At 47.4% G+C, this 254,027-nt stretch overlaps 5 protein-coding genes, 1 long non-coding RNA gene and 1 other non-coding gene across 16 annotated transcripts; 3 read left to right on the forward strand and 4 right to left on the reverse strand.

Moving 5' to 3' along the window:
• Positions 1 to 9,177: 9,177 nt before the first annotated feature.
• On the reverse strand, positions 9,178 to 9,249 carry trnaq-cug (transfer RNA glutamine (anticodon CUG)). Its single transcript has one exon. It is a non-coding gene; the product is annotated as a tRNA-Gln (tRNA).
• Positions 9,250 to 9,522: 273 nt separating this feature from the next.
• On the forward strand, positions 9,523 to 25,310 carry wdr73 (WD repeat domain 73). 2 transcript variants are annotated; one of them, XM_069892245.1, is made up of 8 exons: positions 9,523 to 9,649; positions 10,554 to 10,621; positions 12,444 to 12,532; positions 12,967 to 13,055; positions 14,573 to 14,640; positions 20,783 to 20,947; positions 21,660 to 22,016; positions 23,032 to 25,310. In XM_069892245.1, the coding sequence occupies exons 1-8, from the start codon at positions 9,594 to 9,596 to the stop codon at positions 23,259 to 23,261; spliced, it is 1,122 nt and encodes a 373-aa protein (XP_069748346.1). In that variant the 5' UTR covers positions 9,523 to 9,593; the 3' UTR covers positions 23,262 to 25,310. The 2 variants fall into 2 exon arrangements, with proteins under 2 accessions (XP_069748346.1, XP_069748347.1); XM_069892246.1 differs by lacking the exon at positions 20,783 to 20,947 and having other exon boundaries at positions 9,524 to 9,649.
• A 15,526-nt stretch (positions 25,311 to 40,836) lies between these two features.
• On the reverse strand, positions 40,837 to 66,344 carry LOC138739691 (sialidase-3-like). The gene is made up of 3 exons (XM_069892248.1): positions 66,174 to 66,344; positions 49,593 to 49,840; positions 40,837 to 43,088 (listed from the first exon to the last, which is right to left on the reverse strand). Exons 2-3 carry the CDS (start codon positions 49,791 to 49,793, stop codon positions 42,111 to 42,113), a joined length of 1,179 nt encoding a protein of 392 aa, XP_069748349.1. The 5' UTR covers positions 49,794 to 49,840; positions 66,174 to 66,344; the 3' UTR covers positions 40,837 to 42,110.
• A 21,118-nt stretch (positions 66,345 to 87,462) lies between these two features.
• On the reverse strand, positions 87,463 to 200,693 carry nup98 (nucleoporin 98 and 96 precursor). Of its 3 annotated transcripts, XM_069892249.1 has the most exons (34): positions 200,602 to 200,693; positions 176,130 to 176,233; positions 175,691 to 175,795; positions 173,942 to 174,118; positions 172,412 to 172,554; positions 168,890 to 168,997; positions 168,550 to 168,733; positions 165,181 to 165,246; positions 161,356 to 161,519; positions 158,275 to 158,406; positions 156,774 to 156,909; positions 154,856 to 154,948; positions 152,513 to 152,653; positions 148,815 to 148,948; positions 147,250 to 147,440; positions 145,046 to 145,165; positions 141,884 to 142,167; positions 140,907 to 141,023; positions 134,147 to 134,285; positions 127,651 to 127,828; positions 121,785 to 121,928; positions 120,411 to 120,587; positions 118,595 to 118,730; positions 108,184 to 108,610; positions 105,267 to 105,496; positions 103,232 to 103,504; positions 102,631 to 102,788; positions 101,507 to 101,647; positions 98,154 to 98,305; positions 97,689 to 97,910; positions 94,452 to 94,693; positions 93,385 to 93,539; positions 91,321 to 91,432; positions 87,463 to 89,697 (listed from the first exon to the last, which is right to left on the reverse strand). In XM_069892249.1, the coding sequence occupies exons 2-34, from the start codon at positions 176,203 to 176,205 to the stop codon at positions 89,504 to 89,506; spliced, it is 5,451 nt and encodes a 1,816-aa protein (XP_069748350.1). In that variant the 5' UTR covers positions 176,206 to 176,233; positions 200,602 to 200,693; the 3' UTR covers positions 87,463 to 89,503. The 3 variants fall into 3 exon arrangements, with proteins under 3 accessions (XP_069748350.1, XP_069748351.1, XP_069748352.1); XM_069892250.1 differs by lacking the exon at positions 165,181 to 165,246; XM_069892251.1 differs by lacking the exon at positions 154,856 to 154,948.
• A 309-nt stretch (positions 200,694 to 201,002) lies between these two features.
• On the forward strand, positions 201,003 to 219,346 carry pgap2 (post-GPI attachment to proteins 2). 7 transcript variants are annotated; one of them, XM_069892254.1, is made up of 6 exons: positions 201,003 to 201,257; positions 206,360 to 206,525; positions 207,035 to 207,287; positions 208,370 to 208,476; positions 218,350 to 218,458; positions 218,879 to 219,346. In XM_069892254.1, the coding sequence occupies exons 1-6, from the start codon at positions 201,214 to 201,216 to the stop codon at positions 219,007 to 219,009; spliced, it is 810 nt and encodes a 269-aa protein (XP_069748355.1). In that variant the 5' UTR covers positions 201,003 to 201,213; the 3' UTR covers positions 219,010 to 219,346. The 7 variants fall into 7 exon arrangements, with proteins under 7 accessions (XP_069748355.1, XP_069748360.1, XP_069748356.1 ...); XM_069892253.1 differs by lacking the exon at positions 201,003 to 201,257 and adding an exon at positions 201,480 to 201,719 and having other exon boundaries at positions 208,370 to 208,464; XM_069892252.1 differs by lacking the exon at positions 201,003 to 201,257 and adding an exon at positions 201,483 to 201,719.
• A 1,555-nt stretch (positions 219,347 to 220,901) lies between these two features.
• On the forward strand, positions 220,902 to 236,635 carry LOC138739695 (uncharacterized). Its single transcript, XR_011342364.1, has 2 exons — positions 220,902 to 220,939; positions 236,014 to 236,635. It is a non-coding gene; the product is annotated as an uncharacterized lncRNA (long non-coding RNA).
• LOC138739694 (rho-related GTP-binding protein RhoG) lies at positions 229,735 to 240,139 on the reverse strand. Its single transcript, XM_069892260.1, has 2 exons — positions 239,924 to 240,139; positions 229,735 to 230,431 (listed from the first exon to the last, which is right to left on the reverse strand). Exon 2 carries the CDS (start codon positions 230,399 to 230,401, stop codon positions 229,826 to 229,828), a length of 576 nt encoding a protein of 191 aa, XP_069748361.1. The 5' UTR covers positions 230,402 to 230,431; positions 239,924 to 240,139; the 3' UTR covers positions 229,735 to 229,825.
• Positions 240,140 to 254,027: the final 13,888 nt, after the last annotated feature.

The raw sequence follows: 254,027 nt of genomic DNA on the forward strand, positions 1-254,027 counted from the left end.
CGGAATTACCTAAGACAGGGGCTTATAAATACCTCCTGGTGATGGTGGATCATTTTACTCGATGGGTTGAGGCTTTCCCGACCCCTAATGATCGTGCTAGCACCATTATCCGGATATTACTAGACTCTGTTATTCCGCGTTTTGGCATTATTCAAACCATTGACTCAGATTGAGGTACACATTTTACCTCTCAGGTACTCGAGGGTGTGTGTAAAATCTTGGGAATAGATTGGCAGTTACATACCCATGGCACCCCCAGAGTTCAGGCCGTGTTGAACAGATGAATCAGACCCTGAAAAATCAGCTCACTCGACTTCATGAGGAAACTGGCCTCTCCTGGATTAAATGCTTACCCTTAGCTTTAATTAGGACTCGCACAGCTCCTCGTAAGGACCTTGCTGTCTCACCATATGAACTGATGTTTGGTCTTCCTTACATGGGATTCCACACTGATACCCCTATCCCTGACGCTAATGACCAGTACATATCTAAATATTTACAGGGACTTTTTATTCTCTGTATGACTTACGACAGAAGGGTTTATTAGCTCAAAACTCACCCCTGGACTATCCTATTCATTCTGTTAAACCTGGTGATTGGGTATATGTAAAAGCGCGGCAAGACCATAAACTAAAACCGATATGGGACGGCCCTTATTGTGTACTTCTGATTACAGACACTGCAGTGCAAACAAAAGAAAAGGGGTGGACTCACATACAATGCATTAAACAAGCTAATTCACGGACTAAAGACATTGATAATATACCCTCCACCTGGCGTGCAGTCTCACATCCTTCTGGTCTGAAAGTTACGCTACGCCGGGAAAAAGTGCTGTAATGTTATTTTTATTATTTGCTGCATTGTTTTTCTGCTGGTTCCCAATTTTTGGGAAACCACCCAATTATACACAATGTATTAAGTCCTCCTGGAATAGGGGCAGCAGAGGTGAAAATTACTTTGAGGAATGGACAAGTTTACCTTTAGAATGCAGACAGGGCACAGGTATAGACTCTATTCATAGTGGGGTACCTTATTTAGAATGGTTTAATTTAGGATCCCAACATGGACCAGGGAAACAGACCTGCCCTAGGGGAGTGGATTGGGTTGGCGTCCCGGCCTCTACAGATATTAAAGAGATGAGTGGTAAAAATATGGTACAAAGAAGATGGTGGGAAAATGTTAGACAGAACATTAGTCAGGGCTATACCTGGAGTAGGGATAAAGGGGGTGTATATGCTAATGCTCACAGACAAGCTGCTACTCACAGGTTAGGTAACAATAAACGCTCCCCCCCAACTTGGCATCTTGTAAATCATCCTTTGGGTCACGAATGCATTCAGAAGGCTAAAGGGAAGGCTAAAGACAATCACTATAAGGGCGATTCGAGTTGTAAACGGCTCCAGACTACCACAGCTGTTTGGCATTTAAACCGTTTAACCAGACTCCAGGCAGTTTTGAAGATTCTCACCAAATAATCTCATTCCCATCTCACTAAGAAAAAGTGGGGATTGTGAGAGATAATAGATTATAGGAAGTAAAGTAAATTGATCTAATTATTCTGCACATCCCTGAGGGTCCTCTATCAGGGAGGTCATTTCCTTCTTAAAGTTGTGCACCTCCGTACTAGTCAGAAGCACATTTACGAGAAGCCCCAAATCCCCTCCCAAGGGAACCTCTCGTAAAGGTCTCTTCCAGTTAATTTCTGGCTTATCCCCTCCTCTATGATGTTTAGGTTCCTGCCCTCCGGGAGACAAATCAAAGGGTTCTGCCCTTCCCTCCCGAAGGGTCTCACACTGTTCTGAACAACCCTCATAATCAAAGTCTCCTACCTCTTGTGTCATTTGAGGCGGTAATCTTGTACTCTGTGAGCGGGTCATCATACCACCCCTACTTTCTTCTTCTTTCTCTAACTGTGGAGGAGGAGGGGAAGGTAAAGAAGGGTAAAGCGTAGGTGAGAGGAGGAAGATAGGAGCCGGCACAGGGGGAACATAAGATGGAGGAAGGGAATGTAACACATCCCGTCCTTGTATTTGAGGGGCAGAGGGTTCCTCATCCTTCTTGTTCTTACATTCCTTTTCACTCAAAATCATTTGATCAAACGATCCACTGAGCCAACAGGCTGCATATTCTCTGCTCTCGGTATTACCTCCTTGATTTTGGTAGAGCCAGATGTTCAATTCCTGACACATCCATTCCTCGTCGGATCCAAACTTTGGCCATTATACCAAACTCCCTTTTATCGGATTCTTAACCCATTCCTGATAGCAATACCTGACCATGGTCTGTTTATTTTTTCCACGGGTTTTCCCCACACCCCAATCAGATAACATTAATCCTAACGGACTATGTTTAGGTATCTGATCTTCCCATCCTTCTTTAGGACTGTTTCCCTTGCTACTTACTCCTCCCATACTAGCAGGTAAATAAAATTCCTCTTACCGGGATCCAGTAGCTATTCCTAGCGCGCTTCCTTAACGTTCTCCCGTCGTTTGTTCTCAATGCCTCTTCTCGGATATCACTCACTTCATCCACTGACCAGTCACCCTTCGTCCGGGAGTCCAGCTGAATCAGCCGGGGTGCACCTACCCCCGTCATCGGGCACTCTGTCAGTGGAGGGAGTGGGATCCCGGACGAGCCCCCAGTTGTGAGAAACAGAAGTACCTTCACAGATTTCGCTTGAGACAAAAATTGAGAACAAAGAACATTTATTGTACAACGATGCAAAGTTGGGTGCTTCCCCTTACCCTGGGAATACACACACATACTGGGGCTCACCCAACTTTTATACAGTTCATTTCAGTGTAGAGGTACCCTCCCCCCCTAACATTCTTCTGCCTCCTGGATTGGTTTGGCATTTGATAATTCTGTCTGCCTACATTTCTGTAAACTTGAAAGACCATGGGGTATCCTGTCTGGGTCCCATCATGTCATTGTCCTTATTCATGAATCTGCCTTTGTCCTTTTTTTTTAAATTTTTTTTTCACACCATAAACCACATTGACCAAGATACATACATTTTCCTTTTCAAATATATACAGTGTCATTTTCTCCCCCCCCCCCTCCTCCCATCCCACCCTCCCTACCTCCCCCACCATTCATTTAAAGTACAGAATCTAAGATACATTAAACCAGTCAAACAATGTTGTCATTCAATAAAAATAAACAAGAAATTCCACTGAGTCATTTCTTTTCATTTCCTTCTCCTTTTGTTAATTTAGGTAGTGAATGTCCCCGGTAGGTTTTCTCTATTGTGTTTCATGTATGGCTCCCATATTTGTTCAAATATTTCAATATTATTTCTTAAATTATATGTTATTTTTTCTAATGGAATACATTTATTCATTTCTATATACCATTGTTGTATTTTCAAATTATCTTCCGATTTCCAGGTTGACATAATACATTTTTTTGCTACGGCTAGAGCTATCTTAACAAATCTGTTTTGTACACCATCCAAATCAAGTCCAAATTCTTTGTTTTTTATGTTACTTAGGAGGAAGATCTCTGGGTTTTTTGGTATATTGTTTTCTGTAATTTTATTTAATATTTGGTTTAGATCTTCCCAAAATTTTTCTACTTTCTCACATGTCCAGATTGCATGAATTGTTGTTCCCATTTCTTTTTTACATTGAAAACATCTATCAGATACTGTTGGGTCCCATTTATTTAACTTTTGAGGTGTAATGTATAGCCTGTGTATCCAGTTATATTGTATCATACGTAAACTCGTATTTATTGTATTTCTCATCGTTCCAGAACATAACTTCTCCCATGTTTCCTTCTTTATCTTTATATTTAAATCTTGTTCCCATTTTTGTTTAGTTTTACCATTTGTTTCCTCATTCTCCTTTTCTTGCAGTTTAATATACATATTTGTTATAAATCTTTTGATTGTCATTGTGTCTGTAATCACATATTCAAAGTTACTTCCCTCTGGTAAACTCAGACTGCTTCCTAATTTGTCCTTCAAGTAGGATCTCAATTGGTAATATGCCAGCACTGTATCTTGAGTTATATTGTATTTATCTTTCATTTGTTCAAAGGATAATAATCTATTTCCTGAAAAACAATTTTCTATTCTTTTGATTCCTTTTTTCTCCCATTCTCGAAAGGAAAGGTTATCTATTGTAAAAGGGTTTAACTGATTTTGTGTCAGTATTAGTTTTGGTAATTGGTAATTTGTTTTATTCCTTTTTACATGAATCTTCTTCCAAATATTGAGCAGATGATGTAATACTGGAGAACTCCTACGTTGTACCAATTTTTCATCCCATTTATATAATATGTGTTCAGGTATCTTTTCCCCTATTTTATCTAGTTCTGATCTAGTCCAATCTGGCTTTTCCCTTGTTTGATAAAAATCTGATAGGTATCTTAATTGTGCGGCTCTATAATAATTTTTAAAGTTTGGCAGTTGTAAGCCTCCTTGTTTATACCATTCTGTTAATTTATCTAGTGCTATCCTCGGTTTCCCCCCTTTCCATAAAAATTTCCTTATTATTTTCTTTAACTCCTTGAAGAATTTCTCTGTCAAGTGTATTGGCAATGCCTGAAATAGGTATAGTATCCTTGGGAAAATGTTCATTTTAATACAGTTTATCCTTCCTATTAGTGTTAGTGGTAAATTTTTCCAATGCTCTAAATCGTCCTGTAATTTTTTCATTAGTGGATAATAATTGAGTTTATATAGATGGGCGAGATTTTTATTTATTTGTATACCTAGGTATCTTATTGCTTGCATTTGCCATCTGAATGATGATTCCTTCTTAAATTTTGAGAAATCCGCATTATTCATTGGCATTGCTTCACTTTTATTTACGTTAATCTTGTAACCCGACACTTCTCCATATTCCTTCAATTTCTTATATAATTCTTTTATTGATAGTTTTGGTTCTGTTAAGTATACTATAACATCATCTGCAAATAAACTGATTTTATATTACTTGTCTTTTATTTTTATCCCTTTTATTTTATTTTCTGTTCTTATCAATTCTGCTAGTGGTTCTATAGCTAACGCGAACAATAAGGTTGATAGTGAGCATCCCTGCCTTGTTGATCTGCTTAAATTAAATTGCTTTGATATATATCCATTTACTGTCACTTTCACCAATGGCCCCTTATATAATGCTTTAATCCAATTAATATACTTCTCTGGTAAACAGAATTTTTGCAATACTTTGAATAAATAATTCCATTCTACTCTGTCAAAGGCCTTCTCTGCGTCTAAAGCAACTGCTACTGTTGGCGCTTTACTCCCTTCTACTGCATGAATTAAGTTAATAAATTTACAAATATTGTCTGTTGCCCGTCTTTTTTTAATAAATCCAGTTTGGTCTAGATTTACCATTTTAGGTACATAATCTGCTAATCTGTTTGCTAATAGTTTAGCTATTATCTTACAATCTGTGTTATGTAATGATATTGGTCTATATGACGCTGGTGCGAGTGGATCTTTCCCTTGCTTTAATATTACTGTAATTATTGCTGTTTTACATGAGGAGGGGAGGAATTAATAAATCTTTAAATGTTTTATAGAATTCTATTGGGAATCCATCCTCTCCTGGTGTTTTATTATTTGGTAATTTTTTTATTATCTCTTGTATTTCTACTATTTCAAATGGTTCTGTGAATTTATTTTGTTCCTCTATTTGTAATTTTGGTAGTTCAATTTTAGTTAAAAATTCATCCATTTTGCCTTCTTTCCCTTCGTTTTCAGTTTGGTATAATTGTTCGTAGAATTCTCTAAAGTTTTCATTGATCTCCGTTGGATTATATGTGATTTGTTTTTCTTTTTTCCTTGATGCCAATACCATTTTCTTAGCTTGTTCTGTCTTAAGCTGCCATGTTAGAATTTTGTGCGTTTTTTCCCCTAGTTCATAATATTTCTGTTTTGTCTTCATTATGTTCTTCTCCACCTTATATGTTTGTAGAGTTTCATATTTTATTTTTTTATCTGCCAATTCTCTTGTTTTAATTGTATCTTCCTTCATTGCTAATTCTTTTTCTATATTTACTATTTCCCTTTCCAACTGCTCTGTTTCCTGATTGTAGTCCTTCTCCATCTTGGTTACATAACTTATTCTTTGCCCTCTAATGAACGCTTTCATTGCGTCCCATTGTATAAACTTATCTTTCACTGATTCCGTATTTATTTCAAAGTACATTTTAATTTGTCTTTCTATGAATTCTCTAAAATCCTGCCTTTTGAGTAACATGGAGTTTAATCTCCATCTATACATTCTTGGAGGGATGTCCTCTAACTCTATTGTCAATATCAAGGGTGAATGGTCCGATAATATTCTAGCTTTATATTCTGTTTTTCTTACTCTATCTTGCATACGAGCTGATAACAGAAATAGGTCTAATCTTGAGTATGTTTTATGTCTAGCCGAATAATATGAATATTCCTTTTCCTTTGGGTGTTGTTTCCTCCATATATCCAAAAGTTGCATTTCTTGCATCGATTTAATTATAAATTTGGTTACTTTGTTCTTTCTGTTAATTTTTTTCCCAGTTTTATCCATATTTGAATCCAAATTATGGTTGAAATCCCCTCCTATTAATATATTCCCTTGCCTGTCTGCTCTCTTCAAAAAAATATCTTGCGCCTGTGGCCCTGATGAGTGGCCGCCTCTGGCCCTGATGAGTGGCCGCCTCTGGCCGTGATGAGTGGCCGCCTCTGGACCTGATGAGTGGCCACCACTGGCTCTGGCCCTGATGTATGGCCACCACTGGCCCTGGCCCTGATGAGTGGCTGCCTCTGGCCCTGGCCCTGATGAGTGGCCGCCTCTGGCCCTGGCCCTGATGAGTGGCCACCTCTGGCCCTGGCTCTGATGTGTGGCTGCCTCTTGCCCTGACCCTGATGAGTGGCCGCCTCTGGTCCTGGCCCTGATGTGTGGCTGCCTCTGGCCCTGGCCCTGATGAGTGGCCGCCTCTGGCCGTGATGAGTGGCCGCCTCTGGCCCTGGCCCTGATGAGTGGCCACCTCTGTCCCTGATGAGTGGCCGCCACTGGCCCTGGCCCTGATGTGTGGCCGCCACTGGCCCTGATGTGTTGCCGCCACTGGTCCTGGCCCTGATGTGTGGCCGCCACTGGCCCTGGCCCTGATGAGTGGCCGCCACTGGCCCTGGCCATGATGTGTGGCTGCCACTGGCCCTGATGTGTGGCCGCCACTGGCCCTGATGTGTTGCCGCCACTGGTCCTGGCCCTGATGTGTGGCCGCCACTGGCCCTGGCCCTGATGTGTGGCCGCCACTGGCCCTGATGTGTTGCCGCCACTGGCCCTGGCCCTGATGTGTGGCCGCCACTGGCCCTGGCCCTGATGATGGCCGCCACTGGCCCTGGCCATGATGTGTGGCTGCCACTGGCCCTGGCCCTGATGTGTGGCTGCCACTGGCCCTGATGTGTTGCCGCCACTGGTCCTGGCCCTGATGTGTGGCCGCCACTGGCCCTGGCCCTGATGAGTGGCCGCCACTGGCCCTGGCCATGATGTGTGTCTGCCACTGGCCCTGGCCCTGATGAGTGGCCGCCACTGGCCCTGGCCCTGATGAGTGGCCGCCACTGGCCCTGGCCCTGATGTGTGGCCGCCTCTGGCCCTGACCCTGATGAGTGGCCGCCTCTGGCCCTGGCCCTGATGTGTGGCCGCCACTGGCCCTGGCCCTGATGTGTGGCCGCCACTGGCCCTGGCCCTGATGAGTGGCCGCCACTGGCCCTGTCCCTGATGAGTGGCCGCCACTGGCCCTGGCCCTGATGTGTGGCCACCACTGGCCCTGGCCCTGATGAGTGGCCGCCACTGGCCCTGGCCCTGATGAGTGGCCGCCACTGGCCCTGGCCCTGATGTGTGGCCGCCTCTGGCCCTGACCCTGATGAGAGGCCGCCTCTGGCCCTGGCCCTGATGTGTGGCCGCCACTGGCCCTGGCCCTGATGAGTGGCCGCCACTGGCCCTGGCCCTGATGTGTGGCCGCCTCTGGCCCTGACCCTGATGAGTGGCCGCCTCTGGCCCTGGCCCTGATGTGTGGCCACCACTGGCCCTGGCCCTGATGTGTGGCTGCCTCTTGCCCTGACCCTGATGAGTGGCCGCCTCTGGCCCTGGCCCTGATGTGTGGCCACCACTGGCCCTGGCCCTGATGTGTGGCTGCCTCTTGCCCTGACCCTGATGAGTGGCCGCCTCTGGCCCTGGCCCTGATGTGTGGCCACCACTGGCCCTGGCCCTGATGAGTGGCCGCCACTGGCCCTGGCCCTGATGAGTGGCCGCCACTGGCCCTGGCCCTGATGTGTGGCCGCCTCTGGCCCTGACCCTGATGAGAGGCCGCCTCTGGCCCTGGCCCTGATGTGTGGCCGCCACTGGCCCTGGCCCTGATGAGTGGCCGCCACTGGCCCTGGCCCTGATGTGTGGCCGCCTCTGGCCCTGACCCTGATGAGTGGCCGCCTCTGGCCCTGGCCCTGATGTGTGGCCACCACTGGCCCTGGCCCTGATGTGTGGCTGCCTCTTGCCCTGACCCTGATGAGTGGCCGCCTCTGGCCCTGGCCCTGATGTGTGGCCACCACTGGCCCTGGCCCTGATGAGTGGCCGCCACTGGCCCTGGCCCTGATGAGTGGCCGCCACTGGCCCTGGCCCTGATGTGTGGCCGCCTCTGGCCCTGACCCTGATGAGAGGCCGCCTCTGGCCCTGGCCCTGATGTGTGGCCACCACCTCCTCCGTACAGCCTTGAAACACCCTGTAAATGGAGCCCATGGTGGTTTCATTCAAACAATACTTTGATCTGGAGCAGCCGTGGGGGGTGGGGGGTTGGTTGTCGACTCTGGGGAAGCAGTGACCAGATAAACACTGAGATCTCCCACCCTCCAGCACGGGACGGTGACCACAGCAGCGGACCAGCGAGGGGGACCGGGTGCCGGAACCGGGACGCGAGAGGGTGCCGAAGATCCCGATCCCGCGGGAGGTTCGGAACGCTGAGGGTTCGGACTCGGATTCGACGGCGGGAGCCGAATAAGCGGACACTCTCTTTCCCGGACTCTTTCAGGCCGTGGCGGACGCGTCAACCTGTTCGTGGGGGAAGGGTGTAATATTGCAGCTGTGTAATATTACAGGACGTGGACTTGGTAGAAGGAGGTGGGGCAGGAAATGGCCCTGAGGGGCCACACAAAAACAGGGCAGCAGCTGGTGCGGGAAAAGGATCAGGTTCCGCCGAGATTTGAACTCGGATCGCTGGATTCAGAGTCCAGAGTGCTAACCATTACACCACGGAACCCGCGCTACGCAACCAGCCGCACGGCGACGCATTTCAGGGCACCCGCCCTCCCGTGCGTCCTGTCATCCCACCTGTCATCGCAACAGCTCTCTGATTGGTCAGAACTTCCTCGGCCGATGGACGAAGGAGCATCTTTGCAACCACGGCTTTCTCATTGTGTGAGGGAGGGGGGGTGGAGGAATCGGTCCGCACGTGACCGGAAATTAGCGTCGCCCGTCCCGTTCCGCCCATCGGCGATCCTGAGGGGAACAAGGGCCAGTTCCCGCCCTCCGCGGCGCGGGGAAGCGGAAGTGACGACAGGCTGAGACGGAAGGAGAGCCCTTCGTTGCTGTGGAGACAACGCGATGGCGGAGCTGGGAGAGAGCGAGTGGGACTCGTGGATGGTGGAGAGTCTGAGGCGGTGAGTGGCGGCCGGAGGGGGGCCGGGACAGGAGGCGGCGGCCGGGGGGAAGGAGGGTTCGAGTTCAATTCTAGGCGAAACCAAGGCCCCGGCGGGTGAGGGTGAGGGTGGGGGGGGAGGGGAGGGTGGGGGGGGAGGGGGGGGGGGGGGGAGGGGGGGGGGAGGGGGGGGGGGGAGGGGGGGGGGGGGGAGGAGGGGGGGGGGAGGAGGGGGGGAGGGGGGGGAGGGGGGGGGGAGGGGGGGGGGGAGGGGAGGGGGGGGGGAGGGAGGGTGGGGGAGGGTAGGGGGGTGAGGGTAGGGGGGGAGGGTGGGGGGGTAAACTCGTGTAATCTGTTGTCCCAGATACGCTGCACAGAGTCTTCCCTCTGGTCACATTAGGCATGTTCCAGCAGGGAAACCCCCCTCTGTCCAGCCCCACCTCGGGGAAGGAGAATGGGAGGAGTGCAGCACCTCGCTGACTGGTGATGCCTCCCCACTCGCCCCTCTCCCTCCATGACCCCTGCGTGGGAGCCGGAGGAGGCCGCCTGGGCAGCAGGATCTGTCAGCGGGGGATGGCGGCTCAATGGGAGCCTTCAGGGGGGCAGCCTGGAACTGTTCTGGAAATCACCGAGGGGTTCCAGCTGTGTGGGGGATTATGGGGAGGGAAGACGGCTATTGCTCTCACTCCGGCACCAGTCGCCCCACCTCCAAAGGCTCCAGAGGGCACGACGAGTCACCTCTTGATATGAATGGGATGCTGGGGCTGTCTGAAAGTCAAGTTTTAAATTTTCAATCCGCTCTTGTAGTCGCCTTCAGGTCAAGGCCTTCAGTGAAATGGCCTATTGACAATTCTCTCTCCCTCAGATGCTGCTCCAGCCGCCCCTGCCTTGAGCACACTGTAGATCACTTTCTGTCTATGTTTCAGGTACAACGACCTTCACGTGTTTGAACTGCAGGATCCGACTCGGGTTATAGAGTGGATTCAGGACCGAAGTAGGTTGAACTTGGTCTTTCTTTGCATTTGTGCATGACCAGCACAAAGGTCACCCCTAAGAGGTTCTGACTTGTTACAATGTCATCTCCATTTGGAGAGTCCTGTGCACTTTGAGTGAATGCTTTGAGCAACATGCTGTTTCAGTCGGTAAAAATGGCCTGAGCTTTTTCCCGACTTTAATTCTCCATCCTACTCCCTCTCTGACTTGTGCCCTCCTACGCTGTTCCAATCATAGAACATTATGGCACAGTGAAATGACTCTTCGGCCCTCTAATCCATGCCAAACTATTATTCTGCCCAGTCCCACTGACCTGCGCCAAGACCTGAGCCCACTATACCCCTTCCATCCATGTAGCTGTGCAAATTTTTTTTTTAATGTGAAAATTGAGCCCAAGTTCACCACTTAGCTGGCAGTTCATTCCACACTCCCACCACTCTCTGTTAAGAAATTCCCTTCAACAATCTACATTTACTCTATCACCCCTCAGAATTTTAAATACCTCGATCAAATCTCCCCTCATTCCTCTACACTCCAGGAAATAAAGTTTAACCTGTTTAACCTTTCCCTGTCACTCAGTTCCTGAAGTCCTGGCAACATCCTAGTAAATCTTCTCTGCACTCCTTCTGTCTTATTGATATCTTTCCTACAGTTTGGTGACCAAAACTGCACACAATACTCCAAATTTGGCCTCACCAATATCTAGTACAATTTTACCGTAACATACTGTACTCAATACTTTGATTTATGAAGGCCAATGTGCCAAAAGCTCTCTTTACAACCCTGTCCACCTGTGACGCCACTTTCAGGGAGTTGTGTATCTGTATTCCCAGATCCCTCTGTTCTACTGCACTCCTCAGTGCCCAAAGATTTTCCAATCAATCTTCTGTAATCTACAGGTCAGCAACACCTCTTCCAACTTGGCAGGTGTCATTCTTTGAATTAAACATTTGACCATTTTGGATATATAACTCTCCTGTTAGGATCTAGACTGGACGCTTCTGACCAACACTTATTAACCTATGTTTTCCTGCAGAGATGTGATGTTACCTTTTGTATCAGACTTTCAGTAACTTAAATGCTCATCATCTCCAAGTTCTAGCACTCATCCCCTGCCACCAGAGTCTTTCAGTCTCTCTTGGTCTTACCCTACCAGAGATATTTTCCTTCACTTTCTCCACCCCTCCCATGCATCAAAAATGTATGAGATGTTTCATCACTAGCTTTTCCTCATTCCGATGAAAGGTTTACCCGTTGAGTGGTTTTCATTTGGGTTTCCAGCATTGGCAAGTTGTTTTCAAACTTTTAAAATTTAAATTTAGACATGCAGCACGGTAACAGGCCCTTTCAGCCCATGAGTCCGTGCCACCCAACTAACCTACATCCCCCGGTATGCTTTGAAGGGTGGGAGGAAACTGGAGCACCCAGAGGAAACCCACGCAAACAGGTGGAGAATGTACAGACTCCTTACAGACAGTGTAGCTGGTGCTGTAACAGCATTGCGCTCACTGCTACGCCAACTGTCCGCCGTGTTTTATTACTTAAGAGCCAGGTTTGGATTAGTATTAGTATGCTTAAAGTACAATCACTGGCCAAATTACAGAATGTTGGAGTGGTCTCAGGTTGAATGCATGCTTCCTCCTGGTCAACCTTTCTGGTATCCATGTCTCATCTGTTCAATTTATGAATGTCCTGAGGTGCTGAGGCTGTTTCGTCCTTGCAGGCAGGGTGAGAGAAGCAGTTGGGGCAGTGGGTGGTGTGGAGGGCAGGGGGTGGAAAGCTGTGTGATTTTTGTGGCCTTAGTCTGATTCTCCATGTGGCAGGTGTCTGTGTCGCTGGTTACAGTGCCAAGCAGAGGAATGAAATTCAGGAGCTCTCTCTTCCTCAGACGCTCTCGGCTAAAGAAAACCAGGTGAGAGAATGGTATGTGGTTTACCTCGGTCTGTTGGAGAATTGCTGGGGCAGTGAAGTCTGAAATTTGCCTATTGCCTGATGCAAACTTGTCTTTTCAGGGATTCCTGACTGCATGTTGCCTTTCCTTCGACCTGGGCAGGGAGGGCAGAATCTGTAGGCTCTCTTGTCTGGCTGTACACGAGGTGCCTATATGGTCGACGTAGCAATTAGTGCAATGCTGTTACAGCACCAGGGACCTGGGTTCAAATCCTGCGCTGTAAGGTGTTTGTACGTTCTCCCTGTGACTTCGTGAGTTTCCTCCCACCATTTGAAATGTAGCAGGGGTTGTAGGTTAATTGGGCAGCACGGCTTGTGGGACAAAAGGGCCCGTTTGTTACTGTGCTGTATGTGTACATATATTAAAATTTATTAATTTCCCTCCCTCTCCTGCAGGGTCTTTGTCCAGACAGAGATTTCCGAGTGGAGCGTGGCGAATTTTCCCAGAGACCTGTTTATCAGTTGAAATATGTTGCAGGGACAAGGTAAGTCAACAGCCTTCCCACTCATTTCCCTCATCTGTTACTGAATATTTATTTTCTATATTGCACAATTTGTTTAATCTCTCTTGTATAAGTATCGTTTCTTGAGTACAGTTTTATTTCTTGCACCACCAATACGGTATATAGTCAATATCGTGTAAAAGTTGACCCCCCCACCCCCATTTTTGGCCACGGCCGGCCGCCCACCCATCCAAGCTCCTGACACACCATCTGCAAACCCTCACCCCAGCCACCCACCCACCGGAAATCCTGATGCCACGACTGCAGACCCTCGCCACAGCCTCCCCCCACTCCCCATCCGATGTCTCAAATGATGCAGGCACTTTTCGCGGTCAAAAGTGGCAAGCTTGTGATAGTCAGCCCCACCCTAAATTTCACCCTAAAAATTAATCTACAAAATGTGACTATTACATATATACAGTAGTAGAAATTCTGCCTGGCCCACAGGAAAACGAATCTCCAGGTTATTTGTGATGTTATGTATGTTCTCTGACAATAAATTCAACTTTGAACTTGCCCTCACTTTTATCTATGTCCAGAGAGAAGGAGGGGACGTTGGATAGGCTGGAACTTTTTTGTCTTGGAGCCCAGGAGACAGAGGGGGGTAACCTGGTAGCAGGGAAATTTATGAAGGGCAAGGACATGATGAATGATCATTCTTTCCCAGGATAGAGGAATCAGACTAGAGGGGAATGATTTAAAATGGACCTGAGGGGACCCCTTTGTTCACAGAGGGTGGTGGGAATGTGGGACGAGTTGCCAGAGGAAGTGGTAGATGGGTACAATTATGTAATTTAGAATACATTTAGACAGGTCGGTGAACAGGAACGGTTTAGAGGGACTTTGGCTGAACACAGGCTTGGGGAGATAACTTGGTAAACGTGTTGCACTGAAGGCTGTTTCCGTGCAGTATAATTATGAAGAGCAGAGTCCAGTTAAGAGGGATGTGGATGATTACGGGGGGAGGGAGGAGTGGCTGGAGAGGGAGGGAAGAAACGTTTCCCACCTGTAGGTGGAAGGCGGATGGAGGACTGTTTCCCACCTTCTTCAATCATGGAGTGGTGGCTGAGTGGAATGACCTTCCGGAAGAGGTGGTTGCAGCAGGGTCATTTTTGTCATTTAAGAGAGGGTTGGATGAGTACACGAATGTAAGGGGACTGGTGGGTTATGGAGAGGGAGCAGGTAGGAGGGACTAGTGGAGTTCACAAATCGGTGCGGACTAGAGGGCCCGTAATGGCCTGTTTCCGTACTGTAATTGTTATGTGGTATGTAGAAGGTGGGGGAGGACCGTTTCCCATCTGCATGTAGAGGGGGACGGGAACAATTTCTCATCTGTATTTTTTTTGGGGGGGGAGGGGAGAGAAGGACCGTTTCCCACCTGCATGAAGAGGGGGACAGGAACAATTTCCCATCTGTATATTGGGGGGGGAGAGAGAGAAGGACCGTTTCCCACCTTTTTACATAACATAACATTACTGACTCTGAATCGTGGTCCTCAGCCTCTTGGTGAGCAGTGGCCCCCCTGATGCCTCGCTGCAAGTCTGGCGCCTGGCGACCAATGAGACCGGTGAGTGTATGGGGCTCTGGAGACATTTGTTCTGGGCCTGGGCCAATGAGTGAAGCAGTCACAACCATGGTGCTTTGCTCAGGAGGTGCTGAGAGCTGTCTCTTCATGTCTCATCCTATCAGAGAGGTGGACATTAGTATATAGATCAGTACAGGCTCTTCATCCCACAGTGTTGTGCTGATCTGTGAAAACCTACTCCACAACAATCTAACCCTTCCCCATCTCCCACCCAGAACCAGCACAGAAAACAGGGCATTCAGCCCTTCTAGTCTGTTCCGAAACATCATTCTGCTAGTCCCACTGACCTTCACCCAGTCTATAACCCTCCAGATCTCTCCCATCCATTCCATGTATCTATTCAATTTATTCTTAAAACCTAAGAGTGAGCCCGCATTTACCAGATCAGATGGCAGCTCCTTCCACACTCCCACCACTCTCTGTTCCCCCTAAACCTTTCACCCTAAAGCCATGTCCTCGTGTATTTATCTCTCCCAATCTAAGTGGAAAGAGCCTACTTGCATTTACTCTGTCTATACCCCTCATAATTTTGTAAACCTCTATCAAATCTCCCCTCATTCTTCTACACTGTAAAGAATAAAGTCCTAACCTGTTTAATCTTTCCCTGTAACTCAACTCCTGAAGACCCAACAACATCCTAGTAAATCTTCTCTAGTTTCTTTCAACCTCACTGATATCCTTCCTTTAATTTGGTGACCAGAACTGCACACAAACAACCCTGTCCACTTGTGACCCCACTGTCAGGGAATTATGTATCTGTATTCCAAGATCCCTCTGTTCTACCACACTCCTCAGTTCCCGACCATTTACCATGTATGACCTTTCTTGGTTTGTTCTTTTAAAATGCAACCCCTTGTCTACATTAAATTCCATCGGCCATTTTTCCAGCTGGTCCAGATTCCTCTGCAAGCTTTGAAAACCTTCCTCTCTGTCCACAACGCCTCCAATCATAGGGTCGTCTGCAAACTTGCTGATCCAGTTCACCACATTATCATCCAGATCATTGATACAGACAAACCACAAAGGTCCCAACACCGATCCCTGAGGCACAGCTCTCAACACAGACCTCCAATCCAAGAAGCAACCATCCACCTGTCTTCTCCCATTCAGCTAATTTCAAATCCCGTTTAAACCTCTCCCTGGATACCTAGTGTCTGAATCTTCTGAACTAGCCTCCCATGTCATGGCTATCCCTCAATGTCAAGGATGATGGCCTTCGTTCCGTTGATCCACAGAGTGAAGATGCTGCGTGTGTATTTGTTTAACGTGTACTTGATGTTTCACTCCAAGAAGCACACGATCCTTCACAAATCAACCAACTAGTTCCGATGGCATGAAAACCTCGAAAATTGGAGCTGATCGATTTGTTGCAGCCTTCTTCCGCCTTCACAGCCGTTGAGGTCTTTGTTGGATTGTTCTTTGTCAGGGACCTTTCCCTCGATCTTACTGCCATGGGTGACCTTATCAGGAGCATAGTTCCGGATGGCATCACTCGTGGGATCATAGGACCACACAAGCTTCTCCTCCACAACAAGCTGACAATCTACAGAGATCCTCCCATGTGAAACCTTACTAAAGTCCATGCAGACAACATCCACAGCTTTTCCTTCATTTACTTTCTTGATGCACAAAACCATGCTGACTGTCCTTAATTAGTCACCTGTCCAAATACCTATATATCCTGTCTCTCAGAAAACCTTCCAATAATTTACCTACTACCGACATGAGGCTCACTAACCTATAATTACCTGGTTTATTTTTGGAGCCTTTTTTAAACAACGGAACAACATGAGCTCCCCTCCAATCCTCACTCGTGGCTAAGGATATTTTCAATATTTCTGTTAGGCCACTGCAATTTCTACACTAGTCTCCCTCAAGGTCTGAGGGAATATCACATCAGGACGTGGGGATTTATCTACCTTTATTGGCTGTAAGGCAGCAAGGACCTCCTCCTCCTCAATCTCTATATGCGCCATGCCGCAACTGTTTGTTTCCCTTCCTCCCTTATACATTCTGCCAGTTTCCTGAGTAAATACTGATGCAAAAACACTGTTTGCAATCTCTCCCATCTCATGAGGCTCCACACCTAGACGACCACTCTGATCCTCTAGGGCAGGGGTGTCAAACTCAAATTCACGGAGGGCCAAAATTAAAAACTTGGACTAAGTCGAGGGCCGAACTAAATATTTATTGAAAATTTTCAACAACATCTGCATGTTTTCTCTTCTTTCAACATATGTAATGTTAAACTTTAGGATATAACTTTAGGAGGATAATGTTACAGGTCAGGAGTAGGTAGCTCAAGTTCACCCTTTGCTTGACGTGAGGGAAACATATTTGGTCCCTGTGGAGATGTAGTCGGCATTCACAGGCTGTGTCCATTTTGGCCTGCATCAGGACTCAGCATTTCCTGCTCACTCCTCAGGCTCTAGGCCTCTATTCACCCTCGACCCACCATCCCTCTACCTGACCAGTCCTTTACCCAACCTCTACTCACCCCTCACTCCACTTGCTCTGCCTCTACCCACCCCATCCTATACACGCCCCTCTACTGCCTCTCCCCTCAACCTGTTCCTCCCTCTACCCGTCTCTCACCCTCTAATCACCCCTCCCCTACTCGCCCTGCCCCTCCCCTTTTACCTCTTCCCTATCCACCCCTCCTTCTACTCATCCCTCCCTCTAACTGCCCCTCGCACCACCATAACTTCCCCTGCCCATTACTCCTCACCTACACCCTCTGCCCACCCCTGCTTACCCACCCACTCAGGCCCAGCGCGCTGCCGGTCAGCCTTTGCGGACAGCCACCATCTCTCTCTTCACGTGCAGGGCCGAACCAGCCGTCCCTGGGGTCCGCGTGGGTGCAAGCGCTGAAGGCCATGGCGACCGGGACAAGTGCGCTCGCGCTGTGGCAGGGCCATCCGGTGCCAGTCATGCGGGGCTCGCGCTGCCCGGGGGCCGTGCGCAACCTGCCATGTCCGTCGCGCCGACAGGAAATCACAGACGCTCGCCAATCCGCCGCACCGCTCGACAGGTGGGACAGATGGCTTGCCGGCTGATGACATCGACAGACTTCTCGTGTTACAATTTCTCGTGTTACAATGGGGAAGGATGTGCAATGAAGGGGGAGGATGGTGGGGGTGACATTACCAAAAAACAGCATCGGCTCTCGCTGCAGGGCGAGCCACCTCTAATACATTTTTGAAATGATCTTGTAGGCCAAATTTGGCCCGCGGGCCAGAGTTTGACATGTGTGCTCTAGGAGATCAATTTTGTCCCTTACAATCCTTTTACTCTTAACATACTTGTAGAAACCCTTCAGGTTTACCTTCACATTATCTGCCAAAGCAACCTCATGTCTTCTTTTGGCCTTCCTCATTTCCTTCAGTATTTTCTTAGATTTTCTAAACTCTTAAACATATAACCATATGCAGCACAGAACAGGCCAGTTTGGCCCTACTAGTCCATGCCGGAACAAATCCCCACCCTCCTAGTCCCACTGACCAGCACCTGGTCCATACCCCTCCAATCCTCTCCCCTCCATGTAATTATCCAGTCTTTCCTTAAATGTAAATAACGTCCTTGCTTCAACCACCTCTGCCGGAAGCTTATTCCACATCCCAACCACCCTTTGCATGAAGAAATTTCCCCTCATGTTCCCCTTATAATTTTCCCCCTGCAATCTCAAACCATGGCCTCTGGTTTGAATATCCCCCACTCTTAATTTAAAAAGCCTATCCACGTTGACTCTCTCTGTCCCTTTTAAAATCTTGTACACTCCAGACAAAAAAGCCCCAGGCTGCTCAACCTTTCTCTGTAACTCAAACCCTGACATCCTGTCAACATTCTCGTGAACCTTCTCTGCACTCTCTCTATTTTGTTTATATCCTTCCTATAATTTGGTGACCAAAACTGTACACAGTACTCCAAATTTGGCCTCACCAATGCCTTGTACAATTTCATCATAACCTCCCTACTCTTGAATTCAATACTCCGATTTATGAAGGCCAACATTCCAAATGCCTTCTTCACCACACCATCTACCTGAGTATCAGCCTTGAGGGTACTATTTACCATCACTCCTAAATCCCTTTGTTGCTCTGCACTCCTCAATTGTCTACCATTCAATGTATATGACCTATTTAGATTTGCCTTTACAAAATGCAACACTTCACACTTATCCGTATTAAATTCCATCAGCCATTTCTCAGCCCACTCCTCTAGCTTTCCTATATCTCTTTTTAAGCTACGGTAATCTTCCTCACTGTCCACAATACCACCAATCTTTGTATCATCTCCAAACTTACTTATCTAATTCACCACCCCTTCTTCCAGATCTTTAATATATATAACAAACAATAGTGGACCCAGGACCGATCCCTGAGGAACTCCACTAGTCACCGGCATCCAATTGGACAAACAATTTTCTACCACTACTCTCTGACACCTCCCATCCAACCATTGCTGAATCCATTTCACTACCTCCTTATACCTAATGCCTCCACCTTTTTTCCTAACCTCCTGTGGGGAACTTTGTCAAAAGCTTTACTAAAGTCTAAATAGACAACATCCACAGCCTTCCCTTCATCAACCTTTTTTGTAACCCCCTCGAAGAACTCAATCAGGTTTATCAAGCATGATCTACCCCTGACAAAACCATGCTGATTACTCCCTAGCAATCCCTGTTCTTCCAAATATTTGTAAATGCCATCCCTCAGAACACTTTCCATCAACTTACCCACCACAGACGTCAGACTCACGGGCCTATAATTTCCAGGCTTACATTTAGACCCTTAACAACATGAGCCACCCTCCAATCCTCTGGCATTACCCCCGTGACCAGTGACATCCTAAATATCTCTGTTAATGGCCCCACTATCTGTACACTAGTCTCCCTGAGTGTCCTTGGGAATACATTGTCCGGACCCGGAGATTTGTCCACCTTTATCTTTTTTAACACAGCCATCACTACCTCCTTGGTTATCCTTAAATGATTCAGGACCTCCCCACTATTTTTCTTTACTTCAACTGGTACAATATTTTTTTTCCCTAGTGAATACCGAGGAAAAGAAATCATTTAAAATTTCCCCCATTTCCTCTGACTTCTCACTCAGCCTACCTTTGCTATCTACAAGGGGTCCAATTTTATCCCTCACTAATCTTTTACTTTTAATGTACCTATAGAAACCCTTTGGATTTATTTTTACTCAGTCTGCCAAAGCCTCTTCGTGCCTCTTTTTGGCCTTTCTAATTTCTTTCTTAAGATTTTTTCTACACTCCTTGTAGTCCTCTTTCAATTTCTCATCACCCTGCTGTTTATACCTCTTGTACACCTCCCTCTTTCTCCTAACCAAATTTCTAATAATCCTCGAAAACCAAGCCACCCTATGACTTCCAGCCTTTCCTTTGATCTTCATTGGGATATATCTGCTCTGTACTTTCAAAATTTCTTCTTTGAATATTCTCCATTTTTCATTTACATCCTTTTCTGAAAAAATCATGTCCCACTCAATACTCCCCAAAGCCATTCTTATTCCTTCAAAATTTGCTTTTCTCCAATCCAGAACCTCAACTTTAGGCCCTTCTTTGCTCTTCCCTAAAACTAATAGAGTTGTGATCACTAGACCCAATTTTTTCTCCAATATTAACCTCAGACACCAGACCTATCTCGTTCCCTAACAGGAGATCTAGTATTACACCGTCCTGAGTTGGTTCCTCTACGTATTGATTAAGAAAACTATCTTGTACACATTTGACAAACTCTAGCCCATCCAGCCCTCTTACTTAATGTGAGGGAAGTTAAAATCTCCCATGACCATTACCTTATATTTATTACACATATATGCTATCACCTTACAAATTTGTTCTTCCAATTTTCTTGGCCCATTTGGTGGTCTATAATACACTCCTATTAGTACCCTCATGCCTCCTCCACCCCTCAATTCCACTCAAACAGCCTCACTGGATGATTCCTCTAAACCATCCTACCACCTGTTGGATTCTGCTGTGCTATCCAACAGGAGGACATTGAAGCCTCTGAAGGGACTAGCACTGGCATGGGGGCTGTAGAGCCTCCTTGTTCTCTGTTGATCTCTGGTTCACACCACCTCTGTTCTCCCCGTGACAGACACCATCTCGCTCCTGACCACGTTGCTGTTCAGCGTCACCGGGAACGTCTGGTCGCGGATCTCTGTTGCCTGCTCTCCAACCCCCCGCGTGCTTCATGGTTCAAGGATCAGTGACCTGGCGGTGCGGGACATTGTGACACAATCAGTGCTGTTCACCGGAGCTGGTGATTGAGTAGCTTCCTGCAGGGAGGAGGCGAATGGTCTAAGCAGAGAGGGGGTGAGGGTGGAGGGTCCGATGCAGTGGGAACACTCTGGAGGGAGCCATTGGGTATGGGTCCATGCATGTCATGGCTTCAGGATAGAGCCAGTTAGGAAAGGATGTGGAAAGATTACAATCCAGCTAGGCAATTCCTGACCATGACACAATGAATAGGATCCTCTCTGGAAGTAAATTCTGGAGTGAAGTATGTGAAGAGATAGAAAATGGAATCAACTGTTGTTAAAATCGCAATCTCCGGGGAGGGGATGGGAAGGTGGGTCTGGGACTTTCTGGAGGGAGGGAAATGGGAGTGAGGGTCTAGAATCTCTGGAGGAAGGGGATGGGAAGGTAGGGCTGGGACTCTGCAGGGAGGGGAATGGAAAGGTGGGGCTGGGACTCTTGAGAGAGGGGAATGGAAAGGTGGGGCTGGGACTCTCTGGAGGGAGGGGATGGGACTCTCTGTAGGGAGGGGAATGGGAGTGAGGGTCTGGAATCTCTGGAGGGAAGGGATGGAAAGGTGGGTTTTTAGGAATCTCTGGAGGGAGGGGATGGGAAGGTGGGTCTGTGAATATCCAGAGAGAGGAATGGGAAGGTGGGTCTTTGGGAATCTCTGGAAGGGGTGGGAGTTATGAGGGAGATATTGGCTTTGGCTAATGGAGTGTTAATCTTCCCCACAGGGGTGGAAGAGCATGAACCAATCAGTGAGCTGGAGTTTCTGGACAATTCTACTTTTCTGGTCTGCTGTATGAATGGCCAGCTGTGGTTGGCTGACACCCGTCAGAGGCCGAGTCTGATTGGACGTTCCAGCCTGCCCACAAACAACAGCAGTGACAGCCATTGGACGATGGGATTGGGTCCCGGGTTCTCAGTGGTGGGAAGACTGTCCTCTGATGGAGTGGTGGTTGTGTCTGATCCCAGAGACCTGAGCAAGAGCCTGGCCAGGGCAGAGCTGGCCACTTCTAAACCCCAAGCCAATAGCAGCCACCTTTGCCTGAACTGGGCACCTCGACTGCAGCAACACCTCGCGGTGTCGGGTACGTTGGTTCCAGTGGTGATTGGTGTGTTTCGGAGGGTGGGGGTTGTTGGGGTTGGGGGGAGTCACTCCAGGATGAAGCTGTACAGTCAGACCCCGGCTCTTGTTCCTTATCTGCCAGCACCAAGGGCCCAGGGCTGGCCCTGAGGCAGCCCTACCCAAATGTCCCATTTCTCATCCATTTTTTTGCTCAATGCTACCTCCCTTCTCCCCTGAACCTCCACTGGTCATGGAGAAGTGCAGCACACAAGCAGACCTTTCAGCCCACTGTTCATGCCAACCAGATCCTACACTTTATTCTCCTCACATTCCCATCCAGACCCCAAGATTCAATTTTTGTCTTTAAAAAGTCAATATTACACAAAATCGCCTTTTGTCTGCTCTAAGGCAGATTCATCATCGGCAGGAATTGACTGAAGTGCCTCTTACAGTCAGATAAAGAAGCGAAGGAGAGTCCCCCCGGAGACACCAAGTGTCTGTAGATTCACCTCCAGTGCACCTGCAGCCACACAGAGTCCACTCCAAACCATTGGCAACCGGAGCTCCAGATCTGAACTTCCAATACCATCAGGCCCTTGAATCCCAGTTCCGATGCCTGGTACCCTTTCAGCCTGTTTTGAGCCAGTCTCCTGCAGTCTGCGGCCTGGTGCGAATCCCTTGACTAGTCTCCTACAGCCCGCTGCCTGTCTGTCCCTCAGCCGCAGAAACCTTCACTGTCCCATGGGTTGACTCCTCTGCTTATCCTTCTCAGATGAGGATGGTCTCCATTTACCCACCCACTGATCCTCGCAGGTGAAACGGGAGCCCCCAGGGTCACAGGAAAAACATGCAGACTCCGCAGAGTCCTGGAGGTGGGGATCAAACCCATGTCTCTGGAGCTGGATGTGGTAATGGTGGTACTCTGCATCTGCTCTCGCCGCTGTTGCTTTCTGTAATAATGGGTGATGCACTGGGGAGGGGGATGCCACGACTTGCCAGGGTAGTATGGTGACATGTGGACCTCCATCTCTCCCAAGGTTTTGATGGCACAGTCCATGTCTACGACTCCAGCACCTGGACCCCGAGTCTTCGCAGGGTGGAGCCGACTTTTGTCCACCGGGGTCACTGTGTTGGCCTGGAGCCGTGCCAAGACCTGCCACTAGTCACTACACACACCTGGCATCCCTGGAAGCAGCGGATGCTGCTGTCGGCTGCTGGAGATGGGTCCTTGCACGTGTGGGACTGGGTGGGCAATAACAGGGCCTGATCATCGCCCCATCCCGTCCCCTGGGGTCTCTCACAGCCTGGTGATCGGCAGAGTCCCTTTCCCAGAGCTGTCTTCGCCTAGATCTGCTGCCTGACCTTGCCGCTGACTCCACGACCCAACCACCGACCCCGTCATCGGGAGACTGACCCGGCCCCTCAAAGTTTAGTCCAGGAGTCTGGAGGTGATGGGTCAGTTAAACTGTGAGAGGGAGAATGCCCCAGGATTCCCGTGACTGGGATTGCAGAGGGGAGGACTGCATTGTGTCCCCACACACCCACCTACAGGGGTTCAGGATTGAGTGAGATTCATTGGGCTTTACACGTGGGAAAAAGGTCAGCAACATCTCTGACAAATGGTTTCATGGTTATTTTGTCTTTACACTGATATATGGAATATAAAAAGTTTAACACAATAAAATGGGAGAAGGAACATCAAAGAGGTTGAGCCATGTCAGGGAGGAGCCAATGGTGCCCGTGACCCTGAGAACAATGGGATTGGAAGACTAGAGGGGGGATACTGACCAGGTGTGATCATTCATGACCCCGTAGAACGGGGTCCACCTTCCCTACATCAGCCACAACTGGGGCCTGCGTGAGACCAGCCCCTGTACCATGCTCCTTCACTCAGGTGTGACCCAGCACCAAGAACCTGCATGTGGTTGAAGCAAGACAAGGGTTTTCAGTGACGGGGAGACTGGGGCCACTCTCCTTAGACTGGGGCGGGATAAGGGGTACCTGACAGGTCTGAAAAATAATGATGGGAGCCAATAGTGGGAAGTGTTTCCCCTTCCTGGGGTGTTACAGCACAGAAACAGGGCCTTCTGCTCAGCTCACCCTTGCCGACCAAGGTGTCTCCCACAGTGAGTCCCATATTTTGGAACTGGGAGGCTGTCTCACAAATCTGAGTTCTGAAGATGTGGCTGAGAAGGTTGATGAGGGAAGAACTATTATATATGGATTTCTGCGAGGTACTTGATAAGGTTCCACACAGTAGTTTGGAAGGGTAGATTGCACGGGATCCAAGGTGAAAGCAGAATGGACAGAAAATTGGCTTCATGAGAGAAAGCAGAGGGTGATGATGGAAGGATGTTTCTCAGACTGGAGTTCTTTGAATAGTGATGTGTCTCGGTTCGGTGCTGGGTCCATTGCTTTTTGTCATCAATGCTGTTTCGAGTATATTAATTTTTTTAAAGGGATAGATTGTGGGAGTTTAGTGTAGGACACTCACAAACAAACACTTCACAAAAGAGATCTCATTTAAAATGCAAGAGCTTTGCTGAAAGTGAGACATTGAGGCAGCTGTGCCTTTGCAAAGACAATGAAATTGTTTTGGAAGAAACTTCAGAAGCAGGTGTAAATGGAATATTGTCTTTAAAGCAACAGAAGGCCAGAGTCAAACTGATTCCGGTGCCAGCAATCTGCCAATCTAAGAGGGGTCATGTGGTTTTGCAGAGAGAAAAATACATCATTCTATTGTGTGAGAGAGACAGTTCTGCAGTAGCGTTTGAGGCTGTAACATGACAAGCTGGCAGGCTTGTTGAAAACCCAATTTTTGAAGATAGGTCCAGCCTGTTCAAAATCCTTATGGTCCTTGCAAGAAATGGCTGAATAAGGGAAACAAGAGGAACTCTGGTGTTCGAAAAGAGGTTATCATTTGAAAAACCCATGATGAGGCAAGTTTCTATGGTAAGACACTGAAGTGGCTGGAGGGTATCAGTTTGTGTGTGCCCAATGAGCAAAAAATCTCTCTGAAACTGACAAGAACCTTTCTGAGTGGTAACCAATTACCTTAAAGCACCAGAACCTGGTGAAAATGCATAGCTGTTAAATTCTGTGCACAGTATAAGAATTGCCTGATACCAGTGAATTTGGATGAGTGAGAAGTGAAATTGGACTGTGAATCAAAGAACTTTCCTGAACAGATACACATTACATACACGTGTGTTGAGAATTAGAAGGGGATTAAGTTAGGTGAAGTTGATAGTAATAAGTTAAAGTCTGATCCTGTCTTTATGTTTAAAAATCATTAAAACCAACTTTGTTTAAGTAACCATTTGTCTTGGTGAATTTCTTTTTTTTAAACTTTATTTAAAATTTTATGACATGAATAAAATAAAAATTACATTTAAAGAAATAATAAAAAATGAGATAATAAAAATTAGAATATTACATCATTAAACTACACAAATTAACCCCCCCAATAATTATAACACAGCATTAATCATCTAATTTAAAATTAGTCCAACCCTCCCCCCAAAATAGTGAAGAATTAATTAACAATATTGTAAATAAAATAGAAAAAACCCCACTTACAAAAAAAGGATAAAACTTAACAACAACAAAAAAAATCAATACTAAAATAATACCCTTAAACATATATTTAAATCAAACATAATACATGTATTTAACAAATGAAATCCACTTTAAAACTAAGTTCAAATATTAAAATCATATATCAACCACATATCTTATTCAAAAAAATCATAATTAATAATACATAAATACAGAATTTCCATTAATACCAAGTTTCCTTTATAATTCATAGAGAGAACAAAAACATCCCTTAGAAAAACAATCAGATAAACTTTTTATTCCCTTCCCCTCCCCTTATATTAAAAAAAAGAAAAAAGTTCAAACTCTTATAAAATTCTCCATATTCTTCATTTATAACATCTTCAAAATTCTCTATCGAAATTAACTTAATTTTATTAAACTCTTCTCCCTCAATGTATTTGTACTTAATTTTCTTCTTATCACCTTTCCCCTCATCTTCCTCTTCATCTAATTCAACATCCTCAATTTTTGACTTATTATCTTCTGTGACATCATCCTCTTAAAAAAGAGAGAAAAAAGAGAAACCCCCCCAAAAAAAAGAGAAAAAAAGGAGAGAAAATAAAAAAACCTCCTAATTCCCTCTCAATTACAATCAGAAAACAAAAAGAGTTTAAAAAAATTATTTATTTAAAAAAAATAATAAAAAACCACTTCTTAACCCAAAAATTAAAAAGAAAAAAAACCAGGTCGGAGGTCACGACTACCTCCTCCTGTTCAAACCGCCCAAAGCGGTAACTCCCCCAAAATATTGGGTGTGAGATAACTCACAGGTAGCTGATGACTTCTGGAAACTAGTGCCCACCCAGTTCCCTCTCCCAACTCCCATTTCATTAAACTATCATCATTATTTAAACTATTTAAACTCTTCTCAAAAAAAAGATTTATTTTTTTAAATCAACGTTTCCACTTCGGTCACCATTGCTTCCATTTCTTTTAAAAATCTGGATCCCACCTTACATCTCTACTCTCTTTGGAGACCTTGAAGGACTACATCGTTCCTGAAACTCCATGATTGGTAGAGACTGAGCAAAGTCCATAACCTCTTTAGGATTGTCAAAGAACTTTGGCTAATTTCCATCCTAAAAAATCTTCAATACCGCAGAATACTTGAATGTTCCCTTATGTCTTTTTTTCCACAACCGTTCTTTCACAGAATTAAATTCGCGTCGTTGAAACATAATTTCTTGACTCAAATCTTGATAGAAGAAAACAGGATTATTCTGAACCATCAAAGGAGATCTATTTTGCTGGGCATTTCTAATAGCCGTACGTAAAATTGTCTCTCTGTCACAATAGTTTAATCAACGGATCAAAGCAGATCTTGGATTCTGTCCTGAAAAAGATTTTCTTCTTAAAACTCTATAAGCACGTTCCAGTATTAAACCTTCAGGGAATTTATCCTGTCCTAACACTCGTGGAATCCATTCAGTAAAAAATTTTCTTGGATCTGGTCCTTCTATACCTTCTGGAAAACCAACAATTTTCACGTTGTTCCGTCTAGATTGATTCTCCAAATAATCAACCTTTTTTGCTAAATTTTTATTTTGGATCTGCAATGTTTCAATTATTCTATTTTCATTTTGAAGTTGATCCTGTGCATCGACTAAACCTTGATCACACATTTCAAATCTTTCAATGGTTTCATGCTTAAAAGCTCCATTAATGACTTCCGCCATCGCATTAATCTTGGAAATAAACGGGTTCACAAAATTAGCTAAGTGACTCGATACAGAATATATCTTATCTTCAAGTTCCTTAACAGACATTTCAACAGAAGTAGATTCAGGCATAATGGGGTCTTGCTGTTCCTTAGAGACCACGGGATCTTCTGTTCCTTCCCTTAATTTAGTATCTTTTCTAGCAGTTTGACTTTGTATAAAATCCCTCTCAAAGTCCCCCCAGCAATGCCAGGAGACTGAAGATCAGGGTTATCTTTAAGCCAAATCTCTTTAATCATCTTCACTGAATCGATGTCTGGAAAAACCGTTGTAATTGAAGATGCATTTTGCAGCGCCACCACTGTAGCAGTCGAATGACAACTCTTTAACTCTCCAGCTGGTGGCGCCCCAGCTGATTCAACTCTCAAAGCCTCAGCAACAACACCCACAGTGGCCGCCGTGCGAAACACTGGCACCCGTCCAGCCCCTTGTTCTGAAAGCTGTTGAGTGCGACCTTCAGAGAGCCTCACCGGCTTAAAACGAAGCTTCAATGCCGAACTCTGCACGTCCTCCTCTGGATCCATTCTACGTTGAGTCCTGGCTTCTTGTAAACAAGTAGGCTCAGACAATTTCGGAAAATGTAGTTTTTTAACATTCTGTTGATATTTTCTTTTTCCTTTTTTTTTGCATATAAACCATTAGGCACTAATCCAACACCTCTTATTATTTATAAACTTTTAAAAGAACTTTAACGGGCACTTAAAGACAAAACAATAAATCAGAGTCAGGAGCGGTCTGGAAGGCACGTCTGTTCCCTACGCCATCTTGCCACGCCCCCCGTCTTGGTGAATTTCTATTGCTGCTGGGTTTTGGGGTCCTCTGGGCTCGTAACAGTACAAATGATTTAGGTGAAAATATACATGCTTGATGAGCGCATTTGTGGATAACACGAAGGTTTCTGTTATTGTTGACAGTGAAGGTCGTTGTCAGATTGCAGCAGGATCTTGATTGGTCGGGGAGGTGGGCAGAGGAATGGTTGATGGAATTTAATAGAGAAATGTGAGGGTTTGTATTTTGAGAGATCTAACCTAGGTAGATCCTACACAGTGAATGGTAGGGATCTGGGGAGTGTTGTCGAGAAGAGGGATCAGGGAGTGCAGGTACATGGTACATTGAAAATGATGTGAGAGGTAGAGAGGGTGGTCAAAAAGGCTTTGGCACATTGGCCTTCATATAACCATATAACAATTACAGCACAGAATCAGGCCAGTTCAGCCAGACCATGCCAAATACCTTCTCCCACCTAGTACCAATGACCTGCACCTAGTACCAATGACCTGCACCCACCCCATAACCTTCCATACCTCTCTCGTCCATGTACCTCTCCAACCTTTCCTTTAATATCTACCACTTCAGCCAGAAGCTCATTCCACACTCCCACCACCCTCTCAATAAAGAAATTTCCCCCTCATTGTTTAGGAGAAACTTTTCTCCCTTCAATCTCAATCCATGACCTCTTGTTTGAATCTCCCCCACTCAATGGAAAAAGCTGTCCACGTTGACTCTATTTGTCCCTCTCATAATTTTAAAGACCTATCAAATCACCTCTCAGTCTTCCACACTCCAGAGAGTAAAGTCCCAGCCTGCTCATCCTTTCCATGTAATTCAAACCCTGAAACCCAGGCAACAGTCTTGTAAATCTCTGCACTCTCCATTCTGCTTATATCCTTCCTATAATTTGGTGACCAAAACTGCACACAATATTCCAAATTTGGCCTCACCAGTGCCTTGTACAATTTCAACATGACATCCCAACTCCTCTGATTTATGAAGCCAACATACCAAAAGCTTTCTTCACCACCCTATCTATATGTGACTTCATTTTCCGGGATTATGTAGCAGAATTCCTAAATCCCTTTGTTCGACTGCATTCCTCACTTGTTTACCATTTAACGTGCAAGATCTTTGTAACATCAGTTAGAATATTGAGTACAGACGTTGAGAGGCCAAGTGGCAGTTGTAGAAGATGTTGGTGAGGCCCCCATTTGGAGGATTATGTTCAGTTTTGGTCACAGTGCTGTAGGAAAGTTGTTGTCAAGCTGCAGAAGGTACAGAGAAGATTTACAAGGATGTTGCCAGGACTTGGGGGGGCAGGGCGGCTGAGCTACAGGGAGAGGTGGACCAGGCTGGGGCTTAATTCCTGGGAGCGCAGGAGGATGAGGGGTGATCTCACAGAGGGGGACAAGATCATGAGAGGAGTACATCGGGTGAATGTAGAGTCTTATGCCCAGTGTGACCAGAAGACACAGGTTTAAGGTTGGGAGGAGGGAGAGGTAACTTTTTTTTTACACACAAGAGCCTGGTGGGTGTGTGGAACAGGATGCTGGAGGAGGGGTTGAGGCTGGTACTATTGCAACATTTAGAGGGGCGATGGTCCAAATGCAGGTTGGTGGTTGGGACTGTTAGCTCAGTGTGAGCAGGTTGAGCTGAAGGGCCCATTTCCACATTGGGAAATTATGTGCCTCTGCACCTTTCCTATCCCTGTACCTGTCTATGACTAGAGTAAGGGGGAGGGGATTTGAAGACTCCTGTTCCACAAGACCACCACACTCAACTTGGCTGCTCCTTGTGGGACACCCCCCCCCCCTCTTCCCCTTAGTGCAAAACAGATTTGGGTGGGGGAAGAAGGATGCTCCGTTTGAGAGACCCAGCATCAAACTCCCCAACCCCAAACAGATGCCTGGGCTGCAGCATTTCTCCAGCACTTTCTGCCCAGATTCCAGTATCTTGGTGCCAAACAACAGTTCAGTGTCAGTAAGGCCAAGATGCCGATCATAGATTCTGGAAGAGAGAAGAGCTCACTCCCCAATCTGCATCAGGTGGAAATAATGGACCGAAAGGTGTCTCTAAGGACCTGTTCTGGTGCACCCACATCACCTCAACGTCCAAGGTAGCCTATCAGTGACGACTTGGAAGCCTGAGGAAATTTGGTGTGTCCCTCCACAACTTCTGCACATAATGTTTTAAATAAAATTTTGACACGCAATGTGTCAAGTAACAAGCCATTTCGGCTTAAAAACCTGTGCTGCCCTAATTGACCTACAACGCTGGAGGAAACTCGCACGGACACAGGGAGAACATACAAACTCCTGACGCTGTAACCTCTACACCAACTGTGTATCCTGTGAGGGTGTGTCTCAGCTTGGTGTGGGAACTGCCCCACCCAAATTTGGAAGAAACTGCAGTGAGGTGAATGCATCTCTGATCATCACATGCCTCCATCCACATTCCCACAGGCAACACATTAAATGGACCCATCCCATTCTCCCTCCTAGTGTGAGATGACGCACCACCAGATTCAAGGACAGTTCCTTTTCTGCTGCGATCAGACTCCTCAGTAACCATCAGTAAAACGATGCTCCCTTCTAACTCCTCTCTCATTGCAACTCATTTGACCAGCTGGACTAGTCACAGAATCAGAAGTTATTGTGGTGACGTGTCGCAAAATGTGTTGTTTTGTGACCATCACAGTGAAAACATTTAGAAAACCACCTTAGCCAAATAAATAAAAATAGTGCAAGAAAAAGACAAAGCGAGGCAGTGTCTTTGGTTAATTCAGGAATCTGATGGTGGGGGGGGGGGGGGGGGTGGGGGGAGGAAGCTGTCCTTGTGCTGCTGTGTGCTCGTCTTCAGGCTCCTGTATCTTTTTCCTGATGGGAGAAAATACAGAACAAACGTTTTCACTATCTCGGAGCACACAATAAACTTGATTCTGACAACCCCATCGCAACTGCCAGTGACTTCCTTTCGACATTTGGCCAACCGTGGCACAAATCCCCTCTACCTGTGCCCAGTCTGCGTCCCTCCATTCTGTCTCTTCATGTCTCAATCCCTCGGATACGCTGCTATTGTATCTGCTTTCACCACCTCCCCATGGGATGAGTCGAGTCATCACCAGAATAGATTATGTGAGAACTGGGGGCAGAGGTTTGAGGGGAGAGACTCAAGGAGGATAGTGAATGGCACCATTTTCACTCAGAAGGTAGTATCTGGAACAAGCTGCCAGTGGAAGACATGAAAGTGGGAACAATTACCACATTCAAATGGTTTGGATAGATGTTTGGAAGGAACCAAATTCAGGCAAGGTCAGAATGATAGTGAGGTCAGGAATAGGATCAGGTGGAGGTTGAATGCACGGTTAAAGGGGTGGAGTAGGGGGAAGGGATTCGAGTTCTTGGATCACTGGGACCTATTCTGGGGGAGGTGGGATCTGTACTGAATGGACGGATTGCATCTGAATCCCAGAGGGACCAGGATCCCGGTGGATTTGCTAGGGGCTACTAAGGGGGCTTTAAACTAGTATGGTTGGTGGAAGGGATCCATGTAAGGGAGAACACAGAAAGAAGATTTGTCAGCAAAGAGAAAGACTTGTAGACAAAATTTGGGGGTGGAAAAGCAGATGATTGAGGAGGAAAGGGATCGGTGCCATAATGGAGGGGGATGATGGTAGTAAATAATAGTGTGGACAGTAAAGAGGGGGATAAGCAAAAGGTGAGATGTAGTAAATCTCTGAAATGCATTGACTTCAATGTAAGGAAGGTGGACGAGCTGAAGGTGTGGATAGGCACTTGGCAGGATGATGTGGTAGCGATTTGTGAGACGGTTTCAGGAGCTTTGTGACTGGCAGTTAAATATTCCGGGATTTCACTGCTTCAGGTGTGATAGAATTGGAGGGGTAAGGTGAGGGGGGAGCCATTACTTGTCAAGGAGGATATTACAGCAGAACTGAGGAGGGATAGATTGGAGGGCTCGTCAAGGGAGCCGGTGTGGGTGGAATTTAAAAATAGAAAAGGTGAGGATACGATTATAGGTGAGTATTATAGACCACCTAGTGGGGAGCGAGGACTGGAGGAGCAAATGTGTAAGGAAATATCTGATACGTGCAATAAGCCCAGGGTTGTGTTAGTGGGAGACTTTAATTTTTCTAATATAGATTGGGAGATACAGTTTGTGAAGGGGTTGGATGGATTAGAATTTGTAAAATGTGTGCAGGATAATTTTTTTGCAGCAATATGTTGAGGTACCCACTAGAGATGGGGCAGTGTTGCATTTATTGTTAGGGCAGGTGACTGAGGTGTGTATTGGGGAGCACTTTTGATCCAGTGATCATGGTACCATGAGTTTCTATAGAATTATGGAAAGGGATAGGTCTGTTCCGACAATGAAGGTTTTTTGAGTGGAGTAAAGCCAGATTTGATGAATTGAGAAGGGATTTGCAGGGAGTAGTTTGGGCTGATTTGTTTTATGGGAAGGAGGAAGAGGAGAATTGGAGGGCATTTAAAGGTGAGATTTTGAGGGTGGAGAATCTTTATGTTCCTGTTACGATAAAAGGCAGAGTCAGATGTTCAAGAGAGGCGTGGTTTTCAAGGGAGATTAGGAATTGGTTTGAGATAAAAGGGAGGGCTTCATTAAATACAGGAAACAAGGTATGGACGAGATGCTTGAAAGATACATGGATTGTAGAAAAAAGCTTAAAGAAATTAGGAAAGCAAAAAGGTATGAGGCGGCTATAGCGAACAGGGTGAAAATAAATGCAAAGGGTTTTTACAAATATATGAATAGCAAAAGGAGAGTGAAGGACAGAACTGGTCCACGAGAGTATTGGAGCGGACAACTGTGTGCGGAGCCGAATGAGATGGGGGAGATAATGAATGAATTCTTGTCAGTATTCACTTGGGAAAAGGATATGGAATTGTGTAGGATAAGAGAGGCAAAAGGGGAAAACCTAGGGATTAGGAAAGAGTGGGTGTTGGAACTTCTGAGATATATAAAGGTGGATAAGTCTCCGGGTCCCAAAGGGATTTTCCCCAGGACCTTGAGGGAAGTCAGGGAGGAAATAGCAGAGGCTCTGACAGTGATTTTTCAACAGTCACTGAAGGAAGGTGCGGTGCCGCGGAATTGGCGTGTTGAATATGTGGTTTCTCTGTTTAAAAAGGGCTCCAGGTGTAGGCCCGGCAATTATCAGCCAGTAAGTTAGACGTCAGTGGTGGGGGTAAACTAATGGAAAGTATTCTTAGAGATAATATGTATAAGTATCTAGAGCACACATGTCAAACTCTGGCCCGCGATATAATTATATTTGGCCCGCAAGATCATATTAAATATATATTAGAGTTGGCCCGCTGGCCGCCGCGCCAGTATAGCGCATGTACACTGAAGGTGAAAATGAAGACGCCGGAGGTGTGGAGGGATCTCAGAGTCCCGAATCCCGGGGATCGGAGCGCCGCACTCAGCCCACCCGGCTCCCGGACACACAGACGCGGCTGGAGTTGGGGACCATCCTCGCTGGGTCTGCGCTTCAGCGGCGACGCCAGACCGAACGTCTCGTTGGTGATGCCTTCCCCCTCGCTTCGTGCTTGGCAGACCCTGCCTCCCGCTCCTTTTGTTGGAAACGAGCCCGGCGCCGTGAGATCGCAGTTTAATCCCTCTCCAACCATGGGAGGGGGGTGGGAGCAACGCGCTCTTCTCAGCCAATTCCTCCACCGCCCCGGACGCCGGCGTTTCAACGGGGGGTTCAGGTGCCTTTGTCAGGCAACCGACCTGTTGGTCCAAGACAAGGGGAGAGCGTACAAACTCCACACAGGCAGCACCTGAACTCGGGTGAACGTGGAGCTGCAACCCCACATTCCACATCAGGACTGTGTGTAAGATTGGGAGCAGTGAGACGGAAGCTTATTTTGTTCCTGTGATTTAAGCCTTTCTTGGGGTGGGGGGGGGGTGTCCTTCTCTGACCATTTGCCTAACAATTAACCTAATCAGATGTGGAGTTACCACAATACAACAGTTCTCAACCTTTTTATTTCCACTCGCATCCCTGTGCCATTGGTGCTCTGTGATTAGTAAGGGATTGCTTAAGGTGGGCTGTGGGTGGGAAGAAAAAGTTTGAAGACCACTGCTTTAATCATCCCTCATTGACTCGTCATGTGCACGGTTTCAGAGCTCCAAAGGAAATGGGTCAATGACAATGACAATGAAAGAGTTTATCCAAAACTATTATTGAACATTTATTTTAATAAGAAAAAGATTAACATTACATATGTTGAAAGAAGAGAAAACATGCAGATGTTGTTGAAAATTTTCAATAAATATTTAGTTCGACCCTCGACTTAGTCCAAGTTTTTAATTTTGGCCCTCCGTGAATTTGAGTTTGACACCCCTGATCTAAAGGGACAGGGATTGATCAGGGACATCCAACATGGGTTTGTGAGGGGAAGGTCATGTTTGACAAATCTTGTTCAATTTTTTGAGGAAGTGACTAGAAAGGTTGATGAACGTAGAGTAGTAGATATCTAGATTTCAGTAAGGCTTTTGATAAAGTTCCACATGGAAGGATGGTGAGGAAGGTTTAGTCACTAGGGATTAATGTTGAGATAGTCAGATGGGTAAAACGGTGGCCAGAAGGTAGATGACAGAGAGTCATGGTGGATAATTGTCTGTCAGGATGGAGGCCAGTGACGAGTGATGTGTGTCAGGGATCAGTGTTGGGTTCCTTGTTGTTCATCATTTACATTAATGATTTGGACGGAGTGGTAAATTGGGTGAGAAAATATCCGGATGATACAAAAATAGGGGGAGTTGTGGATTGTGAGGATGGTTTTTGGGGACTACAGAAGGATTTGGACTGTTTGGAAAAGTGGGCTGAAAGATGGCAGATGGAGTTTAATGTAGATAAGTGTGAAGTGCTTCATTTTGGGAAGAATAATCAAAACAGGACACATGCAGTGAAGGGGAGGGGAGGGCATTGAGGAATGCAGAGGAACAGAGGGATCTTGGAATAACAGTTTATAGTTCTTTGAAAGTGGATTCTCCTGAAGATAGTGTGGTAAAGAAGGCTTTTGGTAGGCTGGCCTTTATAAATCAAAGCACAGAATTTAGGAGCTGGGAGGTGATGTTGAGACTGTTTAAGGCATTGGTGAGGCCAAGTTTGGAATATTGTGTGCAGTTCTTGTCTCCAAATTATAGGAAGGATATAAATAAGGTAGAGAAGGTACAAAGAAGGTTTACAAAAATGTTGGCTGGATTGCAGTATCTTGAATACGGAGATTTAGTAGACTGGGACTTTATTCGTGGGAGTGTAGAAGGTTGAGAGGGGATTTGATAGAGGTATTTAAAATTATGAATGGAATAGATAGAGTAGATGTGAATAGGCTCTTCCCCTTGAGGGAACGTGAGATTAGAATGAGGGGTCATCAGTTAAAGGGTTAGGGGGCAGAACTTTAGAAGTAACATGAGAGGAAGCTTCTTCACTCAGAGAGTGGTGGCTGAGCGCGATGACCTTCCGGAAGAGGTGGTTGCAGCAGGGTCAATTTTCTCATTTAAGAGGGTTTGTATAAGTGCATGGATGTGAGAGGGTTGGAAGGTTATGGGCAGGGAGAGGGTAGGTGGGACTAGTAGAGTTCTCTTGTTGGTGTGGACTAGAGGGGCCAATATGGCCTGTTTCCGTACTGTGATTGTTATATGGTTATATGAACAAATTGGGCCAAAGTGCCTGTTCCCCACAGTATCTGTGACCAACTGGGAGAGAATTATATCACCCTAACAGTTGACGTGTGTTGCTGTCTAAAGGTAGAAGCAGGGTTCAGAGCTTACAATTGTGAAAGACAAAGCAAACGTCACGTGTAAAACACAAAAGTCTGTAGACATTATCGTTGGAATAAAAACAACGCTGGAGAAACTCAGCAGGTCAAACAGCATCCTTTATACAGCAAAGGTAAAGATACATAACTAACCCTTTCTCTCCCTCTCTCCAAAAGGTCTAATCACCCTTTAACAATCATACCTTAGGAGGAGTCACATGATGGAGTAGTGGCCGGTCGGGAAAACCAGCCCTCTCCAGGAAAATAGGAAAAAAAGTTAGGAAAAAGCAAAGCGTAACAGAAATAGAGTACAAGAAATAGAAGATAAAGATACAGAGAAGTGAAAGAAGATGGCTTCCAAGAAGGAGAAAGTAAGAACAGTTGGAAAAAAAGTAAAAACGTTGCCGGAGAAGAAGGAAGAAGGCCTTACCTGCAGGAAGGAACAAGACACTGTGGTGATGAGGTCAGTACCTGCCCTACAGACTTGTGACCCACCAGCTAGTACACTACAAAAATGGCTCTCGGAGCCAAACAAAAGTGCGCAATCAAAGGAGAAAGAGGACACCGGTGGGAGGGGGCCTCAGCAGAGGAGCGGGCTGCCACAGACCAAGCAGCTGAGAGACGCCCGACACCAGGGCTCTCAGCTGGAGAACGAGGAAGACAGCAGAAGAGGGAGCAACGAAACAGACGTGGAAGACAGACGGAGGGAAGATCGACAAGAAGACCAATGTCAGGAAGCACAACAGATGAGTCGCCCAGGAGGGGAGGAACAGCAACAAGAGGCCCAGCAAGAAGAGGCCTGACAAAGAAATACAAACAGCTCATCAGGAAAAACAGAAGAGACTCAGACACAAAGAAGAGAAGAAGACACAAACACAGATACAGACACAGAAGAGGAAGAAGACTAAGATCTTCACAGAGAAGTAGAAGATAAAACTGATGGACAAAGAGAAATAAAAGGTAAAACTGATGAACAGAATAGAGATAAAGTCTTTTTTGAGGAACAAATGAGATCAATAAAAGAATGGTTGTCATTAGAATTTAATGCAATTAAAAGGAAAATGAAAAGAACAGAAGATAAAATGCAAAGGTTAGAACTGGTAATGACAGAAATAGGGGAAAGAGCAGAGAATATGGAAGAGAGGGAAACGGCTGTAGAAATGGAAGTGAATGAGTTAAGAGAAAAATTGGAAGAAAGTGACAAAAAAATTAGAGACACAAGAGTTGTTATCTCAGAAAATTGATATGTTGGAAAATTATAGTAGGCGAAACAACATAAAAATAGCGGGCCTGAAGGAGGGTGAAGAAGGCACAGACATGAAGGAATTTATAAAAGGATGGATCCCGAAGGACCTGGGAACAACAGAAATGCAGGAAGAATGGAAATAGAAAGGGCACACAGAGCATTAGCTCCGAAACCACAGATACATCAAAAACCAAGATCCATCTTAGTAAAATTTTTGAGATACACGACAAGATAAAATATACTGGAACGGGCAAGGAATATAGTTAGAGAAGATAATAAACCATTGGAATATAAGGGTCAAAAAATATTTTTTTACCCAGACATAAGTTTTGAACTCTTAAAGAGGAGGAAGGAGTTTAATACAGCGAAATCAACTTTATGGAAAAAAGGTTACAAATTCATATTAAGATATCCAGCCATGCTTAAACTATTTATACCCGGGGAGCAAAACAGACTGTTCTCGGATCCAGAGAAAGCGCAAGAATTCGCAGAATGTTTGCAAGACAGGAGAAGAGATGTAACAAGAATGAAGAACGGCGATAAAGTATATATAAAGATGTGAAAACAATGTATATATAAAGAACTAAAGAGGGAAAAGAGAAGGGAAGGAAGGGAGTAAGGAGGGGGGAAAGAAGAAAGAGAGCTTTGTTATATGTGTTAAAAAAGTGTTTTCTGGAGAGGGCTGGGTGGAGGGGGAATAACCATCACTGCAAAATCAGTTGATGCTGCGAACAAGATCACAATCCAAATGAAAAGGGGAGTTGTGGTTGCCCGGCAAGGGGTATGGGGCAACTCAGGGGGGGGGGAATCTTTTGGGGTTAAGGTATTAGTGGATGTGGGAACTGCGGGGGTACTTTATGTCTTAAATGTGTTGTCGTACATTAAGTGTAATAAGAGAAAACTAAGAGATGAAAAGGGGGAAAAGGGGGATGGAGGTGCCAAAGAGGAGGAAAAGAGGTGCTTGCAAGATATAAAATGACCATGTTGAACTATATGACTATAAACATTAATGGAATACATAACCAAATTAAAAGGAAGAGGCTACTAAATTTATTGAAGAAGGAAAAAATAGAAATAGCATTTGTGCTGGAAATGCATCTAACTGAAGCAGAACATAACAAACTAAAGAAGGACTGGGTAGGACAAGTAATGGCAGCATCCTACAATTCAAAAGCTAGAAGTGTAGCCATACTAGTTAATAAAAAATGTACCAATAAAAATAGAGGAGGAAATAATAGATCTGGCAGGGAGGTATGTAATGATAAAGTGTCAAATATACTCAGGATTTTGGAATTTGCTCAATATATATGCACCTAATGAAGAGGATCAAAAGTTTATGCAGGATATTTTTTGAAGATTGTAGATACACAAGGAAATATATTAATAGGAGGGGATTTTAAACTTAATTTGGACCCAATGTTAGACAACACTGGACAAAAGACTAGTAAAAAGAATAAAGTAGCCAAATTTATGGTTAAATCAATGCAGGAAATTAAACTTATGGATATATGGAGGAGGCAACACCCAAGAGAGAAGTAATTTTCATATTATTCGAGTAGGCACAAAACTAACTCAAGGATTGATATGTTTTTGTTGTCAGTCCATATTCAAGGGAGAGTTAGGAAAACTGAGTATAAAGCTAGATTACTATCAGATCATTCATCCCTGTTATTAGCTATAGAACTGGAGGACATCCCACCTCGAACATACAGATGGAAGTTAAACTCCATGCTACTTAAAAGACAGGAATTTAGGGAGTTTATTGAACGCCAAATTAAAATATATTTTGAAATAAACACAGGATCAGTGAAAGACAAATTTATATTATGGGATGCAATGAAAGCCTTCATTAGAGGGCAGATAATAAGTTATGTGACTAAAATGAAAGAGGATTACAATCGGGAAATAGAGCAGTTGGAAAGAGAGATAGTAAGTACAGAAAAGGAATTAGTAAAAAGGGATGATATCACAAAAAGGAGAGAATTGACAGACAAAGAGAGAGAAGAAACACAAACTTGCCAGATTCATGTAAGACAGCAATAATTACAGTAATACCAAAGACGGGGAAAGATCCACTAACACCAGCATCATATAGACCAATATCTCTACTTAATTCAGATTATAGGATAATAGCAAAATTATTAGCAAACAGATTGGCCGATTGTGTACCTAAAATAGTAAAACAAGATCAAACTGGATTTATTAAGAAAAGACGAATAGCGGATAATGTCCGCAAAATTATTAATCTAATCCACGCAGTTCAAGGATATAAGAAACCAACAGTGGCTGTTGCTCTAGACGCAGAAAAAGCCTTTGACAGAGTAGAGTGGAATTACTTATTTAAAGTATTACAGAAGTTCAATCTACCAGAAAAATATATAAATTGGATTAAAGCATTGTTTCATGGACTGTTGGCGAAGGTAACAGTAAATGGATTTGTATCAAGTCACTTTAAATTAAGTAGGTCAACTAGGCAGGGATGTCCATTATCCCCCTCATTGTTCACCTGAGCAATAGAATCTTTAGCAGAACTGATAAGAGCAGAAAATAAAATAAAAGGGATAAAAATAAAGAAGGAGTATAAAATCAGCTTATTTGCAGGTGACATCATAGTATAACTAACAAAACCAGAGGTATCAGTAAAAGAATTACGTAAGAAATTGAAGGAATATGGAGAAATATCGGGGTACAAGATCAACGCAAATAAAAGTGAAGTGATATCAATGAGTAATGCAGACTATAAAGAATTTAAAAAAGAATCACCATTTAAATGGCAAACACAAGCAATCCGATACCTAGGGATCAGGTTAGATAATAACTTAAGCCACTTGTACAAACTAAATTATCAGCCACTAATAAAGAAATTGCAGGAAGATTTAGAACAATGGAAAGAATTACCGCTAACGTTGATAGGGAGGGTAAACTGCATTAAAATGAACGTGTTCCCAAGGATACAATACTTATTTCAAACATTACCAATTCCTTTAACAGAAAAATTCTTTAAGGGACTAAAGAAAATAATAAGGAAATTCTTGTGGAAAGGGAGGAATCCAAAGGTAGCATTAGATAAATTAACAGAGAGGTATAATCAAAGTGGCTTACAGTTACCAAATTTTAGAAATTATTATAGAGCCGCACAATTGTGGTATTTATCAGATTTTTACCAGTCAAGGGAAAACCAGACTGGACTAAGATAGAACTAGATAAAATAGGGGAGAAGGTACCGGAACATATACTTTATGTGTGATGAAAAGCTGGTGCAATATAAAAACTCACCAGTACTGCATCATATACTTAATACATGGAAGAAGATCCACTTAGAAAGGAAAAAAAACAAATTATCAAATACCAAAATTACTATTGACGCAAAATCCACTAATCCCTTTTACAATAGATAACCTTTCCTTGAGAGAAAAGGAGAGAAAAGGAATCAAAAGAATAGAAAACTGTTTTTTGGGAAATAATTTATTAACATTTGAACAGTTGAAGTACAAATATGGAATAACTCATGGTACAATGTTTGCATATCATCAATTGAAAGCTTATTTAAAGGATAAATTGGGAAACAGTCTGAGGTTACCAGAAGGAAGCAGCTTTGAATATGTGATTACAGACACAATGATAATTAAAAGATTTATAACCAACATGTACATTAAGCTGCAAGAGAAGGAACATGAAATAAACTATAAACCTAAGAAGTGGGAAAAGGATCTAAACATAAAGATAAAAAATGATGTATGGGAAAAGTTATGTTCTGGAACTATGAAGAATACAATAAACACAAGGTTACGCATGATACAGTATAATTGGTTACACAGGTGTAATGGAAGATTTAAACCATTTTTTTTTTACTTTTGCAGCCTTTGCTTCTGCAAGGCTGAGAACCTGCTTGTGTTTTAGAATCAGCAGACATGAGCTAAATTCCACCGAGGGGCCAAAGATGCAGTTATCTGACGAAAGGACATCTGTGTACCAAGAACATTTAATCTTCCTGCTTGTTTTGGTCACAGTCTTTCAGGCAGACCTAACCTTGATGCAAAAGAAACCATTGTATTCAAAGTGATAAGCTGAAAATGATGTTATTCGATAGAAGCCTATGCATCTATCTTCAAGCAGGAAGATTAAATGCCGAGTTTCTCCAGAAACTTGTGTTTTTTCTTCATCTACAGTGTCTGCAGAGACTTTTGTGTTTTGCTTGAGGACATCAGAAAACCAGACAATCCAAGGGTTTCACTCATGACTTGAATTTCCTGTCTGCCCGTGGAATCTGAACAGGAATCAAACTCCTCATGCCCCTCTCTCAACTCACCATCAGTGCCCATGCAGCTGCCCCCCCCCCCCACCCAACCACACCACCAGCCCAGTCCCCAGCTGATGAGGAGGGACGTGCTTTGTTACCCCCCCCCCAGTCTCTGCAGATTTGGGTGCCTGCCTACATTTTGATCGCACCTTGATGACGGCTCAAGCCTGAAACTTTGGTTATATATCTTTGCTATATACTGTGACCTGCTGAGTTTCTCCAGCATTGTGTCTTTATTCTGATGACCTTCATGTGAGCCTACACCAGCTCTCAACCGCCCCTCAGTTCTGGGGCTGTGAGAGTTGGAGGTAACATAGTAGGTGAATTACACCTTGTGAATATTCCCCCAGAGGAATGTTCCCCTCCCCAATACCACACCCATCTCCTCAGTAAAAGACTGGGCTCTGCACCAAACCTGATCTCAACTGTTGGAAAGAGACAACTGACCTGTGACCCCAGCCACACAGGGCAGACTAATAGGTATTGATGTGGCTTGTGCAAGAACATGCACAGTAAGTTGCTTGGATCTGGAATTATATTGTGCAGCAGGAGATGGAAGGCTTGTGTTTGTGGAAGTTATCTGCATGCCAGTGGAGGTACCTACATGGTTGCCAGCGGAGGTACCTACAGTTCCACAACAGGAGGCAGAGGGAAGGCTGGCTTTCCTGCTGCGGCACTAGAAGATGTTCTTCATCACTTGCTTGACAGTGAAGAGACAGAAGACTATCTGCTGGTAGAAGACGTGCTCCCCGCACTCATACAGGCAGGCGAAGGTGGCCGCACTCTCCAGGTAGACGAGGTCAGAGTAGCCACAGGGTCCCGCCTGGATGACCCAGGGCCCACGCCACTGGCACCTCTGCAGGGGCCAGGGGTTGAGGTAGACGCCCAGGTTAGTCCGGTTGTGTTTACAGCGCCCCATTCTCCATTCACCAGAAGGGTGCGTGTACAGGAGCCAGGACACCCTGTCCCCTGCATGGGACAGGGCCTGAGTGGCTGCTGGTCTGTGGAAGCTGGCCACGCTGCCCTGGCAGCCGCCATTGCATTCTGGCAACTCCTTGGTCAGGTGGGCAATTTTGAAGTAGCCAAGATCTTGGCTGATGGCCTCCACCCTGGCACAGCCATCTGTCCGGGCGTTACAGTACAGCAGCCGCTTGGTGTTGGCAATGGTGACCTCCGCCAGCTCGCATTCCCCCGCCCGATACTCAGTCAAGGACTGGCCCATTTTCCAGCTCACCCCGCCGTCCTTGCTGAAGAAGTAGAAGGGGTGAGGCCAGGTGAAGAACCAGGGAGGCAGCAGGCAGCTCCTGCAGCTGATGATGTAGGCATAGGCAGGGACCACCAGCATCCCGCATGCCGTCTGCACCCCATGCCCCGGGCTGACAGAAAAAGTTCCCCACCTGCTGATCTGCTCACCGATGACCTCCTCTGTCAGGTCCACCAGTGGGCTCCAGGTGAGCCCTGCATCCAGGCTCCTCACGTAGCACAGCCGGGCCGCGTTCTTCCCATGCCACAGCTGCCAGGACTCACTTACCCCTTCCTTCACACAGTTGAAGAAGAGATAGACAGCTGCCTGCTGCCGCTCATACACAGGGCAGGGGTTCATTGAGCGGAAGTCTGTCAGCCTGGCTGTCTCCAACTCGACAGTGACCTGCCACTGAGAATGGGACACAAGCATGTCAGGGTGGGCTGAGGGGATGGGAGTTACAGCGGGGGGGTTCAGGCTGAGGAGGGCTGAGGGGCGCGGCAGGGGCTGAGGGGTCTGGCGTGGGGAGATGAGGGCCGCAGGGTGCTGACGGCTGGTGCACGGGGGCTGAGGGGTGTGGGGTGCGGGGTGAGGGTTGCAGTCCTTCCTTTCCCCTCCCCTCCCAGTCGGGCAGATCGACCTGCTTGAACACACCACCCTCAAGAACAGTTTCTTTCCTCTGTAACCAGACACTTATGGACCTCGCACTGGCAGAAGACCGTGCTCTTGCCTGAGACATCAGAATACAAACAAGTCATGAAATTCGTTGTTTTGTGGCAGCATTCACAGTGCAAACATTTATATAAACCACCTTACAAAAACAAAAAGGCTTTCGATAAGGTTCTGCATGAAAGATTAGTGAGGAAGGTTCAGTCTCTAGGGATTAATATAGAGATAGTCAGATGGGTTCAACGGTGGCTGGAAGATAGGCACCAGAGAGCCACGTTGGACAACTGTCTGTCAGGACGGAGGCCGGTGACGAGCAGTGTGCCTCAGGGATCGGTGTTAGGTCCCTTGTTGTTCGTCATTTACATTAATGATTTTGATGACTGGGTGGTAAATTGGGTGAGTAAATATGTGGACGATTCAAAAATAGGAGGAGTTGTGGATAGTGAAGAGGATTTTCATGGACTGTAGAAGGATTTGGACTGTTTGGAAGAGTGGGCTGAAAGGTGGCAGATGGAGTTTAATGTAGAAAAGTGTGAGGTGCTTCATTTTGGGAAGAATAATCAAAACAGGACACATGCAGTGAAGGGGAGGGCATTGAGGAATGCAGAGAAACAGAGGGATCTTGGAATGACGGTTCAGCGTTCCTTGAAGGTGGATTTCCATGTAGATAGGGTGGTGAAGAAAGCTTTTGGCAGGCTGGCCTTTATAAATCATAGCATAGAATATAGGAGCTGGGAGGTGATGTTGAGACTGTTCAAGGCATTGGTGAGGCTAAGTTTGGAGTATTGTGTGCAGATCTGGTCTCCAAATTATAGGAAGGATATAAATATGGTAGAGAAGGTGCAAAGAAGGTTTACAAAAATGTTGCCTGGATTGCAGTATCTTGAATACGGAGATTTAGTAGACTGGGACTTTATTCGTGTGAGTGTAGAAGGTTGAGAGGGGATTTGATAGAAGTTTTTAAAATTATGAATGGAATAGATAGAGTAGATGTGAATAGCCTCCTTCCCCTGAGGTTAAGGCAGATTGGCACAAGGGGTCATGTTAAGGGTTGGGGGCAAAACTTTAGGAGTAGTATAAGAGGATGCTTCTTCACTCAGAGAGTGGTGGCTGAGTGGAATGATCTTCCAGAAGAGGTAGTTGTGGCAGGGTCAATTCTATGATTTAAGAGGTTAGATGAGTACATGGACGTGAGGGGGTTGGAGGGTTTTGGGTAAAGGAGAGGGTAGGTGGAACTAGTGGAGTTTCACGTAAACTGGTGTGGACGAGAAGGGCCGATATGGCCTGTTTCTGTACTATAATTGTTCTATGGTTTATAGTGGTGAAAGTGAGGCCATGTCTTTGGGTCGTTGATCATTCAGGAATCTGATGGCAGTGAGGTAGAAGCTGTCCATGTGCTGCTGAGTGCTCTTTAGGCTCCTGGACCTCTTCCCCGATGGAGTGAAGAGGGCATGGCCTGGGTGGTGGGGGTCTTTGAGGATAGAGGCTGCTTTATTAAGGTACCGCTTCTTGTAGATGTCCTCGATGGAGTGAATTCTGGTGCCTGTGATGTCGCCGGCCGAGTTAACAACCCTCTGGGAGTTTTTATCCTGTCCTGAGTGTTGGCGCCTCCATACTAGACAGTGATGCAACCAGCCAGAATGCTCTCCACGATACACCTGTAGATGTTTTCGAGAGTCTTCAGTGTCGTACCGAATCTCCTCAGACACCTCACAAAGTGTAGCTGCTGGCAAGCCTTCTTCAAGATCGCCTCGACAGGGGCATCAGGACAGATCCTCGGAGATGTTGACACCCAGGAATTTGAAGTTCTTGCCTCTCTCCATTACTGCGCAGTCAATGAGGACTAGTTTGTGTTCCCCTGACTTCCTCCTAATGTCAGCGAGTCGAGCAGCGTACATGGGAGAACAAGAATGGTCAACATTTTGGACCCGAACCCTTCACGACTTCCTCCAGATTGCAGTCTCTCAGGCCTCTGTGCCCTTGCACTGTTTTTCAAACCATTCTTTTTTCCACTCCATGCACTGTTTTTGTACTTGTCTCCATACCCTGCATTCTGACATTGTAACACCATTTGTTGTTTATTTTTACACTGCCTGCTGTACAAGCTGACTTGCTTGGATGGCACTCAAAACAAAGCTTTTGCCAGTATCTCGGTGCATGTGATTAAACAATCTAATTCAATTATCTGGGCCATCATCCCCAAGTCTGCAGGGGAAGGCAGCCTTGTAAACAGTGTCTAAGGAACCACTGATCACTGTGTCAATCCATCTGGATTCTTGTTGCTCTGCAGGAAACCACAGCTCTTTTTACCTTGTCCCAATGACCTGTACCCGCACACCCCTCAATCTCTCTTCTATGTCAAAATCAAACCTTCACCCACCAAATCTGCTTGCAGGCAGTTCATTCCACAATTGCCACCCTCTGAGTGAAAGGTTCCACCAAATGTTCCTTAAATATTTTACCTTTCACCCTTAACCCTCCAAATGTTCCTTAAACATTTCATTCTCAACCCATGTCCTCCAGTTCTATCTCATCCAACATCAGCGGAAAAAGACTAATTGCATTTACCCATCTATCCCCCGCATAATTTTGTATACTTCCACCAAATCTCCCCTCATTCTCAAATGCTCCACGGAATAAAATCCTAACCTGTCTAACCTTTCCCTGTAACTCAGTTCCTGAAGTCTGGGCAACATCCCAGTAAATCTTCTCTGCACTCTTTCTATCTTATTGATATCTTTCCGGTAGTTAAGTGACCACAACTGCACACAATACCCCAATTTGGCCTCATCAATACCTTATACAATTTTACCATAACATCCCAACTCCTGCACTCAATACTTGGATTTTTGAAGGCCAATATGCCAAAAGCTCTCTTTACAACCCTGTCCACCTGTGATGCCACTTTCAGGGAATTTTGTATCTGTATTCCCAGATCCCTCTATTTTACTCCACTCCTCAGTGCCCGACCATTTACCGTGTACATCCTTTCTTGCTTTGTCCTTCCAAAATGCAACACCTCACACTTGTCTGCATTAAATTCCATCTGCCATTTTCCAGCCCATTTTTCCAACTGGTCCAGATCCCTCTGCAAGCTTTAAAATCCTTCCTCACTGTCCGCAACGCCTCCAATCTTATTATCATCTGCAACTTGCTAATCCAATTTCCACATTATCATCCAGATAATGGATAGAGTCGACAAACAACAATGATCCCAGGACTGATCCCAGGACTGATCCCTGAGGCACACCACATAGGAGCAGAATTCGACAATTTAGCCCATCGAGTCTGCCCCGCCATTCCATCATGGCTGATTTACTCTCCTTTTCAACCCCATTCTCCTGCCTTCTCCCGTAACCCTTGATTCCCTTCCTGATCAAGAACCCAGGTGCCTCTGTCTTCAATATCCTTAATGACTTGGCATCCACATCCATCCATGGATTCTCCACCTTTGTGTAAGGATGTACTGACGCTGTGTCTGCTAGTCCCAGATGACCCCACCATAGGAAACATCCTCTCTACATCCACTTTATCGAAGCCTTTCAATACTCAATAGGTTTCAATGAGATTCCCCCATTATCCTTCTAAACTCCAGCGAGTACAATCCCAGAACCTTCAAATGCTCCTCATATGATAAGCTTTTCACACTGGGGATATCCTAGTAAACCTCTTCTGAACCCTCTCCAATGCCAACACATCCTTCCTTAGGTAAAGCACCTCTTCACAATACCCATGTGTGATCTAATCAAAGTCTAATAATACTCCAACCCTCTGGAAATAAATGCCAACATTCTATCTGGCTTCCTTACCACTAACTCTACCTGCAAGCTGACTTTTAGGAAATCTTGCACAAGGACATTTAAGTTCCTCGGCACCTCCAATTTCTGAACTCGTTGCCCGTTTTGAAAAGCCTATGCCTTTATTCCTTACACCAAAATGCGTTTCAGTACACTTCTCTACCTCCTCTTTGGACCTATTTCCCTCCACCCCCCCCCCACCCCATCTCCCCACTGCCAAACTCTGTCTCACCTCTCACCCTGTTTTCCATGCTCTCCCTGTCAATTTCTTCGACCTTGATGAAGAGTTCCAGCTCGAAACGTTGCCTCTCCCACGGATGCGAATCAACCCACTGAGTTCCTCCAGCAGAGTGCATTGGCTTCACATTTCTGTGCTTTGCCGAGGTACAGGTTAGTTTGGTACCAGGACTGTCAAGGGCCTGATTATAGACTTCCAGAGGAGAGGTGGAGCTCACTCCCCAGTCCGCATCAACGTTGCTGAGCTGGAGATAGAGCCATAAAACTTTACAGCATAGAAACAGGCCCCTTCGGCCCATCTAGTCTGTGCCAAACCATTTTTCTTGCCTAGTTCCACTGACCTGCATCCAGTCCTTAGCCCTCCATACCTCTCCCATCCATGGACCTGTCCAAATTCTTCTTAAATGTTAAAATTTACCCCACATTCACCACTTCAGCGGGTAGCTCGTTCCACACTTCCACCCCAAATTCTTCTCTGTGTGAAGAAGTTCCCCCTAAACTTTTCCCCTTCCACCCTTAACCCATGTCCTCTGGTTTGTATCTCACCGCCCCTCAGTGGAAAAAGCCCATCTACATTTAAGATGTTTTCCATCCTATTAAATAAGATTTTAGCATCAACATTCAGTTAAAAAAAATTGGTCTATAGGAGGAACATTCAGTTGTGTCTTGAAGTTTCTTTACAATTAAAGATATGGAAGCCTCACTAAATGAATCAGATTCCAGAATGACGAATGAACCTAAACTTTGACATTTTGTACTCTTATTAATTATTTTTGTAAGGTTGGTTAAAATAAATGTTTGTCCTGTAATGCTGCAAAACACATTTTGTGACTTGTTCATGACAATACATTGATTCTGAATGCTGCCATCCTCCCACCACTCCTTCCTCTTCTCCCCCCTTCGCGCCCGTTTCCATCCATCATCCACTAGCTCTGCTTCTCCCCCTTCCCCCCTCCCCACCCTCTTATTCGGGTGTCTGACTGATTTTTGGCGCTCCTGATGAAGGGCTCATCCCTGAAACGTTGACTGCCTATTGTTTTTCATGCGCGTTGCCTGACCTGCTGGGTTTCCCCAGCACGCCTATATACTGCTCTATCACCGCACGTTGGTACATGTGATGGTAAACTGGCAGGGAGTTCAGGGGAGACATCAGAGGTATGTTTTTTTTTTACACATAATGCTGCAGGCCTAGAATGCATTGCCAGGGGCAGTGGTGGAGGCTGGAACATTAGGGACATTTAAAAAACCCTTCCACTGGCATGATGCAAAACAAATCGAGGGTTGTGCATGTGAGGGAGGGAAGGGCTAGATTATTGTGGAGTAGGTTTACATAGGTCAGCACAACATTGTGGGCCGAAGGGCCTGGACTGTGCTGGAATGTTTTATGTTCTAAACTTGAGCTTTTTTAAAATTAAATTTTATTTACATTGTGGTAGAAGCTGATTCCAGTCGTTTAAACCTGTGCCGCCCAATTCTACCCTAATTAACCTACATTTTGAGAGGTGGGAGGAAATTGGAGCCCCTGGGGAAATCCCATGCAGACACTAACCTTACCACTCATGGAGGAACATGACACCACAACAAACTTTAGTCAGCCCCGAGTTTGGGGCAGTCAACGATGGGCCCCGAGTTTGGGGCAGTCAACGATGGGCCCTGAGTTTGGGGCAGTCAACGATGGGCCCAGAGTTTGGGGCAGTCAACGATGGGCCCCGAGTTTGGGGCAGTCAACGATAGGCCCCGAGTTTGAGGCAGTCAACGATGGGCCCTGAGTTTGGGGCAGTCAACGATGGGCCCTGAGTTTGGGGCAGTCAACGATGGGTCCTGAGTTTGGGGCAGTCAACGACGGGCAGTAAAAGCTGATGTTGCTTGTGCTGTTTGGAGAAATAGCAACTGGTTCTCCGGGTCACTGACATACGAGCAGTGGAGCTCCCTCCCTTCTCACCACAGGGTCCTCCGGTAGAGAAGCAGACATTGTCTCCTGACGGACCTTCCAACACCATTTACACTGAAGCTATTTTTAATCTCTCCACATTTCCATCATCTACCCCTCACGCGCAGGATGGGGGCATTTTTTAGAGCAGTTATTTAACACACCAACCCACATATCTGGGACATGGGAGGAAAGCCAGTCGGTCATGGGGAACATGCGTGCTCCACACATTAGCGGAGGCCAGGATTCTGGGCTGAGGTGAGAAATCAGGCTAACACCAACCTTCACGGATCCTCCTTGAAATGTCCCTCTCCGCATCACCAGAGTCTTTGCATCCAGGTCTCTGGGAGAGCTCCGTTTCTCTGCAAATGCCAAGAAGATTCCATCTCGGTCGAGGTACAGGAGAGAGGGGATACGATACACAGTTCCATTCTTTTCCTTCTCAAACAAGACGACTTTACTCAGGAGATGCTCAGTTGTCATTTTCACCAATCTTGTTCAAGGAAGTGGAGAAATTCTGAGTCTGGATTCTTAATGAATAAAAGGTGCAAAGGGTTGCATTTCACAATGAAACAAAGAAAGAATGAAACATTCCACAAGTGTCCGTCTCATCCAGACCGCCCTGGCTCCCAGTCACCAATCTCCTGCCTTTTAATTCAGATGCCTGCCTGCTTTTTACTCTTACCTTAAGGACTCAAGCCCAAACATCAGTTGTTTATCTTTACCTCCTATTGATGCTGTAAGACCATCGAACATTACAGTACAGAAACAGGCCCCTTCAGCCCTTCTAGTCTGTGCTGAACTATTTTTATGTCCAATCCCACTGACCTGCCCCCAGTCCATATCTTTCCCATCCATGGACCTCTCCAAATTCTTCTTAAATGTTAAAATTGAGCCCGTATTCACTTCAGCTGGCAGCTCGTCCCACACTCCTACCCCTCTCTATGTGAAGAAGTTCCCCCTCATGTTCCCCCTAAACTTTTCCCCTTTCAGTCTTAACCCATGTCCTCTGGTTTGTATCTCACCACCCCTCAATGGAGAAAAGCCTGCCTACATTTACTCTGTCTGTCCCCCACATAATTTTAAATACCTCAATCAAATCTCCCCTCATTCTTCTATGTTCCAGGCAATAAAGTCCAAACCTGCTTAACCTTTCCCTGTAACTCAGTTCCTGAAGCCTGGGCAACATCCTAGTAAAGTTTGGGGCCGCATGGTTAGTGTAGTGGATATCACAATGCCTTTACAGTGCCAACGATCGAGACTTGGGTTCAAATCTTATGGTCTCTGAAAGGAGTTTGCATGGGTTTTCCCTGAGGGCTCCAGTTTTCTCCCACTGTTCAAAACATACTGGAGGTGTAGGTCAATTGAGTGTAATTGGTGGCATGGACTTATGGGCCCTGTTACTGTGCTGTATATCAAAAATAAATAAATTGTTTCCACACTCTTTCGGTCTCATTTATATCTTTCCTGCAGCTAGGTGACAAAACTGCGCACAATGCTCCAAATTTGGCTTATTCAACTTTAACAGAACATCCCAGCTCCTATACTCAATACTTTGATTTATAAAGGCTAAGATGCCAAAAGCTCTCTTTACAACCCTGTCCACCTGTGATGCCACTTTCAGGGAATTATGCATCTGTAGCGGGGCTATGGCGGCACTTCAACTCCCAGGAGGCATCAAACCGGCCATGTGACATCAGTGTGTGATGAAGTCTGCATGTGTCAAGCGTGTGATTCAGGCTTTTAAAAGGTTGCGCGGGTGATGAAGAGAAAATCCATTTGATTCACTCTAAAAAATGCCTTGTATGGTTATTTCCTCGTATCTACTGTGAATCCAGTGGCCACAATTAGTGACCCTGATGAGTCCAAAAACATAGTTTTGGACAAATCTGGACTCTGCAGCCGTTGCTGTGAAGCTGCCACCTTTCTGGACAGCTGAGCCTGAACTGTGGATCCAACAGGCTGAAGCTCAATTTCACCTTCGCCAAGTCAAACTGGACGCCACTCGTTATTACCATCTCGTCAGTGCCCTGGACCAGGCTGTTGCTCAGAGAGTTGGCGACTTCCTACGGGATCCACCACGTTCCAGCAAGTATCATGCTTTCAAAGCACTTTTATTATAGGTAAATGCTATGTCCCGAAGGGAAAGAGCAGCCAAACGACTACATCTTGACGGGTTGGGAGACCGCGCCCCTTGAGAATTAACGAATGAAATGCTGTCCCTGGCACCTGGCGAAAGGCCCAATATGTTATTCGAGCAAATGCCAGATGATATTAGGCTCTTGTTATCCAAATGTTCATTTGAAGACCCAAGGGCTGTAGCAGCGGAGGGAGACATTCTATGGCTGGCTAAAAAGGACAGCAAGGAAAGACGAGTCTGCACAACCAACCCCTCTGATATTGACCCTGTGTCACACTCTAGTGCTCTTAACACATCACTCCCTACAAGTATTTACCTCATCATGGAGTTATACATCCACAAAAGAAGAAACTACATATAGTATTTGATTGTGGAGCATCATTTCAAGTTTAATTGAATTCTCAACTAAGGTCCAGACTTAACCAGTACTTTAACAGGTGTTCTGATAAGATTTTGTAAAGAACCTATTGTAATTACTGCAGATATTGAAGCGATGTTTCATCAAGTGAAAGTACCATCAGAAGATCGTGATTTTCTACGATTATTATAGTGGCCTCATGGTGATTACAACAGTTATCAACAATATGATTGAACACAGAACGACAGTTCATTTATTTGGAGCCACTTCATCACCGAGTTGTACAAATTTTGCTCTCAGGAAATGTGCTGAAGATAATGAAGAGCAGAATGTTAGAAATTTAAACCAACAGATTTTGGAATTGCCACATTTGCTCAGTTACACCATTTTGCTGACACAAGCGAAGGTGGTTTTGTTACTGTCAGTTATTTAGTACTGCAAAATAACCAAGATTGAGTACATTGTAGATTTATAATGGGAAAAGCCAGAGTGGCTCCTTTAAAGCCAGTCACCGTACCTTGAATGGAATTGACTGCGGCTAATGTGGGGAACAAAATGTTAGGGAGAGAATAACAGACGGAGTTAGCAAATTCTATTTGGACTGATAGTACATCCGTGCTTAAATACATTAATAACAAAACCATAAGGTTTGTACCTTGGTGACTAACAGAATTAATGAGATCGAGGAGGTTTTGCATGCTAATCAATGGAGATATGTTAAAACCATGGATAATCCAGCTGATATGGCTTCTCGAGAATTAAAAGTTCAATTGTTTCTGAAAAGAGCCAACACATGGGTGTCCGGTCCTCAATTTCTTTTGCAATCTCAAGAAGAATGGCTTCAAAATCCAGAAGAGTTAAAAGAATTTTCAACGGAGGATCCAGAAATACAAAACACTAATGTAAATACTATTCAAATATCTAATGAGAATGATCTGATTATTCTTCATGGTTTTGGTTGAGAAAGGAAGTGGCATGGATTCTTAGATTAAAAACTATGCTTTTAAATTGTATTGTTACGGGGTATATTATATTTTATATTAATATGCCTTTAAAAGAAATAGAATGTGGGGGGTTAGTGTAGGTCATTTCACAAACAGACATTATCATTTCACAAAAGTCATCTCATTTAAAATGCAAGAGCTTTGCTGAAAGAGAGACTTCATGTCCACAGTGACTTTACAGCAAATTTGAAAAATGCCTATGGAGACTTCACAAGTAGGTGTTAATTGAACTGAGTGGAGTAAATGGACTATTGTCTTTAAAGCAACAGATGCCAAGGCTCAGAAACTGATTTCGGTGCCAGCAATCTGTCTGGTTGCAGTTTGCTGCTCCAAGAGAGGTCATGTGGTTTTGCAAACGAAAAAAGAGAGAGAGAAAATTTAGTTGGACAGTTCTGCAGTGGCTTTTGGAGGCTGTAACATGACTAGCTGGCAGGGTTGTTAAAACCCCATTTTGAAGATGGGTTGTGAGTTCTGAGTTCAGCCCGTTGAAAACCTCTTGTACAAGAAGAAATGGCTGGTTACAGCGTTTCTCCTGAAATAAAGGAAACAAGAGGAGCTCCTTGGTAACCTGGATGAATAGGTTATCATTTGGAAAACTCAAGATGGGGCAAGTTTCTTCGACAAGACACTGAAGTGGCTGATCGGAGGAAATCAGTTTGTGTGTGTGTCCAACACACAAATCTCTCTCTGAAACCAACGAGAACCCTCTTGACCATTTACCTTTAAGCACCAGAGCTTGGTGAAAATTCATAAATGTTAAATTCTGTGCACAGTCTAAGAATTGCCTGATACACATTACATATATATGCGCTTAGAATTAGAAGGGGGTTAAGTTAAAGTTTGATCCTGTTTTTATGTTTAAAGAAAATTAAAAGCAGCTTTTGTTTAAGTTGTAGCGGCAGCTCCACTGCTCCCTGCAATAACACACGCAGACAGGTTGCGCTCAGTGATCAGACTAGTTTATTGCAGGCTGCTGGGCTGCACTTATACTCCCAGCCCGGACCTGGCTGAGAACCATGCTGGAGGGCGCTGATGTCACCCGGGCATCACGTGGTCCCCCAACGCGGGTTTCTGAGCCCCATGCTGGGAGGAAGGGAAAGCCCCGACGGCGCCATTTTGACCGGCTGCCCCGCTCACAAGCGGGGCCGCTTCGCCTGACTTGTGGTGAGCCGCCACACAGCACACCACCACCCCCCGCCAGAACTGGAGGCCTCGCTTCTTGCACTGGGCAACGACCACGGGCTCGGTCAGATCAAGGTGCACTGGCTTCAGCCTGTCCATGGTAAACAGCTCCCGTCTGCCGCCCATGTCCAGCATGAACGTCAAGCCGGAATGCTGTACAACCCTGTACAGCCCCTCGTATGATCGCTGCAGAGGTGCCGCAGTCGGGCCCCACTGAACGAAAACGTACTCCGCGGAAAGCAGTTCACCGGGAACGTGAGACGGGCGGGTACCATGCCTGGGCAGTGGTGGGGGTTCAAAGGAGTCCAAGCGTGCCCCGAGGTGAGGAAGTAGTTCGTGCAGCGACCGCTGGGGATTGTGAGGTGCATTGACAAACTCACCAGGTAGTGCCAGCGGCGCACCATAGACCAGCTCAGCTGATGACGCCTGCAGATCTTCCTTGGGAGTTGAATGGATGCCCAGGAGCACCCAAGGCAGTTCATCCATCCAGTCGGGACCGGTGAGGCGGGCCATGAGTGGCAACTTAAGGTGGCTTTCGACCAGTCCATTGGCCTGCGGGTGGTAGGCCGTGGTGCGATGTAGCTGGTTACCCAACCTGTTGGCAAGTTATGCCCAGAGCACAGATGTGAACTGGGCACCCCGATCACTGGTGAGGTGAGCCGGGACGCCGAACCGGGCGACCCAACTATGCAACAGGGCTCGGGAGCAGGAGTATGTGGAGGCGTCTGGCATCGGGATCGCCTCAGGCCAACAAGTGGTGTGGTCCACCACTGTAAAAAGGTAACGGTTGCTTTGGGAAACAGGTAAGGGCCCAACGGTGTCCACGTGAATGTGGCTGAACCATTCCCGGACATGCTCGAACTCCTGTACGGGCGCCCTGGTGTGCCTGTGCACCTTGGATGTCTGGCAATGGGTGGATGTTCTGGCCCAGCCCGCGATCTGCTTCCGCAGCCCATGCCATATGAACCGTTCTGCCACCATCCGGACCGTGGACCTGATGGACGGATGTGAAAGGTCGTGGATGTGACAGAAGACCTGCCTGCGCCACTGCTAGGGAACCACTGGTTGTGGGGTGCCCAAGGAGATATCGCAAAGGATGGTACCTTCGCCACTTGGAGTTGGGTGGTCTCAGAACCGCAGGCCGGTGATGGCAGTCTTGAAGACCCTCATCTCCTCATCAGCTTCCTGGGCCAGGCTAGCTGGTCGAAGTCGAGACCGGGCATCAGCGCACAGATGGCCAGTGGCAAGAGTGCATCGGCAACCACATTGTCCTTCCCCACCTTGTGCCAAATGTCGGTGGTAAACTCCGACATGAAGGAGAGGTGACTTTGCTGGCGGGCCAACCAGGGATCCTTTGCCATAGATGTACGCAGCTCCCGGGATGAAGTGGTTATAAAAGTTGAACTCCTGCAACCCCTTGAGGCTGTCCGGGTGTGGGAACTCCCTGATAGCACCGACCGTTGCAACGGCGGGCATGGCTCCTTCGGCTGTGATGGTATGGCTCAGGAACTGTATGGACTCTTTCCCAAAGTGGCACTTGGCCGGGTTGATGGTAAGGCCAAAGTCGGCCAGCCGGGAGAAAAGGGCACGTAGGAGGGCCTTGTGTTGCGCCCGGTCCTTGTTGGCGACGAAGATGTCGTCCAAATAAATAAAGACGAAATCCAAGTCCATGCCCACAGAGTCCATGAGGCGCTGAAAGGTCTGAGCGGCGTTCTTGAGCCCGAACAGTATGCGCAGGAATTCAAACAAGCCAAAGGGGGTGATGATGGGCGTCTTGGGTATGTCCTCAGAGTGCACTGGGATCTGGTGATATCCACGCACCAGGTCAAACTTGGAGAAGACCCTCACGCCGTGTGCAGGTTGGCCATAAAGTTCTGGATGTGAGGGATGGGGTAACGGTCAGAACGGTTCCCTCATTGAGCCGTCGATAGTCTCCGCAGGGACGCCAGCCGCCGGAGGCTTTTAGGACCAGGTGGAGCGGCAAGGCCCACGGGCTGTCAGATGGCTGAATGATCCCCAGCTCCAACAGGTACGAAAACTCCTCCTTCGCTACCTGGAGCTTGTCAGGCGGGAGCCGGCGTGCCTTGGCGTGAACCGGTGGGCCTTGGGTGGGGATGTGGTGGAACACCCCGTGACGAGGCAGCGGAGAACTTTGACTTGAGTAGTGTCGGGAACTCGTCCAGGATCCACTGGAACTCGTCTCTGGGCATGCTGATCGTGGCCATCTGCGGTTGCTCTGAGCAGGAGATGTCAAGGCGAACGGCCTGGAAGGTACGCGCGTCTACCAGGCGCCTACCTCGTATGTCCACCAGAAGCCTGTGTGCGAGGAGGAAGTCTGCACCCAGGATGGCAGTCGGGAGGGTCGAGACGGTGAACCTCCACGCAAAATTCCGTTGGCCGATCTGAAAGTGGACTGTCTTGTCTTCATACGTCTGGATTGCCATTGCGTTGGTCGCATGGAGGCGAGGTCCATGAGGTCGATTCCTGGACTCGATGGCCGTGGTCGGGATGATGCTGATCTGGGCTCCAGTGTCAACGAGGAACCGCCGGTCGCTGACTGAGTCCCACAGGTAGAGAAGGCTGTGTCCTTGGCCAGCCGCCACAGCCATTAAACAGTGGCCAGCCTGGTCGTTTCCCTGGAATGAGCAGGGCTGGCTCCCCAGCGCTGGTGGTAGAAGCAGAGGCCTGAAGCAGATGTTTTGGCCTTGGTTATGCTCTTGGGGGCCCCTGCAGGGGCCGGGTGCTCTACCGCAGCACTAGGGGCAGGCTTGGCGTGGTCATCCCTGTGCCTTGTGTCCTGCTGGACCACTGAACCCTCCGAGAATCGTGCGAGTCATAGCTCTTGGGCCTTCCTCAGGTCGGTGAAGCTCTCTTGGACCAGCAGTGGCCGGATGTCCCCGGGCATATGGTCAAGGAAGATGTGCTCGAAAAATGGGCAGTTGGTGTACTCACCCATGAGCGTGAGTATCTCGTCCATCAGTTCCATCGGGGACCTGTCCCCCAGGGCGTCAAGGTGCAGCATCCAAGTGGCACGCTGGTGTCTTGATAGTCCGAGGGATCTGGTAAGCACTCGCTTGATGGTCTCTTACTTGTCCTCGGCGGGTGAGTGCTGAACAACCATGCGTCTGGTGGTGGCCTGGTCCAGGGTAGCGACCACATGGTAGAATTTGGTCATGTTGGACGAAATCTGGCAGAGGTGAAACCGGGCCTCTGCGTGGCCGAACCAGGTCTCCGGCTCCTGAACCCAGAATTCAGGCAGTTTTACGGCTATAGCGCTGATCCCAGGCTCGTTCATGATGGGTTCAAAGACGTTTGAACCAGTCGGGATCACCAATTGTAGCGGCGGCTACTCTGCTCCTGCAATAACACACACAACCAGACGGGTTGAGCTCAGTGAGCAGACTGGTTTATTGCAGGCTACTGGGCTGCACTTATACTCCCAGTCCGGACCTGGCTGAGAACCGCGCTGGAGGGCGCTGACGTCACCCGGGCGTCACGTGTTCCCCCAGCGCGGGTTTCTGAGCCCCATGCTGGAAGGAAAGGAAACCCCCGATGGCTCCATTTTGGCTGGCTGCCCCGCCGCGTGGCTTACGAGCGGGGACGGTTCTCCTACCTTGTGGTGAGCTGCCACAAAGTAACCATTTGTTTTGGTGAATTTCTATTGCTGCTGGGTTTTGGGGTCCTCTGGACTCATAACAGTGTCAAAAAAGAGAATCTAAAGTCGCAAAAGAGCCATTACCTAACAGTTGATGAGTTGGCGAATCGTTCATTTGGATATAATTCATTTTTGTCAAAAAAAAGGCATTTTATTATGTTTATTATGATGTAGTGTTATATGGCGAGCTCTCCACTGGCCACCGTGACAGAGGTGCACCAAAGAAAAGGTACAAGGACTGCCTAAAGAAATCTCTTGGTGCCTGCCACATTGACCACCGCCAGTGGGCTGATATCGCCTCAAACCGTGCATCTTGGCGCCTCAGTTTGGCGGGCAGCAACCTCCTTTGAAGAAGACAGCAGAGCCCACCTCACTGACAAAAGGCAAAGGAGGAAAAACCCAACACCCAACCCCAACCAACCAATTTTCCCCTGCAACCGCTGCAACCGTGTCTGCCTGTCCCGCATCGGACTTGTCAGCCACAAACGAGCCTGCAGTTGACGTGGACTTTTACCCCCCTCCATAAATCTTCGACCGCGAAGCCAAGCCAAAGAAGAAAAAAGATAAAAATTGAAGAAGAATCTGAATGTTATGAAAGTAAGTCATGTTTACAAGCTAAGTCCTACTCTTATAAAAGATGTATTAAGAGTAGGAGATTGGAAAAAGCAATAATGCCAGAAGTGAAGTATCCAATTATCTTAGCTAAAGAATTTCCTGTTTCTGATTTGATTTTTTGACATATACATGAAAAAACAAGTCATGGTGATTAATCACATGTTAACAGAATTACGCCAAAAATATTGGATAATTGGTGCTTCAACACTGATCAAAAGAATTATATCAAAATGTATTAATTGTCGACGTGCAAATGCTACACCTGGACAGCAACAAATGGCGGATTTACCACAGGACAGTGTTTCACCTGATGAACCCCCATTTACATGTGTGGGAGTTGATTATTTTGGTCCTTTGCAAGTAAAATAAGGAAGCAGTGTTGAAAAACGATACGGAGCTACTTTTACTTGTTTGACTACGAGAGAAATTCATTTTTAAGTAGCATCATCGCTTGATACAGACGCTTTTATCAATGTTCTTCGACATTTTATCGCCAGACGTGGTCAAGTAAAGGAATTATGTTCTGAAATGTATCCAACTTTACAGGAGCTCAACTAGAGTTACGAAAAGCAATTCAAAATTGGAATCCACATCAAATTCATAATGCCTTACTTCAGAAAGAAAGTAGTTGGATATTTAACCCACCCACAGGATCACATCATGGATTTGTGTGTGAAAGAATGATTAGATCAATCAAGAAAATTCTTAATTCCATTTTGATAGTCAAATACTGAATGATGACAATCTTCAGACAGTGTTGTGTGAAATCGAAGCTATTTTAAATAGTCGCCCAATAACTAAAATTTTTGTCAATTCAAATGAGATTGAGGCACTTACACCAAATCATCTCTTACATCTTAAATCTAAACCTTTAATGCCTCCAGGTCAATTTCAGAAAGAAGATATTTATGTGAGACGCAGATGGAAACAAGTGCAGTTTATTGCAGATTGACTTTGGAAAAGATGGATTAAAGAATATCTTTCATTATTACAAGAAAGATAAAAATGGTCTAAAGCTAAACACAATTTTGTATGTGGAGACATTGTAATGATCATGGACGATTCTGCTCCAATAAATTCTTGGTTGCTGGGGAAAATCGTGGATACAATTCCGGATAAAAAAGGTTTTGTTCGGTAAGTGTGGATTAAAACGAAGGCTGGTTACTTAAATCAACCTATTACTAAAATCTGTCTTTTACAAGAAGCAGAAAGTTTTGATTTCCAATCTTATACTTACCATATTTACTTTTGTATCTGTAATAGTAATTATTATGTATTAGTCTATTATAATAATTAGGGGCTGGAATGTAAAGGTTAAAACCTTGTGTTTTTGATTCTTAGTTAATTTTGTGCTTGCCTCTTTAAGAAAGACTGTTGTTTGTAGTGTTTCCATAGTGAATATGTCATAATATCCGCCCAGACCAAGAGCTTGCATCTCATTCTTCAACGAACCATGACAGGAACGTGAGCTCGAGATCATTTTCTTTGAATTCATCTTATTCCTTTTGTATCTCTCTTTAAAGTTGAATATCGTTATATGCTTTGTTTATAAAGCTGCATCTACAAAGTTTGGTTTACAGGATTAATAAGATAGTAATTTGTAATATGGTCCTCATGTTTCCTTGAAGATGACACGTTTTGAAATTAGGAAATACCTGGAAAGTGTTGTCTATACTCAACACATTTATTCTAAGGGCCCTCCTATCCATGCTAAAGCGTGTCGCTTGCCTCCAGAGAAGCTGCGTTTAGCTAAGCACGAGTTTGCCAAGATGGAGGAACTAGGGATAATTCGTAGGTCCAAGAGTCCCTGGGCATCTCCATTACATAAGGTCTTGAAACACAAGGGAGGTTGGCGACCACGTGGAGATTATAGGTGGCTTAATGACGCCATCAGTCTGGATCATTATCCAATACCTCATATTCAGGATTTCTCGGCTAATTTGCATGGAGTGAAGATCTTTTTTTTAATTATTTTTTATTTTTCACACTGCGAACCATATCAACCAAAATATATACAAACGTTCTCATTAAATATACACAGTGGCATTTTCTCCCTTTCACCAAGTACAAGTACAAGTAGAGCCAGAAGACATTCCAAAACCAGCAATAATTACCCCATTTGGGTTGTTTCAATTTTAACGAATGCCATTTGGATTAAAGAATGCTGCTCAATCATTCCAACGGGTGATGGATGCTTTAGAACGTGGTATGACCAATGTCTTCATTTACCTCGACGACATTTTAGTGGCCAGTGGGACCAAGGAGGAACATTTGGAACATCTTTGTACACTTATTAATTCCTCTTCAAAACTTTGGACTGACCATCAATCCAGATAAATGTGTTTTTTGACAAGAAATGATTGATTTCTTGGGGCATAGGATACTCAAGAAGGAGCAACTCTGCTGCCATCCAAAGTTGAGGCCATTAGCAAATACTCAAAAACTGCTACAGTTAAAAGCCTGCAGAAATTCTTGAGAATGGTAAATTTTTACCGTCGGTTTCTTCCGGAAGCAGCTCATATCATGAAGCCTCTTTTCGATTTACTGTCCGGAAACGCCAGAACCATTTATTGGACTGAAGAGGGAAACAATGCCTTCTTGAAGACAAAAGATTTGCTGATTCATGCCACTATGTTCAGCTACCCAGTTTTAAATGCAACCTCCGCCCTTTCCACAGTTCAGCCATAGCAAGTGCACTTCGTCAATATGCCAACAGGCAATGGAAACCATTGGCATTCTTCAGCCGCCATCTTCATGAAGCAAAGAAGAAATACAGGGATTTTGATGAGCTTTTGGCCATTTACTTGTCAATTTGACACTTCCGTTATTTTTTGGAGGGCAGAGATTTTACTACATACATCGACCACAAGCCCTTAACATTTGCGTTTTCCAAGGTCGTAGAGCCCTGGTCAGGGCGACAACAACGGCGATTATCATTCATTTCAGAATTTTCCACAAAGCAAGTACATATTTCCGGAAAAGACAATGTAGTAGCCGATGCACTTTCCCGCTCTGCTCCACTCGAGGTTTTGTCTATAGATCAAGGTATTAACGACACAGCTTGTGGCCACAAGGACATGACCATGAGACGAATACTTATCAGACTGCAATCGTGAACCTGCAATTGAAGGATGTCCAGTTTGGAGTTAATGGCAAACTACTCCTCTGTGATATATCAACAGGACACCCATCCCCAGTAGTTCCGACATCATGGAAACGTCAAGTATTTGACTCTGTGCATGGTCTCTCACATCCATCGATTAGATCGACTGTTCGTATGGTTTCGGACAGGTTCGTGTGGCACAGTCTTAAAAAAGATGTAACACAAATGACGAAGTTCTGCATTGCCTGCTAGAAAGCAGAGGGTCAGCATACTAAGGCACCACTGCAGCCTTCCCAGCAGTTACTCGTCGCTTTGTTCATGTCCACGTGGCTATTGTTGGTCCGCTTCCTCTTTCAGGAGGATCCCGTTATCTTTTTACAGTAATAGACAGGTTTATGCGGTGGCCCGAGGATGTGCCTATGGTAGATGCTACTGCAGAGACTTGTGCTCAAGAGCTCCTCAGTTCCTGGATGTCTCGCTTTGGTTTACCGACACAAGTTACTTCGGATGGAGAACCACAATTTATTTCCTCGCTGTGGACCGCCTTTTCTCGTTTGCTCAGAACAGCAATTCACCATATGAACCCCTATCATCCCCAGGCCAATGGAATGGTGGAAAGATTTCATCAACATCTCAAGTCAGCCTTGATGGCTCGGTTAGAGGGCTCGAATTGGGCTGATGAGCTGCCCTGGGTATTACTGGGCATTAGAATAACCCCAAAGGAGGACTCCAAGCTTCATCTGCAGAACTCGTGTACGGCGCACTGTTGGTGGTTCCAGGGAAATTCATCCACTGCCATTTCAACTCTAACGATGATCCTAAGGAACTGTTGATCAGGCTAAGGGGGACCGTAGGAAAATTGATCCCTATTCACCATCGTCACATGGAGAACACTCTTGTTTTGTGCCTGAAGACCTCAAAAGCTGTGAATATGTCTTCGTCCGAAGAGGAACACTTGGTCAACCTTTGCAGACGACCTCAAAGCACCTCATAGGATACTCAGACAAACTAGGTTGATCTATATTTTGGACTTTAGAGGGAAGCCACAATCTTTCACTATTGACAGACTTAAACCAGCTCATGTGGACAAGTCTTCCCCACTGCAGCAGCCAATAGTCCGTCGCAGAGGTCAAACATCTAAAAGACGAGCAAACTTTTCTGCCAGTTCAGGGGGGGAAGCCTGTAGCAAGGCTATGGCAGCACAACCCCCAGAAGGCACTGAACCGGCCACGTGATATCATGTGTCAAGTGCATGATTTTGGTTTTTAAAAGGTTGTGTAAATGATGAAGAGTAAATCCATTTGATTCACTCGACAAAACACTGTGTAGTTATTTTTTAGTGTCCACTGCGATTCCAGTGGCCACATATCTATTTTTTTAGACATATAGCATGGTAACAGTCCATTTCTGCCCATGAGCCTGTGCCACCCAATTACATCCAATTGACCCACACCTCCGGTACGTTTCAATTTCCCAGATCCCTCTGTTCTACCCCACTCCTCAGTGCCCGACCATTCACCGTGTACGTCCTTTCTTGGTTTGTCCTTCCAAAATGCACCACCTCACACTTGTCTGCATTAAATTCCATCGGCCATTTTTCAGCCCATATTTCCAGCTGGTCCAGATCCCTCTGCAAGCTTTGAGAACCTCCTTCACTGTCCACAACGTCTCCAATCTTAGTGTCACCTGCAAACTTGCTGAACCAATTCACCACATTATCATCCAGATCTTTAATAAAGACGACAAACAACAATGGACCCAGCATCGATCCCTGAGACCTGCTGAGTTCCTCCAGCATTTGTGTTTTGACTACAATCACAGCGACTGCAGACTTTCATGTTTCACAATGACTTTACATTCATCTTTCAAAGTTTGGACCGCGAGATACCGCTCAGTTACAAAATGGGTGGAAGAATGGTCAGTGGAATTTAATCCTTGTCAGTGCTCTTTATGTAGCAAAGATGAAGATATATAACCAACATTTTGAGCCTGAGCCCTTCATCAAGGTACATACAAAATGCAGGCAGGTGCCTGAATAGAATGATGGGGGAAGAACAGGCCCACGGAAGGGAAATAGTAGGTGGATAAGAAAGGGAGGGCATGGACAGAATATTAGGTGTTGCTCCTCCAATTTACAGGTGGCCTTGGTTTGGCAGTGCCCAAAGCCGTGGACAGACATGTCGGTGCAGGAGTGGGGGTCGGAACTGAAATGGGTGGGCACTGGGAGATTCGCACCTTTGTTGTGGACAGAGCGAAGGTGCTCAGCGAAACAATCTCCCAGGACTGAGAGAATTGCCAGTAAATAGGAGAGAGAGGGAAGCTAGTAGGTGATAGATGGAACCAGGTTGGAAAAGGGATGATGGGCACATACATCCAAGAAGGGGAGGATGAGAGAAAGAGGTTTGCAAATTAGGCTTGAAAGGGACAGAGATGATTTGGGCAGTTGGAACTGTGTTGGGGGCCACAAGAGGCTCATAGTTCAATCTTCTAAAGTATTGCTTAAACCACACCTGTGGACATTTCTGCATCACCACTGGCTAGGATGTCGGTGGATTGGAGAGGAGACTCACTGGGGTGCTGCCTGGGGCTCAATATCTTGGTTTACCTGGTTAGGCTGAGAGGGGACCTGATAGATGAATAAAGTCATGAGGAGCTTAGATAGGTTACAGATAATAGAGGGCAGAGTGGAAAGGTAAAAACACAAAAATGCTGGAGAACTCAGCAGGTCTCACAGCATCCATAGGAGGTAGATATATAACCAACGTTTCAGACCTGAACCCTTCTTCAAGGTATGAGTAAAAAGCAGGCAGGGGCCTGAATTAAAAGGACAGGAGGAGGAACACAGATCAACAGTCAATAGGTGTTAATTTGATGTGGAAAGGTAGGCAGAAGAGGAAAGGTGAGAAATGATAGAGGCTGGGGATGGCTCTGTGAATGCAGAGGATAAAGGAGAGTGCATTAACACAGATTTGAGTAAGAGGGCGATTATAAACTGGAATGCACTAGCTTATTGTTTTCTAAAATCACAAGAGGCATGGAAAATGTGAATGCTCACAGTCTATTTGCCAGGGTAGATGTTTCTAAAAGAAGCGGTCATAGGTTTAAAAGAGGGGTAAAACACAAAAGTGGATGAAGTGAAAGCACAAAACTGGAAAAACTCAGCAGGCCAAACAGTGTCCTTTATATAGCAAAGATAAAGATGCTTAACCAACATTTCAGGCTTGAGCCCCTCATCAAGGGATGAGGAAAATGTAGCCAGGCTCATGAACAAATTGGTGGGGGACCGGGCAGGGGGAGGAACACAGTCCCAAAGGCAAGAGGTAATAGGTGGAGAAGGGAAGGAAGGAATAGCAGCAAAAGGGGGAGGAGGGATGGCTCTAGTGAATGGGTGAAAGAGGGGATAGGTTTAAGGCGACAGGGAGAGATTTAAGACCTGAGGGGCAATGTTCTCAAGCAGAGGGGGAGGTCAGAGGAAGCTGTAGAAGTGGGCTCAATTACAATGCTCAAGGGAGATATGGACAGATATGTGGATGAGAAGATCTAAAAAGGGTATGGACCAAATGCAGGCAAATAGAACTAGCCCAGAATGCCAACTTGGTCAGTATGGACAGGTTGGGTCAAAAGGCCTATTCTCGACTGCTTGACTCTACACTGGCGAATGGGATCGGCGTAGGTAGGTAGTCAAGCCAAACTGCTAATGCTGGGAAACTGAAATAAAAACAGAGAATAATGGAAATACTGGCTGTTTCACTGGGTTGCACTTGCACAATCAGATGACAATAAACTTGATTTAAAAAACCCAGGATATCGGGCAGTTATCGGGGGAAGGAAATAGAATTCCTGGGATCAATAATCCCTCTCAGTGTTTCCTAGTACAAATGGTACCCACAGGGGAGTACACACCCTTCCCGGAACCCTGATCGTGGGAAGGTGCGGCTTTACTGCAAGTATCGACCTACACCAGTTTAAACTATAGTTATACTCCAGATCCAGTTCAGTGCAGGGCACACCTTACCCACGACCCTTCCAAGTGTCATGTCAGGTTGAGTTTTATGGCACAGAAAGAGGCCCTTCGGCCCCACTCATCAGTGCTGCCCTGAGACAGTTGCACTTGCCGGGGTTTGGCCTGTACTAAAAGACGTTTGGATGGGGAGATGGGCAGGGAAGGTTGAGAGGGGTCTGGGCCGATCAGGTGAATGGTGCCAGCCCCGGGGAGGAGACGGTGAGGGCGGACAGATTTGTGAGGGGTTTGAGGGCCGGTGGGGGCTGCAGCTGGGGAGATTTAGCTGGGTGCAGGGATGTGAGTGGGGACAGCACGGATGAAGGGCCGAACAGCCTGTGGGTGTGCTGCAAACCTCTACGATTCGAAACGTTTCCTCTCCACGAACCAGTTCTCCCCCCTGCCTCGCTCCCCCACCCCCTCCTCCCGCCTCCCCCCCCACCCCCTCCTCCCGCCTCCCCCCCCACCCCCTCCTCCCGCCTCCCCCCCCACCCCCTCCTCCCGCCTCCCCCCCCACCCCCTCCTCCCGCCTCCCCCCCCACCCCCTCCTCCCGCCTCCCCCCCCACCCCCTCCTCCCGCCTCCCCCCCACCCCCTCCTCCCGCCTCCCCCCCCACCCCCTCCTCCCGCCTCCCCCCCCACCCCCTCCTCCCGCCTCCCCCCCCACCCCCTCCTCCCGCCTCCCCCCCCACCCCCTCCTCCCGCCTCCCCCCCCACCCCCTCCTCCCGCCTCCCCCCCCACCCCCTCCTCCCGCCTCCCCCCCGCCTTCCCCCCCCTCCACTGGCTCCGTTCTCCGCACCACCCACCCGCTTCTGGCTTCACTCCGATCTCGAGCGCCGGATCCCTGACCGCTACGGTCGCGCCACCTTCGCCGTGCTGAGCATGCGCGGGTCGCGCCGCCTTCGCCGTGCTGAGCATGCGCGGGTCGCGCCGCCTTCGCCGTGCTGAGCATGCGCGGGTCGCGCCGCCTTCGCCGTGCTGAGCATGCGCGGGTCGCGCCGCCTTCGCCGTGCTGAGCATGCGCGGGTCGCGCCGCCTTCGCCGTGCTGAGCATGCGCGGGTCGCGCCGCCTTCGCCGTGCTGAGCATGCGCGGGTCGCGCCGCCTTCGCCGTGCTGAGCATGAGCGGGTTGCGCCGCCTTCTGGGAACTCTTTCAGGGTGTCCCAAAGCATTCAATAGATTAAGTCCTTATCACAGTCGGTCATTTGTGTAGCACCCGCTCCTCCAAATGCATGAGAAGTAGAGGCAGGCTGGAGAAGGGGGCCTGTACTCCCCTCCACAAGGAATCAGATTCAGATTTATTGTCAGACTTATTGCCATCACTTCACATCCAGCCCTGAGATTCCCTTCTGCGGGCGAGGCAGAATTACTACTGACTGCCAGTGAAAAGAAACACGCAAACAAAGGACTGTAAACAGAATACGAATATAAACAAACTGACTGTGCGATACGGAGAGAATTTTTAAAAATCAACCAAGTTCAGGAGACCATTTCCACGTTGATCGAATACTCTCTGGTCTGGCTTGCATCATGACTCAGGAAAAATCTAAGCCATTGTCCAGCAGGGGGGAGGGGATTAACAGGTGGTGGGGGCTTGTGCCCGAGCCTATACCAGCCTGACCGGTGTCCACACTGTCCCAGGTCTGCCACGAGGGCACCCCGCCAATCCTCCAAAACAGGGAGACAGCCGAAAATGCGGAGACCTCGGGTGGGCATTGTGAGACAATGGAGACCCAGGACTCCTCGGGTAAGGGATAAACTGGGTGAGAGGACCGATACCACCAGCAGCCAGGTGAACATGTAGCCATGCTACTGCTTCAGTTGGGAGATGAGGGGGCTCCCAACCCCCTTCTCTGGGTGGTCTGCCCGTAACAGTCGATGACTCTGCCCGGCTAAGGAGGTGATCTGTTTGGGATTTTGGAAGAAGGGATATTAGTAGCGTGTCTGTAAGTCCAAACCTTCCAGAGCGAGCAGCGTGGTGCTGATATCACATCCGGCCCCGAATGGCTTGACCACGTGTGTGACTTGGGAGTCACCATTTTATCTAGCATCTCCTCCTTGCACCCTTCTGGATGATGTCACCTCCACCTTCTGCCGCCCGGATGATGTCTGTGATGCCAGAATCAGACACACACAAGGTAAAGACTGTACAACAGACTTTAATCCACAAAGACTTCCAAGAGCCAGGCTGGCTGTAGCTGCAGTAACTCTGAGTGAGCCTTGGGAGGCTGCCGCAGGCTTATATCCCGGAGGGTGATTGACACCTGCCTGGGTGGGGCTTGATCCCTTCAGGCCAACTGATTGACAGCCGGCCAGGTGTTTTCCTATCCCCTTACCCTCCTGTAGGTCCAGATGTTTCCCCCTACAGTAAGCTGGTGGTGGACTGTAATGGAGGATTAAAACCATGTACTCAGATGCTTTTTGCTTATGTGGAACTGACGACACTGGGTCCACACGCAGGTCACCTTACTTTCAGAACTAGCAGATGTAATTAAACTCAGCCATGGGGACTTATCTGAAGATACACTTTGAAATGGAATTCCACCGTGAGGCCCAGGGAAAGCAGTTGTCAAATACAACACTCTGAAATTGACGTATTGGTCACAACCTGTCTTGCTCAAGAAGTTTTAATGAGTCCTTGTATCTACGAGATAAACCAGGATATCATAGCATCCTGCTCCATAATAATTAATCTTCTAAATTGTAGAATAGTATGCTCAGCTTTGATTTTGACTGACAAATGTTAGAGGGAGTGGGTGCATGATTAATTGTTTTTGGGGTATAAAAGTCTGTGGTCCTGCTGCTGAAGTTTAGACTCTCCGAGGGGTGGGAACACCCCTTGTCAAGAAGGAAGAACAGCCAGAGTCCGAGCAACGTCCCGGTCGGGGGAGGTGGAGAAGCTGCTACCAGCGCCCTGACAACCTACTACAAGTGTGCAGTTGTTGCCTCGCTTCGGCAGTTGGGACCAGTCCAAGCGTTGATAAGTATAGTTGGGAAGGGCTTGCATATTGTAGTGTGAAATCAGCTTTTGAATTAGTAATAAACATTTGTATAAACTGAACTGCTCTCGGTGTGTGTGTCTATTTTCTTTCGGTAGCTAAAACACTGTGACCAATCTAAAATGAACAAAATGAGAGGTATAAGTTTACCCAAGACAATTGGTGCTGCGAGCAGGGTTGGTCTCAAGATGTTTCGCCGAAAGAAAGAGGTGAGCCCTGAGCAGTTTTTGATTCCGGGATGGACTTCCAAAGATGATGGGTTTGGCATGCTGGCTAATACCCTGTCTTTGTTGGGACCACCCATCAGTTGGGATGAAAGGTTAGAACCCTTAAGTGTGCCTCTGGGAGAGCGGGTTGCCACTCTCCTCCGAGAAAGTAAATTTCCAAAAAAACGGGGGACGCTGACAGACGGTTTTTGGCTGCTGGCCACAGCCTTACGCCACTCCGTTCAGCGTGAAGTTGAATTAGTTCAGCAGCAGGTAAAGTCTGAACATAAGAGAAAACAACTAGAGGAGGAAGTAGAGACTCTGCGACAGCGCTGCTCGATGATGAGCGAAATTGTTAGCACCAGTCAGGATCGAGCCAAAGAATGGGAGGATAAGCATGTTCAAACAATTTGCCGTAATATTAAACTCCGGCAACAGCTCTGTGCGAATAAGGAAAAGCAAGGGTAGAACCTGATCCACACCGTATTCGTGCCATGATAAGGAATGGCAATGATCCTGATGTAATTGATGATTGGGACGGGAATATCTGGTATGATGATAATGGTAATAATGCAGATACCCCCCGGCATGTGCCTGGCATACTCCCCTCTCCCTCCGCTGTTCAAGCCCGCCCCGTAAGGCAGCGGACTGTCCAAGCAGACAGACAGGATGAAAGGAGAGGGGCTGCTGTTAATAATGGACTGACCAGAAAAGAGCTTTTTCTAACTTTGTTAAAGTTAGGCGTACCTAAAAGTGATATTGATGGGAAACCTACTGCAGTCTTGTATGCCCTTTATAAGAGGAAGGCAGGGGAACATCATCCCCAGATGCTGGGTCCTCCCGGCCCAGCTGTGCCTTCTGCTCCCACTGCTGCTTCTATCGAGTCAGCTTCTCCTGCCCCAGTTACCCGTGATGAGGTACAACAATGGGTTAAACAGGCTCTTAAGGATAACAATAGCATGTGGTCCTGGAAACCCCCGAACCCTTCTGAAGCCTGAAGGTGTGGGCAGGATTCCCGTGTCTATTCCATCAAGACACGGCGCACACACGGGGATCCGCGGCCCTACATACCATTAACAATTCACTGGGGTGGGGGTAATGATCGCCAATACTTGGCTTTGGTTGACACCGGTGCAGAGCACTCGGTGATTCCTGGTAACCCCGACCTCTGGAACGGACCCACATTTCGAATAGAAGGAATGGGAGGGGCAATCACCCTGGCAAAGGAAATAAAAGTCCGTGCCACGGTGGGTGATGGCCCTTCCCCCATATGGTTACATGCGTTGGTAGCTGCCACTGACGAGTGTATTCTGGGTATTAATATGTTGGCCGGTACAGCCCTTAATACTAGCCAAGGGGGGTTTGCATTCGGAATTCGGACTATTACAAAAAGATTAGTGGTGGGTCAGGCCAAGTGGGATCTCGTGGTGGTGCCACCCCCCTCAAAACCTGTATGCATTCCGCAATATCGCCTCCCTGGAGGGCAGGAGGAGATTACCGCCACCATTGATGCTTTGAAAGAAGAAGGGGTAGTGAGGCCTGCAACGTCGCCCTTCAATAGCCCTGTTTGGCCGGTCCAGAAGCTGGACGGCTCCTGGAGAATGACAGTTGATTATCGTTTTTTGAACAAACATGCCCCACCACTTGCTTCAGCAGTTCCGGACATTGTCACTCTTATTGAAAACATTGCTACTGGGAACTCAGGAACATGGTATGCTGTCATTGATCTCGCTAAGGCCTTCTTCAGTATTCTTATAGCTGAGGACTCACAGGATCAGTTCGCCTTTACCTGGAAGGGGCGCCAGTATACCTTCACCCACCTTCCAGTATCGCCTTCCCTCTCAATTCACCATTATATTGATGATGTGGCCTCCTGGAGCCTCTGGCAGAAACAAGAGGGTCGCCGAGTCCCACTAGGATTCTGGTCACGTACCATGCCTGAGGCTGCCACTCGTTATTCTGTTTTTGAACAACAGTTACTAGCCTGTTACTGGGCCCTGCTAGAGACTGAAAGAATGACAGGTGATGCAGATGTTCAATTGCGACCTGCACTTCCTATAATGAATTGGGTCCTGGCTAATGATGCTAATCTAAAGATCCGGCGGGCTCAGCAGTCTTCTATTGTTAAATGGAAGTGGTATATTCAGAGTCGTGCGACCAGAGGGCCTGAAGGGGTGGGCCGCATACACAAACAGGTGGCTTACCATCCTAGGTCAGGAACTCAGTTATCGGAGGAGGGGGATGGTGGCTCCAGTCAGTATGCTGAGTTGAAGGCAGTCACTTTACCACTAGATCCCCATGATCACCCTCTTCGCCTGTTTACTGATTCCTGGGCTTTGGCTAATGGACTTGTGGTATGGATGCCTGATTTGCAAAAGAACAACTGGATGATACATGACCGCCCAGTATGGGGCAAAGAGTTGTGGCAGCTGTTGTGGGATGCTTCCCACCATCGTGAGATAACCGTTTATCACGTTGATGCCCATACCAATATGGCGACTAACATGGCTCAACATAATGCAGTAGCAGATCAGCTTGCCACTATCAGCTGTGCTGATACCGTCCCCCTGGCTCGATGGGCACATGAACAGAGTGGTCATTTGGGGGAGAAGGGATCAGCTATGTGGTCCCGTACACATGCTTTATCCATCCATAAGGATGATGTCCGCATGGTCATATGTACATGCCCAGAATGTCAGCTTGTGAAGTTCCATACCGTACCACCTGGTCCGCATGGCCGAATAAAACGGGGTGCTCACTCAGCTGCGGTCTGGCAAATTGATTACATAGGCCCCATGCTAGACTGCATGGGTAAATATTACGTCCTAGTAATGGTTGACACCTTTTCGGGCCTGGTTTTTACTTTTCCCACCAAGACGGCTGACCAAGCTAGCACTATCCAAGGACAAAACCATTTGATTTATCGTTATGATGTTCCAGAGGAGATTCACTCTGATAATGGCTCGCACTTCTCCGGGAAAGCAATCTGTGATTGGGCAAATGACAACGGTATTTTATGGGTCCACCATATTCCTTATTACCCGCAGGCTGCCGGGTTAGTTGAACAAATGAACGGCTTACTGAAGGAACAAATTCATTTGTTAACATCACTGGGGACCCAGAAGGGATGGTGCCATGTGCTGCAGCAGGCAGTCGACAATTTGAATCATCGCCCTTTAAAAGGAGGTACACCTTTCCACCGACTTCTTCACGCTCCTGAATTACAGCCTATTCCAGAGGAAAAACAGTCATTGCCCCCCATCCCCGAACTAGAGAATGTTGGACAAAAGGTATGGGTGGCACCACCAGGTAGTGGCCCTCCTGTAAAAGGGGAAATAGTGACACCTGCCCAGGGTAACACTCGGTGGGTAGCTATTGAGGGACAGGATGATTTAGTCTGTTTAAACACTGAACGCTTATGGTATCGTGAGTGACATGTGTCAGGCTTCTTTGTTCCAGGTTCTCCATTTTACACTCCTGGTGATCTGGCTTAACAGCTGCTTTGATGCCAGCAATTGGATTTGTAATGTCGAGGACGTTCCAAGGGAGTTCCCAGTGGGAAACACGGTCCGATGCATTACACCAAGGAAGTCCTCGGTCACCAGCCTCAAGTGCAGCTTATATAAATATGTTATTGTTCAGCATGTTTCAAAATCTGTTCGTGAGCTCCAGTATCTGGGTATTGTGGCCAACAAGGATAATTTGAGCCTTGGTTGGAATCCTTTCTCATGGCTAACTGCTACATTTGGGGGAGTGGGCCACAATATCCTCCGTTGGTTGCTCGCGTCATTGCTTATCTTTGTAATTGTTGTTTTGATTTCTCTTTTTTCGCTCCCTCTGTACTCAAATACTGGTTAGGCCTCGCAAATGACAGATTGTGACCAAGGGGTGGAATGTAATGGAGGATTAAAACCATGTACTCAGATGCTTTTTGCTTATGTGGAACTGACGACACTGGGTCCACACGCAGGTCACCTTACTTTCAGAACTAGCAGATGTAATTAAACTCAGCCATGGGGACTTATCTGAAGATACACTTTGAAATGGAATTCCACCGTGAGGCCCAGGGAAAGCAGTTGTCAAATACAACACTCTGAAATTGACGTATTGGTCACAACCTGTCTTGCTCAAGAAGTTTTAATGAGTCCTTGTATCTACGAGATAAACCAGGATATCATAGCATCCTGCTCCATAATAATTAATCTTCTAAATTGTAGAATAGTATGCTCAGCTTTGATTTTGACTGACAAATGTTAGAGGGAGTGGGTGCATGATTAATTGTTTTTGGGGTATAAAAGTCTGTGGTCCTGCTGCTGAAGTTTAGACTCTCCGAGGGGTGGGAACACCCCTTGTCAAGAAGGAAGAACAGCCAGAGTCCGAGCAACGTCCCGGTCGGGGGAGGTGGAGAAGCTGCTACCAGCGCCCTGACAACCTACTACAAGTGTGCAGTTGTTGCCTCGCTTCGGCAGTTGGGACCAGTCCAAGCGTTGATAAGTATAGTTGGGAAGGGCTTGCATATTGTAGTGTGAAATCAGCTTTTGAATTAGTAATAAACATTTGTATAAACTGAACTGCTCTCGGTGTGTGTGTCTATTTTCTTTCGGTAGCTAAAACACTGTGACCAATCTAAAATGAACAAAATGAGAGGTATAAGTTTACCCAAGACATGGACCACCAGATTTACCCCCTTTAAAATTCTCCCGGTGGGGGGCAGTAATAAGTAATTGTACCCAATATACAACATACAATATTTACAGGTTGAGACAACCCGGTGGCCTCCGGGATCTCTGTGACCGTCGTAGGACTGGCTCCTGGTTAATGGTCGGAGTGGAAGTGGGGGGGCTGGCGGCAGGGGTCTCTGTGACTGGTATGGTGCCGCGCGGAGGGATAGCCGGGGGGGGGCCATGGTCGGTGCTAGGAATTGTGGGGCCCAATTAGAAAATTGATAGCGGGGCCTCTACTCTACATGCCAGTCTTAGCCAAAAAGGATTAAATGCTTGAGATACTAAATATTGAAAGACAATATGAAAGTTTTAATTTTTTAATACAAGTTAAGACAATTACAGACCTACTGTTTATGCAGGTCTTTGAGAAACAGACTTTCCTGGCTTTTTTATTTGCAAAATCTCAAAATAATTTCAATGTCAATGGTTTTAGTAACGTCATTTTCTAGAGATCGCATCGCCGAATTGTTTAGTCTCTCTTGTGAAATTGTTGACCGTAAGTATGTTTTAATCAGTTTTAGTTTTGAGAAACTTCTTTTGGATCATCTAAAGCTTGATCTTTTGCCTCACATGAAAACATTCTCTTCCTTCTACGTAGTTTTTTTTAATTGTCTAAACTCCCATGGTAATTCAACAGCTTCATCCAATTCATTTGCGCCTATTAGGACATCATTAAAACTGCCCTCTCTATAAATTCTTAGCCATGATAATAGTTTTTCAAATGACTCCATCAATGTCCTTTGTTTCACCTTGCTTACATAGTTAACTTTAAAAAGTACTTCATGCCAAAATATCAAAGAAACTAAACGTTTGTAGCCTTTTAGCTGGTTTGCTAAAGATTCAGCTTCTGCTTTTACCTTAGGCTCATCTGTTATCTCCGATATTTCCAACCTGATAACGAATAGCTTTAACACTATCAATCCGACACTCCCACCTTGTGTTGCTCAAGGGTTTCACTGATCACCCGGGTACATGTTTGTTAAAAACTGCCCACCTCTTAGTTGATGCAGAGAACAATATGTAGATCCTTTGCAAGATCCCAAAAAATGTTATAGCATCTGGACAACACTTGGCTGCATCTCCGAGTAAAAGGTTATAATTGTGACATGCACAGGGTACAAAGAAAGCTCTTGAGTTATCCTTCAACAGTCGTGCTTGTCCTCCAGATGTGTGACCTTTCATGTTGCTACCGTTGTCACGGCCTTGGCCTCGAATGTCTTTCACCTCTAAATTTAATTCCTTCAGTGTGTTTAATCATGTTTTATATAAATCTTCTCCTGTGCAACCTGCGTAAACTTTATGAAATGTTCATAAACACCTGAAGGAGCCAAGTGACCATCAGACACATACCTGATCGTTAGAGACATTTGCTCTTGGTGGCTCATATCAGGTGGTGCAGTCGAAAATGATGTGTTGCGCGTTTCAGTATCTCATTCGAAACACCTATAGTCATAATGTCTAGTCATTCATTCTGAGTATCTTTTCCTAAATAGTGATTATGAATTTCATGGGTTTTGACTTTTCGCAAATGTTCTTCAAGAACAGGGTCAAACTTTCCAAACAGCTCAACAAGACCTAAAGAGTTTCCATTGTGTACACTCTCATTACTGACATTTTCCTCTGTTCCTCTCTAAATGCTAGATTTCTCTCAGCAAGAAACTGTGCCATTGCTACTAGCCTTTTGAATACTTGCTGCCTGTGCTTTGCATGTTCATTGACGATTATTTCAAGTTCTTTGTCAATTGTCTGTCCGCTACAAAGTCTTTGGTGTAACTCCCAGAAACTCCATGTGGCTTCCAAATGGTTTTTAGAATTTTCATGCTCACACAACCTTGTATGAAGATCAGACCAGTTGAGGGGTAGTCACGTGATGGAGTAGTGGCCGGACGGTGAACTCCAGCCCTCTCCAGAAAAGTCGGGAAAAACAAAGGAAAACACAAAGGCACAGAAATAAAAATTAAAGAAAAGTGAGTATAAAGGTGGAAAGAAGATGGCGACGAAAAAATAAAAATCGAAATCAACGGTAAGAAGAGAGGAAGAGAAGACAACGGAAGAAGAAGGAGAAGGCCTTACCTGTTCGAAGAGGCCCGCGGTGGAGAGAGAAACCCGCTCCCTCAGGTCGGTAGATAGTGGACTACAAAAATGGCTCGCTGAGCCGAGTAAAAGTGCGCAACCGCGCATGCAAAAAAACACACCGACGGGAGGGGGGACCAGCTGGGGAGTCGATCTCCACAGCCAGCAATGACAGCTGCAGAACACCTGCAGCAAGAGGAGAACATAGAAGACAACGAAAACAAGAAAGAAGAGAAGAAAAGGGCAACAAAGAAACAACAGATGGCCAACCCAGAGGAAGAAGAAGAGGAAGAATACAGTGAAATAGAAGAAGAAGGGAAAGGCAAGATAAAGGATATACTTTCTCTTATTAAAGAATACATGGAGTCATTTAAAGAATGGCAAACACAGGAATTTAATGATTTAAGAAGAAGAATAAACAACACAGAAGAGAAAATGAATAAAATAGATATGACCTTAACAGAAATGGGAAAAAGAATGGAAAGGTGCAAGAACGAGAAGCAGCAGTAGAAATGGAGGTAGAGGACTTAAAAAATAAATTAGAGGAATCTAATAAAAAAGTTAAAGAGACACAAGAGCTGTTAGCTCAGAAAATAGATATAATGGAAAATTATAACAGAAGAAATAACATAAAGATAGTGGGCCTTAAGGAAGATGAAGAAGGCAAGAATATAAGAGAGTTTATAAAAGATTGGATCCCCAGGATCCTAGGATGTCCAGAACTACAGCAAGATATGGAAATAGAAAGGGCACATAGAGCATTGGCCTTTAAACCACAACCACCACAAAGGCCAAGATCTATTTTAGTAAAATTCCTAAGATATACTACAAGAGAAAAGGTACTGGAGAAGACAATGGAAAAAGTAAGAGAGGGCAACAAGCCACTGGAGTACAAAGGGCAAAAAATCTTCATTTATCCAGATATAAGTTTTGAACTCCTGAAGAAGAGAAAGGAGTTCAATACAGCAAAGGCGATTTTATGGAAGAAAGGGTATAAATTTATACTAAAGCATCCAGCGGTATTGAAAATATTTATTCCAGGATAACAAAACAGATTATTCTCGGATCCAGAGGAAGCACGAAAATTTGCAGAACAATTACAAAATAGACTAAGAGATGAAGACGTGTAACGAGAGTACAAAAGACTGAGAACTAAAAAGACACATAAGTTTTGAACTCCTGAAGAAGAGAAAGGAGTTCATTACATCGAAAACGACCTTATGGGAAGAAAAAAAACTATTCTCGGATCCAGAGGAAGCAAGGAAATTTGCAGAACAACTACAAAACAACCAGAGAGATGAAGATATGTAATAAGAGTAAAAATGACCACGATTTATATGTATGTGGGTAAAAAGGTATATGTGTGTATATGTATAATGTGCATACATGAATGTATCCGTATTTAGAGGAAAATATAGATAGTATAGACAAGAATTAATAAGGGAAGGAAATGGAATAGAGGGAATAAGGAGGGAACTAAAAGAGTGACCTTTGTTACATATGAAAAGTGAAATCTTTTCTGGGGGGGGCTGGGTGGGGAGGAGTTACAGTCACTGCAAAATCAGCTGACGCTTGCGAGTGAATTCGCAAATCCAAATGGAGAGGGGAGATGTGGTTGTCCGACAAGGGATAAAGGACAACTCAGGAGGGGAAGGGGAGATTGGGGCTAAAGAAGTGTTAAATAGGAGAATAAGGAAAATGTTTGATGTTTTAGGAATGTTGTCTTATAAAGGGTTCAAAACAAGAAAACAGAAATGGATAAGAAGGAAAGGTAATGATGGAGAAACGGAAAGGGAAGATAAACAAAGTATAAAATGGCTACGTTGAACTATATGACTTTAAATATTAATGGAATACATAACCAAATTAAAAGGAAGAAACTGCTAAATTTACTGAAAAAAGAAAAAATTGATATAGCATTTGTGCAAGAAACACATTTAACTCAATTGGAGTACAAGAAATTAAAGAGAGATTGGGTAGGACACGTAACAGCAGCATCGTATAATTCAAAAGCAAGAGGAGTAGCTATATTAATTAGTAAAAATGTGCCATTTAAAATAGAAGAGGAAATAATAGATCCAGCAGGGAGATATGTAATGATAAAATGTCAGATATATTCGGAGTTTTGGAATCTACTCAATGTATATTCACCTAACGAAGAAGATCAAAAGTTTATGCAAGATATCTATTAATAGGAGGGGACTTCAACCTGAATTTGGATTCAAATATGGACAAAACTGGGAAAAAAATTAACAGAAAGAACAAAGTAACCAAATTTATAATTAAATCAATGGAAGAAATGCAACTTTTGGATATATGGAGAAACAACACCCAAAGGAAAAGGAATATTCATATTACTCGGCTAGACATAAAACATACTCAAGAATAGACCTATTTTTGTTATCAGCTCGTATGCAAGATAGAGTAAGAAAAACAGAATATAAAGCGAGAATACTATCGGACCATTCACCCTTAATATTGACAGTAAAGTTAGAAGACATTCCTCCAAGAATGTATAGATGGAGATTAAACCCCATGTTACTTAAAAGGCAGGATTTTAGAGAATTTATTGAAAAACAAATAAAAATGTATTTTGAAATAAATACGGAATCAGTGGAAGATAAGTTTATACTATGGAACGCAATGAAAGCATTCATTAGAGGGCAAATAACAAGTTATGTAACCAAGATGAAGAAGGACTATAACCAGGAAACAGAGCAGTTGGAAATGGAAATAGTAAATATAGAAAAAGAATTAGCAATGAAGGAAGATACAACTAAAAGAAGAGAATTGGCAGATAAAAAAATAAAATATGAAACACTACAAACATATAAGGTGGAGAAGAACATAATGAAGACAAAACAGAAATATTATGAACTAGGGGAAAAAACGCACAAAATTCTAGCATGGCAGCTTAAGACAGAACAAGCTAAGAAAATGGTATTGGCATTAAGGAAAAAAGATAAACAAATTACATATAATCCAAAAGAAATTAAGGAAAACTTTAGAGAATTCTATGAACAATTATACCGAACTGAAAATGAAGGGAAAGAAGGGAAAATAGATGAATTTCTGACTAAAATTGAACTACCAAAACTACAAATAGAGGAACAAAATAAATTAACAGAGCCATTTGGAATAGTAGAAATACAAGAGATAATAAAAAAATTACCAAATAATAAGACACCAGGAGAGGATGGATTCCCAATAGAATTCTATAAAACATTTAAAGATTTATTAATACCGCCCCTCCTGGAAGTAATCAACCAAAGTGATAAAACACAAAGCTTACCAGATTCATGTAAAACAGCAATAATTACAGTAATACTAAAGCAAGGGAAAGATCCACTCGCACCAGTGTCATATAGACCAATATCTTTACTTAACACAGATTATAAGATAATAGCTAAACTATTAGCAAACAGATTAGCAGAGCATGTACCTAAAATGGTAAATCTAGACCAAACTGGATTTATCAAAAAAAGACGCACAACAGATAATATTTGTAAATTTATTAACTTAATTCATGCAGTAGAAGGAAATAAAGCACCTACAGTAGCAGTTGCTTTAGACGCAGAGAAGGCCTTTGACAGAGTAGAATGGAATTATTTGTTCAAAGTATTGCAAAAATTCAGTTTACCGGAGAAGTATATTAATTGGATTAAAGCATTATATAAGGGACCGTTAGCGAAAGTGACAGTAAATGGACATATATCAAAGCAATTTAACTTAAGCAGGTCAACACGGCAGGGATGCCCACTATCACCTTTATTGTTTGCATTAGCTATAGAACCACTAGCAGAATTGATAAGAACAGATAATAATATAAAAGGAATAAAAATAAAAGACAAGGAATATAAAATCAGTTTATTTGCGGATGATGTTATAGTGTACTTAACAGAACCAGAACTATCAATAAAAGAACTATATAAGAAATTGAAGGTATATGGAGAAGTGTCGGGTTACAAGATAAACGTAAATAAAAGTGAAGCAATGCCTACGAATAATGCAGATTTCTCAAAATTTAAGAAGGAATCACCATTTAGGTGGCAAATGCAAGCAATAAGATACCTAGGTGTACAAATAAACAAAAATCTCGGCCAACTATATAAACTCAATTATTATCCACTAATGAAAAAATTACAGGACGATTTAGAGCATTGGAAAGATTTACCACTAACACTAATAGGAAGGATAAACTGTATTAAAATGAACATTTTTCCAAGGATATTATACTTATTTCAGGCATTGCCAATACAACTGACAGAGAAATTCTTCAAGGAGTTAAAGAAAATAATAAGGAAATTTTTATGGAGGGGGGGAAACCGAGGATAGCACTAGATAAATTAACAGAATGGTATAAACAAGGAGGCTTATAACTGCCAAATTTTAAAAATTATTATAGAGCCGCACAATTAAGATACCTATCAGATTTTTATCAAACAAGGGAAAAGCCAGATTGGATGAGATTAGAATTAGATAAAATAGGGGAAAAGATACCTGAACACATATTATATAAATGGGATGAAAAATTGGTACAACATAGAAGTTCTCCAATATTACATCATCTCCTTAATATTTGGAAGAAGATTCATGTAGAAAGAAATAAAACAAATTATCAATTACCAAAACTAATATTGACGCAAAACAAGTTACTCCCTTTTACAATAGATAACATTTTCTTTAGAGAATGGGGAAAAAAAGGGATTAAAAGAATAGAAAATTGTTTTTCAGGAAATAGATTCTTATCCTTGGAACAAATGAAAGATAAGTACAATATAACTCAAGATACAGCGCTGGCATGTTACCAATTGAGGTCCTACTTGAAGGATAAATTAGGAAGCAGCTTGAGTTTGTCAGAGGGAAGTAACTTTGAATGTGTGATTACAGATACAATGTTAATCAAAAGATTTATAACAAATATGTATATTAAACTGCAAGAAAAGGAGAATGAGGAAACAAATGGTAAAACTAAACAAAAATGGGAACAAGATTTAAATATAAAGATAAAAAAGGAAACATGGGAGAAGTTATGCTCCGGAACGATGAGAAATACAATAAATACGAGGTTACGTATGATACAATATAACTGGATACACAGGCTATACATTACACCTCAAAAGTTAAATAAATGGGACTCAACAGTATCTGATAGATGTTTTCGATGTAAAAAAGAAATGGGAACAACAATTCATGCAATCTGAACATGTGAGAAAGTAGAAAAATTTTGGGAAGATCTAAATCAGATATTAAATAAAATAACAGAAAACAATATACCAAAGAATCCAGAGATCTTCTCCTAAGTAACATAAAAAACAAAGAATTTGGAATTGATTTGGAGGATGCACAAAAAAGATTTGTTAAGATAGCTCTAGCTGTAGCAAAAAAATGTATTATGTCAACCTGGAAATTGGAAGATAATTTGAAAATACAACAATGGTATATAGAAATGAATAAATGTATTCCATTAGAAAAAATAACATATAGTTTAAGAAATAATATTGAAATATTCGAACAAATATGGGAGCCTTACATTAAACACAATAGCGAAAACCTACCGGGGACAATCATTACCTAAGTTAATGGAAGGAAAAGGAAATGAAAAGAATGGACTCAGTGGAATTTCTGGTGTATTTTTATTGAATGACAACATTGTCTGACTGGTTTAATGTATCCTAGATTGTATACCTTAAATGGACGGGAGGGGGGAGGTAGGGAGGTTGGGATGGGAGGAGGGAGGGGGGGGAGAAAATGGCACTGTATATGTGTGAAAAGGAAAAAGTGTGTACCATGGTTAATGTGATTTATGGTGTGACAAATAAAAAATTAAATAATTAAAAAAAAAAGATCAGACCAGTTGTTGAACCCACTTGTTGATCGTGACCTGGTTGTGTTCTTACTAAAAAGTTTACAATAAAAGCAATAAATTCTATCAGCAGACAGAGTTTATAATCCAAGGCCTTTCAACACATTCCCCATTTGGAAGTTTCCTCTTACAGTGAAACTTTGAAAACACAATCCTTTTTCATTTCATGGAAAGTTGTTCACTGGAATAGAAGGACCTTTCATTGTTAAATAATCTCCTACGTTTTGATGTATGTTTGCTGGCCAGTTGGCTGGGTCATCATAAATGTTAATTACAACTGTACTCATGGATGATCCGTCATTGCGTGATGTTTGGGCTTGGACTTTTTCGACTATAAGTGGACCTTCTGCTTTGGCACTGTCTTCTGGTGTATTGAGATCGTCTTCAATTTGATTCACAGCTGGGTCATCCTTTTCTAACTTGTTATCAATTTCATCGTTGTATTCATCAACTGGAATTGGACTCAAAGGCTGTATTGCCATTTTCTGAATTGTTTTTGTTTTCTTCATCCTCAAAACATGGGCGCTTCAAAGATGGAGTGACAAGGAATTTTGTGATAGCACCTCTATGTTTTTCATTTTCAGCTACCTTAGCCTTGGCCAGTGCTCGTTTCTGGTTGCCGCTTAAATACTTACGCCCTTTGCCTTGTGCTTGCCATGTAAAATGACAGACAAATTTTAACCTGCTAATTCTCTGGGCTATATTTTTAAAAGAAGTAGATTTTAAAATGTTCAGACACTTGACGTTAGCAATTTATTATAAAATTGGACTCGACATCCAACAGTGGAACAATGTTGTCACCGTCGATGGTACAACGTAAGAAACCAACGTCAATCCCACGTCATTTTGCTCGTTAGCTTTACGTTGCTCCAACGTCAGCTGCTGACCTTGGATCAACACATCCAACTCTCAACTTGAGAACGCCACAGAACAGCAAAACAAGCGACTGATTCTGGATTTGTTGAATGACGACAACTTCCAATTAGGTAAAAATTGCCTTTTTTTAGTATAAGTTAGGTTAGGTTAGTTAATTACGGTTACATTCCAGAACGGGGGGACGCACTTTAATTTTGCCATTTTGTTTAGCTGATTTTCTAGTCAAATGTCCAGCGCTAGTTTGTCGCTAGAAAATCGGCAGAAAAACTGATGCGTGTAATGGATGAAATTTGCCTCCGAAGAAAACAATTTCCGCATGGTCAAGCTAAACTGCACCTGTTCAAAATCACCAAAAACATGAAATAGTCTATGTTAAGCCCTGGCAGTGCAACAGCATAGTTAGTAACAGTAGCCTAGTGAAAAGAGGGTTGGTGCGAGAACGCAGCCTTGCTTCACGCCATTGTCAATGGAGAAGGGTTCGGAGAGCTCATTGCTGTATCTGACCCGACCTTGTTGGTTTTTGTGCAGTTGGATAACCATGTTGAGGAACTTTGGGGGGCATCCGAGGTACTCTAGTATTTGCCAAAGCCCTTTCCTGCTCACGGTGTCGAAGGCTTTGGTGAGGTCAACAAAGGTGATGTAGAGTCCTTTGTTTTGTTCTCTGCACTTTTCTTGGAGCTGTCTGAGGGCAAAGACCATGTCAGTAGTTCCTCTGTTTGCACGAAAGCTGCACTGTGATTCTGGGAGAACATTCTCGGCGACACTAGGTATTATTCTATTTAGGAGAATCCTAGCGAAGATTTTGACTGCAATGGAGAGCAGTGTGATTCCCCTGTAGTTTGAGCAGTCTGATTTCTCGCCTTTGTTTTTGTACCAACCCTCTTTTCAATCTTCTTCAACATGATGCTGAACCAAGCCATGAAAGACCTCAACAATGAAGACGCAGTTTACATCCAGTACCGCACGGATGGCAGTCTCTTCAATCTGAGGCGCCTGCAAGCTCACACCAAGACACAAGAACAACTTGTCCGTAAACTACTCTTTGCAGACAATGCCGCTTTAGTTGCCCATTCAGAGCCAGCTCTTCAGCGCTTGACGTCCTGTTTTGCGGAAACTGCCAAAATGTTTGGCCTGGAAGTCAGCCTGAAGAAAACTGAGGTCCTCCATCAGCCCCCCCACATCTCCATCGGGCAAACAAAATACAAAACGGTCAACCAGTTCCTAGAACGCTTCCACCAGTGTTGTCTCCGCTCCATCCTCAACATTCATTGGAGCGACTTCATCCCTAACATCGAAGTACTCGAGATGGCAGAGGCCGACAGCATCGAATCCACGCTGTTGAAGATCCAACTGTGCTGGGTAGGTCATGTCTCCAGAATGGAGGACCATCGCCTTCCCAAGATCGTGTTCTATGGCGAGCTCTCCACTGGCCATCATGTCAGAGATGCACCAAAGAAGAGGTACAAGGACTGCCTAAAGAAATCTCTTGGTGCCTGCCACATTGACCACCGCCAATGGGCTGATCTCACCTCAAACCGTGCATCTTGGCGCCTCACAGTTCGGTGGGCAGAAACCTCCTTTGAAGAAGACTGCAGAGCCCACCTCACTGACAAAAGACAAAGGAGGAAAAACCCAACACCCAACCCCAACCCACCAATTTTCCTTTGCGACCGTGTCTGCCTGTCCCGCATCGGACTTGTCAGCCACAAACGAGCCTGCAGCTGACGTGGACATTTACCCCTCTTCGTCCGCGAAGCCAAGCCAAAGAAAAAAGAACAGTAGCCTAGTACTATTTTAATACTAAATCAAACTACTGCAAAGAAACAATGACTAAGAATATCTGGATCTTGTAAAGATGAATAACCCCGAGATGTACAGTACATGTCCCTATAGCTGAATAACCTTGTAAACCAGCTCATAAAGATGTAGGTTAACCCCCACCCCCCCACCCCCACCCACTGCAACCTAGCCTAGTAAAGATCAACTTAAACTAACCTAACTTCGGGGTTATTCATCTTTACAAGACCCGAACATCCTCACCAATTCCATCTACAATTGCTAACATTGTCCGAAATTCTACACTTAGGGCCTAGGCTATTTATGTTCAGGCTAACTACTTAAGCCTAGGTTATAGACTAGGCCCCAGGCTCGCATGACGCTATCTCAATCTCATATTAAAATACAAGTTCTCTTATCGAGTAGCCCACAGCCCGTTTTGATCTTGATAATAATAAAGAGATGCTTCATCAGCTCCGGAATACATCGATCTTACTGAGTGAAATGAATACGAAACATGAAATTTTTGGCTAGGGAGACAATACTATAGCCAGTAGTTTAATTGAAGACATATTTCCTAAAAATATTTCACTGAGATAATACGATCATTTAAGGGCAATAACTTCACGAGTTCACTGACAAATCCCTCAGTTTATAAGGCCTAGTTTACCAGTTTAAATGAAGTCCGTCACAGTGTTCTTTGCTCAAGGCCTGGGCTCAAACACGTGCGCGGGGCCCAATTTGATCAAATTGGTCAAATAGGCTTAAAACCGGCCCTGCCTGTAACTCAAACCCTGAAACCCCGGCAACATTCTCGTAAACCTCCTCTGCCCTCTCTCTATACTGGTTACATCCTTCCTGTAATTCGGCCACCAAAACTACGCACAATATTCCAAATTTGGCTTCACCAATGACTTAGACAATTTCAACCCTGACATCCCAACTCCTGTGTTCTATATTCTGATTTATGAAAGCCAACATATTAAATGCCTTCTTCAACACCCTATCCACGTGTGATTAAACTTTCAGAGAATTATGTACCGAGACTCCTAAATCCCTTTGTTCCACTGCACTCCTCAATTGTCCACCATTTAACATGTATGTCCTATTTGGATTAGTCCCACCAAACAGTAGCACCTCACATTTATCAGCATTAAACTCCATCTGCCATCTTTCAGCCCATTCTTCTGTCCTATATCACCCTGTAAGCTTTGATAATCTTCCTCACTGCCCACAACACTGCCACCCTTTGTATCATACACATATTTTCTAATCCTATTTTCCACCCTATCATCTAGATCGTTAATATATATGACAAACAGCAGTGATTTTTGAGTGGAATGCGAGCAAATAGCTGCTCTGATTTTTATAAATGACCTGGATGAAGAAGTGGATGGCTCGGTAAGTTTGCAGATGTTGGAGGTGTTGTGGACAGTGTTGAAAGCTGTCGTAGGTTACAACAGGATATAGACAGGTTGCAGACTTGGGCAAATAGATGACAGATGGAGTTCAAACCAGATAAGTGTGAGGTGATGTATTTTGGAAGGTCATCTTGAAGTTGGAGTACAGGGTTAATGGCAGGATTCTTAACAGTGTGGAGGAGCAGAGGGACTTTGAGGTCTCTGAGGTTGAGATCTCTCAAGGTTGCTGGGGAAATTAAGTAGGCTTATGGTCTGTTGGGCTTCATTAGTCGGGGAAATGAGTTGAAGAGCCTTGAGGTAATGTTGCAGCTCAATAAAACTCTGGTGTGACCACACTTGGAATATTGTGTTCAGTTCTGGTCACCTCATTACAGGAAGGATATGATGGCTTTGGAGAGGGGGCAGAGATTTAGCAGGATGTTCCCTGGAATGGAGAACGCAAGGTCAGCAGAGCTGGGACTTTTCTCTTTCTACAAGATTATGATGGCCAGTGCCTTTTCCCCAGGGTGAGAGCAGCAAACACAAGAGGATGCGTGTTCAAAGTGAAGGGAGGAAAGTTTAGGGGAGACGTCAGAGGTATGGTTTTTTTTTAAACACAGAGAGGTGAGTATTTGGAATGCCTTGCTGGGGTTGGTGGTAGAGACTGGTACAATAAGGACATTTAAAGGACTGTTGATGAAGGGTTCAAGCCCAAAACATCGGTTATGTATCTCTGCGATATAAAGGAAACTGCTTGACCGTTTGCTTTCTCACATAGACCAGTAGATAATTGGCTCTCAGGAAATCCGCTCCCAGCATCGGTTGGTGTATGGCTGCGATAGTGAAATCCCACCTGTAAACCAAGCCTCTTAGTAGCAAACAGACTGATCTGGTGCCGTAGCTGGGTAAGTTGGGCTGTTTAGCCCAGGCTTCTCGTCCAAAGGCGTTCGGTGGCAGGTTGCAGTGTTGACTAAAAATCTTCGTCTGGAGATTCGGTCAACAGTGCAGAAGAGGCCCGTGTGTTTGCCAACCGCCACAGCCATTATTGGCTGCTGGCGGTGCCATTTCCCTGGGTGTTGGCTGAGTAAGTGCATGGTGGGACGAATCAGCGGGCGTTCTGACCCCACTTCTTGTGCTAAAAACATCACCCGTTCCTGCTGCTCACCTTTGGACCCTCCTGCCTGTCTCGGGGGTTGTCGAACTGGATGAAGTCGTCATGCTGTCAGACACAGCTGCCTCAGTTGCGACAGAATTTTTGGGAACTCTGTATAGTCTGCCCGCTTCGTTTGCCACAGCCTGAGGGTGAGAAATGTCTGTGTCGGACAGGAACAAGGCCATATCGCAAGGGTGGTTTTCTAAGAATGTGGCCTTAAACATTCGACATTTGGACTGTCTGTCAGCTAGCGCGAGCATTTCGGTTACTAGCTTGGAGGGGGACCTGACCCCATGTTTGTCCAGGTGTAGGAGATGCGAGCCTCTCTCCATCTCGGTCTTAGTGGAAGTCCGTAGGAGGCGGGCCTTGAAAGCCTTGTACTGACCTTCTACCAGAGGATTGGTTCAGAAAAGTTCGACTTTAGCGGTGACATGCCAGAATTTTGTTGCCTCACTGGTGATATCGCGGAGGTTGAATTGTGCCTTCGCCTGATGAACCACGGACATGGTCGGTGTGGCCAGAATCCCAACAGCCTAATGGCCACCGTGCTCAGCAATGGTTCGTCGGCCATTGTGTAGGGTTCAGAGATGTCTGGACCATCGGGGTCATCAATGTAGTGTCTTTTAAGGCAGAGCTGGCAACGGAAAACATTGACTCACGTCGTAACCACTTTTTAAAGTCACCTCGGGTTTGGCCGTTCTAAAACCGGAGATGACATAATGACACTCCCAATGCGTTTCTCAACCCGTGGGCTTCGTCCCCAAGGTGGAGGGGGTTCCAGCACCATCTCAGTGTGGGCCCCCAGGACTCGTGGTCGGCTGGCATTACAGGGACGATTCGAACAAGAACCCCTGCACCCCCCCTCCAGCTGCCCCTACAGGCCTTTCCATTTTATCCAAATTATACACATGCTAACCCCCAATCCCCTGGCCCCCCTCCCCTGCAGCCCCATCATCCACCCTCCGGTCCAATCCCTGTGGGCACCACCCCCACCCCACCCCGGGCCAATCACAATTAAAAACTTTTAACAATCTGAGAATTTCCTTTATTCACAATTATTTTAAAAAACCTTTAATACACTTCCTTGTAACCAGGCAGGCACAAGACTGCATGAACAGGGATAGTCCCATCAGTGATGGGCTGATAGGCCTCGAGGATGCTGAGCTGTCCAGGTAACCTCTCTGCTGCACATTTCCAATCCACACATGGCCCCATCTGTCCCAGCCCCCCTCAGGCTGCCCAGGATCACAGCCCATATTTACAATGTGTCCTCACACCCGAGGTCCCATTCACACAGCCCCACAGGGGACACCCACTGGGGAGAGTGTGCCCTTACAGTGACACCCCACAGGGGACACCCACTGGGTGAGAGTGTGCCCTCACAGTGACACCCCACAACTCCCACAGGGAACACCCAGTGGGTGAGTGTGCCCTTAAAGTGACACCCCACAGGGGACTCCCACTGGGTGAGATTGTGCCCTTACAGTGACACCCCACAGGGGACACCCACTGGGTGAGAGTGTGCCCTCACAGTGACACCCCACAACTCCCACAGGGAACACCCAGTGGGTGAGTGTGCCCTTAAAGTGACACCCCACAGGGGACTCCCACTGGGTGAGAGTGTGCCCTCACAGTGACACCCCACAGGGGGCACCCATTGGGTGAGAATGTGCCCTCACAGTGACACCCCACAGGGGGCACCCACTGGGTGAGAATGTGCCCTCACAGTGACACCCCATAGGGGGCACCCACTGGGTGAGAGTGTGCCCTCACAGTGACACACCACAGGGGACACCCACTGGGTGAGAGTGTGCCCTCACAGTGACACCCCACAGGGGGCACCCACTGGGTGAGAGTGTGCCCTCACAGTGACACCCAACAGGGGGCACCCATTGGGTGAGAATGTGCCCTCACAGTGACACCCCACAGGGGGCACCCACTGGGTGAGAGTGTGCCCTCACAGTGACACCCAACAGGGGGCACCCACTGGGTGAGTGTGCCCTTAAAGTGACACCCCACAGGGGACTCCCGCTGGGTGAGTGTGCCCTCACAGTGACACCTCCTGAGTAAGAGTGCCCTTAGTGATACCCCACAGCTCCCACAGGGGACACCCAGTGGGTGAGTGTCCTCATAGTGGCACCCTGTGGTGCCATTCACACTGCTCCTACAGGGAACATACCCACTGACGTTTAATCTTCCTCCACATTGGTTCCCACTTTGGAGGAATGAGTAGGGCTTGCAGTGATGAGGTTAAAAATCAGGCCCATGCATCAGCCAAGCCCTGACCTTCAGGCATTGATTTGCTCTCAGCACAACACCTGCTCCTTCCTCACTGCAATGAGGTGGCGCTGGGGATCAATCCCCCTGCAAGGTACACACTGGGAACAGTTCGTGGTCAGGCAGTACTCGCGGAGGAACAGTCATGGCTCCCGGGCAGCCTTTGCGGAGGGACAGCGGACCAGCAGCTGGGGAAGGGAGAAGGGGTCAGGGCAGTGTATCTGGCAGTGCCACCCCCTGGCAGCTCAGTTGTGGTGCCAACCTATTCCTGGAATGTCCCGAGTCGTTTGCTGGTGCCCTGCACATTGGGACCATGCTGTTGTGGCAGGATAGCTTCTCCACCCTCTCTTGGGGCTGTGACACTGTCTCCTGAGGGCGCGCACATACAGTGCAGCAGAACCTTGCATGGTGGCTGGGCACAGCAGCACACCGACTGATACAAACCAAGGCAGATCCAGCATCTACTCACAACATGGCTAAAAAATAGTTTATTGTCAGCTTCAGCCCTCGTTGGAGTTCACCAGGTCCGGGCTGGAAGGGAAGGGGTTCAGAGCTCAGCTTCCATCTGTAGAATGTCCTTTGCTTAGAAAATTATTACATTTAAAACATCCCAACAAGCATCTATGTCTCAGAGGCTGTGTGTGGGTCCAGCAGTGGTCACTGAGGGTGAAGGTCTCATGGAGGTCTCCTTCCAACCTCAGTGGCGATCATGTGCTCTGTGGGAGGACGGGAGGGGGCTGGGAATGGCACCCCTCCTCCCCTCCCGCTGACGGTCGGGAGTGATGGCTACGGGCCGACGGTCAGCTCCTGCAGGTAGTTCTGGGTCAGGCTGCGGAGCTCCTCCAGGGCGTAGTCCTCTGGCATGGGCAGCCTGCGGATGCAGGGAGCAAGCAGGCGTAGCTGGGCTCCGCGGGCCTGGTCACCACTACGCTGCAGGCCCAACACCACTCGCAGCATGTTGGCAACTTGCTTGGCCATGTCTGCATAGGAGGCAAGGAGACAGGGTCAGAGGAAAGATGGGTCACCGCGTCCTCCACCCCCCACCCCCCTCACCCGTCCCCCGGGCTCAGGGTCACCATGTCGGAACACCTCCTGGGGTCACTGCATCTGGCCTCTCCAGGGTTCGGGACTACCATGTCCACCCAACCCCTGGAGTCAGGGCCACCCTCCTCCCAAGGGTCATCACATCCTCCCACACCACGGGGTGCTGAAACAATTCCCATCCCTGAGCAGACTCCAACTGGGCCATTTGCGTGAGGTTTCAGATTTGGGCACACAGGAATATTAAGGAGAATATCCACCCCCCCACAACCCCAATGAGGGGAGACACACTCAGACAATACCCAGGCAGCTCATTCAGAGCCAGTGTTGGAGATCAGCTACTGGGGAGGAGGCGGTGTGTGATCACTGGGTGGGGGCTGTACTACAAGCCTCTCCGCAGCCAGCGTGGGGTAAAGGAACTGATACGGAGGCAGGTTAGGGAAAGGTGCAGAAGCCACAGGGTTGTCATTGTGGAAGTCCACATTTCCCAACATTGCCAGGAAGTTCCTTCACTTGTATTGGGCAGAATTGGTTAAGTGCATCCAAATGAGGCCATTGAACTGAACTGGGGAAGTGACCACACTGGAACTTGTACTGGGGAACAATCAGAGTTCATGGGGAGCATTCTGGGAACAGTGATCACAACTCCAGTTTTTACAGATGGTGATGGATGAGGAAAAATGAGGAGGATGTAAAATGGGGGAAGAGCCAGACTACAACTCTATCAGACCAGCACTGTGGACACAGACTGCAGGAAGATGCTATTGGACATGTCCACATCAGGCTGTGGGGGACATTCAAAGGCCAGATGGTCATAATTTAGAGGTTCAGGAACCCTGAATACAAGAGATACTTCAAACAGTGAAAAACAAAGCATACGCAGTTTAGGAAGGTGAAATCAGTCAGGTGCTTAAAGATTATCAGGGAGATGGGCAAGGTGGGGGAGTCGGGGGCATGGGAGCCAGGAGTGAGCGCAGCAAGAAGGGAACACGAGATTATATGGGAGAGGAAGGGCCCACTGAAGGAGAAAGAGGGAATTTGTACTCGAGGACAGAGGGGCAAGATACTAAATGAGAACTTTGCACTGGTATTCACCAAGGAGAAGAATATGGGATTAGTGAGGGAAGGGTCTGCTGACATTCCAGGGCAGGTCATTAAAGAAGGTGCTGCTGGATTGACTGACAAACATCTAGGTGCATGTCCACAGAGTTTGATGGGGTCTATCACAGGTTAGTGAAAGGGGCTAGGGCTTTGTCAAATTTCTGCATCTTCTCAGCCACAGAGTAGGTCTCAGATGATTGGAGAGTGGCCATGTTGTTTCTTTAAGGGCAATAGTGAACAGTCCAGCAAATTGGAGGCCAGTGAGCCCCACAACAGTGGCAGGAAGCTACTGGAGAAAATTTATGCCCCCCCCCACCCCCCCCGTGAAGCAGTCAAGTTTGGATTTTCATGTTCTTCTCTCCTACTGACTACATGGAAAAGCTCTTTGTGCTACGCGAGGTGAAGAGTAGGACTCCCGTGGAGAACGGCTGGTGTAGAAGGACAGAGAATGTAATATGCACCAGACTGGGCCAGGCGATCCTTGGCCGTGTGACACACAATCAGCTCTATCCGCGTGCACAGGGACATCAATTCGGAATGGATCCGCTCCAGTTCATAGGCTGGATTCTCCACCTGCAGAACACGAGGTTACAGTCACAAAGCCCACACCTGGACCTGGCCAAGGTTTACGAGCAGGCACGGCTATGTTGGGGCTGAACAAGATATGGGCGGTGTGCTGAGGTGTTCAAAGTTGGACGCGCTGCAGGGGCTGCATCCTTTCTGCCCGAGTAGAGCAGTGCAGCACCCCATCTCCTGGTGTGGAAGGGTGGGTTGGTCCACCTCACACTGCCCACTGGTTCAGGTGGGTTGGGTACATGAGGAAGCAGGCATCTACCACCCAGCACCAGACACAAGGTCACGTTGGAGCAAGTGTGGCGTGGCCAGCAGGCCAGAACACTGGCCAAGCTGACCACACAAACCTTTCTCAACAATGACGGAGCGACCCTACCCTCATGGAAGGAAGGTCAGGAGTGACTGGACCCAGCCTGGGGGAACCCCACTTGTTAAATAGTTGGACCTTGTAATGGAGGATCTGCAGAGTGAGGCTCGAGTGGTTTTGTTCAGGAGTGCATTCACCTGGTTATTCAGCTGATGCAGTGAGGGAGCAGAGAAACGTGGGTCCCAGGTTGCAGCCCAAGGACAAGGCCGAAGCCTCACTGTATTAACCCCACCCCACTCCCACCAGCACAATACAGACCCTTGGGCCCATAATGTGGTGTTGACCTACATAAACTAACCCAACAAACTAACTTGGTGATTCCAAAAAGGGGAGCGGTGGGAAAATGGGGGAGGTGCCAGAAAGGGGGTGGGTCTGAATCTTCTGTCTTGTTGATCAGTTTGCTGCGAAGCTTAATGAAGAAGCCAGGGCAGTAATTTTCTGCCCAGTCTCGGGGTAGCCCGTAGTGAGGAAAATAAATAGCAACAAGGTGTTCTCCCGAGAGCTGGTCTCGGTGGCCACCATGTTGTATTGGCGCCACTACCCCCTCTCAGAGCCGCCATCAAGCCCCCCTACCCTCTCAGCGCTGCCATCAAGCCCCCCTCCCAGCATCACCACCAACCCACCTTCCCAGCGCCGCCACCAACCCACTCCCTGTGTCATTGTATTGGAAGGTGGTTGGGGGGGGCAGGGGGGCACTCTGAATGTGACCTGGAGGCCAAGGGGGCAGCAGTTTGAAAATGTTTGGGAACCACTGAACTAGCTCTTCCCTCCCTCACACCCATAACCCACTATTTTTCTTACATCGACATCTTTGTAAAGTGTATTTTATATGTCCCCATTGTACCAGCCTCCACCACACCCAGAAATGGATTCCAGGCACCCACCACTTTGTTAAAAAAAATCCTTCCCTCTGACATCTTCCCGAAATGGATGGCATGGTTACCCCAACACTGCTACAGCTTGAGTGACCTGGACCAGGTTTGAATCCTGCACTGTCTGTAAGGAGTTTGTATGCTGTCCTTGTGCCTCTGTGGGTTTCCTCCCCAACATTCAAAATGTACAGGGGTTGTAGGTCAATTGGGTGTAATTGAGAGGCATGGACTCGTGGGCCGGAAGGGCCTCTGGTGTTTGCTACTGAGCCCTGAGTAAAAGGTGCTGGCTGTCGTCCACACTCCCCTCACAATCTGCTATTAAATTATCTCCCGTCCTTCTTCGCTGCAAAGAAAAAAGCCTTGGCTCGCTCAACCTTTCCTCCCATGACACGTTCTCCAATCCAGGCAGCATCCTGGTAAATCTCCTCTGCACCCTCTCCAAAGCTGCCACATGGTTTGCATTCAGGCGACCAGAACTGAACACAACTATCCTATCAACTACATCCAGCTTCCACCACTCACCCACACCCCGGCAGGAATTTACTGCCCGGACATCATAGGGATGTGGGAGGTAACCAGAGCCGCCGAAGGGGGATCCACACAGTCTCAGGAAGAACATACAAACTCCACACCGACAGTGCTGTACCTGCCCTACAATGTGAGATTCCCCCCTCCCCCATTTGTCTCCACAGTGACACGACCCCAGCACTCACCTCAGCGATTCCCCGCACCATTTCCACGACTCGGATGTAATCATAGAAGATGGCTCCAGCAGTCTCCCAGTCCTGGATCTGGAAGATGTACTCGGGCAGGGCCAGCTTGCCCAGGAAGTAGTTCAGGTAGCTGTAATTCTCATTGATGATGGCATCTATGGTTGGGCAAGAACAGTGGGTGAGATTGCCTCATGATCAGAGAACATTGCCACATTGGTGAATGTGGGCTCAATTTTAACATTTAAGAAGCATTTGGACAGGTCCATGGATGGGAGGGGGATGGGGGGCTATAGACTGGGTACAGGTTAGTGGAATAGGCAGAAGAATGATTCAGCACAGACAAGTGAGACCCATTTCTGTGCTGCAAATATTCTATGGTTCCAACTCACCCCACCCAACAGTATCGGTGGGGGAGTTGGGGGCAGTCAGGACAGCTGTCAATCTCCGCTCCAGCCATGACCCTCACTAATCCCAGAGGGATTATGAATCGACATGGTTAGACTCAGCTCAACAGTCATCTAATCCTACTGAGATCAAGCTGCCCAGACCTACTGGCTCTCTCAGGGGAGACATCTCTCCTCAGTTTGGGGACCTGTTTAACCCCCCCTCTGCTCACACACACCATGAATCTAGCCTGTCAACACCTTCATTCATGTTGGCGCTCTCGGTTACTTGCACCTAATATTAGAGCTGACCTGTTAAGACTGCTCGTAGAAGAACTCTTCTTACTGTCCCAGGGATAACCTGGTAGGGGTGGCACAGTTTGTGTAGTGGTTAGTGCAACGCTGTCACAGCGCCAGCGATCGGGACCGGGGTTCGAAGCCCGTGCTGCCTGTAAGGAGTTTGTATGTTCTCCCCGTGTCTGCGTGGGTTTTCCCCGGGGGCTCCAGTTTCCTCCCACCCTTCAAAATGCACTGGGGATGTAGGTCCATAGGCCGGAAGAGCCGGTTACCGTGCTGGAGTCTAAATTTCAATTTAAAACAATTAAACATTGATAAATTTAAAATTAAATGAAGTTAAACGAGCGGGGGAAAGGCTGTCGAGGATGAGAGGCTCCTGCCACTGACCTGACGCCAAGTGGCGGACCACCAGCTGGTGGCATTGGTTCCAGCGGCCTGCTTCCATCAGGTGTAGGGCCTCTTTGTGGATGTCACCCTCGCGGTGAGCTCGCAGGCTCTTGGCGTCGTGGATCCACTGGGAGGGTATGGCCAGCTGTTGCTGCAGGAACTGCTCCTTCTCTCGCAGCTCATCACTCTGCGCCAGCGTGCAGTGTCTGTTCAGCTGCTCCCGAACCGCTCTCGCCCGGTGCCTGCCGAAACACCGGGCCTTAGCAGGAGTCACCTTGGTACGGGGTTGAAGCCAGCAACACTCCCTGGGGACACGCGGATAGCGGGAAGCCTATCACCCAGGGGACGCAGCAGGATCTTCCAGTGACACAAACTGGTGAAAGGAGTAGTTCAGACAGAAGCAGGGAAGTTGTTTCCACTGGTGGGGAAGACATAGCCTCAAGACTCAGGGGGCAGATTTCGGAGGGAATGATCGAGATGAAGAAGTAGGTTAGGATGGGTCAGTAAGTTGGCAGATGACACAAAGGTTGGAGGCGTTGTGGATGGAGCTGAAGGTGGTCATAGGTGACAACAGGATATCGACTGGATGCAGAGTTGGCCAGAAAAGTGGAGATGGAGTTCAATCCGGATAAGTGTGAGGTGATGCGTTTGGGAAGGACAAACCAGAAGGCCGAGTTAAGGGTTAATGGTTGGTTACTGAATAGAGGGACCTTGGGGTCCAAATCCATACATCCCTCTACAATGCTATGCAGGGTGATAGGATAGTTAAAGCCTATGAGATGCTAGGCTCCATTATTCAGGGGATTGAGTTCAGACTCGTGCGATCATGTTGCTGCTCTACAAATCTCTGATGAGACTATTCATTTCTGGTCACCTCATTACAGGAAGGATGTGGAAGCTGTGGAGAGGGGGCAGAGGAGATTTACCAGGATGTTGCCTAGAGAGGAGAACAGGTCAAGGTTAGCAGAGCTGGGTCTCTTCTCTTTCGAGTGTAGAAAGATGAGAGGAGACTTGATAGACATTGACAAGATTCTGAGAGGGATAGATAGGGTGGACAGTCAGCACCTGTTTCCCAGGGCTGGATCAGCAAACACCAGAGGATGTGTGTACAAAGTGAAGGGAGGGAAGTTTAGGGGAGATGCCAGGAGTAAGATTTTTTTTAATACACAGAGTTGTGGGGGCCTGGAATGCCTTACCAGGGATGATGGTGGAAGCTGAAACATTAAGGACATAAAGGAGACCATTAGATAGATTTAGCCTCTGTGGCAATGTATTGCACAGACCCACAACTCTCTGGGTAAAAAAAATTTTCCTCATATCTGTCTTAAATGGCCTTCCCTGTATTCTTAAACTATGCCCTCTCATCCTAGTCTCTCCCATCATTGGGAACATGTACCCTGATTTCATCCTGTCAAGCCCTTTGATAATCATAAATACCTCAATCATGTCTCCCCTCATCCTTCTAAACTCCATCGCATATTATTGAAGTCTTTCTAACCTATCCGCGTACGACAATCCTGTCATCCCGGGAACTAACCTCGTAAATCTGCGCTGCACTCCCTCTATAGCAAGTATGTCCTTTCTTAAATATGGGGACCAGTACTGGATGCAATACTCCAGGTGAGGTCTCACCAGGGCCCTGTACAATTGCAAGAGGGATTCTCTACTCCTATACTCTAATCCCCTCTTTATGAAAGCCAACATACCGTTCGCCTTCTTCACCATTTGCTGAACCTGCATGCTAGTTTTCAATGACTGGTGAACTAGTACGCCCAGATCCCTTTGCATGACCCCACTCCCTAGCTTAACTCCATTTAAATAATACTCTGCTCTCTTATTACTGCCTCCAAAATGGATAACCTCATATTTGCTCACGTTGAACTTCATCTGCCATTTTTCCGCCCACTCCCCTAACCTGTCCAAATCCCCCTGCAATTTCCTGACATCCTCCTCGCACTTCACACTACCACTCAGTTTAGTGTCATCTGCGAATTTGCATATGTAATTATTAATCCCCTCAGCCAAATCATTTACATAAATGATAAACAACTGAGGACCCAACACCGATCCCTGTGGGACCCCACTCGTCACATTCTGCCATCCAGAAAATGACCCGTTTATCCCAACCCTGTTTCTTATTTCTCAACCAACTATCTATCCATGACAGCACCCTATCCCCGATGCCATGCTCCTTGATTTTGCTAACTAGTCTCCTGTGTGAGACCTTATCAAAGGCTTTCTGGAAGTCCAAGTCTATTTTCCCACTCAGCTCCACTGCCTGGCCTTCTCCCCATAACCTTTGATGCCCTGGCAAATCAAGAACTTGTCAATCTCTACCTCAAATACAACAATGACCGGACCTCCACAACTGCCTGTGGCAACAAATTCCACAGATTCACCACCCTCTGTTCTGAGCAGACATCTTTCAATCCTGAATTTGAACATTCATAAGAATGATGCCTGGAGGTTAGGGCTCGAGTTACCAGGAGATAATGGATAAGCTGGGACTGTTTTCTCCAAAGTGGAGCGCGCATGATAGAGGGATACAAAATTCTGAGCAGGTCAGGTTGGGGAGATAGCCAGAGTCTGTTCCCCATGGTAGCAGTGTCAAACTAGAGGTTTATGGTAACAGGAAGGAGGTTTAAAGAGGAACTGAGGGGTATATTTTTCACAGTTTGTATCTGGAACGAGGTGCCAGGAGAGGGAGTGGAAGAGGAACGAGCACATTTAGGAGGTGTCTGGACAGGTACTGGAATGAACAGGGCTTGGAGGGATATTTAATTAATGCAGGCAAGTGGCCTACTACAGTCAGCCAGGATGGTGGGTTGAAGGGCCTGTTTCTATGCTGTGAAACCCTGATTCTTCCCCCATAACTAGGCATGGTCAGCACAATTCTATTACAGCGTTACCAATTGTGACGGAACCCTGGTTCGAATCTGGCGCTGATTGCAGGTTTGCATGGGTGTAGGTCAATTGGCTGTAATTGGACGACACGGACTCATGGGCCAAAAGGGCCTGTTACTGTGCTGTCTGTCTAAACTTAAATTTAAACATTTATATTTAAAAATTCACAACCAAGGTTGCTCTGTGTGATGCATTGGTGCTGGCCCTCAGCTTGTTTTACTATGATAGGTCTTCATCCAGTCTTTCACCACCTCACTGTGACAACTGGAGACCGATGAGCTACATGCACTTCAGAAAGGGAAGGAGCCAACGCACGCCTCGGGGCGAACTCACTGAGGATTAGGGATGTGCAACAGCACAAAGATCGCCCACTCCCAGAGGCCTGCTGCCTCCAGCTGGGCAGCGTAGCTGGTGTGGACCAGAGCCTGGTGCTTCTCCGACAGGTGGGTGTAGTTGAGAGCTTGCAGCACTGCCCACAGGTGCCAACTTAGCCGGAAATCCAAGTGGTCGGGTGTCACGGTCCTGGGATTGAGGAGCGGATGGAGCTCATGGTGCCTGTGGAAGAGTGAACAAGAAACAGAACCACTGGATTAAATCAGGACACATTCACCCAGACACTGGGAGAGGCAGCTTAGGTCTTGGACACAACAGAGGATGAATCAGTGTACTCAAGAGATGGGAGTAGGAACTCGGCCATCAGGTGGAACATATGCTAATGGGACTGAACCCCGTGGCTCTCAACACTCACACCAGAAACTCATGGGTCCGAGAGATTCAATCACCGCACGGCCCTCGTACCTGTTGCTGTAGAGCTTCAGTAAGTGGTAACAGATGTCCTGATGAGGGCCACTGCCATCTTCAGTCTCAGCAGCTCCTATCAGATCAATGGTTGTGTCTTCCAGGTAAGGCGGGAGAGGATAGCGTGCATATCTCTCCACATTTTCACTGCCCTGTAAATTCAGCCACAGCTTTAGACCAAGTAATCACTGGCATCTCTCCTCCTCACCGTGCCCACACCCTGGGCAGAATGCATCACGGACAACATCAATTCTCAAACCAACAGCCAACATTTGACTGGTTATATAGTAAAACCCGTTATCTGGAATTCAAACAACCAGTAGCTTCAAGCAACCAGCAAAAAAAGTGGAAAATAAATAGGTAAAAAATACTGGTTTAAAATTGGCCTGCCTCGCCATTAATTCCCCAATCACGTAACCTCAAGCAACTGGAAAATTCACATTTGGCATCTTCCAATTCTCATGGGTGGCAGATACCAGAGGCTTTACTGTATTTGTAACCCAGATGAAGGCATCAATTAATCTGTTGATGACACGAAGATGTATAAGAAAGCAAGTTGTGAAGAGGACAGGAGGCCAATAAAAGGGTAGAGATTGATCAAGTGAGATTCAGCAAGTGAAATCTTGCTTAGGGCAATACAAAAATGTCCATTGGATGGGTACATGGATATGGACCGGATGCAGGTCATTGGGACTGGGCAGAATACTAGTTTGGCATTGACAAGATGGGAAGAAGGGTCTGTATCTGTCCTGTAGCATTCTATGGTTCTAGTACGCTGGTATTACAATTTAAGCTAACAGATGGTTATCATTTGAGAGGGGAAATGAAATACAGAGCATGCTCCAAGTATAAAGGGCACTTTAGAAGCAGATGGAACAGCAGGTGGGCTCCTTCCTCAAGGATTCAAAGGAACTGGGAGCAGTTGTGAGGCTTACCACATTACCTGGGTAATCTAAGGATCATTTGGACAGGTAGCCTTATACCTGCTATGTTCATAGAGCAAAAGATGATTTATTTGCAATTTTATTTAAATTTAGACAGTAACAGGTCCTTTTAGCCCATGAGGTCGTGCTGCCCAATTACATAATCCCTGTACATTTTGAAGAGTGAGAGGAAACTGGAGCCTTTGGGGAAAACCCACAGACACAGGGAGAACATACAAACTCCTTACAAACTGTGTCAGATTTGAACCTGGGTCTCCAGTGCTGTAAGTGTTATACTGTTAGACAAGGGGTGGGGGTTGGGGAGAGATACTCTTGGGCCACTGTTTAAAAATCAAGGACAGCCCATTTTTGACAGGGACTGGTGGAAATCGGGGAGGAATGTTTATCAGGGCAATACAGAGTGGTGGATGCAAGATCATTTTTCTTGCACCAACTGAAATGATGTATTTTTAATCTATCCCTTTCTTTGAATGCTCTTCCTTTGCGGTACAGGAAGGAGTCTGTGAACATTGTTGAGCAAAGGCAGATAGATAGGTGCTTGTTAAACCTGCAGGGACATGTAAAAAACCATGGTTGTAATTGGCCAAGGCCAGGCTGAGGGCTGAGTAGCCTCCTGGCTATATTTCCCTGTATTTTAGGGAAGCTTCAGGATGTGACTGGGAGTGCTGCCGCCGTTCCAGTACCGGATTCTGCTCTGAATGTTCGCACATTTCCAAGATTTGTGGGTGTCCCTCACATGTTCTGGTGTAAGATATCTGCAGCATGGGTGAATGAGAAAGCAAAGGGAAGCTGAGGAGAGGGACAACCGGAAGGGCTACGGAGAGGGAGAGGAGATGGGACCGTGCACCTGAAACCAGCACTTGTCAAACAGGAGTCTCTTCCGTTAACATTATCACAGCCATTCCTCCAGGGAGGGGAGTGTAAAACTAGACATGCAAAGTTATGAGAGGAAAGAGTGAAAAGGAACCAGAGGGGCACCTTCTTCACAAAGGGTGGTGGGTTTGTTGAACAACCTATCAGACAATGTGAGGAGGTGGGGATAAATGTGGAATTTTAAAGATATTTAGTGAGGTGCATAGAAAGGAGGGTGAGGGATATTAACCAAACACAGGTAAATGGAACTGGAAGTTAGGCTGAAGGGCCTATTTCTGATCTGTAGATCTGACTTGTATCATGCGACAGAGTAAACAGCCAAACCCCAGAGGTCGTGTTTGGAGACTTGAACACAACGATCAAGGTAGGTGGGGAAAGGCAGAGGTGAGGGTGTGTCCTGGGGATCTCTGCGTCGGCAGGAAGGCAGCACTGAGGGACAGCTGCACTGCACATCAGGCATGAGATCCAAATGTGCCTGCCTTCTCGGGTTGGGCCAAGCAGGGAAGTGTTCCGACTAGCACCGTGCCTTGAATCCTGCTCATTACCACGTTGCTTCTGGACCTTGCTGTACGATCTGTTGTATTTTTCTTTTTACTGTGTCTGTGGTCTGACACATTTTGATCACCGAAATAGGGAGAGGGGCAAATTAGGACAGGAGCTTGTGGGAGTTAATTGGGAGCAGGCAGTTATCAAACAAGCCCACAACTGATAAGTGGGAGGTGTTGAAGGCGCAGCTGATCGGAGTCCAGGACTGGCATGGCCCAGGAAAGAGGAAGGACGGCAAGGTCAGAGAGCCTTGGATGCCGAGAGGTCATGGATCTAGTCAAAGAAAAATGAAGCACCTCCAACGTTCAGGAAGCTGCAATCAGACAGAGCCCTGGAACTGCAGGAAAGAGCCAACAGAGGCAATGAGGGGTCCTCGAGAAGCTGGATTAAAGAGGACCCCAGGCATTTTGTACTTACATTAAAAATATTAGGGAGAGGGGAGGACCACTCAAGAACAAAGGAGGAAATGCATGCTTGGAGCCAGGGAAGTAGGCAGGGAATAGCTTACATCAGTTTTCACCAAGGAGGAGGACCTGGACAACTGTGATTGGGAACATAGTCCGGAGAATATACAGTGAAGAGAGGGATATGGAACAGGCTGCCAGGATCCTGGTAGAAGGGACACTGAGCAACACTAATGGCAACTCTATCTGCCTTATGGCAGATGGCAATTTTGTTTCTATTACATGTTCGGTACTATGACATGACAGAGGAATCTTGGAAGCAGATAGGACCTCTGGATAGACACAAATATGTAGGGAATAAAAGAGTCCGGTCATGGGGGGGAGCAGAGTTTTATTTAAACTGGGCACGTGGCTGTTCCTCTGCTGTACGGTTCTCCGGATGGACGTTGGATCTGGAGGAGAAAGCTCGGAGCACCCTGCTCCAGAGGATGGCACACACAACAGTCAGTGTCGCCAGGAAATCGAGCACCAGTACCCCAGGTAGAAATGCTCACGTTCCAACGATTGCTCCCTCCCTGCACGATACCTGGAAGGCCTCGGTGAACGCATTGAGAGCATCAGCGACAGAAGCACTGGGAGGCAGCATGTACCAAAGGTGGAAGGCGAGGCATCGCTTCCAGTCCAGTTGTGAGCAGATGTTGATGTAGCCCTCTGATGACTTCCACACCTGGGGGAGGAGAAAGCAGTCTGACAGACGCCGCTGAAAGAGCAGGGGCTGCCATGGCCCACCACCTGACCTGATATCACACTGTCTCCCAATGCTTGACCCGCAGCAACCACGCCACCACCCAGGTGGTTTGACTTAGGACACTCACCCACAGGCAGTTCCCATTTGTGTACAAGGTTCTACCACCCAATGCACATGAGGTTTATCACCCAAGGGGAGGTTGTCTGGACACCCACCCCACAGCTGCACACAAGGTTCTACCACCCAGGGGTGAGCTGTCCTGATGCCCACTGCCTCAGCTGCACACAAGGTTCTACCACCCAGGGTGAGCTGTCCAGACACCCACCCCTCAGCTGCACGCATGATTCTACCACCCAAGGGTGCACTGTCCGGACACCTACCCACCAGCTGGATACAAAGTTTACCACCCCTCCAATAACACTTTCCCTCATTTCCAACCACCATTACATTTACAATTCCCTTTGCTCTTCCAGCAAGAGCTGTGACCGTGGCTAACACCACTGCCCCCCACACCACCCCCCCACCTCCCCCTGGAAAGCCAACACACTGAAAGACCCATCCCATCCACACTCTTCACTCCCCTCCCATCAGGAAGACTCATGAGTGAGAGGCCACACCACCAGACTTGAAGAGAGTTTTGTTCCCGCTGCTGTTGGACAAAGCACTCAGTGTGGCCATTGTTAGAGTGAGCTCTGTAACCCTGCACTCTATGGGTTAACCAGCTAAATTACCTGCAAAACCCTCCCCATACCTCGGTACACACGAGGTGCAACTTGAACTCTACCTTATTCAAACGATCCCTTTTCCAAGCAGTACCTCTCTCAATGACACGTGCCCACTGCCTTGGCTCTCTCACAGTTCCCTGTTGGAATAGCTCGGGAATGTTCTGCTGCCTCCATTCAGGAGTAAACCTCCCCCCAAATGCTGATTCCTGCAGACTCTTCCTCGGTAAAAATACTCACCGCTTTTCCTGCAAGCAGGGCGAAGATCTTCAGCCTCTCCTCCTGCATGAAGGAGTCAGCCATCAGGTGGTTCCAGTCAGCAAGCTGCCGGCTCAGAAGCTCCCTGACTGGGAGGCTGCCGCAAGCCTGGGCTAGTAGCAAGGCCATTCTGTGGTCCCCTGCAACACAGAGCATGTCAACACTTGAACCGCTGGCACTGTGAACTCCTGCACCGCCAGCCCTCCAAACCCCTCCCTGTACCTGATACCTTGCCCCCTCCCTGTCTCACCCCCTGCCCTCCCCAACTCCACCCCCGCCTGCCTCCCCTGAACTGCCCACCCCAAGACCCAGACCGAAATGCCCTGTTCCCTTCCCCCCAGGACCCAGACCAAAATGCCCTGTTCCCTTCCCCTGGGACCAGTCTGAACTACCCTATTCCCTCTCCCTAGAGACCCAGACCGAACTGCCCTGTTGTACACCCCCCCACCCCACACCAACCAACCCTGGACCCAGACTGAACTGCCCTGTTCCCTCCCCCTGGGGATCCAGACTGAACTGCCCTGACAGGTCACCTTGCCCACAAGGAGCAGGTCGAGTAAGAAAACAGCTGAGCTGTCCTTGCCTGACTGTTGAGCTAGCTTGCAGGCCTCGCTGATCCTTTTGCCGGACAGGTAGCTGAAGACGGCATCCACGTGGCTCTTGTGGTGGGCCATGGCTGCTACTTCTTCCTCAATCTTCTCCTCTGCCGTCCGTGAGAGCCAGTGGGTGAAGGCCTTCCTGCGTGCCAGCTGGTGAACGTAGGGGCTGGGCTCAGAGAGGCTGGCATCCAGCTCCTTCAGGTTGCCCCATACGGCCTCGCACAGTGTCCACGCCAGGGACCAGTTCCTCACCACACCTGCGGCCAAAGCTGGACTCATCAACCAAATCCAAACAGTGCAGGGGCAAGATGGATATGCCACGCACAGGAGGAATTTAGAGCTCAGAAGGGCAGGGCCGCACAGGGATTTGAACACTAGCAGGAATATTTTAAAATTAAGGGTCATCTTCTTGAATTAAAGTTTTTGTTTATATAAACAGTAAAGTCCCTGTTATTTTGGAATTCAAGCAACCAGCGCCCCCAAACAATTTCATAAAAACAAACTAAATAAATTAATATCAAGCAAAATTAGTAAGAATAAATGAAAGTTTAAAATTGTAAAAGTACATGTTCTCCGAAGCAACACATAACCCCTCGATGAAGATGGGAGCACCCCTGGTCATGACCCGTCCGCAGCAGCTGTTTAAATAAAATGGCGGTGCCCAGGATGAAGAGCCGTCCAATGGCACTCACTGCTGGGGCGACTCTCCCAAAGTGTCTCCCTATCCCTCCCTGATCAGAGTCTTTATCTTTATTTGCATTAGATCTATTAGTAATCTGTAAACTTGGTGGAGGGAGGGGTTTAATTATGACATAGTCATGGTTAGTGTAGCAAATAGCACAGCGCTGTTACGTTGCCAGCAACCAGGGTTCACATTTAAATTTTGTACGTTATGAGAATTACTTGATTAAAGTGAACTTTACCTAATTATAAACTACAAAACTAATTTGTTTCAAATTTCCTTCCATTTTGCAGGACCTTTTGTCTTTTAAACGGTGTACTCTTAATGTTGTATTAGATAGGCTTTGGAAGAGTGTCTCAAACAAGTGGAAAATTTGCAAACCTGGGATCTACCAATCCCCGGGGGTTGCCGTATACCAGGAGTACTACTAAAATGGATGAAAATATTCTGCATGCTATTCAGGCAAGTCAACGTATCCTTGAGAGCTGCAGCTTAGGTTGAGAACCTTCGCTCTGTCCGTGAGGACCTCCCAGTGGCCACCCACTAATTCCCCACTGACATGTTTGCCCACGGTCTCGTGTAACTTCCAGGTCAGGGCCACACATAGATTGGAGGAACAACACCTTGTATTCCATCTCAGCACTTCCCAGGGATCCATATCTATTTCGCAATGCCTGGCAACCACCTCCCCACCCCCAGTCGCTTGTCGACCCCCCCCCCACCCACGACCCCCCCCCCACCCACCTCCCCCCGCACCCTCTCCCCTCAGCACCCCCTCCCCTCAGTGTTCCCCGCACCCCTCTCCCCTCCCTGCACCCCCTCCCCACACCCTCCTTCCCTTCCTCCTCCACTCAGATAGCATCCTTCTTTGCCCCCTCCCCCAAAACCTCCTACTTCCTTTTCTTCCCCCTCCCCACCGGGGGCAGGCCTGATCTTTGGCATTGCTGAGGACAGGCCTACGGCCAATGGCTTTCCATGGATGCAGCGCGACTTTTGTGCATTGCTTAAGAACAGAAGGTAGTACAAAAGTAACAGTGTGTGCTGGAATCAGTGTAGTTTGATTCAAGGAGTGCAGAGCTGCGCTGCACTGCACTAGAGGCCCATTCCAGTCTGGTTACAGCAGGGAAGAGGTGCTCCTTGAATCTAGTGGTGGGCATTTTTAAACTCGTGCACCTTCTGCCTGACGGGGAGTGAGGAGTGTATCCAGAGCAGAACTCATCTTTTAACATGTTGGTTGCTTTCTGGAGGTGGTGGGGGATGTCAGTGAAGCTGACTGAGGGTAGGGTAGCTTGTGTGATGGCCTGAGCTGTGCCCACAACCCTCCACGGTTGCCTTACCTTCTGTCCCCTCAGCCCTGTCCACCGTCTCCTGGACCCAGCTTGCGTACTTGTGCAGAGCCTCAACACCCTCTCGAGGTCGAATGTGGGGACACTGCTCCTCACTCTCCACGAGGCTGTGTTGTAGTGCAATCTTCAGGGGCTCCCTGTACAGTGACACATCTCGCCGGACTTGCTCTTCTTTCAGAGTTACCTTCTCCAGGTTGACCTTAAACGTGAGTTCAAGACCCCTGGGGGTGGGGGAAACAGAGACGGAATTCACTTACCCATAATTTGAGATGCATCTCCCAGAAAGTGCTCATGGCCAGCCTTACCACTTCACCACCACGCTCATTTGCATAAAATATTTATTTGTATTGATAACATATTTGTCCTGCATATGTACTGTTTGTCTGTGCATGTGTTCTGTCTGGTTGTGTGCCTGCATGTTTTGCACCGAGGACCAGAGAACTTGTTTGGTTGGGTTGTCCTTGTACAATCAGATGACACTAAACTTGACCACATTACAATAGAAAAGGCATTCACATCTGTAGCAAAGGGTAATGTCACCAGAGAGGTGGTGGTTTTACCCAGCCTCCTGGAAGCTTACATCACTGGGGTCAGGAGTTCAAGTTTATGTACCAAGGTGTTAAGGGAGCTGTCCAGCTAGCTAGCTGACCTGTCCAGCACACAGAAATAACACAGAGCAGAGTTGCGTAGTGGGCTAAAGGATCTGCATTCTGCAGTAATGATCTACACTCTACCAGAGCAGTTACATTACAGTCTCTCCAAGAGCTCACATGAACCTTGGACCTATTGGACTGAAGATGGACTCCTACTGCACTGCACAGTCTAGAAACAGAGCAGAGGAGGACACATTTTGATCCAATGCTTCCTTGCATTAGTAAAACAGCTACACTTGAAAACAATGCAGTCACCAAGGAGCAACAAATGGCCCTGTGGGGCAACAAGCCCGCTGATAGTCTCTGAGGGCATGAAGGGTCAGTGGGAGACAAGGCTGCTGGGTCAGCATCTGTTCTACCCCTAAGCCATCAGATACTTCATGGAGACACCAGATGCTGGAATCTAAAGTCAAATAAAACAAAGTGCTGGAGAAACCAATAGGTCAGGCAGCATCTGTGGAGAGGAACAGTTAATGCTTTGGGTCAAGACCCTGCTTCAGGACTTTGGACATATTCAATGCTGTTTTACACACAAGGGCCATGAGGTGATATTGCAGCTCTATAAAATCTGGTGAGACCACACTAAGTGTTGTGTTCAGTTCTGGTCACTTCATTACGGGAAGGATGTGGAAGCTATGGAGAGGGGGGAAGAGGAGATTTACCAGGATGTTGCCTGGATGGGGAAAAGTTAATGAGGCAAGGTTAGCAGAGCTGGGGCTTTTCTCTTTGGAGCAAAGGATGAGAGGGGACTTAGAGATCTACGAGAGCCAGCACCTTTTTCCCAGGGCAAGAGTAGCAAACACCATCTCTACAAGGTGAGGGGAGGAAAGTTTAGGGGAGTCATCAGGGTTAAGTTTATTTTAACTAACACACACTGTGCACACACACACACACACACACACACACACACACAGTGTCTGGAATGCATTGCTGGGGGTGGTGGTGGAGACTGAAACATTGGGTGCATTTAAGAGACTCTTAGGCAAGCACACGGATGGAAGGGAAATAGAGGGTTATGGGTGCAAGATAGGGAAGAGTTAGGTTGTTGAGTAGATTATATAGGTCAGCACAACATTGTGGGCAGAAGGGCCTGTATTGTGCTGAATGTTCTGTGGTGCAGCAGAGATAAAAGGGCTGCCCCGGTGCCAGGTTCCAAATTGGGCAAGATTAGCAGTTACCGAACTACCTAAGGCCTGATCTACAGATCCAGCAACCCACTTGAATCCCATCCTATGAACATGGTTGGGGAGGGAGGGGAAACAGATGAACACAGAACACCAGCCTTGCCAGCAACATCTACACCTCATCAGTAGTCAAATCAAGAAAAGGAGTGGGGGGCCCTGGCACGGAGCAATGGTGGAGCAGGGTGAGGGACTGAATGGCCTAACCCAATGCTGCTCCTATTTCCCATGATTCAAAGCCTCTGCAACTTTCTAACATGTGGCACCTACAAATGGATACGTGACTCCAACTATGGCCAAAGCTAATGCTTCACAACAAACACAGAATGTTGAACATTACAGCACAGTACAGTACAGGCCCTTCGGCCCACCAATATAATACCTATGCTTCTGGGACCTTGTCATCCAAACTAAACATTAGTCTGATGTCGGGAAGTGGCTCATTTTGGACACGTTTACTGCACCCAACTCCTTCCCCAGGGGGAAGAGTGAACCAGGTGCATTCTCAAAGACCCATATCATGCCACACAAATGCACTGAGAATGTTTTCACTTGGGCTTCAAGGAAGTGACAAACTAACATTTAAAAGATTACCAGAGAACTGATCAAAACATAGGAATGGAATCAGGCCATTTGGCCCATCGAGTCTGCTCCTCTCACAATTTATGGTTGATGCAGGATTTATCTCAACCCTATTCTCCTGCTGTCTCAATGTAACTTTGTCAAAGTGATGAGTTTTCAAAAGTGATTTGAACCAGAGATTTACAGCACAGGCCCTTCAGCCCCAGCTGAGCAAGTTTTTACCCAAGCTCGTTCATTCACCAGGCAGAGAGAAGGGAGGGAAGTGCCAAATGTGGATCACTGGGAGCTGACAAGGTCTCAGTGCCAGATCAGTTGGTAGTCACCTTTATTGTAGTCTGACTGTACAGCTCGACAAAACAGCGTTCTACCTGACTAGTAAACCCCAGAATGATCCAGAGGCCAAAATGGAAGGGGTTCAGGTCTCTGGAAGGACACCACTGTCCACAGCTCCGTGGGTGTGTTGAACTTGAAACTTGGGGTGCTCCTACTTACGGTTTGATCTTGCTTGGCTTTGGAAAGAAGCTGTACTCCATGTTACAGGGATCAGGGTCTGGCTCAAGACTAGGACTGCTCAGCTGCTCTCCACTGTGACACAGAACTCCATCGGGTGCCCAGCCCACACGGAAGGAGCGGCCAATGAAGAGGGCCATGTCCATCAGCAGCTTTCCTTTGCCCTTTGTCACCGACTGCTCCATTGGCACCAGCCTCGGGCGGCGCCGGACTCCCACCGTCTTGAGCTGAACCTCCGGCTGCTGGCTTGGCCCGGCAAAGTTGGAGGGCAGCTGTCCTGCCACTGGCCATGAGTGAAGCCACGGCGAGCGGAGAGCCTCCACCTCTGTTGATGACCAGCGACTCTTCGCCTCCTGCTGCCGGTTGCCAGGAGACATCTTCCTGAAGCTGGAGTCCAGCAGTCTTCCACCTGAAACACAGAGGAGGGTGAAACACCTGGCCTGACCCCACTGCAGCCAGGCACTTCATAGGCCTACACTAAAGTATAACAGGAGGATGTCAGCTCCAGCGGAGATCCAAGTCCACACAGCAGCCTGACAAAGTCCCTCACTGCCAACAAACAAAAATCAACTCAGTAACATTAAAACCTGGTGACAGGTACAAGGTTTACCAGCTCACTATCCCGTCACACACTCCCAGGGCTGGTGTTGGTTAGATAAGTCTTCAATACAGACCCATCACATACTTTCAGGGCAGGGAGAGGGTGAAAGGAACAAGACTTTCTCGATCCTGAGTGAAACATAAAACTTTGATTGTGCAAAAGCACCAAAATGCTGGAGGAACTGATCAGATCTCGTAGCAGCCATAGGAGGCAAAGATATATATCCAACGTTCTGGGCCTGAGCCCTTCTTCAAAGGTACGAGTAAAAAATCTGACAGGCATCTGAAATAAAAGGCAGGGAAAAGGGTAGAAGTGGCATGGGGAGGAGCACAGGCCAACAGGCAATAGGCCATAATTGGACATGGATAGGAGGACAGGAGAGGAAAGGTGAAAAATGACCAGGCCAGGGGAGGCTGTGTGAATACGGAGCTGGGGGGAAGGAGACCGAGGGATGGGGAAGGGGAGTCTAACGGAAACCAGAGAAGCCAGTGTTAATGCCATTTGGTTGGAAGGTGCCTACGCAGAATACAAAGTGTTGTTCCTCCACTGACATCCCCCAGGGCAGGGAGAGGTTAGATACAGAGTAAACCTCCCTTTACACTGACCCATCACGCACTCCCAGGGCAGGTACAGGGTTAAATAAAAGGAGTCAAGGTTCCTCTACTCTGTCCATGACATGTTTCCAGGGTAGGGCTAGTCAGAAAGAGTAAAGCTCCCTCTACATTAAATTAGGAACTGCACCTGTACACAAGGCCTGGTCCCTCAGAACACCACTGGCAAGTCTGTGAGAATTTCAGAGACCAGATTACAGAGGAGCTGCTGTTTGTTGGACAAGGGTGGATAAATCCCCGAAGCCTAACTAGATATTCTCTCAAATCTTGAGGGAGGCACGTGCATAAATTTCAGGATCACTGCAGTGGTATTTAAAAGGCCCTTAACTACAGGTGAGATGCCAGAGGATTGGAGGGTAGCTGGTTGCTCGAGAAAGGCTCTGCGAATATTTCAGATAATTATGGGCCCATGAGTCGGTCCTCAGTAGTGGGCAAGTTATTGGAAGGTACCTTAGAGACTGGATATACAATTATTTGGCGAGACAGGCACTAATTAGGAATTACATCTAACTAATCTTAGAGTTTTTCTGAAGGGGATACCAGGAAAGATGAAGGAAAGGCTGTGGATGTTTTCTATATGAACTTTAGTAAATCCTTTAGTAAGGTTCCACATGGGAAGTTAGTGAGGAAGGTTCAGATGCTCTGTATTCAGAACGAGGTAGTAAACTGCATTAGTTTGGCAGGGGGGTGGGGAACAGAGGGTGAGAGCAGTGTCCAGGGAGTATGGCCACCTAGCTAGGAATAAAAAAGATAAGAAAGGTAGGATGGAGATTAGGGTAGAAGGTAAAAAAGAGAATATATGTGAGGGTCATTCTCTGAGATGCATATATTTTAATGCAAGAAGCATAGTGAACAAGGTAGATGAGCTGAGAGCATGGATAGATACTTGGGGTCACGATATTGTGGCAATTAGTGAGACCTGGCTACAGGAGGGGCAGGACTGGCAACTTAATGTTCCAGGATACATTTCTTTTAGATGTGATAGATCAGGGAGTAAAAAAGGAGGAGGAGTTGCTCTGCTTGTTAGGGAGGACATTACTGCCGTGAGGTGGCAAGATGGTATGGAGGGATCGACTAGTGAGGCTGTTTGGGTGGAATTGAGGGGTGGAGGAGGCAAGAGGGTGCTAATAGGGGTGTATTACAGACCACTAAATGGGCCAAGGGAATTAGAGGAACAAATTTGTAGGGAGATAACGTATATGTGTAAAAATCATAGGGTAGTGATCATGGGAGATTTTAACTTCCCACAAATTGATTGGGATACCCATACGGTTAGAGGGCTGGATGGGCTGGAGTTCGTTAAATGTGTTCAGGATTGTTTTCTAAATCAGTTAGTAGAAGAACTGACTCGGGATGGTGTAATACTGGATCTCCTGTTAGGGAAGGAGCTAGGTCAGGTAACGGACATTAATGTTGGAGAACCAATTGGTTCTAGTGATCATAATTCTGTTAGTTTTAGGGTAGTTTTAAGGAAGAGCAAGGAGAGGCCTAAAGTTGAGGTTCTGGATTGGAAAAGAGCAAATTTCGAAGGAATAAGAAGGGATTTGGGGAGTATTGAGTGGGACAGGATATTTTCAGGTAAGGATGTAAATGAAAAATGGAGGATATTCAAAAAAGAAATTTTGAGGGTTAGGGTTAGGGTTAGGGATCCAGTCTGGATCAAAGGAAAGGCTGGAAGTCATAGGGAGGCTTGGTTTTCGAGGAATATTGGAAATTTGGTTAGGAGAAAAAGGGAGGTGTACAAGAGGTATAAAGGGCAGGGAGCTAAGAAGTTGAAGGAGGACTACAAGGAGTGTAGAAGGAATCTTAAGAAAGAAATTAGGAAGGCCAAAAAAAGGCATGAAGAGGCTTTGGCTGACAGAGTAGAAATAAATCCAAAGGGTTTCTACAAGTACATTAAAAGTAAAAGATTAGTGAGAGATAAAATTGGACCCCTTGTAGATAGCGAGGGTAGGCTGAGTGAGAAGTCTGAGGAAATGGGGGAAATTTTGAATGATTTCTTTGCCTCGGTATTCACTAGGGAAAAAAATGTTGAACCAGTTGAAGTAAAGAAAAATAGTGGGGAGGTCATGAAGCATATAAGGATAACCAAGGAGGTAGTGATGGCTGTGTTAAAAAAGATAAAGGTGGATAAATCTCCCGGACCGGACAAAATATTCCCTAGGACACTCAGGGAGGCTAGTGGACAGTTAGTGGGACCATTAACAGAGATATTTAGGATGTCACTGGCCACGGGGGTGGTACCAAAGGATTGGAGGGTGGCGCATGTGGTTCCTCTATTTAAGAAAGGTTCCAAATGCAAACCTGGGAATTATAGGCTGTAAGTCTGACGTCTGTGGTGGGCAAGTTGATGGAAAGTGTTCTGAGGGATGCTATTTACAAATTTTTGGATGTACAAGGATTGATAGGGAGTAATCAGCATGGTTTTGTCAGGGGTAGATCATGCTTGACAAACCTGATTGAGTTCTTCGAGGGGGTTACAAAAAAGGTTGATGAAGGGAAAGCTGTGGATGTTGTCTATTTGGACTTTAGTAAAGCTTTTGACAATGTTCCCCACAGGAGGTTAGGAAAAAAGGTGGAGGCATTAGGTATAAATAAGGAGGTAGTGAAATGGATTCAGCAGTGGTTGGATGGAAGGTGTCAGAGAGTAGTGGTAGACAATTGTTTGTCCAATTGGAGGCCGGTGACTAGTGGAGTTCCTCAGGGTTCGGTCCTGGGTCCACTATTATTTGTTATATATATTAACGATCTGGATGTAGGGGTGGAGAATTGGATAAGCAAGTTTGCGGATGACACAAAGATTGGTGGTGTTGTGGACAGTGAGGTAGATTACCGTAGATTAAAAGGTGATTTAGGAAGGCTGGAGGTGTGGGCTGAGAAATGGCTGATGGAATTTAATACAGATAAATGTGAGGTGCTGCATTTTGGAAAGGCAAATTTAAATAGGTCATATAGGTTGAATGGTAGACAATTGAGGAGTGCAGAGCAACAAAGGGATTTAGGAGTTATGGTAAATAGTACCCTCAAGGCTGATAATCAGGTCGATGGTGTGGTGAAGAAGGCATTTGGAATGTTGGCCTTCATAAATCGGAGTATTGAATTCAAGAGTAGGGAGGTTATGATGAAATTGTACAAGGCATTGGTGAGGCCAAATTTGGAGTACTGTGTACAGTTTTGGTCACCAAATTATAGGAAAGATATAAACAAAATAGAGAGAGTGCAGAGAAGGTTCACGAGAATGTTGACAGGATTTCAGGGACTGAGTTACAGGGAAAGGTTGTGCAGACTGGGGCTTTTTTCTCTGGAGTGTAGAAAATTGAGAGGGGACTTGATCGAGGTGTTTAAGATTTTAAAAAGGACAGACAGAGTAAATGTGGATAGGCTTTTTCAATTAAGAAAGGGGGAGATTCAAACTAGAGGACATGGTTTAAGATTGAAGGGGGAAAATTGTAAGGGGTACATGAGGGGAAATTTCTTTATGCAGAGGGTGGTGGGGATGTGGAATGAGCTTCCGGCAGACGTGGTCGAGGCGGGATCATTGGTTACATTTAAGGAAAGACTGGATCGTTACATGGAGAGGAGGGGACTAGAGGGGTATGGACCGGGTGCTGGTCAGTGGAACTAGGAGGGTGGGGATTTGCTACGCATGGACTAGTAGGGCCGAACTGGCCTGTTCTGTGCTGTAAGTGGTTATATGGTCATGGTTATAGTTATTGGCTTTGTGGGAGAAGCCAGCTGAAGATGGCCTCTCTGACTGAAGGCCTGTGAATCCTGGTGTGCTTCAAGGAACAGGTCCATTGTTGGTTACCTGTATCCACAATCTGGATGATCAAGTGGTAAATTATATCAGCAAGTTTGCAGATGACACTAAAATTGGAGGTGTTGGGAACAGTGAGAAAGGGTTTCAAAGTTTGCAAAGGGATCTAGACCAGCTGGAAAAATGGAATCTAACGTGGACAAGTTTGAGGTTTTGCATTTTTGGGAGGACAAACCAAGGTAGAACTTGCATGGTAAATGGTAAGGAACTGTGGAAGAACTAAGGGATCTCAGAATACAGATAACGCATATTCTCGTGTAATAGTTGAGTTTTGGGGGCCAATTTTTAGGGGGTCGACTATTGCATTTATTATTTTTTACTGTGATAAATACCTGCATCATTTGAGGCGTTGAGAGCTCGGATGGACAGGACTGGGTGGCAAGTCTGCATTTGTGGCGTCGTGAGCTCAATGGGTGAGTGGCCGGGAGCTCGGATGGGTGGGACCAGGTGGTAAATCTGCATTCGGGGCTCCGGGTTTGACTTTTACACGATATTGAATATTACGCACGTATATAGGTTACACAATTGTTGAAGATGGTGCCACAGGTCGTAAAGAGAGCTTTTGGCATATTGACCTTCATAAATCAAAGTATTGAGTACTGGAGCTGGGATGTTATAGTAAATGTACAAGACATTGGTGAGGCCAAATTTGGAGTCTTGTGTGCAGTTCTGGTCACCAAACTACAGGAAAGATATCAACAAGATTGAAAAGAGCAGAGAAAATTTAAAAGGATGTTGCCGACTCTTGAGTAACAGGGAAAGGTTGAATTGGTTAGGACTTTATTCTCTGTTTTACTCTTTTTCCACTGAGGTTGAATGAGAAAGGAACTAGAGAACATTTGTTAAGGGCAAAAGGTAAAATGTTTAGGGGGAACATCTTCACTCAGAGGGTGGTCGGAATGTGGAATGAGCTACCAGCAGAGGTAGTGAATGTGCATTCGATTTCAACATTAAAAAACAATTTGGATAGGTACGTGGATGGGAGGGGTATGGTCCGGGAGCAGGCCGAGGGAACCAGACGGAATAATTTGGCACTGATTTGATGTGCTGTTGTGCTCCAAATTGTGTTTACTGCATGACCACACTTCCCCACATGTATTCCATTTGCCAGACAATTCTCCCAATCTGTCCCAGCCCCTCTGCAGACTCCCCATTTCCTCAATACTACCCACCCCTCCACCTATCTTTGCATCATCCACAAAACTTGGCCACAGAGGTATCGATTCCCTTATCTAAATCATTTACATAGAGCGTGAAGAGTAGTGGAGCCAACCCTGACCCCTGTGGAACACTCGTCACCAGCAGCCAGACAGAAAAGGCCCCATTTATTCCCACTCTTTGCCTTCTGCCAGTCAGCCAATCTTGTATCCACTCTTGCCTCTTTCACTCTAGAGTGGGTTATGAGGTAAGGAAAGTTGAGTTTTTTGAGTAGGTTTACATAGGCTGGCACATCGTGGGCTGAAGGGTCTGTACTGTGCTGTAACATCCTGTTATTTAAATATCTAAGAAACCTCTGGTATCCTTTTTATATTACTAGCTAGATTCCTTTCAGATTTTTTATTCGGGCGCCTGCCTACATTTTGCTCACACCTCGATGAAGGGCTCAAGTCCGAAGCATTGGTTCTGTATCATTATCTATGCTACATAAAGTCCACTGGTGGGACATTTAAAAGACTCTTAGACAAGCACATGTATAGAATAATAGAGGGTTGTGGGTGTGAAGTAGGGAAAGTTTAGTTTAGTAGGTTTATACCATTCGGCCGAGTTTCTCCAACATTGTGTTTTTACTCCAATCACTGTCTGCAGACTTTCGTGTTTTACTCTTACCTAGTTATCTTTTTTCTTCCTTATCGCTCTCTTACTTGCCTTTTGTTGGTTTTTACCCAATCCTCTGGCTTCCCACTAATTTTATGCCATCTCTTGCTGTCATGTTGTCTTTGACTTCCCTTGTCAGCCACATTTGGTTCACCCTCCCTTTTGAATGTTTCTTTGGAACAAATTGATTCGGAGTTTTCTAATTTATTCCCAGAAACTCCTGCCGTTGTTGCTCCACCATCATCCGTGTGAGTGACCCCCTTCCTATCTATTTTGGCCAGCTCCTCTCTCATGCCTCCGTGATTACCTTTCCTCAACTGCAAAACCGACCCATCTGATTTTAGTTTCTCCCTCTCAAACTGCAGAGTGAATTCTATCAAATTGTGCTTGCTCCCCTCTAAAATAGTTCCTTTATCTTAACCTCCACCCTCAAGTCTGGTTATTGCATCGAACCAAATCCAGAATTGCCTATTCTCCAGTGGAGAATAGCCATCCATAGGCACTCCACAATTTTCTTTCTCTTGGGATCGGCACCAATCCAATTTTCCAAGTCTACCTACATACTGAAATCAACCATGACCACTGTAATATTACCTTTCTTGCATGTCTTCTCCAACTCTGGTTGTAGTTTGCACCCTATATCTTTGCTGCTAGTTGGAGGCCTACAGACAACCCCATTGGGTTTTTTTTTTTTAAAAACTCTCGCCACAGGATTCTACATCTTTGATAGACAAGGTAGACAGCCAGCACCTTTTTCCCCAGGACAAGTCAAGCAAACATTAGAGGATGATATCTGTACAAGGTGAGTGGGGGAAAGTTTAGGGGAGATGTCAGGGTAAGGTGTTTTTTTTTTTTAAACAGACTGGAGGGTGCCTGGAATGCATTGCCAGGGGTGGTGGTGGAGACTGGTGCAATAGGGACATTTAAATGACTCTCAAGACAGGCACATGGTTGTGAGGTAGGGAAGGTTTCATTTGTCGAGCAGGGAGGTAGGGAAGGTTTCATTTGTCGAGCAGGTTTATTGAGGTCAGCACAATATTGTGAGCCGAAGGGTGTGCACTGTGCGTAATGTTCTATGATCCTGTGCCCCTTCTAAGAAGGAGCCCTCCTGCCTTTCGTTTCCATAGGATATAAATCCTTGGATATTTAGCTCCCAGTTGTGAACCTACCTCCGTTGTCCTCACAACGTCACACCTGCCAATTTCTAGTGGTGAACCTTATTTCGAACATGGGATGCATTTAAATAAAACACCTTCAGTCCCATGTTCAGCACCTTCTATATTTCTGTGTTGGCCACAGCTCAATTCTCAGCCTTTTCTAAACTTTGTCCATTTTATTCTTCAATTCCCTGTCCTGAGCTGTCCCTTTAGCTTCATCCACACCCAATCCATTGAACTCACCCCCTATCCCCCACTATTTATAGTCCTATTTATGTGATCCAGCAGAACCTAGGTCCCAACACTGTTCAGGTGGAGCCCGTCCCATTGGAACAGCTCCCTCCTTCCCCAATACTGGTGCCAACATCCCATAGATTCAAACCCACTTTTCCCACACCAGTCTGAGCCATGTGTTCAACCCCCTAACCTTATTGACCCTGTGCTAATTTGCATATGGCTGAGCCAGCAATTCAGACAATTACCACCCTTTTTGGTTTTGCTTTTTAATTTCATCCCCAGCAGAACCTCTTTCCTTTTCCAACCTTCAAGGTTCCTTTCTTATTGACAGGTAATAATACAGGCAAACAAAGCCACCATGGGGATTGCCCGGTGGCCTAATAATGAGAAAGAGAAGCAAAAAAAGAGTCTCGTCTGAGTCACTGAGTGTCCGTGGATTTACCTCCAGCAGCCACGTGGACTCCAGTCAAAACCATCGGCCACCCAAGTTCCAGATACAAACCAGATCAGGACGCCTTCAGTGCCCGAGATCCTTCAGCAGTCTTACCCTCAGCACCTTCCTCAATCTCAGCTCTGATAGCTGGTTATATGTGCCAGTCTCCAGCAGCCTAGAGCCTGTGCGGGTCCTTCAGCCGCTGAGCCCCTTGATTTGCCCTGGAAACTGTTCATATTCCCATTTAGATCAACTGCACCGCACCACTGACCATGAAGAGAAATTGTCCAAGTCTGTAGATTCATATCCAGCCCTTCCGCAGCTTCACAGAGTCTAGTCCAAACCACTGGCAACCCAAGCTCCAAGCCCGAACCTCCGACACGATCAGGAACCCTTCAGCGCCTTTGGCACTCCTCGCATCCTGGTACCCCTTCAGCCAGTCTCCAGCCATCCACAGCTAAACCCTTCTCCAGCAGACCACTGTATCTGTTCTTTGCTTCGAGTTGCCCAGCAACCTGTCCATGTGTGGGTCTTTCAGCCACAGAGCCCCCTCACTGGTTCACTGTCGTGGTCACCGCCCTGTGGGTCATCTCCTCTGCTTCTCCTTCTCCCTTTTTTTTCTGGTGCCCTGCGCTAGTCCTCCGCCTCGCTGGAGTATATAACCCCTCGCAGCTGCTACTGACCATAGATGCCACCATCATTGTTCCGGACCCCACGGACACAGGATTTTAAATGGCAGTTGAGTGGGTGTTTGATCCCTGTGGGAACACTATATCTCTGCCCCCTGCTCTCTGAGGGTCCACATCAGCAGTGCTGCAGTTATAGCAGCTCTGGCAGTACTGCCATTCTCTCTTTGGCTTGGCTTCACGGACAAAGATTTATTGAGGGGTAAATGTCCACGTCAGCTGCAAGCTCGTTTGTGGCTGACAAGTCCGATGCGGGACAGGCAGACACGGTTGCAGCGGTTGCAAGGGAAAAATGGTTGGTTGGGGTTGGGTGTTGGGTTTTTCCTCCTTTGTCTTTTGTCAGTGAGGTGGGCTCTGCGGTCTTCTTCAAAGGAGGTTGCTGCCCGCCAAACTGTGAGGCGCCAAGATGCACGGTTTGAGGCGATCTGCCATTAGCTTCCTATCTTTGGTACCTGTACACATCTGGGTCTCTAACTCTCCCACTCCATGTTCCTCTGCAGGAAAGACAAGTCGTTCTGAACCCTGGCACCACAGGGAATAGTATTCCTGACTATACTATCCTCCATTACATTTCTCTCTCTCTTCCCCCCCCCCCTCTAGCATGGGTCAGTGAACCACTGTGCCAGAGTCAGGTCCTTCATCCCTCCTACAGACCCACCCTCAAACACACAGAGCGAGAATTTCCGAGGGGTTGAGGCTCCTCCAGCCCAGCTTCTCGGATCCCCTGACCTGCCTTACTGGCAGCCACGCCCTCGTCTCTGACCACAGACTGAAATGGAAGCAGTAAATCGAATGGTCGTGACCACCTCCTGAAACCGTGTCCAGCTAGCTCTCCACCTCTGCCAATATGCCGCAGTGTTTGAAGCTTAGCTTCCAGGTCATGAACTTTGAGCTAGAGTTCCTCGAGCAGTCAACACCTGATGCATATGTGGTCACCTGGAACCACAACTTGTCCCTCGCCTGTACCAGCATGACTGCTTCACTCGCGCCTCTCTTCTCCACACAGAGCAAGATTAGTCTTAAAATTGGAATTTACCAAAACTCTTTGTCCTCTGACCCTGCAGGTGGATGATTTGCCTTGTGCAATCGTCTCTGGCCGTACGTTGGGTGAAGTACGAGTCTGGTAGCCTGTCCATTTCCTCCTCTTCACTGAAGAGAGAAACTTTCATCACCTGCAACAGGGAGAGAGGAAAGTGAGAAGAGGGAAAGCAGGCTTGGATTTTGTATGTCAAAACAAAACTCACAGGGGTTATTCAATAGGTCAGGCAGCATTTGTGGGAGATCAAAAGTCAATCAAGCTAAACTACTGCAGTGAATTCACAGGCCCGAAACGTCAACTGCCTTTCACTTTGTGTGGATGCTGCGAGACCGGCCACGTTTCACCAGCACTTGTACACAACAGGCAGGATGAAAAATAATTCAGTCCACCACTCACCCAAGACACAGGTGGACTGGGTGGTGAACAAGCTGTTGGGCACGCTGGCTTTCAATAGGCAGCATATGGAGTACAAAAGCTGTACAGGGCATTAGTGAGACCACATTGTGTGCAGTTCTGGTCGCAAACTGGAGCAAAAACAGAAAGGCTGGAGGAATTTAGCAGGTCTTGCAGCATCCATAGGAAGTAAAGATATATAACTGATGTTTCGAGCCTGAGCCCTTCTTCAAGGCCAGCTGTAGAAATGTTATCAACAAGTTGGAAAACATGCAGAGGAGTTTCACCAGGACTGGAGGGGTTGGGTTAAGGGAGAGGTTGGACAGGTTGGGTCCTTATTCCCTGGAGGGTAGACTGAAAGATGTCCTTTTAGGGGTTTATAAAATCATGAAGGGTATGGATAAAATGAACAGTCTTTTCTTGGGATAGATGATCCTCCAACTAAAGGACATAGGTTTAAGGTGAGAGGTTCAAGAGAGACCAGAAGGGCAACATTTTCCATCTGGAGGTGGTCTGTGTCTGGAAATGAGCTGCCAGAGGAAACTCGAGAAATGGGCACCATTAGGGTCAAAAGACATTTGCACAGTCTTATGAATAGGAGGAGTTGAGAAAGAGGGCACGGCTAGCACAGCGGTTAGTGTAAACCTATTGTAGCACTCATGAGTTGGGTTCGAATTCCGTGCTGTAAGGAATTTGTACATTCATCCCGTGTCTGCGTGGGTTTTCCCCGGAGACTCTGGTTTCCTCCCACCGTCTGAAATGTAGGGGGGTTGTAGGTCAATTGGGGTATTTGGTGGCACGGGCTCGTGGGCTGGAAGGGCCTGTTACATGCTTTAGATCTAAAATTCCAAAAAAAAATATGAACCAAATATAGGCAATTGGAACACAGAGTGCCAGGTTGGCAGCTTGCCAGTGTTTGGGAAAAGGGTCTGTGCCTTGTTTTATGTCTATGACCCAAGGCCATAGACCCAGCCAGTTCACTCATCAGAAACTCGTCAGACTGTAATATCTGTGACTACATAGTGGCCCACTGAAAAACTTGATTCCCAATGGAAGAGTCACCAGGGATGGACACGAGATGCTGACCAGAGCACAAGGCAGAAGAAACAATGGAGCTGGTTTAAGATGAAAATGTCAGTACTCTGCCTTCAATAAGCTTTCAGGAATCCAAAGGCCAATCAAATCCAAGCATGCTCTCATCCAATTCAATCAATATGGAGTAGAGACTTCCCCCAACCTCACCGTCCCAACAGTGGGGCCAAGTCTGGGCTTACAGCTGCACAAATATCATTCTGGCTGGACAGGAAGGCCAGTAACAGGCTAAGGAGGGGCCACCTGGGAGGCCCCAGCCTCATGCCCCCTTCCATCAGTCATGCAGCAGGCATCCATAGGAGAAATGGTCTACAGCAAAGACAATTACCTGTAGAGTGTGGGGGTCAACGCCCAGGCTGGATGCAATGTTGCTGGAGGCTGATACAGGTTCTTGTTCCTCTGAGATGTCATCATCCAAGAATCCATCAGGAATGGGCTCCTGAGTAATGTCAGCCATGTCAGTGTCGAGCTCAGCCACTCGTCCAATTTGCTGCATGATGGAGCTCTGAGGAGAAAGTTGCTTTCAGTCAGTACAGCAGCTGTGCGGAACAGATCATCCAGTCTGTATAGTACAGTATCTGTGCTGACAGACAGGCCATGCAAAGCACCACTTACGTCTAACAAGCAAGGGCACGGTGCAGTGATGAAGGCAGCACTGAACACAAGGGGTTAAACTACAGAGTTGCAGAAATAATGCACCCCAGTGTTGAGGCAGTTTGGGGATCAGAAATTCACCTCATGGAATTCACTGCCACAAACTGTGGGACAAAGAATAAAAATTCACTCTTGTAGAGTGCAGAGAAACCAAATAAACATGTGAAAGAAACAATTTTTGTCATTAGATTCACATTTGGGAAATTGCTACGTGGATGGCTTTCCATAGATTTCTCAAAGTTACTGTGCAGGTTGATAGGGAAGTTAAGAAAGCTTGTAGTATGCTGGCTTTCATTAGTAGAAGGATTGCGTTCAAGAGTCGCGAATTAATATAAATATAATATAAATCTCTGGTGAGTCCACATTTATTAAGAGTGCTGTGTTCAGTTCTGGTCACCTCATTACAGGAAGGAGGTGGAAGCTTTAGAGAAGAAGGTGCAAAGGAGATTGAGCAGGATGTTGCCTGGATTGGGAAACAAGTCTTAATGAGGATAGTCCCTTCAGCTGATGATGTGTGCCAAACAACCTAACACTTCCCTACCATAACCCTCTAGTTTTTTCTTGTACTCATGTGTTCCCCATTGTATCAGCCTCCACCACCAACCCCAGCAATCCATTCCAGACACCCACCATTCTGTATTTTCTTCGGAGCGTAGTAGGATGAGATTTGATAGATTATGAGAGGTATAGCACCTTTCTTTCCCCCCCCCCCCCCCCCTCCCCCCCCCCCACCGCCAACCTCAGAGATGACAGTAGCAAACACCAGAGGATATCTCTACAAGGTGAGTGGAGAAAAGTTTAGGGGAGGTGTCCAGGCTAATTTTATTATGCTGGGGACAACATTTTGCTGCTCTCCAAATCAGTGGCTGCGCCTGGGCTGTGTCAGACTGGATCACATGCACAGACCTGGGAGTGGGAGTCATGCATGTGACCTGCTGGTGGTATTACTTTGTGGCAGCAGGGATGATTGTTGCAGCGGGAGAGAGAATGGTGGGAGCACAGTAACCTGGGACAAGTCCTGTGCAGGGCAGCCTTCACTGCACCTTACCTGTTGGAGCAGGGGTGCCCTGCAGACCGGCTCTGCTTGCTTGCCCGGAAGTGCCGCTGTTTTCATCTTCTTGGTTTCTGCCTTCGAGGGTTCTATCTCCTCCTCATCAGAATCCTGCAGCCCGTACTTGGAGAAATGCATCACCTGTAGCAGTTCCAAGGGTCAAAGTTCAGCTGGTTACCGGTACCAGCCAACAGCAGCCAGGCACTCAAGACCAGAACACATCACGCTGTCATTCAAAGCCAGGGAGTGGATTCTGCACCACAGATGCTGGGTGACAAGCTCCCCAATCTGCTACCACACATTAAGGTTAGGGTTAGGGTGCGTGCAGATGCAACCCCAAGGAGGGGGGAGGGAGCAGGCCGGCTATATCTCGTCTGCACTTCCTCCAGATGCCAGCAATGCCACACCCTTGAAAGGTGACATTAAAGGCAGACAAAGGATTGCTGGAGGAACTCGGCACGTCAGATAGCATCCATGGGCAGAAATAGCCAGTCAACATCGTGTTGGGACCCTTTAATCGAGACGAGGGAAGGCGATGACATATAAAAGGTGAAAGAAACTGAGGGAGGGGACCAGAGGAAATAGGATGGATGATGTGAGGGATGGAGAAACAGTCAGACCACCGAGAGGAGCAAAGGAATAAAATTAAAAGGGAGGGAATAAAATCCCATGGGTAGTGAGAATGCTGAACAACTAAAGGAACTCCTCACACTAACCGTCCGGAACTCTGATATTCATCAAACAATATTTAATTATTTCTGTAGATGGATACTTGTCCTGCATATGTATTATTTGCCTGTATGCACGTTCTGTCTGGTTATGTGTTTGTGTATTTTACACAGAGAACCAGAGATCACTGTTTCATCAGATTGTACTTATACAATCAGGATGAAAACAAAGTTGACTTGAAAATTAGAGGGAGGGAAAAGGTACAGGAGTAGGTCAAGAAATGGAAACAGTGGAACTAGATGGGGTGAGTGGGGGGGGAGGGTCACAAGACTAGAAAAATCATTGTCCGTGGAGTTGGGTTTAAGTCTGTCCAGGAGGAATACGATGTGTTGTTCCTAACATTTACCATTAGCCTTGCCCTGTCAATGAACACGAATGAAATGGCTAGCCACAGGCAGCTCACATGTGGACCCACACAGAGCCTGGGTGTTTGACGACAATGGGCACCCAATCTATGTTTGGTGTCAAGGATGCAGAGGTGGACAGAGTACATGGGATGCAGTAACCAGGCTGGACAGTGTAGATGGGATGCAGTAACCAGGCTGGACAGTGTAGATGGGATGCAGTAACCAGGCTGGACAGTGTAGATGGGATGCAGTAACCAGGCTGGACAGTGTAGATGGGATGCAGTAACCAGGTTGGACAGTGTAGATGGGATGCAGTAACCAGGTTGGACAGTGTAGATGGGATGCAGTAACCAGGTTGGACAGTGTAGATGGGATGCAGTAACCAGGTTGGACAGTGTAGATGGGATGCAGTAACCAGGTTGGACAGTGTAGATGGGATGCAGTAACCAGGTTGGACAGTGTAGATGGGATGCAGTAACCAGGTTGGACAGTGTAGATGGGATGCAGTAACCAGGTTGGACAGTGTAGATGGGATGCAGTAACCAGGTTGGACAGTGTAGATGGGATGCAGTAACCAGGTTGGACAGTGTAGATGGGATGCAGTAACCAGGTTGGACAGTGTAGATGGGATGCAGTAACCAGGTTGGACAGTGTAGATGGGATGCAGTAACCAGGTTGGACAGTGTAGATGGGATGCAGTAACCAGGTTGGACAGTGTAGATGGGATGCAGTAACCAGGTTGGACAGAGTACATGGGATGCAGTAACCAGGTTGGACAGAGTACATGGGATGCAGTAACCAGGTTGGACAGTGTAGATGGGATGCAGTAACCAGGTTGGACAGTGTAGATGGGATGCAGTAACCAGGTTGGACAGTGTAGATGGGATGCAGTAACCAGGTTGGACAGTGTAGATGGGATGCAGTAACCAGGTTGGACAGTGTAGATGGGATGCAGTAACCAGGTTGGACAGTGTAGATGGGATGCAGTAACCAGGTTGGACAGTGTAGATGGGATGCAGTAACCAGGTTGGACAGTGTAGATGGGATGCAGTAACCAGGTTGGACAGTGTAGATGGGATGCAGTAACCAGGTTGGACAGTGTAGATGGGATGCAGTAACCAGGTTGGACAGTGTAGATGGGATGCAGTAACCAGGTTGGACAGTGTAGATGGGATGCAGTAACCAGGTTGGACAGTGTAGATGGGATGCAGTAACCAGGTTGGACAGTGTAGATGGGATGCAGTAACCAGGCTGGACAGTGTAGATGGGATGCAGTAACCAGGCTGGACAGTGTAGATGGGATGCAGTAACCAGGTTGGACAGTGTAGATGGGATGCAGTAACCAGGTTGGACAGTGTAGATGGGATGCAGTAACCAGGTTGGACAGTGTAGATGGGATGCAGTAACCAGGTTGGACAGTGTAGATGGGATGCAGTAACCAGGTTGGACAGTGTAGATGGGATGCAGTAACCAGGTTGGACAGTGTAGATGGGATGCAGTAACCAGGTTGGACAGTGTAGATGGGATGCAGTAACCAGGTTGGACAGTGTAGATGGGATGCAGTAACCAGGTTGGACAGTGTAGATGGGATGCAGTAACCAGGTTGGACAGTGTAGATGGGATGCAGTAACCAGGTTGGACAGTGTAGATGGGATGCAGTAACCAGGTTGGACAGTGTAGATGGGATGCAGTAACCAGGTTGGACAGTGTAGATGGGATGCAGTAACCAGGTTGGACAGTGTAGATGGGATGCAGTAACCAGGTTGGACAGTGTAGATGGGATGCAGTAACCAGGTTGGACAGAGTACATGGGATGCAGTAACCAGGTTGGACAGTGTAGATGGGATGCAGTAACCAGGTTGGACAGTGTAGATGGGATGCAGTAACCAGGTTGGACAGTGTAGATGGGATGCAGTAACCAGGTTGGACAGTGTAGATGGGATGCAGTAACCAGGTTGGACAGTGTAGATGGGATGCAGTAACCAGGTTGGACAGTGTAGATGGGATGCAGTAACCAGGTTGGACAGTGTAGATGGGATGCAGTAACCAGGTTGGACAGTGTAGATGGGATGCAGTAACCAGGTTGGACAGTGTAGATGGGATGCAGTAACCAGGTTGGACAGTGTAGATGGGATGCAGTAACCAGGTTGGACAGTGTAGATGGGATGCAGTAACCAGGTTGGACAGTGTAGATGGGATGCAGTAACCAGGCTGGACAGTGTAGATGGGATGCAGTAACCAGGTTGGACAGTGTAGATGGGATGCAGTAACCAGGTTGGACAGTGTAGATGGGATGCAGTAACCAGGTTGGACAGTGTAGATGGGATGCAGTAACCAGGTTGGACAGTGTAGATGGGATGCAGTAACCAGGTTGGACAGTGTAGATGGGATGCAGTAACCAGGTTGGACAGTGTAGATGGGATGCAGTAACCAGGTTGGACAGTGTAGATGGGATGCAGTAACCAGGTTGGACAGTGTAGATGGGATGCAGTAACCAGGTTGGACAGTGTAGATGGGATGCAGTAACCAGGTTGGACAGTGTAGATGGGATGCAGTAACCAGGTTGGACAGTGTAGATGGGATGCAGTAACCAGGTTGGACAGTGTAGATGGGATGCAGTAACCAGGTTGGACAGTGTAGATGGAAAGCTCTGCCTCACCTGCATGGAGGAGATGTAGGATTAAATCTCAAAGCACGAACACTGATTTTTCTGATTTAAATGAGCCCCCTCCCCTATCTGGTTCCACTGCTCCATCTTTTCTTTACCTACTCCTGTAGTTATTTTCTCCTCTACCTTTTCTCCTTTCCCCCCCTCTCCCCCCCACTTCCTGTTGATCTTCCTCTCCATCTCTCTCCTATCTCTGGACCTCTCCCCCAGATCTTTTCCTTCCTTATATATATATGCAATATCACCCCCTCCTCTTGAGTCGATGAAGGGCCCAGGCCTGAAATGTGAACTGACCATAAATGGAAGGTGTCTGATCTGCTGAGTTCCTCCAGCATCCTTGGGCTGCTCAAATTTCCACCATCTACACCTTTGGCATTTCCCATACACTTCTGTATTCCCTTTTCACCAATGACTGCCTCCCTGGACATGGTTCTAACTCCATAACCAAGTTGGCTTGATGACACTATGATGATTGGCCTGATCAGAAGGGATGATGAGATGGCTTACAGGGACGAGGTCCTGCACCAGTACCTTTATTTCCTGTGGAGCATCAAGAAAGCTCACCTCTGTCCCAGGATACAGATGGATTTTTACTGCTGTATTATTGAGAGCCTCCTCACCCATGTGTGGTCTGCATTGGACTGTAAAGCATTCCAGCGGGTGGTGAAATCTGCCCAACAGATTATCAGCACCAAATTGCCCACCATTGAGAACACCCATTATCAGAAACGCTGCTTGGGCTGGGCGAAGAGTATTATCAAGGACCCTAACTATGGACTTTTTACTCTCCTTCCATTCCCAAACCAGGAGGCTCAGGCAGAGCTTCTTTCCTGAGGCCTGAACCTGACATCACAGCGCTGAGCAGTATTGCACCCATATTGTACTGTCACAGCCACATGTAAATAGCACTGTTCCTTGTACTTCTGGTCAGATTGCATTCCATTGGCTTGTAGCTGTACTTGGAACAATGACAATAAAGTTGAATCTAATCGAAAGGCAACTTGGAATTTAAGGGGGAGAGAATTCAGTTCATGTTCTTTTTACTTTGATCATTTTAGCCAGCACATATTTGATGGGCCAAATAGCCTCCGAGGTCATAAGGAAATATGAAATGTGGGTCTCCCACCAGCGCCCATTCATGGTCTTGCCTTAACCCCAATGGTCGAGCTCTCTACCCGGTGGTCTCTGTAGTGCTGCGGAGTTTTGCTGCTCAATGTACGAGGACAATAAACTTGAAGGGGAAAAGGAGAGGAGGGTTACAGCATTGAGTGGAACAATTAGACCATGGATCAGTGATCAGAACAAACATGGCAGCGCTGCCACAGTTGCTGCTGGTTCAGACCCATGAGAGTGGGGAGCGGAGACACAGCACTGCTGCACAGGATCCTACTGCCCGATCTTAGTGCTGACGGCTCCGTATCGGCTTTAAACAGCCTGTTCAGGAGCCAATGGGTTTTTTTTTTAAATCCTGCAATTACGGGCTCTGTGCCCAAGAAGGCATTGTCATTTCTGGGCAGCATACCACAAGGGGCAGCAGACTGACACAGGGCACCAGAAACAGGGTGGAACAACCACATTGAGAAACATGAGACCAAGCTACAGGAGAGTGACCACAGCAGCGGATCAGCGAGGGGCTCAGTGGCCGAAGGATACATAGTCTGTGGGTGACTTGTGGTCCAAGGACTCGCATGGTCTGCTGGTGACTGGCTCATGGGCACCACATATTGAAACAGGAATTTGAGAGGGTGCTGAGGCTCCCAAAAGGCTTCCTGATTGTATCAGAGGTTTGGATCTGGAGCTTGGGTTGCCAGTGGTTCGAACAGGAGTCTGTGCAGCTGCAGAGGCTGTGGGAGCGCTGGAGGCGACTCTCTTATGCTTCTCTTATTGTTTGGGGTACCAAGCATTGCTCATGGCGACACTGCATATCATGTACATTACATTTTTAATGTATTGCTATATTTCAATAAAATAAACCTTGATTCTTTGAAGTGAAGGGAGGAAATTGAGATCAGGGCTACTCTTGGTACAATGCATTGGAAACAGGGTGATGTAGGTGACCCACTGGCAGTCTGGAGGACAGGGAGCCCAAATGGATAAAGGCAAGTGAACCATCCCTTACCTCGAAGACCCAGGAGCCAGTCTCACATCTGTACTCCAAGAAGCGGGCACCCTGCTTCCGTGAGGAATTCTCCAGCCTCTCCTCAAATCTCATCTCCATCAGCCGCTCCGGGGACTTAATCAAGCATCGTGTGCTTTTATCCGTTGGCCAAATCCCATCCAAGGTTACCTCAGCACGTCTTGTGAGAGAGAGAGAGAGAGAGAGAGAGAGAGAGAGAGAGAGAGAGAGAGAGAGAGAGAGAGAGAGAGAGCAAATGTCAGGAGTAAAACACAAAGTGTGCAGACACTGTGATTGAAGTGAAAACATAATGCTGGAGCAAGTCAGCAGGACAAATAGTGCAGTTTATATCACAGAGAGGATGCCTGCCTACGTAATGCGTGGACTGTTTTGAAGGGCTGAAGCCTGAAACGTTGGTTATATATCTTGACCTTAGCTGTATGAAGTCCGCTGTTTGACCCGCTGAACTTCTCCAGCGATGTGTTTTTAATCAATGCAAAACTTGCCCCAGATTCCTGTTCCCTACGACCAGGCCACGGCTGGGGCTGCCTCTTGGTCACTGCAGCTCTGGGTGTACACCAGTAACACCCAGATCAGCAGAACTTGATGTTCTACTCTCAAAAATCCAGTCAGCAACGGACAATTCGCTGCTGAAGTCCGACCACCCCCAAAGGCGTCATCTTGTAAGAAGTGTATTCGATTAGTCTCAGGAACAGAGAGAGCAGGCGACACGGTGAGATTCAATACCTGGCAACTGCTGTCTTCACAGCTGAAGGGAGTTGAATCCGTAAGACTGGAGCTGAAATAGGCTATTCAGCCCATTGAGTTTGCCTTGCCATTTAACCATGCTCCCACGCAGCCCCATTTCAGGCTTCTCCTCATGACCAATAAAACATTACACCACCGAAACACACCTCGTTGGCCCTTCTAGTCTATGCTGAACCATTTTTTTTTGCCAAGGCCCAGTGACCTGCACCCAGTCCATAGCCCTCCATACCTCTCCCGTGCATGCCCAAATGTTAAAATTGAGCCCGCATTCACCAAAGCACAAAGCCATGTTTCTGGCTATCCAAATAATTGTATATCCAATCTTTTAGAACACCTTTCAATAATTTAACCTACTACTGATGTCAGGCTCACTGGCCTATTATTTCCAGGGATACTTTTGGAGCCCTTTTTAAACTACGGAACAACATGAACTACTCTCAGACACCACACCTATGACTAAGGACATTTTAAGTATTCCTGCTAGAGCCCCTGCAATTTCTACACGAGCCTCCCTCAAGACCAGAGGGAATATCTTTTCAGTCCCTGGGGATTTATTCACCCTTATTTGCTTAAAGACACTTCCTCCTCTAATCTGTATAGGTTCCATGACCTCTGTTTGTTTTCCTTACTTCCCTCGACTGTGACTATTTCCCAAGTAGATACTGATGGAAAAAAATAATCTAGTTCTCTCCCATCTCTTTTAGCTCCAGACAAAACCAACCATGCTGATCTTCAAGGGGAACAATTTTGTCCCTTACGCTCTTCATATACCTGTAGAAACCCTTAGGATTTTCCTTCATATTATCTGCTAAACCCACCTCATGTCTTTTATTTTTACCCTTCCTGATTTCTTTCTTCAGGTTTTTCTTGCATTTACACTCAAGTACCTCATTTGCTTCATATTGCCTCTACCTGTTATACACCTCTCTCTTCTTCCAAACTAGATCCCCAATATCTCTTGAAATTCAAGGTTCCCTATGCCTGTTAACCTCACCTTTGATCCTGACAGTAACATACAAACTCTGTGCACTCAACATTTCACCTTTGAAGATCCTCCACTAACCTCACACATCCTTGTCTGAAAATAACATCCAATCCACGCATTCTGGATCCTTTCTCATTTCCTCAAAATTGGCCTTTCTCCAACTTAGAATCTCAACCCGAGGCCCAGACCTATCCTTCTCCATAATTAACTTAAAACTAATGGCATTATGATTACTGGACCCAAAATGTTCCCCTACACAGACTTCTGTCACCTGTCCTGTCTCATTCCCTCATAGGAGATGATCCAGTACTGAATTCTCTCTAGTTGGTACCTCTATATATTGATTTTAAAATCTTTCCTGAACACATTTGACACATTCCAAGCCATCCAGCCCTTTCACAGTGTGGGAGTCCCAGTCAATATGTGAAAAGTTACAATCCCCTCCATCACAACCTTGTGTTTCCCACTGCTGTTTGCTCCTCCAATTCTCGTTGACCATTGGGTGGTCTATAATACAACCCCAGGAGTGTGGTCATATTTTCCCGTTCTTCAGTTCCACCTATGTAGCCTCAGTAGACGAGCCCTCTGGTCTGTCCTGCCTGAGCACACCTGTGATATTCTCCCAGATGAGCAATGCCATTCCTCCACCCCCCCCCCCCCCCCCCATTTTATCGCTTCTGAAGCAAGAGAAGCCCAGAACATCAGCTGCCAGTCCAATCCCTCCTGCAACCAAGTTTCACTAATGGCCACAATGTCATATGTCGACGTGCCAATCCACGCTCTTAAGCTCATCTGCCTTTCTTACAATACTCCTTGAAATACCTTTCTGACAATACTCCTTGAAATAGATGCATCTGAGAACATTTCCACCACATACAACCCGTTGACTTCTAACAGTCCATGTAATTTTCACATCATCTTTTCCCTCCTCTACTCTTCTATCTGCTCTGGGACTCTGGCTCCCACCCCCACCCCCTCCCCTTCAAATCTAATTTAAACCCCTGGAGTAGCACTACCAAGCCTGCCCACGAGGATATTAGTCACCTCCAGTCCAGATGCAAACCATCCCGTCGGAACAGGTCCCACCTTCCTGAAGAGCCCAATGCTCCAGAAACCCGAAGCCCTCCCTCCATCTCTTCAGCCATGGGTTCAGCTGCATTATCTTCCTATCCCTAGAGGTCCTCTCAACCTAGCACACAACTCCCTGCCCTCTCCTTACAGGATTTCCTCACTCTTATTATCCACATCATTGGTTGACATGGACCATGACATCTGGCCGCTCACCCTCCCTCCTGAGAACACCGTGAACTCGATCTGTGATATCTCAGACCCCGGCACCAGGGAGGCAACGTACCATCGAGGATACTCAATCTCTTCCAGAGAGCCTCTTATCTGTCCCCCTAACGATGGAATCCCCTACAGCTCACACCTTCCCTTCTTAGCCACAAGACCAGACTCCACACCAGAGACCCAATTGTCATGGCTTGTCCCTGGTAGGTCATCCCCCAACAGTATTCAAAATGGTCTACTTGTTATGAGAGGAATGGCCACAGGGGTGCCCTGCACTACCTGCCTGTTCCTTTCCCTCTCCTGACTGTCACTCTCTACCCTCCTCCTGCCTCCTCGGTGTAACTCCTGTCTATCAGCCCCTCTGCCTCCCCAGTGATCCAGAGTTCATCCAATTCCTTAACTCAGCTTGACAGGAGCTGCAGTTCGATGCATTTCTAGCAGATAAAGCTCTGCAAGAGGAGCGTTCCCCTGCCGTGGCTGCCATTCCCACTGTTTATGACTAGAGGAACAAAATGTAAAATCTTCCCTTACATGTGACTACCTGCTGAATCCTTTTTGTAACTTGAATAGGGTGGCCCCTTTCTTACTTCAACTCCTGCACCACCTCAGCCTCCGCTCGGCAGGACTGCTCCCCCAATGACCGGTCCTCTACAGTCCTCGCTTTTATAGAGATGCGAGTTACCCGACTTCGATTGCCTAGTCAACTGCTATCTGCTGAGTTTCTTCTTTTCAACCCTTTTATTTTCAACTGCTATAACCTTTGATGCCCTGGCTAATCAAGAACCTATCAACCTCTATTGTAAATACACCCAATAACACGGCCTCCACAACCGCCTGTAGCAACAAATTCCAGATTCACCACCTTCTGGCTGAAGAAATTCCTCTGCATCTCTGTTCTAAGGGGTCGCCCTCCAGTCCTGAAGTTGTGCCCTCTTGTCCTAGATTCTCCCCCCCATGGGAAACAACCTTTCTACATCTACTCAGTCTACGCCTTTCAACATTTGAAATGTTTCAGTGAGATTCCCCCCCCCCCCCCCGACCCCCCCTCATTCTTCTACATTCCAACGAGTACAGGCCATCGAACACTCCTCATATGATCTCCATTTCATTCCCAGAATCATCTGGGAATAGTTAGGGGTGGAAAGAGGAGAATTTGGTCCAAAACCACATATATTTGGATAGTTCCTTCCCATTTATTGTTTCTGGTGACAGGAAGGCCAGTCACCAGGGCTGTGGTTTCAAGGTAATTAGCTTCAAATAGTCAGAGAGAAGCCCTTTAACCCAACTTTAACCAAGCTGTTCCCACTCGACTGCGTTTGGCCCAAACCCTCTAAACAGACTTCAACATCGAAGAGACATCAGGGAGTGCTATGTGATGTGCTTTACTGAAACATGGCTAAATGTGGACATTGTAGGCATGGCACTGCTGCCCAAGGGCTACATCTTCCATCAAAAACCAGTATCTGGAAAAACCATCAGGTGGCATTTATGTCATCATCAATTCATCGTGGTGCACAGACATTACGGGCATGTCCCAGTCCTGCTCTCCCGACCTGGAATATCTGGGGATCAACCTGGTCGCACTGTACATTCCGCCCCTGGCTAACGTCAGGCTGGCACTGGAGGGACTGAACACTGTGATAAACAGCCTTGAGACAGCACATCTGAATGCCTTCCCGATCATTGTGGGAGACTTCAATCAGGCCAACCTGAAGACAACTCTGACAAACTATCACCAAAACAACACATGCAAGACCAGGGGAACCAACACACTAGACCACTGCTACACCACCCTGAAGAACGCATACTGAGCCATACCACAACTGGACTTCAGCAAGTCTGATCACCTGGCCATACTCCTACTCCCGGTGTATAAGCAGAGACTGAAGACCACAGCACCTGTGGTGAAGATGGCAAAAGTATGGTCAAGGGAGGCAGAGGAGCATCTGAAGGACTGCTTTGAATCAGTGGACTGGAACATATTGAAGAACTCATCCATAGACTTGAATGAATATCCAAGAGATGTCACCAACTTCAAGACCCAAGTAGTTAAACATGTGCCCTCACGCAAATACCAAGTGTTCTCCGATGAGAAGCCCTGGATGAATCAGAGAATTCGCAACCTGAGGAGGCCAAGAACGAGGGGGTACAAGGTCAGGGATCGGGATCTTTACACGAAGTCCAGGTATGACCTGCAGATGGCCATCTCCAAAGCAAAGTGGCAATTCTGGAGGAAGCTAGAGACAGAGACATGCCAGCTTTGGCAGGGAGGGTGACGTCAGAACATCATTCCAGAGGGTGAACTCTTGCAAGAGGGAAGGAGATATAGCAGCTCGTTGAATGGTGTAACGACAACAACGTTGCGCTCGATGTCAGAAACACCAAGGAGAAGATTGTGAACTTCAGAAGGAAGTCAGGGGAACATGACCCAGTCCTCAGTGGACTCAGTAGTGGAGGGTCAAGAACTTCAAATTCCTGGAGGATCTCTCCTGGAGCCTCCATGTTGATGCAACTACAAAGGCGGCTCACCAGTGGCTATACCTCGTAAGGTGCCTGAGGAGATTCGGTAGGTCACCAAAGATTCTTGAAAACTTCTACAGGTGGACCGTGGAGAGCATTATGGCTGGTTACATCTCTGCCTGGTACGGAGGCGCCAACTCTCAGGACAAGAATCAACTCCAGAGGGTTGTTAACTCAGCCTGCAACATCACTGGCACCAGACTTCACTGCATCGAGGACATCTACATGAGGTGGTGTCTTAAAAAAGCAGCCTCTATCCTCAAAGATCCTACCATCCAAGCCATGCCCTCTTTACCATCAGGGAAAAGGTACAGGAGACTGAAGACAAGCACTCAGTGGCCAAGGACAGCTTCTTCCCCTCTGCCGTCAGATTCCTGAATAATCAGTGAACCAAAGACACTGCCTGACTTTTTGTGCACTGTTAATTTTATTTTTTATAGTAATGTTGTAAGATGGTTATAATATGTTTGCTCTACGACGCTGCCAGAAAACATCAAATTACATGACTTATTCATGACAATAAATTCTAATTCTGAGCTGTTCCTATCTAAAGGTCATTGAGTTGAATGAGTTTTAATTAAGATCCATGCAAATCTGAAGGCGAGGGCAGAGTTTGGGTGGCCAAATGGCTTCATCTTTCTAGTTTGTTATCAAAAGCACTAATGATACAAAAGGCAAGCAGATGCACATTTCAGCAGGTGTAGGGCCAGTCACAGCTGCATGCAGTTACAAGCAATCCATCATAGAAGGGAAAATCCATCAATATAGGGAACAAGGGTTAGGAGAATCAAATCTGGGATCATTAAGAGGGCAGGGAGGAGGCAGTGAAATGATGATTTAGTTGAACAATCCTGTAGCCTCTCCAGGAACAGGGTACCACAATCTCCTACATGAAGGTTCTGCCTCACTGGGAGGTGACTGCCTTCTGGTCTTTACCTGTTGAGCCCCTCGCCAATAGGAGGCCTTTTGTCATCATCCAGGTACACCGTCACCTCTTTCCTGCGTATGTGGACGATATCGTCGAGGTCCAGGTTGGTCAGGTTCACCACCCCGGGGAAATATACTGAACCGTAACCTGTGATTGAAGAATGCGTTAGTGGTTTCTGCTCCAGGATGAAGACTAACCATTGCCTACCACCCTTCCCTGTGCCCAGACACCTGTGGATTACCTGCCTCCCTTAGTCAAGAAAAAAATCTGACAATCAATGCAAAGGAATGGGGTAAAACTACATGGCAGCAAGGGCCACACTAAACAGGGTCCAAGCAGGCATGGCTCTATCAGACAGGCCAATGGTGTCTTTCTATTGGCCTTCCAAGCTTTGGAGCTGCAGAATATTTTTCTTGTACTACTTCAGCCAAGCAAACTCCTCTGAGAACAGATGGTTGAAAGGATTTGGTGAGCGGGGAAGAGGAGGAATCAATTCCCATGGGATTTCCATTCACGAACCAGCTCTCCAGGTAAACCAGAGGTGTACAATCCAGTGACCAATTTGGGATCAGAGGTGGGGGGGGGGTGGGGGGGGGGGGGGGGGGGGAGATGAGCAAATTTAAATTTTCTTGGGAGTCACTATCTCAGATGATCTTTTCTCGACCCAACACACCAAAAGCACACCAGCGCCTTTACTTCCTCAGGAGTTTGTGGTGGTTCGATGGGACATCAGAAATCCTGGTAAACTTCCACAGATGTATCGTAGAGAGTGTGCTAATTGGCTGCATTATGGCTTGGTACGGGGGACACAATGCCCACCACAAGCGCAAAGCCCTGCAAAAGGTAATGGGCACAACCCAGGACATCACAGGCAAAACCCTTCCCACCATCAAGAATATCTACGGGGAACGCTGGTGTCGGAGAGCAGCAACAATCATCAAAGACCCTCACCACCCAGCACACGCTCTGTTTTCACTGCTACATCAGGAAAGAGGTCTCGGTGCCACAAGACTCGCACCACCAGGTTCAGGAACAGCTATTCCCCCTCCACCCTCAGACTCCTCAACAACAAACTCAATTAGGGACTCGTTTAAGGACTCGTACTTGTGCACTTTATTGTCTGTTTTTCTCTCTCTCTTTTTTTTAAAATTTTTTATTTTTCACACCATAAATAACATTAGCCATGATATACACTTTTTCTTTTTCACACATATACAGTGACTTTTTCTCCCCCCCCCACCCCCTCCTCCCAAGCCACCCCCCCACCCCCCCCTCATCCATTTTAGGTATACAATCTAGGTTGCATTAAACCAGACAGACAACAAAAATACACCAGAAATTCTACTGAGTCCATTCTTTTCTTTCCTTCTCCTTCCATCAACTTAGGTAATGTTTGTCCCCGGTAGGTTTTCGCTATTGTATTTAATGTAAGGCTCCCATATTTGTTTGAATATTTCAATATTATTTCTTAAACTATATGTTATTTTTTCTAATGGAATACATTTATTCATTTCTATATACCATTGTTGTATTTTCAAATGATCTTCCAATTTCCAGGTTGACATAATACATTTTTTTGCTACGGCTAGAGCTATCTTAACAAATCTTTTTTGTGCATCCTCCAAATCAATTCCAAATTCTTTGTTTTTTTATGTTACTTAGGAGAAAGATCTCTGGATTCTTTGGTATATTGTTTTCTGTTATTTTATTTAATATCTGATTGAGATCATCCCAAAATTTTTCTACTCTCTCACATGTCCAGATTGCATGAATTGTTGTTCCCATTTCTTTTTTACATCGTAAACATCTATCAGATACTGTTGGGTCCCATTTTTTTAACTTTTGCGGTGTAACGTATAGTCTGTGTAACCAATTATATTGTATCATACGTAGCCTCGTATTTATTGTATTTCTCATCGTTCCAGAACATAATTTTTCCCATGTTTCCTTTTTTATCTTTATATTTAAATCTTGTTCCCATTTTTGTTTAGTTTTACCATTTGTTTCCTCATTCTCCTTTTCTTGCAGTTTAATATACATATTTGTTGTAAATCTTTTGATTAACATTGTATCTGTAATCACATATTCAAGGTTACTTCCCTCTGGTAAACTCAAATTGCTTCCTAATTTATCCTTCAAGTAGGATCTCAGTTGGTAATATGCCAGCGCTGTATCTCCAGTTATGCAGTTATATTGTACTTATCTCTCATTTGTTCAAAGGATAAGAATCTACTTCCTGAAAAACAATTTTCTATTCTTTAAATCCCTTTTTTTTCCCCATTCTCTAAAGGAAAGGTTATCTATTGTAAAAGGGAGTAGCTTATTTATAGCCCACCTCACTGACAAAAGGCAAAGGAGGAAAAACCCAACACCCAACCCCAACCAACCAATTTTCCCCTGCAACCGCTGCAATCGTGTCTGCCTGTCCCACATCGGACTTGTCAGCCACAAACGAGCCTGCAGCTGACGTGGACTTTTTACCCCCTCCATAAATCTTCGTCCGCGAAGCCAAGCCAAAGAAGAATCCAATTAATATACTTCTCCGGTAAACTGAATTTTTGCAATACTTTGAACAAATAATTCCATTCTACTCTGTCAAAGGCCTTCTCTGCGTCTAAAGCAACTGCTACTGCAGGTGCTTTATTTCCTTCTACTGCATGAATTAAGTTAATAAATTTACAAATATTGTCTGTTGTGCGTCTTTTTTTGATAAATCCAGTTTGGTCTAAATTTACCATTTTAGGTACATAATCTGCTAATCTGTTTGCTAATAGTTTAGCTATTATCTTATAATCTGTGTTTAGCAAAGATATTGGTCTATATGACGCTGGTGAGAGTGGATCTTTCCCTTGTTTTAGTATTACTGTAATTATTGCTGTTTTACATGAATCTGGTAAGCTTTGTGTTTCATCAATCTGGTTGATTACATCCAGGAGGGGCGGAATTAATAAGTCTTTAAATGTTTTGTAGAATTCTATTGGAAATCCATCCTCTCCTGGTGTCTTATTATTTGGTAATTTTTTTATTATCTCTTGTATTTCTACTGTTCCAAATGGTTCTGTTAATTTATTTTGTTCCTCTATTTGTAGTTTTGGTAGTTCAATTTTAGTCAAAACTTCATCTATTTTCCCTTCTTTCCCTTCGTTTTCAGTTCGGTATAATTGTTCATATAATTCTCTAAAGTTTTTCTTAATTTCTTTTGGATTATATGTAATTTGTTTGTCTTTTTTCCTTGATGCCAATACCATTTTCTTAGCTTGTTCTGTCTTAAGCTGCCATGCTAGGATTTTGTGCGTTTTTTCACCTAGTTCATAATATTTCTGTTTTGTCTTCATTATATTTTTCTCTACCTTATATGTTTGTAATGTTTCATATTTTATTTTTTTATCCGCCAATTCTCTTCTTTTAGTTGTATCTTCCTTCATTGCTAATTTTTTTTCTATGTTTACTATTTCCCTTTCCAACTGCTCTGTTTCCTGATTATAGTCCTTCTTCATCTTGGTTACATAACTTATTATTTGCCTCTAATGAATGCTTTCATTGCATCCCATAGTATAAACTTATCTTCCACTGATTCCGTATTTACTTCAAAATACATTTTTAATTGTTTTTCAATAAATTCTCTAAAATCCTGTCTTTTAAGTAGCATGGGGTTTAATCTCCATCTATACATTCTTGGAGGGATGTCCTCTAGTTTTACTGTCAATATTAAGGGTGAATGGTCCGATAGTATTCTCGCTTTATATTCTGTTTTTCTTACTCTATCCTGCATACTAGCTGATAACAAAAATAGGTCTATTCTTGAGTATGTTTTATGTCTAGTCGAGTAGTATGAGTATTCCTTTTCTTTTGGGTTTTGTTTCCTCCATATATCCAAAAGTTTCATTTCTTGCATTGATTTAATTATAAATTTGGTTACTTTGTTCTTTCTGTTAATTTTTTTCCCAGTTTTATCCATATTTGGATCCAAATTCAGGTTGAAATCCCCTCCTATTAGTATGTTCCCTTGCGTATTAGCTACCTTCAAAAAGATATCTTGCATAAACTTTTAATCTTCTTCGTTAGGTGAATATACATTAAGTAGATTCCAAAACTCCGAATATATCTGACATTTTATCATAACATATCTCCCTGCTGGATCTATTATTTCCTCTTCTATTTTAAATGGCACATTTTTACTAATTAATATAGCCACTCCTCTTGCTTTTGAATTATACGATGCTCCTGTTACATGTCCTACACAATCTCTCTTTAATTTCTTGTGCTCCAATTCAGTTAAATGTGTTTCTTGGACAAATGCTATATCAATTTTTTCCTTTTTCAGTAAATTTAGTAGTTTCTTCCTTTTAATTTGGTTATGTATTCCATTAATATTTAAAGTCATATAGTTCAGCGTAGCCATTTTATACTTTGTTTATCTTCTCTTTCCGCTTTTCCATCATTACCTTTCCTCCTTTTCCATTTCTGTTTTCTTATTTTCAACTCTTTATAAGACAACATTCCTACAACATCCAACATTTTCCTTATTCTCCTATTTATATCTTCTTTATCCCCAATCTCCCCTTCCCCTCCTGAGTTGTCCTTTATCCCTTGTCGGACAACCACATCTCCCCTCTCCATTTGGGTTTGCGAATCCACTCGCAAGTGTCAACTGATTTTGCAGTGACCGCTATTTCCCCCCACCCAGCCCCCCCAGAAAAGATTTCACTTTTCATATGTAACAAAGGTCACTCTTTTAATTCCCTCCTTATTCTCTCTATTCCATTACCTTCCCTTATTAATTCTTGTCTATACTATCTATATTTTCCTCTAAGTACAGATACATTCACGTATGCACATTGTATCTATTCACTCTTATACCTCTTTACCCACATACATATCAATCGTGATCATTTTTACTCTCATTACCCGTCTTCATCCCTCAGTCTATTTTCGTAATTGTTCTGCAAATTTTCGTGCTTCTTCTGGATCCGAGAATAGTCTGTTTTGTTGTCCTGGAATAAATATTTTCAATACCGCCGGATGCTTTAGTATAAATTTATACCCTTTCTTCCATAAAATCGCCTTTGCTGTATTGAACTCTTTTCTCTTCTTTAGGAGTTCAAAACTTATATCTGGATAAATGAAGATTTTTTGCCCTTTATACTCCAGTGGTTTGTTGCCCTCTCTTACTTTTTCCATTGTCTTCTCCAGTACCTTTTCTCTTGTAGTATATCTTAGGAATTTTACTACAATAGATCTTGGTTTTTGTTGTGGTTGTGGTTTAGAGGCCAATGCTCTATGTGCCCTTTCTATTTCCATTTCTTGCTGTAGTTCTGGACATCCTAGGGTCTTAGGGATCCAAACTTTTATAAACTCTCTCATATTCTTGCCTTCTTCATCTTCCTTAAGGCCCACTATCTTTATGTTATTTCTTCTGTTATAATTTTCCATTATATCTATTTTCTGAGCTAACAGTTCTTGTGTCTCTTTAACTTTTTTATTAGATTCCTCTAATTTCTTTTTTAAGTCCTCTACCTCCATTTCTACTGCTGTTTCCCGCTCTTCCATCTTGTCCATTCTCTTTCCCATTTCTGTTAAGGTCATATCTATTTTATTCATTTTCTCTTCTGTGTTGTTTATTCTTTTTCTTAAATCATTAAATTCCTGTGTTTGCCATTCTTTAAATGACTCCATGTATCCTTTAATAAGAGAAAGTACCTTCTTTATCTTGCCTTTCCCTTCTTCTTCTATTTCCCTGTACTCTTCCTCTTCCTCTTCTTCTTCCTCTGGGTTGGCCATCTGTTGTTTCTTTGTTGCCCTTTCCTTCTCTTCTTTCTTGTTTCTATTGTCTTCTATGTTCTCTTCTTGCTGCAGGTGTTCTGCAGCTGTCGTTGCCGGCTGTGGAGGTCGACTCCCCAGCTGGTCCCCCCTCCCGTCGGTGTGTTTTTTTTCATGCGCGGCTGCGCACTTTTACTCGGCTCAGCGAGCCATTTTTATAGTCCACTATCTACCGACCTGAGGGAGCGGGTTTCTCTCTCCACCGCGGGCCTCTTCGAACAGGTAAGGCCTTCACCTTCTTCCTCCGTTGTCTTCTCTTCCTCTCTTCTTACCGTTGCTTTCGATTTTTCTTTTTTGTCACCATCTTCTTTCTACCTTTATACTCACTTTTCTTTAACTTTTATTTCTGTGCCTTTGTGTTTTCCTTTGTTTTTCCCGACTTTTCTGGAGAGGGCTGGAGTTCACCGTCCGGCCACTACTCCATCACGTGACTCCTCTCTGTTTTTCTCTCTCTCTGAGGACAGAGATCATGTTGGGCATAGACGGTGCCTGGTCTCATTTACACTTGGTACCCAACATGCCTTTACTGAATGGTGCCCATGTCAGAGTAATAGCTCAGAACAGGCTCGTCAGCCCACAATGGCATTCAAGGCCAGTCCCATTTGCTTGCATCTGGCCCACAGCCTTCTCAACCCTTCCTGCCTTTTAAACATTGTAATCATGTCCACTTCTACAGCTGCCTCCAGCAGCTTATTCCTTGTACCCACCATCCTTTGAGTGAATAGGCTGCCCCTCATCCCCTTTAAATCTCCCCCCCTTTTTGTTCTAGAACCATCTCCCTGGGAAGATTACTGAGCATTCCCTTTATCATGATTTTATAAATCAAAGTCAGCCTCAAACCTGCTGAAGCGCAAAGACAACTCTTTACAATTACAAACTGAGTTATGTGTGCAGTTCATTAGCCGAGAGCGGTCAAGTTCACGGAACCCACTTCAAGCCAGACCTGACCTTTGCGTCCGATGGTGAAGTTCTCCACAATGCATTCACCGTTCTCATTGGTCAGTTGCTGGGCCAGTTCTTCCATCGAGGGGATGGTGTAATAGCCAACTTTGGTCAGTACAATGCCTGGCAAAGGAAGTACGTATTAAACCAGAATGAGTACAGCTAATTGTACACCCTTCAGTTAGAAAACAGTCCCCACCACGTGAACCTTTCACAAAACTTGTTATCTGGAATTCAAGCAACCAGAAATAAAAATTGCAGAAAATAAATAGGTAAAAAATATGGAAGTTTAAAATTACCGCGCCAGGTCATTTAGTTCGCTAATTCACGCAACTCAGAAAATCCAACATCTCCCAATAGGTGCCGGATATCAGCGGTTTTTACCATAATTGATTTTGTACTGTTTTAGTTATATTTTCCCCACAAACTCCACAAGAGCTTTTTTATTTTGTACGTTTCCTTATGACGAATTTCCGATCCCTGGACTGCAGTTACATACGGGGCTTGCTGCACTGCATGTCACGAAGTGAGCCCCTCGACTAGTTTTAAACAAGAGGTTCAGAGAAATTCCTCATGTAGATTTATCAGCCTGAATTAACCCTGGCTTCCTACGGGGGTGGGGGTGTGCTGATGTATGGGACGAGCACGATGGAGAAATCAAGTGGAAGATATTGGAACTTTTGAAATAAAAGCAGACAATGCTGGAAATACTCAGCAGATCATTTGTATGAAAGAGAAAGTTTACACTTCAGGTCCAGAACTTTCAAAACACTGAGGAGCCCAGATCTGAGCTGGTTCTCTCTTCACGGACAGGTAAGTGGAGCTCAGGGTCTTCTCCAAGGTGCCCACAGCATCCTGAGCTTCCAGAAGGGAGAAAAGACACAGAAGAGAGTGTTCTAACAACATGCGTACAGACTCTAGCCACTGAGCTGGGGGAAAAAGCCAATAGGAAGATGCCAATGCCCTGTCCGATAAAGCCTCACCTGCTGGGTGTGGCGGCAAGATGTCATCCACCTCGGGCTCCTGATCCTCCTGCAGGGATCCCTCGATGCAGGATGTGTCCTCACTGCCCCCCTCCAGCGTGCCATTCCGGAGGTTGTTCCTCAGGTTCATCTCTGCGATAGTATCATCCATGGCAGAGATCTGGTGCTTGTTGCTGCTCAGGCCCTCAGGAGTCTGTGGGATCGGCTTCACGATGGTATTGGTGTAACATTTATTCACCTCCAGGTGCTCATCATTCTCCCGCTCCAGCCTGCTTTGCTGTTCACTGGAAAAAATATGGAACAAAGACTAACTACTTGGATCAGTAGGAACTTGGAAATTACCTGAGCAGCCTGGAGATCTCTGGGAACAAGAACGATTCCAGAATAGGATGATGAAGGGTAACTCAGAAGGGGATGGGAGAGTCCGGGGAAGAGGGTCGATATTGATGCCATCTGGTTTGAATACAAGGTGTTCCTCCTCCAATTTGCCCCTTTCCCCATCTCCTTTCCTCCTGCTCCCCCATTAGAGCTACCCTTGGCCCTCTGACCTCCACCCTCACCCTTCTCTCACCTCCCACCTGCAGCCACCTTTCTATTACCTGTCAGCCTGTGCTCCTCCCCCACACCTTTTTATTCAGGAGTCTACCGGTTTTTCCTGATTCCCAATGAAGGGTGCAGGCCCGACACGTTGGTTACCTGCGTGACCTGCTGAGTTTCTCCAGCACATTTGATCCTAACATCTGCAGTCCTTGTTTAAAGCCGGAGAGTAATCTGGTGTACCTCTACTTTAGCAATAGCCTGTTGGAGGAACTCAGCAAGCTGAGCAGAATCCGAGGAGAAGCCCTTTATCAACTTCCTTGAACAAGACAAACAGACACACATGAGAATGCAGGTGCTGACACCTGAAACACCTGCTGGAGGACATCTTCATTTAGATCCCAAGGCCCGCTCCAGAGTCCGGCCGCTGTCTGCCTTCTGAATTAGCTGCATGTTAACTTTCAGTCCTCCCACAGGCAGCAACCCCTTTATTTTAAGGAAGCATTGATTATTTCACATTTCTCCACTTGCATTCAATCGGTCATGTTGCCTTTAGAACCACAGAAAACTACAGCACAACAGGCCCTTCAGCCCATCTATGCCAATCATTCTGCCTCTTCCCACTGACCTGCACCACAACCTTTCGTACCTCTCCCATCCAGGTACCTGCCCAAATTCTTCTTAAATGTCAAAATTGAGCCTGCATCCACCTTTTTCAGCTGGCAGTTTGTGCCACACTCCCACCAATCAGTGGGAACAAGTTTCCCCCTAATGCCCCCTTTAAGCACATCCTCTTTCACCCTTAACCCATGTCCTCCAGTTCTGGTCTCACCCAACCTCAGTGGAAAATGCCCAAACTGGTGTTTGATTTTCATGCATCTTAGTCCTGCCTATCCCTCACTGGCCTTGAGAAGGCAGCAGTGAGGCAATTCATTGGACACCGGAAGTCCTTCTGGCAAAGGTGCACCCAGTGCTGCTGGGGAGAAATTCAGCTTTTGGATCCAGTAACAAAGGGCTAGTGCACTTTGCTGCCAACTGGACCCAAATCCTAAAGCTCAGAGGGGGGAGTTCCACCTCAAAATACAGAGTGGTCCAGGCAGCTGCTGCTCTCACCTTCCAAGGTGGTAGAGGTTGCAGGTTTGGGAACACAGTGTAATTTATATAGGAAAGATAGAGCTACATAACCAACATTTCAGGCTCGAGCCCTTCATCAAGAGCAAAATGTAGACAGGAACCCAAACAAAATGGAGAGGGGAAGGAGCACAGTCCCAAAGGCAGGAGGTCATAGGTGGACAAGAGAGGGAGGGGGCTTGGCTCTGTGAATGGAGAGGGAAGGGAATGGAGAGGGAAGGGAGTGGAGAGCTAGGGGAAAGGGAACCGAAGTAGATGTTAATGCCATCAGGAATAATGCCATTGCTTGCAGATGGCACAATTTCAACGATTTCTTTCAATGGTTCTTTTTAAAAGAACTGGATGAAGAAAGTTAATAATTTCTGAAGGACAAGGACAAAAGGGAATGAACCAATGGAATTCCGTCATCGAAGAGCCTGCCCAGGAACGAGGACGATTCCTCCCTCTCTCCAGTTTAGTGGATCCCACAAGGCTCCAGCTTGTGGTTCAACAGTGCAGCCTGTCACTGGTCTTTACTCCAATCAATGGCCCTTTCATCAGCAAAACCCGCCCCCCCCACCCACCCACCCCACCCACCCACCCCACCCACACACACCCACCCACACACACCCGCCCGCCCAAACACACATCCACCCACCCCCCAACCCCCCCACACACCCGCCCCCCCACCCACCCCCCCACACACACCCACCCACCCCCCCACACACACCCACCCCCCCACACACACCCACCCCCCCCACAACACCCACCCCCCCACAACACCCACCCCCCCACAACACACACCCCCCCACAACACACACCCCCCCACAACACACACCCCCCCACCACACACACCCCCCCACCACACACACCCCCCCACCACACACACCCCCCCACCACACCCACCCCCCCACCACACCCACACACAAACACACACCCACCCACTACACACACACCACACACACACTACACACACACACCCCCACACACTACACACACACACACCCCCACACACTACACACACACCACACACACACCACACACACACCACACACACACCACACACACACCACACACACACTCCCACACCCTGTCAGCAGCTGGTGTTATCAGTTTCCTGAATGACCCTCACGACGGTAGAATTATGATCCCGTTCCTCTGCACCGTCTGATCTCTCCTAGTAACTCTGCACCGTCTACAGCTCCATACTTGTGTACAAAGTAGGGCATATCCAGCTGGACTGCTTATAAAACAAAGTTCTTTGCCCCTTGGTATAAAGGACGAATTTGTAACTTGTATTTGTTTGAGAATGTAACAGCAGGTTTGTCTGCACAAGTCAAATCAAGATGCAAATACTATCTCTCATCCAGCCAGGGCACATTTTACACTGAGGCACAATTTATATCTCCCATGGAACAATAACCCGGAAAGAGTGAATCGCAGGTTGATGGTGGGGGTGGGGGTAAACAAGGCTGGCTCCATTCATCTGCACAAAAATAAAGGGGATGTACTCACGTGACCCCGTTCTCTGGATACTCTGGAGGAGAGGCCAGGTCGTTGAGTTCCTTGTTCAATACTGGCAAGTACAGCGATGAAGCATTCGAGCTCTTCAGTACCAGTTTTTTTATGCTTTTCCTGTTGATGGACAAGGCTGGTGAAAGGGTGGTCTACCATTGGCTAGCAACATTAACTACAAGGGAGTCCTTCAAAAGGAGGGGTGACATCAATCTCCCCAGGACCAGCCCCACAAGTCAACTCCCAGCGACATGGCCAGAGAAACAGCAAGCTTGTGTTGAGGAACAGAAACCAGACAAACCTCAGTCTCAGTTAGGCATTAGCTGGGAAGACTCAGAGGCGTGTAGTGGGATGAGGAGTTGGAGTTCCCAGCTCCATTTCTGGAAGTGTCTCCATGTACAACAATGGCTATGCTCAATGTTAGCCCCACCCAGTTCAATTTTGATCAAGCTGCAGGAAGATGTTGTGAAGCTGAACAGGGTGCAGAGAAGATTTATATGCTTGTAATGAAGGGGGTGGGGAGTTGATGGAAGGGAGACAGAGGCATGGGGAAAGAAAGACTGGGGGAGGGAGGTTAGCAGAATTTTTATTTTCCAGATGAGAGTGCAAATGCAGTCCCCCACTACCATGAATTTTGCAGTCGAGTATCCACATTTGGAGACATCAGAACACCTGAAGTACAATCCTGTGAGATGGGCCACTTGACAACCCTGCCAGGTTAGTTTAACAGAAATTGAAGTCTATGTTGATGCTGTCCAGAGACAGAAGACAAGGTGCTGTTTCTCCAATTTGTGGTGGCCTCGATATGTTGCTACACGAAGCCGTGGACAGAGGAACTAAAATGATTGGCCACTGGAAAGTCCTTGCTGTTGCTCAAGAAAAAGATCTCTACTTATATCCAGTCTCCCTGGTCAAGGCCACACAAACACTAGGGCCTGAGCTACAGGGAGGGGTGGAGCAGGATGGGTCTTTATTCCTTGGAGCGCAGGAGGAAGAGGGGTGGTCTTACAGAGGTGGACAGAATCACGAGGGGAATAGATCGGGTGAACGCAAAGAGACTTTTGCCCAGAGTGGGGGTGGGGGGAATAATTGGTAACTAGGTCACAGAGGTTTAAGGTGAGAGTTTTGGTGGGGGGAGATTTAACAGGAACTTGAAGGGTTACCTTTTTAAAAAAAAAAACAGGGTGGTGGGAGTATGGAACAGGGTGCTGGAGAAGATGGTTGAGATAGGTACTATTGCAAGGTTTAAGACAAAAACATTTGACAGATCTATGGATAAGATAAGATGGGTTTAGAGGAATCTGGGCCAAACTTAGGCAAGTAAGATGAGCTCAGGCAGACAGCCTGGTTGGCAGGAGCCCTGTCCTCGTGCTGTAAAACACTCAACTCTAAATTGAAACTTGGGCAATACACAAATGTGCTGGAGAAATTCAGATTACGCAGCATCAGCGGGAAGGGTAGCCAACATTTCAGGCCCAAGCCCTTTGTCGGGTATATCCAAAAACAGCCAGGTGTCTGAATGAAATGGTGGGCAGGGAGGGTGAAGGGGAGGAAGATGAGCTCACAGGTGGAGAGATGGAAGTGAAGGGACAGAAGCTAGTAGGCAAAGGGCCAGAGGGCAGCTATCTGATAGAAGGTGGGGAGTTAAAGGAAGGAGGTTAGAGAGGTGGTGAAAGAGACCGGAGGAGGGGACTGACAGAAATTCAAATCGATGTTAATAGTCTGGTGGGAGGTTGCAGAGACAGAAGACAAGGTGCTGTTTCTCCAATTTGTGGTGGTACACGAAGCCATGGACAGAGGAACTAAAATGGTTGGCCAGTGGAAGGTCCTTGTTGTTGCTCGAGAAAACGATCCATATCTGAATCCAGTCTCCCTGATGTCAAGGCCACACCAGCACCACCAGATGCAGTATATGACAGCTGCAGATTTACAAAACATGATACAGATTTCTTTGGAAGGCAACCCCTCCATAATGCAGGGGTCAGTCTTAACACAAATCAATCCAGTAGTCCCTGTCTGCACTCTATCTGGCACCTCCAAGTCACAATGCTTAAATACAAGCCATGTCTGGTATATGTGCCATGTTAATTTTAAGTCGGGATTGAGGACTGAACAGTGAGAGCATGCAGACAGCTGCCTCTTCTGCGAGGTCCATCTGCCCTGCACAGTGGGCGCTCCGAACAGGGGAAATGGCAGTGTATTACCTGGGCAAGAAGGTGTCATTGGACAGTGATGTGGGCTCGTCATCATCCAGTCCATCAAAGAGCTGGGACTTGGTGGTCCCAGTGGCCTGCAGGGCCTTTGGCCTCACGCGAGTTGCAGGACGAGGCGTCAGCTTGTAGTGAGTTGGAGTGGTCAGAGCTTTCTGTGCTGCTGGGTTTGTGGGCTTCAATCGCTGCAAGGAAAATTAAAATCTGCATCACCTTGCACGTCACAGTCAACACAAATGCTTTCCTAAATAATTCTTCACATTTATTGTCAGAGTACATACATGACATCACATACAACCCTGAGATACTTCCTCCTGCAGGCCAGGCAGAATTACCACGTATTGGTAATATAAAATAAATTGTACACAATGTACATGTGAATAAATAAAGAAATATAAACAAACCAACTGTGCAATGGGCTGCATAGTTAACGTAGTGGTTAGTGCAACGCCATTACAGCACCGGAGTTTGATTCCTGTGCTGTCTGTGAGGAGTTTGTACATTCTCCCTGTGCCTGCGTGGGTTTCCTCTGGGGAGCTCTGGTTTCCTCCCACCATTTGAAATGTACTAGGGGTTGTAGGTATAACTGGGCAGCTTGGGCTGAAATGGCCTGTATTATGCTGTATGTCTAAATTTAAGATTTAAAATACAGAGAATAAAAAAAAACAATGAAGTGCACAAGTAAGAGTTCTTAAATGAGTCCCTGATTGAGTTTGTTGTTGAGGAGTCTGATGGTGGAAGGAGAAGCAGCTGTTCCTGAACCTGGTGGTGCGAGTCTTGTGGCACCGAGACCTCTTTCCTGATGGCAGCAGCGAGAACAGAGCGTGTGCTGGGTGGTGTGGATCCTTGATGATTGCTGCTGCTCTCTGATGCCAGCGTTCCCTGTAGATCTAGATGGTGGGGAGGGGTTTGCCTGTGATGTCCTGAGCTGTGTCCACTACCTTTTGCAGGGTTTTATGCTCGGGGATATTGGTGTCTCCAGACCAGACCGTGATGCAGCCAGTTCACAGGAGTACTAGAAAGCTGGGGAGATCCTGGAATTGACCTGCCATTCCCACCACACTCCAGAAACATAGCAAGGGATAAAAACTGATCTTCATCTTTGCGAAGCATATCTCCCTCAGACCCATGTCCCCATTGATGAATGACCTGCAGCAGATGTCTCCTCAAGAGCTAAACACTCTTGAAGATGGCAAATTTACGGGGCTCGGGGAAAGGCCCGCCTAAAGTCAATTTGGGTCACATCTTTCAATAGCCGTTGATACACTGCACCATGTCAGTTCTGCAGTGCATTTCTCTTGCAAACACCCGAACAAGGTGGGAGATGTTGGCTATTCTCCCTTTCTTTCATCATTCCGACCATCATTGCACCCCCCCACCCCATGTGTCTGCCGTATGCCCTGGAAGATTTCTGCACTAAAGATCGTTTTGAAACCGTGCATGTGGATACAGAGGGATCACCACCTACAACTACAATTATAACTGTATGTCACTGCACTCGGTAAATTTACCACAGGTCAATCAATAACTGCGTGCTAGAGGAAAAACAAGCGCCTTACCTCTTCTTTCTTCTTGGGATCAACCATGGGATTCCTGAAAAGGGGAGAGTCTCCAAAGGGGGTGTAAGCCAGAGCATTGAGCTGCTGCTGTATCACTGCCTGCTGCGTGGCGGAGGCATTTGGATCGGTCAGACCTGAAACAAAGAGCCAGAGTCCACATCAGCACAGAAACAGGCCTGTCCACAGAGCATTCGCCACCACATCAGCACAGAAACAGGCCTGTCCACAGAGCATTCGCCCACCACTTCAGCACAGAAACAGGCCTGTCCACAGAGCATTCGCCACCACATCAGCACAGAAACAGGCCTGTCCACAGAGCATTCGCCCACCACATCAGCACAGAAACAGGCCTGTCCACAGAGCATTCGCCCACCACATCAGCACAGAAACAGGCCTGTCCACAGAGCATTCGCCCACCACTTCAGCACAGAAACAGGCCTGTCCACAGAGCATTCGCCCACCACTTCAGCACAGAAACAGGCCTGTCCACAGAGCATTCGCCCACCACATCAGCACAGAAACAGGCCTGTCCACAGAGCATTCGCCCACCACTTCAGCACAGAAACAGGCCTGTCCACAGAGCATTCGCCCACCACTTCAGCACAGAAACAGGCCTGTCCACAGAGCATTCGCCCACCACTTCAGCACAGAAACAGGCCTGTCCACAGAGCATTCGCCCACCACTTCAGCACAGAAACAGGCCTGTCCACAGAGCATTCGCCACCACATCAGCACAGAAACAGGCCTGTCCACAGATCATTCGCCCACCACTTCAGCACAGAAACAGGCCTGTCCACAGAGCATTCGCCCACCACATCAGCACAGAAACAGGCCTGTCCACAGAGCATTCGCCCACCACTTCAGCACAGAAACAGGCCTGTCCACAGAGCATTCGCCCACCACTTCAGCACAGAAACAGGCCTGTCCACAGAGCATTCGCCCACCACTTCAGCACAGAAACAGGCCTGTCCACAGAGCATTCGCCCACCACTTCAGCACAGAAACAGGCCTGTCCACAGAGCATTCGCCCACCACTTCAGCACAGAAACAGGCCTGTCCACAGAGCATTCGCCCACCACTTCAGCACAGAAACAGGCCTGTCCACAGAGCATTCGCCCACCACTTCAGCACAGAAACAGGCCTGTCCACAGAGCATTCGCCCACCACTTCAGCACAGAAACAGGCCTGTCCACAGAGCATTCGCCCACCACTTCAGCACAGAAACAGGCCTGTCCACAGAGCATTCGCCCACCACTTCAGCACAGAAACAGGCCTGTCCACAGAGCATTCGCCCACCACTTCAGCACAGAAACAGGCCTGTCCACAGAGCATTCGCCCACCACTTCAGCACAGAAACAGGCCTGTCCACAGAGCATTCGTTCACCACAGGACAAGCTCTTCAAAGTCAAAGAAACATAGGGAGAATTTCCTGCAAGGAAAAATCCACCAGGCAGGGATAAACCACTTTGTCATTGCTTCTTGGTGGACAAGGGCAGCAATGGCTGCAGAATTAACTGGAGGTACTCGAGCTCCTTGAAGAGGAGTCTGTGATTGAAGCCAATCAATATTTGGCTGAAGAGCCTCCAGGAATGTTCCTAATGATTTGAAGAACAGGAGATCTCATCAAATGTCCCTCGTTCTTCTACGTTCCAGAGAATAAAGTCCTCACCTGTTGAACCTTTCCCTGTAACTCAGTTCCTGAAGTCCGGGCAACATCCTGGTAAATCTTCTCTCCACTCTTTCTATCTTATTGATATCTTTCCTGTCATTCGGTGACCAAAACTACACACCATCCTTCAAATTTGGCCTCTCCAATGTCTTGTACAACTTTTCCATAACATCCTAACTCCTGTTTTCAATACTTTGATTTATGAAGGCCATTATGCTATAAAGCTTTTACAACCCTATCCACCTGTGACAGCACTTTCAAGGAATTATGTATCCATATTACCAGATCCCCCTGTTCTACTGCACTCCGCAGCGCCCAACCATTTACTATGTGTGTCCGACCTTGATTTATTCTTCCAAAATGCAACACACTTGTCTACATTAAATTCCATCTGCCATTTTCCAGCCCATTTTGCCAGCTAGTCCAGATCCCTCTGCAACTTTGAAACCCTTCTTCACGGTCCACAACACCTCAATCTTAGTGTCACCTTCAAACTTGCTGATCCAATTTACCACATTATCATTTTTAGAGAAGACAAACGACAATGGTCCCAGCACTGATCCCTGAGGCACACCACTAGTCACAGACCTCCAGTCTGAAAAGCAGCATCCACCACTACTCTCTGGCTTCTCCCGTCCAGCCATTGTCGAATCCAGTTCACTACTTCACCATGAAAACCCAGTGCCTGAACCTTCCTGACTAACTTCCCATTTGGGATAGACAACATCCACAGATTTCCCTTCACCAAAACTTTTCTTTTGAGTCAGTCACTCAGCACTATGTCTTTCCTGACCAGCAAGTATTCAACCACCCTGATCCCAGGTCTAGAGTTTACTCTTCCGCAGCCAGACGCTTCTTGAATGTCACAAGTGAGTGCCTGCCTCCGTGATCCATAGCCCAATGGCTCTTCACCTAGTTTCACTATATCCATGGTGCTTAACAGTGAAGAAGCACTGTTCAAGGTCTGACCCAGACAGTGCAGTGCCAAGACAGACAAGGAGCGTAGTCTCAATGTCTCTTTGGAATGGTACCTAGTATCTTCGGAGAAGTGAGAGATTTAGTCCAAGCCAAGATCAGAAAGGAATAGATCTTTACATTCCCACTCAACAATTGGAAGACAAATTTGCATAAAGGGAGAATAAAACATGTCATCAGCTCACATGATCCCTAATCTGATGCCAAACCCCACTCAAGGCAGTAAACAAGCAGGCGTCTTCCTGCTTATACCTTGACGAAGGGCTCAGACTCAAACGCTGCTGATGTATAGTAAAACCCCTGGATTCCGGTATCTATGTGGAGTGGTAGATGCCAGATAACGGTATTCTCCGGTTGCTGGAGATTGCGTGATTTGTGAACTAACACTGAGGCGCGCCAATTTTAAACTTCTGTATTTCTTATCTATTTACTTACTGCAAATTCTTTGCTGGTTGCTTAAGGCTGCCGGTTGTTTGAGTTACAGAGACAGGGGTTTGTTTCACTGTATCTTTGGTTCCTGTGTGACCTGCTGAGTTTCTCTAGCACTTGTGCGCATTGCACTACAATCATAAGGTCTGCAGACTTTCCCACTTCAAAACAATTCCCTTGCCCTTCAGCACCTATTTGCTGGCTATGGTTTAGAAATAACCCTGGAACAAATTGGCCATCCCTGAAAATGAGAAATGAAAATCACAGGAGCTGCAGCCCATCATGATCTCTGCTACCTCAGAGGCAGGCCATGTTGGCTAGCTATTATCCCACAACTTAGGAGGAGATGCAGAGATATCTGGAGAAGATTTGGGGGATTAACAGAGGCAACTGGAGAAACGAGCAGCAACAGAAAATGGAGACATGCAAGAGCCCAAAAGGAAGATCAGTGCGGAAATCAAAGAAGTTGCAGGAGATGCGGGGTGGGAAGAGAAGCAAGGCAAGAGGAACTGGAACACAAGGGTGAGGAGTTTAAAATCAATATTGGTGAAGGTTGAAGGAGAAAATGGTTTGAGATGATAACTGGAGATGGAGGCGATGTACACAGGTTGGCACAGTTACTTACACACAGCTGCCTGTGGAGCCCCAAATCCCACAGCTGTGTTGGCCGTATTAAATGCACCTGTCCCAAACGCCCCTGCTCCGAGAGTAGTGCCCAGCTTGGGCTGTGTGCTGCCAAACAAGGAGGTCTGCCCCGCTCCGAGTGCTAGGGAACAAGGCAAAGACAATATTTAGAGGGGAAAACAAATCCATCCCCCACAAACCCAGCCCACACACCACTGAAGACATTTAGACACGTAGTAGAGGGCTTTAGGGGGACATGGGATAAATGCATGCTGTAAAATGATGACATTTACTCCACATGTCCGGCAAACCAGCCAGCGTATCCCCCATGGAGAGGCTTGACTCCACTCCCATGGTGAGGCATGTCTGCCCCCTCCCCAGCAGACGACACTCCACCCAACCCTTCTGTAACCAGGAATGCCAACTTACCCACGAATCTAGATGGCCAGCATTGTCCCTGGTGAGAACAACTTCCTGGGCCAGACCAAGTGACCCTTGGAGACTGACTAGTTTCTTTCTGCAATCTCTTTTGTTCTTTTAACAACTGACATTTCTATGACATCCATTTCCCACCACTTTCCAACTCTGAGAGGACACTGCTACAGCAGAGTAACTGCAGATGGCTTCATGTCCCATCAAGCACCTCCTCCTTCTCTCCCCCCCCACCCAAACACTTTTATCCTCATGCCTCGTTTATCCAACAGCTCACTGAAAATGGCCACGCAAGAAAATGGGGTGGAAAAGGTGTGTGGCATGCTTGGCTTCGCTGGGTGGGGCCACTGAGTATAAAAGTGGGGTCACTTTGTAGCTGTATTAAACTATGGTCAGGTCGCAATTCTGGTTGCCGATTAGAGGAAGGATGTAGAGGCTTTGGAAAGGGGACAGAGAGGTTTACTTGGACGTGGCCTGGTTTAGAGGGGGAGAGAGTGGACCAACTTGGGTTTTTTTGACTGGAGTGCAGAAGGCTGAGGGGAGACATGATAGAGATTGAAAATAATTTTCTAAAAAAAAAAAAAATCGCAAGAGTCATTGATAGGGCGGGCAGACAGAATCTTTACCCCAAGGTAAAAGCATCACACACCGGAGGACATATGCTTAAGGTGAGGGGAAAGGACATTTAGGGTAAAGGTGCCTGGAGCAGGATGCCAGAAGCAGTGGCGGATGCAAAAACAATAGTTGTATTTGAGGTTTCTTGAGAGACCCATGGAGGGGATATTCATCAGGTGAAATCAGCAGAATTTATCGCTTTGATTCGGACATCGTGTTTGGGACAGGCACGTGAGCAGGACAGTTCGGGGTTCTGTAGTAAGCTACCTTGATATAACTCGTCATGACATTGGCCATTTCAGAAATATCCCAGATATTCGAATCTCTTCTACTGTTGCACTATGTAGGGCAAAGTCCACTATGTGCGATAACGGGTTACCCAACTTTGTAAATCTAATTCAATGCAACAGGATTAACAAAGAAAGCCTGAAGAGAGAGGAGATAGTGGAATACAGAGCAAAAACACACTGCTCAAGGCACTAAGCATTCAAACAGCATCTATGGGGAGGGAAGGAACTGCGCCTGTTTCAGAATGAGATCCTGTATCAGGACAGAGTGGGGAAGGAAGATGGTTGGTACAGAAGGGAGGGTGTAGGGTGATAGAGGGGGCCTCTTGGGATTTTTATAAACCTTGATCACGTCTCCCCTGTGCCTTTGGCACTCGACAAAACAACCCAAGTTGGTGTTAGAGGGACTGATGAGGGGTGGGGAGGGAAGGTAGTTAGTATAGAAGGGAGGGGGGCCAGGGTTGATAGAGGGATTGATGAGGGGTGGGGAGGGAAGGTAGTTGGTAAAGAAGTGAGGGGGGCTGGGGGTGATAGAGGGACTGATGAGGGGTGGGGGGAGCCGGGGGTGATAGAGGGACCGATAAGGGGTGGGGAGGGAAGGTAGTTGGTAATGGGGGGGGCCGGGCATGTTAGTGGGACTGATCAGGGTAGAGGATGACAAGCAAATGCAGCAATGTGGGGTGAGGGTAGAGGGAATAAATTGGGAGACAGAGGCAAGTGGATGATAGATGGAAGCAGACTGAGGGGATTAAGAGAACCCCTAGAGTCAGGGGTGGGGAAGCACGAATGGAGGCGACAGGCAGTGTCACAAAAAAGACTGGAATCTGATGAGGCAGGCCTTCTCCTCCAGCCCTGTGGCCGTCATACCAGGGAGCCCCAAGAGCAGATGCCTCAGAAGGTGCTGTTGATGTTTCTAAAGGACTGACTAAGGAGGGTTGTGGTGGACAGAGGCAGGCACCCACATTACCCCTCTGCTGGGAATCTTCCTCTCTCTTCACCAAATGGCTCACCTGATCCAAATCCAGCCCCGAGTGTGGATCCAAGGGCTCCAGCCGCAGGTTTGGTCCCAAACAATCCGCCCGTCACTGCATTGGCTCCAAATCCTGGGAAACCAGAGCCAAAGTTCGCGTGGATTTATAAATGACGGTGCGGACCCAGAAGAGCAGGGAGCAGAAACACCACTGCTGTGTAGGGTCCTAATGCCGATGGCTGCATACAGGCTTTAAACAGCCTGTTAAAAGAGTCAACAGTTTTTTAAAAACCCTACAAGTTCTGTGCCCAACATGGCAGCGCCTGTGCTGGGCAGTGACTATGAGGGGTTGCAGACTCTGGGGGAGCAGCAGGTTGGTGCTGGGCCCCAGAAAAGGGGAGAACAATTCCAGCCCCCCACCCCCCCGACATTGAGAAGGAAAGCAGAGGAGATGATCCTGCAGGATGGTGACCACAACAAGGGGCAGTGAGAGTCTTAGCAGCTGAAGGTCATACACAGGCTGTGGACTTCTGGAGAGTGATTCATGGGAAGCAGGAGTCAGAACTGGGATTCGAGAGGGTGCTGAGGGCAAGAAGGGCTCCCTGATCTTGTCGGAGGTTTAGATCTAGAGCTCTGGTTGCCGATGGATCGCATGGGTTGTACGCAAATCCACAGACACTCAGTGGGGGGGGGGGGGGGGGGGGTCGCTCGCACGCACGCACGCACGCACGCACGCACGCACGCACGCACGCACGCACGCACGCACGCACGCACGCACGCACGCACGCACGCACGCACGCACGCACGCACGCACGCACGCACGCACGCACGCACGCACGCACGCACGCACGCACGCACGCACGCACGCACGCACGCACGCACGCACGCACGCACGCACGCACGCACGCACGCACGCACGCACGCACGCACGCACGCACGCACGCACGCACGCACGCTCTTTTGCTTCTTTCTTGTTAGGAGCGCCAGGCACTACTCATGGCAACTATTTCCCTTGTGGCAGACAAAAATCGAAGTATCTTAAAATTTTTGTCTTATTTTGTGACAATAAAAGAAACCTCCAGTCGACCCGCCACAACAACATGCACTGTCTGACCCACTACTGCCTACCCCTGCAGACCCGTAGGGAAAGGGATTTAACCTTCATTTCATTGTCTGGTCCCAGAGAGCATGGACCTGGAACAGGGATAAGAGCAATTGGGTGTAATTAGGGGCTTATGGACCAAAAGGGCCTGTTACTGTGCTATGTCTAAATTTAAAAATGGAGCAGAGATCCCACAGAGTGGAAATGGCAATCAAAATACACTAACATGATGTGTCAGTACTGCAACTCCCCCAGAGTCTGCAAAAGCAAGCTATGCGAGAAATTCCTTGTAGCCAATGTTAATCAGATCTAAACACTCAGCTCAGGGCACTACACAAAGGACAGACTCATCTTGGGAGAGCAGCAATAGATTTTAAATGGTAAAAACCAGTTAAGGTTTAATCAAAAAGGTTAAAAAAACAAATTACATCTTCACAATGAGGAGCAGGGTGGGTGGAAATTCAGTGGGGAATTCCCAGAGTTTAGCGCCCAGGCAGTGAAGGTATAGTTGTCTACGCTGGAACGATGGAAACTCAAGGACATGAAGGAATTGGGAGACTCAGTTAACCTGAAAGGTTACAAGGCCAGAGATTCCAGAGGTGAGAAGGGGCAAAAGTAGGGAGAAGCTACCTCTTGCCAACCCCCTCTGTGCTGCTGTCTGGATCACATGATCATTATCAACCTGGGCTGGGCAGGAAGAGGTGAGCAATCCTTCAGAGAATCTACAGCAAAGCAGAGATGTCCAAAGGTTTGTTGGTTTCATTGCATGGAATTTTGGTTGGGGGGGGGGGGGGTCAGTGGGTGGGGTGGCAGGAGAAGATGTAGGAATACAGAAAGACTGGTCCCGTGTACATACCAAAGCTTGATGTGTTAGCACCAGCCCCAATGGTCAGGTTTGGCTTCGCACCAAATAGCCCAGCACCCGCAGTGCCGAAAGTGGATGCAGTTGTGGTGGCAGTGCCAAATCCAGCTGGCTTGTTGGTAAACAGGGTCTGTGGATAGAAGGTGGGGGGGTGGGGCGAATGGGAGGAAGAGGATAAAAGATTGAATCAAGGTGCAACCCTATTTTAGAGTTAGAGAATCTAACATACAGCAGGTATGCAGACCCTTCAGTTTAACCTGCCTGAGCTAGACCCGAATCTGTCTAACCCTTTCCTATCTACATACCTGCCCCAGTACCATTTAAATTTAGACATACAGCATGGTACAGGCCCTTTCAACCCACAAGCCGGTGCTGCCCATTTACATCCAATTAACCCTCAACCTCTGATCTGTTTTGAATGGTGGGAGGAAACCAGAACCTCTGGGGAAAGCCCACGCAGGGAAAACGTACAAACTCCTTGGACAGCATGGGATTTAAACCCCGGTCCAGATCGCTGACACTGTAACAGCGTTGTGCTAATTTTGGCTGATAATTAACAATTGTAATCGTCTGCATCTTCTGGCAGCTCATTCCATGGACCCACCACCCTGTGCCTGAACACACTCTCAGCTGGTGAGAAAACTATGCTACAATTCATCTATCCATCTTGGCCCATCCCTGCAAGATGCCGAACTGTACTATGGGGGCCATGCTCAACATTCCTCTCCAAGGGCTGCTTGGCTGCGAAACCCACCTTGCTCAGCACTGGTACTTATGTTCCAGGAGGTCCTTCCTCCCTCCCATCACTTTTCCTTACTCCACACATTGATCAGCCATTTTCCATGGGAGCAAGTTTCACATTATGTCTCTCTGGGGGAAGAGGTTTCTTCTGAAATCCCTCTGGATTTACGTTATTTTGTACTAATGTAGAGTGTGATATTATTTATCAACATTACAGCACAGAAACAGACCCCTCCATTCTGTGCTAATCATTTTTCTGCACAGTCCCACTGACCTGCACCCAGTCCATACCTCTCTTACCCATGGACCTGTCCAAATTCTTCTTAAATGTTAAATTTGAGCCTTCATTCACCACCTCAGTTGGCAGCTTGTTCCACACTCCCACCTCTCTTTGTGTGAAGTTCTCCTAAACTTTTCCCCTTTCACTCTTAACCCATGCCTTCTGGTTTGTATCTACTTGTTCAAAGACCTTTACAAGGTCACACAGTAAAGAGCCCAGTCAACAGGCACCTTACCCACTGCACGTCCTTTCCAGAAGACAACAAGCAGAGCTCCAACACAATCAATGTTGATTACAAGAAGATCCCTCTACTCTGTATTAATTAATGGCACTGCTGGCTATACTTCCACTCTACTGATTGGTGAACAAGAGTGATCAGAGATCAGCTGACCTCACACGTTGCATAGATGGCCAGAGATTGCTCCCTGTCCCACAACATGAGGAACAGTGCACCCGCAGCATGCCAGAACTTACATTGTTGACGTTAGTGAAAGCTGCATTGGCGGTGCCGAACAGGCCTCCCCCAGCGCCAAATGCAGTCCCAGTGCTGGTGTTGGTTCCAAAAATCCCTCCTGACTGAGTGGCTTGCGCAGTTCCAAATAAACTCTGTGGGGAGGAGAGGATAGGGTTAGAGCTCAGCGAGAAATACAAGCAGTACAACAGAAGTGCTAGAGAAGCTCTGCACCTCACACAGCATCAATAGGAAGAAGCAGGTCAATGTTCTGTACCCGAACTCTTCCTTGGGAGCGTCGAGGATTAGGCAGATGCCCAAAAGGAGCATAGGCCAAAAGGCAAGAGGAGATAGGTGGATATGAGAGAGGGAAGGAGCTGAGGTAATGGGAGAAAAATGTCAGAGACCAAGAAAGATGTTTCTTGAAAAGAAGGGAGAGGGGGAAGCTTCAGGAAGGGGGATAGAGGGGCAAAGAGAAAGAATAAAGAAGAAAATCCCAGTGTGTGGTGCAGCACAAAAATTTTGATGCTGTTTAGTTGGAGACTACCCAGATGGGATACAAGGAGTGGTCCCTCCTTGATCTGGCAGAACACGAGTCCACAGACAGACACAAATTAAAATTTCTCTGTTTGGCCTGCAGGGAAAAAGAATCACAGGGTGTACATGATGTATTTTTAAATTTAGACATACAGTACGGTAACAGGCCATTTTGGCCCATGGGTCTGTGCTGTCCAATTTAAAGCCAATTAGCCCACACCCCTGGCACATTTCCAATGGTGGGAGGAAACCGGAACCCCCAGGGAAAATCCATGGAGACACAGGGAGAAGATACAAACACCTTTCAGACACAGATTCGAACCCTGGTCCTAATTGTTGGCTCTGTAATGTATATACTCTGATAATCAATTTGAACATGGTGGTGTGGAATTAAAGTGGTTTGGCCACTGGGAGGACCTTGCTGTTGCATCAGACAAAGTAACGGTCTTCAATGACATGATCTCCCAGTCTGTTAAGTCTCCCCGATTTAGAAGATGCTGTATCACCAATACTGGATACAGTAAATGACCCTTGTAGTGTCACTCAGAAGGATGGTTTGGGGCCCCAAATACAAGGTTGCATTTCTAAAGCATCCTCATTAGTGATCATAAAGCACTTTACAATTAGAAAAATACAGTGACCAGTTTACAAGGTCATAATCTGCACTCCAATGAAGTGAAAACACTCAACCAATCAAACAGTGTCCTTTATATAGCAAAAATAAAGGGACATCATCAATGTTTCAGGCTTAGAAACATAGAAAATAGGTGTAGGAGGAGGCCATTTGGCCCTTCAAGCCTACACCACCATTCAATATGATCATGGCTGATCAGTACCCAGTTCCTGCCCTATCCCCATGCCCCCTGATCCCCTTGGTCACAAGGGCCAAATCTAACCTACACTTAAATATTGACGGGGAACCGGGCTCAACTACTTCCTGTGGCAAAGAATTCCACACATTTACCACTCTCTGAGAGAAGAAATTTTTCCTCATCTCAGTCCTAAAAAAATTCCCCCTTATCCTTAAACTATGGCCCCTGATTCTGGTTTTTCCCAGCATTGGAAACAACCTTCCTGCGTCTAGTCTGTCTAAACCCTTAAGAATTTTATGTTTCAATGAGATCCTCCCTCAATCTTCTAAATTCCTGAGAATACAAGCCTAGTCTGTCCAACCTTTCTTCATATGCGAGTCCCTCCATCCCCGGTATCACCCTAGTGAACCTTCTCTGCACCCCCTCCATGGCGAGGATGTCCTTCCTCAGATAAGGCGACCAAAACTGAACGCAGTACTCCAGGTGTGGTCTCACCAAGGCCCTGTACAGCTGCAGCAAGATCTCCCTACTCCTGAACTCAAATCCTCTCGCTATGAACACCAACATATCATTTGCCCTCCTCATTGCCTGCTGTACCTGCAGGCCCACTTTCAACGAATGATGCATAGCAACACCCAAATCTCACTGCTTCACCCCTTTTCCTAAACAGATACCATTTAAATAATAATCCTTTTTCCTGTTCTCTCCTCCAAAGTGAATAACCTCGCTTGAACCGGACGCCTGTCTACATTTTGCTCATACCTTGATCAACGGCTCAAGCCCAAACATTGGTTCTGTACCTTTCTCTTTGCTGTATAAAGGACACTGTTTGACCTGCTGAGTTTCTCCAGCATTGTTTTTACTTTAACCACAGTGTCTGCGGACTTTCATGTTACTTCTAGCTCTTCAAATGATTTGGGTTGAGAGCCATATATTAGCCAGGACCAGAAAGCGCTCATAGTCGTGGATCTCTTGCAGATCAGCACCTCAAATTCAGCATCTCATCCAGACGGTCAGCACCTTTCCCAGAATTGCCCAGAACTGTTACAGTGTTTCCCTGCACCACTCCTCAGATACCAAAGCACATCTTGCCTGCATGCAGCAAGATGCACCACAGAGGTGTGAAGTCAGACAGCGGGCTCTGGCACTTCCTCCCATTGTCCTGGCCCACCCTCTGGTCATTCACACTCATCTTATACTAATCCCATTTTATTCTCCCTGCATTCCCATCAACTACCCTCAAATTCTACCCCTCACCACATTTTTGGGGCTTGCTTGTCTTGGAGTTGGGGAGGGGGGGGGGTGGGGAAGGCCAGATGATTGGGGAGTGGGGGAGGGTGTGGAACAGGACTCATCCAGTCAGGAGTGAACCTTGGCCTCTGGGGCAACGAGGCCGCAGCTCAGGATATTACCAACTCCAACAAGAGGCAGCCCAACCACCAACCTTTGATATTTACTGGGATTTTCCATGGAACTGTACAGCATGTTTACAAGGCAATTGGCCTAACTCAACATTGCCTACCTGAGGTAAGTCAGTGCTTGAACCACATCCCCCAAATCTTTCCACTCCATATGCCTGTCCAATACCTTTTAAATATTGGAACCAAACCCATCTCCCCCACTTACTCTGGCAGCTCATCCACATACCTACCCCTCTTAAACCTTTCCATTCTACCACCCTATGCCCCCTGAAGTGGAGCTCATCCATACCTACCATGGTCATGTATACCCCAGCCCTCTCCTCTGCAGACTTACCATGCTGTTGGTATTGGGCTGCCCCAGTGTGTTGGCAGTGCCGAAGCCAAAGCCAGGGCTCTGCGTGGTGGTGGCCAATCCAAAGGGCTTGGTTCCAAAGAGGCTGCCAGAAGGCTGCGCCTGTCCGAAGAGACCTCCAGTGGATGTGCCAAAGGCACCAGTACCTGAAAGACAGATATCCTGGCATCAGTGGGCAGCAGCAAACCCCACTATAACGGTGTGGAGCCAAAGGCCATGTTTTGCCACAAAACCAGGTCTTTCATCCCCAAGCTTTTAATGAAACAAAGCCCACCTGAAACCCTGCCCCATGTTCCTTACCAACACTGATCAATCCTTTATCAAGTTGTGGTTTAAAATTAAACAGCAATTGCCATCTGCACCAGGAGTTCCTCCCTCTCCCCATCAATGTGATCTTCTGGGATTGTGGTCTTAACGGGGCGTGCAAAATTATTGAAGACCCCTTTCAGCTGCACCCATTGGGGAAGAGATCCAGGAGGATCAGAGCCAGCACCACCAGGCTGAAGAACAGCTTCTTCCCACGGGCAGCAAGAACGCTGAACGACCAACAGAACTGCTCACACTGACCCTCCAAGACTCTCACGTTCATGAAGCAATACTTATTTACTTATTTAATATAAACACTTGTCCTGCATATGTATCGGTTGTCTGTAGTGTGTTATGTCTGACTGTGTGCTCGTGTTTTACACCGAGAACCAGAGGACGCTGTTTCGTCAAGTTGTCATCTGATTGTACAAGTACAATAAACTTGACTTGAGTTCCAAGTTTCTACTACCCTGCGCGGAAGACTTTTCTCATCTTACACCTGACCTTGCTCCAAATTTCTGCCTACACAAAAACCCACGTTAAATAAACGTGGACACCAGCGAGGATGTTAAATAATGTGGAGACCAGCGAGCAGCTTCCTTCTCATCCCACTGTAACGTGCAATTGTCCAGACAACCAATCCCCTCCCCTCCTCCAAACTCAAACAGAATGGAGTTATGGAAAAGAAGGCAGAGTCTGGTACCGTCTTGGGACAAGGCCAGTCATTCATACTCAATACTTGGGGATCGTCTACCCCAGACACCTGTAGATATTCAGTTGCGTACTTCCAAGATAAGAGAATTTTAGACTTGGTGAGAATCAGATAAGAGATCAGGACAGCAGGGTGAAGAATCCATCTCCTACTCACTAAACAGCAGAGCAGGCCAAGAGAACGAGTGGCCCTGTTCTTGCTGCTACTTGTACAGCAGAAGTCCAAATATTTGGATGACAGAAATCCACACCACCCGACCATCCAAACTTTTAAATTTAGCAGGCTTTTGTGTGCGTGCATCCAGGCATAAGTGCTACGGATGCCCAGCGGCAACAAGCCACCACTCTATTTTTCTTTAAAACTGCTCGTTTTGATAAATGAAGCATGTTGTATTTGTTAATGAATAAACTATCAAAATTTACTTGTTCATCTCCTATATTCCTCCTTAAATATTAATTTTTAAAGTACTGCCTGAGAATCTGGACGAACCCAATCCCCGAGCAGTCTGGATTTCTGGACTTCTACTGTAACTTGTTTCTCCACCCCAAAGGGTTCAACTGTTCAAAAAAATGTTCAGTGTGAATGACTGAAAGGTGCAAAGTGGAATAGGAGCCCTCAAAGATGAGTATCTCTGACTAATTAATCAAATTTAAATGGCATCCTTAGCCAAGAACTAAATAGCATTTGGCAGCAGAACCTGTTAACACCATACATGTAGGCTTGGGGAACTCAAACAGGGCAGAGTGACAAGTTCAGTGGGAGGAAGGATCAGGAAAAGCCTCCATCAACTGGTAGTGCAGGCATTAGTAAAGGTATCTGAAAATGGGTAAAGCACCATGGGCAATGCAGAACAGAAGAAACATCTATTCAGGAGTTACTGCAATACCCAGGAGCCCATTCCCTCTTCCTGCATTTATCAGGAACAGTAGATTTGGTTGGGACAGCTTGAATCCTATCTGGAGTTTGCAATCAATGGCAAAGAGATTACAGCGTCAACCACTCCAAAATGTTTCTCCATCCTTTGAAAGATTCTTGTACTTAGCTGCTGACCAACTGATGTCTCTTTCCACAAGACTGAAAACGTACTTAAAACTCAAACAGCTTCACAACTCTTTGCAGGCATGCAAGTTGGACACATTCAACTGTCCAAACACCCAAAGTTGAAAGATGAGGGAGCCACAGTTAGCCATTCATTCCAGTAAGACATTATAGAATCCAGGACCAGGTGAAGGCCACTCAGTCTTTTGAGCCTGTTCTACCATTCAATATGATCAGGTGAATTCAGTACCCCATTCCTGCTTTCTCTCCCCACCACTTGATCTCTTTTGACAAGGCCCCATCCAATTCCCTTCTGAATACTCCTGACAAACTGGCCTCAATAACTTTCTTGTAGGGAGGTCCACAAGTTCAGTACTGAGTGAAGAAGTTTCTCCTCATCTCGGTCCGAATTGGCTTTCTCCTTCGACTGTTACCTTTTGTTTTAGACTTACCCAACATCCAGAACATTTGTCCTGCATCTAACCTGTCCAGTCCTGACAAAACCCAGCCCATTTTTAATTAAAGAAGCTTGCCTTTCGAGGGGAAAAAGGAATGTTAACATGTTTGCAATCTTGGTAATTGTAGAACTGGACTAAAAACCTAGAATAAGTAGACTGAGATGGAGGGTCTTGTCTACATTCAAGCCCAGCCTCAGAAATGATTTGATCTTTTACTATACACTCAACAGGTCAGTCTGAAAACAGTTCAAGGAACAACCAAAAAAGGGCAAAGCCTGGCCTTACAACAATCGACTTTTCAATGACATGTCATTTCCCATTACTCAAATTTCTTCATCATCAAATAGTTGCTAGAGGACATTGACCCCCTCTTGTCTACACCAGCTTTCTCCTTTTTTCACCCATCAGCCCTTTCTCATTTGCCTTGGAAATTTTCTTCAACCCACTCCAAATTGTCTCGATGGAACCTCCCTTCACTAGATCTACTAGAGAAACTCATTGGGTTGAGCAGCAGTGGGAATAAAAGAATGGTCAACATTTCAGGCTGGAACCCTTTGTCAAGAATGTTGTCCTGACAGAAGGTTCCAGGACGATTCTTTTTCTCCCATTGATGTTGCTCGACCCACTGAGTCCCTCCTGCAAATACTGTTGCTGCAGAATACAGCATCTGCACTTTTCCCGTGTCCGACATCTATTTTACTCAAGGGTCAGCTCATCCTGTGGCCGGAAATGAACTCCCCACCCACCTTGAGCACCTGGCACTGCAGCCACTATACAGTTCACAATAGTTCCTAAGAAAGTTCTCCTCCAACTCAATTTACTTACCCCTGACCCCTTTTTGGCTCCAAAGCATGGAGTTCCTTCCCCAGTCAACTGCACCTGTGCAGCCACTCATGGACAGAGAGAGCTAGTGTTGCATTGCTATTCTCCCTGTACAGAATAGCCAGCACACCCTGTGACGAAATGCTGACAGCAAGCATGCAGAGACTGCTAGACCCAGAGCAGGATGAAGGGTGACACACTACGGACGAGGTGGTTGCGAGATGGCATTCGGCTGCAATGCAGTCACAGTCAGACAGCCTGCTGATGAGACTCCCCAAGGGCAGCTGTTGAGAATGTGGAGAGCAGTGAAATCCCTGTACAAGCAAATAGCGGATGCTTTCAATCAAGGATGCAAAGCTGAAGCAGGATTCCAGAAAGTCGAAGAGGTAATACTGACTTCCTGCAAAAAAAAAGTTGTGGCTTTGCTATCAACTGAGCCATTACCCGCGACCTGCGGAGGAGAGTCCCTACCTGTTTTTTGAAGAATGGGCCCACAGCCTGCTCCCAGCATACCCACTTTCGATAGGAGCCCAGTGTCTGAGGAGAGGAAGTTACTCATTCAATGTTGGATTTTCAAAAAGCTACCACAACACATCTGAAGGGGGTGTCAAGTCTACAGGTCTGGGCTTCATGGATACAAGGGACAATATGCCAGTGGGAGCTGTTCCAGGGAGCAGGAACAACAGCCAGAACCTGAAGAATCACACCCTTCAGGGACGAAGAAAATCAGCAACTTAAAAAAAAATGTACAAACCCATGGTTTTTTTTTTAAAAAGCACATCCTGTTGCGGCAGTGACTAGAAGCTTAAGTCCAGCTCAGCAGGGGATAACCCAGTGGCCAGGATCAGTAATACAAGATTTCAAATCTCTCACTGGCATACAATGTCCAGTCAGGAATCCCATTTTCTCCATCCCATTTAGGAAGATCATAGCTGATCTATTGCTTCAGGTTGCCTGTAATGCCTCACCCTCTCTCCCCAGCAGGCTTGGGTACACATTGGCTGAACATCCACAACACTAGAGATTTCCAAACATTCACAAACTTGGCATTATGAAACATCTCTCATGGCTTCGGGGTATGAAGCCCCCAATGTAAGCTCACGGTCACACCTTCAACCTCTACCAGAATCCTGTCTCTAAACACAATCTTCTACTCCCCACTGAGTGGGTCATTTTACTCAAACTCGCATGGTTGAGTTGAAACCTCACTGACTCCAAGGCGAACGTGCTTGGGTGGGGAGTTACATACAATATGGGTTGCTTGGTCTCGAGTGACTTGTGTTGCATCCTTCCCACCAACCACCTGGAACACTGCAGCATCGAAACGAGCCCTGCAACTCATCCAGTCCTCACCAAACTATTATTATTCTCCCCAGTCCCATAGACCTGAACCCAGACCATAGCCCTCCCTCTGCACACTTCCCATCCACGTACCCATCCTTAAATGTTGAAACTGAACCAGTATCCGCCACTTCTGCTGGCACTCACTCCACACTAACCAAGCTCCCCTTAAACAATTCACCTTGCACCCTTAACTTGTGTCCTCTGGTTCTCGACCTGCCCATCCTCAGTGGAAAAGCATCAACCCATTAAAATAAAAGCCAATGAACCTCACCTTCCCAAACCTAGGTCAACTTTGTCTTGTGTGCTAACACTCCCAGCCTTTAATACATCATTCACACGTTGCTTATTCCAAGTTATGCTTTTGCAAACATGAAAAAGCCTTTACCATACAGAACATTTCCGATTATCCGAAAACCACAACCAAAATTCTCACTTATCCTAAAAAAAATTTCAGCAGGTGACATGATGGCACAAACTGAAAAAAATCTTTTCTTAAATTTATGCATTTATCTTATTTTATAAACAGAAATCACATTGTTTTTTGGTAAGAATTAAACGTTATTTCATGCTTGAAAAACTCTCCCGTTGTTTTTTCTTGGTTTTGACCGCTGATACAAGTCTTCTGTTGACGATACTGGCTGCTTAAAGCAATTTCTCAGTTACCCAAAAAATCTGCTTAATCGTAAAACGTCCGATCCCAAGCATTTGGGATCATTAGAAATGTACTGTATTACATTTCATCCACCCCCTCACCACTTGCTTCGACGGTCTTTATCTCCGCATCCTCTTTGTGGGCCACTTTCCCATCCAGTTTTTTTAAGATCAGCAAACATGGAGAAATTACCTTTGTATGTCGTTAGTACCCCCTGGAAATGCCTGGAAGCTTCCCAGTCAAGTCTGTCAAACTGAACACAATCTATTTGTTGATGCTCATTTTCAATCGCACATAGTTTTGCCCACACTAGCAAAATAGCCTAACTGCACATCTTTTGATGCAAGAATCTTTGGTGGGTCAACTCGTCAAATCCAAACTTGAGATACATTCTCCTTACCCATCCCATTTTGTCGACAGCTAATATGGAGAGAACTGTCCAAGGTTCCATCTTCTCCTTCCTTCTTTTCTTGAAAACCTGCTTCACCGCAGTTGTCTACTTTCTAACCCCTGCTGGAATGGTCCCAGAATTTGGGGAATGTAAGACCATCATCCATCCACTAACATTGTGGCCATTTCTTTAAAAACTTGCAATCCAGGCTCAGTGAAACCGGCAGTAACTTTTGCTGCAAGTTTCTCCTGAAGGTCCTCGAGGTTACACATGATGGACAAAGTTAGCAACAAAAGCAATTGGAAACACCACAAGTATATCAACTTGGGAAGGAAGCAGAGGTTACACAAGACCGGAAGGGTTCACCGCTCCACATCACCCAAATGAAACAGAGGCCATTTTACTCCAGATGCCAGGTAACACCAAGCACCGCCAGCATTTTCTAGTGCATGGATGACCCTCTCCTTCAGACAGCAAGGCAACATGCACTTAAAAGTAATAGGGTTCAAGCACAAGACAGGTAGCCTCTAACCCCAGTCCAATGCATCTTCTAACTCCCACAAGCCAGAGTTGATTTAATGACAGGACAACAGAGAGCCACTCAGATCCACATCTAAGTGACATTTCCTGACCAGCCCCTAGGAAACAACAACCTGAAATGCACCATGATAACAGTGAGCAAGTCTGCAATGCAGCACCATTCACAAAAGGGCATATGGAAACAGGGCTGGGTGAATACTCACAGCCCGCTTCTCACCAACCACCTGGAGCCCTCTCCCCATTAACTACTGGCACGTCAGTATGAGCTGAAATATGCAGGACACTCAGGGGCTTGACAGGTTCCGCCTGCAGCTGACGTGGACATTACCCCTCCATAAATCTTCGTCCGCGAAGCCAAGCCAAAGAAAGAAGAAGGAACTTCTAGCGGAAGATGGTGCAGCTCTGGAATTCTGGGAGGTGGGGTGGAGGGGAGGACATTCTAAGAAATGGGAGATACATTTCTTAAAGGAAAGGGAATTGAGGGTTTGGGGAAACAGAGAACTACCAGTCATTGACTGGGCAGGTTTGAATCACTGAGAAGCATACTCCTGCTACTATACGTTCTTGTAGGTGTAATCCATTGTGGATCCAGGCCTGGATACCTGGTCTCATTCACCGTTGCCACATCCTGTAGGCCGATGTGCGTTGAGTATAGAAGCAGGGAGGTTTGGAAAATGAGTCTGCCTCACCCCAATGACTGCAAAGGAGAACACCAAGTGCTGACTGGAAGGAAGAGAAAGAAGGGCTGAGATTGCATGCAGTGCCAAAGCAACAGAATCCACCAGCACTTTGCAGTGACTTAACCATCACCCCTCACTAGTCTTGCTTCCTCAGGCATCTCTCGTGGCTGAAGCCACCCCCCCCACCCCAAAATCTGGAGGTGGCAGCCCATTCTAACGGTCAGCAAACTCACTTGTGCCGAAGGTGCTTTTGTTCTGGCCAAAGTTGAATCCTCCCGTGGGGTTGGCCGGTGTGGCTCCAAACAGTCCAGTCCCAGTGCTGGACGTGGCGGTCGAAGCACCGAACAGCCCACCCCCACCCCCGAGCGGGGCCTGTGGGCCCTTTCGCCCAGCTGTGTAGTCCTCCAATCGTAACTCCTGGTGAAAGCAAAGTAACATGGGGTGGGTTAATACAAGCTGCTGCCAACGCTGAACTCGTTCTGTCTGGCATTGAGCTGCGTACACGTTGACCTGGCCCCTCGTGTCCTGCGCTAGGGACAGGCCAGAAACACCCACCGTCCCGTGGATACTCACCTCCAGTGACTTGGTCTCATACTCTTTCATGGCGGTGATACATTGGTGCTTGGTGCTGATACTGGTACTGACCCCAGACTTCACCATAGTGTCTGTGCCTGTCGGAGGCTGTGGGGAGGTGAAAGGCAAGAGGAATTATGTGGCTCATTGCCTGAAACACTGCTACAAGCTCACTGTAACCCATTCAAGATCACTTTCTCTCCTGAGAGGGTGCCACTCTCAGCCCTGTCAAGCAAGCTCTGAGTGGGTCACTGGGCTACAGATCCATGGGAGATCTGCATAGCCTTACACCATCCTCACACCCGCCTGGTGACAAGGGGAGCGATCAATTCTTCTTCCTCCTTACCGCTGAGTGAAGGAGATTATTCAGTTCGTAAGAATATTATTAATTTGAAGTGGACGGATTGAATTAAATATCTGGGTATAATTTTGAATGTTAATTATCAATCTTTATATAAATTAAATTATGTTCTGTTAATCAAAAAAATTAAAACTGATTTGATTAAATGGAAAGATTTACCTATTAATTTATTGGGTAGGATAAATACAATTAAGATGAATATTTTTCCGCGTATGCAATATTTGTTTCAATCTATTCCGTATTTACTTGATAATATTTTTTTTCGAGATTTGAATAAAATGGTTAAGGAGTTTTTATGGAGAGGTAAATTTTCGAGAGTAGCTTTGAATAAATTAACTTGGAAATATGAGTTAAGGGGACTACGTTTACCACATTTTCAAGATTATTATGAAGCAGCCCAACTTAAATTTATTAGTTAATTGATGGATTTGGTACGGCCTCCTAGTTGGGCCAAAATTGAGATGGCAAATATTTCTGAATTTGAAATACATCAATTTTTGTTTACATGGAATATAAATTTGTTACAGCAACATAATGTGCCCATATTAAAACATTTAATGAAGTTATGGATAAAGAAAAATAAAATGACAGGCTCTAGGGGTGAATTATCGGCTTTGACTCCATTGTATAATAATCAACTTATTTATTTTTCAATACACAATCGAAGTTTATTGCATTGGAGATTTAAAGGTGTGGAAAATTTGGGAGATTGTTTTAAAGAGGGTAAATTGTTATCTTTTAATCAGATGAAGGACAGTTTTGGTATTGATAAGAACTCTGTTTCTTTATTATCAAATTCGATCTTTGGTAAAACGTACATTTGGTAGAGATATGATTTTACCTGAAATGACTAAATTTGAGACTTTTCTTATGATGGTACCAGAGAAGGGTTATATTTCATCTATGTATCAAATATTACAGGATGGTATGGATAAAAAGGGTTGAGATAGATCCCATTTACTTCTAGATCTATCTCAACCCTTTTTATCCATAGAAGTAAATGGGAAGCGGATACTGGTTTTATTTTTTTCCGAGGATGATTGGTTAGATATCTGTCAAGATAGTGTAACTAAATTGATAAATCCACGTTATGCAATGATAAACTATAATTTTTTACATCAATTATACTTAACACTGGAAAAATTAAAAAAGTATTGTTTTCATGAATCAGATTTGTGTTTTAGTTGTGGTAATTCTGTTGGAACTTTTTTTCATGCTGTTTGGTCATGCATACATATATAATCTTTTTGGAAGAAAATTCAATCATTTTTAGAATACCTGTATAAGATTAAAATACCTTTAGATCCGACAATATTTTTATTGGGTAGTTTGCAACCTCTGAAAGGTTTGGGATTAGATAAGTTTCAACTTGCTTTTGTATATTTAGCTTTATCTGTAGCGAAAAAATGTATTGCTAGTACGTGGAAAGATAGAAATATGAATTATATTAATAGATAGGATAATGAGATGAAATATTGTTTAATAATGGAAAAAATTACACACGTTTCATGTGATAATTATAATTTGTTTATTAATAAGTGGTTGTTATATTCAGAATATTTACATTTCAATTTACATTGATTAAATCTTAATATCCATAAATCTTCGTCCGCGAAGCCAAGCCAAAGAAAGATGTTTAATTTTTCTTTAATATTTTTTATTTTTTCTTTCTGGCTCTCCTTAGGAGAGTTGGCTGAAGGGGTGGGGGGGGTCTTTTCTTTTCTTTTTTTATATATATAAAAAATAACGTTCATGTTTATGGTTAATTGTTGTACATGTTATGTACTATTTGTTTTTTGAACGAATAAATAAAGTTTTTTTAAAAATTCTTCTTCCTCCTCCTTCTCCCCACACCCCCCCCCACAAACATTGCATAGTTGGCATAGCAGTTAGCACAACGCTGTTGCAACGCCATCGTTCGAATCCCACACTGTCTGTAAGGAGCTTATACGTTCTTCCCGTGTTTGTGTGGGCTCCCTTTGGGGGATCCAGTTTCCTCCCACCCTTCAAAACATACTGGGGCTGTAGGTCAATTGGGCGGCACAGGCTCGTGGGCTGGAAGGGCCTGTACTGTATGTTTAAAATTTAAATTAAAAACCTCTCCATGCAACCAACCCTGATACCCAAGATCACTCTGCAGAAGTTACAGACTGAAAGTGGGGGCCTCCATCTCAGGTGCGTCAACAGGTAGGGTGCATGTACCCACACCGTTCCAGCCCATGTTCTTTCTGGTGCGACAAGACGATGGTGGATGATCACCACTACCACCAAGAAAAAGCACCATCACACTGATCCAACCCAAAATGGGACAATAAACCCAATCACATTTCCCAGCTGCTGGACTGGAAGGAGTTTGTACATATTCCCCATGTCTGCGTGGGTTTCCTCCCACCATTCAAAAACATACCAGGGTTGTAGGTCAATTTAGTGTAATTGGGTAGCTCGTGGGCCAAAAAGGCCTGTTACCGTGCTGTAGGTCTAAATGTAAATTTTAAAAGTTTAAATTTAAACTAGGGGTGGTTTACAGCAGCCAATTAACCAGTCAACCTGTGGGATGTGTATGGAAAGAGAAGAGGGCTGGGAGACTCACAGGGCACCAGGAGACTCAAGGTCAGGAACGAACCCTAGTCACTGGAGCTATGATGGCAGCTATACTAGTTGGCCACCTCAATGATATAACAAAGGATTATTGTCATACATGAAATGAAATTCTCTTGCTGCATTAGAGATACATTAACAACAGCTCATCTTAAATTACCACCATGCTCAAGTCAGAAAATGATAAATATAAAAGGACAAATGTTCACAGTTGCAGTTAATGAAATAAACCATTTCAAGTTGCAGACAGATCCTGCAGCAGATGCTGTGGTTCAGGGCTTGATACCTATTGGTTCACAGCTTTCCTGAGGGTTCAGATCAGAAGCCCCTTATCCCCACACACCTTTGAGAGAACAAATTTCTCCTGTCTCCTCCAATCCTTAACATTTTGTTAAAACCATGTCCCCTTTTTGCTGACCTTGAGGAATTGGACTTTGCCAATTTTTCACTGCACGGTATCCTGGGGCCGGTCTGTACACCACTGCAAGCCACAGCCAACATCCATTTGTCTGGTAGCCCCATCGAGCAACAGTTGCACAGTCATCTCAGCACACAATACTCACATTAAATTTAACTGTTGTTCCAGTGGGAGCAGCGGTACTGAAGGTGGTTCCCCCAAACAGGCTCCCTGATGTACCGCCAAAAGGATTAGAGGCTGTGCTCGTGGTTCCGAACAGTCCTCCTCCTGTGGTGCTGGTTCCGAAAGCTGAAACAGCAAGATCAGACTGAGTAGATGAAGAGGCACGGTCTTTCGATACAGCAGCATCACTCACTGCTCCTCAATTATCCCATATCAATTATGTGGGTGGTTCGGTTAGCACAACGCTGTTCTAATCCCACGCTGTCTATAAGGAGTTTGTACGTTCTCCTTGTGTCCACATGGTTTTCCTCTGGGTGATCCGGTTTCCTCCCACCCTTCAAAAGTATAGGGGATATAGGTTCATTGCTGTATTTGAGCTGCACAGTCTTATGGGCCAGAAAGGCCTGTTACCATGCTGTAGGTCAAAAAAATTTTAAAAGAGCATTCCAGCTACTGAGAGACAAATGGATACAAACATATTATTGGATTCAAAGTCAGATTGTCAACAGAAACTCCAGAGCCAATCAAATAAAAGTCTTGTGCAAGAGCCAAAAGTTCTGAAAAAACACAGCAGATCACACAGCATCCATAAGAAGCAAAGGGGAACAAATGTTTCAGGGCCCAAGTTCTTCGTTGAGGTATGCTACATGACCTGCTGAGTTTGACCAATAGGTTCGTGTATTGCACTACAATCACAGAGCCTGCAAATCTTCCCGTTTAACTCCAAATGAAAGACTTGTTTCTCCACTGCTCCTCATGTTCTCTGGTCACCCCATAGAAACTGAAAAGCACAGCCAGGACATCAGGACGGATGAATCCCTTGGGATCCTTAACATTTGCTGAGGAAAGAGGTTGCCCCAATAAAAAATGAGAACGATACAGCAACTAGAGCCAAACTGAATTTAGGTCCAGCTTTCCCTTCATCTACCACACGAGGGTGGTCCCACTTTTATTCAGCTTGGACTGGACACAGCCCTTCCTGAGTAATGAATTATAGCATCAGAATTTAATGTCATGAACAAGTCATGAAATTTGCTGTTTTGCGGCTGCATCACAGGGCAAACGTTCATATAAACCACCTGACAACAATAGTAGAGTGAAACAAAGTCTGCAGATGCTGCAAATTGTGATAAACAAAATGCTGGAGGCAAAGATATATCACCAACATTTCAGGCCTGAGCCCTTCTTCAACTTTGTGGCCTAATGATACAGTACATCAATGGTAAGAGGGAGGTGTCTGGCCTGGCCAGGAGCAGCAATGGGGTTAGTGAATTCTGTAAGGGAAAACTCCCAACTAACTCTCAACTCTCTTAAAACCCTGAAAGCAAAATCCTGCAATGTTAGAAATACTTGGCAGGTCAGGCAGTGCCTGTGGAAACAGCTTTTGTTGAGATCAACCTCAAACATGACCTAGCAAGTGTTCCCAACATTATGCTGCATCTCTAGTTCAGCATTGCCAGCTGCACCACATGCTCAGTCCCCAGTTAAACTCCTGACGAAAGCCCACGCTTACTTCCGAAGCCTCCAGCTGGCTTGCTCTGTGTGAAGGCATTACTCTGCTGGTTGGAGAAGAGACCTCCTGTGCTCGTGCCTCCAAAAAGACTGTTGGATGTCGAGGTCCCAAAACCAAAGCCTGCATTGGTGGAGGATGTTGCTGGCTGCCCAAAGCTACTGGACCCAAACAGTCCTCCTATAAAAACAACAAATATCATTAGCTTGGGGATGACAGCAAGACAGACTCATGAGTTCAACACCAACAAAGCTGCTTTATGACCAGATTCACAGGATGTCGTTCAGAGGCTTAAAAATATTGACAAGCTAGTTCTTTGGTCAGTCTTGGTTTAATGAAGCTCTATGGGGCACTGGTGAGACCTCATTTGGAGTACTGTGAAGTTTTGGGCCCCCTATCTTAGAAAGGATGTGATGTTGTTGGAGCGGGTGCAGAGGAGATTTACTAGGATGATTCCCGGAATGCAAGGGCTAACGTACGAGGAGCGTTTGGCAGCTCTTGGGTTGTATTCATTGGAGTCTAGGAGAATGAGAGGGGATCTCATAGAGGTATTTCATATTTAGATAGGGTGGATGCGGGTAAGATGTTTCCCTTGGTGGGTGAATCGAGGACAAGGGGTCATAGTCTGAAAATGAGAGGTTATCCATATAAAACAGAGATTAGAAAGAACTTCTTTAGCCAGAAGGTCGTGGATCTGTGGAATTCACTGTCGCCTACAGCAGTGGAAGCCAGATCACTGGGAGTATTTAAACAAGAAATAGACAAGTATCTCATTAGTGAGAGCATCAAGGGACATGGGGAAAAGGCCGGAAATTGGAACTAGTGAAGAGTAGCTTTAGTGTAGATTTACGGAACAGACTCGATGGGCCTAGTGGCCTGCTTCTTGTCCTTTGTCTTGTTGATTTTATTTGAAAGCAAGCTTCAGTCTGGAAATTATTGCTCAGCTCTCCCAGAGGGAGACTTGAGGAAGGGTTTTTTAGCCTACGAGGAAAGATTGAGTCATCTGGGTTGTCCTCGCTGGAATTTAGAAGAACATCTAAAATGTTGAAAGGCCTACATAAGATAGAGATAGGCAAGTCATTTCCATTGGAGGGGGAAAACCAAAACTAGGAGGCACATTCTCAATATTCAGGATAAGTAGATTTAGGAGGAACTGCTCTTCCAAGAGGGTGGTGAACTGGAAATTTACTGCCCAGTGAAGCAGTAGAGGTCACCTCAGTAAATACATTTAAGACAAGGTTGGATAGATGTTTACATAGTAGGGGAATTAAAGGATATGGGGAAAAGCCAGGTGGGTGGAGATAAGCCTATCATCAGATCAGCTATGATCTCACTGAATGGCTGAGCAGGCCCAACAGGTCAGATGGCCAATTCCAGCTCCTATTTCAGATGTTATAGGATTCCACAACTTTCTAACTCAAGCCCAGCCCACTGACCCAGAGCAGGAATACTAGTAGAAACACACCCAGCTCCATGACCTGGCCAATGGGGCTGACTCATCTCAGGAAACAGTGATAAACTTTGCCAGAGACTGCAATGCAAGAACATGTTAGAAAGGATTCGAATGGCCTTTCCACTAGAGACTCAGGTCAACGTCGTCTTTGAAGGCATTCTGTATCACCCACTGAAAGAGGGAGGTTTCTGGCCTGGTCAGGAGCCCATTGAAAGATTCTATTGAAATGGGAACCTCTCTTTTTCACCACTCGAACCACCATTGAAGGCAGCCACGGGGAAGAATGGATGGAGCCCAACCTGGTTTACTTTGGGTGCTTCCGAAGAGTCCAACACCAGAGTTAGTAGCTGTGCCAAAACCAGTCGTGGCTGTGCCAAACCCACCAAAGCCAGGAGTAGCAGTGTCTGAAAAAACAGGAGATCAGAGGCCATTAGTGCAGGACAAGAGGACATCAGGGATATATGGCATTGCCAACTGAAGCCCAATCCAGCATTCAACAAAACCAGAGAGAACTGATGCAGCTTGGTGATTACTGCAGGAATATTGCTAAGCCCCAGCCAGTTCAGAACACCCTGTGGTGAATGGAACTTGCTACCCTTGCCCTGACATTGGGCCCCACCCCATCTACACTACACAGGATTGGCCAGGTGGTGGACAATCATAACGAGCCCTCCCCTGCCTTACCATCATCACAGGTTGACCAGGAATCGCCAATCCCAACAGAGAATGCAGACTTACTTTGCCCAAATGCTGACGTGGTGAATCCACTGGTGTTGCCAAAGGTGGGGGTGCCGAACTGAGACTTGTTGAACATCTTGGCAGATTCACGAGGTCGTCAGCAACTGGGAAGAGAATCAGATTCAGCTTGGGTTTTACTGGTCACCTGGAACCACAGGACCTCCAACACCCATCAGCACTGGGACTTGCTCAAGAGGGCACGGGAAGTACTTACTCCATAGCCATTTGAATTTACGAAAACATCCAACACCAAACCATGAAGCTGATCCACAGGAGATTGAGCAGCACAGATGCTGCCTCCAGCAACCCAGGTCCAATCCTCACCCCCAGTCTTGTCTGGTTTCCTTCAGGTGTTTGTTTCATCCCACACCAAGGATGTCTGCAATGCTGGGGCTCAGCACAGAACATAAAAGTGCTGGAGATCAGCAGGTCATGGAGGCTGAGGTCAGCGTTACTCCCAATGTTCAAGCTCTACGAACATGTGCAACTCTTTTCTCTTCTTCTCCCTCCCATCTGTATCCATCTTTCACCTGTGGTCCTCCCCCTATACTGCACGACTGCCTGAACATGCACTCAGCCCATTGCTTTGCGCAGATACTGAGTTTCTTCAACACGTGCACTGTAGGATATAGGTTAATTACAGCTGTAAATTGCTCCTAGTTTAGATGAGCGGTAGAAACTGGGAAGGGGAAATAGAGAGAACAAAATGAACCAGGGTAGGATTATTGTCACAGTAGGGCACCCGTTTCCCTGCTGTATATTGGAGGCAATTAATTGTGGGCTCAAATGTGGATAAAAGAGACAAGTGGCTCTGTTTAAAAAAAGGTATATAAAAACAAGAAATTCTTGAAAGAACTGCAGGTATATAATTTCTAGAACCCTTGGAGGTCCGTATGTTCCGAATTTTTCCAGATTTCGGAAAGCCAGATTTAAGCCCACCTGAACTGTGCTGCCGTATCTCCACCCCCCACCCCCTTCCAGTCGCGCTGCAGGTTCCCCCCCCCCTCCCCCACTGACGACTCGTGCTGCTATCTCTCTCCCCACTTCCCGGATTTTGGAGCTTTCTGGACCTTAGATGTCTGGATAAAGGATTGTGTACCTGTAGTTACTGGTATTATATGAAAATCTCAACTACTTTTTAAAAAAAAACACAAGATTTGTCAAACTACTTATGCAACTTTAACAAAGTTTCAGGAAAGACGACAGCCAAATACAATAAAGAAGGCAAGGCAGAAACACCAGAATCTGAAGATAAATGGCATGCTTGTCTGTCAACTTTCAAGCATTCCACATGTGGCTTCCAGTGGAGGTGGAAGAAACCCAGTCACAGAGCTGATAAATTAGGTGCATGTATAAAAGGAGCTTCAGGGTGGATAAGACCGCAGAGTTGACCTCAAGGTGAGAAGTTTAACAACGCCATGAAGCTGGTGCAGTCAGCAAGGACAGTGGGCAGAGTGAACGAGACAAGAGAAGCTGGAAGGTCACAGTGTGATGGGAGCATTCATGGGTGGATAATGATAACAGGTTTATTGTCATATACAGTAGAAACCCCCCCCCCCCCATTATCTGAAATTCAATTAACCACAAATCCAAACAACCAGCAAAAAAGGAAATACTATAAATAAAATTTTAAATAAAAGTTAAAAATTGTAAAAATACATGTTCTCCGAAGCAACATACGACCCCTTGGTGAAGATGGGAGCACCCCTGGTCATGATCCACCCGCAGCAGCTGTTTGAATAAAGTTATGTTTGAATAAAATGGCGGTGCCCAGGATAAAGAACCGTCCAATGGCATTCACTGCTGGAGCGACTCTCCCAAAGTGTCTCCCTATATTAGATCTATTATTAATCTGTAAACTTGGTGGTGGTGGTGGGAGGGAGGGGTTTAAATTATGACAGCATCACACTTAGTGTAGCAAATAGCACAGCGCTGTTACGTCGCCAGTGACCAGGGTTCACATTTACATTTTGTAAGTTACAGGAATCATTTGATTAAAGTGAACTTTACCTAATTATAAACTACAAAACTGATTTTTTTTTAATTTACTTTACATTTTGCACTGTCCTTTGTCTTTTAAATGGTGCATTCTTACTTTTTATTTTTCACACTATGAACCATATTGACGAAAATACACTCAAACATTTCCCTCTTGAATATACACAGTGTCATTTTCCCCCCCTCCCTTCCCTCCCTCCTTCAACCCCCTCCCCACCCACTCAACGTTCAACATATACGAAACAATAAACCCATTAAACAACGTCCTCACACAATGGAGATAAACAAGAAAATTGTGTCATCTACTTTTACACACTGGGTCAGGTCACTTCGTCTTCTTCTCATTCTATCATTTTAGGGGGGGGGAGGTCCGCGGTCGGCCCTCTCTGTTGTGTAAACGGTGCATTCTTAATGCGGTATTAGTTAGGCATTATAACTGTGTCAATCAAGCGGAAAATTCACATATCTGACATCTGCAATCCTTGTAGGTGCTGGACACTGGGAATTTTATGATACATTGCACCAGAATTCTCCCTTGCTACCACTGAATAGGTACTCCGTAAACAAAAACTACAATGGTACAGTGAATTGAATTAAAAAGAGACAAATAAAAAAATATATAAATAATAAATATTCAATTATCCTAGCGCCAAAAAAAAAACTGATGACAAAATGCAGATAATCCTTCTGTGGACCACTCCCTGATTAGCATAACAAGGGGATGGGGTGGGGTGTTCAAGAGGCTGATAGCTGATGGAAAGAAACTAGAGGTGTTGGTTTTCAGGTTTTTGTAGCTTCTGCCAGTAAGAAGAGGCTGTGACCAGGGAGATGAGGGTCCTTTATGATGTCTGCAGTGGATGGGCTCGGAGCCTTTGATGGATCTGGCTGTGTTTTCTTCTGCGTTCCTGGGAGGTCAGATTCCCAAACTAAGCTGTGCTGCACCCGTATTAGTTTGATGAAGTCTTCGACAACATGCTAAATCTCCTCAGACTCCTGAGAAAGTGGAGGCATCTTCAATGTTCCTTTGACGAGTTAGCTCCACGAGACTTTTTCTGAGATGATGGACTCCCTGGAACTTGAAGGTTCTGACCCTCCCCATCTCTGTCAACAGACAGGTGTTGCTTCACAAGGAAGTGTATCAAGATTTATTTCTAGAATACTTTTTACTGATGAATGAGAGCCCAAAGCCAGGTTTGCATCCATCTAGAATGAGATGGGAGTCAAATTTGAACATAACAATTGATGAACAGCTCTGGTCAGATCTGTGTCAGGGAAGTTTGTTGGCTGCTATTAATGCCAAGTATAGATTGGTTCACTATAATTTCCTCCATCACTTGTACCTAACCCACCCCACAGGAACTCAGAAACTACATCAATATAAACCTGAGTTATCAGAGATGTGCTTCAGGTACGGGATAGAGGTTGGCTCATTTTTACACTCGACCTGGCTCTGCACAAAGGTGAGACCCTTCCGGTATGACCTCTGTGACACCCTAAGATCAAAGCAGTCACCTTCCCAGTGGACCCAAAGCTTTGCCTACTGGGCATCTTTACGAGTGTTGATAGATTACTAATTTCCAAATTAAATTTCCAGAAATTGCTTTATGTATGGCCAGAAAATGTACTGCAGTAACATGGAAATCAGACTCCCCTCTCCTCATTGCTGGATAGTCTTCAGAAATGAACAGCTGTATTTCTCTTGAAAAGATCACATATGGTCTTAGAAAAGGATATAACACCTTTCTGAAAATTTTGCAACCTTATCTAGACATATAGGCACTTCACTGACACCACCACGGGGTTGCATCGCTTCTGACTAGCCATACCTCTGTAAAGAATATGAGACAATGCAATATCACTGTATGGACTGACAATGGATTTTTCTTTTTTACTTTCTTTGGCTTGGCTTCGCGGACGAAGATTTATGGAGGGGGTAAATGTCCACGTCAGCTGCAGGCTCGTTTGTGGCTGACAAGTCCGATGCGGGATCTTTGTGTGATTAGACTTGCACAGAAAGGGTAGGGAAATGGAGTTTTCTTGACTGCATTTGCATAATTGTTAACAGTTAAATATACTAAAAAATGAGAAATAAAATATTCCCCCCAAAAAAACAAAGACAGATGTGTGGTCCCGTGGCCTCTCTTTCCCGAAAACAATACACTTCTCGGTGACACTGAGAGTAAAATGGTTGTTCTGGAACCACCCAGCCCGATTCCCAATCTCCCCCCATTCTGACTCATCATTTCTAGTCGTTCAGCAAACAGTGGTGCGTCATCAGCAAATTTGTGGACTGAGTCGGAGCCGAACCTTTTTATAGAGTGTGCAGAGTAAAGGGTTCCGACCTGAAGCACTGACTGGCCATTCCCACCCATGGCTGCTGCCTGACCCACTGTCCTTCCTGCTTCTCAGTTTACTTAACATTCCAGCCTCTGCAGCATTTTTCTTCTCTGGTTGAATAAGACATTGGGACAGTTTGGATAGCAATAAAATCACTGGTAGGAATCGCCTCTGTAATCCAATTGTTTAGCAAATCTGCAATGGATCTAAATTGCTCATTTACCCTCATTCTGATCACACACAGTGCAAGAGGAGAGCAGGAACGCAACACTTGATAAGCAGGTGCAATCTGAGATAGACACACACACTCTGCCATTCTATTCTTACACGCACCAGATATTTCTTGGTTTGCTGGGTGATATCATAATGGTATAAATTGGACCACTTCCAGTGCATTTTATTTTAAATGTTACCTTTTTACCTTTATTTAGTGGAAGCTGATTCCAGTCATTCATGTGAATGCTTTAGAGAGGGTGTGGAGATTTACCAGGATGCTGGCTGGATTGCAGAACATGTCAGATGAAGCAAGGATGACAAAAGCTGGGGCTTTTCTCTTTGGAGAAAAGAATGAAAGGTGACTTGGAGGTGCACAAGATTATGAGGGGCTTCGGATCGACAGCCAGTATCTTTTCCTGGAGTGGCATCTGTTTAAAGTGAGTGGAAGGTTCAGAGATGTCAGAGACAAGTTTTTTTTACTCCAGAGAGTGGAATGCATTGCCGGAGGTGGTGTTGGAGGTTGGCACCTTGGGGTAATTAAAAAAATTTAGATAGGCATATGGATGCAAGAAAAATAGAGGGATATGGGGGAGAGGAAGGGAAGGGTTAGATGAATCCTTCCTGCCTATCCTTCAGGTATTTGACAAACTCAGATATTTAATTCTCAATCTGTTAGCGCAACACTGTTACTGTGCCAACAACCTGGGTTCGAATCCGGCGCTGTCTTTAAGAAGTTTATACATTCTCCATTGTCTGTGTGGGTTTCCTCTGGGTGCTCAGGTTTGCTCCAACTTTTCAAAGCACCTCAAAACTAGCAATGTCAGGGTTACTTTGTTTTAATTCATCTCCTAGCTCCTCAAATTCAGCTTCTTGGACCTCATCTCATTTTTGATCTACATGACATTGTAGGCTGTTCACCCTCCCCTTAAATAATGCCCTGAGACAACCCTGACCCTTGCACCATCAGGGAGATCCATTTATGGATGTAGAAGCTCCTGCCAGTTTCCCTCACCATGAACACCGCCCCCCCTCACCCCCCACAACCACTCTTCCCTGCCCTCCTGTCCAGCCAAGGCACCCACGGTGCCATGATCTTGGAAATTGGTGCCTTCCCTTGATGAGCTATTTCTTCCCTCCTCCCCCTGCCAACAGCTGTATACATTTTGAAATATGGTGGCAGGGAACTCCTTCACTACCTCTCTGCTGCTGCCCTTCCTGTGGGCCACCCATTCCCCATCTTTCTGCAGTAACTATCAATAGGGTGAATTCAGTCTAGATTGCCAAATTTAAAATGTGTGCTCCCTTTGCATCGCCCAACAATGGAGTGTAGATGCTCCACTGATGTAGGGAAGGTGGCTATGCACCACAAACAACCAAAAACCATGAATCAACAAGCTGTTTCCTCAAATGGCCCAAATGCAAAGATTATAGTGAAGGCCTTGATGTGGCTCTCACAGGGTTATTCGTTGGTCTCCCTGTTTAAATATGCGTGCTTGCAGTGGTGGACAGCAGACACCTGCTGTCTACTTTCCACGATAAACAAGTAAATTCATTAGGCAGGGACAAAAGGATGGAACTATCCAAAGGATGAAGTACTGGGGGTGGTCAGAGAGAGAGATTTCAACAAGGGGATAAGAACTGAGCAGCAAGCCAATGAGCACCTACCTGATGGAGCAAAGGCTGATGGGAGTCAGGCCACAAGCAAGAGAGATGAATGAGACTGCATCTGGAGTACTGGGTGCAGGTCTGGTCTCCTTACTTACGGAAGGATGTACTGGCTTTGGAGATGGTGCAGAGGAGGTTCACTGTGTTGATTCCAGGGATGAAGGGATTGGCCTATTAAGAGAGATGGAGTCGTCTGGGGGTGTACTCGCTGGAATTTAGAAGAATGAGAGGGGATTTTACAGAAAGGCATATTTAGAGGTAGGTAAGTTGCTTCCATTGGGAAGGAAGACCTGAACTAGGGGACATAGCCTCAAGGTTAGTAAATTTAGGACATACATGAGGAGGAACTGCTTTTCTCAGAGGGTGGTGAATCTGTGGAATTTGCTGCCCATTGAAGCAGTGGAGGTGACCTCAGTAAATATATTTAAAGGCCAGTTGGATAGATTTTTACATAGTAGGGGATTTAAGGGACATGGGGAAATGGCTGGTAGGTGGAGATGAGCCCATCATCAAATCAGCCATGATCTATTGAATGGCAGAGCAGGCTCGACAGGCTGGTTGGCCGACGCCTACTCCTATTTCTTACATTCTTATAGGTGGTTGGGTTTGGAACGCATTGGAAGTCTGCAGGCATGGCCAGGCTGAGGCAGTAGAGAAGGAAAGCAAATCTTTGCAGCAGAGAGAATATGGAGCTGGAAGGTCAGATGGGATATGTATTTCAAGCATTCAGCTTCAGGACAGAAGACAGACTAGCATTTGTGTAGCATCTTTTACCAGTTCAGGGTATTTCTCAATCAATGCAAAGAGTTAAACAAGAAGCTGGGGTCGAGTGCAATACACAAATGTGCTGGATAAATTCAGCAGGTCACAGTGTGGCCACTCATCTTGCACAAACTGCAACAAGCAATCCATGAACAGGCATGGGAAAGCTTGACAAGACGCAGCAACAGGTGTACTCGCACTCTCTAAGAAAGGTTCAGGCCCAAAACATCTCCTATGGATGTGGAAAGACCGGCTGAGTTCCCAGTATGTTGGTGCATTTTACAATCACAGCATTTGCAGACTTTCGTGGTGTCATCATTTTTACCAGGTGAAGACTCTACACAAAGATACTTCTTCCAAATGAAACTCCAGAAAAACTAATAACGTAACACCACACTTCATCCTTTAATGGGGTGTCGAACTCAAATCTCCACTGCTTTCCATTATTGAAAGTTCAGGCAGGCGCAAGGGCTTACCCCCAGAGTGGCCAAGTTTCAAAAGAATAAAAGGGGTACTGGTGATGACACGAAAGAAGTAACAGAGCCACAAGAAAATTAGGGGAATGGGAGATTGCTTGCTGGAAGCTAGCATGGACTCAATAGACTGAGGAAGAGGCCTCTTTTTGCATCAATATAAGATAAGGGAACTTGGACGAACAATGAGGGCTCAACTATGAACCTAACTGGTGACATTAGTCTGGATAATTCATGCAAATTGCCACAGGTCCAGAACCAAGCAATCAAACAGAAGGTCGCAATTCTCACAGCAGCAGGAGTAACATAGTAATCGCTTCAGAAATATGTACACTCTTGTAGGTTTAGTCTTCTGTCCATCACCTTGGACTAACAGAGGCCAAGAGACAGTGTGAAAGGCAGCCTTAAGGAGCAAGATCATTTAGACATACAGCATGGCAACAGGTCCTTTCAGCCATGAGTCCCATGCCGCCCAATGCCTTAATTAATCTACCACCCCTGGTATGACTTTGAAGGGTGGCAGGAAACCGGAGCACCCAGAGGAAACCCACACAGACACAGGGAAAACTTACCAACTCCTCATAGATAGTGCGGGATTCAAACCCAGATCGCTGGCAAAGTAATAATGTTGCACTAACTCTGCCGCCCTATGATAATCTGCCAAAGAACCCAAACATCTGACCAATGGTCTATTGCTGGAGAGACACTAGGGGATAGGGAGATTCTCCCAGTTTTCTATGGAAACCAGCATCATTAGCTGGCACCAGAACAGAGAACCTGCAGGGATAGTGGCTAACCTAGACAAATGTCTCACGAGATAACCCACTCATTTCCAGTATTTCTGAAATGTTTCCAAAGGATCCACCCCACGAGTGACAGATATAGAATAGACGGAATAGTGACAGTCTGTATCCTGGAGAGGGTGAATCGAAGACAAAACCCAACTCCAATGTGGGGGTGGTTGATTTAAAAAGGTGATGAAGGGACAGTTTTCCACTCAAGGATGGTGGGCACATGGAAGGATCTGGCAAAGTGGTGGCTGCAGGTACGTTAACGATGGATTATAGCAGATTGTATAGATTTAACGATGGATTATAGCAGTTTGTATAGATTTAATGATGGATTATAGCAGATTGTATAGATTTAACGATGGATTATAGCAGATTATATAAATTTGTTTTATTTGCTTCTTTGTTTTCTATAAATTTCAGCTGCAAGAAAAGGCTTAAAAATAATATTTTTAATGGGAAAATACTAGTCTGTTAAAGAAATTGTTTTCTTTTAGTAACACAGCTGCATGACGTGAGAGCCAAGGCCGTGCTATTCTCGAAACTTGTTCTGGACCTTTTTGGTGTAGTCTGCAGATTACAGTTCATGTGAATCGTCACAAACAGGCCGTAGAATGGGAAAGTAAACCATACAAAAAGGTTTGTGCCCATCTGCGTATACAGGTTTTCTTGCAGAAAGACCCTGCTGTAGATTACAACAGATCTTCTCAAGTGACAGAGAACCCGCTTCGCAAAGCTGATAAGTTGTGCTGTACTCACATTAATCACTGTACACTTCTTTATATTTAAGTTCACATTAGGTGCTGCGAAAAAGGACCAAGAAAAGACAAAGAAAAGGTACAAGGACTGCCTAAAGAAATCTCTTGGTGCCTGCCACATTGACCACCGCCAGTGGGCTGATAACGCCTCAAACCGTGCATCTTGGCGCCTCACAGTTTGGCGGGCAGCAGCCTCCTTTGAAGAAGACCGCAGAGCCCACCTCACTGACAAAAGGCAAAGGAGGAAAAACCCAACACCCAACCCCAACCAACCAATTTTCCCTTGCAACCGCTGCAATCGTGTCTGCCTGTCCCGCATCGGACTGGTCAGCCACAAACGAGCCTGCAGCTGACGTGGACTTTTTACCCCCTCCATAAATCTTCGTCCGCGAAGCCAAGCCAAAGAAGAGGTGCTGCGAGCAGGGTCTCGCAGGGATTGGAGGTTACCCGAGGACTGGGTAAGTGGTCAACACCCGAAAAGGTAGACTGGGGAGAAAATCAAGGTGCCTGAGGATCCCTTCAATCCACTTTTGCGGCTGGTCTCCTGATCGGTCTCTCTTCCGAGGTAGACCTGTTGCCCTGCTGAGAGACCCCACAAGAACAATGCAGGAAGAAGAAGACGACACTCAAGGTTAGTGAAAGCTGTATATTGTTTATAGTATCTTGGGAAACTGGTAATCAGTGATTGTTTTTAAAAAATTAAGTAGGTTTTAGGATTAATCGATGACTGTACCACTGCACCCACTTTGGAAAGCTAATAAAATTGTGTTGTACTCACATGTTGTCATACACTATATTTGAATGAAGTTAACAGATTCCCTTTAAAACTTCGACAGGAGGCACACTGGGAAGTGAGAAGAAAGCAGGAGGGCACGGTGTTTGGCATGGGCAAGCTGGCCTTGTTTCTATGTTGGATAATACTCAGACGAAAAATCTTCCTTCTACAAGATTAATCCTGTATGCAGCTCTCACAATTAGATCATCCAATAAATGAAGCATGACCTCCTTGAAGCACACTGAATGAATGCTATTGTTAATTACCACTTGCACAACTGCAGACTAACCCTGTGATCTTGAATGCCAGATCTCTAACTGGAGAACTCTGCAATCTCTCCCATTTTGACAATACTTCTCACTTCTTCCCTGCCAAGATGGACAATTTCATACTTCCCCACATTGCCTCTATTTGTCTTATCTTTGTGCATTGCCAACCTGTCCATGGACTTTCACGGGTTCCTTGTGTCCCCTTCCCCTATCTTCCCTCCAGTCATTTTTCATTAACAAATTTTACAACCATACCGACATGGCACCAAATTTATTTTTCCAGAAAACTTGTAGAAATCACCACGGCCTCAGCACGGATCCCCATGAAACAGCTTTCACAAAGCACACATTCAGACAACTGCCTTCTTCAGGCTCGAAACATCGGTTATATCTTTACGTCCTATGGACGCTGTGAGACCGGCTGAGTTCCTCCAGCCCACGATGTTGTGCTGCCCTATCTAAACCTACTCCACATCAATCTAAAGGACTGTGCTCCTCCCTCTTACCCTTCCCCCCTCCCATTTTGTTCAGAATCCTGCCAATAATTTTCCATACCTTGATGAAGGCCTGAAATAGTTATGTATCTTTAACTTTGCTGTATAGCATATTGTTTGACCTGCTGAGTTTCTCCAGCATTGTTTTTACTTAACATCAATCTAAACCTTTCCTCCCTTGTTACCCTATTTTTCTTACATCCATCTGCCTAAGAGTCTTCCAAATGTCTCTATTGTTCCAGCCTTCACCACTGTCCCAGCAATGCATTCCAGGCACCCACCACTAAAACCTACCTCTAACATCTCCCCTCAACTTTGCTCCACTCACATTAAACAGATGCCCTCAGGTATTGGCCACTGTTGCACAGGGAAAAAGGTGCCAGCTGCCCACTCGACCTAATAATCATATGCCTCTATTAGGTTGCTTCCCATCTTCCACGCATGTCACGAATGCAGTGTTTTCAAGCTACCTTGCATCTATGCCCATGGCACCCTCCCGCAACCTGAACTTGTATTTTCTACAATAACCTTATCAGGTAATACGCAGGTACTGCACCTCCAACAGCCCTCCTTTGTCCACACATTACTCAACGATCCTCAGCACATTCAAATACCTTTCACATGGTCAAAGTGCTTCACCACTTTAAATATACAGTATGGTTTACCTTCCCATTCTACGGCCTGTTTGTGACGATTCACATGAACTGTAATCTGCAGACTACACCAAAAAGGTCCAGAACAAGTTTCGAGAATAGCACGGCCTTGGTTCTCGGCCATTTGGTCCGGCTGCCCCATGCTTGTACTTCTTCCCCATTGAGCCACCTCTCACCTCCTTTCCCCATTACCACATCCATCCATTCCTTCCCCTTGTGTTTTTCCAGCTTCCTCTTCCATGTTTCCCTGCCACATTCTTCTAACACAGTCATTCTCTACAGAGCCCCTGGGGGCTCAGTACATTTAAGTAAAAGCCTAGTTTTCTTTTCTCCTTGTGCAACACAAATTTTTCTTATGTTTTACGTGTAGTCAGTAGGAGAAAAGTACAGAAGAATCCATAACTTGACTGCTTCACAGGGAAGGGGGCCCATAAACTTTGAGCAGCCAAAAAGGGTTGTGAATGTCTGGTCTAAGGCTCCCATGGGAGTGACTTCCAAATCCTGACCACTTACTGGGGTAATTAACCCAGGCTTTCCAAGGAGATTCACTGGGATTATTGGATATTATGACCATGGTCTGGAGAGACAGGATTCCACGTCAGACTAGAGCAGAAATGGTAGTATCAGAGCACTGAAACGGAGCTTCATGTCACAATTATCAAATTCAACAACATATCAGGCTCAAGGCCCAAAATCTAACAGTACTTCTCAACCTTTTTCTTTCAACTCACATTCCACTTTTAAGTATTCCCTATGCCATCGGTGCTCTGTGATTAGTAAGGGATTGCTTAAGGTGGTATGTAGATGGTAAGAAAAAGTTTGAAAGCCATTATTTTAATTGTCCCTCATTGACTCGTTATTTGCACGGTTTCAGAACTCCAAAGGAAATGGGCCAATGACCATTTTTCTCAAGCCAAATATTTCAGTAACAATTGGGTCTGGAGCAGTGATTCTCAACCTTCCCTTCCCATTCACATCCCACCGTAAGCCATCCCTTACTGATCACAGAGCACCAATGCATAGGGATGGCTTACAGTGGGATGTGAGTGGAAAGAAAAAGGTTGAGAACCTCTCAACCATTCAAGGCAGCCATTCTGAGCCTTCTTTTCTATGGATTGTGACAGCAACACACTTGATTGTTACCTTCAGGCTGCATTCCTGGCAGCCACCCCCCCCCCCAATAAATTTTCACCCACTTACCTTCTTATGCCCAAAAAATATTCAAAGACTCCATTTACAATTACTCTGAGGAGGGGTTCCAAACTCTCAACCTTCAGAATAACCATTTGCCTTGTCTGTTGTAAATGGGTGGCTCCTAGTCCTTGAGCACGGACAGTACTAGGTTCTCGCACAAGAGAAACCTCACCATCTCTACCCTATCCAGAACCTTCTGGAGGCCATGTCTATCCAAATGTATTTTGAAAGTACAACAGCCCTCACCTCTACCACATCCTCTGACAGCTCATTCCCTTGTCCTGAGAAATAGGCTATGACAATTTACCTCACCTAAACTCGGTGTGACTTTATAAAGCTCGGCAATGCCACCTCTCCCATTTTCCAGTGAGAAACATCCCAGCCTCACGCACTCCTTTGGTAAACACAGGCTCAATTTTGGCATTCAAGAAGAATTTGGCCAGGTACATGGATAGGAGGGGTTCGAAGGGATATGGTCTGGGTGCAGGTTAGCGGGACTCGGCAGAATAATAGTTCAGCACAGAACAGAAGGGCCTGTTTCCATGCTGTAGTATACAACGGTTAAATTTATAAATGTTAAATTTAAGTTTAGGCATCACGGAAACAGGCCATTTTGACCCACGAGGCCATGCTGCCCCAATGACATCCAATTATCCTACAACTCCCAGTACATTTTGAAGGTGGAAGGAAACTTGAGCCTCAGGAAGAAACCCATGCAGACACAGGGAGAACATACAAACTCCTTCGACAGCGCCGGATTCGAACCCTGGTCCTGAATCGCTGGTTCTGTAACAGCATTGTGTAAACCAGCTACACTAACCGTGCTGCCCCATTCTATGGTTCCCTGCAACATTCTTGCGATTCTTTCCTGCACCCTTTCCAACTTGATATCATGTGAGGCTGTGATCCTCCCATTTCCCTCCTCTTTATTCAGGTGTCTGCCTGATCCAGTACTCCTGACAAAGGGCTCAGGCCTGAAGCATCAATTGTCTTTTACTTCCTCTGGATGCTGTGTGACCTGCTGAGTTTCTCCAGCATCTGTGTACTACACAATACTTCGAGTACAGTCCCACTGAGAACCTGTAGTTATTACACATACTCACTGTTTGGAACGGAGAAGGCCAGCATGGCCAACCCTTCACCACATTATGGAACTATAACCCCTTTCACACTGGCAGCTGAACATGGGTTGAACCTGGGAATTTAGCAGTTCACCTGCCAGCATGAACACTCCGAATCCAGAGGGGGGTACAAATTGACTGGGACTGATACTACCAAGGAAGTAGTATCAGAGTCAAGCAGTTTCAACTAGGCTTCAATGTGAACAGGCCACTTGCTATGGTGGGTACCAAGAGTGACACTCTGACGACGTACTTGCGTGCAGGAATGTAAAGGAGACAAAAGATATTCTTCCAAATAACACCACTGATTTTAAAAAAAGAGATTCAAGGTATAAACTTTGTATTCAATTTACTAAATTCACAATCCTGATCAATGTATTATAATCTTGTATTTAAGCAAAATTATTCATGCTTAATTAAAATATAATTAAGCATTATGTACAGCACAGTATGAGCCCTTCAGCCCATGATGTTGTACTGACCTATATAAACCTACTCATAGCAGGACTAAAATATGAATAAAGGAGCATGTGAAAATACACTATTTAATTAAAAAGCTGAATTAAAGTATATTTCAAAAGATCACACCAGAGAACACTGTTATGGAAAGAGTGCAATAAGAACTTGTCGGATTGACTACAAACACTTCACGTGCTGTTTGTCAAATCGAACATTTGTGGTATGGAGTAAAAAATCCTCAATCTAGCAGATTCAATGGTTGGTGTCAAGATAATGTGTGTTTCAGTGCCGGTGTGACTTTCCCACGTGTTTGATTCCCGCTACCCTTTCCCCCCGCTCACAATAAACTGTGCGTGTGTGTGTATTAACCCCCGTTACAATTGTCTTCTGTAAATAAAATCTCAACAAAACTGTGGTCAGAGTTCTTGCTTTTGAGACCCATCAAATTTGTTTTCTCACTCATAACACCCACACATCCCCCCCCCCAACCCCACCTGGAGAGGGGTGGGAACAGACCAGAGAGTGAGAGGCCGGAGTGAGGTGTGGGTAATCTAAATTGTGTTTCCTTATAGAACTAAGCATTCACTGCCTGCGAATATGCAATACGCCACTCAGGATATCACCGCTGGAGGTTGGGCTCCCCTTAGCTCCATGATAGCGGTTATTTAACATGAAAGGCCACACAGACCCGGGATTTCATGGTCCAGTGTGAAATGCCCTCCTGGTATTTCAACACAGGTCATTCACGTGCCTATTTAGTGGGTGGCCAGTGCGAAAAGGGGATATATACATAACCCAAGTTGTTGATATAGATGAAAAACAAGTCAAAATCAGAACATTGCCATGAACAGGTCACGAACGTTGTTGTTTTGTGGAAGTATTATATAGTGCAAATATTGCTAGAAAATTAAATTTTTAAATATATAAATTAATGCAAAAATAAGAGAAACTGAAGTAGTGTCTGTAGTTCATTGTGCATTCAGAGAAGAAGCAGCTTTTAAAAAAAAAAATTTAGACATGCAACAAGGTAACAGGCCATTTTGGCTCACGAGCCCATGCCACCCAATTTACACCCACTCAATTAACCTACTTCCCTGGTACATTTCAAACATCCTCTTGCTACTGGGTGTTTGTCTTCAGGCTCCTGTGCCTCCTTCCCAATGACAGCAGTATGAAGAGGGTCCAGCCCTGTTCGCTGCAGCACACCACTGGTCACAGGTTTAAATCAGTTAACAACCATCCACTGCCACCCTCTGCCTCCCACCATTACACCAATCTGCATGCAGTTTGTTCACTCAGTCTGGGCCCCATGTGATCTGACTTTCCAGAGCAGCCTAATGTACATGATATGGTCTTCCTAAAGACCTCAAACACAATGTCTATTGCCCTGCCCTCATCAATCTTTTTTGGTCACTTCAAAAAAAAAATCTAATTTGCGATAAGATTTTCCATGCTGACAATCCCCAATTAGTCCTTGTCTTTCCAAAAGGAAGTAGGTACTGTCTGAATGAACACATAGGTCTGTAGACACTGTGGTTGAAGTAGAAACTCAGCAGGCCGAACAGTGTCCTTTATAGAGCAAAGATAAAGATACAGAACCAACGTTTTGGGCTTGAGCCTTTCATCAAGGTACGAACATCTCTGAGTCCCTTCCTGCAACCTCCCAATCATTAATCTCACTGGCCTGGGGCTCTTGGCCTTAACCTTGGAGCTTTTTTTTAAAATAAAGATACATTAGCCACCCTCTGGTCTCCCAGTGCAGGACTATAATGGCTCCTTCAATTTCTTCCCTAGCTTCAAGACGTTCTGGGACATAGTTAATCAGGGATGCATGTGTGTTAAGCACCACTTTGAACCAAGTTCCGAGTTCCCTAGCCTTGGTGTCTTCCTTCTCGGTAATTAAAATAAGCAATACACATTAATAAGCATTAATGACCCTGCAAATTTTAAGGAGTTATATACTTTCCCTGGTTACTCATACCTGTACTATCTCCCTAACCATTGTTTAATCTCTATTTTAATGACCTGGATATGGATGCACTGGACAGTCCTGTATCTCAAAATCTTACACCTGACATCAAAATTTGAATTCTGGTAAACAATAACGCGACACTGTTATAGCGCTAGCGATTGGCACCAAGGTTCAAATCCCGCGCTGTCTGTAAAGAGTTGTTAAGTTTGCCCCGAGTCTGCATGGATTTTCCCCGGGGGGGGGTGGGGTTCTGCTTTCTCCCCACTGTTCAAACGCATATGGGGGTGTAGGTTAATGAATGTAAATTAGGGGGCTCCGGCTCATGGGTGAAAGGTCTAAAAAAATTTTTTTTTAAATTACATGGACAAGTCAGGTTTAAGGGGTGTTTGCATGCTGTGGAACTTCATGACAAGAGACTGACAAGACTGGGAGACGAAACTTGACAGCGATACATTTTAACAGTAACAACACTAAAAAAGCACAAAGTGGGGTCCACGGCATAGTTCCAGAAAATCTACAAGGACAGAGGGACGTTGGTGTCCATGTGTATTAATCCTAGAAGTACCAGGATGTATTTGGAGCATGTGTTAGAGTATCTGTGAGGGTCAGAGGCATGAAGATGATGTTAAAACGGAAAGGCTGGAGGAACTCAGCAGGTCTCACAGTATCCATAGGAGGTAATGGTCTGGGCAGGGAGAGGTGTACAGACAAAAGATGCTAATTGATTATGATGGGAGAACAGGAGAGAGGAAAGGCCAACAAAAACCAGAGAAGTCGACCACCGATTCCATTAGCCCTATCATTCCTGTCTCCTTTCCCCTAGTTCTGTCTGTCTCCTTTCACAAAACAAACTCTCCTTTCCATGTTTTTACTACAATCACAGCATCTATAATTATGTATTTCACAGGAAGATTATGCTGAATGTCTATTAAAGGTTACTTGAACCATCACTGAAATATTACATCAATTCAGAAAGATGCCAAGGTGCAGAGGTAAAAACACAGTGAAATGCTGGAGGAACTCAGCCAGTCTTTTCAGCGTCCGTGGGAGACAAAGATAATATTGCCAACGTTTCGGGCCTGAGCCCTTCTTCAAGCCCAAAATGTCAGCAATATAGCTTTGCTTCCTCCAGCATTTGTGTTTTTACTGCAATCACAATGTCTACACAGGTGAAAATGTGTCTTCCTCATGGGGATTAGAGATTTCAGTGGTTAAACTGGAGTTAATGAAAACTCGGTCCCTGAGTACCATTCAACATGGATGCTGTGTGCAGTTCAGATCCCCACACCACCAAAAGATGTGATAAAAATATATGGAGTTTAGAACCTACAAGGACATTGCTGAGGTGGACAGCCCAAGTTACAAGGAGAGGCCTGATAGTCTGGGACTGTTTTCCCTGGAGTGAAAAAGGCTGAGGGGGTGATCTCCTGCAGGTTTACAAAATCATGACGGAGCATAGATGATGTTAAAATGGAAATGCTGGAGTGAACGATCAGTCTATTCCCCAGGGTAGGAGTTTCAGACTAGAGAGCACAGGTGCAAGGGGAAAGATTTTAAAGGGACTCATAGGACGACTTTACCACACAGACAGTGGTGGACACTGACAGAGAAAGCACAGGGACAACTGTCATGTTTAAAAGACACTTGGACAGGTACACAAGTAGGCAAGGTTTGCAGGGATACAAATTGGAAGCAGGCAAATGGGCCTAAATCAGGCGTGCACTGGCCAGCCCAGACCAAGGGCCCACTTAGGGGCTGCACAACTTCAGATGGGTTGAACAGTTTTTGGGTATTGAAGGGAAATAGTAGATGGCAGAAGAAATGTGGGACTGTGGTAAAAGATCAGCAAGGAACTTATTTAACACAGGAACAATCAAAGAGCAGAATGGCCTCCTTCTGCAGGACTTGTTATAATATGAACATTTATTACTAGGTACAATATGCAGAAATACTCCAATTCTTGCCTGCTGTAGCCACACAGATATGCCAGACATCCCAACTACAATAGCACAAAAAGATGCATACCCCAGATTCGAGTTACCCCAAAAGAGTAAAATTATGCTACCTTTGCTAGGCAAAGCCATCTCTCTCTGCGACTGTTCTTTTGTCCAGACTTGCTCACTGTATTACGTATGAGTTATCTCCTGGCCTGCTTACAAAACAGTCTTTACCACTGTACCCTTGTACACATGACACAGTTAAAACCCCAGGTATCTGGAATTCAAGCAACTGACATAAAAAGAAAAATTAAAATTAATAAGAATAAAATAATCTGTTGTAGCGGTGCCTCCACGGCTAACTGAAGGATCGCACAAATAGATGGGTTGAGCTCAGTGAGCAAAACTGATTTATTGCAGGCTGCCTGGCTGGTCTTATACTCCCAGCCCGGACCTGGCTGAGAACCGCGCTGGGGGGTCCCGACGTCACCAGGGCGTCACTTGGGTACCCAAGCGTGGGCTTCTGAGCCCAGTGCCGAGGTTGACGGCGCCATTTTGGCCGGCTGCCCTGCCGCGTGCGTGACAAGCGGGGCCGGTTCACCTGCCTAATGGCGTACCGCCACACAGCCCCCCTCCCAGAACCGGGGCCAATGTCCTTTTTTGACGGGCGGCCTCGCTTCTTGGGTTGGGCCACAACTACTGGTTCAGTGGGGTCGAGGTGGGCTAGCTTTAACCTGTCCACCGTAAACAGTTCCCTCTTACCACTGATGTCCAGTGTGAAAGTGGATCCTGAACGCTGGACGACTTTGAACAGCCCTTCGTATGGACTTTGTAGAGGTGCTGTGGATGGGCCCCGCCTAATAAAAACATACTCTGAGGAGCACAGCTCGCTGGGGACATAAGAGGCCCGTGTGCCATGTTTGGGCTGCGGTTGGGGTGTGAAGGACTCCAACTGGGCCCGGAGGCGGAGAAGTAGACTGTGCAGTGACTGTTGGGGGTGGTGAGGTGCGTTGGCGAACTCACCGTGTAGGGCTAAAGGTGCACTATAGACCAGCTCGGCTGATGATGCCTGTAGGTCTTCTTTGGGTGTTGAGCGGATGCCCAGAAACATCCAAGGCAGCTCTCAACCCAGTCGGGGCTGGTGAGGCAGGCCATAAGCTCCGACTTAAGATCGAGTTAATCGCTCGACGAGCCCATTGGCCTGTGGGTGATAGGCCGTGGTATGATGTAGCTCGATCCCCAGCCTGTTGGCGATCTGTGCCCAGAGCGTAGAGGTGAACTGGGCACCCGATCACTGGTGAGGTGGGTGGGGACGCTGAACTGGGCAACTCAACCAGTCAAAAGCGCTCAGGAGCAGGAGTCCATGGAGGCATCTGGATCGCCTCGGGCCAACGAGTGGTGTGGTCTACCACCGTGAAAAGGTAACGGTTACCTTGGGAAATGAGTAAGGGGCCGACAATGTCCACATGTATGTGGCTGAACCGTTCCCAGACGTGTTCGAAATCTTGTATGGGCACTCTGGTGTGCCTGTATACCTTGGATAGCTGGCAATGGGTACAGGTTCTGGCCCAGTCCGTAATCTCCTTCCAAAGTCTGTGCCAGACGAAATGTTCTGCCACCATACGGACTGTGGACCTGATGGAAGGGTGGGAAAGGTCACGGATATGGTGGAAGACTTGCCTGCACCACTGCTGGGGAACCACTGGTCACAGGGTGCCCATGGAGACATTGCACAGGACTGTGCCCTCACCATGAGAAGTCAGGAGGTCCTGGAACCACAGCCCATGATGGCAGTCCTGAAGGCCTGCGTCTCCTTGTCGGACTTCTGGTCCTGGTCGAGCTGGTCGAAGTTGAGGCCGGGTGTCAGCACGCAAATGGCCTGTCGTGAGAGTGTGTCGGCGACCACGTTGTCTTTCCCCGCCTTGTGCTGAATGTTGGTGGTGAACTCCGACAAGAGAGGTGAAGCTGTTGGCAGGCCGACCAGAGATCTCTTGCCATAATGAGCGCCTGAGTGAGGGGTTTGTGGTCGGTAAAAATGGTGAAAGGCCTCCCCTCCAAGAAATAGTGGAAATGATTCAATGGTACAGGCTCAGCAAATCATAATCAAAAGCGCTATACTTGCGCTCTGACGGGCGAAGAAGTCAGCTAAAGAATGCCAGTGTCCGTTCACCTGCTGCTCCAGGACGTCGCTGACGGCTGTGGCAGAGGCATTGACGGAGAGCGCCATATGCAGGTCAGTGCGTGGGTGGTTGAGCAGGGTAGTCTTCGCAAGGGCATCTTTCATGACTTCGAGTGCTCTGCTGGCCTCTGGAGTCCAGGCGAGTGTCTCGTCTTTGGCCACGATGAGGGCGAAGAGTGGCTGCATGATGAGTGCAGCGCCTGGAATGAAGCGGTTATAGAAATTGACCATACCCACGAACTCCTGTAGTCCCTTGAGGTTGTCCGGATGTGGGAACTCCTTGATTGCAGCGACCTTCATAGCGGCAGGTGTGGCTCCTTCGGCCATGATGGTATGGCCCAGGAACTGCATGGACTTTTTCCCGAACTGCCATTTGGCCGGATTGATCGTTTGGCTGAAGTTGGCCAGTCGGGAGAAGAGGGTGCGCTGGTGAGACTTGTGTTGTACCCAGTCTCTGCTGGCGACAAGGATGTCATCCAGGTAAATGAATACAAAATTTAAATCCCTGCCCACTGTGTCCATAAGGCGCTGGAAGGTCTGGACGGCGTTCTTGAGCCCGAACGGCATACATAGGAACTCGAACAAGCCGAAGGGGGTGATGATGGCCGTTTTGGGTATGTTCTCAGGGTGCACCAGGATTTGATGATAACCACGCACCAGGTCGACCTTGGAGAATACCCTTGTGTCATGCAGGTTGGCTGTAAAGTCCTGGATGTGAGGGATCGGGTAACGGTCAGGTACCGTTGTGTCGTTAAGCCGTCGATAATCTCTGCAGGGGCGCCAGCTGCCGGAGGCTTTTGGGACCAGGTGGAGTGGTGAGGCCCAAGTGAATCGAATGATTCCCAGCTCCTGCAGATGAAAGAACTCTTCTTTTGCTATCTGGAGCTTATCTGGCAGGAGCCAGCGTGCCTTGGTGTGGACCAGCGGGTCTTGGGTGGGGATGTAATGAAACACCCCATGGTGTGGTCAGGCGGCGGAAAACTGCGGCTTGAGGAGGGATGGGAACTCGTCCAGGATACGCTGAAACTCGTCCTTGGGCATGCTGACCATGGCCATCTGCAGCTGCTCTGTGCGGGAGGCATTGAGGCAAACGGATTGGAAGGTACGGGCATCTACCAGTCACCTACCTCAAATGTCGACCTGGATTCCATGGGTGAGGAGGAAGTTGACACCCAGGATGGCTGTTGGAAGGGACGAAATGGTGAACTTCCACGAGAACTTCCGCTGGCTGACCTGGAAGTGAATGGTCTTGCCTCCATACGTCCGGATCTCCGTCGAATTGGCTGCACGGAGGGGAGGTCCTCGAGGTCGGTTCCGTGACTTGATGGCTGTGTCGGGATGACGCTGATCTGGACCCCAGTGTCAATGAGGAAGCGTCGGCCGCTGACTGAATCCCACAGATAGAGAAGGCTGTGCTCTTGGCCAGCCGCCACAGCCATTAAAAGCGGCTGTCCTGCTTGTTTCCCTGGAACGAGCAGGGCTGATGACATGACACTTCCAAGCCTTGGCTCCCCAGCGCTGGTGGAAGAAGCAGAGGCCTGAAGTGGATAACTTGCTTCTGCTATGCTCTTTGAGGCCCCTGCAGGGACCAGGTGCTCCACTGCAGCAATAGAGAAAGGCTTGGCGTGGTCATGCCCATGACTCGTAACCTGTTGGACTGCTGAGCCCTCCGGGAATTATTTGAGCCATGGCTCCTGAGCCTTTTGAGCGACCTTCCTAGGGTTAACAAAGCTCTCCTGGGACAGTAACAGCTGGTTGTCTTCAGGAAGATGGTTAAGGAAGATGCGCTCGAAGAGTGGGCAGTTGGTGTGATCACCCATGAGCGCAAGCAACTCGTCCATCAACTCAATTAGAGTTCTGTCCCTTAAGGCGTCGAGGTGCAGCATCCAAGCGGCACGCTGGCGTCTGGAGAGTCCGAGGGAGCCGGTGAACACCCGCATGATGGTCCCGTACTTAGCTTCCGCGGGTGGGTACTGAACGAGGTGCAGCACTCGTATGGTGGTGGCCTGGTCCAGGGCGGCGACAACATGGTAAAACTTGATTGAATCTGATGAAATATGGCAGAGGTGAAACTGAGCCTCTGCGTGGCTGAACTAGGTCTCCAGCTCAGAAGTCAGGAAGCACGATGGCTATAGCGTTGATCGAAGGGTTGTTCATGTTGGGTTCAAAGACGCTTGAACCTGTCGGGGTCACCAATTGTAATGGCGGCTACACTGCTAAATGAAGGATCACACAACCAAGATGGATTGAATTCAGTGAGCAAAAGTGATTTATTGCAGGCTGGCTGGCCTTGTACTCCCAGCCCAAACCTGGCTGAGAACCGCGCTGGGTGGCCCCCGACGTCACCAGGGCTTTACGTGGGTCCCCAAGCGCGGATTTCTGAGCCCAGTGCCGAGGTTGGGAGGAAACCCCTGTCAGCGCTATTTTGGCCGGCTGCCCCGCCGCATGCATGACAAACGGGGCCGGCTCGCCTGCCTAATGGCATACCGCCACAAGGTAAAAATTACACAAGTTTAAAATTGTTAAATGTTCCATGAAACCACACGTAAACCTTTGGTGACAACAGGAGCAAATATTCAGCCAGTGGAGGGCCTTAGTTGAGTTTTACTCATAACAGTTGTTTGAATAAAGTTGTGTGAAACAGCAAAGGCATCACCCAGGATAAAGAGCTGGTTGATGCTGCTCGCCGTTGGGGTGACTCTCTTAAAATGTATCCTTATCCATGCTTAGTTAGAGTTGTCCCAGACAGAGGCTTTATCTGTAAACTTGGTGGCGGTGGGGGTTAATTATGTATAATTAATCTTTCATGCGGCTCCATGGAGAGGGAGGAACATGTAGATTCAGTGACGGTTAAATGTTTTCAAAGAATGTGACTGAAAATAAAATAAAATGATTGATTTACTCATACAAGTGAAGTTTGTTCAGTGTAAGTACAGTGTAGTTTGTCTTTTAAACTGTTTATTCATAATGCAGGTGTATTAGTTAGGCATTGTAAGAGGGAGTTTCAATTAACCAGAAAGCTTGCTTATCTCGCATCTACCAAATAACAGGAGTTTTACTGTAATAAACTCAAACTTAATTTTCCTGCCTGGTGCACAAGAAAAAGAACCTGAGGGTTGCATGCGATAAAACACACTACAGTAAAGGTCTTTCAGCCCTCGATGTTGGGGCAACCCATAGATTCCTATCAAAAAAGTACTAAACACCCTCTAACTCAATCCTCTATTTTTCTTTCATCCAAGTGCCTGTTTAAGAGTCTCTTAAACACCCCTAATGTTTCAGCCTCCATTACCATCCCTGGCAAGGCATTCCTGGCCCCCACAACTCCGTGTGAAAAACAAAACCTTACCCCTGACGTCTCCCCTACACTTCCCTCCCTTCACTTTGAACGTGCATCCTCTGCTGTTGGCTGATCCCTGCCCTGGGGAACAGGCGCTGGCCATCCACCCTATCTCTGCCTCTCAGAATCTTGCCGACCTCGATGAAGTCTCCTCATCCTTCTACGCTTCAAAGTGAAAGCTCTGCCTCGCAAGACGTTTTCTAATGTAGGCAACATCCTGGTAAATCTCCTCTGCCCCCCCTCCCAAATCCTTCCTACAATGAACAGAACGTGGTCTCACCAGAGGGATGTCAATAACTTGGAAACAGAAAAGAGACCAGGAATACACAGGGAAGGATACATATTCCCACTGCAGTTGTAGAAGTGATGTCCACGTGGTTTATGGTGCAAGGGGATTGGAAGAACCAGGGACAGGACAGATTTGGATGGGGGGGGGGGGGGGGGCAACATCCCCTGCCAGGGGTTAGCACCACGGAGCGGGAAGGACCAGGCCGAAGAGACGGGAGGCCTTTCCCAGGGAACTCGAGGCGATAGTAGGGGCCCGCTGAGTCGAGCAGCCTCCCACAGCGGGAGAAGGGGAGTTGGGGGGGGGGGGGCAGAATGGGTCCGACGGGCCGCCACCCCGGGAGTTGGGGTAGCACGGGTCCGCGGGGCCGAGCTGCTGCCGCCGCCCCGGGAGTTGGGGTAGCACGGGGCCGCGGGGCCGAGCTGCTGCCGCCGCCCCGGGAGTTGGGGTAGCACGGGTCCGCGGGGCCGAGCGGCCGCCGCCCCGGGAGTTGGGGTAGCACGGGGCCGCGGGGCCGAGCTGCTGCCGCCGCCCCGGGAGTTGGGGTAGCACGGGGCCGCGGGGCCGAGCGGCCGCCGCCCCGGGAGTTGGGGTAGCACGGGTCCGAGCTGCTGCCGCCGCCCCGGGAGTTGGGGTAGCACGGGGCCGCGGGGCCGAGCGGCCGCCGCCGTCTCTCTCCTCCGAGCGCGGGCCCGGGCCCCAGCAGCTCCGCTCGGGCCTCTTTCTCCCCGCCCTCTGGATCCGCGGCCTAACCGCGCCGCCTCCCCTCCCTGGGCCCCGGGACTCGCCCACCTACCTCTCTCGCCGCCGCCGCCGCCGCTCTCGGCCTCCTGCTGCCCGGGCTCTCGGGTCGCGGCTGCGGGCACCACGCACTCTCCCTCCGCTCGCCTGGGCCTCAAACACAAATCCCGCCCTGAAGGGCACGTCACCGCCATGCGACCCATATCTGCGACCTGATTGGTTAGCTCCTTGCTTATTGAATAATAATATCGCCCTCCCATTGGTGTTATCCTAATGCCCATCACATTCCTGGCCTGGTGACCCGAAATAATTACCGGATCCCATTGGGCAGTAGCCTGTCAATCAAAGACGCTGCTCTATGATTGGACTAATTTAGCTCGAACAGTTCCATTGGTGACCATCGCCTGCCAATACGAAGTTCCGCCCTAAACTTAACACGCATTAAACAATTCGATTGGTCCTTTTCCACGGCTCGGGGACGGGTCCGGGGTTCGAATCCTGCGCTGTTTGTACGTCCTTCCCGTGTCTGCGTGGGTTTTCCACGGGGGCTCCGGTTTCCTGTAGGTTAATTGGGCGGCACGGTCTCGCGGGCCGAAATAGCCTGTCACCGTGCTGCATGTCTAAGATAAATTAAAAATGAATCCGTCTTCGTCAGACGGGGCTCGAAATGAAATCTTCGCATCTCATTGGACCAAGTTTGTGTCAATCAAGGTGAGAACAACCAATGCGAGCCGACTTAGAGCTTCCCGCGCTCTGCGAAGCTGTCGCGTCCGTCTTCTTTCCACCTCCTTCACTGACGTCGTAATGATTTCTGTCAATCAAACTATCCTTCAATCCGATTGGTTGTAATGTCAGATCACTACCGCTGATTGGTCAATTCAAACAATCCCGCCTATTACCGCTGGCGCATGCCAATCACGGTGACGTCACGTCGTTTAGCCTCGCCTCTTAAAAGGGCAATTACTCAGTTGGGGGCTGGAGGCCATTCATCCCTTTGAATGGATCCTATCGTCCAGTGAGATCATGAGCTGCCCTGTTTCTTTAGTAAAACATTGTGACTGAAATGAAAACACAATGCTGGAGACACTCAGCAACCAACATTTCAGACGAGCCCTTCAAGGTCTGGGCAAAATGTCGGCAGGCACCTGGATCAGATCCCACATGTGCTCAGTGGTGAGTAATGGATTATTCAAGGTGCTATGTGAGTGGAAAGAGAAAGGTTAAAAACCACTGACTTATGGAAGGACCCACATGGTCTGCTGGAGACTGGCTGATGGAAACCTAGTATTGGAGGTGGGTTTCAAAGAGGGGGTTCTGAGGGTAAGACGGGCTCCTGAAGGGCCCTTGGGTGCCGAAGGCTTCCTGATTGCATCGGAAGTTTGGATCTGGAGCTCGAGTGTGCCAACGTATCAAACACAAACAGGGGTCTGTGCGGCTGCAGAGGCTGCGGGAATCGCCGGAGACGAATCCAGTGGCATTTGGTGACGAAGGGACTCTCTTCAGCCACTTTCAGGTGGAACAGCCCGGAGGATGCGACTCCAGAGCCGGCTGCAGGTGTGTGCGAAGCGACGTTCAACTGGCAGTGCTGAAGGCGCTGTTCTGGCTCGTGAAAGGTCCGCAGCGGGGAAAACGCTGGCTCCTGTTGACTGTCCCCGTAGTCCTACCTGCTTTCAGGTGCTTAGGGGGAGCGCTCGGAAACAGAAGGAAGAGGGTTGGGTAAGTACTCCTTGGGTCAGGGTTCTCCACTTTCAGGTGGCCTCCCAACAGCTGCATTCGGGTATTTTAGGCAGCTTTACTTTGGGGTATTCTGGCCACCTGAAAGAGGGTTTTGCTTCTCTTTCTCCTATTGCTGGGGACACCGAGTCATGTTCACAGCGACTCTCTGTTTGCCTTACGGCTGGCAGAAGTGAATTTTGTGCACATTACATTTATTAGATGATGACAATGAAGAGGAATCTAATCATGAAAGACTTGCACAACTTTGTGTGCTGGAATATTGAGCGATAAAGGGTTCAGACCCAAAGTGATGACCAACCATTTCTCTCCATGGACCTGCTAAGTCCCTCTCAAAAGGTTAACCGAGTGGAAGAACTGTTAGTTGAGCAGCATCTGTGGAGTTAGAGGGGTATGTGAGATCCAGCAGTAGGGCGAGTGTGGTGGGGAGATGGGAGGACAGGGTGGTGGGGAGATGGGAGGACAGGGTGGTGGGGAGATGGGAGGACAGGGTGGTGGTGAGGGGCCTATGAGGTAGGCCTACTGCATCAACCTGCAACAGACCCTTCAGCCCATCTAGTCACTACTTCTATACCACTCTGGGTCCTGGATCCCTCAACCCCCCTCCCCCCACTGTCACCATCCCCCCCCCACCATCCCTCCCCACCTCCCCCCCCGGCCCGGCCGCTCCCTCTCCCCGCCCTGGATCCGGTGCCCCCGCCCCCCCCTCCCTCCCTCCGCCTTCACGGGAGATGCGGCCGCGGCCTGTCCGCCCGGGCCCGAACTGAGAGCGCAGGCTTCAGTGGGGCCTCCGAGCCACGTCCCCCCATCCACCCCCCCCTCGATCCCGGTCTCCCCCCCCCCTCGATCCCGGTCTCCCCCCCCCCTCGATCCCGGTCTCCCCCCCCCCCTCGATCCCGGTCTCCCCCCCCCCTCGATCCCGGTCTCCCCCCCCCCTCGATCCCGGTCTCCCCCCCCCCTCGATCCCGGTCTCCCCCCCCCTCCCCTTCCTCTTCCTGTCGCGGTGACACCCGGACTGCGATGGGCGAGAGGTGAGCGTCGGCTCAGGGGCTTTCGGGGGGGGGGGAGGGATGGAGGGGGGAGGGATGGAGGGGGGAGGGATGGAGGGGGGAGGGATGGAGGGGGGAGGGATGGAGGGGGGAGGGATGGAGGGAGGAGAGGATGGGATAGAGGGGAGGGGGAGGGATAGAAAGGGAAGGATAGGATGGAGAGGAGGGAGGAGGAGGGGAAGGGAGGAGGGATGGAGAGGGAAGGGGGTAAGGAGGAGAGGAAGGGATGGGATGGAGGGGAGAGAGGGAGTAGGGGTGAGGGATTGGTAGGGATCAGGGGGTGGAGAGTTTCCAGGCGGTGAGTTTGGGACACTGGGAGTCGGTACCTGCGGCCCTTGATAACCCCTGTAGTTCGACTCATCTGTGCCGACCTGGGACCACCTGCTGGGCTAGTCATTTGCCTGCATTTCGAACAGACAACACAGTTCAGGCCCTTCAGCCTTCTATGTTGTGCTGACCCATCTTCTCTTCTTTCTCTCTCTCTCTTTGGATTGGCTTCGCGGACGAAGATTTATGGAGGGGGTAAATGTCCACGTCTGCTGCAGGCTCGTTTGTGGCTGTCAAGTCCGATGCGGGACAGGCAGACACGGTTGCAGCGGCTGCAGGGGAAAATTGGTGGGTTGGGGTTGGGTGTTGGGTTTTTCCTCCTTTGCCTTTTGTCAGTGAGGTGGGCTCTGCGGTCTTCTTCAAAGGAGGTCGCTGCCCGCCAAACTGTGAGGCGCCAAGATGCACGGTTTGAGGCGATATCAGCCCACTGGCGGTGGTCAATGGGGCAGGCACCAAAAGATTTCTTTAGGCAGTCCTTGTACCTCTTTGGTGCACCTCTGTCACGGTGGCCAGTGGAGAGCTCGCCATATAACACGATCTTGGGAAGGCGATGGTCCTCCATTCTGGAGACGTGACCTACCCAGCGCAGTTGGATCTTCAGCAGCGTGGATTCGATGCTGTTGGCCTCTGCCATCTCGAGTACTTCGATGTTAGGGATGAAGTCGCTCCAATGAATGTTGAGGATGGAGCGGAGACAACGCTGGTGGAAGTGTTCTAGGAGTCGTTGGTTGATGCTGGTAGTAGACCCATGATTCGGAGCTAAACATGAGTGTGGGTATGACAACGGCTCTGTATACGCTTAACTTTGTGCAGTTTTTCAGTTGGTTGTTTTTCCAGACTCTTTTGTGTAGTGTTCCAAAGGCGCTATTTGCCTTGGCGAGTCTGTTGTCTATCTCGTTGTCGATCCTTGCATCCGATGAAATGGTGCAGCCGAGATAGGTACATATATTCCTTAAAAATATACTAAATCTTCCCTTGTAATCCTCTATTTTTCTTCCATCCATGTGTCTAAGAGTCTTTTAAATGTTCCAGCCTCCACCATCACCCTGACAAGGCATTCCAGGTCCCCACAACTCTGTGTTTAAAAAAAAACATGACCCTGACGTCTCCCCTAAACTTCCCTCCCTTCACTTTGTTCACACGTCCTCTGGTGTTTGCTGATCCTGCCCTGAGAAACAGACACTGGCCGTCACCCTATCTATGCCTCTCAGAATCTTATTGACCTCTATCAAGTCTCCTCTCATCCTTTGTCTCTCCAAAGAGAAATGTCCCAACTCTGGTAACCTGGCCTCATAAGACTTATTTTCCAATCCAGGTAAATCTACATCCTTCCTTTAATGAGGTGAACACAATATTCTAAATTTGGTCTCACCAGAGATTTTTTGAGCTGAAACATTACCTCATGACTCCTGAACTCAATCCCCTGACAAATAAAGTCCAGCATCCCATAGACTTCCTTAACCATCCTATCAACCTGTGTGGTGACCTTGAGGGATGTATGGATTTGGACCCCAAGGTCCCACTGTTCATCCACACCGTTAAGAATCCAACTATTAATCCTGTACTCAGGTTTCAGCTTTGACCTTCTAAAATGTTTCACCTCACCCTTATCTCTACATCCTTCTCAACCCTTAGAACCATTGAACACTGCAGCTGCAAGCCAGGCCCTTTGACACATCTAGTTTGTGATTATTTATTCCACTTAATCCCACTGTCCTGCATCCAGACCACAGCCCCCCGTTCCCCTCTCATACATGTACCTGTCCAAATTCCCTCATCTGCCACCTCTGCTTGTTCCACAACTCTCATTGATCCTCTGAGTGGGGAAGATCCCCTAAACCTTTCCCCTTTCACCCTAAACCCATGTCCTCTGGTTTGTATCTCACCTGCCATCAGTGGAAAAAGCCGACCTACTCTGTCTGTCCCCCTCATAATTTTAAATACCTCCATCAAATCTCCCCTCATTCTTCTACGCTCCAGGGAATAAAGCCCTAACCTGTCTAACCTTTCCCTGTAACATAGTTTTTGAAGTCCAGGCAACATCCTAGTAAATCTTCTCTGCACTCTTTCTATCTAATTGATATCTTTCCTGTAGTTGGATGACTAAAACTGCACACAATCCTCCAAATTTGACCTCACCAATGTCTTATACAACTTTACCATAACATCCCAACTCCTGTACTCAATACTTTGATTTATGAAGGCCAATATGCCAAAAGCTCTCTTTACAACCCTGTCCACCTGTGACGCCACTTTCCGGGAATTGTGTATCTGTATTCCCAGATCCCTCTGTTCTACCGCACTCTCAATGCTACCAATATTTTATACGATTTCACCGTAACATCCCAATTCCTGAGGTAATACATTTGGACATTTCTCACTCCTTGGCCCGTCTCCCCAACTGATCTGGATCCTGTTGGAACCAATATCCTTCCTTGCTGCCCACTATCGGGAGGGTTGAGTTGTGCCGACTTGGGCATGGGTTTGGATTTGATTGGGCGTTGGCTTGTTGGAACGGTATTTGGAATGTGGCTAATGCCAGACCTGGAGGTGGAAGGGGACATACCAGAATCTGCAGGAGGAACTCAATGGGATTGAATGGCAATGCAAGACAGATGGGCTGAAGGGCTTGACTATTCTCTCTGGTAGGGCAGCACTCGTGACTGGGTGCTAACCCCTCACCCAACTGTGTTTGCTTGGCAGGCTGCTGCCCACTCTCCTCTCGGTGGACAGGGACCCTGGCCTCCTGCGGCTCCGCTTCACCACCTTGGCCGTCGCCACGGTGACCTGCCCCCTCTTCGCCTTTGTCTTCTGCGTCGTCTGGTCTCTGCTGTTTAACTTCAACGAGACCACCGCCACTCACTGCAGGGTGAGACTCGACCTGCCGATGGGAGACCACTGACCCTGCTGTCCACGGCCAACATGTCCCTGAGCCCCAAAGGACCAAGACACCCCCCCCCCCCACCCCCTCTGTACCACGGACCCTTGAGTCTGCACTGGCTGACGACACAATGGAAAGAATGGCAGAAAACCTTCACAGGAACTCCCCCTCTCCCCACTGATGGATGTCTCCTCCTCACAGTCAAGGATCTCCACCCCACTACCAGGGGTGTCCCCCTCACTTCCAAGGGTCTCCACCCCACTACCAGGGGTCTCCCCTCACTCACTATTGCGGGTCTTTCCCTCATTACCAAGGGTCTCCCCCTCCCCCTCACTCACTATCAGGGGTCTTTCCCTCATTACCAAGGGTCTCCCCCTCCCCCTCACAGCCGGGGGTCTCCACCCCACTGCGAGGGTCTCCCCTCACCCACTACCAGGGGTTTCCCACTCCCCTCTCTGTTGGGGGTCTCTGCCTCACCCTGTCTCTCTCTGCTGCAGGTTCCCAACTACCTACCGTCGATCAGCGCAGCCATCGGGGGTCCGAGCCCCCAGCGCTATGTGTGGCGTCTGTGTGTGGGGCTGCACTCGGCCCCCCGGATGCTGGTGGCTATCGTGTACTGGAGCCACTACATCCGTGTGGGGGTGCCTGCGGCCTGGTACCGAGCTCTCTGCCACCTCACTCTCCTCGCCAACCTGCTGGAGAACCTGGCCCTGCTGCTCCTCACCTACATCTCCTCCAGCGAGAACCACTGTGAGTGCCCTCTGCCCTGCTTGCTGTCCACCTGGAGTCCGAGACCCCCTTATCCTCCATCCGCCCGGGTTACAAGACCCCTTCTCAACTCTCCTTCCACCTGAGGGTCTGAAACCCCCGCCCCACTGGCTGACAACCTGGGATTCCAAGACCCCCTTTCCAATTGCCCGCCTGGTGATCTGACCCCTCCCCTCGCCCATCAGCAGTCCCCTGGAGGTTCGATGCCCCCCACCATCCACCAGGGGTTGACCCCCCCCTCATATCTGTCTGGAATTCCCCTTCCCCCACCACCTGCTTTATAGTTTGACCAGGACTCTCCAAACTTCACATGGTGTCCCCTCCCCCACTGTCTGTCTGGGCATCCAAGATCCCCTCCCCCCCCACCCTGAGGGGCAAGTGTTTCCTGCTTTACCAGGTGGTTCTGAGATACTCCCCCTCCCCCCCCCCCCCTCCCCCGAGGGACATTCCCCTCTCCCTCTGTGGAACTGACTGGCACAGGGAATGGGATTCCCTGGGCATTTCCCGTCGGGGTCAGGAGCTGTGGTTCCCTGGGATTGGACGTGGGAGCTCTGATTCCTGGGAATACTGACTCTGGAGAGGGTGGAGGGAGAGCTATTCTGATTCCCGGGATGAGTGTTGAGGGCATTGGATTCCAGGGATTGGGGTGAATGAGCTGAGCTTCCTGGGATCGATGATTCCCAGGATTTATGGGGGAACCACTGAATCCCAAGATGAGTAGGAGTTGGAGTCGATTTCTGGGATTAGACAGGATCAAATCCGATTCCCAGGATAGTTGGGAGGAGTTTGGATTTTCCAGAATCAGTGAAGAGAACTGAATACTGTGATTAGTGAGGATTATTGGGTAGGGCTCGGAATCCTGGGATTTGTGGAGGAGCGGGGAGATTGGAATCCCAGGATGGGGCTTATTCCAGGATGAGCAGGGTGAGGGCAGATTCCCAGGATCAGCAGGGATGAAGGCAGATTCCTGGGATGGGGCAGATTCCTGGCCTTCAGCTCCGGCTGATAGCTTTGAAGAATCCAGGGTCCCATGGCTCCAGCAACTCGTCTGCATCTTGTTGCAGGGATTCATGAGAAATCCTTCATTGGCTTTATGGCATCGGCCATGCTTCATATGACCCTCACCTGCCTCATCTGGAAGCAGAGCTGGAAAAGCACAGTAAGTCCCAAGGTAATCCACACTTTCCCTCAACAATCTCAGAGAAGGACCTTAGAGAGCAACTCTATACCAAGAGGGGGGTCCTCGTCTGGGCCAAGGGAGCAAGAGAAGTGGGTCAACGGGAATCAGGACAGATTGATGGACAGGGAGGGTTGGTCTAGCCCAGGATGGCAGCATGGTCAGTATGGGTGAGTTGGGCCGAAGTGCCTGGGCTAAGTCTATAATGGTCCAGCGAGCACTCACTCTGCGGAAACCTGGTGAAGGAACCTTCCCTGTCACACTTACCTTGCATGGCTGGTGGTGTAGATCACATGGGGGCAACACAGTGGCTACAGCCACTGACTAAAAGACCCAGGTTTGATCCTCACCTCCGCAGCTGTCTGTGTGGAGTTTACGCACTCCCCCCGTGACCACGTGGGCTTCCTCCCACCTCCTAAAGATCATGAGACATAGGAGCAGAAATAGTCCATTCAGCCCATGGAGTCTGCCCCACCATTTAATCATGAGCTGATCCATTTTCCCACTGCCCGGCCTTCTCCCCATAACCCTTGATGTCCTGGCTAATCAAGAACCAATCAATCTCTGCCTTAAATACACCAATGACCTTCGCTCCACAACTGCCTGTGGCAACAAATTTCACAGATTCAGCACCCTCTGGCTGAAGAAATTCCTCCATATCTCGGTTCTAAGGGGTCGCCCTCCAGTCCTGAAATTGTGCCCTCTTGTCCGAAACTCTCCCACCATGGGGAACAACCTTTCTACATCTACTCTTTTAACATTCAAAATGATTCAATGTGATCTTCCAATCTCCCAAATCCCAATGAATACTGGACAAGAGCTGTCAAACGCTCCTCATATGATAACCCTTTCATTCCCAGAATCATCTCTGTGAACCTCCTCTGAACCCTCTCTAACATCAGCATATTAGGGCCCCAGAGAGCTCAGTCGGCAGAGCATCAGACTTTTTAATCTGAGGGTCCAGGGTTCAAGTCCCTGTTTGGGTTTTCCCCAGAGGGCTCCGGAATCCTCCCACCGTTCAATTGGGTGTAATTGGGCAGCACGGACTTGAGCTGAAACGGCCTGTTACCGTGATGCACGTCTAAAAATTCTTTATTTACTCGTGCTGGAAGTGCAGGCCTGTGGAACAGTGCAAACAGAAGTATAGAGAGTAATTGTCAACATACAGATGCAACAAAATTCTAACTTGCTGCAGGTGAATGGGCTCTTGTAAAGAAGAACCATAAATAGTAAAGTAATTGAATTAAATTATGAGACAATAAATAAATAAGACAGAAAATAACTATTGAAACACAGAAGTCTGCAGTCGCTGTGATTGCAGTAAAAACTCACCAAAACGCTGGAGGAACTCAGCCGGTCGTGCAGCATCCAGAGGAAACCAAGATACATTGCCGAGGTTTCAGGCCTGAGCCCTTTTTAATTTTTTTTCAAATTTAATTTAATTTTTAAAATTTAATTTAGACATACAGCACGGTAACAGGCTCTGTCATCCCACGAGTCCAATGTACACCCAATTGACCTCCAACACCCGGTACGTTTTGAATGATGGGAGGAAACCTGAGCCCTCCCGGGTAAAACACATGCAGGCACGGGAAGAACATACAAACTTCTTTTAGACAGCACGGGATTTGAACCCAGGTCCCGATCGCTGGTGCTATAAAGGTGTTGTGCTAACTGTTAAACTAACATTGCCACTCAAGCCCAAAACATCAACAATATATCCACGGGCATCCCAGGTAATTGGCCTTGTAGTGTCCCAGGATAGGAAGCCCTTTGTGCCGTTTTCACTGGGTAACCCTTATCTGGGACACTATTTGCTTTTCCACTGAACAAACTGATCCCCGGGGATCAGAGTGTGCTACCTTCAACTGTCCCTTATCCACTCATTCTACCAGCATATCAGCATCAGGAAACACTGGGGATAAGAGCAAGGGTAGAGGCGGTTAATCCCCGGCGTGAAATGACATCATTTGTCATCGACTTTTAGACAGTGTCCCTTTTCCACTGGACCCTTTCCCAGTAAATTCCTGGGACAGGGTGCCAGTGGAAAAGGGGCTTTTGTCTCCTATAGACACTGGAAAGACTGGCTGAGTTCCTCCAGCAGATTGTGTTGAGCCAGGGTGTGTGACGCAGTGCTTCTACACTCTGCCATCCAGAGGAGCTGGATCTGTAAGGGGATTGGTGCCACAGGGTGAAAGGGTGGTTGCCAAGATCCAACCCCCTGCATTCATCACCTGTAGTTCTCACCGCTGTCATTAGATGGCAGCACCGAGCAGGTCCAGGGGCTAGACCTGTCAGGGTGGACAATGGGATTGTGTGTGTGTGTGTGTGTGTGTGTGCACATGGGTGTGAGCACATTGGAGTCGGGGATGGTACACATGGGTCAATTTGAACATTTGGGTTAGTATGTGCATGATGGGCCAAAGGGCTCTCTGCCTCCTCCCTGTAAAATGTACCGGGGGTTGGAGGTCAATTGAGTGTACATTGGACTCGTGGGCTGAAAGAGCCTGTTACCGTGCTGTATGTCTAAATTAAATTTTAAAAATTAAATTAAATTTGAAAAAAAATTAAGGGCTCAGGCCTGAAACCTCGGCAATGTATCTTGGTTTCCTCTGGATGCTGCACGACTGGCTGGGTTCCTCCAGCGTTTTGGTGAGTTTTTACTGCAATCACAGCGTCTGCAGACTTTTGTGTTTCAATAATTATTTTCTGTCTTATTTATTTATTGTCTCAATTTAATTTAATTACTTTACTATTTATGGTTCTTCTTTACAAGAACCCATTCACCTGAGTTTTCAAAAGAGTCACGTCTTGGAAACCCCCTCCTTCATCTTTCTTTACACGCAGCAATCCCTGCATCTAAACTCTGTCCTTGACACCTCCCGGGGGGGGGGATGTTCTCTCTGATCCCACCCTGCTCCCCACTGAATCACGGTCAATTAGCTCTTGACTCCTTCCTCTCAATGCAGCTGAGCAATGCCCATCCCTTCCTCAGACCAGGGGCTCTTCATCTCAATAATTAACCAGCGAGCTTTCTCTAAACAGCCTCCAATCCAACCCTTCTTAAATAAACAGTTCAAATCCCTCACGTGTCCTGCCTCAAGTGCCAACCTCTTTCAGCACCACTCTTACGGAAACAGCCCGTCCTGCCCACATCAACCAAAAAGTCCCACCCACGCCCATCCCACCTATCTCCTCCACCATTTCCACCACGTGATCCCACCACTAGACACAGCTTCCCCTCCCCGTCTTCTGCAGGGACCTCTCCCTCCATTGCTCCCTTGTCCACTCTCCCTCTGTGGCTCCCTTGTCCTCTCCTCCGATCCCATGGCACCTACCCCTGTGACTGCAGGAGATGCTCCACTTGCACCCACACCTCCTCCCTCAGTGAAGTGCCAGTTGATTGGCTGTAGTCAATAGCCAGTCGTCTCTTAGTGTGATTTTTCACGACTATTACTTGGGCCCGCCACGGACTCTTACTAAGTTCAATTACTCCCTCTTTAAGCAGTCTCTGGGTCTCCGCTTTGATAAACTTACGATCCTCTTTGCTCTAAGAATGGCTCTTAGTGGCAATTGGCTGAAACTCGGGGAATAGATCACTGAAAAGGGAAGGAGCTTTGATCTTTAATGCGGACAGACCGCAGTAACTAGTGCGGGGGATGGTAAGTGTGGGTAGTGGCCCACCAAAATTTAACACTACACTGTTCATCTGAGATTGAATATCTAACCCCAGTAACGTAGGGGCGCAAAGCTCCGGCATTACAAAAAGCCACACATCAGCAAGGCAATGTCCCTGCAAATTTAAAGTAACTTTACACTTGACCCATACAGTTTTTATAAGTTCACTACAAGCTATCGATATCTTTCAGTTCGCTGGATATCTCCACAAATTTAAGGCTCTGGCAACTCTCTCGTGGATGTAGCTGTCAGTACTCCCCGAGTCTATGAGACAAGCAAGAGTCTCACCATTCACCTCCCCCTTCATATTTGACCGTTCCAGTCCATAGCATCCCCCAAGCTTTACAGTCAATTGAGCTATCACAGGGGATCCCACCTCGCCGTCACTCAAAAGTTGATTCAGCTAGCTCGTCTGAAGATTCCCCCTTTTCACAATTGTCTTCCATTCCTGCAGCTCCAGGACACATTTTCTTGGTGCTTTCCATCTTATCAGTGGGAGTACTTTTCGCCTTACACGCTTTAGCAAAGTGGCCGAGTTTCCCACAATAGCTGCAGGTAGTAAATTGAGCCAGGCACTTCTGTCTGGGGTTTCAGCTCTTATCACAGAAGTAGCATTTTTCAGGAGTTTGCCCTTTTCTTTCCTTCAGGGTTCCAGCACTCCTGGATGTTTCCTTTTCGGTTTCTAGCATTTCACTGGACCGCATGGCACTTCTCAGTGTTTTGGCTAGAGTGACTGCCCGGTTGTAGGTTAAGGGCTCGGTCTCCAGCAGCTTCTGTCCGATGTAACTGGAGTCAATTTTATTAGCAGAAACTAATGGTACAATAATGAAAGACAATACGTGCATATACATTTATATCCAAGGGGAGAGTCCTTAACTGTAGAGATAATGCATAACATAACAATTACAGCACGGAAACAGGCCATTAGGCCCTTCTAGTCCGCACTGAACCAAACACTCCTCTCTAGTCCCATCTACCTGCACAATGAACATAACCCTCCACCTTCTTCTCATCCATATACCTGTCCAGCTTTTTCTTAAATAATAAAATTGACTCTGCCGCCACTATTTCTCCCGGAAGCTCGTTCCACACTGCTACCACTCTCTGAGTAAAGAAGTTCCCCCTCATGTTACCTCTAAACCTCTGCCCCTTAACTCTTATTTATGTCCTGTTGTTTCAATCTCTCCTACTCTTAACGGAAATAGTCTATCCACATCCACTCTGTCTATCCCTTTCATAATCTTAAATACCTCTATCAAATCCCCTCTCAACCTTCTACGCTCCAAAGAATAAAGACCTAATCTGCCCAATCTCTCCCTGTACTCTAGATGCTTAAACCCAGGTAACATTCTGGTAAATCTTCAATGTTAGTCCTTCCAAATGAAGCAACATTTCACTTGTGAATCTGGAGGGGTTGTCCACTGCATCTGGTGGTCCCCTCTACATCAGAGAGGCTGGACGCAGACTGGGAGATCACTTTGTTGAGCACTCAGCTGTCCACCACAATAGTGCGGATCTCCCAGTGGCCGCCCATTTCAATTCCCCGTCCCATTCCCTTGCCGACATGTCCGTCCACGGTCTCATGCACTGTCAAGCTGAGACCACCCACAAATTGGAGAAACAATATCTCATCTTCCATCTGGGCCCCCTCCAACCAGATGGCATTAATATCGACTTGTCCAGTTTCCCCCTGTCTCCTCTCTCTTCCTTTTTCCTTCTGTCTCCTTTGACAGAGCCAAAATCAATCCTTACCTTTCCTCTCCTGTCCTCTTACCCTCTCCAGTTAACACCTCTTGTCTGTTGGTCTGCACCCCTCCCCCTCTCTGTCCGCAGCCTTTAATTTACGTGTAAAAACATGAAGCTGGAGAAACTCAGCTTGTGTCCTTTATATAGAGCAAAGATTAAAATACAGAACCGATGAAGGGCTCAGGCTCTTTGAGATAAAAGTGCACAATTTGACCTACTGAGTTTCTCCAGCATTGGGTTTTTACTTCAACCACAACATCTGCAGACATCCGTGTTTTACTTTCCTCCAATTTAGACACCTGTCTCTTTTTGTTCACTCATACCTTGAGGAAGGGCTCAGGCCCAAAGTATCTGTACCCCCTATGGATGCTGCGAGACCTGTATTTCTGTTTTGACCACATCTCCCCTGCGCCCGTCCTGTCAAGCAGTAATACTTGGGACAAGGCATCACCTTCAACCCACACGTCTGAGCCAAACACAATACCCTCACTGCATGTCACACATGCAACACTACAGCGCAGGACAGGCCCTTCAGCCCACAATGTTGTGCTGACCTCAAAGATCTAACTCTTCCCTCCCAACCCTCTACTTCCATCCATGTGCCTGTCTAAGAGTCTTTTCAAGGTCCCTATTGTTTCAGCCTCCACCCCCACCCCTGGCAAGGCATTCCAGGCCCCCACCTCTCTGTGTAACACATATCCCTTTGATCCCTAGAAGCCACTGACTTACTATTGTATCTCCTTCCACCACAACTCCTGGCAGCCCATTCCAGGGACTTGCTTGTCTGCACATCTCCTTTATCTCCTCCCCTCCTTGAACGCCTGCCTCCAGTGTGTGATAATTTTAGCTGGGGAAAGGTTTATGATTGTCTACCCTAACAGTGTCTCTCTGACAGTTTGTGCAATTCAATCGGACTCATTTCGGTCTGTGACGGCCTAGAGAAGCCACACTTTGACTGACTCTCCCCAAAGCTCACCCCCTCAATCAGAAAACATCCTGGAAGACACCTTCTCTGCCCTTTCCAAAGCCTTCCACATCCTTCCTGTAATGGGCCGAGCAGAACTACAGAGAGAGCAGCGTAACTGTAGATTGATGTCGCTGCAAAATTACTTCCTTACTTTTGTATTCAATAGAATCAGAGAACGTTACAGCACAGAAAACAGGCCCTTCAATCTTTCTAGTTTGTGTCAAACTTTTTATGCCTAGTCCTGCACCCAATCCATATTCTTCCCATCCATGGACCTGTCCAAATTCTTCTTAAATGTTAAACTGGGCCTGTATTTACAACTTCAGCTGGCATCTCGTTCCACACTCCCACTACCCACTGTGTGCAGAAGTTCCCCCTCATATTCCCCCTAAACCTTTTCCCTTTCACCCTTAACCCATGTCCTCTGGCTTGAATCTCACCAACCCTCAGTGGAAAAAGCCGACCTACATTTACTCTGACCCCCTCATAATTTCAAATACCTCGATCAAATCTCCCCTCATTCTTCTACGCTCCAGGGAATAAAGTCCTCACCTGTTGAACCTTTCCCTGTAACTCAGTCCCTGAAGTCGGGGCAACATCCTAGTAAAAGCCAACATTCTATCATGGCGGCAGGGTCAAAGTAGCAATTTAGCGCAACACTATTACAGCGCCAACGGCCCAGGTTCAAATCCCGCGCTGTCTATAAGGAGAGATTGTACGTTTTCCCCATAGCGTGGATTTTTCCTGGGGGTTCCGGTTTCCTCCCACCCTCTAAAAGGTACCAGGGGTTGAAGGTTAATTGGGGTATTTGGGTGCAGACTCGTGGCCGGAAGGGCCTGTTACCATGATGTATGTGTAAATTAAAATTAAATTCGCAGAGCGTTCCCAATGAGAAACCTTGTGCTGTGTGGGTCAGAGCCCCAAGGTCCATCTGCACTTGGGTATCCCACCCACTCTACTATCCCCCTCCCCCCCACCAAACGTCTCCACATTAAAAGCAGCATCTACATCCATCGTTTCACCCTTTGCACGCTGTCCCCACACGTACACAATGTTGCTGAGACGTGCACAGTTCTACTTGCCCAGCTATAGCGAGGAAGTAATTAATCTTGAGTGTGTTTAGGAATAATTCACCAGGATATTGCTGGGATCAGAGCACTTGAGATAAGAGGGACTGGATGAGTGACTGGGAGACTAAAGGGTGAGGTCTTGGTAAGTAGCCAGGGTTGGGTAGTCCAAACCGGGAGGTTTGAAGTGAGAGGAGAGAAACTTAAAGGGGACTTGAGGAGCTCTTTCTTTACACCTTCCCAGCAGAGGGCCCAGACCCGAAACGTGGGCAAGCCTTTGCTTCAAACGAATGGTGCGTGACCTGCTGAGTTTCTCCAGACATCCTGGTGTGTCACTCAAAGGGTGGGAGGTGTTTTCTCCAAGATATCAGAGGACCGTCCAAAACACACTACAGGTTTAGAGGGATCTGGGCCAAGCACAGGCAGGTGGGACGTGGCTGCATAAACATCTGAGTTGGCATGGACTTCCAAGGGAATAATAGTTCATTTATACACTAGATGGGCCAAAGGGCCTGTTAGGAGAAGAAGTCTGATAGGACCAGAAGAGGCCATTTAGGCCCTTGAGCCTGGGATGTCATTTGGTAAGATCATGGCTGAACTGACTGACCCCATCCCTATATAGCCCTGACCTCCGACCTGTTGACAGGTCTCGCCCCTTGGCCCGGAAAATCTTCAGACACCACTTGTCCTGTCCTTGAAGGAAGAGAGTGCCAAAGATTCAGACGCCACTTTCAGGGATTTGTGTATCTGTACTCCCAGTTACCGTTCACCGTGTACGTTCTTTCATGATTTGTTGTTCCAGATGCAGAACCTCACACTTGTCTGCAATAAATTCCATCTGGCATTTTTCATCCCATTTTTCCAGCTGGTCCAGATCCCTCTGCAAGCTTTGAAACCCTTCTTCGCTGTCCACAACACCCCAATCTTACCTGTATTTGCTTCTACCTGATGAAGGGCCCTGCCCTGAAATGTTGAGGTGCATCGCTGTGTGGGATGGGAACCTTTCTGGCCAAAACTGCAAATAACTAGAGAGTTGTGAACATGGTTCAGAACATATAACCCCCCCACCCCTTCCCTCTGTCTATAACTCATGCTGCCTTGTAAAAGCAGCCAACGTGCTAAAATACCCACCCCACCCCGGCCACTCCCTCTTCACCACCTCCCGGCAGGAAGAAGATTCACAAGTATGAGATCATTTTTAGTTTAGTTATACAACACGGTAACAGGCCCTGCTGGCCCATGACTACGTGCCGCCCAAGTAGACATTTTGACCTCCATCTCCTGATACGTTTTGAGTGGTGGGAGGAAATCGGAGCCCCTGGAGAAAACCCACATAGACACGGGGAGAACGTACAAACTCCTTACAGACAGCGTGAGATTCGAAACCTGCTCAATGGTGCTGTGATAGAGTTGCTCTAGCTGCTATGATAGGGGTTTTCAAACTTTTCTTTCCACCCACATCCCACCTTAAGCAATCCCTCACTAATCACAGAGCACCGATGGCGTAGGGATTACTTAAAATGAGATGTGAGTGGGAAGAAAAAGATTGGTCTATACTAACTGTGCTGTACCTGTGCACCATCGGATTCAAGGACAGTTCATTTCCTGCTGTAATCAGGTTCCTGAATGAACCTCACAGTGGTAAAGGTATGTTGTCTGTGTCCCGTCCTGACTGACCCATCTCTATAACTCCAGTACTACATCTCGGTGGCTGTAGGATGCCTGGTTTATGTTGAACAGGAAGGAGTCGAGGACAGACCTGACCGTGTGGGAACAGTGAGGGCCAAAAAGTGGTTGCTAGTTTAGTCTTGGCGTGCGGAAAAGGGCATCTCGGCATCTATTCTCAGTGATGTGAGGAGGCCACATGGGTACACCAGATGAGGACAGAGCAGCACAGGAACAGGCCTTCGAGACTCTGTGTCCGTACTGAGCACGGTGCCTAACTATAAAAGAATGTCGAGATTTTTCTGCAGACTGTTCTCAAACATGATCACTGCATCTTGGTGCATGTGTCACTAAAGGTGAATAATTAAGACAGTAATAACACGAATACTTGATGTGGCCTAACCAAGGCTTTATATATAGTTACATGACCTCGTGATGTTCTCCTCACACTCAGCCAAGGGAAGGCAATGCAAACTACTTCTCACTGCACTGCTTGATCCATGACCACAAAGCTGACCATGTGACCTGTCACCCCCCCACCCCCGATGTAATTGCATGTCCTCGGCAACTCACTTGGAGCCCACCCCAGGTCCTGCGTCCAAGGGTTCTGCTCATTGTTGTCGATGGAATGGTTCAATGGATGGTGCAAGAAATGAAAGGATGCTGATATCTCTCCTCTTGTGCCCCTTGCCTTGTCCCTGTCTCCTCCACCTTCTTTCCCACCCCATCCCACTCCCACCCCAGGCACGGACCTCGTACAGGTGGAAGGTCCAACTCACTGTCTTCAACTTTACCTGTTTCCTGCTGGCTGCTTGCTGTTACCTGCGGCACAACACGTACTGCGAGAGTGGAGGTGAGTGAGCCCCTGCCCCACCCCACCCCTGCACGTCCCCACCCCCACCTCCCCTCATGTCCCACCCTCACATGTTCCCACCCTTCACGCACACCCACCCACCCCCTCGTCACCACCCCATCTCCCCCCAAACACCAGAGGCCTAATCCACAACGAGGCCCTCCTGACCCACTCAGTGCCCTGGTTCCATGGCCCCAGGAGGGGAAGGGAAGGTGGGAGAAGATGTTGTGCAGTAGGGTAGGATGGGGTGCAATGTGGGGAGAGGAGGGGGGAGGGCAAGGATGGGGAGGCAGAGCGAGGTGTGGGGGAAGACAGTGAATGGTTTCCTGTATAAACATGCTCTGGACCCCCAGCTGATAATGCCGTGTGCCCCCTGACCTGTGTACACACTCTGACCTGCACCCTTGCTGTTTTCTGCAGTTTATACAGTTTTCTCCTTCCTGGAGTACCTAGTGGTTTTGTCCAACATTGCCTTCCACATGACAGCATACTGGGACTTCAGCAACAAGGAGCTCCTGATCGGAACCCTGCCCGAGGAGAAGCAGTTCTGAGCCAGCTGTGGGAACATCTGGCCTGACAATCAGGCCCCATCCTTGGACAAGGCAGGGGCTGCCTCAGTGGGTCGGAGGTCACCTGTTCATTGGGGTGAGGGGAGGGCAAGAGAGGAGAGTCAGGGGGTGAAGGTCCACCCAATGTACTTCTGGAGATGTAGCCGACACCTCACAGGCCGGGAAGGCTACCTGCAGCCTGCTCCCGATACAGGTACTGCAATGTATATTTCTGCCTCTGCGATCCCCAGTCGGAAACCTCCACCTTCTAAGGACTGGAACATTTTGTGATCTTTGTTTTGTGGAAAATCTCTAAATAAAGGGTGTTGATATTCAGTGATGAAGGTACGATCGAATGGAGTCAATGGTGGGAAAATAGCGGTCAAGAACGTGGCCAATGGGTCAGCCTCAGGGAGCCAGTTGAGGTAATGCACTTGGGTCTTCAGGAGACTTTTGAGAAGATGGCACCCAGACTGGTGGACAAGGGACAAGCCATGGATTTTGGGGCTGACTCAGAGCAGGTCAATGGATACAAAGCCATAAGATATAGGAGCAGAAATAGGCCATCAGGTTTGCCCTGCCATTCCATCATGAGCTGATCCATTCTCCTTCTTAGCCCCACTTCCCATAACCTTTGATACCCTGACTATTCAGATACCTATCAATCTCTTCCCCAAATACACCCAACGTCCTGGTCTCCACAACTGCCTGTGGTAGCAAATTCCAGAGGTTCACGGTTCTCTGGCTAAAGAAATTCCTCCCCATCTCTGATTTAAACGGGTGCCCTTCAACCCTGAAGCTGTGCCCTCTTCTCCTTGACTCCCCAACCATGTGAAACAACTTTGCCACATCTACTCTGTCCAGGCCTTCAACATTCAAGATGCCCCTTTGAGGTCCCCCCTCATTTTCTGAACTCCAAGGAGTCCAGTTCAAGAGCTGACAAACATTCCCCATCTGCTAATCCCTTCATTCCAGGAATCATTCTTGTGAATCTTCTCTGAACCCTGTCCAACTCCAGCACATCCTTTCTTAAATAAGGTGCCCAAAACTGTCCCCATTCTCCAAGCGAGACCTCACCAGTGTCTTATAAACCCTCAACGTCACATCCCTGCTCTTGTATCCTATCCCTCCAGATATGAACGTCAACATTGGATTCACCTTCTTCACCACCGACTCAACCTGGAGGTGAACCTTTAGGGTATCCTGCACGATGATCCTGAGTCCCTTTGCACATCTGAATTTTCTCCCCATCCAAATAATAGTCAGCCCTTTTATTCCTTCGACTGATCACTCTCCAACACTGGATATCATTGCATTTCTTTCTCCATTCTCCCGATCTACATCTCTCTGCAGCCTCCCCATTTCCTTCTCACTATCTGCCCCTCCACCTATATTTGCATCCACGAGTGGGAATAAACTGGCCGATCGGAGAGGGATGAGAGAGCTACCTATCCAGGTATATTGATGACACAAGACTAAGTGGGCATCAGAATGAGAAGAGGCTTCAAAAGGACATAGACAAAGTGAATGTCAGGGTCAGGGCATGTACACAGGTCAGGGGGGCACAAGGCGTGAATGGGCGAGCGAAGCAGAGGGGAGGAAGGTGCTCATTTTGCGACTTCGTGTTGCAACAAACTTTTTTATGATGGTGAGAGATTGGGAGGTGTTGATGTTCAACGTGGCCTGGACATCCTAGTACACAAGTTATTGAGAGCTCACATCCTGGCACAGTGGGCCATCAAGAAGGAAATGTTATGTAGATAGGGTCATAAAGAGCAGAAGGAAACTAACAGAATTAAATTAAAACAGACAATAAATACACAAGATCATAAATATTCAGTAATCTTAGCACAAAAAAGTGACACAGTGGTGTAGACAGGCCTTTTGGCTGCCTTCTGTTACCTGCGGCACAACACGTACTGCGAGAGTGGAGGTGAGTGAGCCCCTGCCCCACCCCACCCCCGCATGTCCCCACCTCCCCTCATGTCCCACCCTAACATGTCCTCACCCTTCACGAACACCCCCCCCCCACCCCTTCATCACCACCCCATCTCCCCCTAAACACCAGAGGCCTAACCCACAACGAGGCCCACCATCCCATCCTACCCTACCGCACATCTTCTCCCACCTTCCTTTCCCCTCCCGGGGCCATGGAACCAGGGCACCGAGTGGGTCAGGAGGGCCTCGTTGTGGGTTAGGCTTCTGGTGTTTGGGGGGAGATGGGGTGGTGATGAGAGGGTGGGTGGGTGTGCGTGAAGGGTGGGAACATGTGAAGGTGGGACATATGGGGAGGTGGGGGTGGGGACATGCGGGGGCGGGGTGGGGCAGGGGCTCACTCACCTCCACTCTCGCAGTACGTGTTGTGCCGCAGGTAACAGCAGGCAGCCAGCAGGAAACAGGTCAAGTTGAAGATAGTGAGTTGGACCTTCCACCTGTACGAGGTCTGCACCTGGGGTGGGAGTGGGATGGGGGGGGGAGGAAGGAAGGTGGAGAAGACAGGGACAAGGCAAGGGGCACGAGAGGAGAGAGATCAGCATCCTTTCATTTCCTGCACCATCCATCGAACTATCCCGTCAACAACAATGAGCAGAACCCTTGGACACAGGCCCTGGGGTGAGCTCCAAGTGAGTTGCCGAGGACATGCAACTACATCGGGGGGTGGGGGTGAACAGGTCACATGATCTGCTCAAGTGGGAGTAGTCAGATTAGTGTAAAAGGGGAGGTTGGCTGTGCAAAAGATACCAGGAAGATGGAAAGAGTGCAGAGAAGATTTACTGGGATGTTGCCCGGACTTTAGGAACTGAGTTACAGGGAAAGGTTCAACAGGTTAAGGCTTTATTCCCTGGAGTGTAGAAAAATGAAGGGAGATTTGATAGAGGTTTACAAAATGATGAGGGGGACAGAGTAAATGTAGACATGCATTTTTCACTGAGGGTGGGTGAGATACAAACCAGGGGACATGGGTTACGGGTGAAAGGAGAAAGGTTTAGAGGGAACGTGAGGGAGAACGTCTTCACACAGAGAATGGTGGGAGTGTGGAATGAGCTGCCAGCTGAAGTGGTGAATACAGGCTCAATTTTAACATTTAACAAGAATTTGGACAGGTCCACGGATGGAAGGGGTATGGTGGGCGGGACTAGGTGAGGTCAGTGGGACTAGACTGAATAATAGTTTGGGACAGACTAATAGGGCTGAAGGGCCTGTTTTTCTGTGCTTTAATGTTCGAAGGTTCTAAGTTGTGGGAGAGATGTACTGTAAATATGCAGGGTGTTGGTAAAGTAATTTACAGATTGGGAGGAGAAAATCTTACTTGATGCAACTTCACAGAGACATAAAACATAGTAATTCAGAATAAAAAAGATAATAAATATAAACGAAAGGAAATAAACGAATAATAAAGATTTGCATTTGGCTGTACTGAAGAAAATGTGCTGAGCTAGGAGTCAGACTGGTCACTGGTGGATCAGGGTTGCAGGGAGGTTCAAGAACCTGGTCACTGTAGAGGGAGGGGGGGAAAACGGGACATTCTTGAACCTAGAGGTGCTGGGTTTCAGGCTTATGTACCTTCTGTCAGAAGGGAGCAGTGTCCATAGAACTCCTGTCCATAAAGACGGTCTTCTTTGTGAACAGAGTGCAGTGAATGTTGGCGAGACTGGTCCCAGGAAAGGATGAAATGGCAGGTCCCATCTCCTCTGGAGTTCAGTGGGAAGAGAGATCACACTGCAACGTTCTTACACAGCTGAAAACGGTCATTGGGAACAGATGGTCCCCTGGGTAGAGAAACTTGGACCAGGGGTCTCAGTCAAGGACAAGCCCACCCAATCCAGACCCATAACCACAGTGCTTTAGTCTGCAGAGTCATGGAGATCTGCAGCAAACAGGTCCCTCAACTCAACTCATCCATGCCAACCAAGGTGTCCTGATGATGTGGCCGTTACAGAGACCTGGCTGAACCAAAGACAGGATATGCTGATGCACTCTCTGGAACAGGGATAGGGAGGGAGGGTAAAAGAGGTGGGGGAGCAATATTACTGGTCAGGGATAGTATCACGGCTGTAGAAAGGAAGGAGGCTGGAGAGGGAGGGTCCACTGAGTCGGTGTGGGTGAAGTCTGAAACAGGAAGGAAGCTCTCACTGTGCAGGGAGTTGTCTAAAGGTCCCCAAATACCCCTCGGGACCCTGAAGACCAGATCAGCAGGCAGATTTTGGAATGGTGCAGAAATAAGAGTTGTTATAATGGGAGACTTCAACTTCCCCAATATTGACTTTCATCTTTTTTTAAGATTTAGACCTACAGCCATTTTGGCACAGGAGTCCATGCCACCCAATTTACACCCCATTAATCTACACCCCCCCCCCCCACCCCCAGTACATTTCGAAGGGTGGGAGGAATCCTGAGCCCTCAGGGAAAACCCACGCAGACACGGGGAGAATGTACCAACTCCTTACAGACAACGCGGGATTTGAACCCTGGTCCCAATTGCTGGTGCTGTAAAGGCCTTGCACTGTTATGGCAACCGTGCCACGTCCTGACTGCAAGGGGGAGAGATGGGGCTGAATTTGTCAAGTGTGCCCATGAAGGATTCCTGACAAAGTGTGTGGACTGGCCAATGAGAAGAAAGGCCAAACTGGATGTGGTTCTGGGGAATGAACCTGGTCAGGTGACAGGCCTTTCAGTGGGGGAGCATTTCGGTGAGAGTGACCACTCCCTGAGCTTTAGCGTAGCTCTGGACAAAGATAAAAGCAGAGAAAATGGGGAAGTGTTTAACTGGGGAAGGGCTAATTACAATGGGATAAGGCAGCTAAGGAACTAGCGAGAGTAAATTGGAAACAGACGTTCAAGGGTGAAAGCACAGAACTAATGTGGAGGAAGTTTAGGGATCTACTGTGCTGGGTTCAGGATAGGTTTGTCTTACTGGGACAAGGAAAATATGGTTGGAAAAGGGAACCGTGGGTGATGAAACAGGTCAGGCAACTTGTCAAAAGGAAGAAGGAAGCAAACAGAAGGTTTAGGAAGCAAGTCAGGAAGGATTCATGAAAACTATATGGTTGCCAGGAAGGAACTTAAGGACTTAGGTGAACTAGAAGGGGGCACGAGAACCAATAGCAAAGTTGGGGAAACTCAGCAGGTCAAACAGTAAGCGTTATAGAGCCAAGATAAAGATACATAACCAACATTTCAGGCTTGAGCACTTCAAGGCATGAGCAAAAGGGCTCAAGCCCCCAGAAGGGCTCAAGACCAAAATATCGGTTCTATACCTTTATCTTTGCTCTATAAAGGACATTGACCTGCTGAGTTTCTCCGGCTTTGTGTTTTCACTTCTACCACGGTGTCTGCAGACTTTCATGTTTTAGTTCTACAAGTATATTAAGAGTAAAAGGACAGTAAGGGACAAAATTGATCCCCTAGAAATTCGGAGTAAATCAACTATGTGTGGACCCTCATGTAATGGGGTAAGACCTTAAAATTTTTTTTTTGCATCAGTATTTACTCAAGAAACTGGCAGTCATGTCATGGAACATATGGAGATTAAAGAGGAGGTGATTACTGCCTTACAATGAATAAAAGTAGATAAATCCCCATGGCCAGATATGATCTTCCCTCGGACCTTGAGGCAGACTCGCTTAGAAATTGCAGAGGCCCTGGCAGATATATTCAAAATGTCCTTAGCCACAGGTGAGGTGCCAGATGATTGGAGGGAAGCTCCAAAAATGAACTAGGTAATTACAGGCCACTGAGCCTGATGTCAGTAGTAGGTAAATTATTCGAAGGAGTTTTGAGAAATCAGATATAGATATTTAGACAGTCATGGGCTGACTAAGGACAGTCAGCATGCCTTTGTGTGTGGTAGGTTGTATTTTACAAATCTTGTAGTTTTTCGAGCAGGTTACCAGCTCCCCACCATGACTACCAGCCCCCCCACATCTCCATCGGGCAGACAGAACTCAAAACGGTTAACCAGTTTACCTACCTCAGCTGCACCATTTCATCTGATGCAAGGATCGACAACGAGATAGACAACAGACTTGCCAAGGCAAATAGCGCCTTTGGAAGACTACTCAAAAGAGTCTGGAAAAACAACCACCTGAAGAAACACACAAAGATCAGCACGTACAGAGCTGTTGTCATACCCACGCTCCTGATCGGCTCTGAATCATGGGTCCTACCGGCATCACCTAGGGCTCCTAGAACACTTCCATCAGCGCTGTCTCCGATCCATCCTCAACATTCATTGGAGTAACTTCATCACCAACATCGAAGTACTCGAGCTGGCAGAGTCCGCAAGCATCGAATCCACGCTGCTGAAGACCCAACTGCGCTGGGTGGGTCACGTCTCCAGAATGGAGGACCATCGCCTTTCCAAGATCGTGTTATATGGTGAGCTCTCCACTGGCCACTGAGACAGAGGTGCACCAAAGAAGAGGTACAAGGACTGCTTAAAGAAATCTCTTGATGCCTGCCACATTGAGCACCACCAGTGGGCTGATATCGCCTCAAACCGTGCATCTTGGTGCCTCACAGTTCAGCGGGCAGCAACCTCCTTTGAAGAAGACTGCAGAGCCCACCTCACTGACAAAAGACAAAGGAGGAAAAACCCAACACCCAACCCCAACCAACCAATTTTCCCTTGCAACCGCACCTGCCTGTCCCGCATCGGACTCGTCAGTCACCAACGAGCCTGCAGCAGACGTGGACATACCCCTCCATAAATCTTCATCCGCGAAGCCAAGCCAAAAAAAGAAAGAAGACCAAGAAGGTAGATGAAGGAAAGGCTGTGGATGTTGTCTATGTGGACTTCAATAAAGCTTTTGATAAGGTCCCACATGGAAGGTTCGTTCAGAAGGTTCAGACACGAGGTATCCATGGAAAGGTTGAAAACTGGATTTGAAATTGGCTGCGTGGGAGAAAACTGAGAGTGGTAGTGGATGGATGCTTCTCAGACTGGAGGCCTGTGACGAGTGCTGAGCCTCAGGGATCTGTATTGGGACCATTGTTGTTTGTTGTCTATATCAATGATCTGGATGATAATGTGGTAAATTGGATCAGCAAGTTTACTGATGACACAAAGATTGGAGGCGATGTGGGCAGTGAGGAAAATTTTCAAACCTTGCAGAGGGATCTGGACCAACTGGGAGAATTGGCCACAAATGGCAGATGGAGCTTAATACAGACAAGTATGAGGTGATGCATTTTGGAAGGGCAAACCAAGGTAGGACATACACAGTAAATGGTCAGGCATTGAGAAGTGTGGAGGAGCAAAGAGATCTGGGAATATAGATACATAATTCCCTGAAGGTAGTCTCACAGATTGACAGGGTTGTACAAAAAGCTTTTGGAACCTTACCCTTTATAAATCAAATTATTGAGTACAGGAGTTGGGATGTTATGTTGAAGTTGTATAAGACATTGATGAGGCCAAATTTAGAATATTGTGGGCAGTTCTAGATATCAATAAGGTTGAAAGAGCATGGAGAAGATTTACTAGGATGTTGCCGGGTTTTCAGAATGAGGGGAGATTTGATTGAGGTTTACAAGATTATGAGAGGTATAGACATAGTGGATGCGTCGGCTTTTTCCACTTAGAATGGGGGGAGATAAATACGGGGTCATAGTTTTAAGATGAAAGGAGGGAATATTAGGGGAAAGTTCTTCACTCTGAGAGTGGTGGGATTATGAAATGGCTGCCATCTGACATGATGAATTCTGGGCTCGATTGGATAGATATATGGATGGGAGAGATCTGGAGGGTTATGGAGTGAGAGCAGATCAATGGGATTCAAGGAATAATGATCATCACAGACTAGAAGGGCTGAATGGCCTATTTTCTGTGCTGTAGTGTTCTATGGTTCTGGGACATGAGAAGGCCTTGGGAAGAGGCATAAGGAAACCCTAAGGCAGTGGTTTTCAAACTCGTTCTTTCCACCCATATCCCACCTTAAGTAATCCTCTTCTAATCACAGGGGTCCTATGGCACAGGGATTACTTAAAGTGGGAAGGTGGAGAACCATTGGTCTGGACCCAATTGTTACTGAAATATTTGGCTTGAGAAAAATTGTCATTGGTCCATTTCCTTTGGAGTTCTGAAACCGTGCACATAACGAGTCCATGAGGGATGATTAAAACAGGGGTTTTCCAACTTTTCATTCCACTCACATCCCACGTTAAAGAAATCTCTTGATGCCTGTGCCATTAGTGCTCTATGATTAGTAAAGGATTGCTTAAAGTTGAGTGGGAAGAAAACGACTGAAAGCCACAGCTCTAAGGCGTCCGTCCGACAAGCAGTGTGAGGGGCAGTCACACTGTGGGAGGGCATTAAGAGTGGTGGGTTATGGACCGTCCAGACCTCTAAACTGTTTGTAGGCCTGGTTTGAGATGGGCAGGGAGCATCGTGCAGGTGCAGAGCCTGGGCTGAGACCATGAGGGGTGACGGGGGCTGATGGCAGCACCTTTGGAACAGACGAGGAAAGTCACGGGCTCAGCCAGGAGGGTGGAGTCACATGGCTCCACTGTGGCTTGGGGAACACAGGCTGCACCCATATGGCAGGGGGGTGGGGGGATGGTGGGGCACCCAGAGGGGGCACTGCTGGAGGCGCTGTAACATTAGCTCTGCTGGTGGTGCGGACGTAGGGAGAGCGGGGAGTAGAGACACAGCACTGCTCCGCAGGGTCCAACTCTCTGGTGGTAATGCTGACACTCTGCTAAAGGAGGTAACAGACTATTTTTCAGTCCTGCGAACATGGAAGTCTGTGCCCAAGATGGCGGTGTCTGTGTTCGGCAGCAGGACTCTGGAGGGAGCAGCGGACTGGTGCAGGGCACCAGAAACGGGAGAACACCCCCTGTTGAGAAGAAGCAGAGGAGATGGCCGTGCAGGAAGTGACCACGGTGGTGGGCCTTTGAGGGGCTCAGCAGCTGTGTGATCCACACAGGCTGAGGGCCACTTGCACGGGCTGCTGGAGACTGGTTCATGGGAGCTAGGCATCAGAACCAGGATTTGAGAGGGCATTGAAGGCTTCCTGATCGTGTTGGAGGTTCGGATCTGGGGCTCGGGCGGCCGATGAATGGAACGAACTGGAGTCTGGGTAGCTGGAGGCGAATCCATGGACACTCAGTGTCTCTGAAGGGACTTTCTTTTGCGTCTCTTTCTCTCACACTGTAAGGGACCCCTTGCATCAGGCGGCAGGCAGTTTTGTGTGATATTATGTTCTATACGAGTACATGACAATGAAGGAATCTTGACTGCACACACGAAGCAGTTTGTTTACACAAAACGGAAGGAAGTTTCACAGATCAGGGACCACTCCCTGCCCCTCTCTCCTGTCCACACCAGTGCTGGCAATCTCCCTCTCTCTCCCTCCCATCTCTTCCCCTTTTTCCCTCCCCCTCCCTCCTTTTTCCCTCTCCCCCTCCCTTCACTTTCTCCCTCCCCTCACCTCTCACACCTCTCCCTCCCTTCATTCCATCCCTTCCTCACTGCTCCCTCTCCACCCCCTGACCTCTGCTGTCATTCTCTCTCCCCCCTCCATCGCCCTCTATTCCCACCGCATGCTCCCCCACTTCATCTCTCCCCCCCCTTCTTTCATGCCCACTTCCCCCCACTCCACCGCTTGCACTCTCCCTGTCCACACCCTTCCCTCCCTCCTTCCCCCTCTCTCCTGCTCCCTCCACACTCCTTGCCACTGCCTCATGTTCCATATGTCACCACGCCCTCTGATACCATCATTTCCTTGATCCATTCCTCTGTCCGTGTGGAATATGGTGCGGCTCTCAGGTGCTGGGGCTCTCAGCCATGCTCTGGCCTGGAGGGGCCAAATGTAATTACAATGAGAGCACATCAGGGAGCCCCACATTGAGGCACTGGTGTTCGGCAGCTACAATCCCAGCTTTCCAAAAGTCCCCCCCATCTCTGTAACCCCCCCCAGTCCCCTACACCCCCTCCCTGTCTTTGTAAACCCCCCCCACTCTGGTCCCCTTCTCCCTCCATTCCCCTCTCTCCACTCTCCCTTCCCTTCTCCATTCTCCCCTACTCTCTCCACTCCCTCGACTTTATCCCTTCCCTCTCTCCCTCCCCCTCCCGCCCCTTACACCCATTTGTCTCTGTAACCCCAATCGGTCCCCAACACCCCTCCCTGTCTCTGTAAGCCTCATTCGGTCCCCAACACCCACTCCCTGTCTCTGTAAAACCCTCCTGTCCCCAACACCCCTCCTGTCTCTGTAACCCTTCAGTCCCCAACTCCACTCCCCGGCTCTGCTCACCAGTATGGAGGGGTAGTGGTGAGGGGGGGGCAGTGACACAGGGAGAGACCAGCTCTGCCCTTGTTCCCAGATCCCACTCAAAGCCCCATAACCGCTGGCCACGACCACAACTCCATTTTCACCTCTTGCCAACAGACAGTTTATTAACTCAATAAGATTAAACAGTGATTTGGAAGCAGAGGCAGAGTTCCCCAGTGTGGGGGGGTGGTGGGGGGGTTACACATACACAGCAGCCGTTACACAGGGGCTTATGGACACTCAGTCCTGCAGCAAAGCAGCTCATTTATCAGCTGAGACAGGGCTGGAGGTGGGGCCTAGAGTGGAGGCAGGGCTGGCGATGGGTGGGGCGTGGATGAGTTGGAGGGGTAGGGGAGAGGGGGAGGGAAAAAGGCTGTGGAGGGTGAGGGGTGGGGAGAAAGGGGAGTGGAGAAGATTGTGGAGGGGAGGGTGTGAGGGAAGGGATAGGTGAGGGGGAGGGGCTGTGCTCTGGGCAGAAGGAGATTTGTAGGGGATGGGGAGGAGTGGGTCAGTGCTCTGGGTGGAGGGAGAGGGGCAGCGGACCCCTTCACAGCATCACGCACGACCTCTTGGCCTTGATGGGCGCAGGGTTGATGACCGCACGCACGGCCTCGGCGAACACGTCCTTGATGCCCTCCTGGTTGAGCGCCGAGCACTCCAGGTACTTGACAGCTTGGATCTGCTTGGCCAGACCCTGTCCCTGGTGCTGCGAGATAGGAGCCAGGCTCTGCTCCTTCAGCCTCTTCACGGTGTCCGGGTCTCCCCGCAGATCCTTCTTGGTACCCACCAGGAGCATAGGCACGTCGGGGCAGTGGTGGGTCACCTCAGGGAACCACTTGTGGCGCACATTCTCGTAGGACGGGGGGCTGGCAATGGAGAAGCAGATGATGAAGACGTTGGTCTGGGGATAGGATAACGTCCTCAACCTGTCGTACTCCTCCTGGCCGGCCGTGTCCCACAGGTTGAGGCTGACTGTCCGTGAGTCCACTGTGATCTGGGCGCTATAGTTGTCGAACACAGTGGGGATGTACTCCTTGGGGAATGCATTGGTTGTGTAGCAGATCAGCAGGCAGGTCTTCCCCACCGCTCCGTCACCCACCACCACACACTTGATGCTCTGCATTGTCTGCAGCCGTCAGCAGCTCCTAACAACCTGCAAACACCGGCACACACATAGGTCAGGGGCTGCCCAGAGGAACCCTTCCCCCAACACCCCTCCACCCCAGGAGCATCCACAGCTCTAGGACAGAGAACCACCCCACAGCCTATTGAGTTCAAGAGTTGAGAGATCATGTTGCAGTTCTACAAATCTCTGACGAGACCACACTTGGAGAATTGTGTTCAGTTCTGGTCACCTCATTACAGGAAGGATGTGGAAGCTGTAGAGAGGGGGGCAGAGGAGATTTACCAGGATGTTGCCTGGATTGGGAAACAAATCTTATGAAGCAAGGTGAGCAGAGCTGGGATTTTCCTCTTTGGAGCGTAGAAGGATGAGGGGAGACTTGATCGAGGTCATAAGATTATGATAGATAGGGTGGTCGGCCAGCACCTGTTTCCCAGGGAAGGATCAGCAAACGCCAGAGGAAATATGTACAAAGTGAAGGGAGGGAAGTTTAGGGGAGACGTCAGGGGTAAGTTTTTTTTTACACAGAGAGTTGTGGAGGCCTGGAATGCCTTGCCTGGGGTGGTGGTGGAGGCTGGAACATGAGGGGCATTTGAGACTCTTAGATACACAGATGTAAGAAAAACAGAGGGTTACAGGGTAGGAGGGAGGAAGGGTTAAATTGTTGGGAGAAGGATTATATAGTTGTACCTAATTATGATTACTCAAGGCAGAGTAAATGCAGGTACTTCATTCCCTGGAGTGTAGAAGAATGAGGGGTGATCTGATAGATGTATTTAAAATGATGGGTGGTTGACAGAGTAAACGTAGGTCAGCTTTTTCCAGAGGGGACGTGAGATACAAACCAGAGGACGTGGTGAAAGGGGAAAAGTTTAGGGGGAACTTCCTCACCCTGAAAATGATCGGGGTGTGGAATGAGCTGCTAGATGAAGTAGTGATTGCAGACTCAATGTTAACATTTAAGAAGAATCTAGACAGGTACATGGATGGGAGGGGGTATAGACTGGGTGCAGGTCAGTGAGAGAAGGGAGAATAATGGTTCAGCACAGACTAGAAGGGCCAAAGGGGCCTGTTTCTGTGCTGTAATGTTCTATGGCACAATATTATGGGCTGAAGAGTCTGTTCTGTGGGCCGATACTATCACCATCTCCACAGTCCCACCCCCCACACTCTTACCTCCTCACACCCTCACATTCACAACCCCACACATTCACACTCAGCCCCGCGGATCTCCTCTCTACCCGTCCGTTTCATTCTCGTGACAGTAAGTTCTCCAAGTTCCTCATTTCTCATTGTGATGTTTCCCATTTCTCCGAAGGCAGAATTTTTGCCACCCAACAAGTTTCCAAACACAAAGCAAAAAAATCTGCAGATTCTGGAAATCAGTGAACACAAAGTGCTGACTGGCCCCCACTCCCCAACCCAGCCTCAGGCTGCAGGCAGAGCATCGCCTGGGGTGACCAGTTGTCGCCAACGAGTCAGCTCCTTACTGATCCCATCCTGTGCAAATTTACTGTTGGAATAAACCCACTTGTCATCCTGCTCCCTGTTACCCAGTCCAGAGGGTCCAAGCTCAGTGCACCAGGCCAGTTCCAACACAGGCGCTCCAGGTGATGACCCCTTCCAGAAACTAGCTGGGTCTGTCTGCAGTCTCCAACTATCTCCCCCAGTCCCTCACACCACCTCCAAAGACACTGAATCTCCATGGGACACTCAGCCCACCCCACACTCCCCCAAGCAGGCGCATGGGGCTGCTGGGACCAGGAGCTTCTGTTTAATGGGAGGGGATAGCCAGGGGTGCAAAGGAATGACCCGGTCTCGGCAGGTGTGAAACAAGGCCAGGTCTTCAAAGAAGTGCAGCCATGGAGGACATGCCCCTGCAGTTCCTAGTTGCAAGGAAACCATGCAAACTCAGGATTGACCCTGCACCCCTGGACTTAGGCAGAACTACCCACTGAGTTGTTCCCCAAACATCAAGCCTGTTAGTTCCACAACCTGCCCCATCTCCCACCCCTGCTGTTTCCCACCCATCTCTGCCTCACAACCTGTTCTCCCAATCCAATGTCACACCTCATGTCCAGTGTGAAGCTCCATCCCCTGCCCCTCCATCAGTACCATCAACTAACTACAGTCAACCACACATGTCTCCACCGACCGGTCCACTTCCCCACCGACCACTACATATCTCCACCGAACTGTCCACCTCCCCACCTACCGGTCCACCTCCCCACCGACCGGTCCACCTCCCCACCGACCCGTCCACCTCCCCACCGACCCGTCCACCTCCCCACCGACCTGTCCACATCCCCACCGACTGGTCCACATCCCCACCAACTAGTCCACGTCTTCACCAACTGGTCCACATTGTTACAGGGGATGTTAGAATAGCTATGGGTAAAATATGTCTTATAAAGAGATAGATTGTGGGGGGTTTAGTTTAGGTTACACTTCGCAATTAGTGTAACACTTCAGAAAAAGACATCTATTTAAAATGCAAGAGCTTTGCTGAAGTGAGACATTGTGTCACCAGTGACTTTGCAGAGACAATGGAACTGCTTTGGAAAGGACTTCAAAAGGAGGTGCAAATGGAACATAATGTTGATCATGTCCAGGCTCAGATACTGATAAGATTTTTCGAAAATTGGGTTTGGAGCCTTGGAAGTGGTCATTTGGTTTTTATTAGCAGAGAGAGGGAAAAACAGACAGATGATTTCTCTTTTAGAGAGAGAGAGAGAGAGAGAGAGCGAGAGAAGTCAGTTCTACAGTGACTTTTGGAGGCTGTAACATGACTAGCTGGCAGCTTGTTGAAACCCCATTTTGAAGACGGGTTGTGAGTTCTGAGTTCAACCTGTTGAAAAACCCTTGTAGTCCTAACAAGAGGAAATGGCTGGTTAGAGCGTTTCTCCTGAAATAAGGGAGACAAAAGGAACTCTGTGGTGACTTGGAAGAAGAGGTTACAATTTGGAAAACCCATGTTGGGGCAAGTTTCTTCGGCAAGACACTGAAGTGACTGATTGGAAGAAATCAGTTTGTGTGTGTCCAACAAGCAACGAATCTCCCTCTGAAACTGACAAGAACCTTCCTGAGCGGTAACCATTTACCTTTAAGCACCAGAAAGAACCTTCCTGAGCGGTAACCATTTACCTTTAAGCACCAGAGCCTGGTGAAAATTCATCAATGTTAAATTCTGTGCACAGTACAAGAACTGCCTGATATCTGTGAACTTGGAGAAATGAGAAATGAATGACTGGACTATTAAGCAAAGAACTTTCCTGAACATGTACATATTACATACATGTCCACTTAAAATTAGAAGGGGGTTAAGTTAAGTTGATAGTAATGTTAAAGGTTGATTGACATCCGGTCCACATCTCCATCTCCCTATCCACATCCCCGTGTCCACCATAGTCCCTATGTCAGTTCCCACACTGATCCCACTCCCCTGCTCTCTTCCATCAATTCTGCATGGGTTTTCCCAGGGGGCTCTGGTTTCCTCCCACCATTCAAAACATACAAAGGTGGTAGGTCAATTGGGTGTAATTAGACAACACAAACTTGTGGTCCGTTACCTTGCTGTGTGTCTAAATTTAAAATTTCATCCCCAAACTGGGCCCAATGCTGCACTCTCTCCCAGAGACCCAGATATAGTCTGAGGATCTGTCCTGAGAGTCATGGAATGGAGAAGCAAGCTGAAGCCCATTGTCCAATGCTGACCACCGAGCCCTTACCTTTAATGCTGTGACAATGAACCGCTGGCTCCTGCCTCGACCCTTGAGGTGTGGGCTTCATGAGAACAGTGTCTCCTTCCCCACCCTGCTCCCCCTCTGCAGCCCCTTCCCCACCCTGCTCCCCCTCTGCAACCCCTCCACTACCATATGGAACAGGCCCAGAGGCCCTGAGCTGGTCTGGTGCGAACCCCACATCCGATCCCCCTTCAATTGTTTTCTGGAGTGGCTGCACCTGGGACGGGACTCCACATTTGGGACAGTCTCCGCTTGGGACGAATGTGCGACGGTTTCAGTGCCTGCGATGGGACTCTGTGTCTAGGACGGGTCTAAGCGACTGAGACAGTCTCAGTCCCTGTGTCTGGGGTCTCTGCGTTTGGGATGGGACTCCACATTTAGGACGGTTTCTGCATGTGGGACGGGTCTCCCTGTCTGGGAAGGGTCTCCCCGTCTCGGCCCAGCTGTTAAACCACCAGAGGCTGCAGTTTTCTGGGAAGGTCCCAACCACAAACTCAGCCAGGAGAATAACACTCTGGCCTCGCTCAGACAGACCTCATTGCCAATGACCCTGGGCTGGTGAAACAAGCCAATCAGGCAAGGGTTCACTGCCCTGTGCTGCTGGTGAATGGACAGTATGATGTGTCCTGCTGCAATGGGCCCTTCATGTAATTAGGGAAGCACATCACAGCCATGGAGACCTACAGCACAGAAACAGGCCCTTTGGCCCATCTTGTTCCTGATGACCAGACTCAATTCCACATCCCTGTCTCAGTAAACTTTTCCTATCCACATCTCTGTCCAAATGTCCGTTAAACATTACGATTCTCCCTGCCTCTCCCCCCCTCCCCCCCCCCCACCCCTCTGTGTGAAGGAGCCCCTCAAGTTCCCAACAAAAAGGTTCCCTCCCCCTCTACACTAGTGGTTCTCAACTTTTTCCCCACTCACGTACCACCTTAAGTAATCCCTTACTGAGTGAAACGCGAAAGTCTGCAGATGCTGTGACTGTAATAAAACCACATCAAAATGCTGGAGGAACTCAGCCAGTCTCGCAGCGACTACAGGAGATAAAGGTACATTGCTGACGGTTCGGGCCTGAGCGCTTCTCCAAGGAATAAGCCAGAAGCAGGAAATATCAGAAAGCCTCAGAATTCAACGGTGCCGGTTGGGGGAGGAGTCCAGTCCAACAAATGGTGTTAATTGGCTATGATAAGGGGGAAAGTAAGATGACATCTGTGTGTTAGGAGACAGAGTTGTGGGGGGGTGGGGGGTGGGAGGAAGAAGTGAGGGGGGTTTGGTTTAACGGAAATCGGACAAGTCGACGCTAACGCTATCTGGTTGGAGGGGCCCGGTTGGAGGGGCCCAGTTGGAGGATGAGGTGCTGTTCCTCCAATTTGTGGGTGGTCTCGGTGTGGTGGTGCATGAGGGCCATGGACAGACGTGTCAAAATGGGTGGCCGCTGGGAGATCCAGGCTATTGTGGCGGACAGAGTAGAGGTGCCCAAGAAAGCAATCCCCCAGTCTCTCCAATGTAGAAGGGACCACATCGGGACCACTGGATGCAGTAGACAACCCCTGTAGATTCACAAGTTAAATGTTGCTTAATTTGGAAGGATTGTTTGGGGCCCTGAATGGTGCTGAGGAAGGAGGTGTGGGCGCAGGTGGAGCATCTCCTGTGGTCACAGGTGTAGGTGCCAAGGGGGTGATTGGTGAGGAGGAAGGAGTGGACAAGAGGGTCAAGGAGGGAATGGTCTCTGTGGAAGGCAGAGGAGGGAGGAGAGGGGAAATCTTTAGGTGCTCTGTGGTTAGTAATGGATGGCGTAATGTCGTATGAAAGTGGAAAACAAAAGGTTGAGAACCACTGTCCTAAACCTGCAACTTCTCATTTTAGATCCATCTCTAGGATCACCACTTTGCCCACATCCCTTGATGTGAGGAACCTCTAGGAGACCCATGATGTGGCGCTTGTGATTGGCAGCAGCTATGAGGGGTTGCAGTTTCTGGAGAAGTGGAGGACTGGTGCAGGGCACCAAAAAACAGAGAGGCCACCCCCCCACCCCCATCCGAGAAGAAGCAGAGGAGACAACCCACGGAACGGTGACCACAGCGGTGGACCAGGGAGGGGTTCTGCGGCTGAGGAACCCACACAGGCTGTGGGCTCCTGGCGACTGCGGTCGAGGGATTTACACCGGGCTGTGGGCTGCTGGAGACTGGCTCAAAACTAGTGGAGGGGCACCAGGTATCAGAACTGGGACAAGAGAGGTTGCTGAGGGCGCTGAAGGGATTCTGATCATGTTGGAGGTTTGGATCTGGAGCTGATGGTTTGGACTGGACTCTGTGTCGCTGGAAGACTCTCTTTCACTTCTCTTTCTCTGACAGTAAGAGGCGTTTCCAGCAATTTCTGGTGATGGCGAATCCGTCCGCCTTATTGTGGGCCAACGCAAATTCTGTGTAATATTGCACTGTTTTTATTACATGACAATACACTGAATCTTGAGGTCCCTCCCCTCCAAGGAGTGAAGTCCCAGCCTCTCCGCGGAACTGCAGCCTATCCACTTGTCTCACACACAACAATGTAGGAGGCCATTCCAACCCTCTAGCCTGGATAGCCCTTCAGTTCCATCACGACTGGCAGTTTCTCCCATCCACTTCCCCCTTACCCCCAGACCAGGCTGTTCCCGTCCCCCAAGGCTCCCTCAGCCCCTGGCAGAGAATCCCAGAGTTTCACATCCTGCGAACAAGTTCTCTATCGGGACCACTGTTTGGGTGGGTCTGATCCACCCCCCCAACCCCATGAGCAGACGATGCAGGGAAGGGGAGGGGGAGTTGGAATGAGGGATGCAGGTGTGAGCAGCCTTGGGGATTTGGGAACGTACCATTCCGGAAGTGCCTGGTGCCCCATTGCGTCACTTGGCTGCTGCTTGGAAGCTCTGTGTCGTAAGGGTTACCAAACTGTCCGGCTCCCTCAACACTTCCTGCTCATGTGGGCAGGGGGAGAATGGAGGGGGAAGAGAGGGGAGGGGGGAGAGAGGGGAGGAGGGAGAGAGGGGAGGAGGGAGAGAGGGGAGGGGGAGGGGAGGGGAGGGGGGAGGGGAGGAGAGGGGAGGGGAGGGGAGGAGAGGGGAGGGGAGGGGGAGGAGAGGTGAGGGGGAGGAGAGGTGAGGGGGAGGAGAGGGGAGGGGGAGGAGAGGGGAGGGAGGAGGAGAGGGGAGGGGGAGGAGAGGGGAGGGGAGGAGAGGGGAGGGGGAGGAGAGGGGAGGGGGGAGGAGAGGGGAGGGGGGAGGAGGGAGGAGAGGGGGGTGTGGGAAGGAGACGGGAGGGGGAGAGAGGACATGATAGAAGAAGGCAAGTTGTTTCCTCTGGGAGGCTAGAAACTGAAAGTAGGGTATCGATCGCAGTGAGTGGGTTTAGGACAGGGATGAGTAGGAATTGCCTCTCCCAGAGAGTGATGAATCTCTGGAATTCTCTGCCTGAGGAATCATTAACTACATTTAAGATGGAGTTAGATGGATTTTTACAGAAGGTGGAATTAATGATTATAGGCCAGATCAGCCGTGACTTGGTGAATGGAGGAGCAGGCTCGATGGGCTGAATGGCCGCCTCCCATTTCTGATATGGGAGATGGAGAGAGGTTGGGTTGCAGTCAGCTGGGGGCGGTGGTGGGGAGGAGAGAGCAGCACGTACAGGTGGGGCTACCGATTGTAGAAAGTGTCAGAGGGGACAGGGTGGTTTGGGGGGGTCAGGGGGAACAGGGTGGGTTGGGGGGGTCAGGGGGAACAGGGCGTGGGGGGGTCGGGAGGGTCAGGGGGAACAGGGCTTGGGAGGGTCGGGGGAACAGGGCGTGGGGGGGTCGGGGGAACAGGGCGTGGGGGGGTCGGGGGAACAGGGCGTGGGGGGGTCGGGGGAACAGGGCGTGGGGGGGTCGGGGGAACAGGGCGTGGGGGGGTCGGGGGAACAGGGCGTGGGGGGGTCGGGGGAACAGGGCGTGGGGGGGTCGGGGGAACAGGGCGTGGGGGGGTCGGGGGAACAGGGCGTGGGGGGGTCGGGGGAACAGGGCGTGGGGGGGTCGGGGGAACAGGGCGTGGGGGGGTCGGGGGAACAGGGCGTGGGGGGGTCGGGGGAACAGGGCGTGGGGGGGTCGGGGGAACAGGGCGTGGGGGGGTCGGGGGAACAGGGCGTGGGGGGGTCGGGGGAACAGGGCGTGGGGGGGTCGGGGGAACAGGGCGTGGGGGGGTCGGGGGAAAAGGGCGTGGGGGGTCGGGGGAACAGGGCGTGGTGGGGCGTCAGGCGGAACAGGGCGCGGGGGGTCAGGCGGAACAGGGCGCGGGGGGTCAGGCGGAACAGGGCGCGGGGGGTCAGGCGGAACAGGGCGCGGGGGGTCAGGCGGAACAGGGCGCGGGGGGGTCAGGCGGAACAGGGCGCGGGGGGTCAGGCGGAACAGGGCGCGGGGCGTCAGGCGGAACAGGGCGCGGGGGGTCAGGCGGAACAGGGCGCGGGGGGTCAGGCGGAACAGGGCGCGGGGGGTCAGGCGGAACAGGGCGCGGGGGGTCAGGCGGAACAGGGCGCGGGGGGTCAGGCGGAACAGGGCGCGGGGGGTCAGGCGGAACAGGGCGCGGGGGGTCAGGCGGAACAGGGCGCGGGGGGTCAGGCGGAACAGGGCGCGGGGGGTCAGGCGGAACAGGGCGCGGGGGGTCAGGCGGAACAGGGCGCGGGGGGTCAGGCGGAACAGGGCGCGGGGGTCAGGCGGAACAGGGCGCGGGGGGTCAGGCGGAACAGGGCGCGGGGGGTCAGGCGGAACAGGGCGCGGGGGGTCAGGCGGAACAGGGCGCGGGGGGGTCAGGCGGAACAGGGCGCGGGGGGGTCAGGCGGAACAGGGCGCGGGGGGGTCAGGCGGAACAGGGCGCGGGGGGGTCAGGCGGAACAGGGCGCGGGGGGGTCAGGCGGAACAGGGCGCGGGGGGGTCAGGCGGAACAGGGCGCGGGGGGGTCAGGCGGAACGGGGCGCGGGGGGGGTCAGGCGGAACGGGGCGCGGGGGGGGTCAGGCGGAACGGGGCGCGGGGGGGTCAGGCGGAACGGGGCGCGGGGGGGCCAGGCGGAACGGGGCGCGGGGGGGCCAGGCGGAACGGGGCGCGGGGGGGCCAGGCGGAACGGGGCGCGGGGGGTCAGGCGGAACGGGGCGCGGGGGGGTCAGGCGGAACAGGGCGGGGGGAGGTCAGGGGGTGGGTGCGACAGGGCGAACAGGGAGGGGGGAGATGATAGTGGTGGTGGGGAGGGTGGGTGGTGGTGGTGGTGGGTCAGAGGGCAGGGGGTGGGTCGGAGGGCAGGGGGTGGGTCGGAGGGCAGGGGGTGGGTCGGAGGGCAGGGGGTGGGTCGGAGGGCAGGGGGTGGGTCGGAGGGCAGGGGGTGGGTCGGAGGGCAGGGGGTGGGTCGGAGGGCAGCTGACAACCCCCCCTCCCAGGTCCTGAGCTGGTGGCTCCAGGGTGGGGTCCAATGACAACCCTAGCTCTCTTCCCAAACCCTCCCCCTGATCTCACCCTATTCCTGCTGCCTCATCTGTTCTCACCCCCCCACTCCCCCCTCTTCCCCACTCCCTCCGCCCCCCACTTTCCCACCGCTGCCCCCCACCCCTCCTCCCCTTCTCCCCCCCTTTGTCCCCCCCCTTCTCCCCCTCCCCCTTCTCCCCTCGACCTTCGCTCCCGCAAATTCGTCGAAACTTTTTACAATGAAGTGAAACTTTTGCAAAGTTTGTGCGAGTCCGGACTCCCCCGGGTCCCTCCGCCCGCCGCCGCCTCCCCACCCACCTCGCATCGCCGCCGTCCGCCGGGCCGCTGATCGAGGAAGTGTCCGCCTGCCGAGGAAGCTGCCCCACGACCAGCCCCCAGGAAATGGCGAGGCCCGAGACTCTTAAAACGGCAACAGGGTCGCTCGAGGTGGGGCCCACACGGCCAGGAGGGGGTGGGGACAGGGAGAGAGGGGTAGACGGAGAGGTAGGGCAGGAGGTAGAGGGAAAGGCAGCAAGAGAGGGAGGGAGTGGAAGAAAAGGGAGATGATGGGAAGGTGGAGAGAGGGAGGGGAGAGCTAGAGAGGGTGATAAGGTGAGAGGAGGGGTTGTTGCAGGGAGATAAGAAGGTGGACAGGTAGGGGAGGGAGGGTGTGGGAGTGTAGAGATGGTGGGTGTTATGAGGAGGTGGGAATGTGGAGAGAGACCGAAGGGGAGAGAGTGGGTGGGCAATGGGGAGATGGTTCAATACTCCTGACTGTCTGTTACCACATCATGACACTTCCACGTTTGATATCATGGGGAAAAGGGCTTTTGGCCAGGATAGACATTGGGCTGAAGGGCCTTTATCCATGCAGTATGATATCACATCAAAAAAGAGCGGGGAGCCGAACACTGGTTCAGAGTTGCTAACGTCCTCAGGCAGAGGTGGGCACGAGACCCACGATTCCAGTTTCAGTCTCCTTATTTCAAGATCTGCCCTTGGTGATGGTCTGCGAGACCATCAGAAAGAGGGGCAGGAATCGGCCATCAAGCCCACTCACCATTCAATGAGATCACGACTGATCAGGCCTCGGACTCAGCTGCACTTACCCAACGATGCAAAATCTCTCTCTCTGTCCTAAAGGCATTCACCGAAGGCAGCCTCCGCTGCTTCCTTGGGCAGAGAATTCCACATATTGACCACTTCCTGAGAGATGCAGTTCCTCTTCATCTCCATCCTAAATCTACTGTCCGAATCCAGAGGCATTGATGTGGAGAAGGTTCACTGTGAACGACGGGTCGGATTAGTGCCCCCTGGTTTGGGTAAGGTGTTGTACTGTGTCAACACCTGCAAGGGCAGAGCGTGGCCCACGAGCGGTAATCACTGCAGAATATTGTGCATTGAGGCGAGAGAGGTCATGGTCAAGATCCCTTCATTGTCATGTCATAGCACAGAACATGTAATATTACACAAAACTGCCTCCTGCCGGCGGCAAGGCAAAGAGTCACCATTAGTCTGCAACCGCATAGGTTCTAGTTTGATCCATTGGCCGCCCAAGCCCCAGATCCAAACCCCCAACATGATCAGGAACCCTTCAGCGCTTGAGGCCCCTTCAGGAGCCCTTCTTGCCCTCAGCAGCCTCTCAAATCCTGGCTCCGATCCCTGGGGCCCCTCAGTCGCTGAGCCCCTCGCAGATGTACAAGATGTTAGTGAGGCTGAGGGGTGAGGTGCTCATTTTTTAGGTGCTAGAACTGAGAAACTGCCTGCCAGTCTCTATATCCTCTCTCTATGTATGTGTCACACCCAGTGTGTGGCCCTGCTCATCAGGTGAACAGGACAAGGAAGTTGCCCAGTACATGGCATGAGAAAGGACACACATTGAGTGTAACGTCTATATATAAATAGGGCTTCTTATCCTGTCAAGCACTAAAACTAGGTTAAGGGAAGTATATGAATTCTAGAGCTCCACAGCAATCTCGTGAGAGTTAAGACGTTAACAAGATTCTAGCCGATCAGTGCATTTCATGGATAACTGGTACAGTTAATTTAATAAGATGACCAAGTGTTGCGCGGTTTACACTCACTAATTACCATAAAATATAATTATCAACTAGTAAAGAGAAAGATGGCAATCATGAATTTTACCAGTTTTAAAACTAATCACCTATTGACCAAATGCCACCAATGAGAAGTTTCAAAATAATTCCCACAAAGGGTCAGGCGTAATGTGTTTTCGGGATCCCACTGAACGAGACGAGGTCCATGTAGTTTAACGAATCTAAATGCTGATACAGGATTTAGGAGAATTCGTGAGTGTGTTTGCTGTGACTGAATCCCCTCATACTCAAGCAGCACTAATAGGAATAACGTGAACAGCTCAGTAAATCCACAATTCTGCACATAATCTCTGCAGGCTTCAGCCTCTTACGGAGAGATGAGACTGCAGTTTCTCCATAACTAGGCGGTATTTCAGCAGGTGTCGCTTTCACCAAGGACATTTAGCAGGGATTTATTCACACCTTGAGGTCCAGAAGTTTGAGAACCTTTCAAGGATGTTGTCGTGAACATGCAATGCTGCAAATTGTTTCGAAGACTAATAAGAAACTGGAGATAATGAAAGGAGACAATTTGTTGTTGCTGGTTAAGGTCATTTCCCCAAACTTCCCCTTTTCAATGGCTTCTTGAGCTTCCAGAGTTTTTGTCCCAGTTGCCCTTTCAGTCCGTGAGGTGATCTGATGCTCCATTGGATCACTGTCTGCATGAACCATCGTAGTAGTGCGTTTCTGTAAACCCTCTGTGACAGTAAAACCAAGTTCATGCAATGTGTCATTACGAGAGTCTTTTCAACAGACCTTCAGCGATTTTACGGTCACTCCCAGATCTTGCTTTGTCCTTCGGTACTTTTGCAAAGTAAAATACGGTGCTTCATAATTTAGCCACACAGCTGGAACTATCCGGAACAAGCCAGCGACCCACCTGGTGCCCAGAACACGGCCTGTGTTGCAAGTTATTGTTCTAGTTGAGAGACACGTTCAGATTGTTCCTTTGGATTGAGAGGTGATCTATAGTAAACAGAGTACAATTTGTCCAGAAATGATTGAAAATGTTTAATTCCATGAAGGTCTCTCACCGAGTCACCGACTACAAGTTCTAATCTGTGATTAACACAGTGCCACGTTACCACTTCAGGGTAATGATCTTTAAGAATTGTAGCCACACCAGATTCCACACCAGGCACCATGCTCGCCCCATCACTGGCAAATGCTCCAAGGTTCTGTTTCAAGTAAGAGCCGTTAGACTCATGGGTAATGAAACATTTCAACAGATGCTTGGCAATAGCTGCAGTTTTCTGGTTAGGCAGTTCAATTAGATCGAAAAACAAAATGGGGGTCACCTTCCTTCTCACATTCACATCTCAAATAAATGATTAGGGTCGCCTTAGTGCTCAGGCTTGTTGATTCTTCAATGTTGCCATTTATCTGTTGGGAAAAGTTCTATTTCGTATTAATGGCTATGTGATTAATTATCTCTGTCGCGGGAATGCAGACCAATTCAATGTACCATGTTGGTTTTGAAGTTCCAGTTAAGCCAAAGTGATCCGAGTGTGGTCTGTCACTTGGAGCCCAATAATGTGAAGAATGAAATGTTGAACAAGCTGTTTTTATATGCAAAGCATTCGTGGCCTCCTCAGTTTCTCCAGTTCTCTCTTCAACACATAGATCCGCAGCGTGAGCTTTTCATCATTTGCGATCAACAATTTATTTTCTCTGAGAGACTTGCAACGTGAACTTCGATCGACTAGGATTCTTGGTTCACCTGCCCTCCTTTCAACAGCCTCAAAGTGAAAAGTGTCAGGTTGCTTATATTTGCATATATTTTACAGCCAAGTTCATCATCCTTGAAGTCCAACCAGGGTGAAGTTTCCTTCTTCAGTCCAAACACCTGAACAGGGTGGGGGATGGAGTGGAGGCTGACTTCAAAGTTCCATTACTTTCAGAACTGTATTTGGACCCGGTTAGAACATTTGAACTAGAGGAAAGTGAAACACATCTTTGTCATTTTTACACTTTTCACTATCAGTCTCTTGAACTCCTGCTGCCTTTAGTAAAGCAGTCAACACCATCAAAGATCATCCCCTCCCCAGCCACACACTCGTCACCCTCCTCCCATTAGGAAGAAGATTAACATCTGAGATGGCAGATGGAGTTAATGCAGATCAGTGTGAGGTGTTACATTTGGGTCGGGCTCATCAAAATAGGTGAACAGTAGGGCATTGAAAAGTACAGTAGAACAGAGGGATCTAGGAATAATGGTACATGGTTCCCTGAAGGTGAAGACACATGTGGATAAGGTGGTGAAGAAAGGTTATTGTACATTGGCCTTTATAAGTCAGAGCATTGAGTCCAGGAACTGGGATGTAATGTTAAAATTGTACAAGGCATTCGGTAAGGCCAAATTTGGAGAATTGGTGTGCACTGTTGGTCACCAAAGTATAGAACAGATATCAATACATTGGAGAGAGTGCAGAGAAGTTTGACTAGAATGTTGCCGGGGTTACAGGGTACAAGGTATAGGGAGAGGTTAAATAAGTTAGGTCTTTATTCTTTGGAGCTTAGAAAGTTGAGAGGGGATTTGATTGAGGTATTTAAAATTATTAGGGGTATAGATAGATGTGGAGAGGCTTTTTCCTTTAAGAAAGGGGCAGATACAAGCAAGAGGACATGAACTAAGAGTTAGGGGTCAAAATTTTAGAGGGGGGACTTCTTTACTCATAGACTTCTTTACGCAGAGGTGGAGGTGGGAGGGTCGGGCACCCAGTGCAGAGGTAGGGGTGCGAGCTTCCAGATGAAGTGATGGAGGCAGGCTCGATATTAGCATTTAAGGAGGTTGAATATGTACATGGACAGAAAGGAATGGAGGGTTACGGGATGAGTAGGTCAGTGGGGTTAGATGTTCAGAATGGACTAGAAGGGCCCAGTTGGCCTGTTTCTTTGCTGTAATTGTTATGTTTATATATGGTTATCACAGACTTGGATGGATTTTCGCTGCCATTATCACACTCTTGACATAACTTTGCCTTTGTTCTGATCTCTCCACTCTGTTCCTTGTTTAACCTGCTGCACAAGGTACAGGTTGACCAGTCGAGCTGCTCATAAAACAAACTTTCTCACTGTTCTTCTGTACATGTAACAGTAAACTTGGATATGAATTTTTAGTGATTTTCACATAAGGAAACCCAGGTTCCTTTAAATACCAACGCCTTTCAATTTGTCACAAGCTAAAATTCCTTTACTTTTCTACTTTTGATAATTGGTCGATAATTCATATTTTCCACATGATGTTCCATCTGCCTTTCTATCCTGAAGCCAAACTTCATCCTTATCTTAGCCCACCCTCTACCCAGTCTTGAAAGATCAGGAATCTTTATTTTAAAATGAAACTATTGGTGCAGTTTGTAATTAGCTGGATCTCCAAAATTCAAGTCCCTTCTAATAAATTCACCTTGACCTAGCCCAAACCTCTCACGGTTTTCCAAATGCCATCATTAATAACAGGCTCCAGTAATCTTTTCACCAAGTAAAATAGAATCCACGTTCTGATTATTTGGAAATTATGATAGTTTGGTGTCTGGGCCAGTGACCACAACCAGCCCCGCGGCCAGGAATCTTTCGGTATCACTGGAAGACAAGAATGTGGTCGTGATCCTTGTCCCCAACGATCACGGTTGGAAATGCAGAAAGGCAGTGGTGGGAGCGACGACACCCCGGTCAATACCACGTGTGAAAATGGAGGCTAGTCCGTGATTTACCTACGAAACGAGAAGGCGCTGGGTCTCGTCACAAGTGGAATCGATTCATGGACTCACCGGCCATCTGTCGCTTCAGTGGCCTGGTCAAGACCATGTTTCATGGGGATGTGGAATGTGTGGGGGTGCAGCCCCTGCTCACAGGTTTGAAAGGGCTGCTCCTCAAGTCCCGGCTGCATTCCAGCCCCCACCTTCCTGATCTTTGGGCTCCTGGCATGGAAGTGGAAGAGTCGGGCACCTGACGCAGAGGTGGAGGTGGGAGGGTTGGGCACCCAGTACAGAGGTAGGGGTGGGAGGGTCAGGCACTTGGGTGGATGTGGGGGTGGGAGGGTCATGCACCCAGCACGGAGGTGGGGGTGGGAGGGTCAGTGTCATTGGTCTGGGTACTGAGCCTGGCCAAGATGGCCATTCATGGGTCCAGGCAGCCAGCAGTCGAGAGTTGAGCTCAGGCTGACTGCCTTCCCCTGTGTGTCCGTGTATCCCTGGAGAGGGAGCACTCGGTGCTCACGGGCAGTGTGGAGGGTCTCCGGGAATGGTGGGCTCCCCAAGAGTCTGGTGCTATTAATGGAGATCATCCTGTTCCCATTGGTAAAGTGGGCTTTGTGGGGAGGGGCTGAATTGTAGATGGATGCAGGACCTGTAACTTTTGGATGAAGAATAATAAAGGATTGATTTACTACTGAAAAGATGTGTAAAAGGGTCAGCAATGAGGGTCGGTCACACCTTTGAAGTGGCATGTAGTCTGTGGAGAGCATGAGGTTGCACCTCTGCCTCCGTACCTGAATGGGCTGGCCACCTCATACACCCCGTGTGTACACAGGGGCAGAGGTAACAAGGCAGCCGGGGGAACCTTCCCCTCACTCCATACCGGGGCTGCTGCCAGGTCCAGGATTCCATCTGCACCACTGCCCACCCCTCTGCCCAGGATCCGTCCGTGCCTGGGTGACCCTGGAGAGGGTCTGTAGGAGGTGATGCCGTCTCTCCCAGTGAGAGGGGGGTGGGGGGGGGAAACAGGTTAGAAGACGTGGTGAGCGACTGGTGGGAGGGCTTCAGATTTATTAACAATCCCTATCTCCTCTGAGATGACCTGTCCACAAGAGACAGGCTGAACCCGAACCGGAGGAGGACGGATATTCTAGGGGGCAGATTTGCCAGGTCCCCCTGGTGGGTTTACACTTTTCTGGGAGGGGATGTGGATCCAGGATGGGGAGGGAGGGACTGGAAAGGTTCAGGAGAGCGGGAAAGGCAGAGGGAGGGCATTGAAGCAGATCAGGATGGTAAAGGGCAAACGTCAAGGTAGGACGGGCAAACTGAGTTGGCTTCATTTGGCCCTGTCCGTCGAAACAGCAGCGACCTCTCAGTGGCCACCCATTTCAATCCCCCACCCCATTCTCTTCCTAACACCTCTCCTCATGGTCTCGTGCATGGCTGGACTGAGACCACCCAGCCACTGGAGGAACAACACCCCACCTTCCGTCTGAGCCCCTCCAACCGGACAGCAATAACATTGACTCCTCCCTTTCTGGTACATCCCCCTGTCTTCCCTTCATCCCCTTTCTCCCAGCTCTGCTCCCCTGGAACCAAACACCTCCCCAATTAATCTCACCTTTCCTCTCCTATGCTCCATCCATATCCTTTTGTCTGTTGACCTGTTCTCCCCCTGTCCATTCTTCCCTTCTCCCCAGCCTTTTAATTCAGACACCTGCCAGCTTTTTACTCATCCCTTGTGTGATGCATTGTGGTGACAGTAAGCAGACACAAGAATTGGAAGACTGAACAACAGGCTTTATTCTACTTAAAGTCTCTGCTGTAGTTAACTGTAACTTCATGTGACTGACCTCGAGGGGCCGGATATGGCTTATATCCCAACGGATGATTGGCAGCCAACCGGGTGTGGTCTGTCCTCTGGTGATCTTCCTGCAGGTACGAGGACGCTCCCCACCCCCAACTGCAGAAGGCTAGTGGTGTATCACCACACCTTGACGAAGGGCTCAGGCCCGAAATGTCGGTTCTATATCTTTACCTCCAATAGACACTGAGAGACCGGCTGAGGTCCTCCAGCATTTCCGTGTTGTTACTACAATCACAGCATCTGCAGACTTTCTTATTTCACTGCAAGAAGCTGGATAGGGAAAGCAGACAAGCTCAGGGCGAGGAAAGTGAATGAGTTAAGGGCAAGGACAGGTACAGATGTTGTAGCCATAAATGGGGACATGGTTGAGGCTGTGCTCAGCCAGCTGACAGCTCAATGTTTTGGGCACTGTGGTTACAGGTGTGATGGGAACGGTGGGGAGAGAAGTGGGTGGATGGGACACTGTTAGTCGAACACAACACTGCTGAGGTCTTTTGATTATTGCCGGAGAACTACCACATGTGGGTGGAAATCAGGAGCCTTGATGGGTGTATAGGACAGGCCACAACTGACCAGGAACTGGAGGATCGATGTGTGGAGAGACCAGGGTCTGTTCTCGTCGGTGATTTCAACATCCCAGCATTGAGTGGGTATGTGCTGGGGATTGGATGGGAAGTGTGGTATGGCCAGGGGAACTTTCTACATCAAAATAGATTTATAGGCCGACCAGGGAAGGGGCAATATTGGACTGGGGAACATTCAGGTTACTGAGGATTCAGTGGGAATGCTGTGGGATTAGATTTACAGATTTGTTGTGGTGCTACTGCTATGTGTATAGATATATTTATGGGCTGGCCCGCCCCCTGATCCTGTGACTCCTCCCACCCAGATATCCCCATAAAGGTTGTCATGCCCAAACCCATCCCTCAGTCCCTGCCTTGGAACTGGGCCAGCAACATACAAGCTGTGCTGACACTTTTAGGTGATTAAAGCCTATTAATCACGACTCTCTGTCTGATTGTGGTTGATTGGTGGTACAATTTAATCACCTTAACTTTAGACATGGACAAGGCAGTACAGGCAAAGACATTAGACCATTTGGCCTTTGTGTCCGTGGCCCCCAATTAACCTACACTCCTGGTACCAACACGTGGCCTGAAATGGCCTGTTACTGTGCATTATGTCTAAATTAAAAATGTAAAATTAAAAGGTTGGCTACCCCTGCATTAGACACTGACCTGGAGGCTTCGACTAAGTTTGACCAGTGAATGCACTGCCTCAACGCGTTTATGAGGTGCATCGATGTGTGGAGCGAAGAAGGCAAGAGGGCAGTGCTCTTTACTCAGGTCAGCCTCCGGGTTTTCCAAGTGATAGGAGACTTTGCTACTTTCTCTCAAATGATGGAGTTCCTGCAGAAGCAGTACCGGGTCCCGATGAACGTCATGTATGCACAGTTCCTCCTGGGCAGCCGGAAACAAGGGCCAGGTGAGTTGATTCAGGCACCGTGGCAGCTGGGCTGAGCCTGTGTCTGCCGAGAAACCTCTGTGCTGCCCACCTCAATGACCATAAACCGCTTCACCCTGCTGGACGCCTACCCACTTCCCCACATTGCCAACATGGTCCACGAGATCGCCAAGTTCCGGGTTTTCTCAACCGTTGATCTCAAGTCAGTTTACCACCAGCTACCAATCCAGCTGGAGGACAGCCCTTACACTGCCTTTGAGGCGGACAGCCATTACCACTTCTTCCGCATCCCTTTTGGAGTCACCAATGAGGTCTCTGTCTTCCAGAGGGAGATGGACTGGATAGTCGATGATTGTTGACTCAAAGCCACATTCCCTTACCTGGACAATGTGACCATCTACAGCCATGACGCCAACCTCCACAAGTTTCTCCAGGTGGCCAAAATCCTCAACCAAAAGAAATGTGTCTTTAGCAATTCACGGTTGGCCATCCTGGGCTGTGTGGTGGAGAATGGTGTCACTGGGCCTGACCTGGACTGCATGCAACCCCTGTCAGAACTCCCATTGCAACAGACCCTCAAGGCCCTGAAAAGGTGCTTGGGCTTCTTTTCCTATTATGCCCAGTGGGACTTGAATTACGCAAAGCCCACCCCCTGGTGAAATTGGCCACTTTCCCCCTGCCAGCAGAAGTCCAAGTGGCCTTCACAAGGGTGACATGGCCAAGGTGGTGATGCACACTGTGAATGAATCCATCCCCTTCCAGGTGGAGAGTGATGCGTCCAACTTTACCCTGGCCTCGATGGTCAACCAGGTGGGCAGGCCCATGGCCTTCTTTTCCAGAACCTTCCAGGGCTCTGAGCTCCAGCACTCGGCTGTCGAGAAAGAGACCCAGGCCATAGTGGAAGCTGTGCGCGCTATTGGAGACATTAACAGGCTAGAAAACTGTTTACCCCCCTGACTGACCAATGTGCAGTCACATTATGTTCAACAACAAACAGTGGGGAAAAAAGACAAGATCCTGAGGTGGGGAATTGAACTGTCCACCTACAACTACAAGATCTTGTACCGACCGGCCCAGGCAGGTCAACGAGCCTCCCAATGCACTGTCCCAGGGCCATATACATCAACATGCAGCTAGACGGTCTCCCAGTCCTCCACAACAACCTCTGCCAACCCGGGGTCACTAGGCTCTACTACTTTGTTAGAGCCCGCAACCTTCCCTACTTGGTCGAAGACATCAGAGCGTTGACACGGAGCCACACGGTCTGTGCCGAGTGCCAACCCCAGTTCTACCAACTGGACAAAACCCACCTTGTCAAGGCCACCCAGCCCTTCGAGCGGCTGAGTGTGGTCTTTAAGAGACCCCTCCCGTTCACCAACAAGAACGTTAACTTCCTGAACATCATGAACGAATACTCCTGCTTCCCCTTGCTGTCCCCCTGCCTGGATATTACCACGGCCACAGTCATAAAGGCGTTACGCGGCATCTTCGCTCTATTCAGGTACCCCTGCAATATCCATAGCTATTGAGGATCCTCCTTTGAGTGAGGAGCTGCGCCAATATCTGTTGGCCAATGGCTTAGTCACAAACAGGACCACAGGCTATAAACCCCGGGGAACGGGCAGGTAGAGAGGGAAAACACCACCATTTGGGGGTTGGCCCTTAAATCGAGAGAACTGCCCACCTCCCAGTGGCAAAACACCCTCCCTGACGCACTCCATACCTCCAGGTCCCTTCTCTGCATGGCCACAAATTCAACACCGCAGGAAAGGCTCTTTTTCTTCCTCAGGAAGTCGGCATCTGGAACCACATGACCATCCTGGCTGATGAACCCTGGGCCTGGCCGACAAATCCTGGGCCGGTGCCTGACCCTCGGGTCGAGAAGGCCCACCTCCTCCATGCCAACCTCGTGGAGTATCCAGAATCTGGCGCATGCAGGAGACCCCCTGACCAACCAGCCAATCCCCTGCCCCAGTAACCCTGACCAAGCAGCCCCACTATTGGCGCATGAATTCATGCCCCAAACTTCAACCGACCAGAACAGCACCACGGTACCACCCCTAGCCACCGGTGGCACCGCCTGTTGCACAAGATACCAGCCAGGAATTGACAGCTGTGCCACAGCACCCTGCAACAGTCGCAGTGACAGACGAGACCACCGGACAGGCTGAAACTGTAAGGTTCTTTGAAGTATCGCCAAGCTGCCACAAACACTAAACCACCCCGCCCCGCTGGACTTTGTTTCAAAAGGAGGGGTGAATGTGGGGTAACCACTATGTGTATAGATGGGTGTGCTGTATGGGCTGGCCAACCCCTCAATCTGTGACTCCTCCCTCCCAGATGTCACATCCAAACCTCTCCCTCAGTCCCTGCCTTGGAACCGGGCCAGCAATGTGCAAGCTGTGCTGACATTTTAAGGTGATTAAAGCCTATTGATCATTACTGTCTGGCTGCAGCTGATTGATGGTACAGTTGTAGAAAAGGGTAACGCAATAGACAATAGGAGCTGGAGTAGGCCCTTCGGCCCGTCGAGCCAGCGCCATTTTACAGATCATGGCTGATCACTACCATCAGTACCCCTTTCCAGCCTTATCCCCATAACCCTTAACTCCTTTGCCTCAAGTAGAATCCTAAACTGGGGCAAAGCCAACTTTCAACAGGATGAGGTGGGAGGGGACTGGATGTAGATGTCGGAGGGGAAAAGCAGGGCTGTCCAACAAGGGGTGCTGAAGGAGGTCCTGGATGGACACCTTCACAGTGGGGTAAGGGGCAGGGGTGGTGAGGTGAAAGAACCCTGGTGTACACGAGAAACAGAGGTAAAGATTAGAAAGCAGGAGGAGGCACCTGTCAGGTCCAAGCAGACAAGATGGAGGGAATCCCTTGAGGTGCAAGGATGTAGGAGCAGGGTAAGGAGGGAAATCAGAGCCAGAACAGTCCCTGAGCGGAGCTGGTCAGATCTGTCTCAGGGACAGCAGTTAGTAACGCCAGGTACAGGTCGGTGCAATATAATTTCCTGCATCAACCGCACCTCGCACCATCTCCCTCACTGTTCGCTTTAGCTGTAGAACCCTTGGCAGAACTGATAAGAACAGGAAATAAAATAAAAGGAATAAAAAATAAAAGAGAATATAAAATCAGTCTATTTGCAGATGACGTTATAATATACTTAACAGAACCAGAAATATCAATAAAAGAATTACATAAGAAATTGAAGGAATATGGAGAAATATCGGAGTACAAGATCAATGCAAATAAAAGTGAAGCGATGCCAAAGAATAATGCGGATTTCACAAAGTTTAAAAAATAATCACCATTTAAATGGCAAACACAAGCAATCAGATACCTAGGTATTAGACTAGATAATAATCTAGGCCATCTATACAAATTAAATTATCAGCCATTAATGAGGAAGTTACAAGATGACTTATAACATTGGAAAGGTTTACCACTAACACTGATAGGAAGGGTAAATTGCATTAAAATGAACATCTTCCCAAGGATACAATACCTATTCCAATCATTACCAATTCCCTTAAAAGAGAAATTCTTCAATGAGCTAAAGAAAATAATAAGGAAATTCTCATGGAAAGAGGGGAAACCGAGGATAGCGCTCGATAAATTAACAGAATGGTACAAACAAGGGGGCTTAGAGCGACCAAACTTTAAGAATTATTATAGAGCAGCACAATTAAAATACCTATCAGATTTTTATCAAACAAAGGAAAAACCAGATTGGACTAGATTTGAGCTAGATAAAATAGGGGAGAAGATACCTGAACATATACTATATAAGTGGAATGAAAAGCTGGTGCTGAATTCACCAGTACTGCACCATCTGCTCAACATGTGGAAGAAGATTCACGTAGAAAGGAAAAAACAAATTACCAATGATCAAAATTAATATTGACGCAAAATCAACTAATCCCTTTCACAATAGGTAACCTTTCCTTTAGAGAATGGGAGAGAAAAGGGATCAAAAGTATAGAAAATTGTTTTTTGGGAAATAATTTATTAACATTTGAACAAATGAAGTACAAATATGGTATAACTCACGGTACAATGTTTGCATACCATCAACTGAAAGCTTACCGAAAGGATAAATTGGGAAGCAGACTGAGGTTACCAGAAGGAAGCAGCTTTGAATATGTGATTACAGACAAAATGATAATTAAAAGATTTATAACAAACATGTACATCAAATTGCAAGAGAAAGAGAACGAGGAATCAAGCTGTAAACCCAAACAAAAGTGGCAACAAGATCTAAACATAAAGATAAAGAATGAAACATGGGAGAAGCTATGCTCCGGAACTATGAGAAATACAATAAACACGAGGTTACACATGATACAATATAATTGGTCACACAGGCTATACAAAAATTAAATAAACGGGACCCAACAGTATCTGACAGATGTTTTCGCTGTAAGAAGGAAACGGGAACAACAGGACATGCAATTTGGGCATGTGAGAAAGTGGAAACGTTTTGGGAAAATCTAAACCAGTTATTAAATAAAATCACAAAAAGCAACATCCCAAAAAATCCAGAGATCTTTCTTCTAAATAATATAAGAAGTAAAGAATTAGGCCTCAAACTGGATGAAGCGCAAAAAAGATTTATTATGATAGCATTAGCTGTAGCAAAAAAATCTATAATGTGAACCTGGAAATTAGAAGAGAGCCTGAGAGTACAGGAATGGTACATAGAAATGAATAAATGTATTCCATTGGAAAAAATAACATATAATCTAAAAAATAACGTCACAGTATTCGAACCAATTTGGGAACCGTACATGGAACATAACAGAGAGGGCCTATCGGGGACCTCCACCCCCCTAAAATGACAGAATGAGAAGATGACGAAATGACCTGACCCAGTGTGTAAAAGTAGATGACACAATTTTCTTGTTTATCTCCATTGTGTGAGGACGTTGTTTAATGGGTTTATTGTATCGTATATGTTGAACGTTGAGTGGGTGGGGAGGGGGGGGTGGGTGAAGGAGGGTAGGAAGGGAGGGGGGGAAAAAGGGAGAAAATGACACTGTGTATATTCAAGAGGGAAATGTTTGTGTGTATTTTGGTTAATATGGTTCATAGTGTGAAAAATTTTTTAAAAATTTAAAAAACGCACCTCGCACCACAAAAAGAACATAAATGTAAACCAGGCATCATGTGTTCTCATTGTGGGGTGGAGATTGGAACCTTTATCCATCCAACCTGGCTCTGGACAAAGGTGAGATCCTTCTGGGGGGATCTGGGGTCATTCTGGAAAAAATTCCAAAGGTGGATTTTCCACAGGATCT

Source organism: Narcine bancroftii, chromosome 7, assembly GCF_036971445.1.
Source record: "Narcine bancroftii isolate sNarBan1 chromosome 7, sNarBan1.hap1, whole genome shotgun sequence".
Taxonomy (NCBI): Eukaryota; Metazoa; Chordata; class Chondrichthyes; order Torpediniformes; family Narcinidae; genus Narcine; species Narcine bancroftii.

Excerpts from the sequence above, each read along its gene's own strand:
- wdr73 (XM_069892245.1), top strand. The coding sequence starts at position 9,594 with ATGGCGGAGCTGGGAGAGAGCGAGTGGGACTCGTGGATGGTGGAGAGT. Across the intron at positions 12,533-12,966 it reads TCTCGGCTAAAGAAAACCAG|GGTCTTTGTCCAGACAGAGA; the intron begins GTGAGAGAATGG and ends CCTCTCCTGCAG. Across the intron at positions 14,641-20,782 it reads CCTGGCGACCAATGAGACCG|ACACCATCTCGCTCCTGACC; the intron begins GTGAGTGTATGG and ends TCCCCGTGACAG.
- LOC138739691 (XM_069892248.1), bottom strand. The coding sequence starts at position 49,793 with ATGACAACTGAGCATCTCCTGAGTAAAGTCGTCTTGTTTGAGAAGGAA. Across the intron at positions 43,089-49,592 it reads TTCAAGGAGGATCCGTGAAG|TGGCAGGTCACTGTCGAGTT; the intron begins GTTGGTGTTAGC and ends TCCCATTCTCAG.
- nup98 (XM_069892249.1), bottom strand. The coding sequence starts at position 176,205 with ATGTTCAACAAGTCTCAGTTCGGCACCCCCACCTTTGGCAACACCAGT. Across the intron at positions 154,949-156,773 it reads TGCTAACACATCAAGCTTTG|GATTTGGAGCCAATGCAGTG; the intron begins GTATGTACACGG and ends CTGGTTTCCCAG. Across the intron at positions 102,789-103,231 it reads CAAGCTAGCTCAACAGTCAG|GGGACCACAGAATGGCCTTG; the intron begins GCAAGGACAGCT and ends TCTGTGTTGCAG.
- pgap2 (XM_069892252.1), top strand. The coding sequence starts at position 201,610 with ATGAAAACACAATGCTGGAGACACTCAGCAACCAACATTTCAGACGAG. Across the intron at positions 206,526-207,034 it reads CCACCGCCACTCACTGCAGG|GTTCCCAACTACCTACCGTC; the intron begins GTGAGACTCGAC and ends TCTCTGCTGCAG. Across the intron at positions 218,459-218,878 it reads CACGTACTGCGAGAGTGGAG|TTTATACAGTTTTCTCCTTC; the intron begins GTGAGTGAGCCC and ends TGTTTTCTGCAG.
- LOC138739694 (XM_069892260.1), bottom strand. The coding sequence starts at position 230,401 with ATGCAGAGCATCAAGTGTGTGGTGGTGGGTGACGGAGCGGTGGGGAAG.